This window comes from Salmo salar, chromosome 15 (genome assembly GCF_965601325.2).
Source record: "Salmo salar chromosome 15, fSalSal1, whole genome shotgun sequence".
Lineage (NCBI taxonomy): Eukaryota > Metazoa > Chordata > Actinopteri > Salmoniformes > Salmonidae > Salmo > Salmo salar.
Window position 1 is genome coordinate 77211272 of NC_138305.1, and position 263677 is coordinate 77474948.

The window sequence follows — 263677 nt, forward strand, 5'->3', positions numbered from 1 at the left end:
GTTTGTGTATGAAGATTCAGGACCCTCACCAAAGGGGATTTTAGACTCACTTTAAGCCTAGTGCCAATTAAGGGCAAAGCAGGCAACTTTGAGTGCTTTGAAATTCCTTTTAAACTCTCATTTACTTCTTTGACTTTGGATATTGTTACCATAACATTTGCTGATAACATCATGTAAATAATGATATGGAATGGGATCAAAAGGACAGTTGTGATCAATAACGTCTGATCTTTGTAATTGAATGGTTTTTGAATATCTGTTGGAGGTTCTTCAGATTAGGATGTTGATTGTTTGGCATTGGTAATAGTTCCCCCAAGTAACACCACGACTAAAAAAAGTGGTTAAAAATCACCTTTTCCTCGCTCACCATTTAGTCGTTTCACTTCACTATAAACAAGATGTGTGTGGGAATAACAGTTGAATGGACAGATACTATTGTACACACACAAACACGCATAGTCATCGTCGTCGTTTTTCAAACACTACCACTTAAGTCTACCTTCTAGATTGTGAAGTGTCGTTTTGCAATGTTTCTGACTTGTAATGACTCTTCCTTGTAGTATTTTAGTAAGTCCGAGTGACAATACCCATTCACGTAATGGTTGACAGTCTAAACCAGGGCTGGATCATTCCAAAAAGCTAATCCTGGATTGCAGAATGTGGACTATTCAGCAAGCACCAGCCAACAAACAGTTGAACCACAGCATATTGGGCATTTTCCCTGTGTTATCTATTCGCTTTTATTTTAAGTGAGCACGGTAGTTGACGATTGATTCATAGACGTGTTTCCAGGATTCAGTTGGGACCATATCTTGTGTCAAGGCAACCCATTCTTTCCTTTTTTATTAGTCCAGTCTAGTTTCCATTTTTTTTATTTTATTTTTTACGGCAATTGACAAACACTCAATCTGTGTTTTGATAGTCTGGTCCTACCTCAGTCTCCTCCTTCTCTGATCGTTGTCTTTCACTAGACCGTCTCACTAGATTACTTTTAAACTGGTTTCGGTCTAGACCTGTTTAATTTGCGTTTTTAGAGGGCCATTTCTTTAATTGTGATAGTTTTAGACCTGAGTCAGTTTTTCTTTAACCTCAACCAACCTCATTGGTCAAACTCCTCTAAAACGCTTTTAGATGGGTTTTTTGTTTCGCTACGTTAGCTACTCTGATCGCCGTTTGAGATTTTGAATACTTTACCTTCAACCTTCGCTGCAGATAACACTTAGCTTTTGCCTTTTTAGATTTTTTTTTTTACAGATAATCTCAGAAGTTAACACACCTCTTTCTCAGATACCTCTATTTTAATGTTAGACTGTACACCCAGTGACACTCAGCTTTACTTAAGAGACCAGTTTGTTACCTGGAAAACCTCTTGTAACCTCTGACCTCTTTCGGTGTTAACAAGTAAGTGAGCACTCCCTTTAACGTCATGGCAACGTCTACTGTTGCATGACTACTCTACGTTCATGTTTTACGTTGAAATAAACTGCAAATGATAAGGGAACTGAAGCTCTTTCCGCCACCTATTGTTCATACATAATGTTGTATCTTGTTGGGAGTAGTGAAGACTTTGTGTGTAGGTTACATGTGTATTGCCATGGTTTAAGGGGAGCACTAGTCATACAGCTACGGTAATGATTATGCTTAAAAACCAACACACTCCTCTATGCAACCTTTCACTGTACAAGGAACCAAACCATTTGTGGTGTTTGTTCTCCTGAACTACTACTACTTTCAGCACCTATGTCAAAGTGTGTATACAGTATGTATCATGTCAACTATGAACTTTTTGTTCAAGAAGCTAACTTGAGCCATTAGATGTTTTAGTAAAGCATCTTTTTTTGTTGCTGTAAATGTTTGACAACTTCAGTTTCTCTTGAAATAAATTATAAAAAACAAGTCTTATTTTTTTATTAGGACAATCATCAGACCAAATCTTTCATTACACATGACAACTGCATTTTATAATTAATTGTCCAATATACTGCTATCAGTCTAATCCTTTATGAACTGGTTGAACCACCAAGTGCATGGCACATAGTATCTAACCACCAAGTGCATGGCACAACTAGAATAGACAGATTGCATTATAACAAATTATACTCCCACATTTAAGAATGTATGACCATTTTGGTCCTAGTCTTTACAAATGTAATTTATTATAATTATAGTTGTCAACCTCTCAGACTAGGCTGTGTTATCTCTGTCTGTCTGTCCCCCCCCCTACTGTCTGTTAGTCTGGTGGTCATCTGATTGCAACTGATCTGCAGCAGACTGGGATTCCTGTATATTTGTTTTAGTCCTGCCACCCAGTCACTGTAGGGCAAACAGCCGCTCTGATCCAAAGGTGTGGGAAACAACTTAGTCCATTTGGGCCTCTACTAAATACACAGCATAGGAGGCTGCTGAGTGGAGGATGGCTCATAGTAATGGCTGGAATAGAATAAATGGAATGGTTTTGAACATTGATACTATTCCATTCACTCCATTCCAGCCACTATTGTGAGCCGTTATCCCCTCAGCAGCCTCCTGTGCTGTATTTGTCTGTAAATAAATGTGCTAACTAAATTCTTCATTGGCGTAGGCTACATTTCCAGTCTGATCATTTTATTTCAGTTGTAAGATGTCAGTCTTCCACGCATATTTTTCCTGTTTTTGATTTAGTTCAGATGGTCTGCTAGTTTTATTCTACAGTTGTTCGTTGCAACCAGGTTTTTTTGGGGGGCTCGGATTTCCCTGTAATCTCCGTTAGTAGCTGTTAAGAAATCCAGTGGTAACCCGCAGGTTCTGTGTCTTCATTGCAATACTATGGTTTTAATGAGCTCAACACATTACCCTGTCTCTCACCATTGTATTCCTCAAAAATAACATTACTGTTTGCACTGGTATTATATAACTGGGTGTTTATACGCTTTATATATTGTCCATTGAGGTGGATCCCTGAAAATGAAAACTAATAAATAACTTTTTTATATAGTCATTTTAAAGACCACAGAGACTACCTTTATTGGGGAGCCAAGCTGCAATAAAGCAGAGCGCAAACTGATAAGCATACAGTCGTGTTGAGGCATGGTGACAAACTTGACTCATTTTGGCCTGAGATGTCTCCAGTAGGGATAGATTATGTGACTTCTTGACTATTGCTTAGCTCAATATGTACAGCTGCGCCATTTAGCTACATTTGTCTAGGAACAGCCAAGGGCCATGTCTGTTCACAACGCTCCTTGAACCAGAATAAATTCACAGTGACGGGTAACGTCTTCAATGTCATCCAGTCTTGAGCTGGTTCTAACCAATTATTACAAAGATTTAGCCCATATTACCCCTGCATGTGTATACTAATGATAATGAGGATAATCCTGCATGTGTATGCTAATGATAAGATGAGGATAATTGCTCTTTATTAGAAAGCTGACAGAGAGAAAGGAAGAATTAGTGTAGTCATTCATCACAATTGAAGCTATTATCCAAACCAACTCTTTTCAATCATAGCCACTTCCACCCCCCCTCCTCCCCATCAGGGTTCAAAACCAAACTCAGTGAAAGCCATCCAGAGGACCCCTGTCTCTCCTCTTATTGTCTGACTGGCCTGTATTTCTTTCCAATAGAAGAGGAACGTGGGGAAACCTGCAGAGTGCCCCTTATTGGCCCCATACGTACAGAGTGCTGTCATCACACTGTCAGACCAGAACATGTTAATTGCCCTGCCCTGTCTCTAATACTGTATGTGAAAGACACAGGAGCGCACACGCTCTGCAGACAATGTGTAGCTCATGTTCCCATTTTCAGCTGGGTACACAATGTAATGAGAGTATATGGAGCGGTGAGGAGGTTTGGCAGGCGGGGCGGTGTGGGCTAAAGAGGAGTGAGGGAGGGGAAGTTGAAATGGGCGGGGGGGGGGGGGGGGGGGGGGTGTTCAGAGAAGGGCAGCTTTGACATAGGAGGTAATGACCCAGTAGGGATACCGGCAAAGAAGCGGAGTGTCCAAAAGCACCCAATACCCCAGCAAGCAACAACAAAAAAGTGCTGCTTGCTGTGATACACCTTCCAAAAGCAGATGACTATCAAGTCCTAGCACCAGCGGGTGAGCAGTTTGCCGCTTATGGGTTGATTTGCATCTCTGATGGGTTAATTTGCACACTAAAGATGGCGGCCCACCAGTAAGGCCTCTGTACAAGGCTACTGACAGTGCGCCATTATCACTTTGGAGGGCCACCTGCCTGCCAATTGCTTGATACTAACTGGGACACTGTCAGGGATATTACAGACTACAGTGTTGTGTTATATGGGGCAGTGTCTGTTAGTATTTCAATAAATATCACACAGTTCCAAAAATATTATTTACAATTTTTACAATTGATATGGTGGTATACATAGCATAATCATTCTAATCATATTCTATTTTCTTTCAATTGTGGTCTTATTACAATTTCCTAGAAAACATAAAAATACATTTCAACGTGTTAAACGTTTTTTTTTAATTCATGTTCAATATGGAATTAAATTTTAGAATCATGTAGACAGCTGCTGCTGTTCATTTTGTCCTGTTCATGTTCTGCTACATAATCTAACACCTTTCTAAGAGTTCAACATGAAATAAATATTGTGGTCACAAACCAACTGCAGTTTGGACTACGGTGAAGTCACAGACATCTGGAGTTGTGTGTCACAGGTTTGCATGTCTTCACCAAGTGCATTAGTTTCTTTCCGTGTGTCACCTATATACGGCATATGTAAAAAATATATATATATTTTTTTTTTAAACTTAAGACTCCGATTCTCCAATCCAATACATTTGGTCTTGGACTGTGCACAGCTGGGAGAAAACAACACGAAGCTAGCGTCGCCTATAGAACAGAAGGGCGGCCTTTAACAGGGGAACGTGCCATGGTACAGAGTGTACTTTAACATGGGCTATAGGTTGAGAGAGTGCTGGAGATAAGTAACCATATTTGAACAGGAGAGTAAGGCTGGGAGTGGGTGTTGTTATGCCCATGGAGCTGCAGATGCAAAGAAAGAAAGAAAGAAAGGGAGAGTGAGCGACGTTGGTACAGCTGAGGGGGTTGTCTGGGTCGCAGTGGTGTCGGTGACACGTAGTTGAATACCCCCTACACACACACACCCCCCCTCCTCGCAATAGGAATGCAAACACAAACGCAAACACAAACGCATGTATAGACATACGGACATACACCACCACCCCCCCCCCCCCCCCTTCCCTCAGAACAGTTTCAGTTCAGCTTCAGTTCATCGGGACATGGACGCTACAAGGTGTCGAAAGCGTTCCAAAGGAATGCTGGCCCATGTTGACTGCAATGCATCCAACGGTTGTGTGAAGTAGGCTGGATGTTGTTTTGGTGGTGGACCATTTTGTGATACACACGGGAAACTGTTGAGCGTGAAAAGCCCAGCAGCGTTGCATTTCTTGACACAAACCAGTGCTCCTGGCACCTACCGACTACCATATCCCAGTCAAAGGCACTTAATAGATATTTTGTCTTGCCCATTCACCCTCTGAATGGCACACACACACAATCCATGTCTTAATTGTCTCATCTACACTGATTGAAGTGGATTTAACAAGTGATATCAATAAGGCATTATAGCTTTCACCTGGTCAGTCTGTCATGGAAAGAGCAGGTGTTCTTAATGTTTTGTAAATGTAGACATGCATCGACCCACATACTCATGGAAACAAAGACACTTATATGCTTGCATAACACACGCGGACAACCCACACGGACCACATCCACACACTGCACACATTGGTTACTCATCGTATGATTTCTTATGGGCTACACACAGGCCGTACATACAGTCAGACCAGTCTCTCACTTCTCAATAACTCACCTCCAGGTAATGTAAGCAGAGTAAGGTGTTTCACGATCACACTGACTGGGGCTGTAGCCAAATATGTTCTCCCATGTGAACTACCTTGCAGGAGAAGCACATTAGATGAGGTGATGTAACTTGCAGTACAGCCACCTGACAGAGGATACACTGCACTGTTCTAAAAGTCACAGAACACCTGTCACTGTCTTGCCAATCAAAAGGGTTAAAGAGGTTTTATGTCAGTCATCACAATATGGCAACTTTTGACTAATAACTGATTGGGCCAAGAGCTGATCCCTGACTTCATTTGTAGACAGGGGAGTTTAGTGTACCAGTAAAGGCCTAAGAGGCAAATCCCTACTTCCAGTTAAGTCAAATTTTCACTTACTCTCCCATTGACTTAAGTGAAAGTTAGGATTCACCCCTAAGAGGGTGGCCCTTTACCTGCCTCTTGATTGCTATATTCCACTGTGGAACCACTTGTGTAGTATTCAAGGGCAAGGGCTGTTGTGCGATAAGGCACTGGCACTTGTGCCATTAGAGTATCAGTAACATGTTGAGACGTGGGCAGGGAGTCAATAGCATTGTTCTACAGCCTTCCGTGACCCAGATGAGTGGAAATTGAAAAAGGTTTTGTAAGAGAGACTGAGGACGAGGGGACTTCTGCGGTCTGAAAGTGGCACGTGCCATGAAAGCCTTTGACAGGAAATCATGGTTAGGACAGAATGTACTGTAGACTGACACGCACAGTACACACCACAGAAGGCTGCAGAGGGGAGGATGGATCATAATAATGGATGGAATGGAGTAAATGGAATGGTATCACACACATGGAATCTATGTGTTTGAGTTCGGTTCCATTGATTCCGTTCCAGCCGTTACTAAGAGCCTGTCCTCCCCAATTAACGTGCCACCAACCTCCTGCAGTACACAGTCATGCACCCAAACACAGACAGACAGTGGTGGCTTTTTCATGCATCAGCACATAACTTGCTCAACTAGCTCTCTAAAATCTGTAACACCCGCATTCCACTTAGTGTGATATGTGTGATAGTGTGATATGACAATAAGTCATATCACACAGCCACTTTGATCACATGCAACTTTTTGAGGACAGATAAAAGCATTAAGCACAATGCTCCTATAACAGTATTGCTTCCGCCCCTCTCCTCGCCCCTACCTGGGCTCGAACCGGGGACACTCTGCACACGTCAACAACTGACACCCACGACTGTCCCGTGTAGCTCAGTTGGTAGAGCATGGTGTTTGCAACGCCAGGGTTGTGGGTTCGATTCCCACAGGGGACCAGTAAGGAGAAAAAAATGTATGAAATGTATTTATTCACTACTGTAAGTCGCTCTGGATAAGAGTGTCTGCTAAATGACTAAAATGTAAATGTAATGTAAATGAAACATCGTTACCCATCGCGCCACAAAAGCCGCGGCCCTTGCAGAGCAAGGGGAACAACTACTTCAAGGTCTCCGAGCGAGTAACGTCACCGATTGAAACGCTATTAGCGTGCACCCCGCTAACTAGCTAGCTATTTCACATCGGTTACACTCACCCTCCTTTTCCGCAGCAACCAGTGATCCGGGTCAACAGCATCAATGTAACAGTATTGCTTCCGTTCCTCTCCTCGCCGCTACCTGGGCTCGAACCAGGGACCCTCTGCACACATCAACAACTGAAGCCGCGGCCCTTGCAGAGTAACGTCACCGATTGAAACGCTATTAGCGCGCACCCCGCTAACTAGCTAGCCATTTCACATCAGTTACACTCCCTTTTATGTAAAAATATGCATTGACAACATCAGGAAACAGTTTCAATTAGTTGAGTGAGACATCCATTAATCAATTTTTCTACCTCACTGAGCTCTATAGATAAAGCTAATGTAATATTTAATGCCAAATTTTTTCCATCCAAACACTGTTCCAGAATGTGGTTTAAAGACATGGTAGTTCAGAAAGGCAACAACACGTGTACATTTAAACGCCCACACCAGTAGAAATCCACTGTTTCGAGCTGAAAGACGATGGCCAGAGTTTACCCATGATGTTGCACAACGATTTAAGACAATAAGTCATCTTTTTAGTCAAAGTATGAGATATTTGGACTTGAATTGACAAATCCGAACTGCCTACTTGTGCATATCCGTGTGAATGTGCTGTCTTTCCTATGATATAACCTACAAATAATTTTCTACATTTAGTTTCGGGGCTGGGCTTTATTTAAATGTTACAACCCACCAGCATGGCATTGTTTATTAATAAGAAACAGCTGCAAAGTTCAATGTTATTTGCAGAATGCATGATCATGAGCAAAGTCATTGAAGCCTATCATTTCACTTGTACCACAGCCGAAGCTTGCCAGCAACCTACTTAGCAAAGGTTGCACTGTGTCCATTACAATGTTGAAAACCGCATATCAGCTATCGTTCAATCCATATTACCGGACCTTCATCTTATTCTTTCTAACTATTTCTATAGCGGATTCGCGGCCACAATTTATGGAAGATGCCAAAACGTTGGACATAACAATAGATGGCGAAGTCAAAGATAGTCCAAGATAGTCCATAATTCTTATGACAAATCCAGCTTCAGCTATAGAGCCAGCTGGCGAATCTTTTGAATACGGTGTAGTTATAAAAACAGCAACAACAGATAGCATGCTAACCTTATCTAGCTAGCTACACTGACAGCTGTCAGTGCCCTATTTGTTGATGTTTATCAAATACAGGTGGAAATTCCCACACTCAAATCGTGAATATGTATAAGTGGCCTTCGTCATTCTTCGGAGGCCTAACCTAAACCTGCATTTGCATATTTCCGTTAGGGAACACCTACTCTGGGAATTGCACCTGTGCAAAAACTCAATTTGCCTTTGCACGCCTTCTAAACAACACAATTTTTTTACAACTTTGGCAAATGATTAAGTATACACAACTTAGTCCACTCTGTTCATAACATATTCTAGTTTTGGGAACAGAAAACGGTATTGAGATCAAATGTTTAATCGATGAGAAAATTTGCAGAATGTTTGCCAAAATCCATCTCGTTCCATCTTATCCCGCTGCCGGCAATGGGCTTCCTCTCACTACCATATTTGGTAGTGAATGGAAACGCCAAGCGAATGCTTCACATTTATACATCCGGTGAAATATTTGTCTCATTGTTCTGTGATGATATGCTCGACGAAAACCCCTGAAGGAATAAACAGAACCCAGACAGGTGGAGGTGGGATATCAGAAAACAGCAAGCGTAGCGAGTAACAGCAGCAACAGCAATGGCAGCAAGAGACACCCGCGCTTGCGTGCGCGTGACATCCAGCGTCGAGGAAGCATCTGTCATGACGTTGCTCTCTCTCTGGGAACAGGGAGCACAGTTGACCCCCTCTCCCTTGCACCATCCCCCTACCTACCTCTCCCTACCCAGCCCCTGTGAAGGCGGTCGTAAAATTCTAAAGGACAATGTCCTGCCGCATGGCCCAGTTGAGACAGAGAGGGGTTTCATAGAGAGACAAACGAAATTCTTCCAACTCACAGAATTGGGGAACCGAACGACATTTATGTTCTGGAGAAGGTATAAAAGATTTGTGAAGAATCCAGCTACGAACTGGTCCGCTTGGTACAATTTTGTGATACCCATTGGAGACAATAGTACCATATTACCATACTAAGGTTTATATAATAGCCTCAGCTATGGGACTTGCATCTAAATGGTTGTATACAATGATTTAATAAGATTAAAGCTATTTGGAATATGTAGAGAGGCTATGTACTGATGTTAATGTGATAGAATTGTATTTCTGTTCAAAGCTTAACTCAGTCATCGTCACGCCCCCAGGGATACAGACAAGACCTGGCGTCATGAGACAGCCTTTTTCTGTCATTCCGAATAAAACCCCCACCCAGGGTTACTTTCTTCAGACCAGGCCTCCACTCCATTACGAGTTGGCCAATAGGTTTGACCATGTATTCCTCTACTGAACTTTAACCATACCACATGGTTAAAGTATCGATACAGAATAAGAACAAGTCTTTGATATTAAGTACTAGTCTGCAGCTAGAATTCGGTATCATCGAATGCGAAGACTGATGAAACATCCATTCTATAACGACGTTAATGAATGTCGCTTTGAAAGATCCATTCTAACCGAGAGAGAGAGAGAACGCGGACAAAAACTCTCCAACAGGACAAAAACTCTCCAACAAGGATCCCGACGACACACTGAGCGTAAATATATATTGATTGCAATTGTTCCCGAATGATTGAGCGTTCATGTGCAAAGGATTAGCATATCAATTGTTAATATACTGCTCAAAAAAATAAAGGGAACACTTAAACAACACATCCTAGATCTGAATGAAAGAAATCATCTTATTAAATACTTTTTTCTTTACATAGTTGAATGTGCTGACAACAAAATCACACAAAAATAACCAATGGAAATCCAATTTATCAACCCATGGAGGTCTGGATTTGGAGTCACACTCAAAATTAAAGTGGAAAACCACACTACAGGCTGATCCAACTTTGATGTAATGTCCTTAAAACAAGTCAAAATGAGGCTCAGTAGTGTGTGTGGCCTCCACGTGCCTGTATGACCTCCCTACAATGCCTGGGCATGCTCCTGATGAGGTGGCGGATGGTCTCCTGAGGGATCTCCTCCCAGACCTGGACTAAAGCATCCGCCAACTCCTGGACAGTCTGTGGTGCAACGTGGCGTTGGTGGATGGAGCGAGACATGATGTCCCAGATGTGCTCAATTGGATTCAGGTCTGGGGAACGGGCGGGCCAGTCCATAGCATCAATGCCTTCCTCTTGCAGGAACTGCTGACACACTCCAGCCACATGAGGTCTAGCATTGTCTTGCATTAGGAGGAACCCAGGGCCAACCGCACCAGCATATGGTCTCACAAGGAGTCTGAGGATCTCATCTCGGTACCTAATGGCAGTCAGGCTACCTCTGGCGAGCACATGGAGGGCTGTGCGGCCCCCCAAAGAAATGCCACCCCACACCATGACTGACCCACCGCCAAACCGGTCATGCTGGAGGATGTTGCAGGCAGCAGAACGTTCTCCACGGCGTCTCCAGACTCTGTCACGTCTGTCACGTGCTCAGTGTGAACCTGCTTTCATCTGTGAAGAGCACAGGGTGCCAGTGGCGAATTTGCCAATTTTGGTGTTCTCTGGCAAATGCCAAACGTCCTGCACAGTGTTGGGCTGTAAGCACAACCCCCACCTGTGGACGTCGGGCCCTCATACCACCCTCATGGAGTCTGTTTCTGACCGTTTGAGCAGACACATGCACATTTGTGGCCTGCTGGAGGTCATTTTGCAGGGCTCTGGCAGTGCTCCTCCTGCTCCTCCTTGCACAAAGGCGGAGGTAGCGGTCCTGCTGCTGGGTTGTTGCCCTCCTACAGCCTCCTCCACGTCTCCTGATGTACTGGCCTGTCTCCTGGTAGCGCCTCCATGCTCTGGACACTACGCTGACAGACACAGCAAACCGTCTTGCCACAGCTCGCATTGATGTGCCATCCTGGATGAGCTGCACTACCTGGGCCACTTGTGTGGGTTGTAGACTCTGTCTCATGCTACCACTAGAGTGGAAGCACTGCCAGCATTCAAAAGTGACCAAAACATCAGCCAGGAAGCATAGGAACTGAGAAGTGGTCTGTGGTACCCACCTGCAGAACCACTCCTTTATTGGGGGTGTCTTGCTAATTGCCTATAATTTCCACCTGTTGTCTATTCCATTTGCACAACAGCATGTGAAATGTATTGTCAATCAGTGTTGCTTCCTAAGTGGACAGTTTGATTTCACAGAAGTGTGATTGACTTGGAGTTACATTGTGTTGTTTAAGTGTTCCCTTTATTTTTTGGAGCAGTGTATTTATCAACTCTGTAGGGTCTTCTCAGCTGCCCTTTATGACCCTTTGTTTTAACAAGACACCAGCCATGCCGGTTTAGCCCACTAGGGTACATTTCTCTACCAATTCTTTGTGACGATATTTACTGTTTGTATGCTTTATGTGAATTACTTTGTTTAGTAAATAAATTATTTTAAGACAGTTGATGTATGGATGATTTAGTAAAGACTGGGTTCGTGCAGATAAAACAATTTACGACGTTTGGAATGAGACAGACGCGAGGTAAAATACACCATTTAAACCAGAAGATAATCGGCCTATACTATAATATAATATAATATATAATGTTATAATATAGGAAAGTTATATTAGGAAAATTATAACTTTGTAATCTGAATATTTTCCTTGGTGCCACGATCTCCTTGTTAATTACAGTTAAACGATTAATCAGTTTAATCGTGTAATAATAATAACAGGGAGTTATTTGATAAACATGTCTTCAAGTTAATGGTGCCCAAAGACACGACACATCCCATTGGTCACGTATCATATCAACGTCAATTCAACATTGTTCCCATGTCATTTCACAATGTTGATTCAACCAGTGTGTGCCCAGTGGGATGTGTAGAACTGGTCAACTTAAATAGACTGCATGTAAAGTAGTGTGAATCCAATTGGTGCAATATCTGCTGATGCCACCACACACGGGTTTCCCTGCTGAATACAATTGTATAGCACTGACAGGCAACTGGCTAGATGGCTTATGGAAAATATTATGGGAAAGTGAATGAAAAGCGTGTCCTTTTAGAATGTAACTCCACTCTTAAAGCCTCTACAACAGGGTTCATCCTCCAAACATCCTCCTCCAACTTCAGGACTGACATGGCTGGAAATCCAACTTTCCTTCCAGCGTTGCAATAACACACCTGATTCACCTAATCATGTTCCAAACTGCAGTTGATTGATATTTTAATCAGGTGTGCTAGTAAAGGCCCAGTAGCCCTCCAAGACTGGAGTTGGAAACACTATCTGGACAAGAACCTCACATGAACTTAATACACAAACCACCCAAAATGATTTTAGAGGGTTGAGAGAGATTTAGGACATGCTTTTCTACGTTCTGTATAACAAAAACAAGAAGAAAATGTCAGAAGAAAATGAGCCCCTATGTCAATCAGTGATTTTTTTAAAACGACACATTACAATACACAGATAAAGAAACAAATGTTCACTAGTACAATGTCTTCACTAGTACATAGTGTTCTGTACTGTGAGTGGACTGCGTGCTGTGAGCTGGGCTGGGACCAGTGGTTAGATAAGTGACGTCTATAGGCAGTAGGCTACAGACCACTAAACCCACACATGGCCCTGAACTAACAGACCGTGGCATGAGTGCCCCCTATGAGCCATCATAGGCATTGCATCTGTCCATTTTATGCACTTCACTGTTCTGTTGTTATGACATTTGAAGTTGTCAGGTGATGTAGAGTCTGGATTACCCTGGATGAGTTTAAATATATTGATTTGGCGGGGGGGGGCTTTTATTTCATCACATTCCCAGTGGGTCAGAAGTTTACATACACTCAATTAGTATTTGGTAGCATTGCCTTACATTTTTTTAACTTGGGTCAAATGTTTCTGGTAGCCTTCCACAAGCTTCCCACAATAAGATGGGTGAATTTTGGCCCATTCCTCCTGACAGAGCTGGTGTAACTGAGTCAGGTTTGTAGGCCTCCTTGCTCGCACACGCTTTTTCAGTTCTGCCCACACATTTTCTATAGGATTGAGATCAGGGCTTTGTGATGGCCACTCCAATGCCTTGACTTTGTTCTCCTTAAGCCATTTTGCCACAACTTTGGAAGTATTCTTGGGGTCATTGTCCATTTGGAAGACTTCCGGACTGATGTCTTGAGCTGTTGTTTCAATATATCCACATAATTTTCCTGCCTCGTGAAGCCATCTATTTTGTGAAATGCACCAGTCCCTCCTGCAGCAAAGCACCCCCACAACATGATGCTGCCACCCCCGTGCTTCACGGTTGGGATGGTGTTCTTCGGCTTGCAAGCTTCCCCCTTTTCCTCCAAACATAACGATGGTCATTATGGCCAAACAGTTCTATTTTTGTTTCATCAGACCAAAGGCCATTTCTTCAAAAACAACGATCTTTGTCCCCATGTGCAGTTGCAAACCGTAGTCTGCCTTTTTTTATGACGGTTTTGGAGCAGTGGCTTCTTCCTTGCCGAGTGGCCTTTCAGGTTATGTCGATATAGGACTCGTTTTACTGTGGACATAGATACTTTTGTACCCGTTTCCTCCAGCAGGTCCTTTGCTGTTGTTCTGGGATTGATTTGCACTTTTCGCACCAAAGTACGTTCATCTCTAGGAGACAGAACGCGTCTCCTTCCTGAGCGGTATGACGGCTGTGTGGTCCCATGGTGTTTATACTTGCGTACTATTGTTTGTACAGATGAACGTGGCACCTTCAGGCGTTTGGAAATTGCTCCCAAGGATGAACCAGACTTGTGGAGGTCTACCATTTTTTTTTGAGGTCTTGGCTGATTTCTTTTGATTTTCCCATGATGTCAAGCAAAGACGCAGTGAGTTTGAAGGTAGGCCTTGAAATACATCCACAGATACACCTCCAATTGACTCAAATTATGTCAATTAGCCAATCAGAAGCTTCTAAAGCCATGACATCATTTTCTGGAATTTTCCAAGCTGTTTAAAGGCACAGTCAACTTAGTGTATGTGAACTTCTGACCCACTGGAATTGTGATACAGTGAATTATAAGTGAAATAATCTTTCTGTAAACAATTGTTGGAAAAATGACTTGTGTCATGCATAAAGTAGATGTCCTAACCGACTTGCCAAAATTATAGTTTGTTAACAAGAAATTTATGGAGTCGTTGAAAAACGAGTTTTAATGACTCCATCCTAAATGTATGTAAACTTCCGACTTTAACTGTATATGCCTCTATGTGACCTCTATCTGGCTACATTTTCTCTAATTGTCCGATAGCATCTGGTTGTCTCGGTGGTGGCACAGGGCTACTCATTTCTCCTAAATAGAGATTTTTTATTTTCTCTCTCACTCATCTGTCCATTTTCTCATTTGAATTCCATGGTGTCACTTTCACATGTCCACTAAAGCTTAACATTGTTGTCATCTATCGCCCACAAGGTGCCCTTAGAGAGATCCTCAATAACCTTGACACCTTAATAAGATCAGTTCCTGACAATGGCTCTTCGTACATCTCAACTTCAACCTCCCAATATCTACCTTCGATTAATTTCTTTCCAACTCTTTCTTTCCCCTCCTTGCCTCTTTTGATCTAATCCTTTCCAAGTCCCCTCACCCTCACAAGTCAGGTAATATGTGTGACCTCAACTTTACTAGAGGCTGTTCATCTACTAATATCACGGCAACCCCCTCCAGGTCTTTGATCACTACTTTGTTTCCTATTCTGTCTCCCTCTCCTCCAAACCTAACCATTCAGCCCCTACCCAGATGGTCATGCGCCATCTCAATCTTTGTTCTCTCTCTCCCACTACTCTCTCCTCTTCTATCCTATCATCTCTTCATTGCTAAATCCTTCTCTCTCCTGTCTCAGGATTCTGCCTCTTTGACCCTACTATCCTCCCTTTCCGCATTCTATGACTCGCACTGTCCCCTTTCCTCCCGGCTGGCTCGAACCTCCCCTCCTGCTCCGTGGCTGAGTGACTCATTACAAGCTTACAGGTCAGGGCTGCGGGCAGCTGAGCAAAAATGTATCCGCTGCTAAAGCCACTTTCTATCACTCTACATTTCAAGATTCTGCCCTAGGAAACTCTTTTCCACCTTCTCCTCCCTCCTTAATCCTCCACCCCCTCCCCCTCCCTCCTACTTCTCTGCGGATGACTTCATCAACCACTTTGAAAAGAAGGTTAACAACATCCGCTCCTCATTCACTCAGCCTATTGAATCTACTGGTCCCGCTCACAAATAACTACCCTACGCCTTGACCTCTTTCTCACCTCCCTCTCCAGATGAAATCCTGCGACTAGTGAGGTCTGGCTGCCTGACAACATGCCCACTCGACTCCACCCCCTCCTCCCTTCTCCAGACCAACTCTGGAGACCTTCTCCCATTCCTAACTTCCCCCATCAACTCATCCCTGACCACTGACTTCAAAATGGCCCGAGTCGCTCCCCTCCTCAAGAAAGCAACACTCAACCCCCTGTTGTCAAAATCAACAGACCGCAATCCCTTCTTTCTTTCTTTCCAAAACACTTGAGTGTGCTGTCTCGCTATCTCTCTCAGAACTCAGAACGATCTTCTTGACCCTAACCAGTCAGGCTTCAAGACGGGTCACTCAAACAAAGACTGCTCTTCTCTGTGTCATGGAGGCTCTCCGCACTGCCAAAGCTGACTCTCTCTCCTCTGTTCTCATCCTCCTAGATCTATCCGCTGTCTTTGACACCGTGAACCATCAGATCCTTCTCTCCATCCTCTCATGGCTGGGTGTTTTAGGTTCTACACACTCTCGATTTGCATCCTACCTGGCAGGCCGCTCCTACCAGGTGACGTGGAGAGGATCTGTGTCTGCATCGCATACTCTCACTGCTGGTGTCCCGCAGGGCTCGGTTCTAGGTCCTCTCCTCTTCTCTCTATGCTTGGCTCTGTCATATCCTCACATGGTCTCTCCTATCATTGATATAAGGATGAAACGCAAGTACTTTTCTCCTTCCCCCCTTCTTACACCCAGGTGGCGACACGCATCTCTGCATGCCTGGCAGATATCTCAGCTTGGATGTCGGCCCACCACCTCAAGCTCAACCTCGACAAGACAGAGCTGCTCTTCCTACTGGGGAAGGCCGACCCTACCTCACACAGAAAGCGGCACAGGTCTTAATCCAGCCACTTGTCATCTCCCGTCTAGACTACTGCAACAAACTGTTGCAACTTATCCAGAATGCTGCAGCCCGCCTGGTGTTTAACCTTCCTAAAATTCTCCCACATCTGAAACCCTACCTCTGAAAAGAGTACCTTAAATAAACCCACAGCACCCCCCCAATAAAAGAATGAAGCCTTTTCTGAACTAAGATTTGCACTTGACTCGTTTCTCAAACTTTACTCTTTCCCTCTTACTAGCTCTGACTTTGCTAAAAGCTATGAGGAAAAATGTATTTACTATGTATTTACTATGACTGTGATATGTGGTTGTCCCACATAGCTATCTTAAGATGATTAATACCTTTTTTTACCCCCCGCTACAGATGGCTATATCGGTCTGCTAATACAGGACTAGTAATGGCCCAGTGCAATTATTATTACTTTTTTATATATCTTTTTTTTTACAAAATCAGAATTTTTTTCATGGGGAGCTGTAGCACCGTCAGCACCCCTATTTCTCGTGGCTCTGCACACACACGCAAACATACTCTACTATTTCTTTGCAATATCACTATTTCTCTTCACTCCCATATGGTAAAAAATACATTTAAAATATTTTTTTGATACTTCACATGTATCCTACAAAATGTATTTGAAATTGGACAAACAATGTATATATATACAGCAGCAGTCAAAAGTTTGGACACACCTACTCATTCAAGGGTTTTTCTTAATTTTTACTATTTAATGCATTGTAGAATAATAGTGAACACATCAAACTATGAAATAACACATGGAATCATGTGGTAACCAAAACAGTGTTAAACAAATCAAAATATACTGCTCAAAAAAATAAAGGGAACACTTAAACAACACAGTGTAACTCCAAGTCAATCACACTTCTGTGAAATCAAACTGTCCACTTAGGAAGCAACACTGATTGACAATAAATTTCACATGCTGTTGTGCAAATGGAATAGACAACAGGTGGAAATTATAGGCAATAAGCAAGACACCCCCAATAAAGGAGTGCTTCTGCAGGTGGAGACCACAGACCACTTCTCAGTTCCTATGCTTCCTGGCTGATGTTTTGGTCACTTTTGAATGCTGGCGGTGCTTTCACTCTAGTGGTAGCATGAGACGGAGTCTACAACCCACACAAGTGGCTCAGGTAGTGCATCTCATCCAGGATGGCACATCAATGCGAGCTGTGTCTGTCACCGTAGTGTCCAGAGCATGGAGGCGCTACCAGGAGACAGGCCAGTACATCAGGAGACGTGGAGGAGGCTGTAGGAGGGCAACAACCCAGCAGCAGGACCGCTACCTCCGCCTTTGTGCAAGGAGGAGCAGGAGGAGCACTGCCAGAGCCCTGCAAAATGACCTCCAGCAGGCCACAAATGTGCATGTGTCTGCTCAAACGGTCAGAAACAGACTCCATGAGGGTGGTATGAGGGCCCGACGTCCACAGGTGGGGGTTGTGCTTACAGCCCAACACCGTGCAGGATGTTTGGCATTTGCCAGAGAACACCAAGGTTGGCAAATTCGCCACTGGCGCCCTGTGCTCTTCACAGATGAAAGCAGGTTCACACTGAGCACATGTGACAGACTTGACAGAGTCTGGAGACGCCGTGGAGAACGTTCTGCTGCCTGCAACATCCTCCAGCATGACCGGTTTGGCGGTGGGTCAGTCATGGTCTGGGGTGACATTTCTTTGGGGGGCCGCACAGCCCTCCATGTGCTCGCCAGAGGTAGCCTGACTGCCATTAGGTACCGAGATGAGATCCTCAGACCCCTTGTGAGACCATATGCTGGTGCGGTTGGCCCTGGGTTCCTCCTAATGGAAGACAATGCTAGACCTCATGTGGCTGGAGTGTGTCAGCAGTTCCTGCAAGAGGAAGGCATTGATGCTATGGACTGGCCCGCCCGTTCCCCAGACCTGAATCCAATTGAGCACATCTGGGACATCATGTCTCGCTCCATCCACCAACGCCACGTTGCACCACAGACTGTCCAGGAGTTGGCGAATGCTTTAGTCCAGGTCTGGGAGGAGATCCCTCAGGAGACCATCCGCCACCTCATCAGGAGCATGCCCAGGCGTTGTAGGGAGGTCATACAGGCACGTGGAGGCCACACACACTACTGAGCCTCATTTTGACTTGTTTTAAGGACATTACATCAAAGTTGGATCAGCCTGTAGTGTGGTTTTCCACTTTAATTTTGAGTGTGACTCCAAATCCAGACCTCCATGGGTTGATAAATTGGATTTCCATTGATTATTTTTGTGTGATTTTGTTGTCAGCACATTCAACTATGTAAAGAAAAAACTATTTAATACGATTATTTCTTTCATTCAGATCTAGGATGTGTTGTTTAAGTGTTCCCTTTATTTTTTTGAGCAGTGTATATTTTATATTTACAGTTTCTCAAAGTAGCCACCCTTTACCTTGATGTCAGCTTTGCACACTCTTGGCATTCTCTCAACCAGCTTCATGAGGTAGTCACCTGGAATGCATTTCAATTAACAAGTGTGCCTTGTTAAAAGTTCATTTGTGGAATTTCTTTCCTTCTTAATGTGTTTGAGCCAATCAGTTGTGTTGTGACAAAGTAGGGGTGGGAAGACCCAGAGTTACCTCTGCTGCAGAGGGTAAGTTCATTAGAGTTACCAGCCTCAGAAATTGCAGCCCAAATAAAGGCTTCACAGAGTTCAAGTAACAGTGCAGAAAAGTGTGAGTTCCATCGCTCCACCATTCCCTTTCTGGGCTACATCATCTCTGCTGGGAGTGTCCAGATGGATCCCAAGAAAGTGAGAGTGGTGGTGGATTGGCCTCAGCCTACGTCCAGGGTGCAGCTGCAACACTTCCTGGGGTTTGACAACTTTTATCGCCACTTTATCCGGGCTTACAGCACCCTGGCCTCCCCCCTGTCTGCACTCACGTCTACCAAGGTTCCATTCACGTGGTCCTCTGTCACTGACCGGGTGTTCCGAGACCTTAAACACAGCTTCACCATCACATCCGATGCTTCGGATGTCGGAGTGGGGGATGTCCTGTCCCAACGATCTGCGCTGGACCTTAAGCTGAAACCCTGCGCCTTCTCTCACCGCCACAACGACACGGAGAGGAACTACGATGTGGGGAATTGGGAGCTTCTCGCGGTGAAGATGGCGTTGGAGGAATGGAGTCACTGGCTAGAAGGGGCAGAACATCCATTCATTGTCTAGGCCGACCTCAAAACCTGGAGTATCTCTGAACTGTCAAGCGCCTCAACTCCAGGCAAGCGAGATGGGCCCTGCTGTTTACCCGGTTCAACTTTTCCCTCTCCTACCAGCCGGGGTCCAAGAACGTCAAGCCGGATGCCCTGTCTCGCAGCTATAACCCCACGGTTACCACCCCGGAGCCCGAGACCATCCTTCCCACCTCATGCCTGGCGCGGCGGTCCCAGCCGAACCCTGAGGGGGGCCCAGATAACCGGATGTTTGTGCCTGGCCAGATGTTTGTGCCTGGTGCTGTTCGCTCCGCGGTCCTGTTGTGTGCCCATTCCTCCAGGCTTGCCTGTCACCCGGGCTCTAGTTGGACCGTGGCCTTCGTGCGACAACGCTTTTGGTGACCTACTATGGTTCCTGATGTTGCCGCCAGCACGGTCTGCACACAGAACAAGACTCCTCGGCAAGCTCCGGCTGGTCTTCTCCAACCACTGCCTGTCCCTCACCGTCCCTGGTCCCATATATCGCTGGATTTCGTCATGGGTCTCCCCCCGTCTGAGGGCAACACTGCCATCCTGACTGTGGTCGACCCGTTTTCCAAAGCCGCCCACTTCATTCCTCTCCCCAAACTACCCTCGGCCAAGTAGACGGCCCAGCTTATGGTGCAGCACGTCTTCTGAATCCACGGGCTCCCGGTGGACATGGTGTCCGACCGGGGTCTGCAATTCTCGTCCCGGTTCTGGAAGGCTTTCTGCACGCTCATTGGGTCGTCGGCCAGCCTGTCCTCCGGATTCCACCCCCAGTCCAACGGCCAGTCGGAGCGAGCCAACCAGGACTTAGAGATGACTCTTCGCTGCCTAGTCTCTGCCAACCCTACCACCTGGAGTCAGCAACTGGTATGGGTTGAGTATACCCGCATCACCCTTCCTTGCTCTGCCAGGGGTCTCTCGCCCTTCAAGTGTTCCTTGGGATATCAGCCTCCGCTCTTCCCTGAGCAAGAGGAGGAAGTCAGCAATCCCTCTGCCCAGATGTTCATCCACCGCTGTCGCCGTACCTGGAAGAGAGCCCGGGCCGCTCTGTTGAAGACCACTTGATCAAAAATACAGTGTAGACATTGTTAATGTTGTAAATGACTATTGTAGCTGGAAACGGTTGATTTTTTGGGAATATCTACTTAGGCTTACAGAGGCCCATTATCAGCAATCATCACTCCTGTGTTCCAATGGCACGTTGTTTTAGCTAATCCAAGTTTTAAAAGGCTAATTGATCATTAGAAAACCCTTTTGCAATTATGTTAGCACAGCTGGAAACTGTTGTTATGATTTAAAGAAGCAATAAAACTGGCCGCCTTTAGACTATTTCAGTATCTGGAGCATCAGCATTTGTGGGTTCGGGTACAGGCTCAAAATGGCCAGAAACTGAACTTTCTTCTGAAACTCGTCAGTCTATTCTTGTTCTGAGAAATGAAGGCTATTCCATGCGAGAAATTGCCAAGAAACTGAAGAACTCGTACAATCAAGCAGAGTTGCAAAGAAAAAGCCATATCTCAGACTGGCCAATAAAAAGAAAAGATTAAGATGGGCAAAATAACACAGACACTGGACAGAGGAACTCTGCCTAGAAGGCCAGCATCCAGGAGTCGCCTCTTCACTGTTGACGTTGAGTCTGGTGTTTTGCGGGTACTATTTAATGAAGCTGCCAGTTGAGGACTTGTGAGGCGTCTGTTTCTCAAACAAGACACTCTAATGTACTTGTCCTCTTGCTCAATTGTGCACCGGTGGCTCCCACTCCTCTTTCTATTCTGATTAGAGCCAGTTTGCACTGTTCTGTAAAGGGAGTAGTACACAGATTGTACGAGATCTTCAGTTTCTTGGCAATTTCTCGCATGGAATAGCCTTAATTTCTCAGAACAAGAATAGACTGATGAGTTTCAGAAGAAAGGTCTTTGTTTCTGGCCATTTTGAGCCTGTAATCGAATCCACAAATGCTGATGCTCCAGATACTCAACTAGTCTAAAGAAGGCCAATTTTATTGCTTCTTTAATCAGAACAACAGTTTCAAGCTGTCCTAACCTAATTGCAAAATGGTTTTCTAATGATCAATTAGCCTTTTAAAATGCTAAATTTGGATTAGCTAACACAACGTGCCATTGGAACACAGGAGTGATGGATGCTGATAATGGGCCTCCGTACGCCTATGTAGATTTTCCATAAAAAATCAACCGTTTCCAGCTACAATAGTCATTTACAACATTAACAATGTCTACACTGTATTTTTGATCAATTTGATGTTATTTTAATGGACAAAAAATGTGCTTTCTTTCAAAAGCAAGGACATTTCTAAGTGACCCCAAACTTTTGAACTGTAGTGTGTATATATATAATCAGCACTGTAGAATGCAATGGCTATAGTTAATTCTTACATGTTCTATGTTTGAGCTGCTTTTGAAAGGAAAAGTCTAATTGGTTAGAGAAACTAGCAAGTCTGTTTGTTTGGTTACCAAGGCAACTACTGTAGCTATTTAGTAAACACATTTAACTGCTCATGAACACATTGCTAGCAGCAAATGTGTTAAATTATAGCCATGGTATAAAAGGGATAATCAACTCAGGGCTCTGCATTCTCTGGAAAATAATGCAACTCTAGCGCATCGTGGAACACACCTTCCATGTCGTTCATTATTTTCTATGGAACGCATTGCCCCCCCATTAAATATCCCTTACAGTCCTACTATGTTAATAACATAGTTATTACTGTGTTTGTTACATAGTAATAGGGGCAATTTAATGTAAAGTGTTAACCAGTTGGCTACTGTAAAAAGGTAGCACAGTGTTGTATTCCATTTCTGCCTAATGCAACATTGTACAAGATTACCTTTTCTGATACAGTATCGCCTGTCTCTGTGCTTGAAATTGATCAGCTTAAAGTGTATCAATGAAATTCAGATAATGAGTGGAATATATTGTTATATACAACCCAGGTATTTCACCACTGCATTGTACACTACATCATCATTTCAAATAGCAGCACACACTGACTCTTTCCACTTTGTCCTATTGAAGCACACTGGCTGATGGAGGATAATGATGTGTATTTACTGCCACATCCACATAGTATTTGGTATAGTTGTTAACCTTCCAAAGTAAATTGATGTCAGTTGTTTTATGCATGATTTAAAAATATTGAATTTACAGTGTTCAGCATTTCTCAAACTTTATACAGTACGTAAACTAAACACTATTCAATTTTGGTTCAGTAGTCATCAGTTTTGAGCAGTTTTATTAAGGGATAGTTAAATGTATTGTTAACAAATAGCAAGAAAGTCTTATCAAAAGTAATGTGAATATTTCATTTTGAAAAGCAGATACTTAAAATGATAATGTATACACATTGAAAGAGTGATTTGGTGCAGTGAACAAGTGACTTTGTTTGTTGTACTCAGTCAATTGAAAATGTACTTAGTTTGATTCTAGAAAACACTTGTACTACCAGTTCTGAAAATGTACCACATACTAGTGAAAAATGCACCAAAGAAATAAAAAAAAGTAACTAATGCTATCTGGCGTGTTAATTAACCTACCTAAAGTAAATCCACTCTATGCCTCATTATCACTGACAACTGAGTACAATTCTCGGGCCAATCTGAAACCACACAGCAAGGGACTCACAACATGCGTCCTTTGCCCTGCAGTGACGTGTCCATTCACACTTTATCTGATGGCGAGTCAAAAAAGCCCGGTGTGACGTTCGTCTGTCACCAAAAAGGTCCTGCATTGAGAGAAGAAAGGGGAGTAGATTGTTTGTAAGAAGGATTAGCACAATTTAATTAACTGGCTTATGTTATGAGTAAAATAAAAAAAGAATGATGTTTTATTGTCACATACAGCTACAGATGTAGGATCTTTATTTGAGCCAGTTTGCTCCAGCAGGAAAATGATCCTGCAGCAATAGGAAATGTGAATTATTATTTGGATTATAATTAATGGGGAATATTTTATGGGTTGAAATATTTTTCGTAAGGGAAAATCAATTCTGACATTTCAAAGTGGAAATTACAAACTTCAGAAGCCTTTTCAAACCTCAAATACACTACAAGTTGTAAATGTCCTGCATTGCAGGAAAGTTCTCCTGCAAGAGGGTGATCAAATTAAAATCCTACATCTGAAGCTCCTCCTAATCCTTAGCTCAGAGGACGCTAATCGCCTGGCCAATGTAGACCAGAGGAGGTAGACTAGCCAGCGCCTTAGCCCAGATAAGATACCATAGGATAGGGCCTGTCCAGTGCTATGGACTCTCACCATTGGAAGGAATGAGAACACTGAAAGGGATCAGGGCTCTATAATTGGGGTCAAGGGAAGGAGAGCACATTTCATTTCAATGACTTGAATGGTTTAAAGAACATAACTTTACTAGGGGAAACAGCAAAATAGGAGTCTTAAACTCAAGGCCTGGGAGCCATATCAGGTCCAAAAGCAGATTTTTTGTAGCCCCTAGACTGATTTCTATACTATTTGGAATCAAGCCATGTACACAAATAGGTTTATTTAGTACTATGGCATATTACAGGCCATATTTAAGCAACCACAAACCACATTGTCACGTGTGCTCCCTCTCCGGCCTCTAGATCACCAGGCTGCTTGTTATGGCGCACACCTGTGCATCATCAGACTCACCTGGACCCCATCATTTCCCTGATTACCTTCCTTATATATGTCACTCCTTTTGGTTCCTTCCCCAGGCATTATTGTTTCTGTTTCAGTTTCATGTCTGTGCATTGTTCGTGTTTCTTGTTTTGTATTACGTTTTCATTTATTAAAACACTCACTCCCTGAACTTGCTTCCCGACTCTCAGCACACATCGTTACACTCGTAAACCGGCACAACAATCACAATAACTTGTGCAACAACTCCAATCACTAACAGGGAATGTTAATGAGCCCCCGACATCACAGTATATGATACGATTTTGCGCATTGCTGCCGATACTGGAAATGGCCCCTATGTGAACAGTAAATAGAACTATCACATTGGCCACCAAGTAATTTGAGTTTGAGACCCCTGTGGTAAAAACAGGAAGAGGGATTGGCAGCACCTCCAAACATGCCTGCAAAAAGAAGGCCTGACCTTTTAGTTTGTAATTGCCGGACCACTAATTACAGCCCCTGTGTGTCCTCCAATCAATTCACCGGCTGCCCCTTAGAGCAATTAACTTCAAGGGCTATGTTAGATTACTGGAGTCTAAAATGAATATGCCTAGTGCCAAAATAAAAGTGCAATTATCTCCCAGTTATCGTTAACCTGTCTACTTAAGAGACCTGGAGGTTTGAGCATCGCCGTGTACTGTTCAATAGGTTTGTTATAAAACCTAACCTCCACCCTGGACCACAAACAGGGTTTATTCACAACAGACAAAGACAGGGATGACCTTGCCATGTAAATACAGTTGAGTGGGCGTCTTTTAGTCTGTCTTCCCTTACAGCTCCAGTTGGTCTATCTAATCTCTGAGTTAGCTGCCAGTGGCTCAAAAGACAAGGACTCTCCAAACACATCGCCCACATCGAAGCCGACGGACAGATGCGTAATAGAGAAACAAAGTGTGTTTTGTCATTGTTTTCTCATGACTCGGACCTTGGCATGGATTATCACTGTAAGGTTGCTGCTCCATGGTGTAGGAGGATGGACAAAACATAGTTTTGTGGCATCAAAGGAGGACTAGGGTGAAGAATAGGCCTATGCAGCAGCTATATTGCCAGAAGATAAACTATGTCTGTCTATCAAGTGGACTACAAAGAGAGTGTCCTTCAGCTGATTTAATGAGTGCTACATCATCGAGCCAGCATTGTTTGTTTTTTTCAATCGTTTTTTTTACACATCTTTTCTTAGGAAAGTGCATGGACCATTCGTCAACCTAAACAATAGCGCCTCCTATTGTTGAAATGAGAAGCTATTCATTGAAACAAAGCTTCCTGAATCAGTATCACCTTAGAAGTGGAGTTTGGCACTGTTTGTGTATTTCATGCCGTCCCTATAGCATTTAGACAATTATGTTATTTAAATTCTTTATGAAAGAGCAACATCTTCAGAAAACGATTACAAATGTTCTCCTGTCACCAAGTTCTTGGCGTTAGAACTTGCTTATGTACCGTATGCATAGGGAACTTCACACCCTGAACATTTTATTTCATTCCACAGGTTGAAGGGTGATGATCAAACCTCGCTCACACATAATTGGTTGCATAGTAGGTTGTGACAAATATAATTAAATTGTCTCATAATGTGTTGCAATCGCGTCGAAAACAAGAGACCACATTCATTATGTTCAATACCAATATGGGGTATTGAAATCTGAGGGGTGTGAAATGTAGATTAATAGTGAGCCCTGATTTGAATGTTAGATACTATGACAGTATTATCACCTTCTGGTCAGGTAGGAACACATACAGATGGATCACCTACAAACCTCAGACGATGTGACAAAGCCAGACGAACAGTCAAGACAGTAAAGGAACTTGACGTAAAAGTTTTGTATTATCTTTAAAAATGTGGCTGTCGTGAATGTTCACCCCAACCCTCAGGACAGACCTGACTCTGGCCGGTCTGCTTGAGTCTGATCAAATGTTAGCACTGCCAAATCAAGCATGGCCCCCAATGCAGTGGAATTCAATTCTATGTCCCCGCAAAAGAGAGGAAAAAATGACATGTAATATGTAGAGATGACATAGTGTCTTATTTATACATGACTGAGAATCGGGTTCTGACTTTCTGAATACAGCAACCCCTGAGTGCCAGGAATACAGTTCAAGACTTTATGAAAGGCTGGAACCTCTACACCAGGGATCATCAACTAGATTCAGCCATGGGCCGATTTCTTTCTTGAGCGGATGGTCAGGGGGACGGAACATAATTACAAAGAATTTTAGACTGCAAATTGACCGCAAAAGGCAAAACAGATATAATTTTTGACTAAATATAATCATTTCAAACCTTGCTTACATTTATATACGATCATGTGTCTCTCTATTATGCGTGGGAATACTTGGGAATGTATATATATTTATTCTCAGAAAACTTGGGAGACCAAATAAAACCACCCGCGGCCCAAATTCGGCCTGTGGGCCGCCAGTTGGGGAACCATGCTCTACACTACCCATTGCTGTACCAGGTTATTGGGTTTGCCATAGAATTAGATAAATAGTTCCCCCTAGTGGCTTCAGATGATCCTAAGCTAGACTTTCTTTTTAACACTGACCAAGCTGTATGTTTATAATATAGTTATTGTTGTATTGTTTATAAGTGTCTGGTCATCTCTATAGGCTATTCTATAACCTACTAATTTATAATCTTCACCCAAACAGCACCAACCTGAAGAACTAATTATATTATTTGAAGTTCTTTTACATGTGTGAGACAGAGACAGAGACAGAGACCGAGACCAAGCTGTCATAGAGCAGCACCATGAATAGGTCATTATATAAATTCACAGATATGTCATCTTGGCTCAGACATTAGAATTCATGTTTTATGAGACCATTCATTCATGAGATCTTGAGTCTGGAAGGGTTCTGCACAACACGACACTTTATAGTCTGTATTTATAGAGACTAGATGGAGTTGTCGAATCGAGAGGCTTATTTTTATAGTTGTGTATAAATATGCCGGAGCTGGGTTTGCCTTAATCCTGTAGGAGTATTGTCTTTCCTCTCCAGTGCAAATGAAAAGCCTGTTTAGGTTTGTCTAGTGAAATTATGAGCCTGTTTGATTTAGTATATGGCAGGTTTCTCCAAAGCCATACTGATGCTTGCTACTGGACCGGATCTCCATTAATCCTGGGGTTCCAGAGATTAATACCACCCAAAAAATATTGTATAGACTAAAGTTGTTTGGTTTAGAGTTTAGAAATTACCCACAGCAAATTGCTTCATATTGACTTCACAATTCGTCCCAAAACAGCTCTGGCGTTCATCAAAACAATGCAACAAATTGAGCGATGATTGGGGGATACTTTTTGGGGTGGATACTACCTTTTTTTCAGTGACAGCTTGCAGTGTTATTTTTACAACCATGCTTTACCCATGTTCTATGTCTTGCACTCAATACACTATTTTTCGAGTTGCATTAATGGATTCCCCATGGGACAATGGCTCTCTATATGATCCCATACCCCTGATTCTATCACTAACTTCAGCATCTAAATGTCAACACGATCTATATCAGACCTGGGTTCAAACACTATTTGAAATCATTTTAGATACTCTAGCTGGGATTGGTTGAGTTTGCCTAGCGCAATGAATCAATAGAATAGCAGCAAAACTGCAAATCTTGCCCACCTGGCACTCCAGGCAGGCTAAAACAAATGCTAAAAGTATTTGAAAGATTTTAAATAACATTTGAACTCAGGACTGGCCTGTATTCCTCTGTTTGGGAAAGATATGTCTAGGGTGGAGTATTTTTTTAGTGCTGGACACAAAGGAGTAGAAGAGGCTAGCAGAGACCAATAACACAGCCTTTACAGATCAATGCCGCAACAACAGCAATCTGGCTGGCTTATAAACCAGAGAGCCCTTTAAGCTTTTCAACTATTTGTTTTTGTGTAAATTATGTCAGTGGCCTGTATTGCTCCGTATGATGTTAATTGCACACACACCCACCATGCCACGTTTTGTGACAGTTGTTTTTCTGATCATTAACTGTTGTGACAGTTTAATTCACATGGATGGCAACTATTGGTCCCTGTGGTCCCTGTCCCTGGTGTCGGGTTCTCAATTATGACCACGGACTGACAACACAACACAATTCTTTGTTCCTAATGAGTTCCTCATCCCAAAGATAAGGGTGTCTTTGCTAATTAACGCATGCAAAGTTATCAATGGCATTGAGGGCTGCAACCCCATGGGCCGTTGGCTAATGGCTACTGTACATTGTTGAAAGGATGTTTGAAAGACGTTGAGCAAGACGTTAACGTCACCAATGACTGTTCATGAGTAGGCTTCGTATGTTGAGGAGAAAAACATAGGTCACAAGGCAACAATTCTAACCATTCATAAAAGTTTTACTTGACTGAAATGGCCATCTAAACATATGAAAACTCAAGCACAGTTATGGCCATGGCACACACTTGACTGAGGCTGAAGTTAATGTGTTCCTGTACCAATGGCACATATACTTTTATAGGCCTAACTCAACATTACTGCCCATGACATTTTCCATCCCAGCAGGCATTCAATATAACATCCAGTTTAATATCCAAGATAAACTAACCCTATCATTTATTCAGCAAGACCTGTGGAGACTATGCATTAGATGTTCCAAAACATTGATGGTCACAGGCTCGCTAGACTATGCTGTACTTGTTCAAGCACGCAATCACTGGGATTTTATGATCCTACTCAATAGAATGGGGTGCCCCTGACACATCATTTCATGGTAGGAAATCCTCTGCATTTTGGCCTCTATTGAAAATTACATCATATTTTATTCATGGTAGCGCCGAAGATCTAGTATTGAAGTTGAATGCCAAATCGGTATAATTACATACATAAATTCAAGTGAGTACCCACTGGGCACAGATGTCAATTCAACGTCTATTCCACATTGGTTCAACGTAATCTCATTGAAATGATGTGGAAACAACATTGATTCATCCAGTGTGTGCCCAGTGGGAAGAGAGCGATAAACCTTTGAAAAATGTGCTTTCAGACACTAAACAGAAAAAGCCAATGGAGAACATAGAGCACTTCTTTCAAGCTGCACTCTAAAAAAGAAAAGGTTCCTGGTGACACCTTTCGGGGATTCTCAGATGGAAACACTGGCGGAGCCCCTAAAGTTACTTCCAGGAACCTTTTCCTTGAGGAACCTTTTTAAAAGGTTCCTCAAAGAACCTTTCAGGGTGTTAAGGTAGGAACTGTAGGAACATTTTATGTCCCATGTATTCTATTCTGAATAATAATAATATTAACAATAATACAAATAACATTGAGTGGCAAACTTGTAAATTCACAAATTAATTTTGTTGACTTTAAAAGTCAGAGAAATCTCACTTGCAGACATCCCAGAAATCTCTGTTCTTCCGTATCCCTATCTACAGCAAAAAGTTTGTCATTCGTACATTTGTTGGTAATTTGCCCCCGTTATCAATTCCCAGAACACATTTCTGAATGAACAACATAGTGCTTTTCACTGATGCTGCATACTAAATATTTTTGAGTGTCACCTATTGCCACTCACAATCCCATGGAGATGTCCTCCAGCTCTTCAGTGAGTAGCTCCTCTCCATCCAGGAAGAGTTGGATGTGGCTCTCATCCGCAAAGGGATTCCCCTCTATTCTTATGGTCGGCGATGGGAACTTTACACACTAAATAAAAAAATGTCAAATGAAGGTTACTCAAGTCATATTTTAAACAGTAAGTTGACAACTGAGCACAGTACACCTTACACAGTACTACTAACTTTACAATTATTCCTTTTTCTACTGGGAAATACATACCCTGTGTGTGACGTACAGATAGGGGAGGAGCAAAATGGCTGCAGTTATCTTCAGACCTTAAATTGGAGGGTGTGTAATAAAAAGGCTGGATTAGAATGAATAGAATTAGAACGGCTCCATTCTGTGAAAGGTACATTTTACATGCAGTGCAGTAACATTGATTTTTTTTAAAACTTTGTGAGCCTCCTCCGTGTGTGAGAGAAGTGCTGTCTTGTAGAGCTTCAGCAACTCCACAGCCATACCCCTCCTCTCCGTTTCTGCAATGATTTTTCCAGCCATTTTGCCAAATTAGGACAGAATATTTTTGTCCACAACCATACAGATTTTGCTTCTCATCTCTGAGAAAATCTGAAAGTCAATTTGTTTATAATGGATCATCAATATATCTTGGATTCAAATGACAGTACTTGGCTATGTTACATTAGTTGTGCTTTTTACTATTTCTTTCTATCAGACTTTTTGTATACTTACAATGGCTGACAAACGGAGTGCTGGGTACTGTTTTAATATGTCCTTGGTGCCTTGTTGTTTCATAAAAAGTTTTCTTTTTCAGTCCTTTTCATTTGGTCTTGTAGAGAACTTATGGTCGGCCTCTTTTTTTGGCACTTTTAAACATGTAACTTCTGACTGAAGGAATCCTCACAAGTCTCAATCTGAAAATGAAATACAAATATGATCAAATATTGATACATACAGCATCAAACAAGATCAAAGTATAGAAAAAGGCAAAATGTCCCGTATTCACAAAGCATCTCAGAGTGCTGATCTAGGATCAGGTCCTCACTGTTACATACAATCTTATTTATGATCTTAAAAACTAATCCGGGATCAGCGGTTCGGCTTTGAAACACTGAATATCGGCCATTATTTGTATGCAGTTACCTTGGCTATTTTAGTCGGGTCTTCATTTTTGGGTGTCATCTGGGTTTCTTTTTTTCCCTTGCCTCCCAAGCCTCTGCATTTCCTGCACTTGTGCAACGTGAGCAAGTGGCTGCCTTTCTTATTTGTATTTATTACTTATCATGCCTTGCCATGACTCCTTAAAACATTTTATATGGAGAGGAGAAATGTCATGGCGGATTATTGGGACTGAGGTCAGAGGAGCAGACTAGAGATGGTTTTCTTATGATGCTGGAAATGTGATGGTTTATAATGGTTAACAATGTGAGAAGGAAATATTCAAGCCAGCAAATGATGGTCTGGGTAGGCACAATGGTGTAAAAAGGTTATTAGTGTGAATTAATATGAGTAGGGAAACTGAAGAATCTCCCACATTGTATTGCGCGTTGTTTACTGCAATGGACTTTGTCTTGGTGACACATTTTACTCTGATGGCTTCTTCAAATCTGGCACTTAATACTGCACGGGCAGAGTTTACATGCAGCGGAATGTCTTGTGTCCACACTGTGTTGCTAAGGCAGCTGTTGTTGGTTTGCTCCCAGCATTGTCTGGGCTGATGTTTTTTAGTTATATTTTTTTTTGTTTTCCACAACTGCTGAGAGCCTTTTGAAATATTGATGTTTTGCTTCAAATCGCATGGTGGACTGGTGGATCAAAGGTCCATAGGCAAATAGCAGGCTAGGGTAGTAGACGAGGTAGTGCATCTTTGGGATTGTCTTCCCTGGAAACAGTTTTTGCTCAACCCTGCAATTGTATGAGGTTGAGGTTATCTGCTGAGATTGTTGTGATTTTGCCTCGGAAGGTTTTGTTTTCACCATTGCATGATAACTTCACACCCTGTGTTTCCAATTCTTAGATGTCACGTGTCAAAGGCTTGAATACTTTTTCGTAAGTGGTGACTTGTTTTTGAATGAGGCAGTGATGAACCAGTGTGGAGAGGTATACATTTTGGAGTTGGGAAGCGTCCTTGTCGTCAAGATATCCTAATCTAAAGAACACTGTGGTCAATTTGTGTTTGCCTTTTTTAGAACTCAGTGGATAGACAACTTCAAATGAATCTATATAGTATAAAGTAAAGTCTATATAGTATAGTATAGTATTAATCTATATATATATATATAAAGCAGACGGATGTTCTGCTTTGTTAGGTTGGGATTTGATTTGAACAATTAATCGTCAGTAAAGTCTTCTAGAATTTCATCATTATGTGGCTTTTGGTCTTGATTCAAGGTGGCCCAGACCTCTTCATTACTTGCTATTTTTGCAGTATGCTGACCAATGGGATGTACTGAAATGACCTTGTTTTATAACCTTCTTTGTTGCTCAGGGGTACTTCAATTGGCCTGACCATGCCCAAATCTTTCATACAGTAATGCTCCAGCATCCACTCAGAGCATATGCATCTAATGCATTCCTCAAATACTGCAGAGTTGTTAAGAAAGTCCCTGAGATCGTCGTCTTCATCCACATTTATTTGCTTATTTTTAAGGTGAAACCTGAGGGCATCACTGTAGCATGTCATAAATGCATAACAAAATAGTTATGATGTCCTCAAAAATTCTCTACTGTAGCTGGGATGCAGTGTTCTTCCCTGATTTTCAAAATAAAAATACATTATTTTTGAGACCTTCAAATAGCTGCTCAGTGTTGATCTCTGTGGCTTGAAAATGTTCAGGCTCTGGCAGACTCTACATCACTCACGTCATCTTCAATGGGATCAGTCCTAGTCTCAAATTCATCATGAGGGCAATTTTCATCGAAGTTGGAGCTTAAAAAGGCTCTCTGTGGTTTCGGTAGATGTGTGACCGATAGGCGCTGAAACATCTACGTATTTGTTTTCCCACAAACATTAAGTCCACGGGTAATAAGAAAATATGGTTTATGCTTGTGATAGAGGCCAATATGTGTGAGTCGTCTGGACACATAGAATGTATGTTTGTTGCAAAGTGGACAACTGAATAGAGTTGGCATTCTTCAGACAGACTGTGAACTTTGGAATGATGGGATGGAATCATGGAGATCATTGGTACTCAGCCACTTGCAGACATCATCAATGGACCAGTCTTCCACAGCCACACTCAAATTCAAGTTGACACTAAAGGCAAAAGTGAAATTTATTAGTGTTGAGGATAAAACAAAACCTATACCACTCTTTCCAGACAACCACCTGTCCTCCTGTTTTGTATTCATGGTTGTTCCATAAAGAAGCAGAGCTTGTCAGGAAAGGTGAAGATGTCGCTCTTATTTATCTGATGCCATATTTCTTAGCATGGGACATTATGAGATTCTGCAGTACCACATTTAAGTGCTGACTCAGACAATATGATGGTCCAAATGGGGCATTAAGTTCTTCTTCCATGTCAACCCAAATTGGCCTATTAGAGTTCTCAATAAAGAGAGCCTATTTGGGCAGTTATAAAGGCTTCTTGATATAATTAGGGAGCTTTAATCCTCCCTTCTAAATATTTGCCTGCAATCTAGCTAGATTAATCCATGCTATTTTAGTAGTCCAAATAAACTGAGTCATAATTTTGTCTATGGTGTGTGGTGGTTAATTTCTTTACTATCAAATGAGGAGAGACAAACTTATCACACAAGTCAGAGTTATATTTAAACTAAATCTTAATAAGGGAGCAGGTCAATACAACACATACATGTAAAGTGAATCGATTGAGTGCTCTACGATAACGATGGCTGGTCGACGAATCACCATCAGATGATTCTTTGAGAGCCCCGAGACAAAGGTACAAAGGTCTTTTATAGCCAAGATACACCCGTTTCAGTCTACATGACAAACAACAGATGTATGGAATGGGTCACAAGGTTAAGATTTGTATGAAAGATACTTATAATTCACAGCAGACAGTATCTGCTGTAAAAACTGTTCTCATTGTGTAGAAACCAGGGTCTGGCCACGAGCCATCTCTCCCTGGTACCTTATAGAATAGAAACATTAACTCATGCTCTGGAATGTCAGGTTTATCACCCAAAGACATCGTAAATATCCTGTCAGTGTTAAATCTCCCAGAGGCCCACTTTCAGTTCACACAGACACAGAGTTATAAGAACCCTCTATTCTGTTGCATAAAACAACCATTTGATGCAATTACAGTATTATAATATAATCTTGCAATTTTGCTCTCACAGGTGTTAAAGGTGTAGGCAGGTATGGACAGTGGAAACATGCTGATGACGTAATTCAATTTAAGAGCTTTAACCATCTTTATAACATGTGGCCTACCCCACAATGGGATTTGTAGTTTATCCCAGTTTTTAAACTGGAGTTGAATTTTTTTGAAATATACAGAACCAAAAATAAACATTTCCCTTACCCTAAGAAACAACTTCTCTTCTCACATACAACAAGACAAAATGACACCAGATATTCACCCTTCAGTTAGTATTGGAAAAGACAAAGGAATTACACAGAACACACAATCACACTGTATTAATTGATTGATTGTAAATACATTAATTCACTATTCAGTTGGTATTTCAAAAGACAAAGACAACGGACTTACAGAACAAACAATAATCACACTGTAAATACATTAATTCACCATTCAGTTAGTATTGGAAAAGACAAAGAAATAACACAGAACACACTATAACCACACAGCAAATACATCCGAAGACTTTATAGAAGCTAACCTGTTCGTCGATCCAGTGAGGTTTAAACATCGTCTTGCTTTGAACAGGCCGCCCCAATACACCAACACGAAAGACATCAATTAGACACAAGCACAACATGAACATTCAATATCAAATGCATCTAACTAATATGATCAGTTTTATGTTTTCTTCTTTTTGTCAAGTTTAACATAACCTACATTGGGTCGTGTGTGTGTCTTACCTGTTAGTGGAGGTTGATACATTTCTCTATTAGAGCTCACAGCTCCCAAACTCTCCACCACTTAACTGGACAGGGAGGGGCAGGATAAACCAGGTACTAAAAGGAGGGACTAAAGGGAGGAGCATGGAAGGAGATGGGGAGAGTGCATCATGGGTATAAATGAGGACAGAAATGTCTCAATATTGAATCTAACATTACAGTAACTTTAACTAGCTAACTTACTGTAACGCTAACTGGCTAATGTTAGCTAAAACGTATCAACACTTATACAACAATTACCAACTAACATTACAGGCTATGTAGCTTGACTAGCTGATGAAAAACGAAGAGTACATTACATTATGTATTGTTTATTAGTTATTTGACAGTAGTTTGATTAATTATTATCTTAGCTAGCTAATAGCTAAGGTTCACTCACCTTTCACGTCGATCCGTTGCAAGTCTTCTCTTATCTGTCCCGTCTCTTTCTTGTCTTTAGACCAAATTCCTCAATTTGAATTATATGCACGAGATACCTTTACGCGCGAGCGCACTGCTGGTTCCAAAACGAACCCCTCTTTTGAAAAGGGTTCATCAAAGCATCCCTTAAGTCTACAAAGGTTGAAAAACGAACTGATGGCAGATTATACAGTGGCAAGAAAAAGTATGTGAACCTGTCACGTGTACTCCCTCTCCGGCCTCTAGGTCACCAGGTTGCTCGTTATGGCGCACACCTGTCACCAGCGGTACGCGCATAATGACATTCACCTGGACTCCATCACCTCCTTGATTACCTGCCCTATATATTTCACTCCCTTTAGTTTCTTCCCCAGTCGTCATTGTTCCTGTTTCATGTCGATACGCTGTTCGTGGTTTGTTCTTTTATTTATTAAATGTATTCACTCCCTGAACTTGCTTCCCGACTCTCTGCGTACATCGTTACAGAACCCTTTGGAATTACCTGGATTTCGGCATAAATTTGATCTGATCTGCATCTAAGTCACAACAATAGACAAACACATTGTACTTAAACTAATAACACACAAATTATTGTATTTGTCTTGTCTATATTGAATACACCATTTAAACATTCACAGTGTAGGTTGGAAAAAGTATGTACCCCTAGGCTAATGACTTCTCCAAAAGCTAATTGGAGTCAGGAGTCTAAGATTAAGAATTGTTGCCTTGCATAAAGCTGAAAAGGTTTACAAAAGTATCTCTAATAGTCAGTCCACGGTAAGACAAATTGTCTATAAATGGAGAAATTTCAGCACTGTTGCTACTCTCCCTAGGAGTGACCGTCCTGTAAAGATGACTGCAAGAGCACAGCGCAGAATGCTCAATGAGGTTAAGAAGAATCTTAGAGTGTCAGGTAAAGACTTTCAGAAATCTCGATGCTAACATCTCTGTTGACAAGTCTACAACACATAAAACACTTGTAACGCCCTGGCCATAGAGAGGGGTTTTTTGTTCTTTATTTTGGTTAGGCCAGGGTGTTACATTGGGTGGGCGTTCTATGTTCCTTTTTCTATGTTTTGGTATTTCTTTGTTTTGGGCCGTGTGTGTGTGTGGCTCCCAATCAGGCACAGCTGAAGCTCGTTGCTGCTGATTGGGAGTCACACATAAGGAGCATGTTTTTCCTTTGGGTTTTGTGGGTAATTGTTTCTGTTTGAGTATTTTCCTAACAGGACTGTTTGCTGTCGTTTTTGTTCATTTTGTAGTGTTCTCTTGTTTATTTGAATTAAAATTCGAGGCGGCGAGAGCTGAGAGGCGCTGGTATGAGGAGAGGGAGCACAACGGACACGGGAGGCAGCCCCACAATTTTTTTTTGGGGGGGGCACACGGGGAGATTGGCAGAGTCAGGTGGTAGACCTAAGCCAACTCCCCGTGCTTACCGGAAGCAGCGTGGTACTGGTAAGACACCGTGTTATGCTGTGGAGCGCACGGTGTCCCCAGTGCGCGTTCAAAGCCCGGTGCGCTACATACCAGCCCCCCGCAAGTGCCATGCGAGTGCAGGCATCGAGCCAGGGCGGATGGTGCCAGCTCAGCGCGTCTGGTCTCCAGTGCGCCTCCTCGGTCCAGGTTATCCTGCGCCGGCGTTGCGCACTGTGTCTCCAGAGCGCTGGGAGGGTCCAGTTCGCCCAATGCCTGCTCTCCGCCCGTGCCGGGCCAAAGTGGGCATTCAGCCTGGAATGTGGGTAAAGAGTGTCCGTACCAGAACTCCAGTGCTCCCCCACAGCCCGGTTTATCCTGTGCCTCCTCCTCGGACCAGGCCACCAGTGGGTCTCCCCATCCTGGTCCATCCTGTGCCACCTCCCAGGACCAGGCCTCCAGTGGGTCTCCTCATCCTGGTCCATCCTGTGCCACCTCCCAGGACTAGGCCTCCAGTGGGTCTCCCCATCCTGGTCCGTCCTGTGCCACCTCCCAGGACTAGGCCTCCAGTGGGTCTCACCTGTCCAGAGCAGTCAGAGCTGCCCGCCAGTCAACAGTCGCCAGAGCTGCCCGCCAGTCAACAGTCGTCAGAGCTGCCCGCCAGTCAACAGTCGTCAGAGCTGCCCGCCAGTCAACAGTCGTCAGAGCTGCCCGCCAGTCAACAGTCGTCAGAGCTGCCCGCCAGTCAACAGTCGTCAGAGCTGCCCGCCAGTCAACAGTCGTCAGAGCTGCCCGCCAGTCAACAGTCGCCAGAGAAGCCAGACTGCGCTGAACTGCCGGAGTGGCCAGACTGCGCTGAACTGCCGGAGTGGCCAGACTGCGCTGAACTGCCGGAGTGGCCAGACTGCGCTGAACTGCCGGAGTGGCCAGACTGCGCTGAACTGCCGGAGTGGCCAGACTGCCCTGAACTGCCGGAGTGGCCAGACTGCCCTGAACTGCCGGAGTGGCCAGACTGCCCTGAACTGCCGGAGTGGCCAGGGACGCCCGCCAGCCCGGTGAGTCCTGTGCCTGTGCCCAGGGCCAGGCATCCATCATGTCTCCCCAGCCTGGTGAATCCTGGGTCAGTGCCGCCGGAGCCGCCAGGGACGCCCGCCAGCCGGGCGCCGCCAGGGACGGCAGCCAGGGACGCCCGCCAGCCGGGCGCAGCCAGGGACGCCCGCCAGCCGGGCGCAACCATCGCCGCCCGCAAGCCGGGCGCAGCCAGGGTCACCCGCCAGCCGGGCGCAACCATCGCCGGCCGCCAGCCGGGCGCAACCAGGGTCGCCCGCCACCCAGGCGCAGCCATCGCCGCCCGCCAGCCGGGCGCAGTCAGCGTCGCCCACCAGACCTTCGGCGCGGCCAGGTGCGCCACCTAAGAGGGCGACACCAAGGGTGGAGCAGAGGCCACGTCCCGCACCTGAGCCGCCGCCGTAAGAAGGCCCACCCGGACCCTCCCCTTCAGAGTTAGGTTTTGCGGCCGGAGTCCGCACCTTTGGGGGGGGGGGTACTGTAACGCCCTGGCCATAGAGAGGGGTTTTTTGTTCTTTATTTTGGTTAGGCCAGGGTGGTACATTGGGTGGGCGTTCTATGTTCCTTTTTCTATGTTTTGGTATTTCTTTGTTTTGGGCCGTGTGTGTGGCTCCCAATCAGGCACAGCTGAAGCTCGTTGCTGCTGATTGGGAGTCACACATAAGGAGCATGTTTTTCCTTTGGGTTTTGTGGGTAATTGTTTCTGTTTGAGTATTTTCCTAACAGGACTGTTTGCTGTCGTTTTTGTTCATTTTGTAGTGTTCTCTTGTTTATTTGAATTAAAATTCTAATGATGAACACATCCTCTGCTGCACCTTGGTTCCCTCTTCCAGACAGCCATTACAACACTAAACAAGAATGGTGTTCATGGGAGGACACCATGGTAGAAGCCACTGCTATCCCAAAAAAACATTGCGCGTATGAAGTTTGCAAAAGAGCACCTGGATGTTCGACAGCGCTACTGGCAAAATATTCTGTGGACAGATGAAACTAAAGTTGTGGTGTCTGGAAGAAACACACAACACTGTGTGAGGAGAAAAAAAGGCACAGCACACCAACATCAAAACCTCATCCCAACTGTAAAGTATGATGAAGGGAGAATCATGGTTTGGGGCTGCTTTGCTGCCAGCTTGCTATCATCGACGGAAAAATGAATTCTCAAGTTTATCAAGACATTTTGCAGGAGAATGTAAGGCTATCTGTCCGCCAATTGAAGCTCAACAGAAGTTAGGTGACAACAACCCAAAAGACAGAAGTAAATCAACAACAGAATGGCTTGAACAGAAGAAAATATGCCTTCTGGAGTGGCCCAGTCAGTCCTGACCTCAACCCGATTGAGATGCTGTGGCATGACCTCAAGAGAGCGGTTCACACCAGACCACCCAAGAATATTGTGGAACTGAAACAGTTTTGTAAAGAGGAATAGTCCAAAATTCCTCCTGACCGTTGTGTAGGTCTGATCCGCAACTACAGAAAACGTTTGGTTGAGGTTATTGCTACCAAAGGAGGGTCAACCTGTTATTAAATCCAGTTCGCAAATCCAACCTGCACTGTGAATGTTTACATGGTGTGTTCAATAAAGTTTAAGTTTAAGCAGACTGTGTTTGTCTATAGTTGTGACTTAAATGAAGATCAGATACAATTTTAGGACCAATTTATGCAGAAATCCAGATAATTCTAAAGGGTTCACATACTTTTTATTCTCACTGTAGGTTCTTAAATTAACCTGAATGTTATTTTTTAACCTTAAATTATCCTGAAGGATCCTCCAGGAACCTTTTGTTTTTAGAGTGTGCTTTATAGCATTTCCTGCAGCACTCTTTTAATTTCATGGAGCACAGTCCAGAAGTCAGTAAGAGACTTCAATTTACTATCCCTCCCTCCTCAGGCAGATATGAAGAGTGTCCGGGTCACTTTCTACACAACAAGTGCCTTCACATGAATTATGTTGATGAAATAGCACTCAAAAGTTGACACCAGCCAGAATGATGACCAAGGCACGATTTACAGATTCAATCTCATAATTTGCATTTTGTTTACCTTGCTCAGCTTTTGACCTCAACCTGAACCAGCAGTAGACCCCACTGACCCTTTGCTGACGAGATGAACTCTGACCCCACACCATCAGGCTTCCCCAGCCAAGCTAATACCATTACCCAATAAAATACACACATTTGGCATCTAGATTTCCTGGAGCATGGTGTTTGCAGTGTTGTTTGCAACACGAGGGTTGTGGGTTCGATTCCCACGGGGGGCCATTACGAAAAAAAAAAAAAAAGTATGAAATTAATTGAAATGTATTCATTCACTACTGTAAGTCGCTCTGGATAAGAGTGTCTGCTAAATGACTAAAATGTAAAAATGTAATTCAGCTGCTGTAGAAATTATGGTATTGTGAAAAATAGAGTTCTGTGGTGAAAAATATCAATTCAAATCAAATCAAATTTATTTATATAGCCCTTCGTACATCAGCTGATATCTCAAAGTGCTGTACAGAAACCCAGCCTAAAACCCCAAACAGCAAGCAAAGCAATTGGTGATTTTCCATTTGAACAACCTCAGCAAATAAAAATGAGAGGAGAACGACTTCATTATTTCAATTAATGATAAGGCTGTGTGCGAGGATAGCTAAATTGTAATGAAGTCGATGTGGCCCTACATCTGATGTTATTTCTACCTTTTGAATGCTCTTTCGAATGCTCTATATGTATGAGGATGACTCAACACTTTACAAGTCAGCTACTACAGCGACTGAAATGACTGCAACACTTAACAAAGAGCTGCAGTAAGTTTCAGAGTGGGTGGCAAGGAATAAGTTAGTCCTAAATATTTCTAAAACTAAAATTTGGGACAAATCATTCACTAAACCCTAAACCTCAACTAAATCTTGATATACATTTATTTATTTATTTATTTATTTCACCTTTATTTAACCAGGTAGGCAAGTTGAGAACAAGTTCTCATTTACAATTGCGACCTGGCCAAGATAAAGCAAAGCAGTTCTACAACATACAAAAACACAGAGTTACACATGGAGTAAAACAACATACAATCAATGATGCAGTAGAAAATACTGTGGAAATTGAGCAAGTTGAGGTGACTAAACTGCTTGGAGTTACCCTGGATTGTAAACTGTCATGGTCAAAACATATTGATACAACAGTAGCTAAGATGGGGAGAAGTCTGTCCATGATAAGGTGCCACTCTACCTTATTGACAGCACTGTCAACAAGGCAGGTCCTACAGGCCCTAGTTTTGCTGCACCTGGACTACTGTTCAGCCATGTGATTAGGTGCAACAAAAAAGGACTTTGAAAAATTGCAATTGGTTCAGAACAGGGCAGCACGGCTGGCCCTTGGATGTACACATAGAACTAATATCAATAATATGCATGTCAATCTCTCCTGGCTCAAAGTGAGGGAGAGATTTACTTCATCACTGCCTGTATTTATGAGAGGTATTGACATGTTGAAGGCACCGAGCTGTCTGTTTGAACTAATGGCGCACAGCTCGGACACACATGCATACCCCACAAGACATGCCACAAGAGGTCTCTTCACAGTCCCTGAGTCCAGAACAGACTATGGAAGGCGCACAGTACTAAATAGAGCCATGACTACATGGAACTCTATTCCACATCAAGTAACTCATGCAAGCAGTAAAATTTGATTTAAAAAACAGATTAAAAAAAACACCTTATGGAACAGTGGGCACTGTGAGGCAACACATAGGCACAGACACATGCATACACACACACACACGATAGCATACGCACTATACACACACGTACACATGGATTGTGTACTGTATATATGTGGTAGTGGTGGAGTAGGCGCCTGAGGGCACACTGTCTGTGAATGTATTGTAATGTTTTTAAAATTGCATAAACTGCCTTAATTTTGCTGGACCCCAGGAAAAGTAGCCTTGGCAGCAGCTAATAAAAGTCCATAATAAATAAAAAAAATTTGAGGATGTTTTTGTGTATTTCAATCACTGAAATATACCTTTACAATGTGTTTTGTAATGTACTCGTGGTAGGCCAGGGGTGGGCAATCCTTATTTTTGTTACACTCGGTTAACATCCTATTTAAAGTGACATTACACCTTCAAACCAAAGTTTGTCATAAGTTTTCAGACCTCAAAAGTAGGCTAATGTCAAGATGAATTCATGTCCCATGACATTAGTTGTGTAGATCCAGCTCATATGCCTCAATCCCAAATTAACTGAAAAGATAAACTCAGAATATAACCAGGAAATCAAACGGTGCTCATATTTTCCATTCATTTGGGTTGGAGGAATAGCTGGATCTACACAACAGAGACGGCCTGGGATGTGGACATATCTCAACATTATTCTACTTTTGAAATCTGAAAACATCTGACAAACTTTTATTTTATTTCTCCTAAAATGGAGATAACATTTTGATGTAGAACTGTAGTAGTAGTAGTTGTAGTAGTAGTGGTGGTGGTGGTGGCTGCCTGGTTTCAACAGCTGTGCATCAGCAGACAGCTTAAATGATGGATGTGTCGATCAGTGAACAGCAGCAGCTTGCCTCTGTCCAGTCAAATGGAACTAGTCGGTGGGTTATGACGAGATGAGCGCAAGCCATGATGATTGTAAATCAACGCTCTGCTCACCCCCGATGCGGCCTGCAGACAAACACCCACCAGCCATAGTCTGGTTGTTAAAGCACAAACCTCCTCGCTCTCATAAGGGATAGATTTGTGTTAGTGTGTATGAGCAACTGGGCTACAAACAATTGCAGTCCAAAGGTTTTACTTTCATCCTATAATGTCCTAACTGATTTGTTTATCTAAGCAAGCACAGTTTAAGTGTCATTCCCTTTGTCATGGCAATCAGCTTGTTTATTCTCACTTGTACATGAACAATGTAGAATTCAGCTTCAAAACCCAGAACAATCATTGTTTTCTACAAAGAGGTCAGTTGGGGGATGATTCAGCATTAATTGCTGAATAAGTGCTAACGTTTAACAATATTGCATGAATTCTGTGTTGATTGTGTAATACTTGAATATTGGTTTGAACAGATTGGTTGATTGCTCAATTGGCTTGTTGACATTTACACTTTTGTTAAGAGTAGCTATATTCCCTATATCTCCCATAACCTTTCATGTGGAACATGGAGAATTTCTCATGGTCTGGGATTTAATGAACTAATCATTTGGTGTTATGTGTATGTCACTTAGTACTAGGGTAAGGCCATACAAACTTGCTTAACAGATCATTTTTTTTACAAAGTGCGGTGAGGGAGCAAGTAAAATAGAGAAATACAAGTGGACCACCTTGTTAAAAATACTGTATCGACCTAAGGGACCTTAATACTATAGCGAACTTATACCTAGCGACCACGTCAACAGATCTGAGCCTTTTCATGTAATGGTTAAAGTTTGGAAATGACAGTCAGAGGGATCACGGTTTGAGTCCCAGGCTCTGAGGCACAGTTCATTTTTCATCATCTGAGTAGATGTTTGTTCTGTATTTCTTTACTGAAAGCTTGATGGCATTATTTGCTATAATCTTAAAACTTTTCAGATTTGTATTTTATTTTTGAGAAATGTGAGAGGCATCTGTTAAACAGTTAATTGAATTTGTTATACAAGAGTAGCCTATCGCATTTTTTAAAGAAACACTTGATTTAATAACCAAGATAGGAGGAAAACACTTAGAAATAGATCCTATTTAATTGGCAGTTTAAAAACCTTGACATTCCATCTTCCACAAATGCATAAATAGTCCTACAGTTTTTCCAAGGTGCAGGACTTTCTTCAACGGTTTCAATTATGCTTAAAATATATTGATCTCTTTTTCCATAAGTCAGATCACAACAAATGGTAGTTGGCTGAGGAACGCTCAACTGCATTCTCTTATGTCGAGGCGGAGTTGAGTGTTGATAACTAACTGGTCGTGGTATTTGCTAGCGCCAAAATTTAGTTTTTTAAAAATATTATTTTAAGGTTAGGGTAAGGTAGATAGGGTTAGTAGTGTGGTTAGGGTTAGATAAAAAAATTAATCTGATTTTATGACGGTGCCAGCTACTGTCCACTGCAGAGCTTCCTCGTGAGTCATCGCAATAAATGCCAACCTGAGTATTGCACCGTCACTTGTCTTTGACAAACACTGCCATCTGCTGGATAGAAAAGGTCATGCAGCTCATTCCCTCTCCACATGGATGAAAAGTAGTCCCGCCTCCTGTGTTGTGGTGCGCCGAGGAATCACGTGACATGCCTATATTCTTGTTTTGCTCATCTCATTTCCTACACCGTCTCCGAAATTCTCAATATCGCCATAAAAATGGTGACACCGGAGAACTTGCCCGGCGAGACAGGTGCTCAAAGGGAGCCCAAATTTGACCGGGATACATCCACGACGGCCGTGGACACAGCAATCGTGCTTCTCGGAGCCGGGGTGACAGCGATCACACACCCGCTACTCTACGTCAAACTGCTAATTCAGGTAGCTAGCTAAACTTGCAAACTCAATTTATCTAGCTAAATCCACATAATTCGTTTGAGTTATGAATTATTTAGCTAGCGCGAAAGCTATCACTTTGAAGTGCCACCTCATTGGGGTGTTTGAGTTTGCTTGACGCTGGTTGTGCCGACAATCCTCTCCCCCTTCTACGACTTGCTTGCTAGTTGAGATTTCTGCTCTTCACTCGGTTGTCAGTTTAGCATACATTTCACTGATCTTAGTAGCAGAAAGCATTTTTGTCTGCAGTTTTCTGTTTGGCTATTTGTTTCAAGTGTATGTGGCGGTTGTAGCTTGTATGTCGCCCTGGGCGAACCCCCTCTTCGGGACTGCGCCCTGCCCATGTGTCCCGTACCTAAATCCTCTACTGATTTGTATTAGTCTATAAATAATTATCTTTGCCAAAATTCGTAATCTGTCCCATATCTTATTCGACTAGTATTTTTGAAAGTGTAAGGATAATAATTCAGCCATAGTTGTTCTGAGATGTTTATTGCTTGCCAACATTTTACTCCCTCATCCATGTTTAATATAACACACATACATTACTCATTAATTTCGGTCGCCTATCCTGACGTGAAGTTTGTTCTATAGAAAGTATTTGAAAGTATTGGACTCTAGCCACAAAATTAAGAAAATTAGAAGGGGGGGGGGGCGTGTGTGTTCTGGCAGGGGGGAGATTTTCGGCATAACACCGGCTAGCTGGGTGTCATAGGGCATCATCTCTCCTCCTTTGCCTAACCTCAAATAAACCGCGATGCTATCTCACATAAGTGTGTCTGGGGAAGACAGAAAGCAATATTTTCATATTATTTACATTAAATGTTAATGTAAATCATCATCCCTTCAAGTTCCTGTCACAATTAGATGTATTTGTTATTGTTTGTTTATTGGTATACACAATTCAGCTTTTGAAAAAACTAAAAAGATATGCTAAAATAACCTGCCTGCCGACCTGCCCTCTTTTCATAACTGTACTTGTCAAGATGATGCCCCTTCTTCTAACTGCAAGTGCATGCCAAGGTCCTAACACTACAACTAGCTATACGAACAAACATATAAACGCAACATGCAACAATTTCAAAGATTTTACTGAGTTACAGTTCATATAAGGAAATCAGTCAATTGAAATCAATTCATTAAGCCCTAATCCATGGATTTCACATACCTTAACAAACAAATTGGGGCTTGGATCAGAAATCTAGTCATTATCTGGTGTGACCACCATCTGCCTCATGCAGCGTGACACATCTCCTTGGCATAGAATTGATCAGGCTGTTGATTGTGGAATGTTGTCCCACTCCTCTTCAATGACTGTGTGAAGTTGCTGGATAGTGGTGGAAACTGGAACACACTGTCATAAACATAGATCCAGAGCATCCAAAACATGTCTGGTGAGTATGCAGGCCATGGAAGAACTGGAGCATTTTCAGCTTCTAGGAATTGTGTACAGATCCTTGCGACATGGGGCTGTGCATTATCATGCTGAAACATGAGGTGATGGCGGCAGATGAATGGCATGACAATGGGCCTCACGATCTCGTCACGATATCTCTGTGCATTCAAATTGCCATTCATAAAATGCTATTTTGTTTTTTGGTCTGTAGCTTATGCCTGTTCATACCATAACCCCACCTCCACCATGGGGCACTCTGTTCACAATGTTGACATGAGCAAACCGCTCACCCACACAACGCCATACATATGGTCTGTGGTTGTGAAGCCGGTTGGACGTACTGCCACATTCTCTAAAATGACGTTGGAGGCGGCTTATGGTAGAGAAATGAACATTCAATTATCTGGCAACAGCTCTTGTCGACATTCCTCCACTCAGCATGCTAATTGTATGCTCCCTCAACTCGAGACATCAGTGGCAATGTGTTGTGTGACAAAACTGCACATTTTAGAGTGGCCTTTTATTGTCCCCAGCACAAGGTGCACCTGGGTAATGATCATGCTGTTTTAATCAGCTTCTTGATATGGCATACCTGTCAGGTGGATGGATTATCTTGGCAAAGGAGAAATGCTCACTAACAGGGATGTAAACACATTTCTAGGATCTTTTCATTCAGCTCATGAAACATGGGACCAACACTTTACATGTTGCGTTTTTTTTCCTTCAGTGTAGTTACAGTAATAGCTAGCTAGAAAATATCGAAGTGCTTCCCCTCTAGTATGCCAGCTTGATTGCAGTAAGTTGTGTGCTTTAAAAAAAAAAAAAATACACCCTTGCCTTTCATGAACTAACATTCGCACTTTACTTTTTTTCTTCTTACTAGCACTGACTTTGCTGATGTACTTACTATGACTGAGATACTGTATGTGGTTGTCCCACCAACCTATCTTAAGATGAATGCACTAACTGTAAGTCGCTCTGGATAAGAGCGTCTGCTAAAAATGACTAAAATGTAAATGTAGATTGGACATGAGCCCCTCACCCCAACTGTCGGAACCACCATGTTTGGGAGGAAAGTGTTGTACCTCCCTGGATTCTTCTCCTATGGTGAGTGGGTCTTAATGGCTTATCATCCTAATTCATCACCCTGAATGGGGAAGAAGAGGTGACAGGAATGTGATGTCTATATGTCCACAGCACAGCACATCATAAGGGTGGATGGAAAGAGGGGACTCTTCCGAGGTCTGTCCCCTCGTATTATGTCCAGTGCCATCTCTACCATGGTCCGGAGTAAAGTCAAACAGGTGAAGGAATCCTAGACCCAGAGGAGAGGTAGTTCATACTTAGTAGTAACATATTGCAACTGCTCCCAATCGGTCTTTGAAATGCGCAAAAGCTTATAATCCAACCAATCATTGGTGCTTGCTAACGTACAGTCAGAGTATCCTTATCAAATGAGAGACAGATGTAATTAAATAATACCTGTGTGACAGAATGCTGGAAGTACTTAATTTATGTAGTTATTGAAGGCCTGACATCTTTTTTCTCTCCAGGCCATTCCAGCAGAGCAGGTAGAGAATGTATCGAACAGAGATGACTTGAAGACCTCCCTCAGGAAAGTGGTCAAAGAGGTGAGAGGTCAAAGTGCGATAGGGCACATAAAATGACTGTATCAAATGTCAGGTGGGTCTATGTAAAGCCAGTTGAGTTTAGTAAATTGTGAGGAATAGTTTTGTGAATCATTCTTTTGTGAATCATATCATTCTCCCTTTCCTAAACATTGTTTAAGTATTATGATTACGATATCTGTGTGTGGGTGTGTATATTCCTATTTAAATAAACTCTTAAATAAAATAACTTGAATGGCCAGCATACCTGTAACAAGTAATTAACAAATCCACTCTTACATTATAGTTGATAAAGTATAACATTATGTTGAGAAATTCTTAATTTGCTGGTCTTATCTCCATCTTTGTTTGCACTAGCTTCCAGTGTAGTCTACTTGGTGATTTCTGAACGGATTAGATGTAGCAGTTTTGCATAACTATGCCCGCTGCACTGTTTGATTTCCTCTTTCTCTCAAGACCTCACATGAGATGGTCATCCAGTGCCTGTCGAGGATAGCCACTCATCCCTTCCATGGTAAGTCCTAAGGCTATTGCTGTTTTTGTCTGTCTGTTTATTTTCTCTGTTGGCAAGGAGTTCATAGCTTTGTATTTTAATGGACACTGCAGATTGGCCTAAACTAAGGTTTAGTTTCCTTGTGATGTTCTGCAGATCCAGTCGCTAGTGAAATCCTACACACCCCTTGCAAAGTCTTTACATTTTGCTGCCTTAAAATTTGATCTAAAAAGGAGTATATATGTTTTTTTACTCCTACCGATCTACACAACCTACTCCACATTTTCAAAGTGAAAGAAAAATGACAAACTTTTGAAATTGATAATAATAATTAAAAAAATAAAATATATATATATATATTTGTCTTGATTTGTATGTCTTCACGCCCAGAGTTAATACTTGGTGGAAGCACCTTTGGCAGCCATTACAGCTGTGAATAAGATTTTACCAACTTTGCACAGCTCAAGCTCAGTATATTTGGTTGGGAATCATTGATGGACAGCAATATTCAAATATTGTCTCAGATTTTCAAGCTAATTTAAGTAATGATTGAGACTGGACCACTCAATACCTCTTGGAGAGCCTTTCTGGTGTGTCTTTGGCATTAACATCTGTGTAACTGTCTTGCTGAAAAATGAAACTCTATTGTAGGTTAGGTTTTCAGAAGACTGAGGTGGGTTTTCCTCAAATATTTTACCTGGGCTTTGCTCCTTTTATATTTATTTTGATCCTGACAAACTCCCAAATCCCTGCAGGTGACAAGAATACCCATAACTTGATGCTGCTATCACAATATCTTAAAATGCAAAGGATCAACAAAATTGCATTCATGCCACATTACTGGTCTGTATGTCAAAGTGAAAAGATGAAAGCATGTGTTAAAGAAATCCACTCCAAATCATCCATTCTGTTTTTTAATTGTATTTATTTTTTTATTTAACCTTTACTCAACAAGACCGTTAAAGCCAGACTCAGTAAGTCTCAATTACATAATTTGTGATTATGAAATATCAAACTTTAGGGGAGACAAAACAAACCCAGGCAAGACGTCATAACGTGCTCTGAGAGTTCTCAAGCGGCCGCTGGGCCAGCCACCCTTAGATCGGTCAGTATCAGACAACTGGTGTGTTCGCGTTTGCTTGTAGCCTACAAAAGTTGTATTTTTCAGCGGGACAATTACACAAATGTTAATGCCAAAGACACACCAGAATGGCTTTCCAATAGGTGTTGAGTGTTCCCCCCCCCAAACCCCCCCCCCCCCCCCCCCACATTTACTGAGCTTGAGCAATTTTTACAAAAACAATGGATATACTGTACACTACCGGTCAAAATCAAATGTTTTTTTTTTGTTTAATTTTAAGGCAGCAAAATGGGAAGACTGTGTAAGGGGTGTGTAGACTTTCACTAGGCACAATAACAATGTTTGCTCCCCTAATGTTCAGTTGTCCTGTTTTTAGTGATCTCAGTTCGCTGCATGGCCCAGTTTGTGGGGAGAGAGATCAAGTACAGGTAAGGTGTGACACATGCAGCATACCTCAGATTTTGAATGCAAATTTACAAAAGGAGTAGTTGACTCATACAGGGAGGAGGTGAGGGCTCTGGGAGTGTGGTGCCTGGAAAACAACCTCTCAAAGTCAACAAAACAAAGGAGATGATTGTGGACTTCAGGAAACAGCAGAGGGTGCACTCCCCCTATCTACATCGGCGGGACCGCGGTGAACAAGGTGGAAAGCTTCAAGTTCCTTGGGGTACACATCACTGACAAACTGAAATGGACCACTCACACAGACAGTGTGGTGAAGAAGGCACAACAGAGCCTCTTCAACCTCAGGAGGCTAAAGAAATTTGGCTTGTCACCTAAAACCCTCACAAACTTTTACAGATGCACAATTGAAAGCGTCCTGTCGGGCTGGTACGGCAACTGCACCAACCACAAGGCTCTCCAGAGGGTGGTGCGGTCTGCCCAACGCATTACCGGGGGCAAACTACCCGCCCTCCAGGACACCAACAGCACCTGAAGTCACAGGAAGGCCAAACAGATCAAGGACATCAACCATCCGAGCCACTGCCTCTATCATCCAGAAGGCGAGGTGCATCAAAGCTGGGACCGAGCGACTTAAAAACAGCTTCTATCTCAAGGCCATCAGACTGTTAAACAGCCATCACTAGCACTTTAGAGGCTGCTGCCTATAGGCATAGACTAGAAATCACTGGCCACTTTAAGGAATGGAACACTAGTCACTTTAATAATGTTTACATATCTGGCATTACTCATCTCATATGTATATACAGTTTTCTATACTATTCTATGGTATCTCATTCACTTAATGTTTACGTATCTTGCATTACTCATCTCATAAGTATATACTGTTTTCTATACTATTCTACTGTATCTTAGTCCGTTCCACTCTGACATCGTTCGTCCATATGTGTATATAGTCTTAATTCATTCCTACTTAGATTTGTGTGTATTGCGTATATGTAGTGTAATTTTTTTGATATTACTTCACTGTCGGAGCTAGAAGTACAAGAATTTCGTTACACCCGCAATAACATCTGCTAATGACGTGTATGTGACCAATAAAATTTGAATTGATTTGACTTACCTGAATTCATCAAACATTTAGGAAGAATGTCATTACTGCAACTTAATGATTCCACTGACAGTGACATGGTGCAATACAGAATGTTTACTTATTATGCAAAAATGCTATATTAGAGGTCTACATTGGTTGAAGTAGTAGAATTGATAGCTTAGTTGCATTCGAGGAACTGAGGTTTTAAACACGTTGTAAATTATTAACATTTGGCTGAAACTTTTCATCTTTATTTCCTCTGGGATTGACTCTGGAAGGGGGTTGTTCAGCTGCATAGCCAACATCTTCAAGGAGGAGGGCGTTGGGGGATTCTTTGCGTAAGTCATGCTTTTTCATACCACTTTGTAAAGTAATTTCATTTCTTAGCAGTCAGACAAGTGGGAGAAGTGAGACACATTTTCTTCTTGGAATTAACCATCATTCTCACTGACTACATGACCGCAATGTTTGTATGGGTGTCCTAGTTTGTGTAGCACTATAGGTTAAAGGACATCATTATCCTTTATCTATGTATACTACCTCAGCAAACCAAATTCAAATCATGGTATGACTCAATATTACTGGTTCAAAACCTTAAATTGTTTTGGCCTGTACTATATTTACGGCCTTGTCTATTATTGGTGTGTTTGCAGGGGGGTTGTGCCCCATGTCCTGGGTGAGGTCATCTTCCTGTGGTGTTGTAACCTCCTGGCCCACTTCATCAACACCTACGCAGTGGACAACAATGTAAGCAGTACAGACACCTCTAAGCACTGGTCTAAGATCAGCGGTCACTAAAATAACCTCAGTTGTAAACCCCAGTGAGAAATTGTTGAAATTGTAGATACTTTGAGGCCATATGGGTAGGAAGAATACAATAACCTACTTGTCTTGTTACCCACTCTTGAATAACATGAAGAGAATTCTTAAAACATATTCTACTTCATCCTTTGTCCAGTAACGGACATGAGTTTTCATCAGATGCAATCAGGAGTTGGAACCAAATGTATTTTATAAGCTTTTTATTCTGAACAGAAACACTTTTTTTTTTGTTCCGTTCCACTGTTCCAACCAGCAGAATACAGTTCTGAACCGGTTCGAACCAAAGAAAAGTACTGGTTTATATCATTCCTTTCTGTAGCTTTTTAACCTGTGAAGTCAACCGTTTTTAGCTCATTAAGTTACTTCACCAATCAGTGCGGATAGAGCAGGCAAGCTAGTTGTTTACATGCGTGATGGACAGACAAGCGTAGCCTATGGCGCAAGATGCGACTGAAATTTTGCAGGTGGTGAGAGAGGATTTATGAGGAGGCTTGGTCTGCTGGACATGTTGTTATGGCATGCATTATCTGAATTACGTCCACAGATTTATACCTAGGAGGAGCGGCTTCAATTAAGTTACTTTTATTGTAACTTGCTAGCTAGAAAGCTTGTGTGTATGCACAGTGGCACCAGAATTAAAAACGCGTCCAACCTTTTTGTAGTTATTAAATCCAACATGAAATGTTTATCCATTCATCTCAAGCTAATAAACATCTCTCTCCCTATCTTCTGAATCACACACGTAACGTCAGTATAGTAGCCTACGCTTCGGATGGGGGAGGGACAGGTAGCCTAAACACGCGCGCACACACACAGGCAAAGATTTTCAGCTGGCACTGGAATATGTTTCTGAGTGACAGAGTAAGGGCTTTGCATAGGTGCTTTGTTTTTTTTGTGGGACTATAAAAAAATGTCTAAAATGTAAAATAACGTTATTAACTGCTTCGCATGCTTTTAAAATAAAGTTTCTATTCCGGAACAGTGTGGATCACTTTCGTTCTGTTATAATTACTTTAAAAAATATACATTTTTGGGTTCTGTTCCCTGAATCGGTTCCATCCCCTGTCTGGATGCAATGTATCCTTTCTACTTTTTAATGAGCACAAATGGATAGGAATCGTAAAATATGGTCCAGGGTTCAAGGCCTTCCTTGAATCTGTCTGAGGCAGGGGCTGGTAATCCAGTGACAATGGGGTACAGGGTAGGGGTTGATACCTTGCAGCTGAACACTGGGCTGGAGGGTCTGATCAATCCAGCAATGACTGGGTAACCAGTTGACATCTGGCCCGCTTAACACTGGTTCAAGATCTAATAGCTCAGGGCAGATGCCCCAGAGTCAGGGATGATAGAGATCATGACATCATGTGTTGGAATACAGTATGTTCATGACGGAGCACAGTAGAAAACCAACAGGATGAAGCTAAAGAGGAACATTTTCTGTCCACAAAACATGCCTTGCATCATGCAAAAGGTGACGACAAGAGTATGGAATACTGGATCTAGTGATTGCATCGCATGCAATAAATTTTCACTGAGTTTAAATCCTCTTAAATAATCACAGCTTGCTTATGGACACAAGATACATTCTCACTAGAAATGTGAATAATACAGTATTTTTTTGGCATATTTCCAAGCTGTTTTGTGCACAGAAAATGCCTAACGCCATTATTTTATAAATGCTTCACTCTCACACCTTTTTACAGTTCAGCCAAGCCCCAGCAGTGAGAAGCTACACTAAGTTTGTGATGGGCGTAAGTTCAGCTGCACAACCTCTGCATGTCATTGTACTATATTTTTTATGAATGAACTGTGGCGGCGGTGCTATTTTGACTATCTGTTTCCCTTGTTTATCTCAGTTCTAAAAGCCTCCTTGTTTTACAATGCTAATCAGATGGTGTTGCACCTATGACAGTTGTGTTCACCTTGTTGTCCCATGTTTGATCTCCCTATCTCTGTCTCCAGATTGCAGTGAGTGTGTTGACGTACCCATTTATGCTGGTGGCAGACCTGATGGCAGTCAACAACTGTGGGTAAGTGATTAGTAAGGCTGGGAATCACACCTCCGTTTTTTTGTCTGTTTAAAAAAGTTGAAATGTTTTTAACTCAAGATGACCAGAGCACTCGCAATACAGTGCAAAAACGTGCAAGCTTCTCGTTGAAAAAAATAGAGCTTTGATTGTCTGCTTAAAATATTCTGTTGGTAGGTATAATGAAGATCAAAATGCTGCTGCTCTTGTTGAAAAGATTGGGCTGAAATGTTGATTTTGGGGTGTTTTCATGGTCATCAAGATTAGTTGTGATGAAGCACAGTTGAGATCAAAATGATGCTCCTGTTGGGAAGTGCTGGCGATCTCATCGAAGAGAGAACTTTGTCTGGCCTCTTCTTTTTGTTTAGTTTACTTACGTGAATTCTCAATTTACTGTATGTTTGCCATTCTGCTGTGTTGTCAGACTTCTTTGCTATTCCTTTTGCCTTATGCCGCTCAGCAATTCATCATCTATCAATGGGGGTTTGGCAGTTCTAACAGTCTGTTTCTTGATGGGCGCAGTTTCATACATGATACAGACCAACAAATATTTTCTCACATCTTCAACATAGAAGTCATTAGAAAACCTCTTGTATGATTGCTTATACACAATTTTAGGCCGTCTTTGGAACTTAGTTTTTTCTAGATATGACTGTTATACTATGATCACTACATCAAATGGGTGTAGATACTGTTTTAGAACAGATTCCAGAAGCATTAGTAAAGATGTAATCAATACTCGTGGATGATTTTATTCCTGTTCTGTTTGTAAACATCTTGATATGTTGACTGATAACCTGAACCAGATTGCAGGCGTCAGTTACAGTTTAAAGCTTATTTTTGAGTGGGAAGCATGATGACAACGAGTCAATATTTAGGTCACCCAGAAAATATACCTCTCTGTTGATATCACATACAGTGCTTTCGGGAAGTATTCAGACCCCTTGACTTTTTCCACATTTTGATACATTACAGCCTTATTCTAAAATAGAATAAATAGTTTTTTTCCCTCATCAATCTACATGCAATACCTCATAATGACAAAGCAAAAACAGGTTTTTAGAAAACGGAAATATTACATTTACATAAGTATTCAGACCCTTTACTCAGTACTTTATTGAAGAACCTTTGGTAGCGATTACAGCCTCGAGTCTTCTTGAGTATGATGATGCAAGCTTGGCACACCTGTATTTGGGGAGTTTCTTCCATTCTTCTCTGCAAATCCTTTCAAGCTCTGTCTGAAGCGCTTCTGCACAGCTATTTTCAGGTCTCTCCAGAGATGTTCAAGTCTGGGTTCTGGCTGGGCCACTCATAGACTTGTCCCGAAGCCACTCCAGCATTGTCTTGGCTGTGTGCTTAGGGTCGTTGTTCTGATCGCTCTGGAGTAGGTTTACATCTAGGATCTCTCTGCTCTGTGCATCTTTCCCTCGATCCTGACTAGTCTCCCAGTCCCTGCCGCTGAAAAACATCCCCACGGCATGATGCTGCCACCACCATGCTTCACCGTAGGGATGGTGACAGGTTTCCTCCAGACGTGACGCTTGGCATTCAGGCCAAAGAGTTCACTCTTGGTTTCATCAGACCAGAAAATCTTGTTTCTCATGGTCTGAGAGTTCTTTAGGTGCCTTTTGCCAAAACTCCAAGCGGCCTGTCATTTTTATTTTACTGAGGAGTGGTTTCCGTCTGGCCGCTCCACCATACAGGCCTGATTGGTGGAGTGCTGCAGAGATAGTTGTCCTTGGAAGGACAGAGGAGCTCTGTCAGAGTAACCATTGGATTCTTGGTCACCTCCCTGACCAAGGCCCTTCTCCCCGATTGCTCAGTTTCGCTGGGCGACCAGCTCTAGGAAGAGTCTTGGTGGTTCCAAACTTCTTCCATTTAAGAATAATGGAGGCCACTGTGTTCTTGGGGACCTTCAATGCTGCAGACATTTTTCGGTACCCTTCCCCAGATCTGTGCCTTGACACAATCCTGTCTCGGACCTCTAAGGACAATTCCTTCAACCTCATGCCATGGTTTTTGCTCTGACATGCACTGTCAACTGTGGGACCTTGAATGCCTTTCCAAATCATGTCCAATCAATTGAATTGACCACAGGTGACTCCAATCAAGTTGTAAAAACATCTCAAGGATGATCAATGGAAACAGGACGCACCTGAGCTCAATTTCGAGTCTCATAGCAAAGGGTCTGAATACCTATGTAAATAAGGGATTTGTGTTTGTTTTATTTCTTAAAACCTGTTTTCACTTTGTCCCTATGGGGTATTGTGTGTAGATTGAGGCTGTAACATAACAAAATGTGATTTTACTTTACTACATTCCTAAAGAAAATACTGTACTTTTTACTTTACTTTTTACAGGAAAATAGTCCAATTCACTCATTTGTCAAGAGAACATCCCTGGTCATCTACTACCTCTGATCTGGAGGACTCACTAAACACAAATGCTTTGTTTGTAAATTATGTCTGAGGTTGGAGTGTGCCCCTGGCTATCTGTACATTTTTTTTAAAACTGTGCCATCTGGTTTGCTTAATATAAGGAATTAGAAATTATTTAGACTTTTACTTTTGATACTTAAGTTCATTTTATCAATTACATTTGCTTCTGATACTTAAGTATATTTAAAACCAAATACTTTTCGACTTTTACTCAAGTAGTATTTTACTGGGTGACTTTTACTTGAGTAATTTTCTGTTAACGTATCTTTACTTTTACTCAAGTATGACAAGTGGGTACTTTTTCCACCACTGGAATTGAGTGTAGGATCACTCACTACTCATAATGCAAATGTTGAACTTTTATTATTCAAAAACTAAAATTACCGTCAAATACCATCATACCGTCCAATTTTTTTTAAATACCGTGATATAATATTTTGGCCATATCGCTCAGCCCTAGTATATAAACATTGGGTTGTTATTTTACCGGAAATGCACAAGGTCCTCTACGACATGTAATCCACAGATAAAACTGTAAACCGAATTTGTTTTTCGTCATCTCCCCTCCTTCCTTCTGCCTTCTTTTTCTTCTTTGGACTTTATATGGCAGTTGGCAACCAACTTGACAGCATTACTACAACCTACCGGAGTGTGGACCTAAGTTCATCTTTCCATCACCCTTGTGGGTATATGCTCCTAAAAACCAACGAGGAGATGGGTGAGGTCGGACTTGCAGCGCGTTGAGCATCACAAAAAGAACCAATTTATATTTTAGCACCTGGCCACGCAGACACTTGCGAGCAGTGTGGGTGCAATGGTTGAATGACATGTATGTGTAAATCTATTACGCGACGCGAGCGGTGTGGTCAGCATGTCAGGCTACATATGTTAAATTGGGTAATTTTTTTTGTCAATTTCTGGGTTGCTTGCTTGGTTTTAGTGCTATTCTGAGAGGCTGATCCGAGGAAGACATTTACATTTGAGCCAATGGTACTGAGTGGGCTGCCCACAGTGGGCTTCTTCCTAAGGCAGACAAGACAGTAAAACTCACTGCAAATGGTGGAATTCAATACTATGGGCTTATGGTTATTGCTGACAATACCCTCGGAGCTAACACTTAAAGGGACATAGATTAGGTTACTTACATTGACATCACTTATATTTCTCTGGGATATAATATGTTTTCCATGACCTCTGATGCTTATTATGACAGGGAGGACTGGAGCGCTACCAAACCCAGACTGTCAGTCTCTTAAGCAGTTCGCTATGTTGATGGGTGAATCCCGTCTCTTTTAAAGAGTGTTGGTTGCTCCCACAGCAAGTCAAAATTGTCACAAAAGGAGACATTCCTGTCTTTGCAAAGTTTCTTCTGGAACTCGTTTAGGGCAGTGAGGAAGCTGTAAAGTTCCAAACCCCTTCTATAGCACGGCAGGGGGCCGGAGATGTTTATTCTCTTCCCTGTGCCAACAATGAATTGCAGTGATTCTAAATGAACAATGATTCCAAATGAATTGCAATGAAGCCAAATAGACGTTAGCCGATGTCACACGAAGCAGTCTGGACGCAATTTCTGTTGCTTGCAACAAAGTTGCATTTCGGTTGCTTCGTGTGTCATCCCCCAATTTTTTTTACAAAAATTGCTTGCAACTAGGTTGCATTGCATGACATAGAATTGAATTCTATTTCACGCAACTGATTGTATGAAATGTCCAGTTGGTGAGCAGAAAAAGTAGCTAACATGTCATAAATGACCGTTGAAACGTTATCTAGCTAGCTAACGTCAGCTAACTATCATCCCTACGTTTAGCTAGCTAGCTCTAAATACTTATCAGTATTTATTAGCTAGTATAATAATGGCGAAGAAATCAGCTGCCTTTACATGGACACACACCAAAGAGGTCCAAGTTATAGAATACTTCCAAGGTATTGACTTTTCTCAGTAGGCTACATTCATGAGTCATGAATGTCATGAGATCCTCTGAACTTTACAGGAATGTCTCTGAATATATATATATATACAGCAACCCCTCCCCCGTTGACATTCCTGTCTTTTCTATAGATGTTACATCCTTGTATTTCTACTGCTGTATCATCAAAGGCGCTGTCTAAATGAGTCTCAGAAATGGCTGATATATTCATATCTGAAATGAACAAATTTTTTATCATGAACTTTGTTTCTAAAACTACATATATTTATATGAGCAAATTTGAAACCTTTCCTGGGTAGCTTATCTAAAACTGAACTCATAATAATATTATAGGTTGTATTTCTAATTCTATTTCTGATAATAACAAAATGGATTTTTGGCAGATTATGTTCAGCAGATGCCTTATCTGGTTTAGCTCGGCTGCAGCAGGGTGCTCTATTTTTCCTGCCACTTCAGTATAGCTGTCTTGCTGGAAAGTTATTCAAAATCGTGCAGGGGGGTACTGTCCTGTCGGTATGGGGGGTAGTGGCGGGGGTATGGGATGCTCTCCTGTCGGCATGAGGGGTAGTGGTGTGAGGGGCTGCTGTCATGTAAGCATGGGAGGTAATGGGGTGTGGCGGTGCTGGCATGTCAGCATGAGGGGTAGTGGGGTGGGGGGTTTCTGGGCGAGTTAGTGTCTGGGTTTTATCATATAGTTGATTGGTTGTGGTTGGTAAAACTAAACCATTGCTCGAGTGGATATATTTAGCTGAACATTTTTAAATGCAGTCAATAAGAATAATAAATTGATTAGTTATCACTGTTCAATTCCCAACTGTCTGTGTACAACATCTCACTGTCAAAGTGTCATAGTATTATTTGCTGGAGGACAAGATTACTGTACATCATACATCATTTGTTATTACATAGGTAATTATTCAATTCAGTTTGTAAGGGTTCCAAGCATACCCGAGTCAGTGATCTCTCACTGAAGCAAGCCCATCTTCTTTAAGTCAAGAGCACAACAACAGTAGAAAGTACCAGTGATTATGCCCTTGTTACGGTCCGTTTCCTGTACTTAACTGTACTATAGCTGGTGCCAGTTGAAAATAGTAATAATGTTGTATCTCTTAACTTTCACATGAAGTCAATACATAGACTTGATGGGATATGGTTTCTATTGATTTGTTTGACGTCCATTAGATCAATCCTTTAGCTTGTGGGTTCAGCTTTTAATGGATCTCTGCCTTGTGTGTTCACAGCTTAGTGGCTGGTGTTCCCCCTAACTCTCCCATCTTCAAGTCCTGGTTGCGCTGTTGGGCTCACCTGAGCCATGAGGTACAGTCCACTTATGTGGAGCAAATGGAACCCACTCATATGTGTGAGTATATTTTTGTTTTCTCTGGTAGAGCATGTCTGAAACCTGTCTTTTTGTGCCTCACCCATCAGGGCCATCTCTTCCGAGGATCCAGCTTCTTCTTCCGCCGCGTCCCTGTGAAAGTGATGGCCTTGACTGAGGAGTGATGTCATCAACCACCGCACAACCTGTGCCACTGTTCTCCCTCCTAACTGGTACCTCAGTGAGACCAACGTACAGTCCACCAAGTCAAACCTTCCCCTCACGTTAAACACCCTGGTGGGTACAGCAGGAGCAGCAAGATATCAATGGGCTGGGTGATCTACTGAATCAAAGTTACTTAAAAATTAAGTTATTTTGTTTTTAATCTTAAGTATTAGTGTAGCCACTCAAAAGTAAGAGGTTGGAGAATTAATGTGAGCAAATCAAAATGCTATCCAATAGATGTCCTCTTGGTTGAATGCTGAGAGTATAATCTCCTTTTACTGTCCAAGCCTAAAGTTGCACAATTTTTTTTATTTATTCAAATCTATCACTTCATTTTGCCATTTTATTTATTTTTATATACAGTTTAAGTTATATGTAAGCTTTGGAATGGGATAGTTGATGACGTCATCTATTGAAATATGCCAAATGTTTATTTTTCAAATGAGCTTCTTCCCAGTAGCATGATAAGTGTGGTTGCATTCAAAGGGGATCCTTTGCCTCCTATCAGAAGTGCTTTAACCAAGAATTATACCTATTCAGAAACATCATAAGCCCACAATAACTGGAGTACTCTCCTTTCAACCATAAGACTAATTAGACAACCGGTTTCTCGCAAATTCTTACAAATTGCAGCTCCAGTGTTCGCCTGCCATGAGAGGAGTAAGAAACGGGAGGAATTCAGAGGGCAACCGGTGGTTTTCAGTGATGTCAAAAAACTTAGCCTTCCATCAAGAAAAGGTTTTCTGTGGCCATATTGACAACTGTCCTTGATGTATAATATATAAAATAAGTGATATATCTAACTGGTGCAAAATTATGGATATGTTTGTGTTACCAATGACAAAGAAATGCTAAATTATATGATGACAATGGCTGAGCATATTATGCATATTATGATACATTTTGCATTCAGGCTAAGGCCTGATCTTCGAACCGACCATGCTGTTTGTTGAGTTCCTTTTTGACTGCAGTTGAAGATCCCAATTAACCTGATCGTTTACAGTTAAACACTTGTAATAGCATATAAATAAAAGGAATCACCTTACCTCCTCGTTAACATTATCATATTGTGTCTCCCCCTGCCCCTATGATCAGTGTTAACCACAAAATGATCTTGACCGGGTTTGGTATGGGCTGTTTTTGTGTCCTTATTCCAGGTTTTTTTTTGCGATGGATTGCTCTAATCATGTCTACTTGAAATAATGTGTGGAAAAAAGCTTGCAGAAGAGACATGCTTTGCCAAGTGTGTGAGTGGGGTTATTATGTGTGCATCTTTATACCATGCAATTGAGAATATTGTGTCCAGTGCTTAATCTTTGTTTTTTTCTTCAAAATGTCATCAGTATTCACTCTCGTGTGTGTGTGTGTGTGAAAGTCAAACATTCCCTGTAAACTGATCTCCGAAAGAGGGAGAAGCAAGGGCGAGGCAGTTGCTTTGCAACCTTGCATTTCCGATGTCTATTATTTTCCTGAAATAATATGAAACCTGGCATTCTTGTCTATTCTACAGTGTCTGTGTTTGTTTTAACCTATACTTTGATCTGGTTTTATATTTAAAAAATGAAATGGCATGGATGATGTGATGGTCTACAAGTAGTCATTTCTCTGGGACCAACTGGGCAGACACACATACACACACATTTTTGTGCCAGGCAGCAGCTTGAATGAGAGGGTCAAAGAGTGGTAATTTCCTGTAAATGTATTAGTTGGGACACACACATACTTTTTGTTCCCTGTATAGTTAATCATTCATCAGCTTTTCATTAAACCCATTTGTAATATAAAATCTACCTGACCAGTTAAAATCCATTGTGCATGCCAGGAGTTGTTCTACATGTCCAGTCTGCACAAAGCAGTCTTTCTTGTACCCAGTGGGTCACAGAGGTGACCTGTCTTGCCATGAATGATGTTCAAAACCCCAAAATAACTAGTTGTCCCTGTTGATGAAATAACATAACTTGAACAAGGCACTCACCTTGCAACAAATCTAAAAAGGTTGCGTGTTTCTGATCCTAGCACCAATAAAAGTAAAATTAGCATGTTGAACTTACAATTTATAGCCAGACCAACAGAGCTCTTGCAAGGATTTAATAGAAGGTGGATTGAAAAGAAGAGTTGTAGACTGTTGGCCTAATGATGACACAAGGGCGAAATTTCTGGGTAGCTCCATCTCTAGGATTTTGGATATTTTACATGAGTAACAACTATAATATAGTTGATAGATGCTATATATCATTTAACAATGTGTTTATCCAAGCAGTTATCCAAAATTCGTATATGTACAAATTTGAAAGGGTAGAGGCACTATACTTTGTTGTTACACTGAGGTTATTAATAATTGTTTATAACGTGTGTTTATTCCTGGATTAGGAAAAAATAAACTCAAATACATTGATATGAACCTATGGCAATATAGATACAAATGTATTGACAAACACGTTCAATGCCGCATTCAGGTTCTTGCGCAGCTGAGGCCAGAAGACTTCCCCTTATGACAGGCGCAGTATTCTGGCCATCATTGGTTCAGTTTGTTACAGTACAAGGAAAGAACCTAAATGGAGCATATTTGAGTCATGGCGAAGGTTTTTCAAATTACTTGAAACCTCATGAGGTGGCACCATGGCACATTTGAAATACTGAACCGAAGACCGGAGCACCAAGGGCATGAAACTGGCGTAAGTTTTAATATTTTAGATACAGTAGTCTATGCAACATGTAGCAACTTGTCGCGGTATTCCAAGTGACTATGCAATATTTGTATTTTCTCAGAGTAAGCAACGAAGCTAATGTATCAATGATTTGACTAACGAATGGCTGGACGAAGAGACGAACGCGGAAAGATAGCTGACTGACCGTTTTTAAACTAGTTATCTGAATTAAGGCTTTCCTTCAGGACAAGTATGTGCCTATCGACTAATGTAGACCTATTTATGAATGATGACCAGGGACAATGCGACTGTATTACAAGACTTCAATGTAAAAGTCACATGGTGTTCTCACAATACAGGTTCCACACTACGTTCTAGAACTCCGGCGATACTGTAGATTGTAACACACATAGATATCCTATTTAATTACTAGAGCGGACTTGTCATAAACCCTAAACGTTCCAGAATGGTCCAAAAATGGCAGCCATTGTGGTCAGGGAGAAATCCAACCCAGTCCAGTTGCAATGAATGGCAGTAGAGTCATAGGTGATTCATTTCCTGATTTTACTTATGCAGGAAAATAAAAGTAAGGCAATTGTGTAATATTATTGTCAGCGTAAAATAGTCATATATATATATATATAAAAAAAATGGTACACATTTTCTTTATAAATAGCCTCTAAAATATGTAAACTGACCATACATTTCGGCGGATTCCAGCCAGTGTATGGCCATGGATTGACTACATTGCTTACATGGAATGTTGGAATATTGGCAGTTATTTAGCAAATTTATGGAATCATTCCTCTAAATCTGTCGGGCTAGCTAGCTAACAAACAGAGTGCAGATAGTGTAAAGAAGATTATCTTATCACAGCAATGGCTGACCATGGTTGACCAACTCCCTTAGCAAAATGGCTGACCTTTTATACCACCATAAGAAGGTTTATGTTCATTCTAGTATTCTAATTCGTAATTCTATGGTAACACATTTGATATGACATATCAATTTATGGTAATTATTAAACAAATAATTATTTTATGAGAGTCTAGGCTATTTAACTTTCAATTCTATTTTAGACAGCTAGACTCCTTTGATGATTCAGAGGACAGTAATGTTGACTTGTCTAGCAGAACAGGAATGTACAAGTTGGTTCTGGTTGGTAAAGGGGCCGGGACAAACTCAATATTTATGCTGTTCACAAAATATGTTTCATAATTGTAATGTGCATGTTTCGTTTTTACAGTGCCTTCAAAAAGTATTCACACCCTTTGACTTTAAAAAAAAAATGGTGTTACAGCCTGATCTTCAAATGGATTACATTTATATTTTTGGGTCACTGCCCTACACACCATAATGTCAAAGTGGAATTATGTTTTTCAAAATGTTTACAAAATAAAAAAATTAAAGCTGAAATGTCTTAAGTCAGTAAGTATTCAACCCCTTTGTTATGGCAAGCCTAAATAAGTTCAGCAGTAAAAATGTGCTTAACAAGTCACAATAAATTGCATGGATTCACTCTGTGTGCAATAATAGTGTTTAACATGATTTTTGAATGACTACCTCATCTCTGTAACCTACACATACAGATAATTGTAAGGTCCCTCAGTCGAGCAGTGAATTACAAACACAGATGACCAGGGAGGTTTTCCAATGAATTGTAAAGAAGGGCGCCTATTGGTAGATGGGGGGGGGGGGGGGGGGGGGCATTAACTTCACCATGCTCAAAGGGATAGTCATTAATTACACTTTGGATGGTGTATCAATACACCCAGTTACTACAAAAATACAGGAGTCCTTCCTAACTCAGTTGCCATAATAGCATTTCACTACACCCGTACAAGCATTTCGCGACACCCGCAATATCATCTGCTAAACACGTGTGTGACCAATATAATTTGATTTGATTTACAGTAAGGAAATCGCTCCGGGATTTCACCATGAGGCCAACGGTGACTTTAAAAGAGTTACAGAGTTGAATGGCATTGATTTGACAAAACTAAGGATTGATCAACAACATTGTAGTTACTCCACAATAATAACCTAATTTACAGTATATTACAGAATGTCCATATTTTCAAGCATAGTGGTGGCTGCATCATGTTATGGGTATGCTTGTTATCGTTAAGGACTGGGGAGTTTTTCAGAATACAAAAAATGTATGGAATGGAGCTAAGCACAGGCAAAATCCTAGAGCAAAACCTGTCTCAGTCTGCTTTCCACCAGACACTGGGAGATTAATTCATTTTTCTGCAGGAAAATAACCTAAAACACAAGGCCAAATCTACACTGGAGTTGCTTACCAAGAAGACAGTGAATGTTCCTGAGTGCCGAGTTACAGTTTTGACTTAAATCTACTTGAAAATCTATGGCAAGACCTGAAAATGGTTGTCTAGCAATGATCAACAACCAATTTGACAGAGCTTGAAGAATTTTGTAAAGAATAATGGGCAAATGTTGCACAATCCAGACATACAGACTTACTCAGAAAGACTCACAGCTGTAATCGCTGGCAAAGGTGCTTCTACAAAGTATTGACTCAGGGGTGTTAATACTTATGTAAATGAGATATTTCTGTATTTGATTTTCAAAATGTTTTCTAAAATGTTTAAAAACATGTTAACTTTGACATTATGGGGTATTGTGTGTAGATGGGTGAGAAAAAAAATCAATATAATCCATTTTTAATTCAGGCTGTAGCACAACAAAATGTGGAATAAGGCACTGTATGCTGCTCATTGTAACAGCAGTGCCATGTGAATAGGCTACTGTAATGTACCGATGATTAACTCATTCTTCATCTAATGTTGGTTTAAACTCTAGGGATTTAGTGAACGATGTATTACATTTTATAAGGTTTTTTGGGTGATGACTACCACTGTCATTATTTTTAAGGGGAATCTTGACAGTCAGATGAATTTTGACAGTCTGGATTCTAAAGCATTTTCATGCTAATATTGTTGCAGCCCATTCAATATTCTCTCATGAAATCATCAGAATCCTGTTGATTTTGAAACAGACCTCAGAACAGCTCCCAATGGCATCCTCCACAGTAATCTTTTTTTTTTTTTTTTTTTTACAGATCTTAGAAACAGCCAATCCTACAGTCATCTCCAAGTGGCCAGGTCCACCCACAGTAGGGGGAGAGACGGCTAGAGGAAAAGAGACGCAGAAAGATGAGCGGATTGAAAGAGGGAAGAACGGACCCGGGTACCGTTCACCGTGAGAGGGTCACTCTGGTTGTGGACGGTAGCCATTTTGTGGTGGACCCCGCCACCTTCACTGCACACCCCAACACCATGCTAGGAAGGTACAGTGGAAAATTAACTTAAATAATTATATTTTATTTCACTTACTTATGAATGTACAGTACATACAGACATGAAAATGTTACTTAGAGAAAACATAGTTGGTTAAGGTATCAGGGTTTGGGTTACATTTTTTCAAGTTGTCATTGCAGAATGTTTGGCCCAGCGCGACAGCACAACTTCACCAGGCCCAATGGGAAGGGCGAGTATGAACTGACAGAGGGCATCAGTGCCAGCATCTTTCAGGTCATACTGGTGAGTTGGCACAATTTGAATATAAGAACACTGTCCTAATGTTGAGTGGAACCCAACCTTTTGCAGGAAACTGTTGAGTGTGAAAACCCCAGCAGCGTTGCAGTGCTTGACACAGACCTGTGCGCCTGGCACCTACTATGTACCCCGTTCAAAGGCACTTAAATATTTTGTCTTGCCCATTCATTCACTGAATGGCACACATACACAATCCATGTCTCAATTTTCTCAAGGCTTAAAATCCTTCTTCAACCTGTCTCTTCCCCTTCACCTACATTGATTGAAGGGGATTTAACAAGTGACATCAATAAGGGATCATAGCTTTCACCTGGATTCAACCTAGTCAGTCTATGTCATGGAAAGAGCAACTGTTGTTATAGTTTTGTATACTCTGTGTATACTTTATAGCCTCGACTCAACTAACTTCTGGAGACCTTTTAAGTGCAACACTTAAAAGCTCTCTTCCAGTACTTGTGATGGGGCTGGCATTTTTAAAGCCGGTCTCTCATCTCAGTGAAATGACAGAAATTGCCACAGCTGTAGAGGTACCAAAAACAGTCAGTTCATTCATTCAAATGTGTATTTTTCTGCTAGAACTTTTATCAGACGGGTGTTATGAGGTGTCCCGATGGCATATCAGTGTCGGAGCTGAGAGAGGCTTGCGATTACCTCTGTATCAACTTCAGTGCCGGCACAGTCAAGTGTCGCGACCTCAGTGAGTATAACCACCCATTATGTGTACTCCATGTGTAAACTGACCAGATTAGGGGATTGCCCAAGGTAGGGGTAGTGGCAGGCAAAAGGAATGGGATATGCAGTATAGCAGGCATTACAAATATATCTTCACCAGTATGAGCAACTCTTATGACAGCACAACACGTCGCAAGGATACCCACATCTATGAATCTTAACAAGAGCAAGTTGAGGTACTAAATGTTTTTGGAGTGAATATTTTGTTTGAGAATGATTGCAAAATGACTTCATAGCATTCAAACCTCCTTGAAGTCTCAACAAACACATATCCTTCACTTGATTATCATGATAGTCACTTGACCAACCTCACTGTCTCTTTCTGTTCCCAGGTGCCCTGCTTCATGAGCTGTCCAACGATGGGGCACGGAGGCAGTTTGAGGGCTTCCTGGAGGAGCTGGTGGTGCCTGCCATGGTGTCATGTGCCCAGGGAGGGGAGAGGGAGTGCCACATCGTGGTTTTGGCCGATGATGACATTGTGGACTGGGATGAGGAACACCCTCCACCCATGGGAGAGGAGTATTCCCAAAGTAAGGCACCAGTCACAACACACATCACAAATCCTAAAGTACTCTGAAAAATGACCAACTTCCAAAATCCACGGCAATTCAAAATTGGTCACATTTAAAAGGTTACGCAACAGGAGACACCTCGTCATTTTTGGAAGCATGTTTTTGATGCAGCAGTGTTAGGGTTTCTATCAAGAGTGTATGTAGGAGTGGTTGCTTATTAACTGTTAACTTTAGGTACTAGCTAACCATCTCGCATAACTGTGCGCTGGAACAATTTCAATGTTGAGTGAATTAATGTTTCTCTCTCCTCTGTCCAGTTTTGTACAGCTCCAAACTCTACCGCTTCTTCAAGTACATCGAGAACAGAGACGTTGCCAAAACCCTGCTGAAGGAGAGAGGTTTGAAGAACATCCGGATAGGCATTGAGGGTGAGTTGGGCTTGTTCTACCCAAGCTACCCCTGGTAAAATTTGAATTGATATACATTACACATGGATTTCCACTGATCTGTTTCTGTGTCCCAGGGTACCCAACCTATAAGGAGAAAGTGAAGCGGCGCCCGGGAGGAAGGTCAGAGGTCATCTACAACTATGTGCAGCGGCCCTTCATTCAGCTGTCTTGGGAGAAGGAGGAAGGGAAGAGCCGCCACGTGGACTTCCAGTGCGTCCGCAGCAAGAGCGTGCCCAACCTTGCGGTGCCAGGGGAGGAGGGCGGAGGTGGGGCGGCCTGGGGGGGCACCATGCCCACCCCGCAGGTGGATGAGCTGGACAGGCTCAACGGGCCAGCGCCCTCTCGACTCCCCCAACTCTCCCAGACTGCAACCAATGAAAGCTGAGACTCTCGGACCACACCCCCACCTCAAATCTGCTGCTACCCATCTCATCCCGAGGCTCTTGGACTATTTCCTTCAAACCAGTGGAAGTTGTTATTCCCTTGGAAGCAAGCATATTGGCAAGAGCACAGTGCTTGTCTTCAACAGGGTGCACATTAAAAGTTAAGGTATTGTTGGCCATGTTGGATATATTGCACCTCTGATAACTGCAAGACTGTCCTCGCATACAGAGGGCTATGTTACTGTTCTAACTAGGCACTTCTATTGTTTGGAATGCGAAATCGTCATTTTGGTGGATAGCTTTGAATGTCATATGACTATTTCAGAGATAGCTTTTATACACATACATGTGCAATATATGCACATTCTATGACGTTATGTGTCGTCTGTGATGGTATGCATTTAAAATACCTGCTGTTTTAGTCACTGTTGTAGGCATGCAAATGAGATGTAGGCCTATGAATGAAGCCAATTTGTTTTATATTCCATTCCAAATGACATGTTCCCATGGCAACATGACCTTATGAATGTGTGCCACGTTCAACATGTTGATGCGTCTGCCATGTTATACTGTCTCCCTGAGCCTGTAGATCCTATAATCAGTTGTAGGCTAGATGAATGTGTGCCTTGAGTAATTAAAGAGCATTATACATATTTTTCATGACAAATGTGATGTGGGAAGTAGCTATGCCGCAGTTCTGTCTTTAGCCCCTTTTATACCTGGTGCTAACATGTGTCCTGATCTTGTCCACATGTTTAAACAGGTGGTGTAGATCTGAATGTGATCAGATCTTCATGACCATCACCAGAGGTAGTCTGGGATTAATTGATTGGTTGCATGAAAGCTCAGTGGGCAGAGCTTAGTGACAGGTTAGTGGGTGGAGTTTCCAAGTGAGAGTCAAATAAAGAAATTTGCTCCCAGGGAGGTAGGTTGGAGGTGTATGAAGGGTGTTAAAAAGAGTGTTGTGAGGTCGCCAGTTCGAATCCCAATGCAGCTTTTATTTATTTTCCAACCTTAGCCAATATTCTAATCTACTGACATTCTAAATGACGGCCTGACTGAACAGCTTTATATACACACAGTCTTTGGAAAGAATTCAGACCCCTTGACTTTTTCCCCACATTGTTATGTTACAGCTCTATTCTAAAACAGATTAAATAAAACAAAATCCTCAGCAATACACAAACTACCCCATAATGACAAAGTGAAAACAGGTTTAGATGTTTTTGCAAATGTATAAAACCTATACTACCTTATTTACATAAGTATTCAGACCCTTTGCTATGAGACTCGAAATTGAGCTCAGGTGCATCCTGTTTCCATTGATCATACTTGAGATGTTTCAACAACTTGATTGGAGTGCACCTGTGGTAAATTCAATTGATTGGATATGATTTGGAAAGGCACACGTCTATGTAAAGTCCCGCAGTTGACAGTGCATTTCAGAGCAAAAACCAAGCCATGAGGTAGAAGGAATTGTCCATAGAGCTCAGAGACAGGATTGTGTCGAGGCACAGATCTGGGGAAGGGTACCAAAAAAAAATGGTCTGCAGCATTGAAGGTCCCCAAGAACACAGTGGCCTCAATCACAATCCTGATTGTGATTGAAGAGTCTTGGTGGTTCCAGAGCTGGCCACCCAGCCAAACTGAGCAATCAGGAGAGAAGTGCCTTGGTCAGAGGTGACCAAGAACCCGATGGTCACTCTGACAGAACTCTAGAGTTCCTATGTGGAGAAACTTCCAGAAGGTCAACCATCTCTACAGCACTCCATCAATCAGGCCTTTATGGTAGAGTGGCCAGATGGAAGACACTCCTCAGTAAAATAAACATAACAGCCCACTTGGAGTTTGCCAAAAGGCACCTGAAGACTCTCAAACCACGAGAAACAATATTCTCTGGTAAGATGAAACTAAGATTGAACTCTTTGGCCTGAATGCCAAGCGTCATGTCTGGAGGAAACCTTGCACCATCCCTACGGTGAAGCATGATGGTGGTAGCATCATGCTGTGGGGATGTTTTTCAGCAGGCAGGGACTAGGAGACTAGTCAGGATCGAGGCAAAGATGAACGGAGCAAAGTACAGAGAGATCCTTGATGAAGTCCTGAGTGCTCTGGAGCAGGTTCTCAGACTGGGGCAAATGTTCACCTTCCAACAGGACAATGACCCTAAGCACACAGCCAAGACAATGCAGGAGTGGCTACGGAACAAGTCTCTGAATGTCCTTGAGTGGACCAGCCAGAGCACAGACTTGAACCTCTGGAGAGACCTGAAAAATAGTTGTGCAGCAACACTCCCCATCCAACCTGACAGCTTGAGAGGATCTGCAGAGGAATGAGAGAAACTTCTCAAATACAGGCTTGCCAAGCTTGTAGCTACTTACCCAAGAAGACTTGAGGCTGTAATCACTGCCAAAGGTGCTTCAACAAAGTATAGTAAAGGGTCTGAATACTTATGTAAATGTAATCTTTTTTTTTTCTTAATACATTTGCAACCATTTCTAAAAACCTGTTTTTGCCTTGTCATTATGGGGTATTGTGTCAATTGATGAGGGAAAATCAATTTAATCAATTTTAGAATAAGGCTGTAACGTAACAATGTTGAAAAAGCGAAGGGGTCTGAATACTTCACCCCCTCCCTTTTGAAACCTTCAGAGGGACAGAAACTAGGAGAGGAAATGTGGAAACAAATGGCTAGTAAGAAATAACTCTCCTTCTCCGTAGCGCATCAGACAAATTACGGTTAGAGGGGTGGAATCCAAAAATACATGGGTAAAGTCATAACAATACGTTTAACTAGATGTGCTAGACATTTTATAGAGAAAAAAGGTGGCATCATTTTTTTAATCTGTACATACTTTGAGGAATACGAGCTGTTTCAGAGGGGTTGTGGCTGATTTCAAAACGGTAGGAGACAGCGGAGCATCCTTCACGAGGAAAGGAGGAATCTCTTTACACTGCAGTTATTCTGCAATTACTGCGTCAAATACCAAAACTGCAATCTAGGGGGAAACCTTAAAACCGATATTTCTTCACTAATTTAAACCTAAGCCAACTGTACCCCTAAAGACAGGAATGAAAAAAATAAGTTCAACATAGGGGTTTTATTTAATGCTGTTCAAATCTACCACCATAGTGCAGGTCAGTATTGCTACCTTCAGTGAAACAAGTGGACTGCCATTGACTGGCTAAATGTGCTCTTTGAAGGGAGAAACAATAAAACTAAAAGCCAATTTAAGCCTGATTCAAAAACGTGGTCGGAGGCGCCATATGGATGGTGTGACGCAATTGCAGAGCCTCCGGAGGCATGCAGAGGCCAAATTGAGTGCCGTACTGCATCGCCTTGTGCCTCTCAAATGTAACAATGCAGAGGGGCTCCGTATAGCTCCACATTTACATGATTGGTTGACGGTAGGTGAGAGCGGGAGGTTCTGTATAAACAAACAAACTCACTTCCTTAACAAAAGCTCTGCATTGCTCGGCGAAGTATGAATTCCCTGACTTCTGCAGAGACCATATCCCCGTAAATACAGCACGGCCAATGCAGACGTCAGATTGATCATACAGCAACTTTTAACCCAATGTTAAGTGGCTACCATATTCAAAAGGATGCATGGTGTGTGAATCAAATGAACAGAACACCCTGCACACCTCGAACATGTAGCGTTCTCGGTTCCTCAGCCTCAAGTAGACTATTACTAGCTTAGCTAGTGCCTTTGTGGAACATTGGTAAGGAATTCTCTGAAAGCCCTGGTGGAATTGAGGACTACAGTTTCCACAGCTGGAAGGTAAATTCTATTACAAGACTAGTTTCTGCTGTTTAAAAACTGTGGCATACATGACAACTCAGCCCTGTAAGAAATTCTTCACAATATTGAGTGATGACAGAGCAATGACTGGGTGACTTTTCCATCATGGGGCTTGAGAAACTGGTTGGTCCTGCTAACTTTCCCCCTAGCCTCCTTTGTTTTGGAGGTTAGCCTTGCACAAAAGCCAAACATGGATAACTTCACCCTTCTGTTTGGATAGGAAAAAATAAAATAAAAACTGGTTCCACTTAATAGAGTCTGAATCGGTTGAGTAGCAAAATGTGGAAGCCAAATTAGAAATAATTCATATTCAAGCCCTTTGCCACAAGCTGTTAGTTCACTGCATTTCCATTATTCCACCTCATTGAACTACAGAAAAGTGCCAATTTAAGTTGTGGTTAGTTTATAGTAAAAACTATTTCCAGAAGAAAATGTTTAAGTCCTGCACATGGCTAGCTTGCTTGTTCAACCAGTGAAATGGCATTAATTCCACTGGTCCATCAAAGCAAAACACTGTAGAAATGCTCACTACAAAATTCTAAAGACAGCAGATTTCAGAGGTGCCCATTCTTTTGCTGTACAAATCAGACAGACATTAAGTGCAGGGTTAGTTATTGTCAAATATACACACATTAAATACAACCCCCTACTTTTGATTAAATGTTCACACACCACAAGTTGACACCTACTCATTCAAGAGTTTTCTGCATTGTAGAATAATAGTGAAGACATCAAAACTATTAAATAACACATATGTAATCATGTAGTAACCAAAGAAAGTTTTAAACAAATCAAAATATATTTTAGATTCTTCAAAGTAGCCACCCTTTGCCTTTGACAGCTTTGCACTCTTGGCATTCTCTCAAACAGCTTAACCTGGAATGCTTTTCAATTAACAGGTGTGCCATGTTAGAAGTTCATTTGTGGAATTTCTTTCCTTCTTAATGCGTTTGAACCAATCAGTTGTTGTGACAAGGTAGGGGTGGTAGAGAAGATAGCCCTATTTGGTAAGAGACCAAGTCCATATTATGACAAGAACAGCTCAAATAAGCAAAGAGAAACAGTCCATAATTATTTCAAGACATGAAGGTCAGTCAATACAGAACACCAAGAACTTTGAAAGTTTATTCAAGTGCAGTCGAAAAAAAACCCATCAAGCGCTATGATGAAACTGTCTCTCATGAGGAACGCAACAGGAAAGGAAGACCCAGAGTTACCTCTGCTGTAGAGGATAAGTTCATTAGAGTTACCAGCTTCACCAATCACTCAGATTGCAGCCCAAATAAATGCTTCAGAGTTTAAGTAAGACACCTCTCAACACCAACTAGTTGAAATCAGGCCTTCATGGTGAAATTGCTGCAAAGAAACCACTACTAAAGGACACCAATAAGAAGACTTGCTTGGGACAAGAAACACAAGCAGTAGACATCAGACCGGTGGAAATCTGTCCTTCGGTATGAGTCCAAATGTGAGATTTTTGGTTCCAACCGCAGTGTCTTTGTGAGACGCAGAATATGTGAACGGATGATTTCTGCATGTGTGGTTCCCACCGTGAAGCATGGAGGAGATGTCATGGTGCTTTGCTGGTGACACTAATTTATTTAGAATGCAAGGCACACTTAACCAGCATGTCTACCACAGCAATACACCATCCCATCTGGTTTTGCCTTAGTGGGACTATAATTTGTTTTTCAACAGGACAATGGTCCTCCAGGCTGTGTACGGGCTATTTGACCAAGGAGTGTGGAGTGCTGCGTCAGATGACCTGGCCTCCACAATCAGCTGAATTCAACCCAATTGAGATGGTTTGGGATGAGTTGGACCGCAGAGTGAAGGAAAAGCAGCCAAACAGTGCTCAGCATGTGGGAACTCTTTCAAGACTGTTGGAAAAGCATGACAGGTGACGCTGGTTGAGAATGCCAAGACTGCAAAGCTGTCATCAAGGCAAAGAATGGCTACTTTGAAGAATCTCAAATATATTTTTTGGTTACTACATAATTCCATGTGTGTTATTTCATAGTTTTGATGCCTTCAGTACTATTCGACAATGTAGGAAATAGTACAAATAAAATAAAAACCCTTGAATGAGTAGATGTCCAAACTTTTGACTGACACACACACACACACACACACACACGTATGCCTGGGGGAAAAGAACAGGTGACATCTACAAAATAACTTGAGGTTATCAGTGTGGGTTAATCAAACATCTCATTTTTACTGAGCATATCAACCATTCCTCTGAAGACAAGCAAATCACACACACCAAGCAGCATAAATTAACAATACAATTATCTTTAAAAAGTCATATGCACATTCCCACCTCATCCGCCCAAATAGTTTTTAAACCCGGCATTACAGAATCATTTGGACATCAAGCATCAGTAAAACATTAGACAGTCTCAAAAAAAAATAAAAAAATAAAATCAGCTGTCGCTCAGTTGTAAAAAATAAATAATAATCTGGCTATTCAAATTTAGCAAGTACTCTAAACTACCCAGAACACCATACAGGGATTTAAGAAAAGACCAGATGACATCTTCCCTGGGTGACAGAAACCTACCACTAATGGTGGCTTAGGCTACATTCCATTCAGCATTTTGGAATTAACATGGCATGAAATTAATCTGCCACTACACCTTGGGATTACATTCGATTCAAATGACACAGCATTTGGGATTTTGTTTTAAGGACAGTCACATATAGCCCTGGGTAGAGTTAAGGTCAGAGTTTCTCCCTCACACCTCTTGAAAAGTAAGGAACTTCCAGATGACATATCCTTGACAAAACTTCAGACAAATGCAATGTTAAAAATGTTACTCAAAGCTCAGTTGCTAAGAAAAAAAACAAGCGACCGCAAGAGGAAACTATAGACAAGACAGGAAGTGAAAGGTGACGTGAATGAGCCGAACCTGGGGTCAGAGTACACAGACCCTAAGTGTCACTCAATCTAAAAAAAGGTGCTCCTTTTCTATTCCCCGTTCCTTCCAGCTCCACTGAACCAACTTGCGCTGCCTGCCACCTCACCTACCAAGCCCCTACAGACCAATGGTCAGGAAGTAAAAAAAAAAAAAGTAAAGAGAGAACAAACAGAAGATTGATGTCTTGGCCTTACTTCTAGCTCCCCTACCACAAAAGGTCCATTGAAAAGTAAACCAAAGAAATGGTCAGTACACGCACATTTTTGCATTTGACTTTGCGCTCTAGCTAAAGGACATGCATATCCAGTAAAAGTTATAGGTCTAACAGAGTATTGGCGAATAATAAAAACTCAGGACAGCATGAATGCTACCCTTCAAAAGTGGATGATTGTCAAATCAAGAATGAATCTAAACAAGTGGGCTTCTGGGAGGTGTAGTTCCACTTCAAATGGAATCATATTCCAGAGAGGTGATTCTATTGCTATAAACACTTGCATAAATCCATGTATAAAAACAGCTCTACCATTGATGGTATTGAAGTGACAATGACATGGGGACAAAGCAATTACATTGAAACCCTAAAATAATCATCTCAGCGTCTTTGGTTAAGAGTTGCAACAGGCAACCTGTCGGAAGCACTAGCACCCAAGATGCTTCAGAGAGCTCACTAAAAACTCATTAGTTCCTGTCAAATGACACTCCATTTCTAATGGTTTTAATAGGGGGAACTCATTTCTAAAGATGGAGAATTCGATTGTGTGTGGAGCAACATTTTTCTCTCATTGAAAAAAAGGACTGAAGAGTAAAGCTAGCCCTTTGACAGAAAAGCGAGGCATATTGGATCCCAATCCCTTGATAATTGGCCGCTCCGCTAAGACTTCAAAGCCTGTTTATGACGGGGGAAGTGAAGGAGTGTGGGTATAGCCGGTTGAGTGTGGTCCGCTGGTGTGACAACGGGCTCTGGCCCCTAGGGTGACCGGTTATGCTGGTATCTTGGTTTGTTCCTGTGGAATAATGAATCAGTCTTGGCCGAGTTGGACCGATGCTAGTGGAGATCTATGAGAGATGTTATCGCCTTAGTTTGGGGAACATCTCCAAGACTGCTCTTTGGTGGATCCCACTTTAAAAAAAGCTATGGGAAATTAAATATTGGGGTGGAACAGCATGTGAGTTTACATATAGAAAAACTATTATTCCATTAAGAATTGAGCTTGCAGACAGTGTAATGGGAACACCGTCCATATCATCCAGTACTATACTGGCTTTTTTTTTTGTTGATCGACACAGACTAGAGTTGGAGTAGGCCACACTTCTCTACACAGAGCCCTTCAACAAGTCCCATGCAAGGGAAGGAGGAACGTCCCTTCAGCAGGAAGGGCCCAAAACAAGGCTAATTTAGTTTCTTTTGGAGTTTGGAGCGGTTGCTGGGTTCCATGGTGTATTCCTTTTGAATGCCAGTCTGAGGGGCAAGTAGAGTGAGTGAGTGAACAAAGAAATGATTCATCTCTTCCCTGTCTTCATGTAGGAGGGGATGGTCCCTCGGGCTGTGAGGCCCTCGAAGCGCTTGTAGGTGTAGTTGATGAAGACCCAGTCCTTGTTCTTCAGGTCTGCCTCAGAATGGTTGGACACCACAGGGGCAGCTGAGGAGGAAAAGTTAAGGGATTATTTCACACAGGGCAATGGAGGAAAACAAAGGATATATATTATTTTTTAAAAGACAGCCTTGTTTCAAGGTGGTTGACCAGCACTGTGTTCATTAGGTACCAAATGAAAGAAAACTGACAACCTGGGAGGGACTACCAGGGGTGTATTCATTAGTCGCAGACCATTGCAAAACATTTTGCTAGGGAAAATGTTTACAGTTTACTCTAGGAACCTAACGGAACAGAAGGAACCAAAAAACAGGGAGGGACCTAATGAACATGATCCTGTCGATCGATGACTACTGACAGCCACTGGTTTGTGACAATCAACGTACCCGTTGGCTGGAGGATATCGGAGTCTGGGAACTCGTCAAAGTTGGACGTGTCGTCGATGCTTTTGATCTGGATGGGAATGGCAGCGGGCCTCTCTCTGTAGGGACAACACGGGACCCTGGTTTTACAACAGGACTCTTCCCACCCCTTTTTTTAAAAGGCACCGCTACATTGTCAGAAAATGCTAGCCAGGAGATTATGGAGGTTGGTAAATAACCAGCTAATAAACTTTTTAAAAAAGATGGTTTGGATGAAAATACACAGACCTGCCAACCTTGAATCATCATTCGAATACCACTTCACAGCACACGCAACACCTACACTGCTCAAATAATAGGAACATGCCAATTCATGTTTTGCCTAATAATGATGTTGGCAGAAGACTGCCTCCATAGGAATAGTAGGCTATACAGATAGACTTATGGGTACTTGGCTGCTCTTCAGTAGCTAACAAGATAAAAAAAAGTTTATGTACAATCAGGGCTTTTTGTTGGACGGATATGGGGGAGGTCCAGAGGGGGCAGTCAACTTAAAGTTGGAGAATTTTGCATTTGAAAAACATGTAACTGACATTTCCTGAAACCTAGAGTCATAAATTATATATTTTTTTAAATGTAGCCAACACAGAAGTTTTGGGTTTGATCCTAAATTAAATTGAGTTGGTCTCAATGAATCTTTCATTTTTCTAGGTAAAACTTAGGGGTAATGATTATTCTAATTAAATAGAAAAATGTAAATTGTCTAATTTCATTTGGGGAGACATTTTTTAATAATTCAATTACTGGATGCAATGTAGTAGTCTAGCTTACAGTAGGCTATTTGGAATATGAAACAACTGAACTAGGCCTATATGAGCTTGTTTCAGATCTCCATGTTCTCGCCCAAGTCCTGACTCCACTCCAACTTCGGACGGTTATATCAAAAAACACAAAATGCCAATTTTTACATATTATAGAGTAGTTTTTCCATACCAGAGTACTTTGACCTCAAATTGCATGCATGGTATACAAAATGCATGCACGTTGGCAGGTCTGCACACACCAAAAAAATAAAATAAAGTGAAATATTATTTTAAGACCTACCTGATGTGGTCGTAGTCCACCCCTTCGAAGAAGGCGTTGCACTTGATTTCCTCCACCCCCGTCGCTCCAATCCTCTGCTCCTCTTCACAGCAAAACCTGAGGATGAGGTCCTTGGCCTTCTCGGAGATGGGCACTTCCGGGGGAAAGGTCAGCGTTTCCCGCCAGTTCATCACCTTTCTGTAGGTCTCCTGGGGGGTCTCCGAGCAGAACGGGGGATAGCCTGGAGCATAATACAAGGGATCAACACATAAGCCAAACATGGCCGAATGGCATTTTGTGACATTCATAATATGCACTATATTAGACAAAGTATGTGGACACCCCTTCGGCTGTTTCAGCCACACCTGTTGCTGACAGGTGTATAAAAAAATCAAGCACATAGCCATGCAATCTCCATAGACAATCATTGGCTGTAGAATTGACTTACTGAAGTGCTCAGTGACTTTTAACGTGGCACAGTCATAGGATGCCACCTTTCCAACAAGTCAGTTGGTCAAATTTCTGCTGTGCTAGAGCTGCTCCGGTCAACTGTAAGTGTTGTTATTGTGAAGTAGAAACATCAAGGAGCAACAACAGCTCAGCCGCAAAGTGGTAGGCCACACAAGCCCACAGAACCGGACCGCCAAGTGCTGAAGCGTGTAAAAATAGCCTGTCCTCGGTTGCAACACTCACTACTGAGTTCCAAACTGCCTCTGGAAGCAACGTCAGCACAATAAGTGTTCGTCGGAGCATCATGAAGTGGCTTTCCATGGCCGAATAGCCGAACACAAGCCTAAGATCATCATGTGCAATGCCAAGCGGCGGCTGGAGTAGTGTAAAGCTCACCGCCACTGGACTCTGGAGCAGTGAAAACACATTCTCAGGAGTGATGAATCACGCTTCACAATCTGGCAGTCCAACAGACGAATCGGGGTTTGGCAGATGTGAGGAGAACGCTACCTGCCCCAATGGATAGTGCCAACTGTAAAGTTTGGTGGAGGAGGAATAATGGTCTGGAGCTGTTTTTCCATGGTTCAGGCTAGGCCCCTTAGTTCCAGTGAAGGGAAATCGTAACGCTACAATGACATTCTGTGCTTCCAACTTTGTGGCAACAGTTTGGGGAAGGCCCTTTCCTGTTACAGCATGACAATGCCCCCGTGCAGCAAGCGAGGTCCATACAGAAATGGTTTGTCGAGATCGGTGTGGAGAACTTGACTGGCCTGCACAGAGCCCTGACCTCAACCCCATCGAACACCTTTGGGATGAAATGGAACACCGACTGCGAGACAGGGCTAATCGCCCAACATCAGTGCCCAACCTCCCTAATGCTGTTGTGCCTAAATAGAAGCAAGCCCCTGCAACAATGTTCCAACATCCCAGAAGAGTGGAGGCTGTTATAGCAGCAAAGGGTGGGGACCGACTCCATATGAATGCCCATGATTTTGGAATGAGATGTTCGACGAGCAGGTGTACACAGATTTTTGGTCATGTAGTGTATGTTTGATAGACAATTTCCAAAAACTACCATCAATGGCTTTGAGAAGGCTCCAAGTAGAACATGTCAATGAGAGCTCACCTATCAGCATCTCATACATGATGACTCCCAGGCTCCACCAATCACAGAGCTTGTTGTATCCGTTCTGCATGAAAACTTCTGGGGCGATGTAGTCAGGGGTGCCCACAGTGGAGAAGGCCTAAATGGAGAGAGCAAACACAGTATTTTAAAAAATATATATATTTTTTAACTTGATTCAAGGCTTCATAGTATTGTATAAATGTGACTACAAGACCACACCAATACAAGTGTGTCTGTAGAATATGCTACCTTCCCATCTAGCTTTATTTTCTCACCAGCTGTCTCCTGTTCCTCTTCCATGTCTCTGCTTTCCTCTTTGAGTTCATGTTATTGAATGCTGTAAAGAAAAATTAACAGTTCTATAAAATGATGCAACTTACATACTGGTTAAACCAGTTTAACTCGCCTGCAGGTTAAGATACGGTGCATTCAGACCACTACACTTTCAGCATTTTGTTACGTTAGTCTTTTTCTAAAATGGATAACTTTATTTATGTTTATTTATTTTTTTAAACGTCCTCAATCTACACACAATACCCCATAATGACAAAGCAAACTGTTTTTTTTTTTAAAATGCATAAAAAATTTCCGCAACAGAAATACCTTATTTACATAAGTATTCAGACCCTTTGCTATGAGACTCGAAATTAAGCTCAGGTGCATCCTGTTTCCATTGATCATCCTTAAGATGTTTATACAACTTGTTTGGAGTCTACCTGTGGTGAATTCAATTGATTGGATATGCTTTGGAAAGGAACACACCTGTCTATATAAGGTCCCACAGTTCACAGCGCATGTCAGAGCAAAAACCAAGCTATGAGGTCGAAGGGATTGTCCGTAGAGCTCCGAGACAGGATTGTGTTGAGGCACAGATTGGAGGAAGCGTACCAAAACATTTCTGCAGCATTGAAGGTCCCCAAAAATCACAGCTGCCTCCATCATTCTTAAATGGAAGTTTGGAACCACCAAGACTCTTCCTAGAGCTGGCCGCCCGGCAAAACTGGGCAATCGAGGACAAGGGCATTGGTCAGGGAGGTGACCAAGAACCCAATGGTCACTGACCGAGCTCCAGAGTTTGTTTGTGGTAGAGTGGCCAGACGGTAGCCATGACAGCCCGCTTGGAGTTTGCCAAAAAGCACCAAAAGGATTCTCAGACCATGAAAAACAAGATTCTCTGGTCTGATGAAACCAAGATTGAACTCTTTGGCTTGAATGCCAAGCATCATGTCTGGAGGAAACCTTGTGCTAGCATCATGCTGAGGGGATGTTTTTCAGCAGCAGGGACTGGGAGACTAGTCAGGATTGAAGCAAAGATGAACGGAGCAAAGTACAGAGATCCTTGATGAAAACCTGCTTCAGAGCTCTCAGACTGGGGTGAAGGGTCACCTTCAAACAGGACAACAACCATCAGCACACAGCCAAGACAAAGCAGGTGTGGCTTCAGGACAAGTCTCTGAATGTCCTTTAGTGGCCCAGCCAGAGACCGGACTTGAACATCTCTGGAGAGACCTGAAAATAGCTGTGCAGTAACACTCCCCATCCAACCTGAAAGAGCTTGAGAGGATCTGCAGAGAGGAATGGGAGAACCTCCCCAAATACAGATGTGCCAAGCTTGTAGCACCAGTCCAAAGAAGACGAGGCTGTAATCGCTGCCAAAGGTGTTTCAACAAAATACTGAGTAAAGGGTCTGAATACTTGCGTAAAACGTGATACGATTTTTTTTATACATTCGCAAACATTTCTAAAAACCTGTTTTTGCCTTGTCATTTATCAGCTCTAATCCAGTGATTTACAGTCAGGATATATTCAATGACTTTGTTAGTAAGGATTGTAACATGCAACAACAAAAATATGTACACTGGTAAATGCAACAATACTTTATATAAAAACACTTAATAAACAAATGTAAGTTCTTATCTTTAAAAAAAACAAAAAAACATTTGAAATCAGAACCAGGTTTGTAGAGAAACATTAAAAAGGCTCAATCTGGGACATTTCCTACTGTTCAAATACATTTCCAATTAATAGAATTTATAAATTCCTTTTGAGCTTAGAGTAAAACAGATGCACTATCATAACCCAAATATTATGTCATTGTCATTTGAAAGTTCGCAAACAAAGTAGCTCCAAAATATGCTTCCAAATATCATGTCAATCTCAACAACTATAAGGGCTCAGACACAATCTCCAGATTGTGGCTTTAACGTTGATACAGGGTGTTAGTATGTAAAGTAATGGATTGATTGGAGATGCCTGACTTTGCTTACTGAAGTCACTGGGGAGGCTGTGGTTGAGGTTCTTGTAGAACTCCGTACGATGGGCCCTCTTCAGACCCGTGCATAGACCAAAGTCCGACAGCTTCACATGGCCCTGAAACAATCAAAAGGCACCTTCAGTACAGGATCATATTCATTATTGCACACCAAAGCAAAACTTTCTGCGCCACAAAATAAAAACAAGCATTTCTTATTGGACAAGTTCAGTCCGTTTTCTTCAGTTTGGTGCCTTGTGAATTCGACCCAGTTGTGCAAACCCACTTATCCAAACCACCAGTCTGAGCTCATATTTATGTGTCTCTAAGTCCGTGCTCAAACTCACCCTGGAGTCTAGTAGCAGGTTGTCAGGTTTGATGTCTCTGTGGATGAAGCCTAGTTGGTGGATGGAGTCGATGGCTAGCACTGTCTCAGCGATGTAGAACTGAGTGGCCTCCTCAGTCAGAGTATCCTTCTTCATGAGCAGGGTCATCATGTCACCTGTAGGGGGCAGCAGCATGTTAAATCACCACATTGCAACTGGACTTTGAGGCGTATTCAGTGAGGCATTAGTTTGTTTTGGTGGAATTACAGATAGAAATGTGTTGCATAGAATTGTTGATTTTGGACAATGGCAGGTTGCTTGTTCTATACAAAATGTGTCTTTCTGCAACATTGCTTCTCAATACTGGGATTGTATTCATAAAGTGTCTCAGATTAGGAGTGCCGAGTTTGGATCAGTTTGGCTGAGTCAAGTGGAGTAGGCATGCCTACTCCGAAACACTATGAATACAAGCCCCGAGGTCTAAATACACATGCCAGACTAGCTAATCTGGGAGTTGCTCACTGGACAATAGTGCCTTAGTGTAGGAGACTGTTCAGGTTTTCGGGGGGGGGGGGGGGGGGGGGTCGTACCGCCAGGCAGGAACTCCATGATGAGGTAGAGGTTCATCTTATCCTGGAAGCTGTAGAACATCTTGACCACCCACAGGCTGTCCGCCTCCACCAGAATGTCTCGCTCGGCACGGATGTGACCCACCTAGGAATACACGCACGGCACCATAATTTTTTTTCTTCTCAATTGCATGACAGGCAATCATGTTAGTATCAAAGACACTGCTTTGGATATTTGAGAGAAATTACTGGCCATCAATGTATACCTCCCCTACTCCTTCTCACCTGTTCCTTCTCCAGCATGTCAGCCTTACGGAGGATCTTCATAGCGTACACATGGCCTGTGTCCTTTTTCTGTACCAGACGCACCTGGGGACAAAGAGGACCAAAACGTGTCAATAATGTATTGAATGATAAGCTGAAAGTCTGCAAGGCTACATAAAATACGTTTCTACAAAAGGGATGATGCCTACCTCTCCAAAAGCTCCTCGGCCAATCACCTTGAGAGACTCAAAGTCCTCCAGGCCCAGGCGGGTTCGTTTGAGACGCAGGAAGTCTGTCTCTTTCCTGGCGTGCTGAGAACGCCGGATACACTTCTGCACAAGTAGAGGGGGCAATGGTTAGTGTGCACGTGTCAAAAGGTTGTGTGTGTCTGTATCAGGATTTCTGTTAGCCGGTAATAGCTGGCTTGTGTCTGAAAAATAAGTTGAAAAGCAGATAAATAAAAATTGGCACCGGCCAATTGTCCGGGAGAAGGAAAATAAATCCCATTGGGAAATAATGCTTTTAAGCCTATTCATTGATGGAAATACATTTGACTGGTGATGCTTAAATCTATAGGTTATTTGCATAATTTAGTGGAATTAAACTGGCGCATGTACAGCATATTCGTTACCTTATCACATGCGTACAGCAGAGAGCCTTTGAGTGGGAGACTACTGGGAACTCGAAAATACGAGGTCAAATCATGATGTCAGTGATCTTCAGGTCGGGAAAATCTGAGCGCTAGAAAGAGGCCCGATTCCAGAGTTGGAATTACAAGTTGAAGACCATTCAAAACGATTTCCACCCCAGTCGGAACTCGTTTTATTCCCAGTTGTCTTGAATGCACTGAAGCCTGAGATTTGAGTCGTTTTGAACACAGCATCAAATGGCAATGGGAGGCAGGCTTCATCAGCACGTCACACACCACTTTGCAATGAGCTGGAGGCAGTATGCATTTTGAAAACATATACTTAATTGTTTTCCCGCTAATTGCATTATGGAACTACCATTCGACTGGAGTCTACTGCCTCGCTGCGCTTATGTGAAGAAATAGTTATTCAACATTAAGCTAAATGTCCCGATCTGCTGCATCAGACTCATAGCTTTTTAAGTTATTTATTTTTTATGTAGCCTAGGTCTACTTGTTGTATGAATTTAGGATCTATCGTCCCACGACTGTCCCAGTGTGTTTGGAATAGACCATTTCTCGATAAGCTGCCCAATACAATAGGTAGCCTAAACCTTTGTACTATAGTAGATTGACATTGGCTAGCGATTTTACTGTTAGTTACTCATCTTGTTGGCTGAGGAAAAGTCAATTCTAACATGTTCAAAGTGCACATCAGAATTCAGTAAGGACGGCACACCGTTGCAATCTAGACTTGCATGTTCTGTTAATATGAATTCCCATATCCTAAATATGATTTGTCTTTCAGAGCACCGTGGGTGGACGCCCTAATAAAAAGTAATGCACTCAATGCATATGGGTCCAGTAAAAAAAAATTTAAGAGTACACAACCTCACCTCTTCATCAACCAAGCCCTCTTGGTCCATCACCTTTTCCAACTTTTGCTGCCTGGAACAGAAATGCAAAAATAATTCACTTTCATCCAACTAATGTATATGGTGTTGGGTTGATACTTTGTTCAAGAACTGACACTGCTTTGAGAGGGGAAGAGTTCCAGCTGAGCCACATAATTATTCTCCTTTAACACCAATTAAGTGCACCATGTAAACACAGCCACACATCTCTACCTTGAGAGAAAGAGTAACCTTTCACTGGCTTGTCTAGCAAAATGTGGAAGGGACTAAGAGTTTTATTGCGTCATTGAGCAGTACCCTTCCAGAAAAACACAGACTGGTGTCGTTCAGTCCTTATGCCCACATGCTTTCTATGGATCAACCCCATCACCACAACATCAGGCTCGTATTCACTAGGAACAACACAGAACATAAGAATTGCTTGTTTTCGTTGCAAAATGATTTGCTACGGTGTGCACTAATGAATGCGACCCAGGGACTTACATATTAGTAGTGTCATTTCCTTCTCTGAAGCCGCTGAGATAAGAGACCGCCGCGTAACCTTTGGTTGCCAGTGATATTAATAGGGCTATGTGCTAGTAGGGGTTGGATTGGTGCCACTGTGTGTCATGTTCACTTTTTATCAGTTTCCTCTTGAAGTCGACACAAACAAGGTCCTCCTGTGGCCATGAGGGCGAAACCGACTCAGACCACAACTTCACAACAGCCAACTGTCATGTCTCCACCATCAGCTGCGTGTTTAATCATTACTCAGGTGACAGTTTTTGAACAAAAATGGTAATTTACTTACACACATACACACACTTTGAAATCATGTCAAGAATTTGTGAAACATTCTGGTTTATTTCACTCAACCTCTGCCTACTTTTTCCAAGATCACAAGTTTAAAAAAGCCCCCAGTCAGTGCCACACACATTCATTATTCACACATCAGTTGTTTTTATCTCAAAACTGAAATGACCTCAGTGTGCTAGAGCGCACACAGACAGGGTGTGGTTTCCATCAAAGAGAGCCAGGGAGGTAACATGAAAGACCGCAGACAATTTGCATTAGAAAGAGCATAGAGGCCTACCAAGCAAGACAGACAAGTGTCATCAGCCCAATATTTTTTTTAAACAGGGGAGGGAAAAGCTACTGTTAAAATGTGAATATCTTCTACAGATATAATGCAGTGGCCACCATTTCTTAGTCTAAATCGTCAGCCAACACATTCATAAAGCACAAATACCAAAGTTAGCAACCGCCACCTTGAATGTCATAACACATAAGAAGAATGTAGCAATAGAGAAATTGGAAAAGATGGCTGTCGGTGGAAAGCATTGGTAGAACGCTGCCCATTGGCTCAGCCCAGACGGGTGCATGCGTGTGCAGTCGGAGGCCTACCTCATCTCTCTCTCCTCGTGTTGGGCAATAAGGTTACTGTAGAAGTTCTCCAGGGTTACTTTGGCCATGGTCACACGCTCCTTGGTGTGGTTACTCATTGAGGAGCAGGAACTCTGGCCCATCATTGCCATGGTTACCTGAGGGATGTACAGAAAAGGGGGGACTTTACCCCTACCTACATGTATTACCTCAACTACCCTGTACATTGAATCGGTACCAGTACCCTTTGTACATAGCCTCGTTATTGTATTGTTGCTCTTTTATTTAGTCAATACTTTTCTTAATTGCATTGTTGGTTAAGGGCTTGTAAGTAAGCATTTCACAGTAAGGTTTACACATGTTGTATTCAGCGCATGTGACAAAACTTGATTTGTTTTGCAATTAAGCAGCCTTTATCCTGTAAACCAGTGGTTCTCAATCCTGGTCCTGGAGCCCCAAAGGGGTGCAAATGTTAGTTTTTGCATTAACACTACACAGTTGATTCAAATGAGCAACTCCTCGTCAAGCTTTGATGATTTTAGTGCAAAGGCAAAAACGGGTTCCCAGGACCAGGATTGAGAACCACTGTTCTAGACCAGGAGTAGGCAATTAGATTCAGCCACGGGCCTATTTTTGTCGAAGTGGATGGTCAGGGGGCCAGAACATAATTACATTGCAAATTGACCTAATAGAGCTTAAAAACAGACTGTATTTGATAGGGTTGGGAATTGCCAGGGACCTCACGATACGATATTGTCAGAATACTTAGGTGCCGATACTAAATGTATCGCGATTCTATATCTATTGCGATTTGATACTGTGATTTTATTGCGATTCGATGTTCCAAACATATTGATCACCATATGTCTGCTGCAGAAGGATGAGAGAACATGAGAAAATGAATTTTGATCAGTCAGGGAAATAAGTGCTGAAAACAAATTGGCTCCCTACTTAAAGATTGAAAACAAGCTATGAAGAAAAAAAAAAAAGTACTGGAGTTTTAGTGCAGGTAGTCAACTAGCGCAAAAACAATACTGTGATCTTGTCAAAACTATACCTATATCATCAAAAATAATATCCTGATGTCTTTTTTTGATTACCTTTCACATTGAGACAATTTTATTTGTGATAATATTTGGGAAAAGAAATCCTAAATTAAAGTCATTTTTGCTGAATTCCTGGTGATTTTACAGTTTTTTTTAAAACCAAAGGCTCACTCACAGGCAGGTTTCAGCCCGTGGGCCACCTGTTGCCAACCATGATAGACAGAAAGAACTGCAAATAGGCGTACACTAGCATGATTAACTTCAAGTCCAAAGGAAGTTGTATTCTTCATAGTCCCTGTAATTGTGCTGGTTTTCTGTCACACACACCAGCCTATAGACATACCCTTGCAAACACTTTCACTGGGTCATTACATTGCTTTTAAACTTTCACTACAACATTTTCAAAGTGCTGAGACCAGCTCTTTCTAAAACAACGTGCCAAGAAGAGTTAAGACAATTGGTCTCTTTCAGTCGTTGTACTGCAACTCAATGCCCACTACATGGCTGAGCAGCAGGGACACTGTACCCTTGAGGTAGCATGAAGATGGGCACGTGGAAAGAGTCTGCCGTTTGGCTATGAGCTCCAAGCATATACAAAGCCCTTGATTTGTGTCTTGCCGATGCTAGAAGGTCAGGGTAATTCAGTTCTCTGTCAGACATTCCGTTTGGCACTGAATAAGGTCATTAAAAGGAATGACTGGTGTCCTATAAAACGAGAATTAAAGTCGCCATGTGTATTGTATTACAATAAAGCCTGGTCAATAATATTGTGACAGAGCAGTTAAAATGATGGTGTGTAAATCAACTTCGTGCACCCAATGCTGGTGCGCATTACTGTGAATCAGAGACGGGTAGGCTGTGTGCACAATCATAGAGTGTAAACTGTGCAGAAAGCATACGTCACCTCGTCTGTCCAAGCTGTTAAGAAACCCCTACAAGACATGCAAACAATTCAAGCATGCCTTACTCACAAATAGCTACTTAATATATACAAATAAAATAGGCTAGCTAGCTGCAAATCTGTCATGTAGCTAGCTAAGCCAGAAATAGCTATAGCTAGCTAATTAGTACATTCAGTCTGGTTTAGTTTGACTGTCTGCCCTGGAAAGATGCATTCGTTAACTTGAGCTGCGTGTAAATAGCTAGCTAGGTAACAGCAAGCCGTGTAGAGTTATTGGCTAGCTCAATGACAAGTACAAAGTGGAGAGTTTCATCACATATGAATGACAATTGGCTAAATAGCTAAAGTAAAATACCATCCAAGTTACCCAACACTATCAAACTTGTCACAAGGCAAGCGTGTCTAGCTAGGTAGCTAGCTAAGAGACCAGCCTACAACCAGTCAACCCGGCTAGCTATCAGTATCTTTGACCAAGCCATCAAATCCCATATATTTGACTTTGCACACGTTTGTATGTCTATTGATGTAGCTATCTACATCGTGGAGTTGAGGGAACACACTTGGATAGTTAGCGGTATATAACTAGCCTGTGTTGTTGTGGCATTAAAAGACAGCTTACTAACTAGCCTAGCTGTTTACTGCTGCCAGGTAACGTTAACTAGTTCCGCAAACCCAATCAGAACGTAACATACATAGCTAGCTATAGTAATGTTAGCTAGCAAGCAAACGTACTAAATTCCACACCAAAGTACATTGTATATGCATTTCAAAACGGTCTAACCACAGCCAGGTAGCTTGCTTAATCCAGCTAAGGTTAGATGGCATAGCTTCAACAAAGGTAGGTAGCTAGCTAGCTAAAATAGCACAGTTAGCTTAAAAGTGGGAAATATAACTTAGATAACTGACTACACTACTACTGATAGTTAATCATTGATGCCTGGCTGGCACTACTGTAACGTAACTTGCCCAAGAGACAACTAGAAGATACGACGGGAGGGGGCATATTGACCATAACATTTCATTTCACAAAACTAGTAGACGTGTTATCGTATAAAAATTATAATCGGTTTCTCAGCAAGTTTGTCTTCTGTTATCTTACCTTCGCAGGAACGACTCTCTCGCTCTCTCTCTGCTCGGCTGTGTGTGGCTCAACTCTGTGTTTCCCTTTCGCTTTAAAGTCATCATGACGCTTGGTGGCCAACAAGGCGATGCGCAACGATTTGATATTTGCCACACCGCTTCTTCTTCCGGTCACTCTCTCCATTAGTCTCTGCCTACAGGAATCCTCACCCTGTACCCATCTTCCTCTACCTCTCTCTACACTGCTTCAGCATTCGACACTTTCTGTACTACCTGACCCTAGCAACCTCAACATGCCTTTCTCTCACCGTACACCTCTTATCTCCAGCCCCATGGGCATCCCCACAACTAACACACAACTTCTCCACCGAAACTACACATTCCTTCTTATCATGCCCTCATGCACACGTCTCATATCTTGGACTCTTTCCCGTGTACATACTGCTGCAAACATGCCCATAAACTTGACACCTACAACGCTGAAGTATTTTAGGAACAAACGCTCGCAAGGGATAAATTACACACCTACCTTAACCTTATATGACAAAGACTCTACACCAAAACTCAACAGAACAGACATCTCCGTTTCCCCAAGCTCTCCAACAAATCTGCGTCGCACCAAACAGCGACTGTCACAGACAACGGGAATCTGTTTCGCTGTTGCTGTGTGCGTCAACGTTGAAATGACTGAGTTAGATGACCTGGTGAAAATATAATTTAGAATTGGCTTTATTAAGGAAACTCGGTAGTAATAACCATATTATTGTTTTGCCCCTACTTTTTAATAATATGGTTATTATGTTCTAAAAGAGCAAGTATTTCTCATCAATCTAATGATATAATACACTCGTTCAAACAGACGTTACTGCTCACTCACGTTTATCAATCGAATAATCTAATTACTGGCAATTTCAGACTATACGCATACACCATTCTAACCTTCATGGTGCGTTAAGAGAACAAACAAATAACGTGCTTGGCACTGTCACTGAATGCTAAGAAAACTGGGGTTCAGTCTATGTCAGTCTGCCCTCCGAATTCGCTACAACGTTCTGCTGTGTAGCCTAGGCCAAAACCTTGCATAATGGAAACTATTAACGATCTTATCCATGGTGCTTTACTGACAGTAGTATTTCCCCCTTATGGAAACTATCCTTCTAACAACTATAGGCTAGTAGGCTACGTGAGCACACCAAATAAAACACGATCCTGGAAACCGTGTGTACGTTCCATGTCAAGCAGCTCTCCAAATTCGCTACAACACCACTATTTTGCAGCCCATTATAAAACTATAGTGGCCCACTAGATTGAGTACCTTAACCTGTAGGCTAATCGTAAATTACAGTGGGAAAGTGAAAGTAAATTATAGGCCTATCCAACGGCTGCGGGAGAAATGAACAATTAAGCAGGGGTTTTACGCATGTGTCTGTGGGAGGAGAGGCAACTCAACGACCACTCCTGCATGCGCAAATCAACTAATATGAGGCGCTGTTTGATTGTTTCATTACAATATATTCATGGATGCATTCTGCCTTTCTTGAAATAATCATTGATCTACATATACTGTAGGCCTATTAGATAAATTATGATAGGTTATAAATAAATAATAACTGATCGGACATGTCTTGGTTCGTGGCCTAGCGTAATTTCTCATTTCACTATCCATCTATCGGTCTTTATGGATGGGAGGAATGAAGGATTCATAGGTTATCCCAAAACAGGGGCATCGTCTACGTTATAGGCTATTTGTGTCAGTTATAACGTTAATTTAGTCCACCACTTGTTCCCCTTATAGAGACTAGTGGCTAGACCTGTTGGCTTTTAGGTTACAATAATGGAAATTAAAATTACTGTCTCAGACAGGGCTTTACCTAAACCCCTGCCCTCTGCTCAGTGACAAGGTCCATGACAGGGGTTTGGGGGCAGCCCTTGAGCCCGACAGGAAGCGCAATTCTTCTCCATGCAATCAGTGACCTACATTCACAAGATAATAAGCATAGACCTACGAGGCTACTTCATTGAAAGTGTAGCCTACATAAAACACCATGCCATTACACACTCATTTGTAAGTTAACCTTTCATTTCGATATACACTATATATACAAAAGTATGTGGACACCCCTTCAAATTAGTGGATTCGGATATTTCGGCCACACCCGTTGCTGACAGAAGTATAAAATCCAGCACACAGCCATGTAATCTCTATAGACAAACATTGGCAATAGAATGGCCTTACTGAAGAGCTCAGTGACTTTCAACTTGGCACGTCATAGGATGCCAAATGTCCAACAAGTCAGTTCTTCAAATTTCTGCCCTGTAAGAGCTGCCCTGGTCAACTGTAAGTGGTGTTATTGTGAAGTGGAAATGTCTAAGAGCAACAACGGCTCAGCCGTGAAGTAGTAGGCCACACAAGCTCACAGAAAAGGACCACCAGGTGCTGAAGCATGTAGCATGTAAAAATTGTCTGTCCTCAGTTGCAACACTCACTACCGAGTTCCAAACTGCCTCTGGAAGCAACGTCAGCAAAATAATTGTTCATCGGAAGCTTCATGAAATGGGTTTCCATGGCCGAGCAGCAGCACACAAGCCTAAGATCACTATGCACAATGCCAAGCATCGGCTGGAGGGGTGTAATGGTCGCTGCCATTGGACTCTGGAGCAGTGGAAACACGTTCACCATCTGGCAGTCCAACTGACGAATCTGGGTTTGGCGGATGCCTGGAGAACACTACCTGCACCAATGCATAGTGCCAACTGTAAAGTTTGGTGGAGGAGGAATAATGGTCTGGGGCTGTTTTTCATGGTTCGGGTTTTTTAAATAATTTTTTACAATTTTTATTTCACCTTTATTTAACCAAGTAGGCCAGTTGAGAACACGTTCTCATTAAAAACTGCAACCTGGCCAAGATAAAGCAAAGCAGTGCGACAAAAACAACAACACAGAGTAATACATCAACAAACGTACAGTCAATAACACAATAGAAAAATATATGTACAGTGTGTGCAAATGTAGAAGAGTAGGGAGGTAAGGAAATAAATAGGCCATAGAGGTGAAATAATTATTATTTAGTATTAACACTGGATGTGCAGATGATGTAGAGATACTGGGGTGCAAAAGAGCAAGAGGGTAAGTAATAATATGGGGATGAGGTAGTTGGGTGTGCTATTTACAGATTGGCTGTGTACAGTGATCAGTAAACTGCTCTGACAGCTGATGCTTAAATTTAGAGAGGGAGATATAAGACTCCAGCTTCAGTGATTTTTGCAATTCGTTCCAGTCATTGGCAGCAGAGAACTGGAAGGAAAGGCGACCAAAGGAAGTGTTGGCTTTGGGGATGACCAGTGAAATGCTGGAGCGCGTGCTATGGGTGGGTGTTTCTATGGTGACCAGTGAGCTGAGATAATGCAGGGCTTTACCTAGCAAAAACTTATAGACAACCTGGAGCCAGTGGGTTTGGCGACGAATATGTAGTGAGGGCCAGCCAACAAGAGCATACAGGTCGCAGTGGTGGGTAGTATATTGGGCTTTGGTGACAAAACGGATGGCACTCTGATAGACTACATCCAGTTTGCTGAGTAGAGTGTTGGAGGCTATTTTGTAAATGACATCGCCAAAGTCAAGGATTGGTAGGATAGTCAGTTTTACGAGGGTATGTTTGTCAGCATGAGTGAAGGAGGTTTTGTTGCGAAATAGGAAGCTGATTCTAGATTTAATTTGGGATTGGAGATGCTTAATGTGAGTCTGGATGGAGAGTTTACAGTCTAACCAGACACCTAGGCATTTGTAGTTGTCCACATATTCTAAGTCAGAACCGTCCAGAGTAGTGATGCTTGTCGGGCGGGAGGGTGCGGGCAGCAATCGGTTGAAGAGCATGCACTTAGTTTTACTAGCATTTAAAAGCAATTGGAGGCCACGGAAGGAGTGTTGTATGGCGTTGAAGCTCAGTTGGAGGTTTGTTAGCACAGTGTCCAAAGAAGGGGTAGGCCCTTATGAAGGGAAATCTTAACGCTATAGCATAAAATTACATTCTAGACAATTCTGTGCTTCCAACTTTGTGGCAACAGTTTGGGGAAGGCCCTTTCCTGTTTTAGCATGACAATGCCCCCGTGCAGCAAGCGAGGTCCATACAGAAATTATTTGTCGAGATCGGTGTGGAAGAACTTGACTGGCCTGCACAGAGCCCTGACCTCGTCCCCATCGAACACCTTTGGGATTAATTGGAACGGCGACTGATAGCCAGGCCTAATCCACCAACATCAGTGCCCGACCTCACTAATGCTTTTGTGGCTGAATGGAATTAAGTCCCTGCAGCAATGTTACAACATCTAGTGGAAAGCCTTCCCAGAAGAGTGGAGGCTGTTATAGCAGCAAAGGGGGGACCAACTCCATATTAATACCCATGATTTTGGAATGAGATGTTCGGCAGGTGTCCACATACTTTTGATCATGTAGTGTATCTATAGAAAGATGTGTCTCAATCCAAAAGCAAAAGCAATTTCGATTATGGTACAAAATAGTTGACTTTGGGTATTTCAAAATAAGAGTCCATAATACCACAAGGCCTTCATTTGACATACCACTGTTCATTCCATTTACAGTTCATTGAAGTTATTTTGATATTAAACTAATGCAATGGTTTATTAATATATTATTCTAATATATTGTATATCATACTAAATTATCATAAAAAGCTATTGAATGCAGTCAAGGAACCGGTCTTTTTAAATTGTGCGACGGAAGTGGGAAATCCCTACACCTGCCTGTCAAAAATCTTTCCGCTCTTTCTCAAAGCCGCGGTTGAGTTTCGCGATATTCACCTGCATCAGCTGATTGTAGTCGTCCCAAAAACAGCTCTAACTCGTTGGGAACTCGACTGCTGTCGCTGCACTTGTTTGCTTGTTAGCTACATATAAGCTGACAGAAGAGGCCGAGGTTGCCGTAGTGTAGTAAGCACTAGCTGTTAGCCAGACAACGATAGAGGCCACCGCTTCCGTATAACGGAATCAAGCTAGGTAAGAGATTTCCGAAGGACAACTGCATGTCAACTAAGCTCTTCATAATCATGACATTATTGTGTTGACAACCTATTTTACATTTTATACATATGGTAATATGATAAAATATGTTGTGACAGTTACCTTTAGTTAGCTACAGCTGATATTGATACATAGCTAGCCTAGCAAGGTAACGTTAGCTAGCTAGCCAGTTGATTTTGCTGGTAGCTAGCTAACGACGTTACCTAACAAGTACTGTAGGGCAACATTACATGAACCTCCTAACTAATTATTCAACATTGTTTTTTTAAATGTATTTTTCGTAGACATGATTTGGTAATTATTCACTATAGGTAAGCATACAAATGTCTACCCAGGGTATATACCCTTGTAATTCAATGCTTTAACTATTCAAGTCTTGCATTTATTTATTTATTTATTTATTTATTTTGTCTCACTGACTGCTGTTTGCAGTATTAGCAGAATTTATCAGGAAAGATATGATAAGCATGTATGGTCGAGTTCCTGTTTTACCAGCCCTCCCGCTGCAGCTTGTGCTCAGTATGCTGCCACAGTCAAATTATGCTTAACATTACAGTCAAATAAAAGATAAATCTTTCTTTCTCCTCATTAGGCTTCAACCCAGTAAAACGGTTGTGGCCCCACTGTGGATTCCCTGGATTGGACCGGGGAGGAGGCAGTCGTAGGCAGAGCAGGCGCCACGTGAAGTGCGGTTTCGACTTCCCCTATGAGTAGCAGCACCGGTCAGAGAGCACCACGGACCCGGGCGGCGAAGGCAGGCCAGGGGGCAGGGGGGACAACGACATGGACCCCTCAGGACCAGAGTGTGGACCCTTCATACAGGCCTACTACCACTGCAGGCCCAACGTCAGCCTGCAGTGGTGGGGGGAGTTCCTGTGTCCTGAGTAAGCTGATCCAACTGCCGGCTGCGCCGCTGTCGCGCCACCAGCTGAAGAAGTTAGAGGAGCACAGATACAGCAGTGCAGGCCGCTCACTTCTGGAGCCCTTCATGCAGCACTACTGGGAGTGGCTAGTGGCATGTGTGCCGGCATGGATCGCCCCCAACCTCATCACTATTGTGGGCCTGGCCATCAACATTCTCACCACATTGGTGCTGGTGTACTACTGCCCCACTGCCACTGAACAGGTAGGTCCATGCAGGGGCATCACTGGGAATTCTAGGCCCTGGAAAGAATTTGATGTTGGATCCCTTTCACACACTGTCACTCATATGGCCCTCCCTCCCACTGAGTATGCATATTTAAATGAATTAATCAGCAGGTATTCCTACTAAGTAATGACCATGGATTATTAGGTCAATGTTTATGTTGTAATGGCTGTAATAATATACACTACAGACAGGACATAGAGAGAAGATGAGGCCTTAAGTATTTCTTTCAGAATTTCTTGATTGAAAAGTATTGATTGGGTAATTGTCATATATAGCCTACCCTTTCCAAGCAAGGTTTATCAAAATGTCTGTCTCTGTTTTGTCAGTGTTGGGTGCAGTTTGTTGTAGATAAGAATGCTACACTATACCTACTGTCCTTGTTGTCTCTGAGAATCAAACTATTCTAAACCATTTTACAGTAACAGTATTTGATGAACATGGTGTTATGGTAAAATACCAGAATGCCACAGAGTGACTTTTTACATTTACAATTGAGTAATTTAGCAGATGCTCTTATCCAGATCGACTTACAGTAGTGAGTGCGTACATTTTCATACTTTTTTTTTGTACTGCCCCCCCCCCCGTGGGAATTGAACCCACAACCCTGGCGTTGCCAGTGCCATGCTCCAACTGAGCTACACAGGACCAACTCACTGAATTTGAATGCCACTTCCTTGGCTGTCTGAAAACGTTACCTGCTGTCAAATCTTCCCTCCCTCCATCCTAGTTTCCGCAATTCCTCTCAAAGCTCATTGGAGGAGGTCGACAGGATTTGGATCCTCACCTCTAAATGCGCTTTGAGAGGAATTGAGGAAACCAGAATGCAAGGATTTGACACCAGCTAATGTTTTCAGACACAGAACAGGTGTAGGTGTTTTGGCCGCTATGCAGTCTTGGACCTGTGACCTTCCATGTGCCAGTCTAATGTCAAGTGTGTGAGTTGGTACTGGTGACATGTTTTTGGAATCTGACCTGTTGAAGAGTGATGCTAAGACTATGATTTTTCACTCAAACACATGTACTCGAACAGTGCAGAGGCAAGTGTTGGTAACAGAATGATGGCACCAACAGCAAACTGTCTTTCTGTTACCAAACTTAGCATTTGCACTGTTCTTCAACAAAATGTGTTTTTGTAAAATTTCTGTGGAAATTGTTAAAATTAGTCATTGTGCATAGAGTTATGGTTTGTTTAGCTTGCCAATCATTGGTTTTTGTTTGACATTTTCAAGTGAAAAATCTGAGTTTCAGCATCACTCTGTTACTGTGGAATTGCCCCTACGTAACATGTTGTTGTGTTGGCCTCATGAATGTCTGAAGATTGACATTTCAACTACGAGTGATTGTAGATTATCAACCGGTTCATGAAAGGATGTGTGTTTTATGAATGTACAAAGCTGAAGAACATGCACACATTCAGGTACTTTCCGTAGGTGCTGGAGTTGTAGGCAAACTCATGGAAAACAGAAAGGAAAGCGCCGAACACTGCTGCTCATGCTCCCAGGTGATATTTATTTATGACAACATTTTGGCCCTAAAGTCTTCATCAGGCATCCATATCCCAGGTGGTGGTGGAAGGTCCTATATATAGGGGCAGTACTCCGTGACATATCTTCCTGAAACAGGAGGTAAAAAATGTATAACATAAGTTCAAAATATTAACGTTCAATGTATCAAAATATATGATCATACACAAGGAATGTGATCAATATTTACAGTAACATACATACAATATTCAATTAGGATAAAAAACCCCACAAAAAAACACAATTTGGACATATTGGAACTAGCAGCGTGCTGCGTTTTCCTTTCTGTTTAGGAATGTTGCCTGTCAATGCGAAACCAGTTAGCTTGCCTTAATGCTTTTGCTTAGAAGATGTGATACAGCAGGAAGTGTGTGTCACCACAAAAGTGTTGTGCTTAAAAATGATTTAAGCAACATTGTAGAATAAAAACGATCAAGGGCATTTTAAGGCTGTCAATTTTAACAAAGTAGATATGACTAGGCTATGACTTTGTGAATGGAAAAAGGTTGACCAATTATTGTTAGTTTATCAATATTTAACATGACACGTTTTGCTTTTCCTTTCTCTTGGTCACTGGGGTCAGGCTTGCGCAATGCTCCATGTCATGTGTGCTTGTTTTGCTTAGGTGCGTAGGGATGGGGACACGGGGTGCCTGTCCCCAAGAGCCTCTTGGGGACAGGCACCCCGTGTCCCCGTCCTTTCAGGTTACACATCTAGCCTCAGGCCCCTTCTCCCGCCTCCCGAACCGTAGAGGGTAGGAATAGGCATTTAGAATGGTCTCCCTCAGACTAGCTTACTCAAGCTGGCTTAATTGTGAATCGATTAGAATCGGATGTGGGTTATGTATTTTTAGCTACACAGTTGCATGGTCTTTAGTATTTGAGTCCTCTTAAGTCTGAGTCATATACATACAGTACATTCAGAAATTATTCAGACCCCTTGACCTTTTCCACATTGTTACGTTACAGCCTTATTCTAAAATGGATTCAATCTACACACAATACCCCATAATGACAAAGCAAAAACGGGTTAAAATACATTTTTGCTAATTTATAATAAACTGAAATATCACATTTTACATAAGTATTCAGACCCTTTACTCAGTAATTTGTTGAAGCACCTTTGGCAGCGATTACAGCCTCGAGTCTTCTCGGGTATGATGCTACAAGCTTGGCACCTGTATTTTGGGAGTTTCTCCCATTCTCTGCAGATCCTCTCAAGTTCTTAGGTTGGATGGGGAACATTGCTGCACAGCTATTTTCAGGTCTTTCCAGAGATGTTAGATCGGGTTCAAGTCCAGGCTCTGGCTGGACCACTCAAGGACATTCAGACACTTGTCCCAAAGCCACTCCTGCGTTGTCTTGGCTGTGTGCTTAGGGTCGTTGAACCTTCCTCCCAGTTCTGCTCTGGAGCAGGTTTTCAACAAAGATCTCTCTGTACTTTGCTCCGTTCATCTTTTCTTCGATCCTGACTAGTCTCCCAATCCCTGCCGCTGAAAAACATCCCCTCAGCATGGTGGTGGCAGCATCATGCTTCGCCGTAGGGATAGTGCCAGGTCCGACGTGACGCTTCGCATTCAGGCCGAAGAGTTGAATCTTGGTTTCATCAGACCAGAGAATACTGTTTCTCATGGTACTGTATGGCAAACACCAAGCGGGCTGCCATGTGCTTTTTACTGAGGAGTGGCTTCCGTCTAGCCACTCTACCATAAAGGCATGATTGGTTGAGTGCTGCAGAGATGGTTGTCCTTCTGGAAGATTCTCCACAGAGGAACTCTAGGGCTCTGTCAGAGTGACCATCGGGTTCTTGACCACTTTCCTGACCAAGGCCCTTCTCCCCCGATTTCTCAGTTTGGCTGGGCGGCCAGCTCTAGTATGAGTCTTGGTGGTTCCAAACTTCCATTTAAGAAGGATGGAGGCCACTGTGTTCTTGGGGACCTTCAATACTGCAGAAATGTTTTTGTACCCTTCCCCAGATCTGTGCCTCAACACAATCCTGTTTCGGCGCTCTACGGACAATTCCTTCGATTTCATGGCTTGGTTTAAGTTCTGACATACACTGTCAACTGTGGGACCATTTATATAGACAGGTGTGTGCCTTTCCAAATCATGTCCAATAAATTGAATTTACCACAGGTGGACTCCAAGTTGTAGAAACATCTCAAGGATGATCAATGGAAACAGGATGCACCTGAGCTCAATTTTGAGTTTCATAGCAAAGGGTCTGAATACTTACGTAAATAAGGTATGTTTTTTTATTTTTTATAAATGTGCAACATTTCTAAAAACCTGTTTTTGCTTTGTCATTATGGGTATTGTGTGTGTAGATTGCGGAGGATTTTATTTTTTAGAATAGAGCTGTAACAATGTGGAGAAAGTCAAGTGGTCTGAATACTTTCAGAAGGCACTGTATGCCATTTATCAGACACTCATCCAAAGCGACTTAGTCATGAGTGGACATTTTTCATATGGGTGGCCCCCTTGGGAATCGAACCCAAAACACTTTCTCTACTGACTGAGCCACACAGGATCAGTGGAGAAATCAAGTTCATGGGTTTGTTTTGATCGCCTAAAGCTTTGGAGCTGGAGGCTTGACTGTAATATAGGCAAGGTTGTTAAGTTATCTCATTTTCAGACAAGATCACTTGAGGATATTGTTTAATCTGCAATTGACCCAACCTCCACTCCATAGTGTTACATTTCTTAGTCTACCGTATGTTGCATTCAAATATTATCAGCTACAGTTTATCAGGGAAGCTTGCACAACGGTTACTAGATCCCTCCATGTATTCCTCCTCCCACGTAGTTAAGGGGCAGCTGTTCAAACAAACTGGCCCTCTTAGTCTGATATTAAGTGCACTTTTGTCAATACTGTATGCTGACACTTGGGAAGGTTTCGGTTACTTTCAACCCAATCAGTTGAAATATATTTTGAATGGATCTGTTGTTGCCAGGGGTTAAATTGGGCCGGGTCAAATGAAAGCCTGGTGGCTTTCAAATTGTTGTCATTCTAATTTTCCTCAGCCAACAACACAAATAAGCAACAGCAAAATCAGACAACCCCATATTAGAATAGTTTACCTATTCAATTGGCCAGCTTGTCACATTCTTTTCGAGAAGTTTCTCTCCGGTGCTTTCAAACAGTGAGTGCTGCACAGCGCATAGGGAGAGAAACATGCATGCCCAGTTATTGCACAACATTGTTAATGCAGTCATAAGAGAACACACCTTCTGATAGCAGTTTTGATGGCCACTGTAGGACCTGAGAGCTTTCTAGTGTTACTACACTTTTCTTTCTCAAATCCCCAACATTTGTGAACTGCAGCTTTTCAGAATTACAGTTTTAACAGCGTCTGTGCTTGCCAATGTCGTTTTGATGCATAGGGTAGACCGGGGCTAAATGTAACACGAGTCAGGTGCAACGGGTAGGCCAACATTAAAGTAACTGTCCAGGGAAAATGTCATATTCTGTTAACTCCTACCCAGATAATGTTGTCAACTCATCCTATACTTGTATTTGTGGCCAAAGCATACATTGGAGAAACCCCCCCCCCCACCTCAAACAGACCGGGACACACTTTTCACAGCATTTCGCCCGGTGGGAGGTACTATACATCACGGTGGGCTTAGATTTCAGCGTGCGTACGGGTGCACACAGTATCGAGTCCGAACCGAGCACTCGCTAATGTCCGGATCGTGGAATTCATTCACAACATTGCGCTTAGTCAAATATATCCCATTTTCACTGAAGATTTACCTCAGTGTTTTGGCCTCTTGCGGTCAATTTGCAGTAAAAAACATTATTTGTAATTTATGTTCTATATCGTGGAGCTCTGCTCCTAGTGGTTTACCCCACTGCCTAGGCCGCGAATAGCCTGAGAGAGAACTATGCAGACACCTGCAGCCAATGGGAGTACAGGTGTCCCTATGTAAGGGGATGCTTCCCCCGCAGTCAGCCTCCCATTATTTTCAGTGACTTGGACTAGACTGAAGAAGCCGAGAAGGGAAGATAAGTCTCAGGATGAACCCGCCGTCGATATCCAAGTCTCGACGTCGTCCCTCTAGAATGAGCACTCCAGGTTTTCCACCTAACTCAAAAGCTCTTAAGAGCTCAGTGTCGCTGCTCCACCATGGCGACTGTGGACTCACACGACTTATGTTTCGTGTGTCTAGGATCACAGCACGCTAGGGGCGGCCTCACAGACCCCCGGAATGCCCAAGCTGCGCCCTCCTATCTTTAAAGGAGAGGAAACAGTGATGGCCGTTCTTTAGGGAGGATATCCCTCGAGGATGCCATGTCTGTGCTAGCCTCAGGTTCTGAGGTATCATATGATGATGCCGCCTCTAGAGAAGAAGAGGATATTGGGAAGTGTGTGGATGTTTCTCCGGAACAGTCCACTGACCGATTTTTGATTTAACATTTTTTATTTTTTTTAACTCTCTAGGGAGAGTGCTGGGTTTTTCTCATCCTTGGGCAAGGATGAGACGGGCTCTGAATTTTCAGCAGCCCCCTCCTATGCAACCGCCTCTTTGAGCTCTGATTTTCCAGGGCTCGTTGAGCGGGCTGCAAGTCGGCTTGAGATCATGCTGTCCTCCAACCCGGAAGTGGACATGATGGAGGGTGGCCCCTACTCTCGGCCAAGAAGGGTGGCGGTGCCACTGGCATCAGCCATGCCCTTGCTCGGAAAATATGTGGAAGGTTCATGGGGGGTCACCTTTGAGGGTGAGAGTGCTTGTAAAAGCTTACACCCCATTCAAAATCTTACACTCGTACCTCGTCCTGGTTTGAGCTCCTGGCAGTCACCCAAAAAGCCCACTCTACCTACGACAAAGGACAGGCTCACAGCTCAGCTGGTAGAGAAGTCCTTTGCATTAGGTGTCCAGGCTGTAGCAGCAGTGAACAATATTGCCAACAATATCCTGGCAGCCTCTCTATCTCGTCTCACCACGGGCAAGACTGAGCTGTCATGAGAGGAGATAGAAGAGGCGTCGAATTTCCGGCGCTGTACTTCATCTCACCCAGGTGTCGGCTGTGTGTGCGGGGCACACTAAGGGCAGCCAGAAGCAACCATGACAGGACGAGAGGGAGAGGAGAGGGAAGAGTGCAATGCCCTGTGCAACAGCACCTACTATTCCCCCCGCTCCCCTACAAAGAGATGGGGGAGCCAACAAGTTGTTTGTTGAATAAAGACTGGATTCCACGAGAAACTATTTTCCATAACAAACCAGAGACCGTTCAGGTTCTTTCTCTCTCTCTCCACTCTGAGTGTAGTACAGCCCACCATGGGTGCGTAGCTGAGCACACACATGAGAACGCTGTGAATGGCAATAATAAGAGGGCAGCAACGCGGACGCTCTTGATGAGCCGCCGTGCTATACCTCATAAAAACCCGAGACCCCAGACTCCTAGGAGCAATATGGCTCAGGGTTTAAAGAACAGCCTCCGTACACAACCCCATGTTGGGTCAATGACGCAATCGCTGTTGGGAGACGGCGCACTAACTCAGTCAATAGCCTCAGTGCAGTTCAGACCCGTGCTGCGTTCACGGAGGGCTGGAACCTCAAGGTTACGAGTATAACCGTGTCGTCGCCCCCGTTTTCTCACAGAACGCGTTAATATTTCCTCCCCCTTTCGAGGGGGCCCCACCCTGGGCTGTGCCACCACTTCTATGTCAGAGGACAGCGGCGGCATGGGCCATAGAAGAATACAGGTCCTTCCCACTGAATGCACCACAACTTCGCTCTCCCGCTCTCAGAGTATTATTGGGAGTGGCAGCGAAGTTGCACCCTCTCCCACTGGTTTAGCCGGACGCTGGAGAAGGGTTACCGGACTCCTCCCCCGTTTTCGACCGTGGTGGAAACTGTGATGAAATCGCCAGAGAAAGTAGCGGCTCTTGTGGAAGAGATTACGGAACTTTTGTCGAAGGAGGCGGTCACAGTATTGCCCCAAGAGCAACGGAACAGCAGGCTATATTCGCCCTACTAACTAGTGCCAAAAAAGACGAGGGGTATGAGGCCATTATTGGATCTACGCATTCTCAACGAGGACTTAGCCAAACGGCCCTTTTGAATGCTTACGATAAAACGTCTGCTGGAATGTGTCCACAACAAAGACTTTTGTATAAGCATAGACCTAAAGGACGCGTTCTTCCATGTGCCGGTTCATCCACGTCACAGAAAGTCTGCATTTTGCCTTCCAAGGGGTGGAGTACGAGTATGCGAGAATACCATTCGGGTAAACACTGGCACCTCGCACCTTTTCCAAATGCGTGGAGGCGGCAATGGAACCATTGCGTCGTCAAGGGATAAGGGTCTTGGCCTACGTAGACGACCTACTGGTTCTCGCTCCGTCAGCAGAGCTGGCAATCACACACACAACACACAGTGATTCATCTCACGCTTCTGGGGTTCGCTGTGAATAGGGAAAAGGGCGCACCCTGGCCCAGTCATCGGATTGTCTACCTGGGACTGCAGCTAGACACTGACTATGAAGGCTTGAATTTCGGATCCTCGACGCGCTGCCCTGTTGCTAGCCCTACGAAGGTTTAATCCGAATCACACGGTGACGGCGCATTCCGTCATGACACTCTTGGGTCTCATGTTGTCTGCCCACTCTGTAGTTCCGCTGCACATGCGCAGAACACAGCGATGGTTCACCCAACTATGACTAGACACAGTGCGGCATCGTAAACGGTTGTTGGTGGTTCCCCTCTCACTCAGAGCGGACTTGAACTATTGGAGAGACCCGTGCATTCAGACGCAAGGGGTCCCAATAGGTAGTGTCCTCCTATATTCCAGTGTTTACGCTTGTCTGACTGGATGGGGAGGGACATGTCAGGCTCAAGCGATCGGAGGTGTGTGGCCTCCCTCGGGACACCACATCAACCTCCTGGAGTTGGAGACATTTCTACTGGTTCTGACCCACTTCGTGTCTACCCTACGGGGTTGCGACGTGTTGGTCTGGAAAAACATTCGAACCACAGTAGCCTACATAAATCACCAAGGAGGAGTCAGGTCTCCTGCACTCCACCGGCTAGCAGAGGAATTGTGGCTGTGGGCTCACGAGCACCTTCGCTCGTTGACAGCAGCACACATTCCAGGCTATCAGAACGTCGGAGCAGACCTCATGTCTTGAGGGGGTCCCCGAGACGACGAGTGGCATCTGCACCCCGACATTGTTCTCCAAATATGGGAACGGTTCGGGAGAGCCGCGGTAGACCAGTTCGCAGTCACGTATGAACGCACAGTGTACCCTATGGTTCTCTCTACTAGCCCAGGACGAACTGCCACTAGGGATAGACACTTTTGCATACCAGTCGTGGCCGGATGTCTCCTGTACGCATTTCCACCGCTGTCCTGCATTATCCCACTGTTAGCCCGCGTGAGAACAGGAGGTCTGTCAACCATATTGATAGCCCCCGATCGCCCAGGGTCTCCATGGTTCGCGGAGATGACTCAGATGCTGGTTGCGCCACCCTGGCCTGTTCCACATCGAGAGGACGCAATGTCTCAGGCGGGAGGCATGATAAGGCAATTGCCTTTTAATCGGCCAACCATTGATGGTCTGGCTCCTGAAAGGGACAGGTTAGAGCGCCATGGGTTATCTGATTCAGTAATCAGAACCATACAAGGCTCACGTGCCAGTTCCACATCCAGGATGTATGCCAGCAGATGGAATATGTTTTCACAATGGTGTGCCACAGAGAATGTGGACCCCGTGTGCTGTCAGGTTGAGAGTGTGCTCTCATTCCTACAGTTCATGTTTGATAAGCAGTGCTCACCTGCCACCATCAAGGTGTTTGCGGCAGCGATCTCAGCTTGTCATGAGGGGTTTGGCAGAGACAGTCTTCAGCCACCCTCTGATGAAACGGTTCCTATTGGGAACGCGGTGGCTTAAATTACATTTTAAATGAACCTTTATTTAACTAGGCAAGTCAGTCGGCTTAGGCAGATGCCTAGAGCCACGCTTCCTCGGTGGGATTTGGCTTTGGTACTCGAGGCGCTCTGCAAGACGCCGTTCAAACCATTGAATCAATACCCCTCAAGATGTTATCTCTGAAGACGGCAATGTTGCTCACTTTGACTACGGCTAAGTGTGTCAGTGATTTGTGTGCTCTTTCGACGAGACCTGACTGCCTGGCCATTAATGGCGATCTGAGCAGGGCGGTGTTACGTCCTAACCTGGCATTTATGCCGACGGTTATTAAGAGCTCATATAGGTCACAGGCCATTGAGCTGTGGGCCTTCTCCCCCCTCCCCATGCGGAGAGGCTTCATCGCCTGTGCCCAGTGTGCGCTTTGGCGTGCTACTTGAAGCTCACGGTGATGATTAGGTCAGCTGTTTGTGTATCACGGTGCTAGTACACTTGGTAGACCACTATATAAGCAGCGGCTGTCTCACTGGCTTTGTGAAGGCATTGATGATGAGGTGGCAGGGAGGCCACTGCCTCTGGGTGTAAGAGCCCCTCTACTCGTGGGGTAGCGGCGTCTACGGCCCTTTTCAGAGGAACAGTGGTAGAGGATATTTGTGCAGCGGCGTTGTGGTCGTCAGTCTCCTTTTATCCGGTTCTATCTTTTAGACATGTCTTCTAACTCTCTAGCTCGTTCTGTACTCAGCGTGGCTGATGGGAGAACTTGAGTTAAAGGGAAAGAGGTGTTGGGCTTGGTTCCCATTAGGTCCACTCTTTTTCCAAGAGAGAGACGTGTGATATGACTCCTGTCTGATATTGTTAGTACAGTAGAGAACATGTATTTTGACTGCCCACCAGTGTATCACTGTGTTTTGCATTAACATCTGCTAACCATGTGTATGTGACAAATACAATTTGATTAGGGCAGGGTGATGAAGGAAATAGTTCTGTAACTGGTAGTACATAACTATTAGACCGGTCACAAAATGTTTATAGAATATTGAGGTATCATCTTGAGGTATCATCTATCTGCTGAGCCAGGTTAGTATGGCCCATATTCTGTTATCTGCCCATGAATCATTGGCTTTGGCTAATGGATTGAGTGTGGCGGGTTATACTGAGGAATCAGCGAGTATGTCTTCTAACTTGGTTCAGCCTGCACTCAGCATTGCTGATGGGAGGACTAGAACTAAAGGGAGAGGACCAATGGACGGGGTTCCATCAGGTCTGCTTTTTCCTGTTAGAATGACTACATAGCATGACTCCTGGCTGAAGGTGTAGTACAGTAGAGTCATGTATTCTAACCTGCCCACAAGTCTATGACTGTGTTTAGGCAGAAGGATGAGGGATATAGTTTCTGTAACTGGTATTACAGTACTATTAGACCAATTGTTTAATATTGAAGTATCATCTATCTGCTTGTACAGATTAGTATGGCTCGTATTCTGTTTTATCTGCCCAATAGTCATTGGCAATGCCTTTAGACTGAGTAGGGCGGATTGGACTGAGGACGCAGTATATTGTGACAGTGTGTTACAGTACTGCGGGACTTAGTCGCAGCCATGGCTGAGCCCAACCTTTTCATTAAGTGGGAAGTGTTAGGCTCAGCAGGGAGTACATTTCGGTTGTAACTCCAGTTCTATGAGTGGAGCGGAGCCCCATAGGACTTATTTCTTGAGGGGGAAATTATATTTTAGATGTCAGTATAATTTTATTTTAATTCATTTTAGAGTAGAATGTCCTTTTTAAAAAAGTAACTTGAACTGACCTGTCTTTCTCCTAAAAATGAAAAGCCAATTTGACCTATGGGTTGGACATAACATCCTATAACTCAAACATAGAAATTGTGTTCATAAAGGCCGAAACCCATACTTTTCTGTGGAAGTCGAAGAGCACAGTAGACCATCTATTGTAAATGTTGAATGTTTGTTCCCTTTACCTTTCAGGCACCGCTGTGGGTGTACCTGTCTTGTGCAGTGGGCCTCTTCATCTACCAATCACTGGACGCCATCGATGGGAAACAGGCACGGCGCACCAATAGCAGCACCCCACTGGGAGAGCTCTTTGACCATGGCTGTGACTCCCTTTCAACAGGTGTGTGTGTGCTGGATCGTGTGTATACCGTCTCAAACTACCATAAACAACACACTCACAGACTACAAATTACATGGAAGACGGACACAACAAATATGCACTTAAAGACAGACACAATATACCCATAAATGTACACAACACACTTACAGATGTAAACAACATAATGATTTAAGACTGAGAAACATCATGTTGTGTAATTGAACTTTCTCTCTATCACTCTGTCGCCCTCTCTCTCCCTCTCTGCATGCATTGATGTCACTGGTACTAATATTTTTTTCATTTCCACACACAATTAAGACAAAGTGAGGAATCAGAATATACCTGCCTCTTTGACTCTTACTTTCTATCACCCACCCTTGCTCTCTTTCTCTCTCTCTCTCTCTCTCTCTCTCTCTCTCTCATTCATTCATTCATTCATTCATTCATTCATTCTCTCTCTGACTACTTTCTCTCCCCTTTCTTAGTGTTTGTGGTCTTGGGCACCTGTATCGCCGTCCAACTTGGAACTAACCCCGACTGGATGTTCTTCTGCTGCTTCGCCGGCATGTTCATGTTCTACTGTGCTCACTGGCAGACCTACGTGTCAGGAACCCTGCGCTTTGGCATGTGAGTGGGTGGGCACCCCGTCTGAGGTTTCCTTTAAACTACAGTCTAGTCAAGAGTTTGGACACACCTACTCATTCAAGGATTTTTTTTTTTTTTTACTATTTTCTACATTGTAGAATAATAGTGAAGACATCAAAACTATGAAATAACACATATGGAATCATGTAGTAATCCAAATATATTTTAGATTCTTCAAAGTAGGCACCCTTTGCCTTGATGACAGCTTTGCACACTCTTGGTATTCTCTCAACCTGCTTCACCTGGAATGCTTTTCCAACAGTCTTGAAGGACTTCCCACATATGCTGAGCACTTGTTGGCTGCTTTTCCTTCACTCTGTGGCTCAACTCATCCCAAACCATCTCAATTGGTTTGAGGTCGGGTGATTGTGGAGGCCAGGTCATCTGATGCAGCACTCCATCACTCTCCTTCTTGGTCAAATAGCCCTTACACAGCCTGGAGGTCATTGTCCTGTTGAAAAACAAATGATAGTCCCACTAAGCGCGAACCAGATGGGAGGGCATGTCGCTGCAGAATGCTGGTTATGTGTGCCTTGAATTATAAATAAATCACACAGTGTCACCAGTAAAGCACCCGCACACCATCACTCCTCCATGCTTCACGGTGGGAACCACACATGCGAAGATCATCCATCCGTTCACCTGCTCTGCATCTCACATAGACACGCCGGTTGGAACCAGAAATCTAACATTTGGACTCATCAGACCAAAGGACAGATTTCCACCGGTCTAATGTCCATTGCTTGTGTTTCTTGGCCCAAGCAAGTCTCTTCTTATTCTGGTGTCCTTTAGTAGTGGTTTCTTTGCAGCAATTCAACCATGAAGGCCTGATTCATGCAGTCTCCTCTGAACAGTTGATGTTTGTTGCTTGAACTCTGTGAAGCATTTATTTGGGAGACTGGTAACTCTAATGAACGTACAGTGAGGGGAAAAAAGTATTTGATCCCCTGCTGATTTTGTACGTTTGCCCACTGACAAAGCAATGACCAGTCTATAATTTTAATGGTAGGTTTATTTGAACAGAGAGACTTAATAACAACAAAAAAATCCAGAAAACCACATGTCAAAAATTTTATAAAATGATTTGCATTTTAATGAGGGAAATAAGTATTTGACCCCTCTGCAAAACATGACTTAGTACTTGGTGGCAAAACCCTTATTGGCAATCACAGAGGTCAGACATTTCTTGTAGTTGGCCACCAGGTTTGCACACATCTCAGGAGGGATTTTGTCCCACTCCTCTTTGCAGATCTTCTCCAAGTCATTAAGGTTTCGAGGCTGACATTTGGCAACTCGAACCTTCAGCTCCCTCCACAGATTTTCTATGGGATTAAGGTCTGGAGACTGGCTAGGCCACTCCAGGACCTTAATGTGCTTCTTCTAGAGCCACTCCTTTGTTGCCTTGGCTGTCTGTTTTGGTTCATTGTCATGCTGGAATACCCATCCACGACCCATTTTCAATGCCCTGGCTGAGGGAAGGAGGTTCTCACCCAAGATTTGACGGTACATGGCCCCGTCCATCGTCCCTTTGATGCGGTGAAGTTGTCCTGTCCCCTTGGCACAAAAACACCCCCAAAGCATAATGTTTCCACCTCCATGTTTGACGGTGGGCATGGTGTTCTTGGGGTCATAGGCAGCATTCCTCCTCCTCCAAACACGGCGAGTTGAGTTGATGCCTAAGAACTCCATTTTGGTCTCATCTGACCACAACACTTTCACCAGTTGTCCTCTGAATCATTCAGATGTTCATTGGCAAACTTGAGACGAGCATGTATATGTGCTTTCTTGAATAGGGGGACCTTGTGGGAGCTGCAGGATTTCAGTCCTTCACAGCGTAGTGTGTTACCAATTGTTTTCTTGGTGACTATGGTCCCAGCTGCCTTGAGATCATTGACAAGATCCTCCCGTGTAGTTCTGGGCTGATTCCTCACCGTTCTCATGATCATTGGAACTCCACGAGGTGAGATCTTGCATGGAGCCCCAGGCCGAGGGAGGTTGACAGTTCTTTTGTGTTCTCACCAAGCTGCTTGGCGATGGTCTTGTAGCCCATTCCAGCCTTGTGTAGGTCTACAATCTTGTCCCTGACATCCTTGGAGAGCTCTTTGGTCTTGGCCATGGTGGAGAGTTTGGAATCTGATTGATTGCTTCTGTGGACAGGTGTCTTTTATACAGGTAACAAACTGAGATTAGGAGCACTCCCTTTAAGAGTGTGCTCCTAATCTTAGCTCGTTACCTGTATAAAATACACCTGGGAGCCAGAAATCTTTCTGATTGAGAGGGGGTCAAATACTTATTTCCCTCATTAAAATGCAAATCAATTTATAACATTTTTGACGTGTTTTTTTTCTGGATTTGTTTGTTGTTATTCTGTCTCTCACTGTTCAAATAAACCTACCATTAAAATTATAGACTGATCATTTCTTTGTTAGTGGGCAAACGTACAAAATCAGCAGGGGATCAAATACTTTTTTCCCTCACTGTATCATCTGCAGCAGAGGTAACTCAGGGTCTTCCTTTCCTGTGGCAGTCCTCATGAGAGCCTGTTTCATCATAGCGCTTGATGGTTTTTGCGACTGGACTTGAAGAAACTTTCAAAGTTATTGACGTTTTCTCGATAGACTGACCTTCATGTCTTAAAGTAATGATGGACTGTCGTTTCTCTTTGCTTATTTGAGCTATTCTTGTTATAATATGGACTTGGTCTTTTACCAAATAGGGCTAACTTCTGTATACCACCCCTACCTTGTCAGAACAACTGATTGGCTCAAATGCATTAAGAAGGAAAGAAATTCCACAAATGAACTTTTAACAAGGTACACCTGTTAATTGAAATGCATTCCAGGTGACTACCTCATGAAGCTGGTTGAGAGAATTCCATGAGTGTGCAAAGATGTCATCAAGGCAAAGGATGGCTACTTTAAAGAATCTCAAATATGAAATATATTTTTTGGGGTTACTACATGATTCCATATGTGTTATTTCATAGTTTTGATGTCTTCACTATTATTCTACAATGTAGAAAATAGTAAAAAATTAAGAAAATCCCTTGAATGAGTAGGTGTTCTAAAACCTTTGACCAATAGTGTATCAACATTGGCTTATCTTTTTGGCTTTCAGGAACAGCCACAACAAGGACAAGGGACGAATGTCCTGGGAGTATGGTTGATTTGATTTATCAATATAATTTGAAATGATGTAAGCCCTTGTACGAGTTAAATAGGTTGTCGGGCCAGAAAAAAATCTACATTATCAGGTTCTTCTCAGCCTTTCGATGGAAATGTTCTCTACATCCCCACATACACTCACAACTAACCCACAACCCAGAGGAATGGATGGCGTTTGTGCAGGACCTGCTAGGGGGTGCTATGTGCATGTTGATTTTGATAATACTGTGTGAAATGTGAAATCACTTAACCGTTTGCATATAATTCCTCTGTCTCTCTGCCTGTGCAGCATTGATGTGACTGAAGTGCAATTCTTCATTATAATCATGTATTTGCTGGCTGCCATCGGAGGACCAGCTTTTTGGCAGTTCTTGGTAATGCATTTAACCCATTTGATTCAGCAAATTATGGCCTGTTCCTACTGCTTGGAAATGAAAGAAATTACCTTAATGCTAATTGTTACATGCATTGTAGTTGTAGTTTGATGCATTTTTTTATCCTTTTTTTGTCCTTGTATTGAATCTAGTGTAATGCACTGTTATACATGCAATTAAACATTTATAGCCTCAAGAATGTCAAGACTTATGAAAGTAACGTAGGGAAGTTATGGCATGTTGGTTGACGTGTTAAGACTCGCGTCCTTGTTGGCGATTTTGCTGAATGCATCCTTTCCTTGTTTCCTGGAGGTAAGCACAGATCTATAAGGTATTGGATAGGTGAAAGCTCAGTTGCCGCCCTATTACTTCCACCAATCCAACCAATTCAGATCTGTGTTTACTTTAAGGAAGGTAGGAAAGATGGATGCGTTTCTAAAATATTGAAACGGGGCTATGCTATTACTAATCCCCCAAACACACAGATCCCTGTGGTGAACATCCAGATTAAGATAATTCCAGCCATCCTCACTGTGGCGGGAGCCATTTTCTCCTGCACCAACTACTTCCGGGTCATATTCACGGGAGGAGTAGGAAAGAACGGATCCACCATTGCGGTAAGCATGACGTGATCCGTCCTGGCTAACGAGGATCCAATTGAATTGTATGGCTGATTTTAAAAGATGACTTGGTGTGTGGAAGTATACAGTGTATGGGAATTTGTCGCAAACCGTACGATTTACTGCGGCTCGTTGCATTGGTTATTTAAACTTTGGTAGTAATATGATCCATATTACAATTACTATATATAGCTATGATACAGAGTGTATCAAGCTTAATTTAAAAACGTCAACAGAAAATGTTTTGGGTGAAGTAGCCAGTCTTTTCTAATGCTTAAATACCACAGCACTTGGCATGCTTCATTTCTAGGCCTCCATAAAATAGTGACATGGATGCCTATCATGCCCTTTTCATTGATATCAGCCAAGCTACTAGTCAGAACTTTACCTTGCGGTTTATTTATCACTTTAGAGACGGATAAGGATAGTGGAATTTTAAGCTAAGTACAGTGATTGTGACAGCCATGTCCCTTCTTCTTCCTCAGGGAACGAGTGTCCTGTCGCCGTTTTTCCACATAGGGTCAGTCATCGTTCTGGCCGTCATGATCTACAAGAAGTCTGCGTCCCAGCTGTTTGAGAAGCACCCCTGTCTCTATGTCCTGGCCTTTGGGTTTGTGTCGGCCAAGATCACCAACAAGCTAGTGGTGAGGAACCAGGTGACCTGGATCGTGTCCGTTAGGGCACACTGTAGCGAAGTGTTGTGTAACGGAACACAAGCGTTTTTTGATTGGACAAGTTCAGATAGTACCTCTGTTTCGCATAGATTTCTTCCATTCTGTGCCTACTGAACATGACTGTGAAACATGAAATGCTGAAAAAGCCAGTCTACATTCCAATATCCACACCCGCCACTTATTTTGGTATAGCTGTCGGGCTCAAGGGTAAATTACTTTTAAGTCTGTTATAGTGCGCTGCTCTATAACGTACCTTGCATTGAATTTCAGCTCTAGTCCAATGTTTTTAATTGGACTCAATATAGTTATTTGGTCTTTACTCTATTATACGTTGCCGCATCTCTCTCGTTTTTTGTTTGTTTTACAGGTAGCTCATATGACGAAAAGTGAGATGTATCTCCATGACTTGGCTTACCTGGGGCCAGGGCTGCTCTTCTTGGACCAGTATTTTAACAGCTTCATAGACGAGTACTTGGTCCTCTGGGTGGCACTGGTAAGTCACCATAGCCCTTAATAGCTTTATCCATGTGCACGTATAGTACCAGTCAAAAGTTTGGACACCTACTCATTCAATTTTTTTTTTTTTTTTTTACTATTTTATACATTGTAGAATAATAGTGAAGACTACCTCGTGAAGCTGGTTGAGAGAATGCCAACAGTGTGCAAAGCTGTCATCAAGGCAAAGGGTGGCTGCTTTGAAGAATCTCAAATATATAAAATATATTTAGATTTGTTTAACTTTTTTTGGTTACTACACGATTCCATATGTGTAATTTCATAGTTTTGATGTCTTCACTATTATTCTACAATGTAGAAAATAGTCAAAATAAAGAAAAACCCTTGAATGAGTAGGCGTGTCCAAACTTTTGACTGGTACTGTACGTTCCAAGTAGGGGTGTGAATGTTTTTAAACAACATTTTATTGTTGAGGTTAAGAAAAAAAAAACGAACCAAAAAACTATTTTCTCCACAGAATTTAAATCACAGCGCAGTTATCACAAAACTTAGCACTAACAGGTCCCGATCATCAAGGGAAAAATGTAACAAATAGGCCTACCTAACGCATCAATGCTGTAACGTTATTAAGGGGGGATATGCATCTTTCAAGTTATTTGCCACGGATATGAAGTACTCCGCACGTCATCGTTGTTAACAGTTAGGGTATAAAAAACACTAAATACAGAAATTGCTGCAGTTGATATGCAGTCATAGTCAATGGCCTACTTGAGTTGTGAGGTAATTGCCTAAATGAAAGACTGCAAGCGCCATTTGAGCCGCGACTCGCGCTACTGAAAATGTTGCGTCGTTCTCGTCAATATCACTGTTCACCATTTACTCCATTTTCTAAATGTGACACTATAGCAGTTCGCAAAAAAAACAGAAAATAAACGAGACAAATATATTATTCCTAAACTGTAGCTCATAGTTGGAACACGTTTCCCTACTTTAATCAACCAGTCCGTTTTTTATTTGTGATGAGGCTGTCATGATTTAGCAAGGAATGTAGCTTGTCTACAGTGTTTGTGTAGCCCATCAGTTGGGTACGTTTTTATAGGCCCTAATTTCTATAGGCCTAATGGGAGCTTGGGTTCGCAGCACCCGTGTGTGTGTGTGAGGGGGGTGTGTGTGTGTGTGTGTGTGTGTGTGTGTGTGTGTGTGTGTGTGGTGTGTGTGTGTGTGTGTGTGTGTGTGTGTGTAGAGGGAGCGGTCGGTTTGGAATTGAGGTAAGAAACACATAATGGAGAAGAACAGTGATAACTTGGCTAGGTTTATTTTGTGTTGTGAGTCGCTAATGTACATAACAGATGGAAAGAACACTAGAGTCAAAGTGAATTCGAGACAAAATTCCACCTGCCTGGAGGACGGGTGCAATTGTGGCCCACAATTCAGCGCATTCCTGCATCTGCAGGAGCCCCTCTTCATACTTTCATTGGTCAATTTTTAAGCCGGTACACAGGCGGGATGCAGTGGTGCTCCTGTACAGTAGGTGGCGGTAATGCACCATAACGTTGGAGGTCAACCGACAGAAGAAGAGGGAGGGGTGACAACGGTAGCTAGCTTGCTAGGACAACGGTCGGGTACTGTTTTCCCACAGTTCTGTTAACAAGGGCAGTTGTAAGGCAGGCGTTTAATACACTGGGTGCTAGCTAGTTAGCAAGCTAGGACTCCAGTACACAGTGGGTGGGATAGGTAGCTAGCTATTTTACACATTTTGCCATGAGGCTGAGACAAAATGTTGCTGTTTTTAGAGCTCAGAGATTCTTAAGACGGGACAATTAACTTTTTTCCCACAAATATTTGTCTTACTAATATTTGTCTTACTAACTAGTATGACCACTCTATGGAAAGATGACTCGCAACATGTAAAGTGTTGGTCCTATGTTTCATGAGCTAAAATAAAAGATCCCAGAAACTTTCCATACGCACAAAATGCTTTTTTCTCAGGTTTTGTGCACAAATTTCTTTACATCCCTGTTAGTAAGCATAACTTTTTTTTTCACACAACACAATGTCACAGATGTCTCAAGTTTTGAGAGACAAGTGTAATTGACAGTCTGACTGCAGGATTGTCCACCAGAGCTGTTGCCAGAGAATTGAATGTTAATTTCTCTACCATAAGCCCAGGACCTCCACATCCGGCTTTTTCACCTGTGGGTCTGAGACCAGCCACCCTGACAGCCGATGAAACTATGGGTTTGCACAACCGAAGAATTTCTGCACAAACTGTCAGAAACCGTCTGAGGAGCTCATCTGTGTGCTCGTCGTCCTCACCAGGGTCTTGACCTGACTGCAGTTTGGCGTCATAACGGACTTCGATGGCCACTGGCATCTTGAAGAAGTGTGCTCTTCACGGATTAATTCTGGTTTCAACTTTACCGGGCAGATGGCAGACATCGTGTATGGCGTTGTGTGTGCGAGTGGTTTGCTGATGTCAAAGTTGTGAACAGAGTGCCCAATGGTGGGGTTATGGTATGGGCAAACATAAGCTATGGAGAACAAACACAATTGCCTTTTATCGATGGAAATTTGAATGCACAGAGATACCGATTGTCATGCCATTCATCCGACGCCATCACCTCATGTTTCAACACGATAAATGGTTGTCATAGCCACATGTCGCAAAGATCTGTACACAATTCCTGGAAGCTGAACATTTCCCAGTTCTTCCATAGCCTGCATACTCACCAGACATTTCACCCATTGAGCGTGTTTGGGATGCTCTGGATCGATGTGTACGACAGCGCGTTCCAGTTCCCGCCAATATCCAGCGACTTCGCACAGCCATTGAAGAGGCAGGCCATGTCAACAGCCTGATCAACTCTATGCGAAGGAGATGTCGCACTGCATGAGGCAAATAGTTGTCACACCAGATAGGTTTTCTGATCCACGCCCCTACTTTTTTTTTTTTTTTAAAGGTATCTAAAGATACAAATCTGTATTCCCAGTCATGTGAAATCCATAGATTAGGGCCTAATGAATTTCTGTCAATTGACTGATTTTCTTATATGAACTTTAACTCAGCAAAATCATTTAAATTGTTGCATGTTGTGTTCATATTTTTGTTTAGTGTAGATATAGGTACAGACACATCAACCTTATTCCTTATTATTTATTTTGACTCTGTTTCACCATTTATGAATGTTTTATTCAATGTGTTTCTATGGGCTATAGTAGTAAAGGCCAAATTAAATATTTGATCAAATAATATAAAACATGCTTGGGGGGAATACCTACAGGGGCCCTAAAATTCAAAATCAAATGGCCAAATGATCCATGGTATGAACATCATAAAACAATTCCATATCTTAGCTTAGTATAATATTCGATTATTCAAATATGTTATGCAAATCTCCAAACTTATTTTTGTTTTGTCTTGTTCTATAGCACTATTAAATGTTCCAGGGCTAATTTCTTTAGACTTTCACTTCTCTGGAAACAACTTTGATGGACATTCCTGTAGTCAGTATTTCAATTGCACGCTCCATCAACTAGAGACATCTGTGGCATTGTGTTGTGACAAAACTGCACATTTTAGTGACTTTCTGTCCCCAACACAAGGTGCACCTGTGTAATGATCATGCTGTTTAATCAGCTTCTTGATATGCCACACCTGTCAGGTGGATGGATTATCTTGGCAAAGGAGAAATGCTCACTAACAGAGATGAACAAGAGAAAGCTTTTTGTGTGTATGGAACATTTCTGGGATCTTTTATTTCAGCTCATGAAACATGGGACCAATACTTTACATGGTGCGTTTATATTTTTGTTCAGTAGCTAGGAAGACTCCGGTACATAGCAGGGGAGGCGGGAGTGACACCGGTAGCTAGCTAGCTAGGACACCGGTGTCCTTCGCCCCTGAAAAACTCTGATAATGCTTTTATTTCCCTTTTAACCCACATTTTAAATTGCATAGACAATCAGGGACGCCTCGCAATCCCACTGTTGCCTGGCAGGTTCAAAGCAGATTCCAGAAGCCTAAGCCTACTGTAGGACTGCGAGAGAACTTCATTGCCCCCTATCGGTCATACCACACAATAGAATTTCATGTGGAATTTTATGACCGTGATAAGGAAATTGTCATATTGCAGATAAACATTTGACTTCACAGACTGATTCTAGCCAAAGTAAGATGTCAAAACCCCTTAGTTGAGTGGTAAAGTAGTATACCAGAGTCCATCACTGTTGTGTATTTTGCAGTGCAATGTAGATTGCCTAGCGTATATTCATGCAATTCTTTTCAGGGGCAAAAGATGATTGACATACAACAAATAACGCAACCAATTCTGTAAATAAAGAGCCTTTAAATGTACTTTATTTGACATCCATCCTGTCTTGTTTTATCTCCAGTTCCTGTCCATCTTTGATCTAGTGCGCTACTGCGTTAGCGTCTGCAACCAGATCGCCTCTCACCTGCACATCTTCGTGTTCAAGATCAAACCCCCCAACCTGCGGTCCGCCTCTGCCTCCCGGTCAGGCAAAGACGTCTGGTGTAACTGGTCTGGAGACACTACTGACAGGTGGTGACACCGTCCGGCTGGAGCTGGTGGAATTACCTCAACCGCCTCCCCCTTGTCTCCACAGGGTTCCCATTGGATGAGACGAATTGGAGGCAGTCTTTCTACGAATGTATAATGCTGCGTTCACAACATCTCGTCATTTCGTAAATACCAGCATACAACTGGGAAAAATCCACTTGAACACCCCTCCAACTGGTAATTACTAGTGGGAAACTATCATCCCTGTTCTCAGTTTCCCACTTGCAACTCTCTGACATCATTTGTCAACAAACAAGACAGCAAGCTTGGCGGTATTTTCAGCAGTTGTTGTTTATGGTAAGAACAAAATACAAATTGTTAATACAAGATTGATTCTGTTAATCTTCCTTTAGATTTAGAAAGTGAAACGAGCTCTGGATATACTTTTTATGGGCAAAAAATAGCGAAACAATCACAAGCCTTCTAATGACCTCCATGTTTGATAATATTTCCCAGTTCAAAACGTGAATACACCCAACTCATATTTGTGACTTTTCAACTGATAATTACTACCTTCCCAATTGGTTATGAACGCAGTATTAGCCAATTAAATTATGAATACATTGAGGGTGGGGAAAATATTAGATTTTTTTTAATGAAGATCATTTATTTGTCTGGTGTGCAATAGTGATCCGTTTTTGCAGATGTGTGGTGTAAAAGGTTCCTAGCCGAAGAGGAGAATGAGAGATACGTTTTCTGTTGAGGTTTAGTTTGTCATTAAAGAAGAATTTGGTTATTTGGTAACAAACTATTTGAGATTTAGAAGTTATCTAACCAAAGGTTATGGATAGGGGTTAATGTTGCTTACTATAACCATGCTACCACTATCCAAATGCACTAAAAATAAAATGTTATCCATAGGAAGGAGCAGGTTATACCTAACCAAATGATATACTTAGCTATGAGAAAAACGCGTACAGTGTATTCACGTGTTTCTGTCTGAGCAATATGAATGACTTAAATGCCTGTCTGTTCTTTCAGTATTGGTACTTGTTCAGCACATCTATGTACAATTCCCACCTGTATTCCACTCCAGAGAAAAATGCTAGTTCTCTGTTTTAAGGTGTAGCGCAGAGTATTTCTTCATAATATTTCTGCATTCTGTATGAACCATCTGAAAAGCTGTCATCATAGATTGCGGATTGCATTCAGTGGAAGAACACATGGTCATGAACGAAGACTGCCTTGCATTTCTGTTATTGATCCTATGCCATCCTTGTCCTGAATAGCCTACATCAGGGGTTTTCAACTCTTACCCTATGAGGTCTAGAGCCTGCTGGTTTTCTGTTCTACCTGATAATGAATTGCACACATCTGGTGTTCCAGGTTTAAATCAGTCCCTGATTAGAGGGGAACAATGGAAAAAAGGCAGTGGCTACAAGGTCCAGGCTTGGGTTTGAGGGTCATGCATGATCTATGAATTGTATTATGTTCAATAAGCCCCAAACAAGGGGACCATTGTCTCATCATAATTACATGATATGGCTGCATACTTCATTTTGTCCCATGTGATTGCAGTACAAATGGACCTGCATTATACTACTGTTTCTGAGAGATGGAACACAGTTCCTGCTGTATGCTTCCAGTTAACTTGTGCCATATGTGATGCAAGTCAATGGAGCACTTCTCGTTATCTGTTACATGCGTTCAGACTCTTAACTGTTAGGAATCTAGCTCATCATTTATGATATTCAAGCAACAGTTATGAGTATGTGTTCTGTCCACCGCAAGTCATTTTTGTCACCATGGATGACAAAAAAATATGTTTGGAATGTTTTAGTGATAGGTGTTACTCCAACCTCCTCACACTCCTTTTACAATATTCATCTGTTTTTTCTCTTTAATTTTTTATATATATATATATATAAGATTCATTCAACTGTGTTGCTTTTTAGTTGAGCTTTAGTTATACTGTAGCATTGATGAAATAGGAGTCGGGTCAGGCTGGCACCAGTGTTACAATCGGTTCCTCCAAGTGGTGATGTATGTGAAAAATGCAATAGTCGGTATGCAGCAGTTGCCTTAAATGCTAAGTATTTGCATTAGATGGGAAGGTTTCAAAATGACTGCCTGAAAAGGCTAGTGTTAGACCTAAGTGTTGTGCTATGAATGCTTCATTAGTAACTGATGAATACAATGAAGGGTATGTTTAGATGTTCTCTTCCACTCCCTGATGTTACCCCTACTCTTCCACTCCAACTCCCCCACAGCAACACTGGTGTCATGGCAGCTGCATCTCTCTCTGTTCATAGTTAGTGTACTTTGGTCTGTTAAACAATAGCCCATCAGTTAACTCTCTGTGTGGAACAGTTCAATCCACCCATTTTGTATGGGGTCTTATCATTAACCAAGTATTTAACTATATCCGTAGGGACGCAGTACCGTCCATGGTCAAACATAAGGAATGTTTTTTTTTTTTTTTAAGCAAAAATTAAGGAATGTCTACCCTACCAATTTAGCTAATATCAAACAGTGATGCACAGAGTATTAAAATGTCTACCGTTTTAATGTCTCTTCATAACAAGAGAAGAGCTTGTCAATGTTTGTATCCGATGCATGGGATTGGCATTACAACCCACTGTAATGGTCAGTCAATAGCCACATGGATATATGTAACTGATAGTGTTCAACCAATTGAAACACTGCCTCAAGCGTAACTCATTTTCCTTTGGATTGTTTCTTTTCTGTGCAATGCAGAGATTTAAGATGACTTGCAAAGGGTGCATCATTGGTCGGTGTGTAAAAAAAAATGCTTTTTAGTGTTCAATGGTTTTTAATTTGTTGTTTGGTCAAAATTGTTACTTTTCTGTTAAAGAAAATCATTAATTTTTGAATAAACAAGCTTATGTAAAATAAAGATTGCTATATTTATAACAGGGGATCTAGTCTATTGCTAGCAGCCTTTTGTGTCTAACATGACCTTTTTCTTTAGTATTCTGCAATATTGTTCTCCAGTACAAATGTATTAGTGTGATGAAGATGGACAAAGTGACTAATGATCCTATGCGGTCCTTTGACCTTTTGGCAGACTCTGCAAAATTGGAAACAGACTTGGGGTTTGATGTGTAGCTTTGTGATATTCAGCTTGTGTTTTAACATATGTATAAGTGCCATAATGGGGCGGTTTCCCTGACACAGATTAAGCCAAATCCTGGACTAAAAAGCACTGAGATGCTACGCTTAATCTGGATCTGGGAAACTGCCCCAATATTTTAACTCTTAGGGATAATTGTTATCGAGTATTTTTTGTCATAATGTGTATGCCTCTTTGGTGCGTGTGGGGTCAGCCAGCATTAAGTTAAATGAAAGTCATACCGTCTGGGAGTCAGCTGGTTTTAGGCTGCGCAAAGAACAGCAGACTAGTCACAAGTCCTGTTTGAGGGGAGGGGTGTGTCTGAGTTCTTAGTCTGTCTGTATGGAACAGACAAACACATTTTCTCGCTCTCTCACACACACAGTTCTGTTCTCTTCATCTCCCATCAAAGCAGTTTCCCAACTGACTAATAAAAGCAGGGTTTCACAGAGACCGACCAACTTTTCTCACGCTTGAAACCCGTGTCTATCTAGAGCTATACTGCTCTTGCTGCGTTGAATGGCGTCCTGAGTCTCGCTCTGCCTACTACTGTGAGTGATACCACCATTGAGATTATGTGCTGTGATTGTATGAAAACAGTGGGACTAAGATTGTGAATGGTTGTATGGTGTCAGTATTGGGTTAGTGCATGTAGTAGGATGTAGAAATCTGTTCGGTTGAGAAAGCGTGGGTTTTTAAGACGATGTGATTTGTATAGCGGTTGTGATTGTGTGTGGCCTTTTGAACAGGAGGTTGACTTAGTGATTAATAGTGGAATTTGGAGTTTGCACATGATTATGTGATCTGTGTATTCACTTGTGCATGTGTTAGGGACTGCTCTGACAGGACCCCTTCCTCCCCCTGTCCCAGGGAGTATGTGGTGGTTCCAGAGGGGGGTATGTGCCCTCCCTGCAGCCCTGGTCACCTGGTCCTTAGCCACCTTCGTTGTCAGTTATGTCACCGCTGTGCTGCTGGGCCACGTCGACCTACTAGTGCCCTACATCAGGTACTGGACCAGGGCCTGCCAACCTGTGTGTGTGTGTGTGTGTGTGTGTGTAGGGCAAATCTTAACTTCCACTTAGTCATGCATTGATGTCAATTGAAGTTGGGATTCGCTCCTATGAGAGGAAGATGATGCTTTTGGACAGTGCACCACAGTCGAGACAACTTCTGGCTTGTGCTATAAATAATTATAGGATGATTCCAATAGCTTTCAATACCAAAAGGTTTGAAGAACGCAAAAAAACGTTTGCCCAGTAATGGAAAGGTTGCTGGTTCAAATCCCCGAGCCGACCTAGGTGATAACTAAAATGTAAAAAATGTTGCCCTTTTGGTCCTGTGTTTAACAGAGATGATTGTGGTGTGTTTCCTTACAGTGATGCCAGCGCCGTGGTTCCCGAACGCTGTGTCTTTGGGTTCATGCTGAGCATCTCTTCCTTTTTAGGTAAAACAAAATGGACACACTATATCAGGTATAATAGTTAAGTGGTCCCAAAATAAAAGAGCAATGCAAACTCCTTTCACTAGAATTTAGTGACTGAAAATATTAAAGTGGGTGATAGTTTGCAGGAGGGATATGTCTCCTCTGTGACCGCTCAAACACAGACTTGATTGTATTCCAGGTTCAACATTTCCAGGGAATTGTCATGGTGGAGAAAGAGTGCCTTTGAATGTCAGCCAATGAAATGACTGTTGCATACAAATCTAGTTTCATAGATGTTATTTGTGAAGCAAAAAGTATGTGTTGGCCCTGTCAGACCTACCAGGGGATTGTGGAGGAATTAGTGTAATGGATGTGGCTTCGTTGTTAAATCAGTTAAGTGGGGGGCGTTTTGTCAGTGGTTCACACATTAAAGACCAAGTAAGAATCACTTAAGTTCATATTCTGTTAACTCCTACCCAAATAATGTTGTTGAATCATCCTCTGGTCGTATTTGTGGTCAAAATTAAATTGTAAAAAATAAATATTAAACTCCACCTCAGACAGTTTAAAAAATGCTTGCCATTTCCTCATGAGCTGGCCAATCAGTGGACTACTCGCATACATTTTATTCATGACTCATACGCCCACACCATTCCAACACAATCTGCTTTTGAACATACTTAAAGATGACGATGTTGAAATCGCTCTGCCATTTCCTGGTTGCAAAGAATGTACTTTGTGACAAAGCAAGTAGTGTAGCAATCATTGTACCATCTAAAACGCTGTGAAATATATTTTTCATAACCAGCTGTCTGAGCTGGTGTACAAAGCCGAAAGTAAATTACGCAAAAACGAAACTTAAGAACAGGAAGCATAGAAATAGCACACAGAACAGATCTATTGCTTCTTAGACTTGCTTTCAATTAATGAGATCTATAACATGTGAAGTTGGTCAGGTCACCCAAAAAGTTACTTATTTCAGCTTTAATTGCCATTTTTGGGAAGGAAGACTCGCTCATTGTAATTGGTAATATTTTATCAATCTGGAAACACTGGACAGTTACATTAAAACACACACTTCCCATTAATCTTGTGTCCATCCCTCTATATGTGGTTGACCCTGTAGGTGTAGCCACTGTCTATGTGCGATACAAGCATGTCCAGGCTCTGGCACTAGGGGGCGAGCTTAAACTGCATCGACTTAACTGTGCTGGCATGGTCCTGGGTATCATGAGCTCAGTGGGCATGTGCGTCGTCGCCAACTTCCAGGTACATACAGCATTGCCTACCCCACTTTTCCATTATAACTATCCTCTTATATAAATACCCAATTCCAAATCAACCCCTACCACCTATAAGCAATACTTTTGCCATATTGCTTACACTTATCATACCCTCTCAGATCTAGCATAGGGGGTAAGGACTGGTCGATTTGGAATTTGACGAAAGATACAGCTGTCAGTGTTGAGAAGGAACACACATTTCAGTGTCCTCCGAATGATGATGGGCATATCACCTCCTCTTCTCCCCCCCGCCCCCTCTCTTTCTCACCTCTTGAGTCAAAGTCCCTGGATTTTCTTCCTTCTGGAAAGTGTGAAAGCTTGGGTCAGGTATGAAATCCATTGCCACCTTTGCCCTTTTGCAGAAAACCACCATCATGTCAGTGCACCTGCTGGGGGCGGGGCTGACCTTTGGCTGCGGGGCGCTCTACATCCTGGTTCAGACGGGGGTGTCATACCACATGCAGCCTCGCTTCCACGGCCGAGACATCCTGTGGGCGCGCACCGCCATGGGGCTGTGGACAATGGCCAGCGTCATCATCTGTATCTTTCACCATACTAGCCTGACTCTGGAGCACACACAGAGCCGTGTACAAAGGAAAGTTGCAGACATTGACACATTAGAAGGGGATACAACAGTGGGGAACTGAATGGATTTCTGTTGAAAACAACCGTGGGAAAGCATTGCATTTTGGGGACAGTTGGACCACCTGTAGGACCAGTTTCCTGGGCTCAAATTAAGTCTACACGTGGACTAAAAAGCATGCTCATTGGTTTGGGGAAACTGACTCAGTCCTAGTTTAAGATCTGATACTGTATTGAAGTGTTACGTCTGTCCCTCAATATGACTACATCTTCCACTGCTGCAGTTCTAGCCCTTGACCCTTTCGCCCTCTCTCAGTGTTTGTGTCGTCAGCCATTCTGTTTGATGACCTACCAGGTGTGGACAGAAAAATACGCTGGAGACCAGAAGAAATGGTGGGCAAACATCAGGGTCCTCTACACTGTGATCCTACTAAATACTAAGATTGGAAATAGTGGCTACTAGTTTCTTCTATGTAGAGATTGTTGTCCAGCAGCACCCGAGGACAATGTGAAGTACGTACAAATACATATGAAGCACATAGGAATGCTACTTCCTACTAAAATACTAGAACATGGAGATCCTTTCCTTATTAATATATTGTCTAATATGGCTCAGCAAGAGACCATAATATCCCTTTGTCCCATATAATTTCCATAACAATGCTACTATATTGGTTGGTATTTTACAAATTGAACTTAAATCATAGTCTCTCATATTACCTTTATGTCAAATGTTTGAGTTTGTTTCTAATGGTTTCCTCTGGGGTCAATGGTGCCATACCTTGCAGGGTTACACAGCCCATCTGGTCAGTGCTGTGGCTGAGTGGTGTCTGGCCTTCTCCTTTATCTGCTTCTTCCTCACTTACATCCGCGATTTCCAGGTACGGTCTTCCTGCTATCCCTTCTCTCTCTGCTCACAACCAATGGCAAAGCAAAATAAACACTACCATTGCAAGATTTCATTCTCAGATCTGTTTTGTATAACAAATTACAAAATACATTTGTATGAATAGAGCTGAATGTGATACATTTAATATGTTACAGCTCATTCTCAGTTGTTTCATCAACTAAGGAAGATGGGTTGAATGGCGTCTCAGGTGTATTCATGTTCTTTGCTCCCCAGAAAATCCAGTTGCGGGTACAAGTTGTCATGCAGAGTAATCACTTGTACGACTACGCCCATTACAACGTGAGAGAGCATGCCCACCATGGAGAGCACTCGCCACTGCTAGCTGGGAGCGTCTGACTACACTGCCCCCTTCTGTGGCCACACTGCAGTCCCACCCCAGGAAAAGCATCTCTGTGCCCGGGAAATTACTTCCCTTCATCTCTTGCTAAATGGAAGGATTGAATAGGTTGGAACAATAATGCATTTGCCCACGTGATTTGGAGTCTGTAATTTAAGGAAAGGAGGTAAGAGGATGCCATTGGAGACTCAGCACTTCATCGACCGAACAACTGTGTTGTGTTCATTAGGTCACACAATGGAAAATTTGTTTCCTTATTGGATCAGTCCAGGCAGTCCCTCCCTGCTTCAGTTTGGGTCCTAATGAACACGAGTAAAGATATTTAGTGGGTCAAAATGTTAATTGAAAGTGTGATGCATCAGCTTTGACTTACGGTCCATGAGTTAGCTTTTTCTATATCTGTATTGTACAGCTTGCTGAAAACATTTCTGGCATTTTACTTTTCTACAAATAAATCTGTTTTTAATGACTTGTCAAAATAGCAATCTTTCCCTGTCTGACCTCTTGTGCATGTATGCACACACGTGCTTATTTGGCAACATCATTCTTGAACCTGACTGAAAAAACACAGGAAAGTAGGCGTAAAGGTTCACATAAAAAGATTCAAAGTCTTTATTAGAATTTTTTTCTGCTTAATCATAGCAAGTTCAGATGGTGACACATTTTTGAATCCAACACTCATTCTAACCAGTGGTCTTGTCAACCATCTATCATATACAGTAGCAACACATAAAATACCCACTGTTACCCCAACACATTAAAAACTATAAATACAAATTATTCAATTCCAATATTTACATCTCAAATCTATTTTATCACATCTACAGTAAATCCCTTATATACACAACCATAGTATCTTGTGAATACACTGTAAACGAGGCTATCTCTTCTTTGCCTTCTCTCTTTTCTTCTTTTCCTGGTATTCAACAATCTTTCTGTGGAAAATTCCTGAAAAGACGAGGGGGTGACGATAAATGAGTAAATGAATGATAAGCGAACAAGAGGCATGTTATCCCCCAAGAACAACCCGGCTTCATTATCAAACTTTAGATATGTTATATAGCTTTCAAATTCTCATGTTATGTAAGTATGTATTAAAGCTCTCACGCCTCGAGGCGAGTGGGCCTTCTCACCTTGCTGGAGGCTCGCTGGCTGCTGCTGCTCCAACTCTTGGATAAACAGGTCAAACATTTGGGTCTGGAGGAACTTCTTGACAAAGTGCCGCGTGGTCTTGGACTCGATAGCCTTGTAGAAGGCCCTGCTCTGAAACACCCCCGGCTGCCCGTTTCCTTTCCGCGTCACGTATGAGGCAAAATGGCCGACAGTCTTCACGAAGAAGGGCAGGAAGGCTTCCGAGACCACCGTGTTCAGCTCCTCCACAGCTGCGTGGGAAATGGTACACACACACACACATGTTTAGCCACAGTCCAGGTGGTTTCAACCAAGGTGTGTTATTTGGCTGTGCTCGTGAGCCATAACGTTGACCTTTCACCTTGTGTGCGAACAACCAGTCTCTTATGACATGCTAATTTTCCTAAACCTCACATTACTTTGAAAGGATCAAAGAGAGCATAAAACAATCTATATTCAAAGGTTACAGTTAATTCATCAGTATGGCCATCCGCACACCTGAGCAATGCAATCTCTTGAATAAAGAAAGAAAGAAAATATCCCATGCAACAGCTCTTTTTCCTCTTGCAAAAACATCTGATAAACCTATTTTCCAATTGTGAAATCAACAAAACTAAAATGCACATCTTATAAAGCTGTTTTCCGTTTGTTCAGGCATTGGTTTCAAAGGCTATCAAAATATACTCACTGGCTTTTTCTTTCCTATTTCTTAGTGCCTGCAGTATTTCATCTTGGAGCTTAGGGGGCAGAATATACTTCTCATCTCCGCTCTATAAAACAGTTACAATAGTCAATGGTATGACAAAGCAAAACTCCCGTTTCCCTCATAGTATTAAGTGCAAAACAGTACAAATAATAAACTGAATTAATTAAAAAGAGCATACAAGGCATAAATGTTTTTTTTTATGCACATTTAGGCCATTGCTCCACTCTCGAGACTACACACTTACTTGAACTAGGAAAGTGTCCCCCTTATCCTCTGACAAGTCCACAACAAGCAGCTGTGTTGGGGAAAACAGAGCCTACAATCATTATTCCAACACCAATCCATCACTATTACTACCAAGACTCTCAAACTTCCCATCCAGTCATTCAGGGGCTCTTTCTCAATCTTTCCTTGATTCCTCACATCTTCCTCAAAATGCATTGGAGGTCTGAGGCTAGGGACCTTGGACCATCTCCTCCAATACATTGTGAAGGAGGTGAGGAATCAATGAAATAAATTGAGATAGAGCCAAGGTCTGATCCAGGAACAACCCCTTAGCCCCTACCCCCTGACTCTTCCTGTGCTTTCAGTCAAATAGGATAGCAGACTTCTATCCAGTCTTTTCAGATATATACATGGGGTTTAGGTGTTGTTTCTGGACAGGGCCCCATGTCATTAGTTCTATGTTTGACATTTAACTGGTAATGTGCTAACTTTGTTGTAGTCTCACTATTTATTTTCAAAGCCTAGGGGAGAAGAAGTGTATTGTTTGTGTAGTGTGACAAGGTGAAAGCTGTATTTTGTTATGATTTAAGTATGCATTTAACTGTAAGGAAATTAAATAAATCAAAAATAAATCACAGGGCCATCCTTCCAAATCTCGTCGACGCAACTATTAGAAGTCACTATTGGATTTTTGTGTTTTAATGTCTGGCTGTTAACACTCACATTTGATTGGCTCTGAGAAGACATGCCATATCCCCTCAGTAGAGACATTTCACTTTTATTGTTTTGTCCGTGCCTCTTTTCCTACCATCTAGGACAAATGTTTTAGTAGCCTATGCAGTGTTATTGTCCCCCACGATGAAATCGGGGAGGGGACTGTGGATCTGTCTCCGTCCATTCGTATCTTAGTCACACGCGATATCTCTAGACAGCACTGGCATGATTTTGGCTAAACTTGGGTGAATGATGCCATAGAGATCCGGCATTAACAAAATGACACGGATTGGCCTAAGGCAGGGGCTATAGTAATGAACTGAAATGTGCTAGTCACATAACTCAACTGGCCTAAGGGGGGGCTGCATCATTCGTGGGGGACGACATGTTTACTGTTGCTTTGGGTTTTTTGTATCTTATGTTAGGCATCTTGTTGCAAGTCAGTCAAATGTTCAGAAACCACCTCTGTTTGGAGTTTGACCCATGCAAAAATATGTGATTGGTTTGAAAAGTGGGAAATCATCATTAAGAGTTCATCTCGATTCCACCCCCCCCCCTTTTTTTTTTTTTTTTTTTTAAAGAGTTTTCCTGCCGACAACTTCCCAAGGCTTTCGTAACAAACGTGAGCGAAGCCAACATTTCTGTAACATTATCACAGGTGGGGGTGACTCACGTCGCTCTGGTCCGTGACCTGTTCCAGGAGCCGCTTCTGTACTCCCAGCAGGTAGGGGGTGGGGGCCATGACCACGTCAATGAGGATCTCGGGGACGATGGAGATGAAGGTGTGCTGCCAGGTGAAGGGGTAGAGCAGGGCGACCACGGCGTGGATCACCTGGGACAGGGTGCTGAGGAGAGACAGAAGTTAGACGTATTCAGTGCGTGTATGTGTCAGGGGAACCAGTTCAAGGACCAGAACCAAAAACAAAAGTCACCCATACTGTTCCAGAACCAAACTGTTATTTAAAAAGCATGAGAACCGGTTAACGTTATTTTAAAGTTCCAAGCATTTTTTTCTAGTCCCACAAAAAAAACACAACAAAGCACCTATGCAAAGCCCTCGCTCTGTCACTCAGAAATGTATTCCAGTGTCTGCCTGCCAGCTGATAGTGTGCTCTTAGGCTACCTGCCCCTCCCCATCCAAAGCATAGGCTACTATAGTGACGTTAAGAGCGTGATTCAGAAGATAGATTTTTTGATTAGCTTGAGATGAATGGATTAACTTTTTCAAAGCTAGTTAAGGATACCATAGGCCTAGATATCGCGGTTCACGTTGGGAACAAAAAAATAAGTAAGACAAGCACGCTTGTTTGCTAGTTAACTCAAAGGACATTCAAAGTTCCTCCATAAAAGCCGCTCCTCCTAGGTAGAATTCACTGATTGGTGAAGTAATTTAATGAGCTAAATGTAAAACAAAAAGCTTTATCACAGGTTAAAAAAATGAACGATATAAACCAGTACTTTTTGAGGGTTTGAACCGGTTCACTACTTTATTTCGCTGGTCGGAACAGTGCAACGGAACAACAAAAATTGAGGTTCTGTTCAAAATGAAACGATGGAACCAAAATTATTTTTCAAACCCCTGGTATGTGTGTCACTGTGTGAACAATGAACTTCTGATACCCCCTTGAAGCTTCTCATTGTGATTTTAGGTTTTTATTTCTGAGTGGTCCTCAACGTGTAATCAGCATCTCGTTTCATATTCATATGCAATGACGTTTTTATAATATGCTCCCATTGACAGAGTTGATGCATTCGTCTCAGATGACTATGTTGATTTGACTAGTAAGTAATAGCCTGCGTGTCTGTGCGTGCAGTACCTGAGCTCCTCTGCTATGAAGACGATGCGTCGCTCCATAACGGCGGCAGCGAACACGAGCAGAACCTCCTCGTCCGTCAAGCAGCGAAAGAGTGTGCGGAAGTCCACATGCTCTAGCCATGAGTCCAACGGCCGCGTCAGACTGATGATCTGGATGGGAGAGAGTCAATTCTTATCTACATGTCACCATTGTTACCAAGATGTTATGTACATGTCACCAACATGTCAAGAACATGTTATGTACAGTAAATGATACCACCGTCACCAACCGACCGCTACTGCTATCAACGTGGATGTTTCTCAACTCTTGGAACTGTGTGCTAGTTTTCATGACATCCAATTATAACCAATTATTCCAATCCTAGCATTTTGCTACAGTGTTCCCAAATGAATATGACCCAGGTCTCAAGGAACAGCATGTCATTGTGCTATGCCAACTTAGCCATGTGGCTACATCGGACAAATCAGGGTGCTAACCTCAGTGCCTTTGTCGGGGATGAAGCTCTTGATCTTGACTGTGTTGCCTGGGGCGGGGAACGCCGCCTCCCTCAGGCTTTGCATGAACGGGTAGATCATCGCCATGGAGATCTGGCGCCGCTTCTCCACCTCGTCAAAGATCTGCGTTAGAAAAAGACAGGAATAATCCAACTCCATCATGTGATTTTGCACCACCGGAATAAAATAATTAGCCTACACAATTTCCTGGGTGACCTTTTTCAAGACAGAGACTGACAAACCCCAATAAATGGTGTGGCAGTAATAAGTATATGATGAACTGTGGGGCTTAGTATTTCCAGTAGCCTAAGGGACAGTTTGGTGGTGATGTGTGTCAATATTCACTTCACAAGACTTGGGGCACCACTGAAAGGCAGCAAATTATGAACAAAACAAATACAGCGACTTGGATCACTGACAGGGGCTAATGATAAAGGGCCACTAAGGGAGAGAAGGTATGAACTGTGCTGCAAATAGGGCATTTCAAAACCCAAAGACCAGTCTAAGAGGCTCAAACTCGATTCAGAGTAATTTGCAAGTACCATAACACACTCTTACATAAACAGTAGTTATGAGAAATTCAATCCAATTTCACACCGATTAGCGTTATGAACGGCTGTCAGATTTACAAGAGGTCCCCATCACTTTCAGTTCCACATCAGTGGAGGAGTGTCTTCTTCTTGTAGTTTTTTTCCGATAGGGGAGATTGTACAAAAGTTATGTGCTGTTGACATTTTCAAGGGAGAACTGGGATAAGTGAGGACTACCTTTTCTCTTTAAAGAGAAAGTACACTTCATGAAAGATAAGAGTTGCCATTTCATCTAGAATGTTTTTAAGTTTAGCTGGTTAATTAAGAATGGACAGAAAATCCTGGCTAACAATTTTGAAGCATGTTGCAATGCTAGTGGAAATGGCTTGTATCTCTTTAAAATCTGAGCACGTGTGGTGTTATCCAATGTTGGCTTAATTCCTTTTTTACCACGTGCACAATGTTGTCAGCATGATTCCTAACTGAAGGTCCAAGTAGAGATTTACTCAGAAGTATGAAGCATCGTTACAGCCAGGGATCCTCCCAGTTCAACTCATCCAGGCTTACGTCTCTGGGTAAAACACTCATTTCTGACAGCCGAAAGCCAATGACCTTTGAGGCGTGTTACCTTGGAGAACAGTCCGAAACAAGCCAACCTGCTAATGATGCAGTAGGCCTCAGGTGGGCGAGCGCCGTTGCCATGGGGCTAGACGAGAACAATGGAGAAACAGAGAGAGAGAGAGACAGATAATGGGCATGGCATTCACTGCACTATAAATAATCTCAAGTGAAAACCCAAAGTTAAACATACCAGTAGCCTCCTACAGTATCCGTTCCTTCTGCTGCCGTCGATCTCAGTCAAGACAAATGAGAATGTCTCACTAGAGGGAACAAGTGAGAGAGAAAGTAAGTCTATTGGTAGCTTTAAGACATCAACATTGGAATGACTCAACAATACACCCATCTTTCCAAATTGATGGTGATCCTTCATATTGGGTGCAGTGTTACCTGTGGTACTCTGTTAGGGGGGCCCAGTTGATGCCCTCAGGGAAACAGAAGAGTGTGATAGCCTTCAGGGTCTTTTCCTCCTCCTCTCTTTGGAATCTCACCATCCCATCCCTCTGAGAAAGAGAGTGCGAGAGAGCAAGAGAGAGAGAGATTAACAGAGGGAGAGAGGGAAAGAGAGGGCAACAGAGAAATGGAGAGAAAGACCAATATATTTGTCAGAGGGATGTAACTTGGGCTCTTTCTCAATTAATCTTTATTCAATTCCTCTCTCCTTGCCTCAAAACGCAAGAAGGTCCTAGGGGAGAGACCTTAGACCTTCTCCTCCAATACAGTTGAGGAGGAGGTGAGGAGATGGGAAGCGAGGAATCGCGTAAAGACAAATTTAAATAGAGCCCAATTACATCCCTCTGACAAAGAGCTCTCCCTTTACAGGAAGACGTCATGTGACGTTGAAACGTCAGTATATCTAATGGAATAAAGCCTGGAATTAAAAAAATCTTAATAATCTTCCGTGCTGAAGGCCTACCTGAATTCTTCTCTCCTACCTCCCTCTGACTATTCAATGACTTCCCTTGCGCTTTTCATTTCTTACCCACATTTTTCTTCCTTTTCCCTTTTGGGAGGCATGCAGCGTTTATACTAATTAGCGGACTCACTTTGGGGAACTGGTAGGTGATCTGTGGCTCGTAGGCCCCCTCTTTGGATTTCTTGAGGCTGACCACAACCAAGTACTCAAAGAAGTACTGCCCACTCATGTAGCGCTGCTCCTTGGCTGGGGTGTCCACAGGAGCTGGCTCCAAAGACTCCTGAAGGGGTGGCTCCTTCATCACCCCTGTCGGGACAACAGAGTGTTGAGCCAGAGGCTTACTAATAACATATAGTAAAATCAAAGGCTTATGGTCTGGGTAGCTCAGCTGATTAGACCATGGTGCCAGCAGCAACAAGGCAGCAGGTTCTATCCCCGTACCGGACACATTACATCTTACTGATCATAACATTTCAGTACTTTTCAATAAATCTCTGTTGTAAGAAATATTTGAAAATACAATATCCACTTGAGGGTGAAAACAAACAACCCTTTTGAATATCTCTCCCTTTCCCCCCCTTCCACTGTGCTTCCTAGGCAGCAACAGATATACAGTATCAGTTACAATAGAAAAAGTATTGCTGCTCATTGCCTGAGGGAGAATCCCAGGAATGTGGCCAATAAAAATGGTATCCGGTTTGTTTGTTACTTTTCCAACACGGAATATTGAATTGAACTCAACTCATGTGCTGGTGCTGACAACCCCAAATCAAAAAACACAATGGCTGAGATTTGCAAAACTCAATACAGGTCGACTGACAAATACCTGTGCTGCCGTTGCACCATACAATCTGCACCATACAATGTGATTCCAGCCATAAGGATTTGTGTGAATATAACAGCTATGATCGGTGAATGTTTTTCCAACAACTTATACAATTATATTAAAAATGTATATTACATTTATTACCACTATGAATTGAAAATACTTATCATTACTAGCCAGAAGACACTTATTATTCTGAGATACTTATAATACATGCATGTTATTTATGCATTATTAATGAGAACAACCACATACCAGCAAAGTGAAAAAAGGCGCAACAGACACCATGCTAAAATAAAAAAAATGGAATGTTTTGCGAGGTTTCTAAGTATATGAGTACCAGCCTGTTTTAAAAGATTCTTATCAAGGGGTTTCTGAGATGTGAAATGATGACGCATTTAGTTCTTAATCTACTTATTGTCTAGAAACTAAGGACAAGCCCATCCCCCACCAACCTCTGCCACATGGTGTGTTTACAGTTGGGTAAACCCTGCAGCAGTTTGACAGAGGACCTGCTGAACAGCAAACAACACCAAAGATAAATATTGGCTAATCTTTTCTCTCCTCAGGGTTTTGTGAAAATGTTACGGGTCTCTTGCTTTTTTTTTTTCCATTGCTCCTTAGAAATAATAGTAGAGCCGGGCTGCCCAGACAAGTTCTTTGTGCTGCACTGCCGCACACACTCACAAACTCAGTCTGTCTCTCGCACGGACACACACACAAAAGAACCGTTCTGTGACTCAGCCTACTGTGACAGGTTTAACCTCCAACTGCTTTTACCATGGCAACAGTCCCTGTGTAAGGCATGACTAACCCATTACACTCCACATTTAATATACAGTACCAGTCAAAGGTTTGGACACCTACTCATTCAAGGGTTTTTCTTTATTTTTACAATTTTCTACATTGTAGAATAATAGTGAAGACATCCAAACTATGAAATACACATATGTATCATGTAGTAAGCAAAAAAGTATTAAACAAATCAAATATATTTTACATTTTTCAAAGTAGCCACCCTTTGCCTTGATGACAGCTTTGCGCATTCCTGGCATTCTCTCAATCAGCTTCATGAGGAATGCTTTTCCAACAGTCTTGAAGAAGTTCCCACATATGCTGAGCACTTGTTGGCTGCTTTTCCTTCACTCTGCAGTCCAGTGATAAAGCTAAGCTAAACAAATGCATTACTGGGTCTGCAATAACGTAGAGGTAATTGGCACAACTGGAAAACCAAATCAATCATAACTAGGGCTGTGGCTTTTATGAAATTGTCAGCCGGTGATTGTCAAGCAAATAACTGCCAGTCTCATGGTAATTGACCGTTAATTAACAAACACATTTAGCATCTCTTGGCTTCCACGCATAGTCTACTCGCCACTGACGCAGACCTTAAAAAGTTTAACAAATTCTTTGAATATACTGTAGCCTACATCATCACAATGAACCCATTATTTTAGACAGGTCTAAAGAAACATGAGGTGAAGAAAATGTAGTCTATTTCAGAAGAACAGAATAGCATACTCTGAGTTGTCCTTATGTTAAGCCCTGATATGGTTATACCATTTGGCTGTGGGCTACATTAGTTCATTTAGCAGACAAGATTTGCTTAAAATTCTGTGGCATTATTTTTTATTATTTTAGAGTATAAAGAATACAATTGAACATAGCTGAATAAAATCGAAAGGATATTTTCTCCAAACGATTTCCAAGGTAGTGCACGTGGCTACTCTGTGTTGAGCGGTTAACAAAGAAACAGGTTCTCCTATATGCTTCATTTAGAGTTATTTATGCAACTTTAGTTGATTTTTAATACATTAATACAGTCTGCATGATGCGACTAATGATGATTTGAAAAAAGTTGCATGAAAGGCATGAGCTCTGATTTGTTTCTTGTGCAGGCTGCACACACTTCATCAGTCTCTGATTCCCAATTTGACAAGCACTTGATAATATTCTCACCAGCCCTCGAATTTCCCAGTGGCATCCCCCTTGTGTGGCCGTAATGCCCCCAAAAGAATCCATGCCTTTTGCGGCCAAAGTGGCCGTTGTGCCCTTGGGCTGAATATAATAATTATAATTCCCTTCTCCTGGCTGCCATGCACCGAAGAACCTAACACTCACATGGCTCTCTCAGATATCTCAATTCTTATTAGCCAATGCCTGTCACGTGACCAGGTCCTTCTCACAGGCATCTCAGCTAAGAAATAGGCTACAAGTGAAGACAAAGACATCGGGGACGCAACTGCATGCATCCCTCTTATCAAATTCCGAGGTGCATATTGAAGATGTTAGATGGACTGTCCACATTTAGCCTACTTTTTGTCAGCCAACAAGATGAGTAGGCCTAATGAACAGCAAAAGCACTAGTCTGTGTCAATGACTACCCCCCATAGTTAAAAAGTTTACCTATTCTATTGGACAACTTGTCCTTCTGTGCAATAAATATATATTCCAAACATACTCTGGGACAGGTGTGGGATGCGATAGATCCCAAATTAATACAACCACTCATCTCAATTTTGTTTTTTTAAAGCAATGAGGCTGATGTACTAGATCAGAACGTTTAGCTTAAAATGTTGATAAACTATTAGCCTATTTCTTCACATTCTAAGTGCAGCAATGCGCACATGGCTGTAGGCTATAAGCGCAAATGTTCCAAAATGGAATCAATTAGAGGGAATACACTGTTCTCAAAAGTGACCGCAAATGCGATTATGCATGTAATGCTTTATTATAAAAAGGTGCCTTTAAAATATATATATATTTTTTTAAGTATCTTCCCCAAACTTGAAATTCACGTGCTGCCTATGTATGCCAGTTAGGCTCTACACTGGTTGTAAAGCAGATTAATGTGCTTATTTTAAGAAGTTATTTGGACACTTTAGTTGTGAATGATGCCCAGCGTGTTTGTATCACAAGTGATAATACATCATTCACAAGTGATAGGCTAATATTGTCACCCATCAGACTATTCTTAAATTGAATGTCTTCACATATACCAAATAATATATGTGTGAAATTAGTTTTGATTAAGAATGGACCATTATCATGCACCTGTCTAGGAACAGGGGCATTGGAAAACAAATCTGCGCACTTAAATAGCGAATCGAGGACACTTTTCCCGTGGTTCATTTTCATGCCAGCCAGGTAGGCTATACTCCTGTTGTAAAGCGAAGCAATGTGCTTATTATTAGGAAAGTTGATAAATAAAGTAGTCCTAGCCTATAGAAAGCTGATGGGATCCTCCTTTTTAATAGAGATATTCTCACGCAACTCTCATGAAGTGTTTGATTTGATTTTCCAAAACATTTGCATTGATGTCAGAGTGATCAGAGGGACAATAGAGTACAAGGCAATTAAGCAAGTTTGGTGGGCTACTAATGACCATCAGCAGCATCAGAGCTTGGAAAATCCTAGTTACCGTAACTAAACGGTCAAACGGAATTTGACTGCGGTCAAACGGAATTTGACTGCGGTCAACACTAGACTTGCACCTATCCATTCTCATTCAGTGTCACACTTGTCAAAGATCTAATTTACTTTGGAGTTAGGCAAACCTGTTGGTCCTGTCTAAAAAAAATGACACCTAGCTAGACAGAGTGTAAGGTGAGGCCATTACCTCTGCTTAGCCCACATCCATCCAATCATTTCAGATCTACTGTACACAAATGCCTATGCCCTAGGTGGGTAGGGGTTATTTCTGGACGGGGCCTTGGTTTTGGTAAATTAGGAAGTATTGTGTGTGAAATAGGAAGTACTTAATAGAAAACAAGAAGTGTTTCTAAGTAACAAAGTGTTTCTGTGGAGCCTTATATAGGGATGTTAATGATTAACCATGAATCGGTTAGCCACTGAAAATACATTTGACCAGTCATGCTTATCAGTCTGTAGGTTAATTTGCATAATTTGGTCAAATTAAATTGGCGCGTGTGTATTAGTCATTAGTCCTCATGGATTTTATTTATCACACTCGCACAGCATACAGAGCCTAGTTTGAGGAGCGGAATATGCTACCACCTGTCAGACAGCGTGAGAGCAGTTCCTCAAAAAGCTGGCACTGGAGTGAAACGTGCTTTTGTAAACCTAGACATTGCACAACAAATAACCTAAATGCAATCGTGTGTTAAACTGTTTTGATGGCCATGATTAAAAAGTGCTACTATTTTTATTTCTCAATCTCAACTCGTAATTAAAGCGCGCTTCCCATTCGCCATTTGAGTGCATAGTCAACCGTAGGCAGGCGATCAGCGCGTCACCCACCACTTTGCAATGTGAGTTTGAGGCAGTATAATTGTCTGAAACCTGAACCTTTTACCTTCCTTCAAATAATGAAGCATGTCTTACCTTGCTTCAAAGTAGTCTAGCCAAAATCCAACCATAGAAACGTGGTGGCAATTATTTTCAATTAACTTCCTCATGCCATTAAGCAGCATTTCTCTATTGGTTTTCATATCAACTTTTTCGTTGTCTAGAAGCCAAAGGCACAGTCCTAGTCATATTAGCAACCCGTCCTAGTTGTTGCTATATGATCCCCCCTCTTTCTACATTTCAGAGATTTTTCTTCTCTGTCACATAGGAATCTGCTCCTATTAGGTGCGCTGTTTAGAACAGTGTTTTCCCGCGAATTGCATTTTGGCAAAAACGTTTTATTAGCTTCTTCTTTACAGGAGTTTTATTTTCAATAATAAGATTGTTAATATGTGGCACGTCCAATTGTCTAGGGGAAGATTAGGTTCCCCAAAAGTAAATAGAATTTGCCAGAATTATATAATTAAGCTACTCCAGTCTATACAGAAATAAATGAAATCATTGAAATTATTACACTAGAGAACATGATTTAGGCATAGAGGATCATTCGCTTATTTTAAGAAATAGCTGTGGTTTGTTTTAAATCACAAGCCCATAGACTTCAGTTGAGAAGTGTCCCGTGTGGCTCAGTCGGTAGAGCATGGTGTTTGCAACACCAGGGTTGTGGGTTCGATTCCCACGGGGGACCAGTACGGGAATTTTTTTTTTTTTAAATGTATGAAATGTATGCACTCGCTCTGGATAAGAGCATCTGCTAAATGACTAAAATGTAAGTGCGCAATATTGGAAGCAGAAAATACCAGAGCTGAGTGTTGCGGCAGGCAGGCAGTGAAACGCATCTAAAATAGTGCTAGGCCTATCGAAATATTTCTAAATACAATCGCTGGAAAAACACATACGAGAAAAGACAAAGAAACAAGTCTAAAAGGTATTTAGTTATTTAAATTCTCAACTCCCAAAGTGAACAATAGCGGCCTATAGCCTATGTTATTGGCACTATCGGAGAGCATTGCGCATATACATCCCCATCCCCGGTGAGTCAATGCCACTGGAAAGTTATTTTAGGACAATATCATTTGGATGTCATATTGAACAATGTGTATCTCACCTTTTCGTGGGCCTAGATTAGATGGTTGCATTCAAGACAAGGTCGTTTTTATTGATGTCACTTTGTCATTGTCAGCAGAGTAGTCTACCCTGTCATGCAAGGTGTCGTAGAATTGCATGAAACGTGTTTTTAAAAAGGCAGATCTTGCTAAAATATGTTCCTCTAGCTGGGGCTGTGCAAAGGAAAAAAAACGCATTGTTCAGAACACATTTGTTTTGCAAACAGTGATTGAGTTATATTATAGGCTAATCCTAATTTATGACTATCCAATCTGTTTATCACGTTAGGAATATATATATATATTTTTTACATTAGTCTGCAAATGTGATGATAGATGCATCCAATGCTCATTGGCTAAAGGTGATGTTTTCAGTGAAAAGATAGCTTCCCTAAATTTAAAATGTTGTTCTATGGGCTTGCTATTGTTGTACGTTTCCATGAAGCTCCTAATGAAAAATGTAAATTCCTTGTATAGTATTTTCTGTTGGGCAGGTCATTTGACTGTTTAGAATTTTTTTTGCTATTTGTTGACCATTTAATAAGGGTTGGTTAGTCGGCAGCAAAATATAATGAATTTTTTCATCCCTAGCCTTATACTCACGGTCTTTGTCGTGTTTGCCCCGGAATGAGGACCACATGGTGCTTAGCCTCTTGATGGCACCTCTCTCACCCTTCTCATCCTCGCTGGGTTGGACGGTGCCTAGAAGGGACCACAGGACCAACAGATCATTAGTACCTCCTACACAAGGATCGTGTTCATTAGGCACCAAATGGAACGATATGGACTGTGCTCCTCTGACCTAATAGCTTAGTCATCAGCTAACTAATCTAGGCTCAAATAGCAAAACTCCACATGGACAATAGGGTCTGAGCCCAGTGATTTGGCATTAACATTGCATCCAGAAATTAGCAAAACTAAATTCATTCTGAACACTAACTCTCCCAACTTTAATCACTACAATACTAATGCACTAACATAATGCCCTGGACCAGAGCTAGGGCACAGACTGGTATGTCGAGTTCAGGCTAAGCACCCACATACCATATGAAATGCAAAGATACCATCTGAGACACACGAACATCCACTTTGAGATTCACAGACCAGGCGGTATAGATCCGCATAATCTGCAGCTAGATGCTTCTCTCCACGGGTTCCTCCAGAGTTATCATTATGTCATCTCTAATGTGTGTATTTTCCCCTGACGTCCCACTTTTGAACACACTGCTAGAGCTAAAGGTAAATTCACAATTAAAAAGGTGTACTGTGCCCAATGGGGCTACTCACTGAGGTCAAATGACAGGGCGTCTTTCTCTTTCCCATTGGCGGCGCTTTGAGGTTGCTCACCTGGACAGGAGAAAAGACACGCAGGTCAAAACACAACTCACGCAGGTAGTTCTGTGAATGCTGTGAAACTGGGTTGTCATAACGTTTCCACAACAGCAGAGGTTCTACGTTATTTCAATACGGATCATAGATACTGATCCAACACCACTACCTAAGGAAGTAATGGATGTTGGCTTACTGCCAAAATTACCATATGGTTTGCAATTTCATGTGTCTAGTCACACAATAGGCATTAACTAGTGTATATGTGTGTGTAATAGCTAAACCAGTAATGGACACTAGTGCCATAGCCAGCCAACTGACTGAACAAGTGCCAAATTTCACTTCCATGCTTGCTCATCGTTATGGGTCGCAGATCAGCACTGTGGAAGCACAAGGTCAAATACACGCACACCTCAGCTATATAATAAGTAGCTAAGTAGATTTCAGTTATGCATTTGCTCTTGTCAGCGACTTGGGCTACTTTTCCACAGTAGTGGTGCTTGGGTAAAATCACTGGGGAAGCCAAGCCAGGAAAGAAAAGCCATACAGTGCCTTTGGAAAGTATTCAGACCCATTGACTTTTTCCACTTTACAGCCTTATTATAAAATGGATTTAAAAAATAATAATTCCTCAGCAATCTATACACAATACCCCATAATGAAAAACTGAACAGGTTTTTTGCAATTTTTGCAATTTTACTACAAATAAGACAGAAATACCTTATTTACATAAGTATTCAGACCCTTTGCCATGAGACTCAAAATTGAGCTCAGGTGCATCCTGTTTCCATTGATCATCATTGAGATGTTTCTACAACTTGATTGGAGTCCACCTGTGGTAAATTCAATTGATTGGACATGATTTGGAAAGGCACACACCTGTCTATATAAAGGTCCTACAGTTGACAGTGCATGTCAGAGCAAAAGTTTTGGAACCACCAAGACTCTTCCTAGTGCTGACCGCCTGGTCAAACTGAGAAATCGGGGGAGAAGGGCCTTGGTCAGGAAGGTGATCAAGAAACTGATAGTCACTCTGACAGAGCACCAGAGTTCCTCTGTGGAGATGGGAGAACCTTCTAGAAGGACAACCATCTCTGCAGCACTCCCCCAATCAGGCCTTTATGGTAGACGGAAGCCACTCCTCAGTAAAAGGCACATGACAGCCAGCTTGGAGTTTGCCAAAGGGCACCAAAAGGACTGACCATGAGAAAAAATATTATTTGGTTTGATGAAACCAAGATTGAACTCTTTGTCCTGAATGCCAAGGGTCACGTGTGGAGGAAACCTGTACAATCCCTACAGTGAAGCATGGTGGTGGCAGCATCATGCTGTGGTGATGTTTTTCAGCGGCTGGGACTGGGAGACTAGTCAGGATCGAGGTAAAGATGAACAGAGCAAAGTACAGAGAGATCCTTCATGAAAAGCGCTCTGGAGCAGGTTAGGACTTCAGACTGGGTTGAAGGTTCACCTTCCAACATGACAACGACCCTAAGCACACAGCCAAGACAACGCAGGAGTGGCTTCGGCACAAGTCTCTGAATGTCCATGAGTGGCCTAGCCAGAGCCTGGACTTGAACCCGATCGAACATCTCTGGAGAGACCTGAAAAACGCTCCCCATCCAACCTAACAAAGCATGAGAGGATCTTCAGAGAAGAATGGGAGAAACTCCCCAAACACAAGTGTGACAAGCTTGTCGTGTCATACCAAAGAAGACTCGAGGCTGTAATTGCTGCCCATGGTGCTTCAACAAAGTACTGAGTAAGGGGTCTGAATTATGTAAAATGTGATATTTCTGGTTTATATAAATTAGCAACATTTTCTAAAAACCTGTTTTTGCTTTGTCATTATGGGGTATTGTGTGTAGATTGATGACGATTTTTAAAAATCAAACGTAGAATAAGGCTAACAAAATGTGGTCTGAATACTTTCCAAATGCACTGTATTACAACCTATGTGTTGTGATAATTACGTTGTTTTCTCTATAAACTGTTCATATGACTTGAGACTGATGTCTCAGCCTTAGGCCTATATAATAAGACACAGTGGAAGAATAAATTCAACCACATCTTTGTTTCATCACAAAACCGGAGAGCAACATCTGTCCGGTGAAGTCCATAAAACATATTGCATGTAACAAACAGTCAAGCAAGTTAATTTGGTCAAGCAAAACATTTTTCGGACTATTGATTTAGAACCACGAGTTACCACAAGTCAAAGAAAATAGCCGCTGCCTCCACTATTCCAGCACCATTTCATCATCTAATCACCTATTCTTAGTCTAATACAGTGACAACTAAAAGATACCAAAAATGATTTAGTCCATTTAGCGTAAGCTAAATATGATGTGGCTGTCCATGGTACTGATTTAACTGTGTGTGTGTGTGCATGCGTGCAAGTAGAAAAAACATGTTGACTCACCCTATTTGTAGAGAAACGCCAATGTCAGCCTCTTTCATGTTGCCTAAACGGTCTAGGACTCTGTTATATACGCTTAAAAATGTTGTTGTCCTAGGCTACCTGCTAAAATGCTTGCTCACTAGCCTAACTTCCTTTCATGGGCAACAATGCGCCAGGCCAGCTAGTTAACATTAGCCTAAGTTTACTACATCTAGCTACATGTTGAATTTCCATCCTCTCAGGCCATATAAATAAACTTCCAGTAATTTATTGGGTAAAACACCAACATTTCGGCATCACTGTGCCTTCCTCAGGGTGGTTGGATCAGTATCGCTATTATAATTATTGGCCAGTACGGAGAAGTAAAAACACAAGTCCAAATCCCTATCCCCATCCATGGCAAATTTAAGAAAGGGCCGATTTAGCTAGCTAGCCACAGGAGGACAATGACACGAGATGTAACAATTCAAATTCTGTAAATTACGTTTGGCTTCAAATGTGATGTGATTGGTGTGATGCCAAATCCAAACTGCCTTCCCGTGACACTTTTTTTGGTGCGCAAGGACCATTCACAGCTGAGCTCACTCAGTTGAGCTATTATTTTAGATTTTTTTTATCAAGCGAGGCCAAATGCTCGCTGGCTTCCGTTGCATTCAATGCTGTGGGTGACAACAATGTCATCCACTTTTTGACCAGACAGCATAGATGGGCAACACAAAGAAAGAGGGGTGTTGTTGTCACGGGATACTAGGAGTGGTGATAGGAGTCAGGCGCAGAGAGCAGAGGTAAGGTAATATGTTCTTTATTCTTTCCGGCACAAAACGGTCAACGCCAAAACAAACGGGCGCGTAAACAAACGACCAACCCAGAACAACGGGCACACAGTCCGGAGAGAGAATACACGGCGTAAGCCAGCACATCCAAAAAATACAACGACAGCAAAAGTAATCCCGCACAAACCTGGGCGAGCTAAGCAGGCTTAAATAAACACAAATCAAGAAACACAATAGGAAACAGGTGCAACCAATAAGACCATACAAACAGAAAAGGAAAAAGGGATCAGCGGTGGCTAGTAGGCCGGCGACGACGACCGCCGAACACCGCTCGAGCAGGCAGGGGAGCCACCTTCGGTGGGATTCGTGACAGTTGTTTTGTTTGCTTGGATGCTTTCTCCGGTGAGATACATTCAGCCTATTGAAGGACATTTATGAAACACAGAGATGAAAGATAAGTTATTTTGTATGTTTTTTTCCTTGGTCATTTTTTTTAGGGAAGCCTGGCTTCCCTTGGCATCCACGAATACATGCCACTGCTTTTCCAACCACTAGTTCCTGAGCTGGCAAAAGAAAGATGTAAACAAACGCTGTCTTTTAGAGACTAGTCCTCTAATTCCTAAACCTACCACAGCTCCTACGTTTATCCATACTGATCTAAGTTCAACAGTGTCAGTATGATCACAATTGTTTGAACACGCAGAAAGAGATGAAACATTACCTAATCATTATCACATACCTACGCAACAGATTTTTACCAGAACACCGACCGTTTCTCACCAAGTTTACGCCTCTTCTCACAGTTATTCAAATGGCTCTCTTGCTAGCTGCACTGCAGACACATTTACTAGGCACATCATTTGGACCTGACACAGTATGATAAGCTCTGTGTGGGTCTAAATAAATTGCTGGGAAACACGACAGTTGGGAAATTACTTTAGCTTTTTTTCTGTCCAGCAATTGGATGTGGTCCAACCACCTTTTTCTACACATTTATTTACCACCAATTTCAATGTGCAATACAGGAAACACACTTGGACCGCCAAGGAGGTTTTTCGTTCAGACCTAAAACACTGAACAAATACTGACTTTAGTTTAAAAAAATAAATACAAAATTGCACACCTAACTCAATTAGTCAACTAATCACCAAGCCCTTCAGTATTTGAATCAGATGGGCTAGTTCTGGAACTCATAAAATAAGTGGAACTGGCTGGGTTACTCGAAAAGAGGCTTGGGAAAATTGCATTAGAAGAATATAAGAACAGCAAGGCTTCCATACTGCGTAGGTGTAACAGCCATTCTCCATCACAGGGCGTGCTCCCTGCCCCTCAGGCTATATAACATGTTACAACAACATCTCTGGCAGCCAGCAAGCCGCAACTCCATCCAAAGAGGGATAGGTAACTTTATTCTGGCATGACTCTCACTCCCTCTTTCTCTCGCTCTCAAACTCACTCTCTGCTTCCCTAAACCTTTACCTGAATGTAATCTATTAAAGTATTATTACACTTGAGATATGACCATAATAGTTCGCTAAAGTCCATGCTTCATGGTTTTGGTCCTGCGGCTTCAAAAATGTACACCAAACCAGTCTCACGCGTCCCTAATTAATTTTTGTGTCAACAGCCACATTCCAGTCCCTAATATGTGCAGTCTGCTGTGAAAGGTCCCCGTAATGCCATACTAGTCGACCAACTGCAACTTATTTGAAAGGTGCAATGGCCTTCAAAAGGAGGGATCATCTGTAGCACGGGCAGTGGTGGGAAAAGTACCCAATTGTCACCCAGTAACATACTACTTGAGTAAAAGTCTAATAGTATTTGGTTTTAAATATCAAAAGTAAATGTAATTGCTAAAATATACTTAAGTATCAAAATAAAAAGTATATATCCTTTCACATTCCTTATATTAAGCAAACCAGACGGCACCATTTTCTTGATTTTTTAATTTATGGATAGCCAGGGGCACACTCCAACATAATTTACAAACAAAGCATTTGTGTTTGGTGAGTCAGTCAGATCAGGCAGTAGGGATGAGCAGGGATGTTCTCTTGATAAGTGTGTGAATTGGACCATTTTCCTGTCCTGCTAAGCATTCGAAATGTAAAGAGTACTTTTTGGTATCAGGGAAAATGTATGGAGTAAAATGTTCCTTATTTTCTTTAGGAATGTAGTGGAGTAAAAGTAAAAAAGTTGTAAAAAATATAAAAGTACAGATACCCCAAAAATCTACTTAATTAGTACTTTCAAGTATTTTTACTTCAGTACTTTACACCACTGAACATGTGTTACTAAATCAAGGCAATAAACTAGCAGACAGTTGGGCTACAAATAGAACAATATAGTAAAGACATATCACAAGTGAGGTGGAAACATATGGAATGTATGTTTCAACAAGGAAGTGATTTACAATGTTAGAAAGAAGAAAACCCCCCAACAAATATAGTGCTGTTAGATACATTTACATATATAATTCCACTGGCTGGGAAACATGCCTTAATCCAGGAATGGAATATGTCACTGTTCTCCTAATTATCCCGAAATGATGAATGGTAAATCGAGATGATTGGAATAATGCTCGTTTTTTTGTATTAAAACTGGACGTTTACATCAGCATGCTAGGCTAGCTAATGATTCAAAGCGACGGCCTAATGTTGGGGTGAGTAGCTACAGGAAGTGTTGTTGAATCCAATGGGTTGCTTTAACATTAGCTAGCCTAATGACAAAAACAGCAGTTGAATTAAAAACTAGCAGTATTTCAATCTTATCCATGTATAATTTTGGATAATGGTATAATCAGAGGAGTACAGGGCCCTCACACGTCAATGGATAGAGGTACATTTCCCAAGGCCTTTTCATACCAGCTCTTGCAGTGTCCTGATCATGTGGGAAGGTGCAATAATGGTGCTTTCAATCCAATTGGGAACTCGGCTCGGGAAAAAAACTATGTCAAATCATGACGTCAGTGATGTTCAGGTTTCAAAGTCGGAGCTCTAGAAAGATGCCCGAGTTCCCGACTTGAAATTCATAGTTGGATGACCGTACAAAGTGATTTTTCCCAAGTTCTCAGTTGTCTTGAACGTACTCAAGTCAAAGATTTCCGAGGTCCCAGTTGTTTTGAACGCGGCATCATAGACTACTCAGCCCAGCTTCATGCGTAGTGGCCACACCATGTTAAGTCAATAGAAAAGCTGTTCAGGTTATTTGCTTCGCTCAAGAGTCTTGTCATTGAAAAACTGTTCAGGTTATTTACTTCGCTCAACAAGAGTTTTGTAATTGAAAAGCATTTTCCGACGGCAAATAAACTTTTAAGCCGAAAATGACACAAATACAATGTTGCGATAGCCTATCACTTGTTGGCACGGGTGGAGTCGGACCGCGAGTTGTGACTTCATTGAAACAGTTTTTACAGTTGATGTAAACTACTTACATTTTTAAGACTATAAATTAGGCTGATGTAATGACAGTCTACTCACTCCATCTCTGCTTCATATGTTTTTGTCCATGTGTTTTTCGAATCCTCCTCTTCACCTCATCTCCACTCATAGCTCTCACAGGCTTAACACTCAATGTTATCTTATTTCCCTGGATCGTTTCCTCAGACTATTTGTTTTATCGACCTCATTCCGTTTGTAGCGTAAGGAGAGTACATAACGCATGCTGTTCACGGGTTGGCGTCGCTGGAAGTCGATCTGCATTGTAACTGTGCGCCTGCGCGCGCCTATGTTTTAGCAATTGTCACCCTTTTCCCTTCACGTGGATGTGCTTCATCGGATACAATTACGCGCTAAAATGTGTATAACTATTAATTTGATAGTAACTGTAGAATTGCAGGTTATTGCATCTCGTGAGTCAAGAAGACAATAGTAAAAATATAGCTGCGAGCAGCAATGAGCGGGGTACACAGGATGACAGAAAGGACACAAGATCAGTTGGATAACAGCAAGCACTCTCTTGTAAGAACTATCCTACATTATGTGCAATCAGTGATGGCATTATAAGAAGATTAAAGTATTTTTTAGCATTAGCATATGTGCTAACGTGCATCTATAGGTACAGTGTGGCCATATTTGAATGCTGCAACAATTTTTTCTCAAAACCATTAAAGACGATGTAATAAGTCTAAATCCAAAATCTGAAGTGAATCTGACTTATGGTTCACGAGGAGAAGATGATTGCAGATGAAGAATGAGTTGTTAATAGTTTCCTTGTTTTTTGACACAATACCAAATGTATCTTAAGGACATCCATGATAGCGATGACAAGTTTCAAGTTGATAGGCCACTGTGGAGTGGATTTATAGTGGTTTAAATGGACACATAAAATCAGATTTTGGATTTGTCAATAACTCAGCCAACACGTAGATTTTCTCAAACTAAGTTAAGACATGTACCATGCTGTAATTTGGTCCTATGGTTCATGAGAAGAAGATTTTTTTAAGTATTTTTTTTCTTCATATTAGTGTATGTGCTAATATGAATCTACTGATATAGTGTGGCCATCTTTGAATGCAGTAACACTATTTTCTCAAACTCTTTAGGGACTATTGTGATGATACAACATTTGGAGTGAATCTGACTTTTAGTCCATGAGAAGATTTTTTATGATTATTTTAAGCATTAGTATTGCATAATCAAAAAAGTGAATTGTTAATAGTTTCCTTATTTTATAAGACATCAATGCCAAACCTAACATGGTTCATCATGGTAATGTCTTTGATGACCCTAAACAGTTTCAAATTGATAGGCCATTATGCAGTGGAATTACAAAGGAATTAAATGGACACGTAAAATCTGATTTCCTGATTTATAAATAACTCAGCCATCTTTTAACCAATCCACTTGGAGATATTTGGACATATGGTCCATGAAAATACATTTTTCAAAAATATATATATTTTTTCAATAAAGACGAAAATCTATCCTGACAGACCTCATTAAGTCCCATTATGGCAAATTTGGCCAGCATGAGGAAAGATACCTACAAACAAAGTTTGAAGTCTCTAGGTCAAACGGGGCGTGGATATGAGGGTTTAAGTGAGACTGCTTATAACAGTGACATTATTTTTGACCAAGTTACGCATGGCCTCTAGTTTTTGTGTGCCAAATTAGAACAAAAGTTACCAATCTATGCTTGAGTTTGTATTTGTATTTATTATGGATCCCCATTAGCTGCTGCCAAAGCAGCAGCTACTCTTCCTGGGGTCCAGCAAAATTAAGGCAGTTTATACCATTTTAAAACATTACAATACATTCACAGATTTCACAATACACTGTGTGCTCTCAGGCTCCTACTCCACTACTACCACATATCTACATTTCTAAATCCATGTGTATGTATAGTGCGTATGTTATCGTGTGTGTGTGTGTGTGTGTATGCATGTGTCTGTGCCAATGTTTGTGTTGCTTCACAGTCCCCGCTGTTCGATAAGGTGTTTTTTAATCTGTTTTTTAAATCAAATTTTACTGCTTGCGTCAGTTACTTGATGTGGAAATAGTGTTCCATGTAGTCATTGCTCTATGTAGTACTGTGTGTCTCCCATAGTCTGTTCTGGACTTGGGGACTGTGAAGAGACCTCTTGTGGCATGTATTTTGGGGTATGCATGGGTGTCCGAGCTGTGTGCCAGTAGTTCAGACAGACAGCTCGCTGCATTCAACATGTCAATACCTCTCATAAATACAAGTAGTGATGAAGTCAATCTCTCCTCCACTTTCAGCCAGGAGAGATTGACATGCATATTATTAATATTAGCTCTCTGTGTACATCCAAGGGCCAGCCGTGCTGCCCTTTTCTGAGCCAATTGCAATTGTCCTAAGTCCTTTTTTGTTGCACCTGACCACACGACTGAACAGTAGTCAAGGTGCGACAAAACTAGGGCCTGTAGGACCTGCCTTGTTGATAGTGTTGTTAAGAAGGCAGAGCATCGCTTTATTAGAGACAAACTTCTCCCCATCTTAGATACTACTGCACCAATATGTTTTGACCATGACAGTTTGAAATCTAGTGTTACTCCAAGCAGTTTAGTCACCTCAACTTGCTCAATTTCCACATTATTTATTACAAAATTTAGTTGAGGTTTAGGGTTTTGTTCCAAATACAATGCTTGTAGTTTTAGAAATAGTTAGGGCTAACTTATTCCTTGCCACCCACTCTGAAACTAACTGCAGCTCTTTGTTGAGTGTTGCAGTCATTTCAGTCGCTGTAGTAATTGACGTATATAGTGTTGAGTCATTTGCATACATAGAAACTCTGGCTTTACTCAGTCAGTGGCATGTCGTTAGTAAAAACTGAAAAAAGCAAGGGGCCTAAACAGCTAACCTGGGGAATTCCTGACTAACTGGATTATATTTGACAGGGTTCCATTAAAGAAAACCCTCTGTGTTCTGTTAGACAAGTAACTCTTTATCCACATTATAGCAGGGGGTGTAAAGCCATAACGCATACATTTTTCCAGCAGTAGACTATGATCAATAATGTCAAAAGGTGCACTGAAGTCTAAAAAGACAGCCCCCACAATCATTTTATCATCAATTTCTCTCAGCCAATCATCAGTCATTTGTGTAAGTGCTGTGCTTGTTGAGTGTCCTTCCCTATAAGCATGCTGAAATTATGTTGTCAATTTGTTTACTGTAAAATAGCATTGTATCTGGTCAAACACAATTCTTTCCAGAAGTTTACTAAGGGTTGGTAACAGGCTGACTGGTCGGCTATTTGAGCCAGTAAAAGGGGCTTTACTATTCTTGGGTAGCGTAATGAGGTAGTTGACATTGTCAAGAAAAAAATATTCTAAGAATAAAAATAGGTTTCATGTGAAGCCCTAATAAAATGGGTATATACGGAGCCTCATGTTGGGATGTTATCTAAGATTTCGGGCGCGTTTCTCTTTCCAGGCGTTGCTGAAACATGCCAAATCTTACAAAGCCTGGATAGGTATTTTACGTTTCAGCTAACCACGTGTTGGTCCCGTTCCCCTGCTTTGATGTGGAATGCATCAACCAATGGTTGCGTGCCACGTCATTGACTGTGCCGTTGGGCACCAGATTGCTATAACATATGTGGTTAGCTGTTACATAAAATACTTATTCAGACGTTGTAAGATATGGTATGTGTCAGCAGGGGAGCACGACCCATATGTTATAGCAATCTGGTGCTCGATGGCACAGTCGATGACGTGGCATTGGTTGATGCATGCAACGTCTGAGTCGGGAATGTGACCCTCATCATGTTAGCTGTTTGTCTTGCACATGCCTTTTCATGAGGGGATTCACTATTTTGAAAATTCAAACATATATTTTATGGAAAAGAGATTACTGTTCAATTTGAGCAGGGCGCTCTTCCCTCACCGGTTTCGCCCCAGTCACGTGATGGGCCATAACCCAGTGCAACCCGGGCCAGTTTAATCGAATCCCCTCTATACTTTTACAGGTGTGCTTCTCCTACTCAGGTAAACAATGACTAATCATCAAGCACATGACCTTAGGTGCAAATTATTCATAATTCAAGTAATTACACTGTTGTTTTCTTTTAAAGAAAAGTAGACAAAACATATTTCATCCCTATTCTTTAAGTTTTCTTCCTTGAATAGCCTAATATTACTGGTTCACAGCCATAAATAAAGTGACACTTCTTGTTTTCAGTACAGTTATGTAGGCCTACTAGTGCACATAAAAACAGTGAATTATGACTGAATTGCAAGTGAGAGGAAGTTGAAGAACACACCAACATGAGGTCTCCAAACTCATTCCTAGATGTTACCAACTTGTATTTTGAACTATTATTTTGGTAGTAGCTTGTATTTTGGTAGTAGCCTACATGATCAAATGCCACTAATAGTTCCATAATGATGGTTCTCACCATGAATTGCCCTCTCTCTATCTCCTCTTTTTAACACAAGATCTTCCCCATCAGGAGGCTGCAAAGATTTGGCATGGGCTTTCAGATCCTCAAAACGTTCTACAGCTGCACCATTGAGAGCATCGTGACTGGCTGCATCACCGCTTGGTATGGCAACTGCTTAGCATCCGACCGCAAAGCGCTACAGAGGGTAGTACATACGGCCCAGTACATCACTAGGGCTGTACTCCCTGCAACCCACAACTGCTATACCAGGCGGTGTCAGACGAAGGCCTTAAAATTGTCAAAGTCTCCAGCCACCCAAGTCATAGACTGTTGCCTCTGCTACTGCACGGCAAGCGGTACCGATGTAGTCTGGAACCAACAGGACCCTGACCAGCTTCTACACCCAAGCCATAAGACTGCTAAATAGTTTGCCCGCGTAGCTACTGGTTAACTATTTAACTATTTGCATTGACCCTTTAAGCACTAACTCTTTTGACTCATCACATACGCTGCTGTTACTGTTTGTTATCTATCCTGTTGCCTATCACTTTATCCCTACCAATATGTCCATATCTACATCAATTACCTCGTATCCCTACAGATCAACTCGGTAGTGGTACCCTGTGTATATAGTGTTATTATGTTTTTCTATTATTTCTTTTTTTCTCTCTCTGCATTGTTGGGAAGGGCCAGGAAGTAAGCATTTCACTGTTAGTCTATACCTGTTGTTTATGAAGCATATGACAGATAACATTTGCTTTGATTTGATCATAGCATCCATGATGTTGAGAATAGTTAGGTGAATAGTAAGGTATGTTTACTCTTTAACCGGTCAGCCATCGGCCTCAGCTGGACCAGATGGGTGGGTCCTCCTGAGGCGCCCGTCACAGGAGCATCAACCTCCTCCCTCTCCTCTAGAACCCTCTCTAGAAGAAGAAGAACAACAACAATTCATCCTTTACTTGCATGTTCGGTATAACACTGTTCATGTTCAGAGAGAGAAGGAGAAAGAGAGAGCGATGGTAGATGTTTAGGTGATGGCCACTCACCGTTTCTTGAGGCCTCGCGCACCGAGGAGTAGAACTGCAGCCCTCTCCGTCTAAATCCAGTGTCTTGGCCATCTGTTAGCTGTTTACCTTGGATTGACATTAAGCATCAAGAAGTTTTACTTCAACCTCTTTTGGAATTACACCAAACTTCTGTGAAGGAATGTTTAATCACAGTTTCGAAAAATGGACAGTAATGATGAAGTACTGTATGTATAAACTTGGCTAAAATAATATTATAATAAATTAATAAATATTATTTCATAAATTATTACAATGACACACCGTCAAGACAGTTAAAAATTATTTTTGTCAAGGCAAGTGCCATCTGCCTGTTTTGAACACCTGGCCCAGTGAATAGAAGGATGACATGGATGCTCACGTTTGGGATAAAAAGAGGAAAAGCTCCAGCTTCTTCTATGAGGCCTCTCTCCCTCCATCCTAGCTCTCTTTGTCTGGAAGAGAGGGGGAGAAATAGTTTAGATTTCTTTTTAAAGAAATACAATTAATTGAAAGGAATGACTAAAATGTCAACATCCAAACTTCAACTACTTAAGATTGTTTGCATTGATACTTTTTTGGTTGTTGATTGTAGTCCGGGATACCGTCCCTGAATGTCATAGCAGCATCACTCCTGGACCTCAAGCACCTGATTCCCTGTCTCGTGAAGAAGGTCATCCCTGTGTCACTACTATCCAGTATTCATGCTCTCCCATCAGTCTGCCTGTCAGTTTCCGTACTGTACAAGAGACACAGACTGTATGTGCACATCATGGGTCTGGATGGGAATGCATCTAGCTAGACTATTTATAGCTGACCAAAATGACAGGACACGGAATGCCCCATGGGAAATCTCCCTGATGATACAACCCCACAGCGTTGGGAGGGGACGCTAACGTTATGGCCTGGTTGTAGTCTCTAGACAGATGGGTTGCCTCCCCCAATGTTCCGACTTACATGTCTGTTTAAGTTCCGGGGTCAGTTGGGAGAGAGAGGACAAGTCGGAAATGGGATGTGCGTCACCGGTGACGTCACTGCCGTATCTGCTTGTTGCCCTAGCTAAACATGAGCACCGCATTTTAAACCTGTTTCAACCAAACTCGTGATCTGTTGAGAGTTGTCTGAAGAGGACCGTCCCTGCAAAATGTTTTCTCCTTTTGAAATGAGAATCTGACATCGTCCCAAGACCTTGTGCCATTGTCTAGCTTACATTGGTCCAAGGTCTGGGATTTCCAAAACTAGTGTGGTTGTGGAAACATTGTAGGAATGTTGTGTGCTGTAGCTTAAGAATGACAGTTTGGGTTCCACTACCACTTTTTTCATCGAACAGGGTGTAGCATGCCCTGTGATGGTAATGGAATATTTAGTGGCCCAGTAGGCCTATATAACATCATAAACAAGTGGACAGAGTCTTCAGTGTCTTTTCCTAATCTTTGTCATAATGTGATAATTTGAAGGTTCTGAATTGTGTGCTAAATCGGAGGCTAATAGAGTGTGAATGCCAACACACAAACCCTTCACTTCAATGATAGATCCAGGTCTATTTTTACTGACACCTAAGTCAAAACAATAACTATACTGAACAAAAATATAAATAAAAAATGTCACATTTTTTACTGAGTTACAGTTTATATAAGGAAATCAGTCAATTGAAATATTTTAATTAGCCCCTAATCTATGGATTTCACATGACTGGGAGGGCATATGCCCACCTACTGGGGAGCTAGACCCGGCCAATCAGAATGAGTTTTTCCCCACAAACTGGCTTTATTACAGACAGAAATACTCCTCAGTTTCATCGGCTGTCTGGGTGGTCGGTTTCAGACGATCCCGTAGGTGAAGAAGCCAAATGTGGAGTTTCTGGGCTGGCGTGGTAACACGTGGCCTGCGGTTGTGAGGCCGGTAGGACGTACTGCCAAATTCACAAAAAGTATGTTGGAGGTGGCTTACGGTAGAGAAATTAAATTACATTTTCTGGTAACAGCTCTGGTGGACATTCCTGCAGTCAGCATGCCAATTGAACGCTCCCTCACAACTTGAGACATCTGTGGCATTGTGTTGTGCGACAAAACTGCACATTTTAGAGTGGCCTTTATTGCCCCCAGCACAAGGTGCACATGTGTAATGATCATGCTGTTTAATCAGCTTCTTGATATGTCACACCTGTCAAGTGGATGGATTAGCTTGGCAAAGGATAAATGCTCACTAACAAGGATGTAAACAAATTTGTGCACACATTTTGAAAGAAATAAGCTTTTTGTGCATATTTCAGTTCATAAAACATGGGACCAACACTTTACATGTTGCGTTTACATTTTTGTTCAGTATAGAATCTGCATCTGTGCTCTTCTGAATATAGAGGGAATTGCTCCTAACCGTACATTCTACATTTGGGTCATGCTGTCCTCTTGGGATCCCCTATCCAGTGAAATGTGACTGTGTGTAAGACAAGGACCACCCCTCTTCGCAAGAGCAAACACTGAGGGGGTATTTTAAGCCTCTGGGAACTCGGGGGCTGGACATTGTGTGTCTGAACTCTCAGTGACTGGATTGGCCTGTACACATTCGCCCACCCTGGGGCTCTCTGTCCACTGTTCACTTTGAATCTAACCAGTAGCCTACTGTAGGTACTGCACCTATTCCCAGACTCAACATTTGGGGCGATTCCAGATTGTGTGAAATTAACTTTGGTCAGATTCTGTGTCCTGTTCTCATACACACTACCCTCCTTCTAAAAGCAGAGTTAACCAGAGTTCACCAACTGACAAGCCCCTACTAGTCCCAGTGTCGATGTCATTCACTATCCCAATAACAGGTTACTAAGTATCATGAACACCTGCTTTTCACCCACTGAAGTGTATTAGGGCAAATAAAATAGCTGACTTGGTGTTAACTCTCTCGCTCTCTCTCTTTTACCTCATCTCCTAAATAATGGTAGTTGTTGGTAATCTGACTGAAGATTAGGTTTGAAAGCTTATCTAAACAAACCTGACATATTGTGCGCTTGCTGTATGCTGCAACTCGTGGTTGTGTAATGTTAGGACACTAGGAAAGAAGACACACATCTAACACGATATTGTTCTGTGTCACATTCTGACCAGTAAAGGGGTTATTTGTTATTGTAGTTTGGTCAGGACGTGGCAGGGGGTGTTTGTTTTATGTGGTTCAGAGTTTGTTGGGATATGTGTTTATGTAGAGGGGAGTTTGTTTAGAGTGTTCCAGGGTTTTGGTTAATGTTCTGTTAGTATATTTCTATGTTCTAGTCTTTCTATTTCTATGTTTGGTTGATGGGGTTGACTTTCAATTGGAAGCAGCTGCTCTTCATTGCTTCTAATTGAAGGTCTTATTTAAGAGGGTGTTTTTGTCATGGGATTGGTGGGAAGTTGTTTTTGCATAGCTGTGTGTAGCCTGCATTACCGTTCGTTCGTTTTCTTGTTTTTTCAGTGTTCTAATAAACGTTAAAATGAGCACTCAACCCGCTACGCCTTGGTCCATTACATACGACGACCGTTACAGAACTTCCCACCACCAATGGACCAAGCAGCGGGCCCAGGAGGAGGAAGGATTCTGGGCCAGGGAGAAAAGGGAGTGGAGGACATCTTGGACATGGGAGGAGGTAATGGCAGGGGACAAGACCCTGCCATGGAAACAGGTGGAGACAGCGAGGGAGGAACGGCGAAAGTGGAGCGAAGAGCGGGCCCAACGAAGGAAGCATGAGAGGCACCCCCAATAATGTTTTTTGGGGGGCACACGGGTAGTTTGGCTGGGCCAAGGGTGAGCCCTAAGCCAACTCCCTGTGTTTATTATGGGGAGTGTATGGAGTGGAGAGCGCCGGAGTATGTGGAAGTGGGCACGATCTCGCCCATGCGCACGCACAGTCCGGTGCGAGCGATCCCAGCCCCTCGCAAGTACCGTGCTAGAGTGGGCATCCAGCCTGGAAGGAGGATGCCTGCGCAGCGCATCTGGCCACCAGTGCGCCTCCTAGGCCCAGGCTACCCTACGCCTGCTCTACGCACGGCAACCATCAGGCCTCTGCACAGCCCAGTTCGCCCTGTGCCAGCACTCCGCTCGTGCAGGGCTGCTATTACCATCCAGCCAGGACGGGTTGTGCAGGAGGTACGCTCCAGACCTCCAGTGCCTACTCATGGCCCGGTGTATCCAGTTCTCGCTCCTCGCACTAGCCCTGAGGTGCGTGTCTCCAGTCTGGCGTGTCCAAAGCCAGCACCACGCACCAGGCCTCCAGTACGTCAGCCCAGTCTAGTACGTCCTGTTCCCGCTCCTCGCACTAGCCTTGGGGTGCGTGTCTCCAGTCTGGTACTTCCACTACAAGCCCCACGCACCAGGCCTCCAGTGCGTCAGCCCAGTCCAGCTCGTCCTGCTCCTGCTCCTCACACTAGCCCTGTGGTGCATGTCCCTAGGCTGGTGCTTCCTAAGCCAGCCCCATGCATCAGGCCTTCAGTGTGCAGTCCCCGTCCAGAGCTTCCGGCGACAGTGCCTTGTCCAGAGCTTCCGGCGACAGTGCCTTGTCCAGAGCTTCCGGCGACAGTGCCTCGTCCAGAGCTTCCGGCGACAGTGCCTCGTCCAGAGCTTCCGGCGACAGTGCCTCGTCCAGAGCTTCCGGCGACAGTGCCTCGTCCAGAGCTTCCGGCGACAGTGCCTCGTCCAGAGCTTCCGGCGACAGTGCCTCGTCCAGAGCTTCCGGCGACAGTGCCTCGTCCAGAGCTTCCGGCGACAGTGCCTCGTCCAGAGCTTCCGGCGACAGTGCCCCGTCTAGAGCTTCCGGCGACAGTGCCCCATAGAGAGACGGCCCACAGTCCGGAGCCAGCAGAGACGGCCCACAGTCCGGAGCCAGCAGAGACGGCCCACAGTCCGGAGCCAGCAGAGACGGCCCACAGTCCGGAGCCAGCAGAGACGGCCCACAGTCCGGAGCCGAGAGAGACGGCCCACAGTCCGGAGCCGAGAGAGACGGCCCACAGTCCGGAGCCGAGAGAGACGGCCCACAGTCCGGAGCCGAGAGAGACGGCCCACAGTCCGGAGCCGAGAGAGACGGCCCACAGTCCGGAGCCGAGAGAGACGGCCCACAGTCCGGAGCCGAGAGAGACGGCCCACAGTCCGGAGCCGAGAGAGACGGCCCACAGTCCGGAGCCGAGAGAGACGGCCCACAGTCCGGAGCCGAGAGAGACGGCCCACAGTCCGGAGCCGAGAGAGACGGCCCACAGTCCGGAGCCGGCGCAGCGAGAATCGCCCTACAGTCCGGAGCCGGCGCAGCGAGAATCGCCCTACAGTCCGCAATCGGTGCAGCCAGAGTCGCCCTACAGCCCGAGGTCTCCAGCAACGCACATCAGCCCGAGGTCTTCAGCGATGCGCCATAGCCCAGAGACTTTGGAAGGGGTAATATTTCATGGGTATTTAGCGGGGTGGACAGGTTAGGTTGGGGAGTAAGGCCAGCGCCTGATCCACCTCCATAGTAAGTGGGTTGGGGAGGGGGGGGGTGTAGCACAAGAACCGTCGGTGACGGTGGCCACCCTCCCTTCCCTCCCTTTAGTTTGGGATTATTTTTTTTTTTTGGGGGGGGGTGTTATTATTTTTTTTATTTTGTTTAGGTGCATCCGGGGTCTGCACCTTTTGGGGGGGGGGGGGTACTGTCACGTTCTGACCAGTAAAGGGGTTATTTGTTATGGCAGGACGTGTTTGTTTTATGTGGTTCGGGGTTTGTTGGGATATGTGTTTATGTAGAGGGGTGTTTGTTTAGAGTGTTCCGGGGTTTTGGTTAATGGTATGTTAGTATATTTCTATGTTCTAGTCTTTCTATTTCTATGTTTGGTTGATGGGGTTGACCTTCAATTGGAAGCAGCTGCTCTTCATTGCTTCTAATTGAAGGTCTTATTTAAGAGGGGTGTTTTTGTCATGGGATTGGTGGGAAGTTGTGTAGCCTGCATTACTGTTCGTTTGCTTTCTTGTTTTTGTTTTTTCAGTGTTCTAATAAACGTTAAAATGAGCACTCAACCCGCTGCGCCTTGGTCCATTACATACGATGACCGTTACAGTTCTGTCATGTATTATTTTATTATTACCTACCTTTTTACTGTATTATTTGATCATATGTGTTCATAAAAAGCTTACATGCAACAAGCTAACTCAGTTGAGCTAACAATTAAGGCTATATATTGGGCTTTTACAGTGGCTGCAATGTAGTACAGTTTTGCTGTATATAGTGAGTTGTTCCCTGCGCCGAAGACGTGGAAGTTGATTAAGGCAGCCCTCCACACCTTTCTGATTCAGAGGGATTGGGTTAAATGCGGAAGGCACTTTTCAGTTGAATACATTCAGTTGTACAACTGACTAGGTATCCCCCTTTCCCTTTCCCATCAGCATTGCAGAGTGTAGCCCAAACCGATGGAGGGCACAGAAACACAAGCACAGCCTTGTGTTTCAGTCACAACCACCTGTGGCACAAATAGTTATTTTTGAATAAAGCATATGGATAAAATGTACTCAAATAAGACTGTATTTATGGCAAGTCTGATGTCTTGATTTCGTTATAACAAGAGGAAGTCACCAAACACGGTGGTTGTGCTGTTACCACTAACCACAGGAAGTAAAAGTAAAATTGGGTTTGTTTGATAGCACCAGCATCCTGTCAAGTAGCTCACACATTTCTTCTCCCTTCCCATCATGTGATGTTTATTGACTGGAAATTGTGAGATATCAAAATATTTTAAATGTGCCTCTTACACAACTATTGAGATGTTTCTAAAGAAATCTGCTATGGCAAAAATGATCAAGATTTGTTAAAAACAGAATGCACTATACACTTTCTCTTGATCTAATAACACCCCACAAACTGTGCAATAGTTTATACACTTAGTGATTATTTTCAGGTTTTTGTTCTCTTTCTATCAGGTATTTATCTTACATTTACAGTGTATTTACCAATATCCATTTAGCTTTACTTTGGCTGGTGCAACATTATTTCTGTGCCTCTAATCATAGGCCTAGGCCAGAATCCCACAGGTAATGCTGCGTAGTGCAACCTTGAACTCAACACATGTAGAACACAGTTGAAATGGGTCAGACCGACTAACATACCGGTACTCACCAAGGTGCAATCTCTTGCCCAATCAGAATCAATCTGTAGGTATATCCACTGATCGTGTCCTCAAATTGTGGTTGATAGAACAATCCACTGCTTGGTTCGGTTTGTAGGTCAACTACTCCGTTCACCTCTACCCAGGCAGACACCACTGCTAGAGGAAATGGCAGCGGACCATTCTGTCAAGTTGAAGTCCCCATAACTTTCTCTCACTCTCTCTCAATTCTGTCCTTCCTTACCTCTTTACTTTCAACCTATATTTTTTATTTCCTTTATTTTTATTTCACTTTGAAGTCTTTTGTTCGTACTCTCCTTGTCTCTGTATGTTTAGCAGTTCCAAAAGGTTGCTGGTGCCCTACACTATGAGGAAGTGTGCATGTTGACAGTGTGTACAATGCACGCCTCAGTTAGCAGAAACAGACTTTACACTTTAACCCAAGCCCAGGGGAATTTCCTCTTTCAATATGAGTTGTGACTATTGCACATGCATCTGTATGCATAATACATAGACAGATGTGTATGATGTATCACCAATCTCTCAATTTCACCCCTTATCCTCCCTTCGCAGGATATCGTCGACAACCAAGTAATGGTGCTGAAAGTTGCTATCCCTTTCTCTAACCTAATAATTTCGGACACACCTTTCCCTATCCATTTTACACATAGCACTCTACTTTATGTGAAATGGATTACAACATGAATGCAGAATGTCCTTCATGAACATTTAGGTCAATGGTAAGCTACAGGAAGTAGCTGTAGACAAACTAAACTGCACCGCGTACTGGTTCTCTTCTATATGAGAGTGTGTTACAATTTGTTATCTCAGTCATCTGCATGTTGTTGTTGTGTTCCTTCTACTGTATATGACAAGATCAATGTCCACCAACTCCCAAGAAGCAGTTTCCTGGCACCAATCTAACCCAAAGGTGTGGTGGGGAGGAGGAGAGCGGCTCTACAATATTGGTCTGTGACCAGGTGCAAACTGGCCCGAAGTACTCCAAGCAAAGTATGCTTCACTATGCATAAACAATGCATCCTTTTCGCCCAAGTGTCTTCATATTACATAACCCGTGCCAACATCGACTAAGCATCTCAGCTAAGCACATCTCTTAACATTCAGCTGTTGTATGTTGGAATGACACATGACAATTCTGATAGAGTATCAAACAGGTGTGTGTGTGTGTGTGCAATAACTATACTGTAGGCAGGTCTGGGCTTCATGCACTGAATGATAAACCCTATGACTGCTTCTGGTGTATTGACGGGGTGGGATCTGAAAAGAAATGTAGTCCTTCTTTCTGGCATTTAGCAAAGGCTCTATGTGATGATACTGATCGCACTATACATTTTTTTGTGAGTGTCGATATGGTTGTTGTTGTTCGATAGAGCCATTGAATGTCTTTCAGTGATGTTCCTATCAGCGGATTAATTTCTAAATATACAAGCTGACAAATTTTTTCCAGTCTCTGAAAGACTACAACTCGCGTGGGGCGGTGCTTCGTGCTCTGGCCCCCGTCTCTACCCAAAGGCAGGCTTTTTTGAAAGCGAGGCGGACACTAATAACAATCCTTTGCTGTATGAAAAATGTGTTGTTTTTATTGTTTTTCCTGCAAGCCACCTAGCTAGCTAGCTAGCTGACTTTGGTTTATTTACTGAACCGCACATTGTGTATTGCTGGCTAACATACTACTGTGTTACAGTGGGGGGGAAATCTAATTATTTTTTTCTCTTTGCAACTTAGGTAGCTAACTTGCTAGCTAAGTTAGCTAAACAACTACAGGTAGCCATATCTATGACTAAAATAGAAGAGGTTTTACAATCTGAGATCTATTGAATGTTGATTAAAAAAACCTTTCTTTTTAGATATGACTACTAAACAGCAAGCTACAACATTACAACCAGCCACCTAAAGCTAGGTTTACCAGCAAACATTAGCACGTGACTGGAGTTGGCTAGCTAGTTAGCAGGCGCCAGGGTAACGTGTGCGCCACGCCTCGTGTTTGTAACTTGTTAGAAAATGTGTAACATAATTGACGAGGGTTGACATTGGTTATGATTATGACCGTGAATGCATTTCAGCCTCACATAATTATAGGCATTACGCAAGCTAGGATTCCAAACAGATGTAAATAACAATTATTGGCTTACTAGGTAACAGTGATGAGAAACAATAATACAACAATTTACTGTTATAAATCTGAAACTGATAAGCAAGTTTAACTCTAAAAATATTTGCCTAAGCATGCCTGATAGACATGGGTGTAGCTAGATAGTCTGGCTACCTTTTTTTTATTATTATGTTTTTTAACCTTTATTTATACAGGTTTTTCTCATTGAGATAACATCTCTTTTCCAAGGAAGACCTGGTCCAATAGCAGCAGGGGGAACAACGTTTCAGACAAAACAACTTACATACACTAACACAACATTAAACAAAACTATTAACACACAAAGAGTACAACAAAAACATTTTACGTTAAAAACACAAAAGTCTTGACTAAATACAGCTGGCCTAAAGACAATTATACTCTTCTATGATATGTACATCGATCAAGTGTTTAAACTCCACCAACGAAACTAGATCATCAAATTTTAAAATGTTCAGGAGAGAATTCCAGGACCACGGAGCTAAGTAACTAAAACTATTTCTACCATGGCCTGTTCTAATTTTTGTACTGTTAGAAGCAAATGAAAAATGGGACCGTAATTGAATATCATTTACCGACCTGACTAAAAAAGAACAGAGATTCAATGACGACCAGCCAACAGCTCTGTAGAGATCCCAATGATGTCTTAGACGGTTCTGAGGGCTGCATGATACACTGAATCAAGTGCTCTCAGAGTAGTAGCTGAGGCCTACATATATATAACATCACTAAAATCTAAAACCGCCAGTAATGTACATCGTATCAGCTCCTTCCTGACCTCAAAATAAAAAAGTCTTATGCCGGTAATAAAAACCTATTCTCAGCTTGAGCTTCCTTATCAAGTTCTCTACATGCACAGTGAAGCTCAGCTTATCATCAACCCACACACCCAAATATTTGTACACATTAACTTGCTCTATAGTATGTCCAGCCAATGTAGCAATGACATGATTAGTAACATGTCTGGCATTTGAAAATACCATGCAATTTATTTTACCTGAATTTAGAACCAGCTTTAAATCATACAGATTCTGTTGTATGATGTTAAATGCTCTTTGGGCATTTTCAAAAGCTGAAGATAAACTACTACCACTTGAATAAAGAACAGTATCATCTGCATAAAAATTAACATCCGCTGATCCCCAATGTTGTTTATATACAAATTGAACAAAAGTGGGCCCAAAATAGAACCTTGCGGAACACCTGAGCACACCTCTATGGACCTAAAGTACATATACAAAAGTATGTGGACACGCCTTCAAATGAGTGGATTCAGCTATTTCAGCCACACACGTTGCTGACAGGTGTATAAAATCACACAGTCATGCAATCTCCATAGACACACATTGGCAGTAGAATGGCCTTACTGAAGAGCTCAGTTACTTTCAACATGGCATCCTATGCCACCTTTCCAACAAGTCAATTCGTCAAATTTCTGCACCGGTCAACTGTAAGTGCTGTTATTGTGAAGTGGAAACATATAGGAGCAACAATGGCTCAGCCGCAAAGTGGTAGGCCACACAAGCTCACAAAACGGGACTGCTGAAGCGCATAAAAATAGTCTGTCTTAGATTGCAACACTCATTACCGAGTTCCAAACTGCCTCTGGAAGCAACGTCAGCACAAGAACTGTTCGTCGGGAGCTTCATGAAATGGGTTTCCATGGCTGAGCAGCCGCACACAAGCCTAAGATCACCATGCGCAATGCCAAGCGTCGGCTGGAGTGGTGTAAAGCTCGCCGCAATTGGACTCTCTGTAGTGATGAATCATGCTTCACCATCTGGCAGTCCGACAGACAAATCTGAGTTTGGCAGATGCCAAGAGAACACTACCTGCTCCAATGCATAGTGCAACTGTAAGGTTTGGTGGAGGAGGAATAGGAGGATCATTCATGGTTCGGGCAAGGCCCCTTAGTTCCAGTGAAGGGAAATCTTAACGTTACAATGACATTCTAGAAGATTCTGTGCTTCCATCTGTGGCAACAGTTTGGGGAAGGCCTTTTCCTGTTTCAGCATGACAATGCCCCATGCACAAAGCGAGGTCCATACAGAAAGGTTTGTCGAGGTCGGTGTGGAGGAATTTGACTGGCCTGCACAGAGCCTTGACCTTGACTGAAGGGCTTTGTAAATAAATTAATAAATTTGACCTCAACCCCATCGAACACCTTTGGGGTGTATTGAAACGTTGACTTCAAGCCAGGCCTAATCGTCTAACATCAGTGCCCAACCTCACTAATGCTCTTGTGGCTGAATGGAAGCAACTACACTCATCAATGTTCCAACATCTTGTGGAAAGCCTTCCCAGAAGAGTGGAGGCTGTTATAGCAGCAAAGGGGGGACCAATTCCATATTAATGCCCATGATTTTGGAATGAGATGTTCAACGAGCTTTTGGTCATGTAGTGTACCTAGGTACATTTGTACGGTCTGGTCACTGTGCAAAGGTTGAGGGTTACGCCATATTTCTTTTTATTAGGCTAGATATTGTTCTACCCTAATGTTGATGTTATGCTGGCACAGTTCAACTGTCGTTCAAACTGTACAATAGAGTATAATTTATTATATTTTTTTGTCTTGTAGACAATACTGTTTGGTGCCTGGATTTTTTCCTGGAGTGGGTTCTAGATGGAGAGAAACAGAATTCCTTTGCCTGCGTGTGTCATTGTAGCTGTATTCCATGAACTGTATCCCTCTCGATGGATTGGACATTATTCTAGATTTCAGGCAGAAGATGACTCGAGGAGCTGAATGACAGTTTGATCATGACAACACTCCTGCCACAGCTGTACAAGCATTCCCTGAACTTTACTACACTGATCATACTGTATTTTCTTACTCTGTTTTCTTTGTGAATGGCAATTTCATCATGACCACCTCTCCCATCATCTGCTGATCACCAGTTCTCATAGCTACAGATTATTACACCAGATAATGTGATTTAACCAAAGATTTTTGGTAACCATTACTGAGAGTTATAGGATAGGTACTGTTTGATGTAGCGCAGAGAATTTTCGACCAACAGCTTGGCGATGCTGTCTTCATCATATGTTGTTGTGTATGGGAGATTGAGGAGAAATGGCACATTTCAATCATTCTCAGACACAACAATACATTTACTGTCTCTAAGCACAACCCTGCACAATCAAAACCCCACCCCTCATTTCAAATGCCTATCTGAAATCCTTCCTAGCCCATTGACTTTGACAGGTCATTCCTGTCAATAGTAGCCCTTAGCAGGGGATTTTTGTAGACGTATCTTTATATTACATTTTGAGAATCTGCAGAGAAGAATGAGGTGGTTGTGTCATTACTGTTGTAGTCTTGATTTTATACTTTTCAGTGTCCCTTGCTGATTTTTGTCCCACAATCTTGTGGTGCTCCATAACCACAAGGTGCGTATCCCCTCCCTCATGCTCGTGTAACAAAAATTTTGCCGCGTTGGAGTATTTTTCAGCAGGGCACTGTGGAAGGACTCCAGATAACCTGAGTTTTACAAAGAGAAAAGGTAAACTAAATCTATTACATGGTCTGGAAAGTACTCTGTGTTTCCTCAGGCTACATCTAGCCACCTGTAACTCCATAACACAAACCCATAAAAACACTACCCAATTCATGTTTATTCCATGCTTACTGTAAATGTTGCTATCTTAGCCATCAGCTTGTAAATATTTTTGCCAACTTACCTTCACCTGCAGAGGCAAGAGTTGGAAGCACATGCTGGTGTAATCAGATGCTGTAGCACCTACAACAAAACTCACAACAATACACAATTTAACCATCCCAGTAATTGTATCGATCTTTATTAGACTGGCTAGCTTAGCACACCTAACATGGACATTTCAATATTTTCAGCTTGCTGTTAGCTAGCATCACTAAATTGACAGCAAGATTGCTAGCCAGCTGAAAACCAACTAACCAACCATAGACAATTTATACAAATGCATCATTGCTACCAACACATAAACAGAGAGTGAGTTAACTAGTGACAATTCAATTTTTAGGAACAGGGTGTTTTGCATATAAGGGTGGAATAGATTGCTACCAGATTGAGCTACTCTAATGTTAGCTAGCTTACGTTAGCTAACATTAGTCAAAGATAGAATGAACAAACAAAAATGTTCACTCTGCTGAAGGTACCAGTCTAGCAGTGACTACCATGGCATAGTGGACATTGATTGACAGTGTGTATCCAAAAGATAGCTAGCTAGCTATATGATTTAGCTGATGGCTTTCAGAGCTCAATACAAGACTTTAACGTTAGCTAGCTAGCTAATTTACCTAGTCCAGCTAGGTTAGCATGCTAGCTAATCTTATGTTTTGTTGTGAAGGAAAAAAACAATGGTATCCCATCACTTCTCAGGTGGTGTCTAAATGTTCAGCCTGAAAATCCCTCTGATAATCTTTGGTCACCGTAAGCATCATTCTTGATAGCCGCAAGCCACTGGCAGCATCGGGATAAATCTCTGCTAGGTAGAACGGTGAAAGATAACTCATTTTTGCTCTTGTTTTTAATTAACACAGCCAGACACAGAACACCACATGGGCATGATGACAAACATTAGTAAAAAACAAACATTCAAAAATAAAATCTTGCCTAGAGAAGTTCTGAGATTACTGTGTTTGTGGGCACGCACCATCCACCTAGCAGGTGGCATCTGCATTCGCTATGAATGCTGGACTTTGTGGTTCACTATGAGCAGCCGAATACACAGGTCGAAACTTCCCGATTCTACCAGTGAAATGAAAATGGGCTCATTCTAGCTTGTGGTTTTGATGTTTATGAAAAAAGCATAGTGTTTTAATATAGTAATGACTGTATGTCATGGCAGAGCCAGGGTGAAATGTCCCTTTTTAATATACAGTGGGGGAAAAAAGTATTTGATCCCCTGCTGATTTTGTACGTTTGCCCACTTACAAAGAAATGATCAGTCTATAATTGTCACATCCTGACCAGCAGAGGGCGTAATTGTGTTAGTCTTGGTCAGGATGTGGCAGGTGGTTTGTGTTTGTTAAATGTTGTGTTGGTGATTAGGACTTCCAATTGAAGGCAGGTGTGTTGAGTTGCCTTTGATTGGAAGTCCTATATAGGTGTGTGTGTGTTTTTCTTTGGGGTTGTGGGTGGTTGTCCTTGCACTGCATTGTATGTGCCTGCAAGACTGTTGCTGTTGTAAGTAATGTTTATTGTTTTTTTTCAAGTGGATGCTTTACGTGTTTTATTTAATAAACATGAGTGTCCACAATCCCGCTGCGCCTTGGTCCTCTTCTCTCCATGACAACTTCTGTGACAGAACCCCCCCACCTCCAAAGGACCAAGCAGCGGAAGAGGAGGAAGCCACAGGAGAACAGGGTGGATGAATGGACATGGCAGGATGAAAGACGATTCTGGGAGGACAAGTTAAGGGAGCTAAGGGAACCCGAGAGGCAGCCCCAATAATATTTTGGGGGGGGGCACAAGGGCTGTTTGGCGGGGCGAGATTGGAGCCCCAGGCCAGCTCCCCGTACCCTTTTTGGAAGAAAACACACTGTACAGGTCCCCTGCTTTGAGGTAGGTGCTGTGGTGAGGCCTGGCATTTTCAGGCCGGTAAGCGCAGTACCAGCGCCCCGCATGTGCCAGGGGAGTGTGAGCATCGAGCCTGAAAGGGTGATGCCAACCCTGCGCTCAAGACCGCCAGTGCGCCTCTACGGTCCAGTGTTTCCTGCTAAACGCACTAGCATTGAGGTGCGTGTCTCCAGGCTGGCACGTCCAGTACCAGCCCCACGCATCAGGAGTCTAGTGCATCAGCCCAGCCTCGCCAGTCAACAGTCACCAGAGCTGCCCGCCAGTCAAGAGTCACCAGAGCTGCCGCCAGTCATAAGTCACCAGAGCTGCCCGCCAGTCGTAAGTCGCCAGAGCTGCCCGCCAGTCGTAAGTCGCCAGAGCTGCCCGCCAGTCGTAAGTCGCCAGAGCTGCCCGCCAGTCGTAAGTCGCCAGAGCTGCCCGCCAGTTGTAAGTCGCCAGAGCTGCCCGCCAGTCGTAAGTCGCCAGAGCTGCCCGCCAGTCGTAAGTCGCCAGAGCTGCCCGCCAGTCGTAAGTCGCCAGAGCTGCCCGCCAGTCGTAAGTCGCCAGAGCTGCCCGCCAGTCGTAAGTCGCCAGAGCTGCCCGCCAGTCGTAAGTCGCCAGAGCTGCCCGCCAGACAGGAGTCGCCAGAGCCGCCCGCCAGTCGTAAGTCGCCAGAGCCGCCCGCCAGTCGTAAGTCGCCAGAGCCACCCGCCAGTCAGGAGTCGCCAGAGCCGCCCGCCAGTCAGGAGTCACCAGAGCCGCCCGCCAGTCAGGAGCCGCCAGAGCCGCCCGCCAGTCGTAAGTCGCCAGAGCCACCCGCCAGTCAGGAGTCGCCAGAGCCGCCCGCCAGTCAGGAGTCGCCAGAGCCGCCCGCCAGTCAGGAGCCGCCAGAGCCGCCCTCCAGTCAGGAGCCGCCAGAGCCGCCCGCTAGTCAGGAGCCGCCAGAGCCGCCCGCTAGTCAGGAGCCGCCAGAGTGGCCCGTCTGCCCGGAGATGCCAGAGTGGCCCGTCTGCCCGGAGATGCCAGAGTGGCCCGACTGCCCGGAACTGCCAGAGTGGCCCGACTGCCCGGAACTGCCAGAGTGGCCCGACAGTCCGGGGCTGCCAGAGTGCCCCGTCAGTCAGGATCAGCCCGAGTGGTCCTCCTGCCCTCCAGCCCAGCCCGAGTGGTCCTCCTGCCCTCCGGCCCAGCCCGAGTGGCCCTCCTGCCCTCCGGCCCAGCCCGAGTGGCCCTCCTGCCCAGCCCGAGTGGCCCTCCTGTCCTCCGGCCCAGCCCGAGTGGCCCTCCTGTCCTCCGGCCCAGCCCGAGTGGCCCTCCTGTCCTCCGGCCCAGCCCGAGTGGCCCTCCTGTCCTCCGGCCCAGCCCGAGTGGTCCGTCTGCCAGGGTCAGCCCAAGTGGCCCGTCTGCCCAGCGCAGCTAGCAGCGTCACCGAAGTGGGCGACGCCAAAGGTGGAGCAAGGTCCACGTCCTGCACCTGAGCCACCTCCAGGATAGGTGGGTTGTGGAGGGAGGGTGTAGAACAGTGCCGTCGGTGACGGCAGCCACCCTCCCTTCCCTCCCTTATTGTTTAGGGGTTATTGTTTGTTGGGGTATTGGGGATTTTCTTGTGTTTTTCTTTTTTTAGGTGCATCCCGGGGTCTGCACCTTGAGGGGGCGGGGGGTACTGTCACGTCCTGACCAGCAGAGGGCGTAATTGTGTTAGTCTTGGTCAGGATGTGGCAGGTGGTTTGTGTTTGTTAAATGTTGTGTTGGTGATTGGGACTTCCAATTGAAGGCAGGTGTGTTGAGTTGCCTTTGATTGGAAGTCCTATATAGGTGTGTGTGTGTTTTTCTTTGGGGTTGTGGGTGGTTGTCCTTGCACTGCATTGTATGTGCCTGCAAGACTGTTGCTGTTGTAAGTACTGTTTATTGTTTTTTTCAAGTGGATGCTTTACGTGTTTTATTTAATAAACATGAGTGTCCACAATCCCTCTGCGCCTTGGTCCTCTTCTCTTCATGACAACTTCTGTGACAATAACTTTAATGGTAGGTTTATATGAACAGGGAGAGACAGAATAACAACAAATAAATCCAGAAAAACGCATGTCAAAAATGTTATAAATTGATTTGCATTTTAATGAGGGAAATAAGTATTTGACCCCTCTGCAAAACATGACTTAGTACTTGGTGGCAAAACCCTTGTTGGCAATCACAGAGGTCAGACGTTTCTTGTAGTTGGCCACCAGGTTTGCACACATCTCAGGAGGGATTTTGTCGCTATCATCTTTACAGATCTTCTCCAAGTCATTAAGGTTTCGAGGCTGACGTTTGGCAACTCGAACCTTCAGCTCCCTCCACAGATTTTCTATGGGATTAAGGTCTGGAGACTGGCTAGGCCACTCCAGGACCTTAATGTGCTTCTTCTTGAGCCACTCCTTTGTTGCCTTGGCCGTGTGTTTTGGGTCATTGTCATGCTGGAATACCCATCCACGACCCATTTTCAGTGCCTTGGCTGAGGGAAGGAGGTTCTCACCCAAGATTTGACAGTACATGGCCCCGTCAAATGATGGGGGGATTAAGAAGGGAGGAGAAGGTGTAAAAGAATTTGCTAGGGTTAGAGGCAAAAGCTTGACATTTAGAGTGATAGAAAGTGGGTTTAACAGCGGATATAGACAAAGAGAAGGTAGAAAAGAGGGAGTAGAAGGATGATGGGTCCTCCGGAAGTTTAGTTTTCCTCCATTTTTGCTCAGTTGCCCATAGCCTTATTCTGTGAGCTCGCAGTGAGTCACTCAGCCACAGAGCGGGAAGGGAGGGTTGAGCTGGCTGAGAGGAAAAGGGACAGTGAGAGTCAAAGGATGCAGATAGGGAGGAGAGTGGGATCGAAGAGACAGGAGGGAAAGGATTTAGCAGAACGGAGAGATTATAGGATTGGAGAGAGTAGTGGGAGAGAGAGCGAAGATTGCACCTACTGGAGAGCTCTTATTTGTCTACACCAGTGATGGTCGCTGATGTTTTAAGATGGAGGACGATACTTTTTTTTCATGAGCATGGCCTTATTTCTATTAAAGCATATTGAATGACTGTCATTCATATTCCATTCACCCACTTCAATGTAACATTGATAGGTTTAGGCTACTACATGATACTCGAATATGCCCTATACCCATCATGAGGTTGCTACAACCTAGCCTATGAATGAAAGTTTACAACGTAGGCGCACACAGGTCGAGAGAAAATGTTGAGGTGACAGACAGTGGCACATTCAATACCACTTTGCACACTCTTGCCTGCATCTAGCTGCTCTAGGGTGTAATCATAAGTTCAACAGTTGCAAACATGAGTTTCTATTGGACAAAATCAGATATGTTTATCCCTGTATTGTTCCATTTGCTTCTGTTTAAGAAACGTTTTTCAACAGAATCGGCGGAATGAATACACCGCTGATAAGTATTCAGACCCTTTCCTATGAGACTCGAAATTTAGCTCAGGTGCATCCTGTTTCCATTGATCATCCTTGAGATGTTTCTACAACTTGATTTGAGTCCACCTGTGGTAAATTATATTGATTGGACATGATTTGGAATGGCACACACCTATCTATATAAGGTCCACTGCTGACAGTGCATGTCAGAGCAAAAACCAAGCCATGAGGGCGAAGGAATTGTCCGTAGAAATCCGAGACAGGATTGTGTCGAGGCACAGATCTGGGGAAGGGTACCAGAAAATGTCTGCAGCATTGAAGGTCCCCAAGAACTTAGTGGCCTCCATCATTCTTAAATGGAAGAAGTTTGGAACCACCAAGACTCTTCTTAGACCTTTTTTATTTTATTCATATTTACAGATAGTATACAAGTTTGTTATTAAGGCACATGAAAGTTCACATGTTCCAGAATGAATTTCTGCCAAAAGATGCATTTTGATTTAAAAAAAATATTATCTTCAAATATCTCTCCTGTGAAGTAGTGACGTGCGACATAGGCCTAGTTTCCTGAAACCGGTCACATATTTTGGGTTCTGATGGGGTACGACAGTTCAACTAAGATCATGAGGCATTTCTAAGTTATATTTTTCAAGAACCAATAGGTACATATCATTAATTTATAAGTCCAAAAATTGCTGTAGAAATTATTGATTACGCCTTTCTTAGCATTATGAAAATATTGTGCCACCAGCCGGAATAGTAACACCAATGATGGTAACATTAATGAGACATTTTAGTTTGTTGATGATTTTCTTAAACGGAGGTCACAGATGCTCAAATCTAAGGTCATTAACCCTTTTAAAATAATTTACTAAAGTGATATGATTGTAAGGACTGACGACGGATAGGAGAAGCAGGTACGGGGAGCCAGACATTTATCCGGGAACAGACAAGGAAACAAGACCGGAACAGCGTCGGAAACCGGGTAACACGGACATGAGACAATTAATCCCGAAGCAGGGAACAGAGCTTGGGAACAGACAGATATAGGGAAGGTAATGACACAAGTAATTGAGTCCACGTGAGTCCAATGTTCGCTGATGCGCGTGACGGGAGAAGGCAGGTGTGCGTACTGATGATGGCTTGAGTGCGTAATGCTGGGGATCCTAGCGCCCCCGAGCGCCGGAGGAGGAAGAGTGGGAGCAGGCGTGACAATGATTAGAATTTTGCTCACAATATAATTTCCCTTCATTCAAATTGAGTAACAGCAAATTATCAATGGCATCCTCAAATTTATGACAGGTGTGATAAGCTAATAATACAATTTTCTTTAATATAGACCTCTTCCCAGATTTGCCACTGGAGGAAATGCTCAAGGTCGTTGTATACGTTTGTAGTGAGTGGTTTTCAATGAGCGACATACCAGTACTTTTTATTTATTGTAATAGTCTTTGTTTTTATTGAACTATGCAATATATAAAATACTTTTGTTCACTTTCTAGCATTCAAAATAATAGATCTCTAAATGTCTCTACAACTTTAGTACTTTAAACCATGCATAAACAAAGTTTTGCAGTATAAAGGACTTGCATTATGTTTTATCATTGATAAACAGTTCAATATAAACAAAAACATGGACATTTTTGTTATTTTAAAGTGTTTTTCATGATCGCAAAGGCAAGAGATGCAAATGCCACCAAAGTTCATGAACGACTCTGGAGTATGAACAGGAGTTAATGGCCAAGGACCCCCATCTAGTGGACATGTGTGGCATGTTCTCTAACGGGAAAAGCTGCAGTACATGATGCATAGTCTCAGTCTAGCCTATCAATGTGTCTTTCATGGTATCATCAGATAACTGACGCAACCAGGCCATTAATTTCATTGTAGTTCATCAGTAGATTAGAACAGAATAGAATATAACTTACATCCTGTTAGAAGTAAAGAAACGTTAAAATATTACATTTTCTTCTCAACTGCAGCATAAATCCATAAAATCCATACAGAGAAAAAAAGCATCCATAAACCCTTAACCTGTTCCATATATCCTGAACAAAAATATAAACGCAACATGTGAAGTGGGTGGACCTGGCTCCCAAGTGGGTGGGCTTATGCCCTCCCAGGTCCACCCATGGCTGTGCCCCTGCCCAGTCATGTGAAATCCATAGATTAGGACCTAATTAATTTCAATTGACTGATTTGCTTCTATGAACTGTAACTCAGTAAAATCTTAGACCAATGTAAAGGGAAACAGCCACCACTCTGATAAAAATAAAATATACTGAACAAAAATATAAACGCAACATGCAACAATTTCAAAGTGCATCACTCGGATGCCCAGGGTAAATCTTTTGCAACATGAATGTTTTGAAATAATCAGAAATGTAGATATATAATGACATCAACATCCTTACACACACACACACGCACACGCACACAAACACACCCCTAGTCCATGTCTGATAATACCTCAGACATGTTTGTCTTTTCTACTTGTTCAAGGAGATCGAGATTGCTCTTCATAAACAAGCTTTAATCATACATCCCGCAAAAACTTTTGGCACCAAAATTGCATAAAACGCACTATATGAGACAAGATTGACTGGTGAAAACACATATAGGACCAGTCATGTCTGTCCTGTCCTTAGGATCTTCATGTCATTACACTCTCCTTTAATTCATCTCAATGGTCTTGCTCATCCTGTCACTCATATCATTCTTACCCTTCAGGCCCTGTTTGAGATAACAGAGATATTTATTTACCACGTCAGTCACTGTGAGTTCTGCAAATGCCACTAAGTCTGGTCACTCCCCCCAGAAAAGGTCAATGTCTAGACTTGGAATTTCACCGCCATCTAATCAACAGCGAATGGTCCTTGTCCTTCTTTTAAGCGTTTCGTCATGTTTCTCCGGTAAACCAACCAAGACGTTTTGTTTTGGACTTGATGCTAAACAAACATATCAACAGTCAGACTGACAGAAAAACAAACAAATATGTTTCAATCAGATGCCCCTGAAGAATTCATACAGTATGTTCCTATTCAGGACATTTAGTGGTTTTGCCCTGTCACACTATATAAAGATGATTAGGGGCTCTACTCAATCGACAAAGTGGAAGTTCAGCTTTACAGCATGATTGGAATTTAAAGGCAATGTTTCAGCTTTAGCAGAGACTGCATTCACAGTAAATGCTGCATATGTCGGCTCAATCAGAAATTACCTTAAAATGTATATAGCGGAATCTGTAACACTTTACAGATTGAATAGAGCCCTTGGTCTGTCGTTTTGAATGGCCAGCTTTTCCCACTGTCCTGGCTCAATTAGAAAGTTGTTGACAAAAACTCCCATTGCAACAAGCACAGCTGTGTGACACAACAGGTGCGTTTATCAGGACCAGGTGTGTTTCAGTTGACCATGGCTGTGTTCACACTCATGTTGTTCAAATCCGATTTCAGACTCATGTTATATTGTGCCTGTGTGGACTCAAGTAAGCATTATTCATATGGGTAGAATTGAATTCCTCTGTGAAATAGTACCATCCTTTAGCAAAAATAATGGTTTGTAGCATGTAGGCCTATTTCCTTGACGTCAGTAGAATGATATGTCCCATCCCTCCCTAGTGTTATCCCCAATTGGAGGCCAGACCTTTTTTGTGTGAATTTCATATGTATTGAGAATTTGCAGTGATTTTTTATTTAGAAATTGAGTACCTTGTTACTTTCCATGATTTACCTTGGTTTGCTGTGTTTGTCTTCATTGTTTTCTTAATTTATTTATTGTAGACTCCTGATGAGAATTGATCAACTAACGAGCTACCTGTGCTCCTTAAAATGGAGCTTCCAGTTTATTCTCGGGTTGCTACTGGAGGGATAACACCAATGCAGAACCACAGCTGCCGATGACCTGCAGCCAGAGGGGGACCAAACGTGTGAATGAATACTTGTATTCAGAGTAACTCCCTGCTCATGCATTTTTTTCTCTCCCATCTCTTTCGCCTGCATGGGACCGGCTCATGGTTTGAGTGCCATATACACTTGATGACAACAGACGATGCGGAACGACTGGCAACCGACTACTGACGAACGAATGAACCAACCAACCAACCAACCAATGGAGCGATCGTCGAGTGGTGGCAGTGGCCATCTTGATGACCCACCAGCAGCATGGGCAGTATTCTCTGGGACTGCGTTTGATGTGCGAGTGAATGGGGTTTTTGAACTTGTCCTCCGCAGGAATTTCCAGATAAAGAAAATGTTTTTTACCTTTACATCCTGATATCTCAGAACTTGCATATTGACAAATACATTGGACATTCCTTTTATGTGCGCATCTTAGAATAGGTGAAATACAGTGATATGTTAAAACAATACTTGATTATATTGAAGAAAAAAAAACATGTTAAAAACAAAAGGCTTTGAGATAAATGATGTGTGGTACAGGAGCAGCACTGACACCAGACACAGGACTTGTTGTACTTAAACGTGCCCATTGACTTTGAGGATTCTGTCAGCTGGTCCCAAATCGCTCTTTAGCCCTTTCCATTGGCTCAAACCCTTAGATGTTGGCAGATCGAAGCAGTCGGGTAAAATCAGTGTAGTGGTGGAGCTTACACCATCTTTCTTCCACCTTAAAGATACTTTTGGTAATGTAGTGTATGTGGACACCCACTCGTCAAACATCTCCTTCCAAAATCATGGGTATTAATATGGAGTTGGTCCCCTCTTTGCTGATATAACAGCCTCCACTCTTCTGGGAAGGCTGTCCACTAGATGTTAGAACATTACAGCAGGGACTTGCTTCCATTCAGCCACAAGAGCATAGTGAGGACGGGCACTCATGTTGGGCGATTAGTCCTGGTTCACAGTCGGCATTCCAATTCCTCCCAAAGGTGTTTGATGGAGTTGAGGTCAGGGCTCTGTGCAGGCCAGTCAAGTTCTTCCACACAATTTCAGTGTGGAAGAATGGGGGCAGTGTCATGCTGAAACAGGAAAGGGCCTTCCCCAAACTGTAGCCACTAAGTTGGAAGCACAGAATCGTCTAGAATGTCATTGTATGCTGTAGCATTGAGATTTCCTTTTACTGGAAGTAAGGGGCCTAGCCCAAACCATGAAATACAGCCCCAGACCATTATTCCTCCTCCACCAAACTTTACAGTTGGCACTATGCATTGGGCAGGTAGTGTTCTCCTGGCAGCCGCCAAACCCAGATTGAAGGGTGAAGGGTGATTCACCACTAAAGCCGAACTTTGGCATTGTGCATGGTGATCTTAGGCTGTGTACGACTGCTCTGCCATGGAAACCCACTTCCTGAAGCTCCAGGCGAACAGTTCTTGTGCTGACGTTGCTTCCAGAGGCTGTTTGGAACTCGATAGTGAGTGTTGCTACCGAAGAATAGACGATTTTTACGCGGTACGCGCTTCAGCGGTCGGCGGTCATGTTCTGTGAGGTTGTGGCCTACCACTTCGCGGCTAAGCCATTGTTGCTCCTAGACGTTTCCACTTAACAATAACAACACTTACAGTTGACCGGGGCAGCTCTAGCAGAGCAGAAATTGACAAACTGACTTGTTGGAAAGGTGCCATGACGGTGCCACGTTGAAAGTCTCTGAGCTCTTCAGTAAGGTTGCCAATGTAAGGTTGCTACTGCCAATGTTTGTCTATGGATATTGCATGGCTGTGTGCTCTATTTTATACACCTGTCAGAAACGGGTGTGGCTGAAATAGCCGAATCCACTCATTTGAAGGGGTGTCCACATAGACTAATATATATATACACACACACACACACACACACACACACACACACACACACACACACACACACACACACACACACACAAGTATGTAAACATCAAATGGTTAGGACTAAGGGAGAGGGGTAGGGAACAAATTATCTGTTGAAGGCAGCACTGGCAGGCAGGGCCCATGGCCATTCGGACTGTGTGTGCATTGTGCAGCTGGTCTGCAGGTTGATAACTGAGGTGAGGCTGAGATTGTAGCAGGAAGGGGAGAGCGGCATGTCCTCAGTGCCTCTGTTTTTAATTTTTCCAAAGGATTCTTTCCAACCACATTGAAAGACTCTTTGCAGCCCAACGGAGCTACAGTGGCTTGCGAAAGTATTCACCCCCCTAGGCAGTTTTCCTATTTTGTTACCTAACAACCTGGAATTAAAATAGATTTTTTGGGGGGGGTTGTATCATTTGATTTACACAACATGCCTACCACTTTGAAAATGCAAAATATTTTTTGTGAAACATACAAGAAATAAGACACAAAAACAGAACTTGAGCGTGCATAACTATTCACCCTCGTAAAGTCAATACTTTGTAGTAACCTTTTGCAGTAATTACAGCTGCATGTCTCTTGGGCTATGTCTCTATAAGCTTGGCACATCTAGCCACTGAGATTTTTGCCCATTCAAGGCAAAACTGCTCCAGCTCCTTCAAGTTGGATGGGTTCCGCTGATGTACAGCAGTCTTTAAGTCAGACCACAGATTCTCAATTGGATTGAAGTCTGGGCTTTGACTAGGCCATTCCAAGACATTTAAATGTTTCCCCTTCAACCACTCGAGTGTTGCTTTAGCAGTATGCTTAGGGTCATTGTCCTGCTGGAAGGTGAACCTCTGTCCCAGTGTCAAATCTCTGGAAGACTGAAACCGGTTTCCCTCAAGAATTTCCCTGTATTTTGCGGCATCCATCATTCCTTCAATTCTGACCAGTTTCCCAGTCCCTGCCGACTAAAAACATCCCCTCAGCATGATGCTGCCACTACCATCCTTCACTGTGGGGATGGTGTTCTCGGTGTGATGAGAGGTGTTGTGTTTGCGTCAGACATAGCGTTTTCCTTAATGGCCAAAAAGCTCAATTTTTGTCTCATCTGACCAGAGTGCCTTCTTCCATATGTTTGGGGAGTCTCCCACATGCCTTTGTTGAACACTAAACGTGTTAGCTTATTTTGGGGGCTTTTTTCTGGCCACTCTTCCGTAAAGCCCAGCTCTGTGGAGTGTACAGCTTAAAGTGGTCCAATGGACAGATACTCCAATCTACACCGAGGAGCTTTGCAGCTCCTTCAGGGTTATCTTTGGTCTCTTTGTTGCCTCTCTGATTAATGCCCTCCTTGCCTGGTCCGTGAGTTTTGATTGTGGTGGCATATTCTTTCCATATTTTCCATAATAATGGATTTAATGGTGCTCCGTGGGATGTTCAAAGTTTTGGTATTTTTTGTACTTCTTCTGTACTTCTTCACAACTTTGTCCCTGACCTGTTTGGAGAGCTCCTTGGTCTTCATGGTGCCGCTTGCTTGGTGATGCCCCTTGCTTAGTGGTGTTGCAGACTCTGGGGCCTTTCAGAACAGGTGTATATATACTGAGATCATGTGACACTTAGATTGCACAAAGGTGGACTTTATTTAACTAATTATGTGACTTCTGAAGGTAATTGGTTGCACTAGATCTTATTTAGGGGCTTCATAGCAAAGGGGGTGAATTCACATGCACGCACCACTTTTCAGTTTTTAATTTTTTGAAACAAGATATTTTTTTAATTTCACTTCACCAATTTGGAATATTTTGTGTATGTCCATTACATAAAATCCAAATAAAAAACCCATTTCAATTACAGGTTGTAAAGCAACAAAATAGGAAAAACACCAAGGAGGATGAATACTTTTGCAAGGCACTGTATGTCACCATCAAAGTCATGCACTGACTTATTCCATTGCACAAGCCCACTGTCTCACAAACTCTGCCTCACTGCTAAATGTCATATCTTAGATTTGCTGAGCTTGGCAAAACACAACTGTCTGTTGTGAAACAGGTTACTGAGCGAGAGTTATTACTATGTAGCCGTCAGTGACAGTGCACACTTTCCCTTCTTGTTTTTGCCCTGGGAACCTGGGTTCATTCCTGGCTATGGAGATCAAATATAACTGTGGGCATTATCAGAGAAGAGGACCGAAGTGAAATAGGGGAGTGAACGGCCCTATCTGGAGTAGCCTAATGACGCAGGCAGGCGCAGGGAAACAGGCTCTTTACTTAGGCGGTTATCAAGTGCCTGAGCAGCTGTTACTCAGTCGCTAAATTAAAAAGGCCAGTTCCATCTCCTTGTGCTGGAAAATGGATGTTTCAAACTGAATGATAGGGTGAAGTCTGGTTTGTACCAGTCTTGTTGATGTGTCTTGTCAATGTGAGGAGAGGGGGATTCAGTGAATATTATGTGAGACTACAGACAGTTTACGTTTGCGTTGGCAACAGCGTGTGAAATGCAGTAGTCACAGTTATGTAAAAGAAGGAAGCTATACTTGGGTGCTCAACAATAAAGTTAACACTGTTGAATTGAACGTGTTTAACATATAATTTCAACTTGCTCTGCACCTGCAGTTCTGAAATAAACCAAGTATTTTGCAGGCTGCTGTTGTTGCTTTCAGCCTTTTAAGGTGCAACATGTTGCCCTCCAGCCCATACAATATTCCCATAAAATCCTACTAATATCCTGCAGAAAATCCACTCTCCACACTAGGCGCATCTTGTAGAAGCACCATAAATTCTTAGAGAAAAGTTTCACTGCCCTTTGCACTCCTAACCGAAACTCAGAAACAACTGAGATTACCAACAACCTCATGAGGAGAAAGGGCACAATGCTACCCAGCATGGTGCAGAGGTCTTATAAGCCTCGTTTATATCTGGTGCTGACATGCATCCTTTGCTGACATGCATCCTCTGATTTAGACTTTTCATCTAGTAGGATTCGCTGCACACTATTGAGGAAGAGAATTGTCTTGTCACACTCACGTGTGTTTTTCTAACAGCTGTTAATAAGAATAGGGGATGAGCTCTACAAAAATGTATGAATGGCGAGGAACAAGCGGGATTGTGTATTGGATGACGCCTTCTCAGTATGGATGAGTAGTATGTTGATATTTGTTGCATACTTCCATATCCGCGGGAAGTAGGGGTGTTGCAGCACCCCTTGAAAAATCAGTTAAAAAAATACAAAAATTAAAAATACTTTTTCTTCACAAATGTAGTGCACTGGGCCTTTACTAGTCCCGATATAGCCATCTGTAGAGCATGCAAATGTAACCGATGTGAAATGGCTAGTTAGTTAGCGGTGGTGCGCGCCAATAGCGTTTCAATCAGTGACGTCACTCGCTCTGAGACTTGAAGTAGGGTTTCCCCTTGCGTTGCAAGGGCCGTGGCTTTTGTGGCGCGATGGGTAACAATGCTTCGTGGGGTGTCAGTTGTTGATGTGTGCAAGGGTCCCTGGTTCGAGCCCGGGTTGGGGCAAAGAGAGGGACGGAACCTACACTGTTACACAAAAAATAAAAAACCTCTCACCCCCTTCCTGTAGCTATGCATACTGCATATGTTTTTACTAAACACTACGTTAGTGTACAGTACAGTATGTAGTTTTAGTAAGGAGTAGGCAAGACCGATTTTGGACACAGCCCCTGTCATTGCTTAGTGGGGCGGCAGGTAGCCTAGTGGTTAGAGCGTTGGACTAGTAACCGAAAGGTTGCAAGATTGAATCCCCGAGCCGGCAAGGTAAAAATCTGTTGTTCTGCCCCTGAACAAGGCAGTTAACCCAGTGTTCCTAGGCTGTCATTGAAAATAAGAATTTGTTCTTAACTGACTTGCCTAGTTAAATAAAGATTAAATAAAAATGGTTGTGACATTTGATCTATTCAAGTGTTCATGGATCCCTTTTGGACTGCTGTAAGCATCCAAGTTAAACCAGCTCTGCCTCATTTTAGGTCAATTTCCCACTGCCATCAAATTTGACCAGATTTGCCACAATGGACTGCCATGAAGCAGATAACACCAAAAACCTTAGAGAGACACAATGATTTGTAACAGTTACACTACGTGACACATTTGTGTCATTCCGCTCTGCATCCTCTTCCTTTGGCTCTCTTTTTGCCACCAGTGATCAACCAATTTTGCTCTGGGAGGGAGGGAGAGGACCTAGTGTTTTGCTTATTCATATGTGAAACCCCAGATAGCACCCTATTCTTTATGAAAAATTATCAGGGTAAACCTTAAACCTTCCCAGCTCAAGGGCAGCTAAACCCTGACTCAAATCCAATTTTTTGGCATATCTGATTCGAATCTGTTCTTTTTCTTGCAGTCTGAACACCAAACAGCACTTGGAATCGGATATTTTAAGCCACATTTCAAACCACCTTCAAATGGTACAATCTGATTTATTTGCCCTCAAGTGGTTTTTAGACTATTTGTCATATCTTGTTGCTTGATAGCTACTCTGTTGACAGCTTTGACAAGAACATGTGGTAGCTAACTAGCTTGTTAATTGTTTACAAACAATTGTGTGAATGTGCTCAAAAGTTAAACAGCTACAGTGCCTAGCTAGCTAGTTGCCTGATGTGGCTAGCCAAAAATTACTTGTTTTTGAAAATTGGATCATCTTATCCTTTGAGGCTTTAAAAGTGTACTTACACTATGATTTTTAACATTCAAAGCAACTGGGAAATGACCATGGCAGGAATGTTGTCACCTTAGCTTGCCTCATAACTGCTGAGTGATAGGAAGCATGAGCACCAATCAGCATACACCACTGTGCACACCCGTCGTTACTATGACAATTAGCGTAGACATATCGGCAAATAACTGCTGTCTGAACACACACATCCGATTTGGTCACTTGTAACTTACTGTTTGGACAGTCAGTATTTTGAGTTTGCAGTGACCTTTTATTTAACATAGTTTGCGTGCCTTATTCTAATTTGCATGAATGTCTACGGTTTGCTGTGTCCGTCCCTCCTTATGAACTTTCTAATTGATTTATTGTAGACTCCTCCCCCTTGGCTTGTCTCCTTGGAGACCGGAGTTGGCTCAGGCCTGTCACACCTGGGCCTGATCAACTAACTTCCAGTTCTGGGGCTGCTGCTGGAGGAGGTACCAGTGGGCAAGATGGCAGATGGTGAGATGACACAAGGCAGAAAGAAGGGTGCAAGGTTCAAAGGTTAATCTGTGAAATACAAGCCGAGTACTTTCTCCTTTGAGTCAAGCACAGGACAGATAATTACATGTTCCGCTCCTGAAAACCCTGAGCAGTTGACGGACAGTGAACTCTCAGAAATTGAACCTGACAGAAATGAAGAGGAAGAACCTCTGCCAACAGGTGAGGTGAAGGCTTCCGAGCCTCACCCCAATTATCAGGAAAATGCCCGAGATGACTTTGGCCCAGTGGGAGTATGATTTGTGGAGAAAGTGGATCCATGTCTTTTGGTTATCCATGTGTGGTATCGGGCTGGGTGAAGAAGGATTTTGGTTCTGTCAATTTGGGCAAAGTATCCGGAAGTGGACTTGTGTTTATTACATTTTTTTGTGTGAATGCTGCCCAGAGGGAGAAGGCGCTACGTGACTCGGGATGAGAGCTGTGTTCCGCTCTCCAGAGCAGAGCGCCACTGAAAGGAGTGATAACTGGGGTGGCGCTGAGGTGGATTGACTGAAGTTGAGGATTCTGTGTCTGCATGCCGTTTGGTTCGATGCAGACCTGGTGGGGGCCTTGAGACTGACCTGGTCTGTCTTTCTGAGTTTAGATGCAGAGTGTTTGCCGGATAAAGTCATTTTAGGGTATATAAGTTGTGTAGGCCATCATTGTGAATAAGAATTTGTTCTTAACTGACTTGCCTAGTTAAATAATGGTAAAATAAATTTTACGTCATTTAGCAGACACTCTTATCCAGAGCGACTTACAGTAGTGAATGCATACATTGCATACATTTTTTTTTATTTACATTTTTTTCCCGTAATGGCCCCCCGTGTGAATCGAACCCACAACCCTGGCGTTGCAAACACCATGCTCTACCAACTGAGCTACAGGGAAGGCTAAATAAAAGTTATCCTATGGTAACCAAACCCACTATGGTGTTTCAGGTGCCAAGTTTACAGTTTTGTTGCAGCAGTATGTTAGAGGGAGATTCTGAGGTGTGAGACGTGTGTAGGAGGGCATGGAACAAAGGAATGTGTAGTTTCAGTGGGGAAAGTGTTTCAATTGACCATGTTGCTGGGGACCAGAAATGTCCTGTGCGAGTGAGACCAGTTGAAGTTTCCAGGCTGAAAGCAGTGCAAAAAGTGTTTTATGTTGAGGCAGTGAGGAAAGTAGAGGATCTGCCGGAAAACCACACGAAGAGTATGAAAGCTGCCGCTTCTGCCACAAACTTCACTGGGACCATGTCATACCCAGCCACCAATGACCTTGCAGCCAGAGGGGGACCAAACGTGTGAGTGTGGTCGAATACATCTGTTCAGAATGGCTCCCTTGTCATGCATGTTTTCCTCTCCCTCCTGCAATGGACCAGGCCATGGGCTGGGTCCCATAGACGCTTGATGACAACAGACGACAGGGAGCGACTGCCAAACTACCAACAGTGAAAGTAACCAACGGCAGACGAGCAACCGACGAGAGTTGGCTGTGGCCATCCTGGACACCCCTCCAGCAGCACAGACCTTTGATTTTGGTTTGTGATTGTGTACTTCTGAGATTTTAAGTAAAAAACTCTAAACATTTAAACCTTGTCTGTGTGGTGGCCTGTGATCCTTAGAAACCTGTTTTGGACATTTACTCTACATTCCACTCGACACTTATTGATGCTTCTTGCAAAGATGATATTCTAATTGTCTCAAAGTAACATTTGGAGTTATGGTACAATGGAGTTCTACTGGGGGTCGGGCTCTTGACTGTAGCAAATTACAGTTTGCTGCCATGCGCAGCCTTCAGACAAGAGGAAGGTAATGGAAAGATTAATAATGAATGTAGTTATTGTGGCAACTTGTGAATTGTACTAGCCTATGGCAAATTATATCAAATAGGACTTAAATGACAAGACACAAATAGCCAGAAGTCAGGTGGTGGCATACATTGTATTACATCAAATATTGTGAACACTTCCAACGTAGTCAAAGTACAAAACAAGAAGCATTGAACAAATTGCAATCTACACTTTTTGTATACGTCAAGCACTCAAATGCGGCTTGGATGGGTTGTTTTGGAGGACGCACGGCTCTCGACCTTCGCCTCTCCCGAGTCTGTACGGGAGTTGCAGCGATGAGACAATACTAACTACCAATTGGAAACCACAGAATTGGGGAGAAAAAGGGGTGTAAAAAAAGTAACAAAAAAATAAGCATTCAAATACATAGCAGCATAATGGTTCTCTTCATTCATCCAATAAACACTTTGGCTTTAAAGCAGATACATTGTAATAAATAGTTTTAAAAAGATTGTCTCCATTCATAAACATTAGCCCTGGCCTGAGGCATGGCAACAGTAAATAATTATAGTAAGTCATCAAGTCACCGAAGGGGCCTGAACATAAGGCACATACGATTCATATTCAAAGATAAAGACATGGTGAGACAAAATACAGGTAAAATGCAAATCAAGTGTACTGCTGCTGTTTAAATTGGAACCCAGTGCTGCTGTTTGCAGTGGTGATAATAGTATAAAGTGAGGTTATCAATACAAAATAAGTTATATGCATATGAAATATAATGGTAGTGCTTTAATTTGACATATAGTGGGGTCTGAAATGATTGACACCCTTAAAAGATGAGCAAAAATGATTGTATAAAATAAATAATTTAAATACTGAGCTACTGTATATTGTACATTTACATTATTTTATAATACAATTGTCCAGAGAAAGACTTTGTTTAACAAGTAATACTTATGTTTCTCAAAGTTAGGGGTCTTCCCTGTGGCTCAGTTGGTAGAGCATGGTGTGTGCAACGCCAGCATGGTGTGTGCAACGCCAGGGTTGTGGGTTCAATTCCCACGGGTGACCAGTACAAAAAAACAAATGTATGAAATGTATGCATTCACTACTGTAAGTTGCTCTGGATAAGAGTGTCTGCTAAATGACTAAAATGTAAAAATTGACAATACCGTTTTCAATACCGCACCTTGCGAGGATAATGACACTGAGCCTTATCTAGTTTGAGATTGGAGAACACATTGGGAGGGATCTTGGACCAATCCTTCCAGATCCTTGATATTCATCTGTGCTTATATACTGTACTCTTCAAGTCCAGAGAATGAGATGGCCATTGTTGATTTTGCAGCCAATTAACCATTTCTCTGTGGATTTTGATGTGTGCTTGGGGTCATGGTCTTGCTGGAAGATCCATTTGCAGCCAAGTTTCAGCCTCCTGGCAGAGGCAACCAGGTTTTTGGCAAAAATGTCCTGGGTAAAGTTCATGATGCCGTTGAGCCCCGGGACCAGTGGAAGCAAAATGGCCCCAAAACATCAAGGATCCACCAACATATTTGACAGTAGGTATGGGGTTATTTTATGCTCATTGATTCTCATACATGTCAAACCCACCACTGGTGTGTGTGGCCAAAGAGTTCTATTTTCACATCATACAACAAATGGAAACGCCTGGCGCATGCTAAACGGCACTTGGATTGGAACCAGTGCTTTGGTCAGATGACATGAAAATAGTGGTGGGTTTATTGTCGAAATGAGAACGCATGAGCAGAAAATAACCCTATACCTACTGTCAAATATGGTGGTAGATCTTTGATGTTATGGGGCTATTTGGCTTACATGGTGAAATTGTCATAATAACCTGTGAATTACTTGCTTCTTTCATAAGGAACTATATATTGTAATTACCGATTGGGTTGAATTATTCTAGGTATGATACCACAATTTTATTGTAAATACTTTTTACTTCTGGAATGCAAATTATTTTTGATAACTTCTTCCCCTTTATTTATAATGCATTCACATAATTGTGCTATTGTTAGAATGCAAGAAGAATCGAAACAAATGTACACTATTTGGCATGCTGCTAAAGAACATCAGGGGTACAGAACGATTCCAGGACAAGTCCTGCAACTTACGCATAATTTAGTATATACCCAAAATATCAATGTTTAATTTATAACATGACAAAGCAGAACTAGATCATTGTATTTTTTTCTTAGTTCCTCTGCCTAGTGTTTTAAAGTGCATTGGGTGTACTGGATTGACTTGTCAGTCGCACAGCCAAGAATAAAAAGATCAGAGATATTTTGTGCCGAGTTCAGACTGTTCATCTCAGTTTGTTGAAATACTGGACTCAAAAAAGGTCAAAGATCACAATGGCCGTGTTGTTGTTGCTGCTGCTGCTTTGAAGGGATTTCTTGAGTCTGAGGGAATCCTTGTCTGGTGTTTTTGCTGTGTTCCCCTCAGCACTAACCCTTTGAGGTCTCTGGTGTACATAATGCACTTTATTTTGATGATGCACACTGTGGGTCTGCCTCTGTTCATCATGACTTGACTCAAGTTTCCAGTGGTTCATTATTCTCCTCCGAAAAACAGTCTGAAATTGCTCCTCCTAGAAATGACAAAGTAAATACAGGTTGTTTTAAATTCAAGATTGAGGGAGCTACTAGTTTCAAATAGTAGCCACACCCTGTGGATGTGCTGTCCCCTCTAGTATGTGTGTGCATGTGTTAAACTTTATGGATGTGTTAGACGGATGGTTGGATGTGTTCAACTTTTCAAACACCAATTCCAAGGCTTTAGAATGAGGTTGACTTTTAACATTTCTATGGGACTGATACCAGTGGCGGTTCTAGCTTGTATGGCACCCTGGGCGAACCCCCCCCCCCCCCCCCCCTCAGGAAACAACGCCCCCAAAAAAAGAGCACCATTCTGCACTAACTCATTTTTATTCAGACATTTGGAACATCACAAATAAAAATCTATACATAAATAAGACTCATAAATATCAAAAAGTAGTAACAAAGACAAATAGAAACAAATTTGTGATGATTTGCCACTGGAGCATCAATACATTACCCATGCCCCAACACTGTCAACCAAGAGTCAAGACTAAACCAATTCACCTTGGTGGTGTGCAGACTGGTTTTATATTTTTCTTTTATAACAATTTCGCACAACAACAAAAAAGTCAATAATGTGTCTGTGAAACTATATATTCACAGTATTATGAATGAATTGTGGTTTATTTGGTAGCATTTCGTAGTGTGACTGATTTTACTAATTGCATTAGTACTGTACAAAGTAACACGTGCGCTATTTGAAAGATTCCACCGCTTCCTCGGGCTTCCAGTGGGGAGACCTGAGGTCAAACTACCCCTGTCCCCCTCTCCATCTCGTACTTCTGAGTGGGAGACCTTTCAGGCAGTAGCCTGCCTAGCTCACAAACTACAATCAGGGCGCCCACTCCGACAAGGTTAATTGACCCACAGTCCCACACGGTGACATGATATCATTGACGTGATGTGCAAATGAGCGATAGAAAACCGATCGCGCAAATGACACCATTACTACTTTTTTGTGCGGGCGCCCCGTGCAAGATGCCGCCTATACCTAAATCCGCCACTGGTTGATACCCAAGTGAGGTCTCTTACCATAACTTGCTGAGACGTGAGGGGAGCGTGACGTCGGGTCCGCTTTGGCTTTGCGCAGTAGCTCTCCAAATGCTGCAGGTCGCAGGCCTTTAAGCAACACTGCTCCACAATTCCCTTCCCTCTCATCCGAGTCCCATTCCCTCTGAGGCGAGGACCATTCCCTCGGGTGGATCGAAGTCCGTTCGGTGCTGTAACAAGAAAAAAAGTATTTGGATCAGATCGTGAAACACTGCGCTGTCTTGAAGAGTTGCATACACATCTAGCAGGTGGGGGGCTGAAACTGAAAAATCAGGAAGTTGATCGATATACGTCGAGGGAGCAGCTGTTTTTTTGTATATGACAATTAAATATTATTATAAGTTTGTTGGCACCTTCATTCAATTCTTGCAAATTTCCCCAGAAAACGTATATTTCAACTGTCTGCTCAGGCAAATGCGCAAACTGCTAAACTTGGAACCAATCAGAACTCTCGTATATACCCCTCGTGATGAAGGCAGCCAATGACCAGCTTCTATCTAAAATTTAAACACAGCCTACCATGAAATTGTGATCTGCTGTCAATGTGTTAAGAGGAACTAACATTAGCTCCCAAAGACAAATAAGATAAATATCTGTTTGAGTGCACCTGAAATATGTAGCATACAATACGAATGGTCTTGATCATATGAAATACTAACTTCATTGACCAATTAGCAGTAGCATGAAGTACTTTTAATTACAAATATTTAAAAAAAGTACTTACAGTTGAAGTCGAAAGTTTACATACACTTAGGTTGAAGTCATCAAAACTTGTTTTTCAACCACTCCACACATTTCTTGTTAACAATTTATAGTTTTAGCAAGTCGGTTAGGACATCTACTTTGTGCATGACAAGTAATCTTTCCAACAATTGTTTGACAGATTATTTAACGTGTAATTCACTGTATCACAATTCCAGTGGGTCAGAAGTTTACATACACTAAGTTGACTGTGCCTTTAAACAGCTTAGAAAATTGCAGAAAATGATGTCATGGCTTAAGAAACTTCTGATAGGCTAATTGACATCATTTGAGTCAATTGGAGGTGTACCTATGGAAGTATTTCAAGGCCTACCTTCAAACTCAGTGCCTCTTTGCTTGACATCATGGGAAAATCAAAAGAAATCAGCCAAGACCTCAGAAAAAAATGGTAGACCTCCACAAGTCTGGTTCATCCTTGGGAGCAATTTCAAAACGCCTGAAGGTACCACGTTGATCTGTACAAACAATAGTACACAGGTATAAACATCAAGGGACCACGCAGCCGTCATACCGCTCAGGAAGGAGACGCATTCTGTCTCCTAGAGATTAACGTTCTTTGTTGCGAAAAGTGCAAATCAATCCCAGAACAACAGCAAAGGACCTTGTGAAGATGCTGGATGAAACACGTACAAAGTATTTATATCCACAATAAAACGATTCCTATATCGACATAACCCGAAAGGCCGCTCAGCAAGGAAGAAACCACTGCTCCAAAACCGCCATAAAAAAAGCCAGACTACAGTTTGTAACTGCACATGGGGACAAATATCATACTTTTTGGAGAAATGAAACAAAAAAAGAACTGTTTGTCCATAATAACCATCACTATGTTTGGAGGAAAAAGGGGGAGGCTTGCAAGCCGAAGAACACCATCCCAAACGTGAAGCACGGGGGTGGCAGCATCATGTCGTGGGGGTGCTTTGCTGCAGGAGGGACTGGTGCACTTCACAAAATAAGATGGCATCATGAGGTAGGAAAATTATGTGGATATATTGAAGCAACACCTCAAGACATCAGTCAGGAAGTTAAAGCTTGGTCGCAAATGGGTCTTCAAAATGGACAATGACCCCAAGCATATTTCCAAAGTTGTGGCAAAATGGCTTAAGGACAACAAAGTCAAGGTATTGGAGTGGCCATCACAAAGCCCTGACCTCAATCCTGTGGGCAGAACTGAAAAAGTGTGTGGAGCAAGGAGGCCTACAAACCTGACTCAGTTACACCAGCTCTGTCAGGAGGAATGGGCCAAAATTCACCCAACTTATTTTGGGAAGCTTGTGGAAGGCTACCCGAAACGTTTGACCCAAGTTAAACAATTTAAAGACAATGTTACCAAATAGTAATTGAGTGTATGTAAACTTCTGACCCACTGGGAATGAGATGAAAGAAATAAAAGTTGAAATAAATCACTCGCCACTATTATTCTGACATTTCACATTCTTAAAATAAAGTGGTGATCCTAACTGACCTAATACAGGGCATTTTTACTAGGATTAAATGTCAGGAATTGTGAAAAATAGTTTAAATGCATTTGGCTAAGGTATATGTAAACTTCCGACTTCAATTGTACGTTTTTTTGGCCATCTATACTTTATATATTTGACAAAATCATAAAGAAAATGCACTGGTTACCAACGTAATTAGAACAGTAAAAAGTATGTTTTTGTATGTATTTGTAATTATAAATTGAGTGGTTCAAGCCCTAAATGCTGATTGGCTGACAGCCGTGGTATATCAGACCGTATACCAAGGGTATGACAAACATTTATTTTTACTGTTCTAATTACATTGGTAACCAGTTTATAATAGCAATAAGGCTAAGGGCTGTGTCCAGGCATACATTTTCCATGACACCCAAAGGTACTCATTACATTTCGAATACTAGCAGGACAGGAAAACGGTCCAATTCACACACTTATCAAGATAACTTCCCTGGTCATCCCTACGGCCTCTGATCTGACTCACTAAACACAAATACTTAGTTTGTAAATTATGTCTGAGTGTTGGAGTGTGCCCCCGGCTATCTGTAAAAAAAATAAACAACGAAAAAATACATTTTTTTGCCATCTGGTTGGCTTAATATAAGGAAGGTGAAATGATTTATACTTTTACTTTTGATTCGAGTATATAAAAAAAACAAATAATTGTACTGGGTGACTCACTTTTACAGGTGTCATTTTCTATAAAAAAAGATATCTTTACTTTTACTCAAGATAAATTGTGTACTTTCCCCCCCCACTGCCATTTAGCTAACTTATTGAAAGCTTGCCAATGTTACAGTAAACTAGCCTAGCCATCTGTAAACGTCCAGTAGCGGTGCATAGATAAAAATCACTGCGGAAGCCAAGCCAAGCCAGTAAAAAAAGCCATATTACAACCTACACAACATGACCAAAAGTATGTGGACACCTACTCGTCAACATCTCATTCCAAAATCATGCACATTAATATGGAGTTGGTCCCCCCTTTGCTGCTATAACTGTCTCCACTATTCTGGGAAGGCTTTCCACTAGATGTTGGAATATTGCTGCAGGGACTTGCTTCCATTCAGCTACAAGAGCATTAGTGAGGTCGGGCACTGATGTTAGGCAATTAGGCCTGGCTCGCAGTCGGCGTTCCAAATCATCCCAAAGTTGTTTGATTGGGTTGAGGTCAGGGCTCTGTGCAGGCCAGTCAAGTTCTTCCACACCGATCTCGACAAACCATTTCTGTATGGACCTCGCTTTGTGCATGGGGGAACTGTCATGCTGAAACAGGAAAGGTCCTTCCCCAAACTGTTGACACAAAGCTCGATGCACGGAATCGTCTGAATGTCATAGTATGCTGTAGAATTAAGATTTCCCTTCACTGGATCTAAGGGGCCTAGCCCGAATCATGAAAAACAGCCCCAGACCATTATTCCTCCTCCACCAAACTTTACAGTTGGCACTACGCATTCGGACAGATAGCGTTCTCCTGGCATCTGCCAAACCCAGATTTGTCCGTTGGACTGTCAGATGGTGAAGCGTGATTCATCACTCTAGAGAACGCATTTCCATTGCTCCAGAGTCCAATGGCGGCGAGCTTTACACCACTCCAGCCGACACTTGGCAATGCGCATGGTGATCTTAGGCTTGTGTGCGACTGCTCGGCCATGGAAACCCATTTCATGAAGCTCCCAACAAACAGTTATTGTGCTGACATTGCTTCCAGAGGCAGTTTGGAACTCAGTAGTGAGTGTTGCAACCGAGGACAGAATTTTTATGCGCATCAGTGGTCCCGTTCTGTGAGCTTGTGTGGCCTAATTAAATTGGAAGTTATCAATTGTGATCATGGTCACTGCTCTAATGCAAATGTATAATTTGCCACCTTTAATGCCAGTTTCATTGTGGACTTTTCCCTGAAATTAGATGTTGGCATATTGGCCTATCAGGGACTATAGGCTAGCTCAGCAAACCATGGCAAAATTGAATTGCAATTCTAAACTCAGAATTTAGTCAGTAGCCTATGCCTATTGAAATAAGTCAATCTCGCAAATAGGCAATTCTTAACATTTCGTATTCTTAAAATCTGGCAAAACATTCGTTTTTTGAAGTTCGTCTAAGTGTTTTTTTTCATCACTCAAACGCTCCTGTCGGATATATCTGTAGTTATGCACATTCACAAACAGGGTTTATTTAAGGAATAAGGCCTGAGGAGGTGTGGTATATGGACAATATACCACGGCTAAGGGCTGTTCTTAGGCACGACGCAACGTATAAACTGGTTACCAACGTAATTAGAGAAGTAAAAAGAAATGTTTGTCATACCCGTGGTATACGGTCTGATATACCACGGCTGTCGAACCACCCAGTTTATAATTACATAACTACATACTGTTCTAATTACATTGGTAACCAGTTTATAATAGCAATAAGGCAACTCAGGGGGGCAATATACCACAGCTAAGGGCTGTTCTTTGTGGCATATGGCCAATATACCACGACTAAGGGCTGTGTCCTACAAACAGCCCTTAACCGTGGTATATTGGCCATACACCACACCTCCTTGGGCCCTATTGCTTAATCATTGCAGTCAAAACAAGTTAAATCGACATCCATTGATAGAAAATTATCTGGAGAGTTTAATAAGGTTATTTATCTGTTTTCTTGCGACATTAAACTCGCAAGAATTGTTATTTTGATGGTAACACTTTTTTTTCTTAGCCTATGGCGTTAAAAATGATTAATCATTATTCCTTAATTCGCTCTCTAAGTTATGGAAAAAGGGTTTATTGGATAAATTGCGGCAACATTTTTGGGGGGGCTTGTTTTCAGGCCTTGTGTGCGGGTTTTCAGAGGTCATTGGACTAGACATTTTAGCAATACCTGGCAATCCTGGTCTCAACGTCTAAATAGTGACATCAGGGCTAGTTCAAATTTAAATAGGATGGGCCTCCTCACATGTGAGTGAATCAACCCATGCTTAGTGAATAGCACTCGGTTAATCTCTGGGAGCATGACACAGGAAAGCTGAACAGATCACGTGAGACAAAAATGAATAGAAGAAAACATCACAGCAAAGGAATGTAGTTTGTGAGCTAGAAAATGAACATCTTAACATGCTGACCAGACCGGACACGTTGCGTGCGTGCGCGAGCGTCGCAAAATAAATTTAGAAATCCATGTTATTCAATTATTGCACCCACACTGCTCGCGCGCAGAAACAAGCGTCTGCGATGCCAACTCCTTTCTATTTCTGACCCAGATCTTGCTGAAAGTCCTGCCTCTCCCATCTCCTCATTGGTTTGAAAGACGAACTGTTGACGGTTGTCGTGGTAAACATATGAAAGTTTAGATGCCAATCGCCATATAAGTTAAATGATAAAAAAGCCTGGAAGGAGGAGAGCTAAATAGGACAAATTAGCTAGCAAGTGCAAGCTTACTAGCTAAATTGCAATACATGTTTAATGCTTTTCGACCTGTCCCTAAATTAATGTAATTGGTTTAGAGTTTGTTTTGATATTTTAACCTGCGTGTCGTGATCGCGTTTGGTGTATGGGGACAAAGTAAATGTATGCACGATAGAAACACGCGCAGCCGGTTTGGGTTCCGTGTGACAGTCTGAGGCAGGGTGCTCTGCAATCACCGACTCCAAGTATTGAAAGGGATATGTAGCATTTCTTATTTGTCAGTATGAATAAAATTAGTGGGTCCTGCCATGATATTAGCTTTACACAACTTGTCCTATTGATTTTGCAGCTTTAAATTATTACTTGGAATAAACATAGCTAAACCGCTCCTTGTCCCAGAATGACATGCTTGCTAGTGATAAAGTTATCTGCTGCTGCTAGTTAGAAATGATCTACTTATAGTAACTTGCTAGCTACATTACTAAGGTTGCGGCGTTCTAAGTCGGGAGTCATTTTACAGCTTGCACTGATGCGATGCCATCACGTTTCTATAACTAGTTAGCTAAATTACAAACAAATAAAAAAATACCATACAGGAGTCAAACAGATCTCTCTAGCTGTAACCCGCTTTCTACTACTAAAAGTATGGATCACGTGAATGGAAAACGTGTGCTTGCAGAGATAGTACACGAATTTTGTTTGGTTTACAGTTTAGTACTGGGCTGCGTTTGCCTGTCCAGCTAGCGAAGATAAAAGCAGAATTTATCTCGATAAAAGTACGTTATTTTGAAAATGTTCAATAATTGACATTGCCAACAAACGGAAATGTGTTCAGAAATAGTAAATATACACAATATGTAAAAACCAGCTCCTCCCTCAACAGAGATGGATGTTTGCATAGTAGTATGTTACGTTTGTGTGCATGTCTTTGTCTATCAGTGTTTTGTTACTTCTCATGTTTTGTTTTTTGTGGACCTCAGGAAGAGTAGCTGCTGCTTCTGCAAAAGCTAAAAAAAGTGGGGATCCAAATAAACTAATAAATATTGAAAAACAGAATTCCCTCCATCCACAGGCTATAATTCTCAACCTGTTTTATATAACAGGGGAGAGAGGTAAATTGAGACATTTTAACATTCAGCATAACTCTGTCAAAGGAAACATAGAAAGAATACTAACAAAGATATCTACACTGAACACAAATATAAAACGCAACATGTAAAGTTTTGGTCCCATGTTTGAAATCTGAGTAGTATCTCTGTCTGTAATAAAGCCCTTTTGTGGGGAAAAACTCAATCTGATTGGCTGTCCCTGGCTCTGCAATGGGTGGATGGCACCTTCTACTTGATGTCAGCGTAGTGGCTCCTACTACTTGATGTCATAGTCAGAGTAGTGGCCACTCCTACTGGATGTCAGAGTAGTGGCCACTCCTACTGGATGTCAGAGTAGTGGCCACTCCTACTGGATGTCAGAGTAGTGGCCACTCCTACTGGATGTCAGAGTAGTGGCCACTCCTACTGGATGTCAGAGTAGTGGCCACTCCTACTGGATGTCAGAGTAGTGGCCACTCCTACTGGATGTCAGAGTAGTGGCCACTCCTACTGGATGTCAGAGTAGTGGCCACTCCTACTGGATGTCAGAGTAGTGGCCACTCCTACTGGATGTCAGAGTAGTGGCCACTCCTACTGGATGTCAGAGTAGTGGCCACTCCTACTGGATGTCAGAGTAGTGGCCACTCCTACTGGATGTCAGAGTAGTGGCCACTCCTACTGGATGTCAGAGTAGTGGCCACTCCTACTGGATGTCAGAGTAGTGGCCACTCCTACTGGATGTCAGAGTAGTGGCCACTCCTACTGGATGTCAGAGTAGTGGCCACTCCTACTGGATGTCAGAGTAGTGGCCACTCCTACTGGATGTCAGAGTAGTGGCCACTCCTACTGGATGTCAGAGTAGTGGCCACTCCTACTGGATGTCAGAGTAGTGGCCACTCCTACTGGATGTCAGAGTAGTGGCCACTCCTACTGGATGTCAGAGTAGTGGCCACTCCTACTGGATGTCAGAGTAGTGGCCACTCCTACTTGATGTCAGAGTAGTGGCCACTCCTACTTGATGTCAGAGTAGTGGCCACTCCTACTTGATGTCAGAGTAGTGGCCAGTCCTACTTGATGTCAGAGTAGTGGCAACTCCTACTTGATGTCAGAGTAGTGGCAACTCCTACTTGATGTCAGAGTAGTGGCAACTCCTACTTGATGTCAGAGTAGTGGCAACTCCTACTTGATGTCAGAGTAGTGGCAACTCCTACTTGCCCTCCAAGGCCCACCCATGGCTGCACCCCTGCCCAGTCATGTGAAATCCGTAGGTTAGGGCCTAATGAATTTATTTAAATGGACTGATTTCCTTTTATGAACTCAGTAAAATTGTTTTAATTGTTGCGTTTATATTTTAGTTCAGTATATACATACACTACCGTTAAAAAGTTTTAGGTCACTTAGAAATGTCCTTGTTTTTGAAAGAAAAGCAAATTTGGCTTTTTCTTCTTTTTAAGGCCAGCATCCCGGAGTTGCCTCTTCACTGTTGACATCTAAGGTACTTTTCCTTATGCTCACTTGTGCACCGGGGCCTCCCACTCCTCTTTCTATTCTGGTTAGAGCCAGTTTGCGCTGTTCTATGAAGGGAGTAGTACACAGCGTTGTACGAGATCTTCAGTTTCTTGGCATTTTCTCGCATGGAATAGCATTCATTTCTCAGAACAAGAATAGACTGATGAATTTCAGAAGAAAGTTAATTGTTTTTGGCCATTTTGAGCCTGTAATCGAACCCACAAATGCTGATGCTCCAGATACTCAACTAGTCTAAAGAAGGCCTGTTTTATTCCTTCTTTAATCAGGACAACAATTTTCAGCAAAAGGGTTTTCTAATGATCAATTAGCCTTTGAAAATGATAAACTTGGATTCGCTAACAACGTGCCATTGTAACACAGGAGTGATGTTGCCAATAATGGGCCTCTGTACACCTATGAAGATATTCCATTAAAAGATCTGCGGTTTCCAGCTACAATAGTCATTTACAACATTAACAATGTCTACACTGTATTTCTGATAAATTTGATGTTATTTTAATGGACAGAAAATGTGCTTTTCTTTCAAAAACAAGGAGATTTCTAAGTGACCCCAAACTTTTTGAACAGTAGTGAATATTTCAGGATGTTGTGTATACCTGGAAATAATCAGATTTATTTTATTTACCTTTATTTAACTAGGCAAGTCAGTTAAGAACAAATTCTTATTTTCAATGACGGCCTAGAAACAGTCGGTTAACTGCCTTGTTCAGGGGCAGAACGACAGATTTTTACCTTGTCAGCTCTGGGATTCGATCTTGCAACCTTCCGGTTACTAGTCCAACACTAACCACTAGGCTACCTGCTGCCCAAAACATCACAGTTTTGAAAACATAGCTTGTCCAAAAGTGGTCTTTTGGCACAACATAACCTGTCCCGTGGCTCAACTTACCCCATACCCAGGGTAACTTAAGCAGGATATACATTTCTGTGTTGAATTAAATATTACCACTGCCCTTTTAAAACCATCTATATCTTTATCTCCAACACTATGTGCTTTTTGTTTTTAACAACATAGGCCAGGCCCGGTTGTTACCTCATACCCAAGTGTTAATGCCTTGCTTGCATTACGCCTGGGAAGAAAACACTTAAATTCGCTCAACCATTAGCTCAACTTACCCCAAGCAAACATTTTGACTATATTAGCCCACACAGCTATACTGAACAAAAATATAAAATGCAACATGTAAAGTGTTGGTACCATGTTTCATGAGCTGAAATATAAGACAGACATTTTCTCTATACACCAAAAGCTTATTTCTCTAAAATGTTGAGCACAAATTTGTTTACATCCCTGTTAGTGAGCATTTTATAATTTTTCAAGATAAATCTATCCATCTGACAGGTGTGGCATATCACAGCATGATCATTACACAGATGCACCTTATGCTGGGGACAATAGGCCACTTTAAATGTGCAGTTTTGTCACAACGCCACAGATGTCTCAAGTTGAGGGAGCATACAATTGGCATGCTGACTGCAGGAATATCCACCAGAGCTGTTGCCAGAGAATTAAGTGTTAATTTATCATCAACTATAAGCCGCCTCCATCGTTTTAGAAAATTTGGCTGTAAATCCAACCGGCCTCACAACCACAGACCACGTGTAACCACGCCAGCCCAGGACATCCACATCCCGCTGAAGACTATTTCTGTCTGCAATAAAGAAAAAATCATTCTGATCCCCAGTGGGTGAGCCTGGCTCCCAAGTGGTGGGCTAATGCCCTCCCAGGCCCACCCATGGCTGCGCCCTGCCCAGTGATGTGAAGTCCATATGAATTTAAATGGACTGATTTCCTTATGAACTAACTCAGCAAACTCTTTGAAATTGTTCTATGTTGCATTTATATTTTTGATCAGTTTACAGTAGGATGCACTTTCTTGCTAGGTGTAGGACCTCATATTGAAGTATAGAACAATCTTAAAATTATTTACTTTGGTGTAGATACAAGCATGAAACTCCTAACACAAATCCATTTGACTTGGTAAAAATATGTTTTTTGGACCATGTGGTTTCTTTCTTCACAGACTACATAAAATGATGACCCCTTCCTAAATATTTGGTCAAATGATACATTTTGTGTATGGTTTCCTAGAAACCAGCGTGGCTCAACTTACCCCACTCTCCCCTACTGCAGTTCTCTATGCTTTTCTTCCCTGTTTAATACACTTCCCTTTACATAAAATTGCACATAATCAGTTGTATTATTTATTGTTATAGCTACGGCTATCGCTCTAATGTAGGCAAAATGTTCTTGTTAGCACTCTGTCATCTTGTTGGATGAGAAAGAAGCATGATATCAGGCTGTGAAAGTAGCCTTGGTGGAATAAGGGTAAAGGTGATTAGGTGAGAGGGCTTATGGATAGTATGTCTGGTCATACTGCTAAAGTCTCAGCATGGGATACTTTTTTCCCCCTTCAAATTAATGGCTATTTGCCTGTAAGAAATGTCCCAGTATACATTTTCTTCTGAGCATTGAGTTGTAACACTGGTGTCAGCAGTGGAATTCAGTGACCATGTGGTGTTTCTCTGACAGAAAGAGGGAGCATACCATCTAAACAGCGGGACATTAAATGGCAAGTAGCAGCACAAAAGGTGACAACAGGGAACCTTACCTCTGTAAAATCCACGGTCTCCGCACACAAACTCTAGGTGGGCAACAAGTTCAGATCCACAGCGTGCTCTTGACTCTGCATGGTCTGGTAGAGCTGCAAGGCACAATATGGAGTACAGCACACCAACGCTCCGCCAACATAGCACCTAAGAAAGAATACACTGTAATAATCAATATCTAGCACCACTCATCGGACTGAGCACAACGGTCTTGTCCAAGCTGCCACTACATTATTAACACCAGCAGATTAACACATGCAAAAACCTGAGTTGACGATAAAACATTTTTTTGTGTTGGCGTAATCATACATTTCCACAGGTGGCATAAAACCTAAAAATAATAATTTATTTGCTGGTTATAAGTTTCACTGTAATAAAGCTTAACACTTGGCAGTTAGTAATTATAGATTACTATTTAGTTGATAAGCAAGGAAACTCATAAATATTCAAGACAAAGACATCCAACCAACAAAGTAGGAGGAGAGTCTCCATGCACACTATCAAAACAGCTATTACAAACCAACGCATGGGAACAAACACTCCCCCCAAAAAGTATCCTTATCAAGCAAAGAGCACATAGCGGTTACCCCGTATTAACCTTGATGCTTGTTTTAGTACAGCGAGTTACAAAATAAAGATTCATAATTCAGCTAGGATAGAATTATGGATGATAGCAGCCTTAAAATACAACCACCTCCTCCTTCACTCTGGCAAGGCTACTCTGCCCTCCCCTCTAGAAAGATACCGTAGAAAGGAGGATGCTACATTTCTACTGAGGCCTACATTTCACCTGTACACTTCCATTCCCATGTACATCTCAGGGACCCAAAAGTAGACAACTTTGCATCCAATCTTCTGATGCTTTACAACTGAGGACATAATTGCTCCTTCAATACCAAGTTCTTCCTTGCAGAAAAAGCAGCAAATATGCATGTAGATTAGATATGGCATCATAATGAAGTGTATACATTGCTCATAGAAAGTACATTATTAAGGGTGACAAGAATCACCTACTAATTTTGAGCTGCACTGATGTCAAAATTGTCCATGCAGGTAATTATTGCAATACAACAACAATGAACCCACTGGGCAAATGAGAGTTGCAGTGCAGAACATAAATATATTATATTTTTATGGTGCAGTCTGTTGATAGGAATGTCATGAGCTGGAGGTGAAGGGCCTCCAGCTCATGACACTCAGACAAATACAACACTTTGCAGCCTCAAAACCACTGGGTAGATATTTCACTGCATCCCACACAGCCAAAGATGCATCATGTGAACTTGCTAAACTGTGCATCCCTAAATTTGCCACCATGTAGGTGGATATTTAAATGCTATGTAGTGAAAATATCACATTTCAATTTCCGCAAAGCCACATAACTCCACATAAGAGCATGCATATTATACTGTTTGTAAACTAAAAACTGTTTTTAATATCTGTAAAGAAAATACATTGTCACTAGGGACCAATAGCTTGATGCAACTTCTACTTTGGGCCGGTTTCTTGGACAGATTAGCATGAATTTATTCCTGGACTAAAGCATGCTCAATAGACCATCTCCAAATCCAACCTCCTGGTAAAACTTCACAGTACAAATAAATGTCAATAACCACTGTTCCAGAATTAGTTCAATGTTCTCCTGGGTGACCGTACATACCTTCAGTGTGCATCCTCTGGCAGACGACCAGTGTAGTGAGGGCTCAGAGGAGTGCATCTTGTCGGTCGGTCTGTCTGTCTTTCTGTCCAGTCGTAGAGGCAGTAAGGCCTTGGAACTGCAGTCTTATACTCACAACCAGAGGGGGAAGGACCAGTAGCTCAGTAGCTCCCTCCCTCCATTCTAGGCATCCTCCCTGGCCGAAAGAGAAAGGGTGTAATCTATTGGATCGTGTCCAAATCAAAAGTACTATCATGCCAACTTCCTGCCTCTCATTGTCATGCCAAACAAGATCAGATCAAATCTGGGACCAGGATAATTGAAAATGTTTTGCAGGTTGTAAAATACTGTAACCCAGGATGACCTCCAGTGCTTACAAAGCCTGTTACACTGTATAGGCCAAGGTAAGCCTTTACTTTGCACACTATGATTGATTAGAGAAAAGTATTAGACACTAAGGGCTGGCTCTATTCAATTTGCAGCGCTGAAGATCCACTATCCACTTTTAAAAGGCAATGTTCCCATGGTCGCGGAGACTGCATTCCCACCACATCGTTAATTACCTTCACATTTTAATGCAGATTTTCGGTGATATGGATTGAATCCAGCCCGTGTCTTATTTTACTCTATTAGTTAATTGGCCAGAGTCCACACATCTGGCCATGTTCAGTAGGAGAAAATGCTTTGAAAACAAGGTACTACCTGAAGTTCTATTTTCCCATTGCCAAACAGAATAGTTTGATTCAGTGGGCCATACCGAACATGACCTTGGTATCCCAAGTCTAAATTTGCTGATTAAAAGCCCAATAGGCTTTTAATCAGCCTCAAGGGCCAAATTTGGTGTTACAAGAGAAAGAGATGGATTTACATTACATGTTTACCACTGCTATCATTTGGGACGAGCCAGGTCTTCTTTTTTACTGTCAAACTGTGCAACTCAGAGGATTGTAACATATAAATGTGGTTCCTCAGAACTTAGACACTTCCAGGGAAATTCTCCGTCACACAACAGCCCAAAAAATTACGACCCCATTGACTGCTGTCATGACCGTCGACCCATGGCCCTTATAGGCAACCGTCCAAATAGTAAACTGACAACACTGTACGTTCGTCATTACAGCACACTGTCTGGGAGTAAGAGTGAACACATAGCACGTGGCGTTCAGGAGAGATGTTACTGGTGAGGAAATGCAGATCGTGTGTGATACACAACCAAAAAGATAACAAAATGATGCCTTCGTACAAACATTGGTTGCTTTATTGCACAAGAACGATGTTATGAGACTACACAAAACAAAGTTATTTGGCAGAACTCAGACTTCCCATTGACTAGTCTATCATTGTAAGACTTTGCTGCCACAGGTGGCGACCTGGGTGTTGTGCTTCCTGAAAAATTCCTCCACTTATAAATGTAACAACTTGAGAGAAACTCATTTTCAACATCTAGTAATAACTTATGTAGTATCATCTAACAAACATCTTGAAAACAAAACAATATTCAACCCTCAGTATAAATACTGTTCCAATTGGAGGGAGAATAGGATACAACTTGAACTTTTAACACAAGATTCAAAATTTGAAGAAAAAAAATGTGACTAATTGTTTCTCTAAAGGGAGAATTCAGACCAGAGTTACACACGCATGAATGGAACTTTATTCTGTTTTTAGGCACTTCTCTCTATGCGTATTCTGACCTTGAACTTGTGCTAGGGGAAATGCCAGTGCCAGCTAAGGTAAGCATTTAATGTGGCGATCAAAGAAATGAAGGTGTGGTGGAGGTGTGTCTTACAGGTACGCTGTGTTCTGAACTTGACTGAATTCTCTCATAAATCCACCACCGTTACTCACGAGGAAACTGTGATGGTCGAGCAACCTGTCAGTTCCAAGTGGAAAAGCTAATCATTCCCCCCCCGATAAAAATAACACCAATCTCCATGCGCGGTCATTTATACATTGATAAGAGCTAGGTAAATGAGTAATCCATTTGGATAAGGGGGATTGTAAATATTATTTAATTGCTTTAGATACATTTTACCTTATGATCACTGGATACAAAATGTGAAACCAGTCATATTTCAGCAAACTGAAAAGCATGTCAACTTGTCAGGTATTTCCACAATGAAGTATAAACAGCAGTGATGTTATTCAGAATTGTAATTGTAGGCCTATGGCTTCATCATTTGAGGGGCTGAAATTTGGAGATCCAAGCCGAGGCTGTAGCCTATGGTAACCTGTGCACACTGACAGTAATTCCGAACCTACCGAGATGATTTATGCACTCGAGAATGTTTCAATTATATGCCCTGACTTTTCAGTTTGTTTTGACAATTTCTATTGGATTAAATATTAGCCACCGTCAGTAATACCCACATAAATAACTATCACTTTAGTTAGTTCTCTTTAAATTTGTAGCCTACATTTTGCATCCTTCCATTACATGGTTAGTTTACCATGTCTTTCCTCTGTCACATAAGTGTGGTTGATCCAGTGGGTCACTAGCAATAGGCCCTGAATGCAATATACATTGCATTCGGAATGTTCAGACCCCTTCCCCTTCCAACAGCACAACAACCCTAAGCACACAGCCAAGACAACGCAGTATTTGTGTCTTTCATTGATTCATATTCTGAACTCGTCCTCTCAATATATTCTAATGAGTATGTCGAGAAAATTTGAATTAAAGGTGCAATATTTAGAAACCTCTCTGCCATTTTCTGGTTGCTAAAATTCAAAGTTTGCCTTATTTCAGATTGTGACAAAACAAGCAATGTTTGGTGTAGAGAATCATTGTACCATCTAAACCAGCTGTCAGCTGTTTGAATCTGGTGTACAAAACCGAAAGACGCAAAATCTAAACTTACGAACAGGAAGCATAGAAATGGCACACATAGAACTGCTTCTTAGAACTACTTTCAATGAGAATGACAGATCTATAAAACACATTTCTATGTGAATTTGGTCTGGTCGCCCCAAAAATTTACATATTGTAGCTTTAAAAGGGTACACCGTATTTAAATGAATCCTCAACAAGAAAATCTGTTGGCCAGCAAGTGGGAGGGTTTTCAGTATTTTAATTATATTTATTCAGTGAGTGCAAGGGAGCCACACCTGCAAAGCCCTTCAATTCTGAATACCAGCAACGGAGAAGTGCGTAAATCAAAACGTGTATAAAAAAGTCTGAATTGGGCCCTAAAAGAATAACTGCAACTCTAATAACTAATCTTCAAATTTGATAGCTGGGCAAGCTTGATCAAACAAACGCTGCTTTCACATCAGATATAATCAAACGAAAAGTAAAAAGTCCTTCTGAATTTTCGAATAAAATTATATAATTTAGATTTGAGTTACTTCTAACGTAAAATATTTTTGCCCATCATAAGATGATGGATCACAGGTCTTGGAAGATAAGGAGTGGAGAAGTTTATGGGTTCGAAAAAAATGTCTAATAATAATAATACTTTACCAGTTACAGAATGGATGTTCTAGCAGCGCTTAGAAATGAAAGTGTGTGGAATAATCGTTCATGGCATTCAACATCTGTGAGGGCCCTTAGAAATAATTGTTTCCCACTTTGGAGACAGTCAACTTGGAGAGCGCAGGTTGTTGAGGGCAGCCTCTCTCTCTCTCAGTTTGGCCCTGATACGGTTGATCCTCTCCTCACGGGCCGAATGCTCAAAGTCAAAACCATGGTGCTGTTTGGGGGTGGGGGCTAGAGCGGGTATGATTGGGCACTCCGCCGTCCAACTCTGAACACTGTCCCCCATGAAGTCAACTTGCATAACCGTATCACTGCTTTGGTCTGCATTCAGGGCCTCTGGTGGAGGTGAGCTGTCACTCAAAGCAACAGCCGTAACAGAGAGATCTTCCACCTCAGACTCATCCCCATTGGTGGCTTGGCCCTCTGCCCCACTCTTACCTTTGTCCTCAACTCGTCGTTGTTTGACACTACCCAAATTGTGACATCCCTCTTCCTCAGGCTCCTCCTCCTCCTGAGCATCATCATCTGTCTCACTGGTAATCCCATCTCTGCCCTGAAAGCCTTCGTTTGAGCAAGGGTGACGATTTGCTGTCTTTGGTAATGATTCTTGGGTCTCCTCATTCAAAGGCTTGTCTTCCTCTTGAGTCACCAACTCCATCTCCTGTTCAGGACATCTGCCAGGTGTCTCCTTCAACAACCTGTTGGCGTTCAATAACTTCCGTATGACTTGATCCTATGGTGGAAAAGAAAAAATAAGAAAATAGGTAGAGACAGGATTTAAAATTTTGACAGACCAGTTGTCTTGTTCTCTATGAGAGGAGATGTGAGAATTGTATAATTGTACATGTGTGTTAAAGGACAGCTCCCTGGAAACTCCACTAACAGACTAAAAAAACAACAACAAAAATAGCTATATTTGAAGTCTGATAAGTGACTACCTTTGTGGGGTTTATCATCAGCATATATTAATCTCAACCTAGCCTTTATAAACTACAGCACACATACCACAATGTGGAAATAGGTTGTCCATTTTCTAATTATTTATTTGCCAAGTTCTAAGATATTAATTGATCAGCAAAATAAATAATGCAGTGCCAAGGAGATTCATATCACATACACATCTGGTATTGACATGTTATGGCACAACTGAGACAATAGTACCCACTTGCTCTGTGTTATGATCCTCTTCCGCTGAGTGACCCTGTTCGGCAGTCTGTTGTGGCTCAATGTCCCCCTGGGGGATTCTGGACAACTTCACCTGGACTTGGTGGGTCAGGCCGAACCCCTGCAGCAATGCCCACTTCCCCTGGGGCTTTTTAGGAGACGGCTTTGGAGATGCGGGGCAGGACTGAGGTGGTAAGACAAGGTGGTGGTAAGACAAGGGGGTGGGGACGAGGTCAAAATACAGGAATTCAGCTTTCTGTAAAAATATACACCTCACAAGGACGTCTAATTTCAAGCAAGTTGATCATGTTGATATCACAAACAGTTTCAAGTCTCATTAACATACATAAGCAGACATTTCTCAAGAGCATGGGGTACAGTCAGGAGGGAGCAACAGTAAGGATAGCAGGAGATGGCAGGGGCTTACCTTCTTCTGGCTCTTCCTGGCAGGTGAGAGGAAGATCAGTTTTCGCTGTGTGATCTGAGGGGCCTTGGAAGACAACGAGTTATTCAGGTCAGGGCTGTGCTGCCTCTTTCCTCTGCCAGTCTTTGCTTTCTTGAGTGACAGGAAGATCCTCCCCTTGTGGATGATGATGGCATCCTGGTGGGGGACAGGGGGCAGGCCATGGGGGACGGGGGCAATACCCTGCTGGAAGTTCTGTCTGGAGGGCAAGAACTCCCTGAGGACATTGAAGGCCATGCTGCTGGAGGAGACGAATGGCATCAAGAAGGGACCCTGGACTGCCTTGGGTTCTGTGGTCACCAGTGAGGTCAGGTTCATCTTGGCTGTGTCCACTGTGGGGCTGGCCGATGAACAGCCTCTCTCTCGGATGACCACTGGCGAGATCCACGTGGCCGAAGGCGAGGACCCTGTCTTTGCACTGCCACCCCGAGAGCAGGGCACCCCCATCCTTCTCAAGATGGAGGTTGGCAGAGTCTGAATAGAGGTGATTTTCACCTCTGCCTCTTTGGGGATGTAGATCTCAAAGTTCTCCAGGATGTCCATGCCCCGCATCTTTCCACGTCTACAGCTGGCTGAAAGCTATAGCAAAGATGGTTTACACTTATGCTGCATATAGTAGAACATTGCATACAGTTATTGACAGTGCTCAACTTGGACTGAAATAGGTGCAAATATTATAACCCATAGTAGCCATGTGAAAATGTAATGAAGGGATTTGCTCCATTGTTTATGTTTTATGATCCACTATTTGATGGTATGCATATTCCTGGCTAGTTCCTGAGATTGACTTTACCATTAAAGGTGCAACATACAGAAACCGCTCCTCCATTTCATGGTTGCTAAAATTCTAAGTCTGTCTAATTTCAGTATATGTGACAAAACAAGCAATCATTGGACTATTAAACCACTGTGAAATATATTATCATTAACAAAAAAATAGTATTTTCAACTGTTTTTAGTTGGTGTACAAAACCAAATGTAAAATACACAAAAACTACAGTTTCGGGAAGCATAAGGACCTTTTCTTTCGTATCAGCAAAAAAAAAAAAAAAGTTTAAATTGATACATTCCTTGATAGGGTTAGTGTTCCTACATGGCCATATCTCCATGTTCCGGAACTTGTTTACGGAAGACAAGGGGTCCACCTGTGCTAATTAGCTATCTAGCATGTTCCAAACACCTGAATGTAAGTGTAACTCGGGAAGTGTAGAGAAGGTGTAGTTTAGTCAGATGGAGTTGTAACAGTGTAGGTTCCGTCCCTCTCTTCGCCCCAACCTGGGCTCGAACCAGGGACCCTTGCACACATCAACAACTGACACCTACAAATCAAATGTAATTTGTCTGATGCGCCGAATACAATAGGTGTAGACACTACAGTGAAATGCTTACAAGCCCTTAACCAACAACGCTGTTAAGAAAAATACCAAAAGAAAAATAAATAAACGTAACAAATAATTAAAGAGCAGCAGTAAAATAACAATAGCGAGGCTATATGCAGGGGGCACCACTTAGTCGAGGTACAACTTCATCAATCTATGTAAAACTGCTAAATCACTTTTTTATTTGAAGGATTCTTTCTCGCTGATGAAAGGGCCATATGTTTCGAAAGACGAATCACTGCGATGATTATTGACTTTTTATAAAGCGTTAAAACAGAGAGTCGGGATTGTAGTTCACACAGTAATAGTGGACGAAGTTAATGACTGAAAACTGTAGGGAGAAGGCAGAATGCCGCCTAGAGTTTGAGAGCTACACCTACCCTTAGCAGTTTTGCACAGATCCACATACTGTGTGCCTCCAGCTGACGAACTACACTTTCTCACCAGTTATGCTTACACACAGGGGTTCGGAGCACGTCAGATAACTAATTAGCACAGGTTGGCTGCTTATTTATTCTGTAAACAAGTGAAGTAACACGGAGATATGGCCATGTGTGAACACTAACCCTATAAAAAGGTGTAGTAAATGTAACCTTTTGTTTTTGAAAATAATTTCTCGCTGATATGAAACACACGTCCCGTATGTTTCCAAAAACGTACAATAAGCGATGCGTGTTAATTAATATATGCCGCGTTCACACTAATAAGCAAGTCGGACATTTCCGAGTTTCATAGTTCCAACTAGCTTGTGAACGCGGCATAAATGTACACGAATAAAAACGACTTGATAGTTGATGCACTGCAGCCAGCCCAGCTGTAGCTAGTTGACTCATTACGTAGCTAACTGTTAGCTATGCAAACAATTTATAATGCAACGCACCTGCTAACTACAGTAGTTAGCTAGGTGACAATAGAATAGACAGTAGTTTATAGTTGTTTTGCATATTACCTGAGCTTAGCGTGGACCCAATAAAAATGGTTAGCTAAGCAGAAGCCCGACTAAACTTGAAAAAACTAACAAGTACCTAACATGTTTCCAGCAGCTAACGATGTACTTCCGGGTCACGGATTTTTGCACTCCTTCAGAGTGCCGTCCTGTGTACTTTGTAAATTAACAATTACGGCGAAAAGTATGGAAAATGTGCACAGTGAATGATATATTGTATATATCGAACTGTATAAATCAAAATTGTTACAAACAAACCTGTGTGAAACTAGTTACGAACCACTTCCGGGTCACGTTTTTTAATGGTCTTCAAAAAAATAGTCACACATTGTATGGCAAACTGTAGGCCTACAGTATATTAATTATCAGTGGTGTGTATTCATGGATGCCAAGGGAAGCCAGGCTTCCCCACATTTTTTTGCTTTAGTCTCTCTGTGTTTCAGAATGTTTCTTCAATTTGCAAGAGGCTGAATGTATCTCACTGGAGAAAGCATCCAAGCGAGCGAAACAGTGCCCCTCTGTCTCAGTATGTGTGGTGTATCTATCTGATGCTGTCTGGTCAAAAAGAGTATGACAATGTTGCTGCCCGTAGCATTAAATACAAGGGAAGCCAGCAGAGAAGGTGCAATTGTGGCCCGCAATTCCTGCATGTGGGCGGAAGCCACTCCTCAGTAAAAGGCACATGACAGCCCGCTTGGAGTTTGCCAAAAGGCACCTAAAGACTCTCAGACCATGAGTAACAAGATTCTCTGGTCTGATGAAAAATTTAACTCTTTGGCCTGAATGCCAAGCGTCACATCTGAAGGAACCATGGCACCATCCCTATGGTGAAGCATGGTGGTGGCTGCATCATGCTGTGGTGATGTTTTTCAGTGGCAGGGACTGGGAGACTAGTCAGGGTCGAGGGAAAGATGAACAGAGCGAACTACAGAGAGATCCTTGATGAAAACCTGCTCTAGAGTGCTCAGGACCTCAGACTGGTGCACACAGTCAAGACAACGCAGGAGTGGCTTCGGGAAAAGTCTCTGAATGTCCTTGAGTGGCCCATCAGAGCCCGGACTTGAACTCGATCGAACATCTCGAGAGGCCTGAAAATAGCCGTGCAGCAACGCTCCCCATCCAACCTGCCAGAGCTTGAGAGGATCTGCAGAGAAGAATGGGAGAAACTCCCCTAATACAGGTGTGCCAAGCTTGTAGCATCATACACAAGAAGACTCGAGGCTGTAATCACTGCCAAAGGTGCTTCAAAGTACTGAGTAAAGGGTCTGAATACTTATGTAAATGTAATATTTCAGTTTTTTATTTTTAATAAAAGTGTTCAGCATATGTGGGAACTCCTTCAAGACTGTTGGAAAAGCATTACTCATGAAGCTGGTTGAGAGAATGCCAAGAGTGTGCAAAGCTGGCATCAAGGCAAAGGGTGGCTACTTTGAAGAATCTCAAATATAAAATATATTTTGATTTGTCTAACGCTTTTTTGTTACTACAGGATTCCATATGTGTTATTTCATAGTTTTGATGTCTTCACTATTTTTCTACAATGTAGAAAATAGTGAAAATAAAGACTAAAACTTTTTACCAGTGGTCCCAAAATCGACCCTTTTGGTACACCTTTATGCACTTCAAGAAATTCTGATTTAACCCCATCCATCACGATAGCCTGAGTTCTGTTACTAAGATAATCATGAAACCAAGAACAGGCTCAGAGCTCAGGCCTATCTAGGACAACTTATTCAATAAAATAGTATGATCAACATTATCAAAAGCTTTTGACATGTACACAAACAAAGCATCACATTTTATTTTAGTGTCTAAAGTATTGACAAGATCATGAACAACTAAAGTGGTGGTTGTAATAGTACTATGCCCAGGCTTAAACCCTGATTGATTTATATTCAAAATACATTTCTCAGATTAAAAAAGAGCAAAGCTGTACATTTACCAAGGATTCAAGAATCTTAGCTAGACAAGGAAGTCTTGAAATGGGGTGATCATGTTTAAGATCACTACTATCCCCACCTGTATGGAGTGGCAGCACAAAAGCCTATTTCCCTAATGTTGGAATATTTCCTGATAACAATGTTAAATAAAACATGTGAATTATTGAGCCAACAATGATGGGCGCTACACACTTAAGCAGACCAGGATGCAATTGGTCGGCCCCTGTGGATTTCTTGTTGTCGATTGCTAGCAAAGCATCCAGGACTTCCTTTTCTGTAAATAGCCTAAAAGAAAAGCTTAAAACTCACTGATCAGTGACGTTTAAGATGAGGGAGGCCAATTTTTTTTATGAGCATGGCCTTATTTCTATTTTAGCATATTGGGTGACTGTCATTCATATTCCATTCACCCAGCTCAATGTAACTGCGATGGGTTTAAGCTACTACATGATACTCTCGAATAACTTAATTATAGGCTACCCCGGCTTTCTCTGTTTCCTATTTCTATCATGTTAAATATTAGCCACTATCAGTATCGACCTTCAGTAGGCCTAATAACCACACATATTCAACCGCCAATTTAGCGTTAATTCCCTTCGGTTGGTATAGCCTACATTATCATTCCATTAAATTATACTGCTCAAAAAAATAAAGGGAACACTTAAACAACACATCCTAGATCTGAATGAAAGAAATACTCTTATTAAATACTTTTTTCTTTACATAGTTGAATGTGCTGACAACAAAATCACACAAAAATAATCAATGGAAATCCAATTTATCAACCCATGGAGGTCTGGATTTGGAGTCACACTCAAAATTAAAGTGGAAAACCACACTACAGGCTGATCCAACTTTGATGTAATGTCATTAAAACAAGTCAAAATGAGGCTCAGTAGTGTGTGTGGCCTCCACGTGCCTGTATGACCTCCCTACAATGCCTGGGCATGCTCCTGATGAGGTGGCGGATGGTCTCCTGAGGGATCTCCTCTCAGACCTGGACTAACGCATCCGCCAACTCCTGGACAGTCTGTGGTGCAATGTGGCGTTGGTGGATGGAGCGAGACATGATGTCCGAGATGTGCTCAATTGGATTCAGGTCTGGGGAACGGGCGGGCCAGTCCATAGCATCAATGCCTTCCTCTTGCAGGAACTGCTGACACACTCCAGCCACATGAGGTCTAGCATTGTCTTGCATTAGGAGGAACCCAGGGCCAACCGCACCAGCTTATGGTCTCACAAGGGGTCTGAGGATCTCATCTCGGTACCTAATGGCAGTCAGGCTACCTCTGGCGAGCACATGGAGGGCTGTGCGGCCCCCCAAAGAAATGCCACCCCACGCCATGACTGACCCACCGCCAAACCGGTCATGCTGGAGGATGTTGCAGGCAGCAGAACGTTCTCCACGGCGTCTCCAGACTCTGTCACGTCTGTCACGTGCTCAGTGTGAACCTGCTTTCATCTGTGAAGAGCACAGGGCGCCAGTGGCAAATTTGCCAATCTTGGTGTTCTCTGGCAAATGCCAAACGTCCTGCACGGTGTTGGGCTGTAAGCACAACCCCCACCTGTGGACGTCGGGCCCTCATACCACCCTCATGGAGTCTGTTTCTGACCGTTTGAGCAGACACATGCACATTTGTGGCCTGCTGGAAGTCATTTTGCAGGGCTCTGGCAGTGCTTCTCCTGCTCCTCCTTGCACAAAGGCGGAGGTAGCGGTCCTGCTGCTGGGTTGTTGCCCTCCTACGGCCTCCTCCACGTCTCCTGATGTACTGGCCTGTCTCCTGGTAGTGCCTCCATGCTCTGGACACTACGCTGACAGACACAGCAAACCTTCTTGCCACAGATCGCATTGATGTGCCATCCTTGATGAGCTGCACTACCTGAGCCACTTGTGTGGGTTGTAGACTCCGTCTCATGCTACCACTAGAGTGACAGCACCGCCAGCATTCAAAAGTGACCAAAACATCAGCCAGGAAGCATAGGAATTGAGAAGTGGTCTGTGCTCCCCACCTGCAGAACCACTCCTTTATTGGGGGTGTCTTGCTAATTGCCTATAATTTCCACCTGTTGTCTATTCCATTTCCACAACAGCATGTGAAATGTATTGTCAATCAGTGTGGCTTCCTAAGTGGACAGTTTGATTTCACAGAAGTGTGATTGACTTGGAGTTACATTGTGTTGTTTAAGTGTTCCATTGATTTTTTTGAGCAGTGTACATTGTTTAATTTACATTCATTTGCTTCCTCTGTAAATGCTGTCACGGCCATGTGGTTGCTGCTGAGGATCATTAGTAACAGTTAATATAAAAATGTAGGCTAATTAAATCGTTATGGAGCGCAGCGCAGACCAAGCCATAAGTTTTAAAAAGACGCATGGCGCAATACTTGGCTGTCATCACACAGTTCCATGGTTACTGCAGGCAATAGACGAGGGTATAGCCTACTATTGTACACTATTCTCCCTATTATAATTTTATGTACACTAACCTTCCAACATTACCATGGGTTGAAGAACTGAATGTGGCAATGTTCATAATGAATCAAACCACCGTTTTCTTTCCTGGTCTTTGTGGTTGAATCTGTGTTTGTAATTCACTGTTCGACTGAGGGACCTTACAGACAATTTTCTGTGTGGGGTACAGAGATGAGGTACTCATTCAAAAATCATGTTAAACACTATTATTCACACAGCGTGAGTCCTTGCAACTTATGTTAAGCAAATGTTTACTCCTGAACTTATTTAGGCTTGCCATAACAAAGGGGTTGAATACTTATTGACTCAAGACATTTCAGCTTTCCATGTAGTTGTAAAAATTTATAAAAAACAGCTGTTTAACTACCCCCCCCCCCCCCCCCCCTTCAATTGGTTGAAATGTAAAAGGTTAAGGGTTATTGTTAAAGGGTGTGGGAGTATCACTGACTTTTCACTGCAGTCACTGTGGTGGTAACTTCCTGTCTCCACTAGGAGGGCTGTTTTCAGAGCCAGTGAAAATGTACAGTATAGTCACAGTCATGAGACAGATATTTCACTGGATGAATAAATGTGAAGTATCCGGTTGGCGTTTCCATACACTATCAAATATGGTGGTGAGAAGAAGCCCAGTGGCCGGCTTGATGGAGCGAGATGGATTCTGGCCCAGATTCTACTTTTCTTATTGATTAAAAATTTGATCTCAATAAAGTTTTCTGTTTCCAAAACTATAATCTGTTATGAACAGAGTGGACTTAGTTTTGTAGACTTTACCCTTTGCCAATGTTTCAAAAAAGCATTGTTTAGAAGGAGTACAAGGGCGTATTGAGTTACTGCAGGGTAGGCGTTCCCTAACGGAAATATGCAAATACTTGTAGTTAGGCTCTCGCTAGCTCGTGCTTGGCTCTGCCCACCTCCTTGCTTGTTTTGTCCATTGTGACAGGCTGTTGTCTATCTTGGGTTAGTTTAAAAAAACATATTTGGTATAGTCTACTCTAGCCCTACACTTGGGTGTATCACTTACTTCGTTTTAGAAAGCGCTGTACATTATTTTGATAGTGCACAAGTTCTTACAAATGCAGTCATTACAAAAAGCCAAATACACCCTTTTTATACTAAGTTGTCATTATACAAGTTCTATTGCACAAAATTGTTGGATATATTCAACTAAATAATGCATTTGTAGTAACATGTAAACATGTTACTTAATACAAAACAAATAAAGCAAAAAAGTACTTTATGTTTAACTGAGGATTTTCAGAATAGCTATGTGCACCAGGTTCTGAACAATATACTCAAGCCTTTAAAAACAGTCCTTGAGTCTAAATGTAGAAAACTTCAATAAAATAGTCATTCTCCAACCACCCTTCTGTTCCATGTTCCTTTGAGTGAGTCCAGGCCTACACATTTTAGTCATTTAGCAGACGCCCTTATCCAGAACGACTTACAGTTAGTGCATTCATCTTAAGATAGCTAGTTGGGACAACCACATATCACAGTAAGTACATTTCTACTCATAGCTATCAGCAAAGTCAGAGCTAGTTTCTGTACAGCACTTTGAGATATCGGCTGATGTAAGAAGGGCTAGATAAATACATTTGATTTGATTAGTAAGAGGGAAGAGTGAAGTGCGAGTCTTAGGTCAGGAAAGGCTTTTCTTGGATGGAGGGGACAGGGGGCTGCGGTGGGATTATTTAAAATATTATTTGAAAAGTTAATTTTCAAAAAATGGGCAGGAACTCTGCTGACCTAGCTTCAGGGGAAAGCTGGTTCCACCATTGGGGTGCCAGGACAGAGAAGAGCTTGGACTGAGCTGAGCGGGAGCTGCCATCCTGTAGGGGTGGGATGGCCAAGAGACCAGAAGTGGCAGATCAAAGTACTTGGGTTGGGGTGTAGAGGAGAGCAGAGCCTGAAGGTAAAGAGGGGCAGTTCCTCTTGCAGCTCCATAGAATCCAACAACACTGCCATCTACTGACAATATTATTTATTACATATTTTTTGTTACAATATTTTTATTCGTAGACAGAAAAACACTTATGCCTACCTAATCAAATGTTAATATTACATTAGTCCATTATAAAATAAATTACTCTAAAGGGAGCCAACAAGTATCTGCATGCATTTTGTGGATAGAATTGTGATCAATCTTTGCAGAACAAATAGAAAACCTAGGTGCAAAAGCTGATAAGGCAGAAATACAAACATTGTAAAAATGCTAATCAGTAAAACTGAAATATTTTCAGAAAACATATCTTAAGATGCTTAGTCAATGCATCAACATACTCAATACCTACCCCTCTAGGACTAAACAGGAAAACCTAGGAACATTGTCATAAAAATGTAAATTACATGTTATCACTGGAATTATTGTATTTTGGAATTAAACATTCAATACAGAAAATAAATGCATTTCCTGCAGGTAATAAAACATTACATTTGGAAACTATTCAGACCCCTTGACTTTTTCCACATTTTGATACATTACAGCCTTATTCTAAAATTGATTAAATAGATTTTTTACCCTCATCAGTCTACACACAATACCCCATAATGACAAAGCAAAAACAGACTTAGAAATGTTAGCAAATGTATTAAACCTAAAAAAACATTACATTTACATAGGTATTCAGACTAGGGCTGCCAAAGTTAATGTGTTAACGCGTAATGTTACTAGTACTTGACTTCATTATTTTGATAGCGTACAAGTGCTTACAAATGTAGTCATCACAAAAAGCCAAACACACTAATTTTATACTAAGTTGTCATTATACAAGTCCTATTGCACAAAATCGTTGGATATATTCAACTAAATAATACATTTGTAGTAACATTAATGTAAACCTCCCTGACCAAGGCTCTTCTACCCAGTTTGGCTCAGTTTGGCCAGCTCTAGGAAGAGTCTTGTTTGTTCCAAACTCCTTCCACTTAAGAATGATGGAGGCCACTATGTTCTTGGGGACCTTCAATGCTGCAGATATTTTTGGTACCCTTCCACAGATCTGACAACTGTGGGACCTTATTGACAGGTGTGTGCCTTTCCAAATCATGTCCAATCAATTGAATTTACCACAGGTGGACTCCAATCAAGTTGTAGAAATATCTCAAGGATGATCAATGGAACCAGGATGCATCTTAACTCTATTTCGAGTCTCATAGCAAAGACTCTGAATACTTTTCATTTTATATTTCTACATTTGCAAACATTTCTAAAAAATGTTTTTCGCTTTGTCATTATTGGGTACTGTGTGTAGATTCATGAGGATTTTTATTTATTTAATCGATTTTAGAATAAGGCTGAAACATAAAATGTGGAAAAAGTAAACGGGTCTGAATACTTTCTGAATGAACTGTAAATATGACAATTCAAATAAGAGTTCTACAAGGCTGAAGTTATGCAACGCAATACATTGGAATTTGGAAAGCGATTTAGTCCAATTCAGCCCATGTTCTTTCTAATCATTGCAAGAGCAGCCTCCTTCTCCTTCAAGAGTTCTTTCAGTCGTTTGATTCTCTCATGACGCTTGATTTCTTCAGGGTCCATGAGCGCTGTAGAGCAGAGATAACTGGTTGGGATCTCTCCAGCTGTACTACTTCCCTGCTCACTCACAGTTGAAGGACATTGGATCTCCACAGATGTTAGCTCTTTATCTTGCATTTGAGCCTTTGTGGACTTTCTACCCTTTCTTTTAGCTGATTTTGCAATTGCACTGGTACTGCTCCCTGAGAACCTGGTGTTTGGTGGTTTAGATGAACTAGGCTCCTCTTGTGAAGTGGATGATGAGCTCATTGCTTTCTCTTGTACTGGTGTTCCAGTCACCCCACATGGACATGCTGTGCATCTTTTCCCTTTTCCCCTTCTTCTAGAGTTCGGCTTTATGTTGCTTGCTGTGCCACAGAAGGGCCCAGGAGCGCAATCCATAGCTTCAGCGTTTGTTTGTGGGTGGACAGATGGAACGGGTAAGTTTGAGCTTCTTTTTGAAATATATACTGGATTGATTTCTGGCAGAGGTTTGGAAGGGACCCCTGTTTCAACTGCGGTGGAAATTAGATTATTGACAGTCAGTTCCTCAAAGCCAAATATATGTTCAGCATCAGATAAGATGTCTAGCTGAGGACTTGGACTGGTGAGGGGCTGCATTTCCAACTGAGGACTTGGACTGGTGAGAGGCTGCATTTTCAACTGAGGACTTGGACTGGTGAGGGCCTCCATTTTCAACTGAGGACTTGGACTGGTGAGGGCCTCCATTTTCAACTGAGGACTTGGACTGGTGAGGGCCTCCATTTTCAACTGAGGACTTGGACCGGTGAGGGGCTGCATTTTCAACTGAAGACTTGGACCGGTGAGGGGCTGCATTTTCAACTGAGGACTTGGACCGGTGAGGGGCTGCATTTTCAACTGAGGACTTGGACCGGTGAGGGGCTGCATTTTCAACTGAGGACTTGGACCGGTGAGGGCCTCCATTTTCAACTGAGGACTTGGACCGGTGAGGGCCTCCATTTTCAACTGAGGACTTGGACCGGTGAGGGCCTCCATTTTCAACTGAGGACTTGGACCGGTGAGGGCCTCCATTTTCAACTGAGGACTTGGACCGGTGAGGGCCTCCATTTTCAACTGAGGACTTGGACTGGTGAGGGCCTCCATTTTCAACTGAGGACTTGGACTGGTGAGGGGCTGCATTTTCAACTGAGGACTTGGACTGGTGAGGGGCTGCATTTCCAACTGAGGACTTGGACCGGTGAGGGGCTGCATTTCCAACTGAGGACTTGGACCGGTGAGGGGCTGCATTTCCAACTGAGGACTTGGACCGGTGAGGGGCTGCATTTCCAACTGAGGACTTGGACCGGTGAGGGGCTGCATTTCCAACTGAGGACTTGGACCGGTGAGGGGCTGCATTTCCAACTGAGGACTTGGACTGGTGAGGGGCTGCATTTTCAACTGAGGACTTGGACTGGTGAGGGGCTGCATTTTCAACTGAGGACTTGGACCGGTGAGGGGCTGCATTTTCAACTGAGGACTTGGACTCATGAAGGGCTGCATTTCCAGCTGAGGAGTTGGACTGGTGAGGGGCTCTGTGTTTTCTGAACTTTCAGATGCATTTTTAACCTTTTCTATTTTCAGTCTTTTAGCATCTATTGGGCAACTACCATCCTTCCTAGTTGCAGAGACCTGTGAAACAACAAGGTGCTTAATTAGATTGGGGAAATACAGTAACACATCTTGAAAATGCTGTTCAAATTAATGGTAAAACAATATACATTTTGTCTCGAAATTCAACCGTGACAATCTAATAGGCTAAGGTAGACCAACAGTACCTCATGCATTAGTAAGCTTTAGAAAAGTAGAAAATCATCAGTTACCTCTGTTTCCTTGTGTTCCCTCTTTTTTATCAAAATGTTTGATCCCTGTAACAATTTGCGAATAGCCTCTATGGTACGTTTGTTTGTGGTCCCAATCCGAGGAAACACCTTAGGGACAGCCTTGGGTTTAGCGTCAATCCTCTCCAAACATATTTTCACATCAGATGTGATCCCAAACATCTGTTTCAGCAGGCGATCACAAGTTTCCAAAGATTCCATGTCCAACACAGAAGTCCGCTGCTCTGGGATGGGATCTGATGAGCTCTAAAATTGGGGAATGATCACGATTAAAAGCCTTGGTGAGTTTACTTTATTATACTGAACAAAAATATAAACAATGTGCAACAATTTCAGAGATAGTACTGAGTTACAGTTTATATAAGGAAATCAGTCTATTGAAATAAATGTATTAGGCCCTAATCTATGGATTTCACATGACTGGGTAGAGGTCCATCCAGCGGGGATCCAGGCCCAGCAAATCAGAATGCATTTTTTGCCCACAAAAGGGCTTTATTGCAAACAGAAATACTCCTTGCTCCCTAGAAACTCGAGACATCTGTGGCATTGTGTTGTGTGACAAAACTGCACATTTTAGAGTGGCCTTTTATTGTCCCCAGCACAAGGTGCACCTGTTTAATGATCATACTGTTTAATCAGCTTCTTGATATGCCACACCTGTCAGGTGGATGGATAATTCTGGCAAATGAGAAATGTTCACTAACAGGGATGTAAACAAATTTGTGCCCTTTCTGGGCACATGGAACATTTCTGGGAAACATGGGACCAACACTTTACATGTTGCGTTTTGTTCAGTGTAGCTATCCTACCGATCATGTAGTAATCCGAGTAGTGGGTCGTCTTACCTTTTCTTTGTGAGTCTCCATTTCTGTTTGGAGAGAGGTACTTCCAGTAATGTTGTCCATTTCTTGCATGGCAGGATGGTGCTGGCTGTTTCCATTTCCCTGGTCAGTGGCATCATCCTGGACATTCCCCATTTCTTGGGTTGAGGCACTGGGATGACTGATTCCCATTTCCTTGCTAGTGGCATTACCCTGAATGTTCTCTATTCGGATTCCAGTTGCACGGCCATGAAATCTTTGCAGAATTTTCCTATACTGACCAGTGATGTTATGCTGGCGGGAGTTCAACTCTTGGCCTGTTGCACTACCGTGACAGCCTGCCATGTCTTGGGCAGTGGCAACGCTCTGACACTTTTCTATTGACAGGCCAGATACTTTGTTCTGACTATCCACTACCTGGCCATTCAAATGATCTTGACCGCATAACACTTCTTGTTCAGCTTCCAAGTCATTCAACATATGAGCCATTTCTTTGTTTTCTTCAGCTACTTTAGACACTGTTTTGGGTGGAAGGTATGAGACAAATATTACATTGGAGTCTTCGTCCTCATCGACTTCAGACTGTCTGAAAGGTTGCCTTGTTACGTCCCTTGTTGATATTGCCTGGTATGTAAGGTCATCTTGGGGATCATCGTCACAGAGGTCAATGATGTCATCTGGTATAACAATGTGTTTAGGATCTGGTCTGGTTTTATTTGACAATTGTGATCCAAGTGAGGAGCTTAAGGGTAGGGAGGGCGGTAAACTGATTCTCTGATTGAATCCAACACTTTCTGCTGCCTGTGTGGTGGAGTCACCCATGTTCCTACTGGCCTCCAAGGGCTTTGATGGTCGGTTACAAAGCTCAGGGGTTCTCTTGGCCACAAAATACACCTTCCCATTGTACATCACTAAGGCATTGTCCTTCTCTTGGCCAATTTTTGTCTGACTCTCTTGGGAAGGTGAATACTTTTTTGCTGTGTTTTCACAGGGTTTGGTGGCTTTTTCCATCTCTGCCAGAGTTTTCAAAATATCTGAGGTCATAGAAGAGGAATTCACAGGAACAAGGCATGGCGCAGGTGAGCCATCTGCCTCCTCAATCACCCACTTAATAGGAGTGACTGGTCTTTTGCCATCCTTAGCAGTAGTAGAACACGGTGTTGAGCCTGATGAAGAGCATGTAGAATGTGTCTGGCCAGATGACCTTGAAAATCGGCTGAGGGAGAGGGGTGCCTTCTGAGATGTTGGACATAATGGAGTACCACCCGGTTTCATGGTTTGGACAGGGGACACATAAAGAACCATTGGTAAATTCGAATTTGAGGCACAGCTCGTTGATGAAGTAAATATCTGTCTCTTTATGGCTGGGGGGAGTGCGGATGCTGGAAGGGTTTTCACTTGAGCATTAGGAGGAATTTGAAGGTATTGTCCATTTGGAAGCGCTGGAGATTTCACAGTGACTGGCAGCTGATCCTTATTCAAAAGTGTTAGCTCAGGTGATGTCAAGGATAACGCACTTTGGGCTACTTTTGTTGTTACTATAGGAGTCTGGATGCTCACTGATTTATATATTCCTGTCAGATTGGTTGGATTTTGAGAGGTACTCATGTAAAATGGCCTTTTATTCACTGATTGTCCTTTAGCTGTGGGTCCCAAAGTAGACATGTTAATCTTCGAAATTGATGGCACATCCAAGGTAAGATCTCGTTGAGGTTCAGCCATGTCCTTCATAGTGCTTGTTGGTGATCGAACAAACTGTCCGTTTACTTTTTGAACAGGGATCAGTTTCATAACATTTCTCCCATCAGTTCCCACAGCTGGCATCGCTTGGTAAAAGACACCTGTCCCACTGAAAAGGAAAAATGTAATACATAAGCATTTCACAGCAAGACAGTTCGGGCAATTAAAATCAATTTCTTGAGCGTTTTGATCATCTGTCCCTATAAAAAAAGAAAAATAAATTGGCCTTTGTGTTCGATACAATACAAAAACAATACAGGCCACCTCTTAATTGAGATCAAATCAACGCAGTTAGATTTTCTTGTATAGAACAGCTGCTCGCTTAATCATGCACTGACAGATCACACACTTTCCTTTTGTTGAATCTCACTTCCTACTTATTTGTTTTATATTTTTCCTTTGTCTTTAGTCTGAGGTTTTTGTTTCTTGTGTTTCTTTAATACCCTCTAAAGCATCTTTGGATCTTTGAAAAGCGTATTATTATTATTTATAGTGGTGGCTGGAAGCTTGCCTGATGACATCCTGAATTTAATTCCCCTGCTCTATAGATTCTTACATACATTTAGTCTGAAACTGCCATGTTTGAAGTAATTTGTGTGAGGGGTGTTCATTAGCGATTGGATCGTCTCTAACAAATCGAACCAGAGTATCAAAGAATCATCATGTACGCCAGCTCTGGCCAAACCCATCGGTTTCTGGGACCAATCAGAATGTGTTCTCATTCTAGAAATCTTAAAGGGAGGGAGGCAAATCCAGAATAATCGTGGAGAAGAAACGTCAGTTGGCCGGGGCGATGTGGATGGGTAGCCAGGCAAGCGGTTAGCCTTTTTGTTTTTGTGGGATTCTCTTTGCATGGGGCCAATATCCATATGGTTCCATGGTTGCCATAGCACCGTATGGAATGTCCATACGGTTCTGTGGCTGCCATGGCTTCGTATGGCAGCGTTGACTGTTTACTCCTGCTAATTTAATCTATAATGAATACTTAATTGTTTTCTATGTACACATTTTACGTCAACTTTTATTTTATGGTAGCTTATCAAGTTTAGATGGTAAATATATAGAAATTCTATCCCAAAATGCTAAACTGGATGATTAATCAGACTTCATAAACCTGCTCAGCATCCCAGAGCTACTCATTGACATTCTTAAGAAGTTTTCAAAAGAAGCAGACACCCATTACTTTGGACTTCAAGGATTTCCTCAAGGCTCTGGATATACTTCACCAGAGAGGAGGCCAGAGAGGGAAGAGAGCAGGTCATAACTCCAGCTATATTCAAACTGTTGGATATAGACCCTCCTCTGATCTGATCCTAAATACCACTAAATCAAACCTTCGGACCATTCAACCAGTTTTGCAAAAGCACATGCCCAAGGAAAGTAAATACTGCCTACACTGTGTTTTTATCAAACGCACAGTCTCTCTTAAACAAGTTGGAAAAGTTTGAGTGGAGAATGAGTGAATCAAAATTTGACATAGAAATTATTTCTGAGATGTGGTTTAGTGGCAACTCACCCACTGAAATGTTTGACATTTAGGGCTATACGACTTTCTCCCGCGCTCCTGAGGAAAGGAATGAGGGGGAGTGGCCATTATGTAAACAACAGCATCCCTGCATCGTCAGTGCATAAGGATTCATACTGGGGGTGGGCAGTATCCAGATGTTCATAATGTTCCTGTACCATACCAACGCTATTTCTTTTCAAACGTAAAAATGATAAATAAATATTTTATTTTTGGGGCCCAACAAATTACTATCAAATTCCCATAGCGGTCGCTAGCTAAATGCTAACAAGCGCAAGTGAACATAAACTAATTGCAAGAATAGACTGCTCTCTCAAATACTGGAGCCCTGAGACAGATATAATTCATTTGGCACATCTTAGATGGTTAACTTAAGTTATAAGCAGTGAGATTGCATGCAACACAAAAGCCCCTGCGAGAGCTTTAGGGGGCCCAGGGACGGTATTGAAAATCATACAGTCTATATTTAAGAATACGGTATATCGCTAAAGCCTAATTCATACAAGACCATACAGACTGCCCAGATCTTCACAAGTGTTGCACAAGTGCAGTGCAGTATGTGCAGTGTACTCTCCACCTGACTCACCCTATGCTGAACAACTCATTGCCCAGCTGGTAGCCTGTTGACTCCCTGCGGGTAAAACACCCTGCTATTGAAGTTATCATTGGTGGTGACTTTAACCTGTCAAGGTATAGGGGGCAGTGTTTTCGATTTCAGATGAAAAGCGTGCCCAGAGTAAACTGCCTAATACTCAGGCTCAGAGTCAAATATTTGCATATTATTAGTAGATTTGGATAGAAAACACTCTGAAGTTTCTAAAACTGTTGGAATGATGTCTGAGTATAACAGAACTCATATGGCAGGCAAAAACCTGAGAAAAATCCAACCAGGAAGTGGGAGATCTGAGAATTGTAGTTCTTTTGAATCCCTATCAAAACTACAGTGTCTGTGGGGTCACGTTGTCAACAGCCTTCAGAAAGTTTTTTCATCCTTCTCCTGTTACTGGGCAGAAAATAGTAGCTCAGTCAATGAGTGGACTGCCTGGGACCAGTGAGTTGTTTACCGCGAGGGCACGTTTGGCGCACTCCTCCTTTTTCTCCTGGAATGAATACGCTATTGTCCGGTTGGAATATTATCGCATTTTTACATAAAAAATACCCTAAAGATTGATTGTAAACAACATTTGACATGTTTCTACGAACGTTAATGGAACTATTTTACTTTTTGTCTCTGGTACTGCGCCCGCGCTTTATGCCTTTGGATAGTGATCTGAACGCACGAACAAAACGGAGGTATTTGGATATAAATATGGAGTATTTCGAACAAAAATAACATTTCTTGTGGAAGTAGGAGTCCTCGGAGTGCATTCTGACGAAGATCAGCAAAGGTAAGAGAATATTTATAATACTAATTCAGAGTTTTGTCGATGCCAGAACTTGGTGGGTAGCTGTATAGCTTGCTTCGATGGCTGAGCAATGTACTCAGAATATTGAACAATGTGCTTTCTCCGTAAAGTTATTTTGAAATCTGACAAAGAGGTTGCGTATCTATAATTCTTTCAATAACTGTTGTAAATTGTATCAACGTTTATGATGAGTATTTTTGTAAATTGATATGCACATTCACCGAAAGTTTTGGTGGGAATACATTTTCTGAACATCACGCGCCAATGTAAAATGCTGTTTTTGGATATAAATATGAACTTTATCGAGCAAAACATAAATGTATTGTATAACATGAAGTCCTATGAGTGCCATCTGATGAAGATCAAAGGTTAGTGAATATTTTAGCTGTACTTTTGGTTTTTATGATGCATGTCCTTGCTTGGAAAATGGCTGTATTGATTTTCTTGTGAAGTTTATGTCCTAACATAATCTAATTTTATGCTTTCGCCATAAAGCCTTTTTGAAATCGGACAATGTGGTTAGATTAACGAGAGTCTTAGCTTTAAAATGGTGTAAAATAGTTGATTTTTGAGAAAATGAAATTATGAGATTTTTGCTGTTTTGTATTTCGCGCCATGCTATTTCACTGGCTGTTGAATAGTGTGGGACGGTCGCGTCCCACCTAGCCCAGAGAAGTTAATCAAGTGAGCATGGACAAGCTGTGTAAAGGCCACAATCTTGAGCAGATCCATAAAACCATAAGGGGGCAAAATATTATTGAACTGATGATCATCCACCTATCATCCGTCTACTCTGAACCTGCTATTTCTGACCCACAAGTGACCAGTGCTGTTACAATACAACTTAAACTGAAAAGGTCCAAAAGTCATACTGCCAGAAAGGTATTCAGGCCACTGCGAGAATCAAGCACGCGTTCATTTGGGCAGTGGATCACCTCCCACCACTAAGTCCAACCACCTCGAAGTCAGATGCCAAAAGAGAAAGGAAGCATACATGGCAGCGGACAACAAAATCTGTTTGGCTACATTTCTGTGATAAGCCATGGATAACCCCAGAGATAAAGGCAATGGTCAGAGACCACCAGAGAGCATTCCATAACCAAATCACAACCCTATGGAAGGAATTAAGGAATAAGGTGCAAGGGAAAATTTTAACTGAAACAGCAAGATCCCGCCCAGTGGCATAAGAACATCAAAGACTTAGCCAACCTCTCCCAAACTGAGGCAACCTGACAATAGACATGGTACAGCAAATTAAATTAATAAAGCACTATCAAAAGCAGGGATTGTAACCGGTTCAGGGAACAGAACCAAAAACCGGAAAAATACGTTTTTTTTTCAAGGAACGGAACCTGAAATGAAAGTGCTCCATACTGTTTCGGAACAAAACTTATTTTAAAAGCATGGGAACCAGTTAATAACATTATTTTACAGTCCAGGCATTTTTTTCTAGTCCCACAACAAAATGCAACAAAGCAACCTATGCAAAGCCCTTACTCGGTCACTCAGAAACACATGTCTACCTGCATGCTGAAAAACTGTGTGTTTCGTCTATCTGCCCCTCAATGCTAGCTAAGGATTCTATAGGCCTAGTTATGTTTCACATTGGATTTATTAACGACAAACAAGGTAAGACATGTTTTTAATTCTGGTGCCGCTCTGCACACACAAGCTTGTTAGCGAGCTAGCCCAGCATGTCAAGCCTCCTCCTCAACCCTTTCTTGCTCTCTCCTCACCTGCAAAATTTCAGTCGCATCTTGCGCCACAGGCTAAATTTGTCTGTCCATCATGCATGTAAACAACTAGCTTGCCTGCTCTATCCGCACTGATTGGTGAAGTAATTTAATGAGCTAAATGTAAAAACCAGTTGATTTCACAGGTTAAAAAAGGAACCGAAAGGAACAATATAAACCGGTACTTTTTTGAGGTTCAAACTGATTAAAAACTCTTGCTGGTCGGAACAGTGGAACAAAATGAGAAAAAAAAGGTGTTCTGTTCAGAACAAAATGATTGGAAAATAATTCTGGTTCCAACCCCTGATCAAAAGTAACAGTTCCTACCACCCATCAACCCAGCACTGCTGCCCTCCATTTTACCAGCAAGCCCTGCTCCAACAGTCCAACCCTGGGAAGTCTACAGAAAGCTACAGGTGAAAACCTATAAAGGCAGCGGATCCAGATGAAATCCCAGGCAGACTAATAAAGGAGTTTGCATATGAACTGAGCAATACATTGGCTGACATTCTTAACCTCTCTCTACAAGAAGGCATCATACCTGACTAATGGAAAGAAGCTATAGCGGTCCCCATTCCTAAAACCAAACCAACCTCCATCAGTGAAATACGGCTCACTATCTCACTAAGCAAAGTAGCTGAGAGCTTTATCACAGAATGGGCTCTGACCAACATCCTACCCCAGATAGACACCCAGCAGTACAGATGTCTACAAGGCTGATCAACAGCACACTGTCTGGTGGGTCTAACCAACAAGCTCTTCAAGTCCCAGGATAAGCATAGTTCCACCTGCTCCCTGGTGACCACTGACTTTGGCAAAGCCTTTAGCCGTGTCTGCCACAACCTCGCCATCACCAAGATGTTAGAGCTCAGGCTCCAACAATCGCTCGCCAGACAGATATGCAACTTCCTCTCTAATAGACACCAGGTCAAATCAAATCAAATGTATTTGTCACATACACATGGTTAGCAGGTGTTAATGCAAGTGTAGCGAAATGCTTGTGCTTCTAGTTCCGACCATGCAGTAATATCTAACAAGTAATATAACCTAACAATTCCACAACAACTACCTTGTACACACAAGTGTAAAGGAATGAATACGAATATGTACATAAAAATATATAAATGAGTGATGGCCGGAAGGCATAGGCAAGATGCAGTAGATGGTATGGAGTACAGTATATACATATGAGATGAGTAATATAGGGTATGTAAACATTATATAAAGTGGCATTGTTTAAAGTGGCTAGTGATACATCTAATTACATCAAGATGGCAAGATGCAGTAGATAGTATAGCGTACAGTATATACATATGAGATGAATAATGTAGGTTATGTAAACATTATATAATATAAAGTGGCTAGTGATAAATTGATTACATCAATTTTCCCATTATTAAAGTGGCTTGAGTTGAGTCAGTATGTTGGCAGCAGCCACTCAATGTTAGTGATGGCTGTTTAACAGTCTGATGGCCTTGAGATAGAAGCTGTTTTTCAGTCTCTCGTTTCCAGCTCTGATGCATCTGTACTGACCTTGCCTTCTGGATGCTAGCGGGGTGAACAGGCAGTGGCTCGGGTGGTTGCTGTCCTTGATGATATTTTTGGCCTTCCTGTGACATAGGGTGGTGTAGGTGTCCTGGAGGGCAGGTAGTTTGCACCCGGTGATGCGTTGTGCAGACCTCACTACCCTCTGGAGAGCCTTCCGGTTATGGGCGGAGCAGCTGCCGTACCAGGCGATGATACAGCCCGACAGGATGCTCTCGATTGTGCATCTGTAAAAGTTTGTGAGTGTTTTTGGTGACAAGCCGAATTTCTTCAGCACGCTGTCTGTGTGGGTGGACCATTTCAGTTGTCCGTGATGTGTACACCGAGGAATTTAAAACTCTCCACCACTGTCCCGTCAATGTAGATAGGGGGCTGCTCCCTCTGCTGTTTCCTGAAGTCCACAATCATCTCTTTTGTTTTGTTGACATTGAGTGTGAGGTTATTTTCCTGACACCACACTCCGAGGGCCCTCACCTCCTCCCTGTAGGCCGTCTCGTCGTTGTTGGTAATCAAGCCTACCACTGTAGTGTCGTCTGCAAACTTGATAATTGAGTTGGAGGCGTGCATGGCCACGCAGTCGTGGGTGAACAGGGAGTACAGGAGAGGGCTGAGAACGCACCCTTGTGGGCACCCAGTGTTGAGGATCAGCGGGGTGGAGATGTTGTTACCTATCCCCCCCCACCTGGGGGCGGTCCGTCAGGAAGTCCAGGACCCAGTTGCACAGGGCGGGGTCGAGACCCAGGGTCTCGAGCTTAATGACGAGTTTGGAGGGTACTATGGTGTTAAATGCTGAGCTGTAATCGATGAACAGCATTCTTACATAGGTATTCCTCTTGTCCAGATGGGTTAGGGCAGTGTGCAGTGTGATGGCGATTGCATCGTCTGTGGACCTATTGGGTCGGTAAGCAAATTGGAGTGGGTCTAGGGTGTCAGGTAGGGTGGAGGTGATATGGTCCTTGACTAGTCTCTCAAAACACTTCATGATGACGGAAGTGAGTGTTACAGGGCGGTAGTCATTTAGCTCAGTTACCTTAGCTTTCTTGGGAACAGGAACAATGGTGGCCCTCTTGAAGCATGTGGGGACAGCAGACTGGGATAAGGATTGATTGAATATGTCTGTAAACACACCAGCCAGCTGGTCTGCGCATGCTCTGAGGACGCGGATGCCGTCTGGGCCTGCAGCCTTGCGAGGGTTAACACGTTTAAATGTTTTACTCACGTTGGCTGCAGTGAAGGAGAGCCCGCAGGTTTTGGTAGCGGGCCGTGTCAGTGGCACTGTATTGTCCTCAAAGCGAGCAAAAAAGTTGTTTAGTCTGTCTGGGAGCAAGGTATCGTGATCCGCGACGGGGCTGGTTTTTCTTTTGTAGTCCGTGATTGACTGTAGACCCTGCCACATACCTCTCGTGTCTGAGCCGTTGAATTGCAACTCCACTTTGTCTCTGTACTGACACTTAGCTTGTTTGATTGCCTTGCGGAGGGAATAGCTACACTGTTTGTATTCGATCATGTTTCCGGTCACTTTGCCCTGATTAAAAGCAGTGGTTCGCACGTCCAGTTTAGCGCGAATGCTGCCATTAATCCACAGTTTCTGGTTGGGGAATGTTTTAATAGACGCTGTGGGTACAACATCACCGATGCACTTGTTAATGAACTCGCACACCGAGTCAGCGTATTCGTCAATGTTGTTGTTCGCCGCAATGCGGAACATATCCCAGTCCACGTGAAAGGGGGGGGGGGGGGGGGGGGGGGAATTGTACATGACTGTGATTATGATCGAAGAGAATTCTCTTGGTAGATAATGCGGTCGGCATTTCATTGTGAGGAATTCTAAGTCAGGTGAACAAAAGGACTTGAGTTCCTGTATGTTGTTATGATCACACCACGTCTCGTTAATCATAAGGCATACACCCCCGCCCTTCTTCTTACCAGAGAGATGCTTGTTTCTGTCGGCGCGATGCGTGAAGAAACCAGGTGGCTGTACCGACTCAGATAGCGTGTCTCGAGTGAGCCATGTTTCTGTGAAACAAAGAACGTTACAGTCTCGGATGTCTCTCTGGAATGCAACCCTTGCTCGGATTTCGTCTACCTTGTTGTCAAGAGACTGGACATTGGCGAGTAGTATGCTCGGGAACGGTGCGCGATGTGCCCGTCCACGGAGCCTGACCAGAAGACCGCTCCATCTGCCCCTTCTTCTACGACGTCGTTGTTTTGGGTCGCCGGGCTGGGATCCGATCCATTGTCCTGGGTGGTGGGCCAAACAGAGGATCCGCTTCGGGAAAGTCGTATTTCTGGTCGTAATGTTGGTGAGTTGACGTTGCTCTTATATCCAATAGTTCCTTCCGACTGTATGTAATAAAACCTAAGATTACCTGGGGTAACAATGTAAGAAATAACACATAAAAAAAACAAAATACTGCATAGTTTCCTAGGAACGCGAAGCGAGGCGGCCATCTCTGTCGGCGCTGGAAGTTGAAAAACGTGGTGAGGTATCATTGTATGCGGTCTGAGTGTCAGTAATCTCGTGGCCTACCTCAAGGAACTTTGCTTGGTCCGCTGAATGTTATTGCACACATCAGTACAGCAAGGCAATCAGCAGTCAAGCAATGGAAATTTGTGGATTACCTTAATAAACCTGTCAATCAACAACACAAAACTCCAGAAGTTAGAGGTTATCAAGATCCTAGGAATCTTCATTCAAGGCAATCTAAGATGGACAACACAGGTAGAGCACATCTGTGAAAAGGCCAGCCGACGTCTGTTCCTCTTCCGACGCCTTAAACACTTCCACATCCCTAAGAAGGACCTGGTAATGGTATTCTCCACCTACGTCCGACAAGCAGTGGAATATGTTGCCCCAGTATGGCATGCAGGGCTAACCAAGAGTCTGACACCATCAAGAGGGTCCAGAGAAGAGCAGTATGCATCTTCATGGGCACAGACTACACCTCCTACTCAGATGCATGCACCAATCTGGACCTACCATCACTCCACAAACGCAGGGAAAGTCTCTAAAGATCCTTCGCAAGAGCTTATCTAAAATCTGATCCCTATCACCACAGTTTAGTTGAGACCCACTTCTCAACTAAACTGGAACTGAATCATTGCAGCACTGAGCGTTTCCATTTTAGTGCCATCCCAGCCATGGTTCACCTCAACGGTTGACGATGAAACAATTTTTTCAATTTCCATGTTCTATTGTCTGCAGCCGTTGTATATCGTTTTAATATTCAAATGTTTGTTGTACTCACAATTCAGCATGTTGCTGCCACTTGTAGAATGTTCTGTTGAAAAACACTCAATATCTCAAGCCCAGATTGTCAAAAAGTTATCCCTTGCCAGGCAGTGTTACTTTGCGAGGTGGGATATAGGTTTCCTATTTCTTTGTGCGATTAGCAGCTATGAAACGAAATAGTAGAAATACCTTGAAAACAGCTACTGCAGCATTTTTCTAACCCTAACTCACACGTACTCATACTTGACTTTTGACTATTTATTTGCAAATGTAATGCTCACACCGTAAAGCCCTGAAAATTGACAATCTTACCCACCAATATCTAAATCCACCCGCATTTGGCATTTTATGCCCTGCTATTATTCCCGACCACGTTTGTGAAGGAATAGTGTCAGCGTCAAACATAGCTACTCCAAACCAGTTGATGGCGCTATAAAACCTTTACCAGTAAATTTACTGAACAGATTAATTTGAATTGTTATGCGTGCACTAAGGAAGGATTGTAGCTAGTATTAATGATATGAATAAATTCACATGGTGGCGCTGTTGCAAACATCTTTGCTATTGTGCTAAAATTTGAACACTGCCAGTAAAATGTTCCCTGAATCAAGTGTGTGTGTGGTATTCAAATAAAATAAAACAGTTGTGTCTAGGAGCCTTCGTTGCTACTTGCAGCTATATTTACAACTTGAATTTGTAGCATGATGATTGATTTTATAAACTCATTGCTTCAATCAGTAGTAGAAGAGCAATATTGTTATAGAGCAGTAGTCCATTGTTATAGTCTCTGTTATAGTTCAATAGATGTGTACAATATGATGGCTAGCCTTGTATAGCCTAATATTTCCTTTCATTGTTGGGGAGTAGTTTCAGTTCAGTCTACTTTCAGTGTAGTTTAAACTCCTGATGTAGGCAAACCCTTGTGGGACATTGATTACAGTATGTTGCCCTAATCCTGTAGAATAAATATTGGTAGCCAATAAATAATAAATTGCCAATGTATTATTTCATTTCAAATCATTAAGTTGTCCAGTAAAGCCAAATATAAACTGGGCGCTGTGGAATAAACCTACCGCATTCCCACCAATTGTTTTTGGTATAGGCTACAGCTGAGGGATGAGGTTGGGGAATCCCTCTCTCATAGAAAGTGTTCTAAATGCCAAGGACTGACAGTCCATTACATCCAAGAGATAGGCCACATTTTAACCATATGTTGAAACTGTATATTGTTTTCATTCTTGCTGTTTGTAAACAATGGAGTAATAAAACCTTGTATATTTTGGGTTATGATTAAAAAAAAAAGAGGGATTGAGGTTAGTCTTCCAGAATCAATGGCTTAATATCAAGAACTTAAATGAACATCAAACAGCTCCCCAAATTCCAGACTGTACATTTGTTTATTTTGATTGCACAGGACTGGGTCTTTAAAACGTCTTCGGGATCGGTGGCCCCTGCACGGGACAGTTGAGCTAACGTAGGCTAATGCGATTAGCATGAAGTTGTAAGTAACAAGACAATTTTTCAGGACATTGACATATCTGATATTGGCAGAAAGCTTAAATTCTTGTTAATCTAACTGCACTGTCCAATTTACAGTAGCTATTGCAGTGAAAGAATACCATGCTATTATTTGAGGAGTGCACAATTTTGAACATAAAAAGTTATATTTGCCCAAATGCCTAATTTGTCTAGTCTTGATACATTTTGAAAATAAATGCAATGGTTCATTGGACCAGTCTAAAACTGCACATACATTGCTGCCATCTAGTGGCCAACATGTATATTGCACCTGGGCTGGAATACTACATTATGGCCTTTCTCTTGCATTTCAAAGATGGTACAAAAAAAATACAAAAGAACAGTTGTTTTTTGCCCTTGTATTATCTTTTACCAGATATATTGTGTTATTCTCCTACATTCCTTTCACATTTCCAAACCTCTAAGTGTTTCCTTTCAAATGGTACCAAGAATATGCATAAGCTTGGTTCAGGGCCTGAGCTACAGGCAGTTAGAAAAAAGGGGCAGATCCTTAACAATAGCTAGGTCTAATCTCATTGTCTTAAATCTGTCAAATTTTAAAGCAGCAATCAGCAGTTGAAACAATAACAAACCACTCTTAAATTCATAGAGTTATGGATACAAAGACTGACCATGATATTAACATTCTAGTTTTAACCATGTTTTGAGGCTTTATTCGTGTTTGTTACATTTACTTTGGAGTAAAACAAGGTTATATTAAGGGTTCTGGTGGGATAGTTGAACTAAACTCATGAGGTATTTAAATTATACAAGTTATAGTCAATAATCATTGGGTACATATTAATTTATAAATCTAACAATGGATGTAGCTGTCAGATTGTCCCTTAAATGAAATGTATTGCATTTGAATAGTTTAGGCAGGGCTAGGCTACTTCCTTAAATTCCAATGTAATCCTTTCTTAAATTCAATTGAATTCACCCATTTCAAAAAAGAATGAGACCCCAATCCTCAAATTACATGTTTTGATACACGGATTAACTGTTTAATCTTACCTGCGACACGCGCCTTGAGATGCCATCGTTTTGCCTTGATTACTGTATGAGATATTCAAGTTACTCATGCTATCCAAGGTAGCTAGCTAGGTAGCTAGTTAACTTGTCTATCGAACCAGACAAAGTCGGCAGTGTGAAGCGCCAAAAAGCAGCGCGAACCCCTTGTTGTTTATATCAAGATACATGCATGCCTAACAGAAAAATATGGTAACGTCGTAGGTTATCTAATGTCTGGTAACGTCGTTTGTTGACGGCTGCGCCATCTAACGTTAGCTAGCTAGCCTAGAGCTGTCGGTCTCTGATTAAACAGCTCAGGCCAGGGTAACGCTCGTTACGTTGCTTTTGTATAAAGGACTGTCTAAATAGCTAACTCGTCTAATTTACATTACATGACTGGTATGCACTACTTTCTCCTGGAAAATAATGTCACTTTCCAAAACTAACGTTATCCAGCTGACTAAATAACATATAGCTGTCGTCAATCAATTTCCGTAGATATCCTTTTTTTGCGTTACACTTCCGTGAAACGTTACCAGGGTGTACGTTCAAGAAATTGAATAATTCAAGTTCATCAACAGCATCAGAATCCGCGTATAAAAGCCTGTTTTCAAGACTCAATTGAGACCAGTATTTGTATCAAACTGTAGAAATCAATACATCAGTATATTTCTCTCATCTCCATTCAACCCAGAGGGCGAACAGTCCAAAACAACGTTCATAAAACATCGACGATCTTGAATCCCCACTTGAGACGGCTACAATAATAAAACATAACTTCCGGGGACAATATACAATTTCCGGTGTGATTTGGAGACATCTTCGGGCCGTTTGATGAAGCGTTGCAGAAGCAACTGGTCATGTTATGTTCAGTTATTTAATTGTACCCCTCCCCCTCCCCCTCCCCTATAAGCTCGCAGGGCTGGGTTTTCATTGTTTGCAGGAAGCAAATAGCCTACAGGGTAGCACTAGCAGTGTGTTAGGGACATATATAGTTATTTTATTAGGCTATAGGATGTCTGATAGGGTGAATCGATCAACACATTTTCTGTATTTCGGGGGCATTCATTCTGTGGGATCTTTGAATCTTCCAGGGCAAATTCCCCAATTTTAAAGAGGTGGCCTATTTTTATTCAATTTATGTGACATGCAGCAGAACAATATTCCTCAAATATATTGAAATACTAGCCCTTTTATAAACCAAACATTTTGTTGAAATGAGCCAAAATGTTTTAGCCTTGTCCTAGTCATGGGGCCAGGGTTCCGGTCTGGAAGCATGCTTTCCACTGTGCTTAGAAGGCACTTTTGGTACTGCAGTTTAAATGAAGTCAGGGGCGCCACCTTGATTTTCAAAGTGGGGGGGCATAATCAGGACAGGGTCCTCCCCCAGAAGTTTTCGGGGTATCTAAAGCTCATTTCCTGCATTTTTACACAATCCAATATGCCATCTCTTCCCTGTAGCTCAGTTGGTAGAGCATGGTGTTTGTAACGCCAGGGTTGTGGGTTCGATTCCCACGGGGGGCCAGCACAGAAAAAAAAAAAAAATGTATGAAATGTATGCATTCACTACTGTAAGTCGCTCTGGATAAGAGCGTCTGCTAAATGACTAAAATGTAAATGTAAAATGTATTTAAAACAAAAAGTAAGCAAAAATGGCCACAGTCATCAAGAGATCAAGAGATCAATATTAAATATGCTAACTTAGGGATAGGTGTCCTGTCAACAGGGCAGCTGCAGCGTCGTGTGTCAGGATCGCATATTTTAGAGAAACAACAAATGCCGGGACATATAAGTGTCTTATAAGCTGAAAGCTTAAATTCTTGTTAATATAGCCGCACTGTCCAATTTACAGTAGATATTACTGAGAAGAAATGCCATGCTATTGTTTGAGGAGAGCTCCTAACAACAAAACACCTTTTTCACCGCGATAGGTTTGATAAATTCACCTCTGAAGGTGAAATGTATACTTACATTCTGAAATCTTGCTCTGATTTATCATCCCAAGGGTCCCAGAGATAACATGAAGTGTCGTTTTGTTAGATAACATCCTTTTTCATATCCTAAAAAGCTCCATATAGCATGCACGATCGATTTTGTATTTCCATTCGTTCAATTTGCAAGAAAGGAATCTGTGAAAATCTAACTCTAAACGTTGTTTCAACCAGTCAAATTACATTCGTATTTATTCCTCAGAGATCCTAGAACGTAACCAGACTTCACTATATCATTAGGAGTGTAGTATATCCTATAGGACACCAAATGTGGACAGAGAGCGATGCCTTCATGGCGCGCCGATGACACGGGCGGTCTTCACTTGATTGACTGTAACTTTGTAAAATAAGCACCAATCGGGGTCAAACAAAGCTAGCTAGATAGCCAATGAGCTGGGCTTTACGGGTGTATGCGGAACCCCGTATCTGTCACACAATTTTGCGACAGCAAGCCTTTTCCTTCTGAACAAAAATTGCAAGAACGTGGAGAGTTATGAAGTTATGAAAACTGGGTGTTTTGCAAATGTTGAACTTACAATATGGCTACTAATACTGGAAAAGCTAAATCAAAGTCCAAGTATACAGATTTGACGATATTCTTGCAGAAAAATGCAATGTAAATGTAAATGTCTCCTTCACGATTTTCCCAAATGTACCTGGGTGACTTTACACTAAATGTCATGTAGCTTGCTCATACTTCAAGTTATCAGTCTGAAACTTTGCACATACACTGATGCCCTCTTGTGGACACTTGTGAATTACAACCAGAGTGATGGCTAGATTTGGAACCTTTCTGTTGCATTTCAAAGATGGTGGTAGAAAAGAATGGTTGGTTTTTTCTTTGTATTTTCTTCTACCAGATCTATTGTGTTATATTCTGTGAATGGTTTGTCCTCTGACATTCATCGTTTGACATGTTTGACATCGTTTGACTTTTCGTCTGTACCCAGTGCATGCGCTTACTGCATTTGGAATAGTGAACTGAACGCGCGAACAAAAAGGAGGTATTTGGACATAAATATGGACTTTATCGAAACAAAACAAACATTTACTGTGGAACTGGGATTCCTGGGAGTGCATTCCGATGAAGATCATCAAAGGTAAGTGAATATTTATAATGTTATTTTTGACTTCTGTTGACTCCAAAATGGTGGGTATCTGTATGGCTTGTTTTGATGTCTGAGCGCTGTACTCAGATTATTGAAAAGTTTGCTTTCACCGTAAAGCTTTTTTGAAATCTGACACAGCGGTTGCATTAAGGAAATGTTTATCTATAATTCTGTGCGTAACACTTGTATCTTTTATCAACGTTTATGATGAGTATTTCTGTAAATTGATGTGCTCATTCACCGGAGGTTTTGGAGGCAAAACATTTCTGAACATTACACGCCAATGTAAAATGGTTTTTTTGGATATAAATATGAACTTTATCGAGCAAAACATACATGTATTGTGTAACATGAAGTCCTATGAGTGCCATCTGATGAAGATCATCAAAGGTTAGTGATTAATTTTAGCTGTATTTCCGGTTTTTGTGACGCCTCTCCTTGCTTGAAAAATGACTGTGTGGTTTTTCTTGTCTAGGTGCTGTCCTAACATAATCTAATGCTATGCTTTCGCCGTAAAGCCTTTTTGAAATCGACACTGTGGTTGGATTAACAAGAAGATTATCTTTAAAATGGTGTATAATACTTGTATGTGTGAGAAATTTGAATTATGAGATTTTTGTTGTTTTGAATTTGGCGCTCTGCTATTTCACTGGCTGTTGGCGAGGTGGGACGCTACCATCCCACATACCCCAGAGAGGTTAAATGAGGCATGACAAATAATTACCTTGGTGTACATTTATACATTATATTATCCAAGAATACAATCAATGGTTCAATAATTGAAATGACCGTTATTCCCAGATCCCAGACTGTAGCTTTAAGCTTAAGCTGCTGTCCCGTAGCTACTGTAGGTGTATCCATCTATTCAAGATAGAGCGTTCTATCATTCACTGATATTGCTAATGTACTGCAAAATTCTCCTGAGCTCAATAGACTGGTCTTCCCTGGCTGTCTGACCCTGCTGGGACTACTGTCACCATCTGATTCTTCTAAAACATGATGAGTATAGTGTTGTGTACTGACTGCACTAGAGAGCTGCATTCCCGTGGGATGCCTGCTGGACCTGCGAGTCCCGACAGAGATAATTTTTCATGATGGGTGCGGGAGCGGGCAGTCAGACAGATGACTTTGGGTTGAAAATATTTTTGTTGTCCCACAGACTATTTGGAAATGGTCCTTTTTCTGCTTTGTATGCGTTAGCCTACCTATTGTATTAAAATCACATATTTTCGCATTATTCACACTCAGAATTTGCTGCTTCAACTACAGTAACCTACCTCTCCTAGTTGGGCGTTATCAGCTCTCAAAAGCAGATGACAGCTACCAAGAAACCACAGAGAACAATGACTGCAGTCCAAACACTTAAAAGACACACCCTATCCCCTCAGCCCTCAAATTAAGTGGACACTTCTGATGACGTATTATTACGTCTGACGAGTATACACTTGTAGGGCAAGGGGCGAGGGAGGGAGGAGGGAGGACAAGGTTCCTGCAACACCTAAAGTTTTTGCAATTGTTTTAGATGCCATTCCCTCAGGTGTTGCTTTATTATTCAGGAACATGTCAAGACCTGACCATCAGAGCCTACTTTCCATTGACCCAGTTGACTCATCAGTAGGAAAAATGTGTTTCTCTTTTGGTCCATTCAACAAAAAATCAAATCAAATCAAATTTATTTATATAGCCCTTCGTACATCAGCTGATATCTCAAAGTGCTGTACAGAAACCCAGCCTAAAACCCCAAACAGCAAGCAAAGCATGTGAAAGAAGCACGGTGGCTAGGAAAAACTCCCTAGGAAAAACTCCCTAGAAAGGCCAAAAACCTAGGAAGAAACCTAGAGAGGAACCAGGCTATGAGGGGTGGCCAGTCCTCTTCTGGCTGTGCAGGGTGGATATTATAACAGAACATGGTCAAGATGTTAAAATGTTCATAAATGACCAGCATGGTCAAATAATAATAATCATAGTAGTTGTCGAGGGTGCAACAAGCACATCCGGTGAACAGGTCAGGGTTCCATAGCCGCAGGCAGAACAGTTGAAACTGGAGCAGCAGCACGGCCAGGTGGACTGGGGACAGCAAGGAGTCATCATACCAGGTAGTCCTGAGGCATGGTCCTAGGGCTCAGGTCCTCCGAGAGAAAGACAGAAAGAGAGAAAGAGAGAATTAGAGAGAGCATATTTGAATTCACACAGGACACCGGATAAGACAAGAGAAATACTCCAGATGTAACAGACTGACCCTAGCCCCCCGACACATAAACTACTGCAGTATAAATACTGGAGGCTGAGACAGGAGGGATCAGAAGACACTGTGGCCCCATCCGATGATACCCCCGGACAGGGCCAAACAGGCAGGATATAACCCCACCCACTTTGCCAAAGCACAGCCCCCACACCACTAGAGGGATGTCGCCAACCACCAACTTACCGTCCTAAGACAAGGCCGAGTATAGCCCACAACGATCTCCGCCATGGCACAACCCAAGGGGGGGCGCCAACCCAGACAGGAAGACCACATCAGTGACTCAACCCACTCAAGTGACGCACCCCTCCCATGGACGGCATGGAAGAACACCAGTAAGCCAGTGACTCAGCCCCTGTAAAAGGGTTAGAGGCAGAGAATCCCAGTGGAAAGAGGGGAACCGGCAAGGCAGAGACAGCAAGGGCAGTTCGTTGCTCCAGCCTTTCCGTTCACCTTCACACTCCTGGGCCAGACTATACTTAATCATAGGACCTACTGAAGAGATAAGTCTTCAGTAAAGACTTAAAGGTTGAGACTGAGTCTGTGTCTCTCACATTGGTAGGCAGACCATTCCATAAAAATGGAGCTCTATAGGAGAAAGCCCTACCTCCAGCCGTTTGCTTAGAAATTCTAGGGACAATTAGGAGGCCTGCGTCTTGTGACCGTAGCGTACGTGTAGGTATGTACGGCAGGACCAAATCGGAAAGATAGGTAGGAGCAAGCCCATGTAATGCTTTGTAGGTTAGCAGTAAAACCTTGAAATCAGCCCTTGCCTTAACAGGAAGCCAGTGTAGGGAGGCTAGCACTGGAGTAATATGATCACATTTTTTGGTTCTAGTCAGGATTCTAGCAGCCGTATTTAGCACTAACTGAAGTTTGTTTAGTGCTTTATCCGGGTAGCCGGAAAGTAGAGCATTGCAGTAGTCCAGCCTAGAAGTAACAAAAGCATGGATAAATTTTTCTGCGTCATTTTTGGACAGAAAGTTTCTGATTTTTGCAATGTTACGTAGATGGAAAAAAGCTGTCCTTGAAACAGTCTTGATATGTTCTTCAAAAGAGAGATCAGGGTCCAGAGTAACGCCGAGGTCCTTCACAGTTTTATTTGAGATGACTGTACAACCATCCAGATTAATTGTCAGATTCAACAGAAGATCTCTTTGTTTCTTGGGACCTAGAACAAGCATCTCTGTTTTGTCCGAGTTTAAAAGTAGAAAGTTTGCAGCCATCCACTTCTTTATGTCTGAAAAACAGGCTTCTAGCGAGGGCAATTTTGGGGCTTCACCATGTATCATTGAAATGTACAGCTGTGTGTCATCCGCATAGCAGTGAAATTTAACATTATGTTTTCGAATGACATCCCCAAAAGGTAAAATATATAGTGAAAACAATAGTGGTCCTAAAACGGAACCTTGAGGAACACCGAAATTTACAATTGATTTGTCAGAGGACAAACCATTCACAGAGACAAACTGATATCTTTCCGACAGATAAGATCTAAACCAGGCCAGAACTTGTCCATGTAGACCAATTTGGGTTTCCAATCTCTCCAAAAGAATGTGGTGATCGATGGTATCAAAAGCGGCACTAAGATCTAGGAGCACGAGGACAGATGCAGAGCCTCGGTCTGACGTCATTAAAAGGTCATTTACCACCTTCACAAGTGCAGTCTCAGAGCGATATGAACCTTGTTTCAGCAGGATGTTGTATCTATACCTTATGTCATGCCTTATTGGAATAGATTTCTTGATAATATCTGTTGGAAAAAAGTGTGGATGTTGCCAAACACATACCTACTTGTTAACAAAATTAAGGAAGTTTCCTTTAAAATTATTCATAAATATTATCCTGACAACCACTATATGAAGAAGTTTAAGGAAAACATCAACTCAAATTGCTCCTTTTGTAATGACGACCCAGAAACAGTGTTGCATCTTTTTTGGCATTGTATTCATGCAAGAAAACTGTGGCAAGACATCAGTAGATATATAATTGAACACATTTATGAAGATCTTACACTATTGTGGAGAGATGTACTGCTTGGATTCTTTACCTACGATAGAAATAAGATGAAACATTATGTAATTAATTTCATTATTCTTTTGGCCAAATTTCATATTCACAAATGTAAATTTACAAACAAACAAACACATTTTCTTACCTTACAAAAATAAATTGAACTGTATTTTAAGACAATTAAATACTCTACTAACAAAAAAGCTGTTAGAATTATAAGTGTATGTATGTCCCTAAAGGTCCTTATGTAATGTGATATTGTACCCCCTAGCCCAATTGTATATTATTCATATATACTTGTGTTCCCACATGTACTTCCTGTATTGATTTGTTGTTACATTTTTTTTTTTAATAATGTAAAAAAAAGGGGCGAGGGAGGAAGGAATGATTTTTAAATGGACCACCCTTGCCTGGAAATTCGTCACTCGCTCATCCCGTGATGATTGTGTTTTCAGCCACCGGTAGCTTGTGGGTGCTTTATATGTGCTACAGTCAATTATGATTGCATGTCTACTTACATTAAATATATAATTATTAATATATGCCTACTGTATGATAGCTAGCAAATGAATTAGCAAAATAACTTTAGCCTGCCCAGCTGGAATTTCTGAAGAAGGAAAATGTTTTATTTCAACAATTTCCAAAAGCTAACCAAACAAAAACACCATGACCTTTATGATACGTGTTAGCGCCGTCATGTGCATTAGTAGCACAATTTTTAACTTATTTACATTTGTTTTTACTTACACTTGTATGTTGACTCCATATATTTACGTTGGGGTTTTAATTTTTGGCTGAGTTTTCTTAGTCGCGAATTGAATTATGGAGAGTTTTAGGCCCCATTAAAGGCACACCCTCGTCAACTTACCCTCGCCTTATGCCCTTGGGGGAATTCCCGTCGCCATCTTGGAGGGCGGTCCAAATGATTAGCCAAGCAAGGGAAGTTTGCAACGTAAGCCCCGCAGTCATCGTTTCTAGTCGAGTTTGAGTGTACAATTATGTTCACTCCGGGGCCTGAAACTCCCCATAATTCAATTTGCGACGATTGTATATCCGCAAAGAAAAGTCTGCAAAAACTTAAAAACAACATCAATGGAGAAGTCAACATTGAAGTGTAAGTAAAAACGAATGCAATTAAGTTAGAAAATGTGCTACTAATACACATGACAGCACAAACACGTCTCGTAAAATGTAAATATGTTTTTGTTTGGTTATCTTTTGGAAATTGTAGAAATAAAACATTAACCTTCTTCAGAAGTTCCAGCTAGGCAGGCTAACGTTAGTTAGCTAATTAATTTGCTAGCTATTATACAGTATGCGTATATTTATAATTATATATTTAATATGAGTAGACACTCATAATTGATTGTAGCACATATAAAGCACCCACAAGCTACCGGTGGCTGAAAACACAATTATCGCGGGATGAACTAACGACGAATTTCTGGCCAAGGTCCATTTAAAAATCATTCCTTCCTCCCTCGCCCCTTGCCCTGCAAGTGTATACTCGTCAGATGTCATGATACGTTAATTTGAGGGCTGAGGGGATAAGGTATGTCTTTTAAGTGTTTGGACTGCAGCCGTAATTGTACACTCGCAAACTCGACTAAAAACGAGGGCTGAGGGGCTTACGTAGCAAACTTCCCTTGCTTGGCTAATCATTTGGACCGCCCACCAAGATGGTGACAGGGATTCCCCCAAGGGCATAAGGCAAGGGTAAGTGGACGAGGGTGTGTCTTTTAAGTGTTTGGCCCGTAACCAATGAGCCAGATATTTCACCGGATGTGAATCATTCGTTTGGCTTTTCCACTAACCAGGGTTGCCATGTCTGTTTTTTTCTGGCCAAATTGGGCAACTTTAAAAACGATGTCGCGGGTGAAAATGTATTAGTCGCATGTTGCAGTTTTTTGGGCAACTTCTAAATTGCACTGTGGCCGCCATGACATTTCTCAACAACAAAACATATATTTCACTGTAACCTGCTGCTGACTATCAGGCGGTTAACAGGTTGTTACTGAGTGAGTGAGTGAGTGAGTGAGTGAGTGAGTGAGTGAGTGAGTGAGTGAGTGAGTGAGTGAGTGAGTGAGTGATGGAGAGGGGTGTTAAGGGCACTGGTTGAGATTGCTGCAGCAGGCAGCTGAGTCATGGAGACAGAGCAGCATGCGAGCACGTTTGACAACTTTTTACCAGTTGTAGGTAGGCTATTTAGAAAGGCTAGGTGTCTCCATAATGGCCTATTTCCAACCCATTTTCCATAAAACATATTAACGCACTAGAACTGATATAACGGCGACAAAGCAGAGGAAAAAGACTTCAGGCACACTAGAGGCTTTAGATAAATTCGCTCAGAGGTGGTTTAAAGTAAACTGCATTCTAATGTAGACTTTTCTTGTGGAAAACCGTATCAAGAGAAGGGTTTTAAGCATGCTCAGTTCTTGGGTCTCCAGCGCTGCTGCTGTGTGAGTGGAAATTTGAAATGGAAGTTAAGGAACTCCCTCGTGTGCTTCTCTTATGGGAAAAAGTCTACAACATTAAATGTGGAGAATGATACATTTGCATCTGTTGGCCATCAAGTAGGCTATTACATTCTATGCCATTGTAGGCTACTGTATATGCTACCATTTGATACAATAAATATGTAAAAATTATACCACTGGAGACATTGCAAATCAATTTGTGCTACTTGTGTAGCCTACCTGGAGCTGGCAAACGGATATAATAAATAGCCTATAACTTCAGTTTGTTGTAGCCTTGTGTTATTATGCCATTATTAATGGCCATGTTTAGTTAATTCAATTGTAAGTTATCAATTGTGATCAAGTCACCGCTCTATTGGAAATGTATCATTCTCCACATTTAATGTCAGTTTCATTGTGTACTTTTCCCTGAAATTAGATGTTGGCCTATCAGGGTCTATAGGCTACCTGCATCTATACTGAACAAAAATATAAACACAGCATGTAAAGTGCTGGTCCCATGTTTCATGAGCTGAAGTAAAAGGTCCCAGAAATGTTCTATATGCACAAAAAGCTTATTTCTCTCAAATTTTGTGCACACATTTGTTTACATCCCTGTTAGTGAGCCTTCCTCTTTTGCCAAGATAATCCATCCACCTGACTGGTGTGTTATATCAAGAAGCTGATTAAACAGCATGATCATTACACAGGTGCACCTTGTGCTGAGGACAAGTAAAGGTCACTCTAAAATGTGCAGTTTTGTCACATAACACAATGCCACAGAGGTCTCAAGTTTTGAGGGAGCATGCAGTTGGCATGACTGCAGGAATGTCCACCAGAGCTGTTGCCAGAGAATTGAATGTTAATTGCTGTACCATAAACTGGCCTCCAATGTCATTTTAGAGTATTTGGCAGTACGTCCAACTGGCCTCACAACCACAGACCACGTGTATGGCGTTGTGTGGGCGAGCGGTTTGCTGATGTCAACATTGTGAACAGAGTGCCCCATGGTGGCGGTGGGGTTATGGTATGGGAATTTGGCAGTACATCCAACCGGCCTCATAACCGCAGATCAAATCACATTTTATTTGTCACATGCGCCAAAGACAACAGGTGTAGACATTTCAGTGAAATGCTTACTTAACCAACAATGCAGTTTTTAGAAAAATAAGTGTTAAGTAAAAAATAAATAATTAAAGAGCAGCAGTAAAATAACAGTAGCATGGCTATATACAGGGGGTACCGGTACAGAGTCAATGTGCGGGGGCACAGGTTAGTCGAGGTATTTGAGGTAATACGTACATGTAGGTAGAGTTAAAGTGACTGTGCATAGATAATAAACAGAGTAGCATCAGGGTAACAGAGAGAGGGGGGTACAATGCCAATAGTCTGGGTACCCATTTGATTAGCTGTTCAGGAGTCTTATGGCTTCGGGGTAGAAGCTGTTAAGAAGCCTTTTGGACCTAGACATGGCGCTCCGGTAGAGCTTGCCCATACAGTAGCAGAGAGAACAGTCTATGACTAGGGTGGCTGTAGTCTTTGACAATTGTTTGGGCCTTCCTCTGACACTGCCTGGTATAGAGGTCCTGGATGGCAGGAAGCTTGGCCCCAGTGATGTACTGGGCCATACACACTACCTGTAACGAGTGTGCTGAGAGTCGGGATGCAAGTTCAGGGAGTGAGTGTTTTAATAAATAAAAGAAACAATGAACACAAACAACGCACCGACATGAAAACAGAGTCAATAACACCTGAGGTAAGAACCAAGGGGAGTGCCAGATACAGGGAAGATAATCAAGGAGGTGATGGAGTCCAGGTGAGTGTCAGGTGGCGCAGGTGTACGAGACGATGGAGACAGGTGTGCAGGATAATCGGCAGCCTGATGACCTAGAGGCCGGAGAGGGAGTATACGTGACAGTACCCCCTCCACGACGCGTGGCCCCTGCCACAGGATGCCGTCAAAGGGGACGAACCCGGGGATCAGGAGCGGACCGGTCACCCCTGCTGATGTGCGAGAACCTGTCACACCAGCTGAGGCACGGGAACCTGTCGAGTCAGCTGGGGCCGCAGGAACCTGACAGATCGGTTGAGGCAGGGGAGCCTGGCAATCCGGCTGAGGCATGAGGACCTGGCGAGCCGGTGGAAGCAGGGAAGCCTGGCGATCTGGTTGAGGCATGAGAGACTGTAGCAGTTCCCGGACCCGAAGTCATTACTCTGACACAAATAAAATAAACTGTCACGCCCTGACCATAGAGAGCCCTCGGGGTTCTCTATGGTGTAATAGGTCAGAGCGTGACTAGGGAGGTTTTCTAGTTATTATAGTTCTATGTTGGTGTGTGAGTATGGTTCCCAATTGGAGGCAGCTGAATATCGTTGCCTCTAATTGGGGATCATACTTAGTGTGTCCCTTTTCCCACCTGCATGGTGGGATATTGTTTGTATGAGTGCCTATGTGCGCTACGTATTGTACGTTTGTTAATTCTTTATTGTTTTGAAGTTTCACTGTAATAAATATGTGGAACTCTACTCACGCTGCGCCTTGGTCCGGTTATTTATATAACGATCGTGACAGAATATCCCACCATTACAGGACCAAGCAGTGTGCCCAGGAGGTAAAGGAGAGTTGGACATGGGAAGAAATACTGGGTGGATGCGAGACCCTTTTTTGGCGGGAGTCGTCGAGGAGTAAACGGGGACAGCGGGGTCCGCAGCCACAAACAGCCCAAGGGCAACCCCAAGATTTGCTTATGGGGGGGCACAAGGGGCGGAGAGAGCCAGAGACCGTCTGGGAGTCGATGGAGCAGTTGGAGGAGGGAGATCGGTGAGAGATGTTGGTTAGGTGTATTCTGCAGCACAGACATCCTGAGGAGCGAGTCATCAGTCTCAGTCCGGTGCAACCTGTGCCGGCTCCACGCACCAGGCCTCCAGTGCGCCTTCCCAGCCCGGTACGTCCTGTGCCGGATCCCCGCACTCGCCCTGAGGAGCGTGTCATCAGTCTGGTGCAACCTGTGCCGGCTCCACGCACCAGGCCTCCAGTGCACCTCCCCAGTCCGGTACGTCCTGTGCTGGCTTCCCGCACTCACCGTGAGGAGCGTGTCATCAGTCTGGTGAAACCTGTGCCGGCTCCACGCACCAGGCCTCCAGTGCGCCTCCCCAGCCTGTACGTCCTGTGCCGGCTCCCCGCACTTGCCCTGAAGAGCGTGTCATCAGTCCGGTGAAACCTGTGTCGGCTCCACGCACCAGGCCTCCAGTGCGCCTCCCCAGTCTGGTACATCCTGTGCCGGCTCCCCGCACTTGCCCTGAAGAGTGTGTCACCAGCCCTGAGTCTCCAGCGACGGTCTACAGCCCGGAACCTCCAGTGACGGTCCACGGCCCGGAGCTTCCTGCACCAGTGCCCAGTCAAGGCACGGTGTCCAGTCTCGCTCCATGGCCGGAGCCTTCCTCTGCGCTGGTGCCCAGTCCAGGCACGGCGTCCAGTCCTGCTCCATGGCTGGAGCCTTCTGGTGCTCAGTCCAGGCACGGCGTTCAGCCCGGCTTCATGGCCGGATTCGCGGTCTGAGCGAGTGCTACGTCCCGCACTGGAGCCGCCACCGACGCTAGTTGGCCACCCTAACCCCCCATCTAGGTTCAGGTTTTGCGGTCGGAGTCCGCACCTTTGGGGGGGTGGGGGGGGGGGGGTACTGTCACGCCCTGACCATAGAGAGCCCTCTGGGTTCTCTATGGTGTAATAGCTCAGAGCGTGACTAGGGTTTTTTTCTAGTTATTATAGTTCTATGTTGGTGTGTGAGTATGGTTCCCAATTGGAGGCAGCTGAATATCGTTTCCTCTAATTGGGGATCATACTTAGTGTGTCCCTTTTCCCACCTGCGTTGTGGGATATTGTTTGTATGAGTGCCTATGTGCGCTACGTATTGCACGTCCGTTAATTCTTTATTGTTTTGAAGTTTCACTGTAATAAATATGTGGAACTCTACTCACGCTGCGCCTTGGTCCAATTATTTATATAACGATCGTGACAGAAACTCCCTGATGCTTCCCTTAGGTGAGGTTTTATTCTGTAACGAGTGCGCTGAGAGTCGGGATGCAAGTTCAGGCAGTGAGTGTTTTAATAAATAAAAGAAACAATGAACACAAAACACAAATAACGCACCAACAGGAAACTGAAACCGAAACAATGACGCCTGGGGAAGGAACCAAAGGGAGTGAAATACTGTATACAGGGAAGATAATCAAGGAGGCGATGGAGTCCACGTGAGTGTCATGAGGCGCAGGTGCGCGAGACGATGATGACAGGTATGCAGGATAATCAGCAGCCTGATGACCTAGAGGTCAGAGAGGGGGTATACGTTACACTACCTTCCGTAGTGCCTTGCGGTTGGAGGCTGAGCAGTTGCCATACCAGGCAGTGATGCAACTAGTCAGGATGCTCTCGATGGTGCAGCTGTATATAAAAAAATGTATATATTCTTTAAATAATGTGCAAGCTATCAGAGGGGGTGGTCCCAAGTCCCCGCTAATTAGTGAACCCTCACCCATTAAAAGGATTGATCGCTGACCTCGGCAGCAATTGATCCCCAACTATGCCATTAGCGTAAAAACAGCAGAAATTGCTAAAAATGCTCTCCAAAATCAACCATCGGGCGCAGGTCTTGTTAAGGTTCTCTCCAGTTTAGCCGTGATGTATCGCCATCAGAGATTGGCATTGGTCCAGTACCGCAGTGCACAGCTGAAGCACGAGTAAGAAATGGCTGATATAAAGGGACAGGTGGAGAGAACCGGGAAACTAATGAAACAAGCAGAAATGGAAAACATTCTACTAGCCAAGGAACTGCGGTTGAAAATGTAACAATTAAAAGTAACTGCAAAAACTGGTATTAAATAGTACTCGCAAAACACCAGTCTCAACGTTAACAGTGAAGAGGCGACTCCGGGATGCTGGCCTTCTAGGCAGAGTTGCAAAGAAAAAGCCATATCTCAGATTGGCCAATAAAAAGAAAAGATTAAGATGGGCAAAAGAACACAGACAGAGGAACTCTGCCTAGAAGGCCAGCATCCCGGAGTCGCCTCTTCACTGTTGACTTTGAGACTGGTGTTTTGCGGGTACTATTTAATGAAGCTGCCAGTTGAGGACTTGTGAGGCGTCTGTTTCTCAAACTAGACACTCTAATGTACTTGTCCTTTTGCTCAGTTGTGCACCAGCGCCTCCCACTCTTCTTTCTATTCTGGTTAGAGACAGTTTGCACTGTTCTGTGAAGGGAGTAGTATACAGCGTTGCATGAAATCTTCAGTTTCTTGGCAATTTCTCGCATGGAATAGCCTTCATTTCTCAGAACAAGAATAGAGTGATGAGTTTCAGAAGAAAGGTTTTTGTTTCTGGCTACTTTGAGCCTGTAATCGAACCCACAAATGCTGATGCTCCAGATACTCAACTAGTCTAAAGAAGGCCAATTTTATTTCTTCTTTAATCAGAACAACAGTTTCCAGCTGTCCTAACATAATTGCAAAAGGGTTTTCTGATGATCAATTAGCCTTTTAAAATGCTAAATTTGGATTAGCTAACACAACGTGCCATTGGAACACAGGAGTGATGGATGCTGATAATGGGCCTCCGTATGCCTATGTAGATATTCCATTAAAAAAATCTACCGTTTCCAGCTACAATAGTCATTTACAACATTAACAATGTCTACACTGTATTTCGGATGAATTTGATGTAATTTTAATGGACAAATTTACTTTTCTTTCAAAAACAAGGACATTTCTAAGTGACCCCAAACTTTTGAATGGTAGTGTAAATCTGACGAGTTATCTACAAACAGGAGCGCGCAACTTCATAACATGCATGCAGTTTTGATGAAAGTTACTCAAAGCAATAATATTCTAGTCCAAATGCTGCAGACCAAAGAAGATCAGATAATGAACACAATGACCAAGTTGGATGACAGATCAGCGGAACTCATTAAAGTTGCTGACCAAATGAATGATGAGAGAACTCAGGTGATAAAGATGTACATTTTGATTTCTAAGTAAGCTGAGGAAATCTCATCACTGAATCTCTCACTCCGTACTCAAGACCTCTACCTGCAAACCATGACAGATAAGTATGAGGCCAAACAGAGCAAGTGCGAAACTCACGTGTCTGAAATACAGTTGAAGTCGGAGGTTTACATACACTGTAGCCAAATACATTTAAACTCAGTTTTTCACAATTCCTGACATTTAATCCAAGTAAAAATTCCCTGTCTAGGTCAGTTAGGATCACCACTTTATTTTAAGAATGTGAAATGTCAGAATAATAGTAGAGAATTATTTATTTCAGCTTTTATTTCTTTCATCACATTCCCAGTGGATCAGAAATGTACATACACTCAATTAGTATTTGGTAGCATTGCCTTTAAATTGTTTATCTTTGGTCAAACGTTTCGGGTAGCCTTCCACAAGCTTCCCACAATAAGTTGGGTGAATTTTGGCCCATTCCTCCTGACGGAGCTGGTGTAACCGAGTCAGGTTTCAAGGCCTCCTTGCTCACACACGCTTTTTCAGTTCTGCCCACACATTTTCTATAGGAATGAGGTCAGGGCTTTGTGATGGCCACTCCTTGACTTTGTTGTCCTTAAGCCATTTTGCCACAACTTTGGAAGTATGCTTGGGGTCATTGTCCATTTGGAAGACCCATTTGCGACCAAGCTTTAACTTCCGGACTGATGTCTTGAGATGTTGCTTCAATATATCCACATCATTTTCCTGCCTCATGATGCCATCTATTTTGTGAAGTGCACCTGCCCCTCCTGCAGCAAAGCACCCCCACAACATGATGCTGCCACCCCCGTGCTTCACGTTTGGGATGTTGTTCTTCGGCTTGCAAGCCTCCCCCTTTTTCCTCCAAACATAACGATGGTCATTATGGCCAAACAGTTCTATTTTTGTTTCATCAGACCAGAGGACATTTCTCCAAAAAGTACGATATTTGTCCCCATGTGCAGTTGCAAACCGTAGTCTGGCTTTTCTATGGCGGTTTTGGAGCAGTGGCTTCTTCCTTGCTGAGCGGCCTTTCAGGTTATGTCGATATAGGACTCTTTTTACTGTGGATATAGATACCTTTGTACCTGTTTCCTCCAGCATCTTCACAAGGTCCTTTGCTGTTGTTCTGGGGTTGATTTGCACTTTTCGCACCAAAGTACGTTAATCTCTAGGAGACAGAACGCCTCTCCTTCCTGAGCAGTATGACGGCTGCATGGTCCCATGGTTGTCACGTCCTGACCAGCAGATGGAGCTGGTGTAGTAGTTTGGGGGTCAGGACGTGGCAGTCTTGTGTGTGTCTTGTGACTCCTGATCAGGAACAGCTGGGAATCGTTGTTCCTGATTGGGAGTCATATATGTAGGAGTTGTTTGTCACTGGGGTTTGTGGGTGGTTGTTTTGCACTGCGTTTGTTAGCCTGCAAACTGTTGCTGTCGTGTTATTGGTTTCCTGTGGATGCCTTACTTGAGTCTATTAAAGTATGAGTATTCACAGTCTCGCTGCGCCTTGGTCCTCTTCTCTCCAGTACGACATTTTCAAGGATGAGTACGACTTATTCTATTACAGAACCACCCACCAACACAGGACCAAGCAGCGGAAGAAGGCTGGCGAGGTAAGGGAGACCGAGAGGCACCCCCAATAATTTTTTAGGGGGGGGCACAAGGGGAGTTTTGCGGGGCAAGAATGGAGCCCCAGGCCAGCTCCCCGCACTAGCATGGAGGTGCGTGTTCACAATCTGGTACGCCCAGCACCACGCACCAGGCTTCAAGTGCGTGAACCCAGCCTCGCCAGTCAACAGTCGCCAGAGCTGCCCGCCAGTCAACAGTCGTCAGAGCTGCCCGCCAGTCAACAGTCGTCAGAGCTGCCCGCCAGTCAACAGTCGTCAGAGCTGCCCGCCAGTCAACAGTCGTCAGAGCTGCCTGCCAGTCAACAGTCGTCAGAGCTGCCCGCCAGTCAACAGTCGCCAGAGCTGCCCGCCAGTCAACAGTCGCCAGAGAGGCCAGACTGCGCTGAACTGCCGGAGTGGTCAGACTGCGCTGAACTGCCGGAGTGGCCAGACTGCGCTGAACTGCCGGAGTGGCCAGACTGCGCTGAACTGCCGGACTGCCCTGAACTGCCGGAGTGGCCAGACTGCCCCGAACTGCCGGAGTGGCCAGACTGCCCCGAACTGCCGGAGTGGCCAGACTGCCCCGAACTGCCGGAGTGGCCAGACTGCCCCGAGCTGCCGGACTGCCCAGACTGCCCCGAGCTGCCGGACTGCCCAGACTGCCCCGAGCTGCCGGACTGCCCAGACTGCCCCGAGCTGCCGGACTGCCCAGACTGCCCCGAGCTGCCGGACTGCCCAGACTGCCCCGAGCTGCCGGACTGCCCAGACTGCCCCGAGCTGCCGGACTGCCCAGACTGCCCCGAGCTGCCGGACTGCCCAGACTGCCCCGAGCTGCCGGACTGCCCAGACTGCCCCGTGCTGCCAGACTGCCCAGACTGTCCCGTGCTGCCAGACTGCCCAGACTGTCCCGAGCTGCCAGACTGCCCAGACTGTCCCGTGCTGCCAGACTGCCCAGACTGTCCCGAGCTGCCAGACTGCCCAGACTGTCCCGAGCTGCCAGACTGTCCCGACTGCCCCGGAACGGCCAGAGCCTGAGCCGCCTCCAGGATAGGTGGTTTGGGGAGGGAGGGTGTAGCACAGTGCCGTCGTTGACGGCAGCCACCCTCCCTTCCCTCCCTTATTGTTTAGGGTTACTGTTTATGGGTTTTGTTGGGGATTTTGTTTGTTGGTGGTTTTTTGCTGTTGTGGTTAGGTGCATTCCGGGGTCTGCACCTTGAGGGGGGGGTACTGTCACGTCCTGACCAGCAGATGGAGCTGGTGTAGTAGTTTGGGGGTCAGGACGTGGCAGTCTTGTGTGTGTCTTGTGACTCCTGATCAGGAACAGCTGGGAATCGTTGTTCCTGATTGGGAGTCATATATGTAGGAGTTGTTTGTCACTGGGGTTTGTGGGTGGTTGTTTTGCACTGCGTTTGTTAGCCTGCAAACTGTTGCTGTCGTGTTATTGTTTTCCTGTGGATGCCTTACTTGAGTCTATTAAAGTATGAGTATTCACAGTCTCGCTGCGCCTTGGACCTCTTCTCTCCAGTACGACATTTTCAAGGATGAGTACGACTTATTCTATTACAATGGTGTTGATACCTGTGTACTATTATTTGTACAGATGAACGTGGTATCTTCAGGCGGTTGGAAATTGCTCCCAAGAATGAACCAGACTTGTGGAGGTCTCCAATTTTTTTTCTGAGGTCTTGGCTAATTTCTTTTGATTTTCCCATGATGTCAAGCAAAGAGGCACTGAGTTTGAAGGTAGGCCTTGAAATACATCCACAGGTACACCTCCAATTGACTCAAATTATGTCAATTAGCCTATCAGAAGCTTCTAAAGCCATGACAAGCTGTTTAAAGGCACAGTCAACTTAGTGTATGTAAACTTCTGACCCAGTGGAATTGTGATGCAGTGAATTATAAGTGAAATAATCTGTCTATAAACAATTGTTTGAAAAATTGCTTGTGTCATGCGCAAAGTAGATGTCCAAACCGACTTGCCAAAACTATAGTTTGTTCACAAGAAATTTGTGGAGTGGTTGAAAAATGAGTTTTAATGACTCCAACCTAAGTGTATGTGTCACGGTTGTTGTCGGTGAATGAGGACCAAAACGCAGCAGGTACGTGAATGCTCATCTTGCTTTTTAATTATCTTTCAAAACGAACATACAAAATAACAAAACCACGAACGATCAACAAAAACAGTCTGGTAAGGCACAAGGCGAAACACAGAACAATCACCCACCCATCACACATACAAACACACCCTAATATATGGAACTCTCAATCAAAGGCAGATAGACAACACCTGCCTTCAACTGAGAGTCCCAACCCCAATCAACCAAACATAGAAACACACAACCTAGACTAACCATAGAATTACTAAACATAAACCAAAACCCGGAATTACTAAATTAAACACCCTTTACACAAACACACCACCCCGAACCACAGAAAACAAATACCCCCTGCCACGCCCTGACCAAACTACAAAACAATTAACCTTATATACTGGCCAGGACGTGACAGTACCCCCCCCTTAAAGGTGCTACCCCAGAAGCACCTTAACAAAAAATAACCCCAAGCAACACCAACAAAAAGTCCCCTTTTCTAAAGGGAGGGAAGGGAGGGTGGCTGCCGTCAACGACGGCACTGTGCTACACCCCCCCTCCCCAACCCACCTATTTCTGGAGGTGGCTCTGGCTCCGGCCGTTCCAGGCTGTCGGGCCACTCTGGCTTCGCCGGGGGGCAGTCGGGGCAGTCTGGCAATTCGGGAGAGTCTGGGCAGTCTGGCAATTCGGGACAGTCTGGGCAGTCTGGCAATTCGGGACAGTCTGGGCAGTCTGGCAATTCGGGACAGTCTGGGCAGTCTGGCAATTCGGGACAGTCTGGGCAGTCTGGCAATTCGGGACAGTCTGGGCAGTCTGGCAATTCGGGACAGTCTGGGCAGTCTGGCAATTCGGGACAGTCTGGGCAGTCTGGCCACTCCGGCAGTTCAGGGCAGTCTGGCCACTCCGGCAGTTCAGGGCAGTCTGGCCACTCCGGCAGTTCAGGGCAGTCTGGCCACTCCGGCAGTTCAGGGCAGTCTGGCCACTCCGGCAGTTCAGGGCAGTCTGGCCACTCCGGCAGTTCAGGGCAGTCTGGCCACTCCGGCAGTTCAGGGCAGTCTGGCCACTCCGGCAGTTCAGGGCAGTCTGGCCACTCCGGCAGTTCAGGGCAGTCTGGCCACTCCGGCAGTTCAGGGCAGTCTGGCCACTCCGGCAGTTCAGGGCAGTCTGGCCACTCCGGCAGTTCAGGGCAGTCTGGCCACTCCGGCAGTTCAGGGCAGTCTGGCCACTCCGGCAGTTCAGCGCAGTCTGGCCACTCCGGCAGTTCAGCGCAGTCTGGCCACTCCGGCAGTTCAGGGCAGTCTGGCCACTCCGGCAGTTCAGGGCAGTCTGGCCACTCCGGCAGTTCAGGGCAGTCTGGCCACTCCGGCAGTTCAGGGCAGTCTGGCCACTCCGGCAGTTCAGGGCAGTCTGGCCACTCCGGCAGTTCAGGGCAGTCTGGCCACTCCGGCAGTTCAGGGCAGTCTGGCCACTCCGGCAGTTCAGCGCAGTCTGGCCACTCCGGCAGTTCAGGGCAGTCTGGCCACTCCGGCAGTTCAGGGCAGTCTGGCCACTCCGGCAGTTCAGCGCAGTCTGGCCACTCCGGCAGTTCAGGGCAGTCTGGCCACTCCGGCAGTTCAGCGCAGTCTGGCCACTCCGGCAGTTCAGCGCAGTCTGGCCACTCCGGCAGTTCAGCGCAGTCTGGCCACTCCGGCAGTTCAGCGCAGTCTGGCCACTCCGGCAGTTCAGCGCAGTCTGGCCACTCCGGCAGTTCAGGGCAGTCTGGCCACTCCGGCAGTTCAGCGCAGTCTGGCCACTCCGGCAGTTCAGCGCAGTCTGGCCACTCCGGCAGTTCAGCGCAGTCTGGCCACTCCGGCAGTTCAGCGCAGTCTGGCCACTCCGGCAGTTCAGCGCAGTCTGGCCACTCCGGCAGTTCAGCGCAGTCTGGCCACTCCGGCAGTTCAGCGCAGTCTGGCCACTCCGGCAGTTCAGCGCAGTCTGGCCACTCCGGCAGTTCAGCGCAGTCTGGCCACTCCGGCAGTTCAGCGCAGTCTGGCCACTCCGGCAGTTCAGCGCAGTCTGACCTCTCTGGCGACTGTTGACTGGCGGGCAGCTCTGACGACTGTTGACTGGCGGGCAGCTCTGACGACTGTTGACTGGCGGGCAGCTCTGACGATGACTGTTGACTGGCGGGCAGCTCTGACGATGACTGTTGACTGGCGGGCAGCTCTGACGATGACTGTTGACTGGCGGGCAGCTCTGACGATGACTGTTGACTGGCGGGCAGCTCTGACGATGACTGTTGACTGGCGGGCAGCTCTGACGATGACTGTTGACTGGCGGGCAGCTCTGACGATGACTGTTGACTGGCGGGCAGCTCTGATGATGACTGTTGACTGGCGGGCAGCTCTGACGATGACTGTTGACTGACGGGCAGCTCTGATGATGACTGTTGACTGACGGGCAGCTCTGATGATGACTGTTGACTGGCGGGCAGCTCTGATGATGACTGTTGACTGGCGGGCAGCTCTGATGATGACTGTTGACTGGCGGGCAGCTCTGATGAAGACTGTTGACTGGCGAGGCAGGGTTGACGCACTTGTAGCCTGGTGCGTGGTGCTGGTACTGGGATTACCAGATTATGTACACGCACCTCCAGGCTAGTGCGGGGAGCGGGAACAGGACGAGTCGGACTGGGTTGACGCACTTCCGGGTCCGCACGAGAGACAGGAGCTGGAAACCCAGGGCTATGGAGGCGCACAGCCGGTCTAGATCTTACCTCCTGCACAACCCGCCTTGGCTGGATGGAACTAGTAGCCCTGTACGAGCGGGGTGCTCGTACAGGGCAGACTGGGCTGTGCAGGGGCCTGATGGTAGCCGTGCGTAGAGCGGGAGTTGGGTAGCCTGGTCCTCGGAGGCGTACCGGCGACCAGATGCGCTGCGCAGGCATCCTCCTACCAGGCTGGATGCCCGCTCTAGCACGGCACCTGCGAGGGGCTGGAATAACGCGCACCGGACTGTGCGTGCGTATGGGTGAGATAGTGCGCTCCTCAGCGAAACATAGCGCTCTCCACCCCATACGCTCCTCCATATAACCACGAGTAGCTGGCTTCCGGCTCTTCTTACGCCTAGCCAAACTACCCGTGTGCCCCCCCCCAAAATTTTCTTGGGGGTGCCTCTCGTGCTTCTCCTTCAGCGCGTACTTGGCCTCGTACCACCGCCTCTCTGCCTTGGCTGCCTCCATTTCCCCCTGCGGGCGTCGATAATCCCCAGCCTGATGCCAGGGTCCGGCCCCGTCCAGAACTTCCTCCCAAGTCCACTTCTCCCGCCAGTCCAACTCGAACTCCGTCTGCTCCTTCCTCTGCTGCTTGGTCCTTTGGTGGTGGGTGATTCTGTCACGGTTGTTGTCGGTGAATGAGGACCAAAACGCAGCAGGTACGTGAATGCTCATCTTGCTTTTTAATTATCTTTCAAAACGAACATACAAAATAACAAAACCACGAACGATCAACAAAAACAGTCTGGTAAGGCACAAGGCGAAACACAGAACAATCACCCACCCATCACACATACAAACACACCCTAATATATGGAACTCTCAATCAAAGGCAGATAGACAACACCTGCCTTCAACTGAGAGTCCCAACCCCAATCAACCAAACATAGAAACACACAACCTAGACTAACCATAGAATTACTAAACATAAACCAAAACCCGGAATTACTAAATTAAACACCCTTTACACAAACACACCACCCCGAACCACAGAAAACAAATACCCCCTGCCACGCCCTGACCAAACTACAAAACAATTAACCTTATATACTGGCCAGGACGTGACAGTATGTTAACTTCCGACTTCAACTGTAAGTACTCTAAGCCCCCAAAGGGACTCTGCTAGGCAGCAGAATACCACCTTTAGGTAATATGGCGCCTCCTTGCCAACAAAGCCAAAGTTTGGCTTTTCCTCTTGGCCTTTCGGCCCCAATTTCCCCACAGGACGAAGCCAACCCTCTCCGCCTGCTTGGCACGGAACGCCTTGACAAACTCGTCCAAAACTTCCGCACCTTTGACCCCGTTCCTTGTAAGCCAAACGACACTGAGACTTTCCTAGCAGACACAGAGGATGGATGGCTACCCGAACGCTACAGGTTCTGACATGCTTTACCTGTTGAAACGAATAGACACGTGACAAGGTTCATTCATCGACAACAGCAAGACGTGCAATACAACTACGCTAAACTTGCCATGGCTTTGAAAATAGAATTCAGTGGTTCAGTGGTTCTGCTACTCGCAAACACGACAGCTAACACTGTCAAACACGACAGGCTAACACTGTCAAACAAGCTTGGAATGAACACCCACAAGCTTACTTTCATAGGCTTCGTTCAGCTTACTTTGGCCTACTCACTGAAACAGGAATGGAAGAGCTGTTACCATTCAAACAAATGTTTCTGTTGAACATGTATCCCAACTTCATTACCTACTTGGGCCCTACAGCCCACGTTGGTTTGCCAATCTCAGAGAACTTGCTTTTGAGGCATCAAAAGTGCGCAGCGCTGAGTGCCCCGACATCTCGGTTTTGAAGTTTGACCAGGAACACTCACTCCAGTTAGAGGGTGCATTATCAGGTATTGGAGCGTTGAGAGATGACGCACAACAACGGTTTCTACAACGAAACCACGATACCAGTACCCACCGCTGTCACAACAACTTTAAAGTATGTTGCCATCGAAACGACTACCGTTACAATTGACCTGATCGCCATCGAAACAACTACCGTTACAATTGACCTGATCGCTACGTTCCTGCACCCAACCCAGACAAAGTGTCAGAGCACAAGGGTAACAAAGGGTTCAAAGACGATCAAAACATAGACCGATGCTCTCTAGTCGTTCTACTACATGAAGTCCTAAAGCGAGAAAAATTTGAGAAAAGGGAAAAAGTCACTAAGTCACTATGACTAGACGTGGAATTTCCGGACAACAGGTCCGCCAGAATAAACACCCTTAGCAAGGATGTAAACAATCAAATTACTCCCGCTCTCACTCAAGACCCTATCCAGGGCCCGCTCGATCAATAAACAAGCCCACAGGCTTTGCCTATAGACTCTGATGCAAATGTTGTGAAGCAAAAGGTCAAAAACATCGCAATAGCCAATTCCACTCAAACCCCATGAACACAAATGACACATCTTGTAGTTGCAAACAACCACTTCACTTTGTGGGGAATATGACCACAAAACGCAACTCAAACAGCCCATACCTGGAAACAGTCCTGGAGGACTGCTTAACATGTGATGCGCTAATTGATTCAGGCTTGACAATGTGGCTCATCTCTCAAACGTTGTTCAATGATCTCAAAAGGGCTTTGAAGCCAGCTAAACGTTGGTTAAAAACAGAACGATGCGACACTACACTTCGAGGTTTCACTCAGACTACCTCGCCTCTCACATTGAGACTCATGTTGACCTTATAACCTTAGAACACATCTGAGATATCACTGAGGTGTACCACAATGGCTGTAAAAGAAGTCCAGTGGACTTTCCACCTCAAAGACAAACGGCAACAATAATCATTCCTTGCCATGTGTAGACTTAACTACAATGCAACTAGTAAAATGCTCTAATCATGCATGTATTCCGGTAGGATAACATTTCGGGATAAATCGGTAGGATAGCTGGTCCCTTTGGGTACCAGTACCAATGCCCGCAACAGTCAGTCCAGACACAATCAGTAAGAAGTTTAGAGACCTACCAAGTCAAATTACTATTGATAACGGCGACAGAGGAGTTAGTAGTCACTCAGATTGAACACGTGGAAGGGAATCTCCAAAACACACATGCCACTAATAAATTGAACCCTCCATTCAGGAGGAAAGTTATTAGAAGTCATGAACCATGATCACACTGCGAACGACTGGTTCAGTGCTTATAGAGTACTTCCGTCGTGAGGTTAGCTCCTCCGTGGATAACATAGCTATAAAATTGACTCCTTCATACCTATCACCACTACAATTGTGTAAGACACGTTGACTTGTAGTTAAACCACTACAGGTCCCCTTTGCATATGGTTTGAGGTCGACACCAATTCTTACTGACCTCCAGTCATTGACCTGGAAATTATCTGATGACGTCAGACTCATTCTGAACAGGTTGCAGCCTACCAGGATACTTGGTTTTCTTTCTCTTGGCATGCACGCTTGTGTAAGCTTAAACGCACATGTACAACGGAACATTTAATGAGGATTTATGCTAGGATTACTTAAGGGTCCAAGCAAAATGCCAGCCTCTAGTAAAGTAAAAAATGTACCCTGAAGCCTTTGACTCTACAACTACAGTACTCACCAGTTTCTCCCCAGATGTGCATAGGTCATCCCTGTAGACTGCCCGAAGCTGGTGCCTTACATCTGTAGACTTATCACGTAGTTATCAACTTAGGTTCCTGCCCTAAGCAACACACCGCTAAGTAGGAAGCGCCATAGACATGACATTAGACACAATGCCATGATAGAGTAATTTAGCCAAGACTGTGGACGTATATAGAATACAGTCCAGTTAGATGATTAAGGTGTGGTAACTATATTTTGTGTATCTTTTAGTTTATGCTTTTATTCATTTTTGTTTCATTTTCTGACTTTTATGACTAACCTAACAGCCAGGCATAAATAATTTGCAGAAACTCTCCCTCTGTATTTATTTCTTCGGAGTGGTACATTTATTCACCCAGTCTTGATTTATAGGTTCCTTCCCACTATATGATTGATATGTCAAGTGATTTAAAAAGTTATCAATTAAAAGTTTATGGAAAAACTGCACTTGTTCTCATGTGAAAATTACATTAAATATTTTACAGCTGTAATAGCATCAATCAATTCCAACTTTATTTACATAGCACATTTCTTACAACAAATGCATTTCAAAGTGCTCAAAGTCATGCATTGGTGAAAAGGTGATAGGTGAAAAGAAACTTGACAGTTGAAAAGCAATATGGTAAAAACCAATCCTGGCCCTGTCACTAATGTGATCATCCAGGCCAGGAGAAGGGCTGGGTGTATTCAGTCGGAAGTAAACGGAAGCCAATGAAACGGGAAGGGTCCTACGGTCCTACCAGAAATGATTGTTTCTGTTGCAAAAAGTTAAAGATTTTGCTATGGTGTGCTAGAGAGGAAGGGAGCTGGGGGACATTAAAGTGAGGAGACAACACTAACAAGATGCACAAAGCTAGTTGGACACAGAGCAAGACAAGGAACACACACCGCTAGTGAAAAAGGAGACGCAATGTCATCAGTTGAAGATGCATTTACTAAAATGGAAAGGAAACATCCTATTTTCCTGGAATAATGCTGGTGACACACACAGCTAACATGAAAAGAGGAACATCAATGCTAAACCTGCAAGACAAAAGTGTCGTCATAGAGCAGGGTTCCCCAACTGGCGGCTCGCGTGTGGTTTTATTTGGCCACCCAAAGTTTTCTGAGCAACATAAAAAACACTTACATTTATTTTATTTTATTGTTGGACATAAAAGACTGTTAAAACACCAAGAAATCAGCTCCAAGTGATTTTCATTCAGGAAATCTGTTCCCAAGTATTCCCACGCATAATAGACACGTCACGACTTCCGCCGAAGTCGGTCCCTCTCCTTCTTCGGGCAGCATTCGGCGGTCGACGTCACCGGCCTTCTACCCATCGCCGATCCACTTTTCATTTTCCATTTGTTTTGTCTTTGTCTTACACACCTGCTTTCAATCCCCCAATTACCTGTTCATTATTTAACCCTCTGTTCCCCATGTTTGTTTGTTTGTGAGTGATTGTTTCTATGTAGGTACTGTAGGTCCGTTATTGTGGGCTCTGTTTTGTATTACATTTATTATATGTTGAGTAAAATAAGTTTATTTACTCTTATCTGCTGTCCTGGACCTGACTCCTATACACCAGCTACACATAGACCGCCAGACAGAAATCACTCACCCCATAGAATGGAGTCAGCAGGAGCAGACGCCCTCCCTTCAGAGATAGAGGAGCGCGTCCAGCAGCACGCGACCATATTGCAACATCTGGGCATCGCCATGGATTGCGTGCTGCAGAAGGTGGACCGTTGGGAGAGAGGAGGAGGTCGTCCAGCGCCTCCACCAGCCCCACTACAGCAGGTCCCACTGTCCACCCCTCCTTCAACAGCGAGATCTGGCTCGCGCTCCCGAGGGAGTATGATGGGACGGCTGCCGGATGCCAGGGGTTCCTACTCCAGCTGGAGCTCTACCTGGCGACCGTCCACCCAGCTCCTTCGGGACGTGAGAGCTTGTCCGCCCTCGTCTCCTGCCTCTCAGGCAAAGCCCTGGAGTGGGCCAACACCGTATGGAGTGAGGGAGACGTGGCGTTGGACCATTACGCAGAGTTCACCCGCCGCTTTCGGGCAGTGTTCGACCACCCGTGAACGACTGTTCCACCTAAGGCAGGGGACGAGGAGCGCACAGGATTTTGCATTGGACCTCCGGACCCTGGCTGCCAGCGCGGGATGGAATGACAGGGCCCTGATCGATCACTACCGGTGCAGTCTACGCGAGTACGTCTGTCGGGAGTTGGCCTGCCGAGACACCACCCTCACATTGGACCAGCTGGTGGACATGTCCATCCGTCTGGACAACCTGCTGACTGCCCATGGATGTCCGGATCGGGGCCTGTCAGTTCCATCCCCCAGCACCTCCGCTCCGACACCCATGGAGCTGGGAGGTGCTGCACTTAGGGCGACCGGAGGAGGGGCCATTCCCTGCACAATCTGTGGCTGCAAAGGGCACACTGCTGGTCGGTGCTGGGGGGGTTCCTCAGGGAGTCGAGGCAGCAGGCAGGGCACAATCGTGTCACCCCAGGTGAGTCGGCACCAGGCTCACCCAGAGCCCCCTGTTGCTCACATGTATGTGTTTATTTCATTTCCTGAGTTTTCCTCGCATTCCCAGCATAAGGCGCTCGTAGATTCATGCGCAGCTGGGAATTTTATTGACCATTCATTTGCCCTTAGTTTAGGGATCCCCCTTATTCCTGTGGATATGCCCTTCCCTGTGCACGCCCTAGATAGTCGACCATTAGGGTCAGGGCTGATTAGGGAGGCCACCGCTCCACTAGACATGGTTACGCAGGAGGGACATAAGGAGAGAATCAGTCTCTTCCTTATTGATTCTCCTGCGTTTCCCGTGGTGCTGGGCCTACCCTGGTTGGCCTGTCACAACCCCACTATTTCGTGGCAACAGAGGGCTCTCAAGGGGTGGTCACGAGAGTGCTCAGGGAGGTGTGTGGGGGTTTCCATCGGTGCGACTACGGTGGAAAGTCCAGACCAGGTCTCCACCGTGCGCATCCCCTCTGAATATGTCGATTTGGCCCTCACCTTCTGTAAGAAGAGGGCGACTAAATTACCACCTCATCGATGGGGGGATTGTGCGATAAATCTCCTGGTAGACGCAGCACTTCCCAGGAGTCACGTGTATCCTCTGTCACAGGAGGAGACGGTGGCTATGGATACATATGTCTCCGAATCCCTGGGGCAGGGATACATTTGGCCCTCCACTTCACCTGCCTCCTCGAGTTTCTTTTTTGTGAAGAAGAAGGATGGGGGTCTGCGCCCGTGTATTGACTATTGAGGTATCAATCAGATCACTGTGAGGTTCAGCTACCCACTGCCTCTCATCGCCAGTGCGATCGAGTCAATGCACGGGGCGTGCTTCTTCACAAAATTGAATCTCAGGAGCGCTTACAACCTGGTGCGTATCCGCGAGGGGGACAAGTGGAAGACAACATTTAGTACGACCTCAGGGCACTATGAGTACCTCGTCATGCCGTACGGGTTGATGAATGCTCCATCAGTCTTCCAGGCCTTTGTTGACAAGATTTTCCGGGACCTGCACGGGCAGGGTGTAGTGCTGTATATCGACGACATTCTGATATACTCCGCTACATGCGCCGAGCATGTGTCCCTGGTGTGCAGGGAGCTTGGTCGACTGTTGGAGCATGACCTGTACGTCAAGGCTGAGAAATGTCTGTTCTTCCAACAGTCCGTCTCCTTCCTAGGGTACCGCATTTCCACGTCAGGGGTGGAGATGGAGAATGACCGCATTTCAGCCGTGTGTAATTGGCCGACTCCCACCACGGTAAAGGAAGTGCAGCGGTTTCTAGGGTTTGCCAACTACTACCGGAGGTTTATCCGGGGTTTTGGTCAGGTAGCAGCTCCCATTACCTCACTGCTGAAGGGGGGACCGGTGCGGCTGCAGTGATCGGCTGAGGCGGACAGGGCTTTTGGTCACCTGAAGGCTCTGTTTACCTCAGCTCCCATGCTGGCTCATCTGGATCCCTCTTTGGCGTTCATAGTGGAGGGGGACGCGTCCGATGCTGGGATAGGAGACGTGCTCTCTCAGCGCTCGGGCATGCCACCAAAGCTCCGCCCCGTGCTTTCTTTTCGAAGAAGCTCAGCCCGGCGGAGCGAAACTATGATGTGGGGGACCAGGAGCTGTTGGCAAGGCTCTGAAGGCGTGGAGACATTGGCTTGAGGGGGCTAAACACCCTTTTCTCATCTGGACTGACCACCGCAATCTGGAGTACATCCGGGCGGCGAGGAGACTGAACCCTCGCCAGGCAAGGTGGGCCATGTTCTTTACCTGTTTTGTTTTCACTCTGTCCTACAGACCAGGTTCCTAGAATGCTAAGGCAGACGCACTGTCCCGGCTGTATGACACAGAGGAGCGGTCCATGGATCACACTCCCATACTTCCAGCCTCTTGCCTGGTGGCACCAGTGGTGTGGGAGTTGGACGTGGACATAGAGCGTGCGTTACGCACAGAGCCCACTCCCCCCCAGTGTCCAGCTGGGCGCCTGTACATTCCGTCTGCTGTCCACGACTGTTTGATCTATTGGGCCCACACATCACCCTCCTCTGGTCACCCTGGCATCGGTCGGACAGTGCGTTGCCTTAGTGGGAAGTACTGGTGGTCCACCTTGGCCAAGGACGTGAGGGTTTATGTTTCCTCCTGCTCGGAGTGCACCCAGTGCAAGACTCCCAGGTACCTGCCCAGAGGGAAGTTACAATCCCTACCCATTCCACAACGGCCGTGGTCGCACCTGTCGGTGGACTTCCTGACAGATCTTCCTCCATCACAGGGCTACACCACGATCCTGGTTGTATTGGATCGGTTTTCTAAGTCCTGCCGTCTCGTCCCTTTGCCCGGTCTCCCTACAGCCCTACAGACTGCGGAGGCCTTGTTCACTCACGTCTTCCGGCACTACGGGGTGCCTGAGGATATAGTCTCTGATCGGGGTCCCAGTTCACGTCCAGGGTCTGGAGAGCGTTCATGGAACGTTTGGGGGTCTCGGTCAGCCTCACCTCAGGTTTTCACCCCGAGAGTAATGGGCAGGTGGAGAGAGTAAATCAGGATGTGGGTAGGTTTCTGCGGTCATATTGCCAGGACCGGCCGGGGGAGTGGGCGGCGTTCATCCCCTGGGCAGAGATGGCCCAAAACTCACTCCGCCACTCCGCCACTCCTCCACTAACCTCTCTCCTTTCCAGTGCATACTGGGGTATCAGCCGGTTCTGGCACTGTGGCATCAGAGCCAGATCAAAGCTCCTGCGGTGGATTAATGGTTTAAGCGCTTGGAGGAGACCTGGGACACCACCCATGTGCACCTGCAACGGGCCGTGAGGCGGCAGAAGGCGAGCGCCAACCGCCACCGCAGTGAGGCCCCGGTGTTTGCACCGGGGGACCGGGTCTGGCTCTCGACCCGAAACCTGCCCCTCCGCCTGCCCTGCCGGAAGCTGGGTCCGCAGTTTGTGGGGCCATTTAAAGTCCTGAGGAGACTGAACGAGGTAAACTACAGGTTACAGCTTCCCCCAGATTAGCGCATTAATCCCTCGTTCCATGTGTCTCTCATCAGGCCGGTGGTGGCTGGTCCACTCCAGGAGTCTGAGGTGCGGGAGGTTCCTCTGCCCCCTCTGGACATTGAGGGGGCCCCTGCGTATGCTGTTCGAGCCATCTTGGACTCGAGACATCGGGCGAGGGGCCTTCAGTACCTCATGGAGTGGTCCGGCGGAGAGATGCTGGGTGCCGGTGGATGATGTCCTGGACCTTGCGATTTCCACCGTCTCCATCCGGATCGCCCTGCGCCTCGTCCTCCGGGTCGTCCCCGAGGTCGGTGTCGGCGCGCTGCTGAAGCCGCGCGTCAAGGGGGGGGGGGTACTGTCACGACTTCCGCCAAAGTCGGTCCCTCTCCTTGTTCGGGCGGCGTTTGGCGGTCGACGTCACCGGCCTTCTAGCCATCGCCGATCCACTTTTCATTTTCCATTTGTTTTGTCTTTGTCTTACACACCTGCTTTCAATCCCCCAATTACCTGTTCATTATTTAACCCTCTGTTCCCCCATGTTTGTTTGTGAGTGATTGTTTCTATTTAGGTAGGTCTGTGATTGTGGGCTCTGTTTTTGTATTACATTTATTATATGTTGAGTAAAATACGTTTATTTACTCTTATCTGCTGTCCTGCGCCTGACTCCTATACACCAGCTACACATAGACCGCCAGACAACACATCTGATCATATACAAATGTAAGCAAGGTTTGATTATGTTTTAGTCAAATATTTTATCTGTTTGGGCTTCTTGAGGTCATTTTGCAGTCTACAAATTATTTGCAATTCTGTTCCGGCCCCACGACTATCCGCTCAAGAAAAAATCTGCCTGCGGTTGAATCTAGAATAGTGGACATGTGTGTATGTGCAGTCATTTGCACTCCTTCAGGAAAAGTATGGTGTATGACTGATTAAACAAAACATCTGAGTGTTCTCTCTCTCTCTCTCTCTCTCTCTCTCTCACACACACACACACACACACACACACACACACACTGAATTAGAATAGGTATTACTGAGGTGAGATGTTCCAATTCTATCCTGCAACATTCCATTTTTCAGGCCCTTTTTTCCTGTTAACCCCCACGCACACTATTTGTTAAGTGGTTGCTGTATATTATCTTTATGTTTAAGTCTGATTACTTTAGTAAACTGCTATATATTTTAGCAAGCACACTCATTATGAAAAATGTAGGCTGATCTGTGCCTCTGAAAAATAAACTGTGTCTTGAAGTCGGCCAGGACATACTTTCAATGGCGCTATCCCACTTCTGATACTGTTGTAGTTAATTAGGGTGCAATGCCGACCGGGACTCATACCCTGGTCCCTGTGTCTGCCATTCCAAAACCTTAGCCATTATACCAAGAGTTAAGCCAACCTTATTTTTTTCCCTGCTCGCTTGCCTCAATTTTCAGTTAGTATATCAACTTTATATTACTTTAGTGTATATAACAAGTTGGTGACGGTGGTAACATTTACTGTATATAACATGTTTTTGACATGTGGTGACATGTACATAACATCTTGGTCACAGTTGAGATGCGTAGACCAGTGGCGGTCAGTGCTGTTTAAGATGAGGAAGGACGATTGAGGAAGGACGACCAGGCGAAAAAAAACTTTCCAAGCCAAACCGCTACACACAGCCTACATAGTTGTCACCATATTAGCTAAAGTAACGTCATAATCAGCACAACTAATAGAACTAATTTGTTAGTAAACCCGCTACAATCATGGAGTAACGTTACAGTGTACATTCAGTAGCAGTTACACTGGTGGGCCCCGGTGGCAACAAATTATTAAAACCAAAAGCTTACCTTAACTTGGAAGAGTTCCAGTGTTGTGTTGGAAAGTCATAGCCAGATAGCTAACATAACATCCCTCTGTTTGTGCAGGATGTTTCAGTAGGCTAAACTAACTAGCTGCATTTGCTAGCTAATTAAGTGAAACTGAAAGGGAGAAAAAAATTACAATCTCTCTCTTCTTCTCTCTTGCTTCTCCTTCATTTTGGAAGAAATGTATTTGATAAACTGTTCAACTACTGTCTTTCTCTCTCTTTGAGTCAACTATTCACCACATTTTATGCACTGCAGTGCTAGCTAGCTGTAGCTTATTCGTTCAGTACTACATACATTTTCTGATCCTTAGATTGAGTGGACAAAATGTCAGTTAGGCTGCAAGAGCTCTGATAGGTTGGAGGACGTCCTCCGGAAGTTGTCAGAATTTCTGTGTAAGTCTATGGAAGGGGATGAGAACCATGAGCCTTCTAGGTTTTGTATTGAAGTCAATGTGCCCAGAGGAGGATGGAAGCTAGCTGTCCTGCAGCTACACCATGGTGCTGCTACCCTACAGAGTGCTGTTGAGGGTACTGTAGACCTTCTTTGCAAAATAGTGTGTTTTACTCAATTATTTGGTGACGTGATTATATTTAGTATAGTTTTATATAAAAAGGGTAACTTTTTAAAAATGTTTTACAATTTAAATTTTTATGAAATTCATTGAGAAGAATGGTCCTCCCCTATCTCCTCTGAGGAGCCTTCACTGAGTGAGAGAGAGTACATCACTTCCAGCAGATCTCCTTGCTGAGGGTGGCGATAATGCACTGCT

General features: G+C 43.1%; 10 protein-coding genes, 1 long non-coding RNA gene and 1 other non-coding gene across 21 annotated transcripts in view; 6 read left to right on the forward strand and 6 right to left on the reverse strand.

Annotated features, from left to right (window-relative positions):
• Positions 1-1896, forward strand: part of LOC106572176 (serine/threonine-protein kinase 35) — a 25367-nt gene extending 23471 nt beyond the window's left edge. Inside the window, exon 3 of the mRNA XM_014146095.3 lies at positions 1-1896. This exon is cut by the window's left edge and continues 1465 nt beyond it. The gene's annotated coding sequence lies outside the window, so the exon portion shown is untranslated.
• Positions 1897-44056: 42160 nt separating this feature from the next.
• Positions 44057-61056, forward strand: LOC106572175 (mitochondrial carrier homolog 1). Of its 2 annotated transcripts, XR_001321068.3 has the most exons (13): positions 44057-44404; positions 46838-46922; positions 47013-47119; positions 47369-47446; positions 47900-47957; positions 49394-49445; positions 50791-50850; positions 51166-51259; positions 53038-53085; positions 53297-53364; positions 58969-59044; positions 59156-59342; positions 59904-61056. XR_001321068.3 is itself a non-coding variant. In XM_014146094.3 (12 exons), the coding sequence occupies exons 1-12, from the start codon at positions 44243-44245 to the stop codon at positions 59228-59230; spliced, it is 963 nt and encodes a 320-aa protein (XP_014001569.1). In that variant the 5' UTR covers positions 44057-44242; the 3' UTR covers positions 59231-61056. The 2 variants fall into 2 exon arrangements, 1 of the variants encoding a protein (XP_014001569.1); XM_014146094.3 differs by having other exon boundaries at positions 59156-61056.
• Positions 61057-61728: 672 nt separating this feature from the next.
• On the forward strand, positions 61729-68225 carry LOC106572174 (BTB/POZ domain-containing protein KCTD20). The gene is made up of 7 exons (XM_014146092.3): positions 61729-61945; positions 65001-65228; positions 65379-65481; positions 66073-66193; positions 66561-66758; positions 67058-67168; positions 67264-68225. Exons 2-7 carry the CDS (start codon positions 65095-65097, stop codon positions 67572-67574), a joined length of 978 nt encoding a protein of 325 aa, XP_014001567.1. The 5' UTR covers positions 61729-61945; positions 65001-65094; the 3' UTR covers positions 67575-68225.
• Positions 68226-73572: 5347 nt separating this feature from the next.
• LOC106572173 (serine/threonine-protein kinase 38) lies at positions 73573-88853 on the reverse strand. 3 transcript variants are annotated; one of them, XM_082962071.1, is made up of 14 exons: positions 88273-88853; positions 87177-87204; positions 85248-85384; positions 83847-83898; positions 82532-82654; positions 82344-82427; positions 82080-82203; positions 81511-81665; positions 81171-81282; positions 79188-79249; positions 78913-79030; positions 77358-77577; positions 76278-76372; positions 73573-75939 (listed from the first exon to the last, which is right to left on the reverse strand). In XM_082962071.1, the coding sequence occupies exons 1-14, from the start codon at positions 88356-88358 to the stop codon at positions 75800-75802; spliced, it is 1536 nt and encodes a 511-aa protein (XP_082818197.1). In that variant the 5' UTR covers positions 88359-88853; the 3' UTR covers positions 73573-75799. The 3 variants fall into 3 exon arrangements, with proteins under 3 accessions (XP_082818197.1, XP_014001566.1, XP_014001565.1); XM_014146091.3 differs by lacking the exon at positions 87177-87204 and having other exon boundaries at positions 81180-81282; positions 88273-88850; XM_014146090.3 differs by lacking the exon at positions 87177-87204 and having other exon boundaries at positions 88273-88850.
• A 4146-nt stretch (positions 88854-92999) lies between these two features.
• On the forward strand, positions 93000-119336 carry LOC106572169 (choline/ethanolaminephosphotransferase 1). Of its 3 annotated transcripts, XM_014146084.3 has the most exons (10): positions 93000-93266; positions 93883-94416; positions 105818-105965; positions 106430-106571; positions 109707-109745; positions 110043-110127; positions 110613-110744; positions 111233-111391; positions 111789-111914; positions 116270-119336. In XM_014146084.3, the coding sequence occupies exons 2-10, from the start codon at positions 93997-93999 to the stop codon at positions 116444-116446; spliced, it is 1428 nt and encodes a 475-aa protein (XP_014001559.1). In that variant the 5' UTR covers positions 93000-93266; positions 93883-93996; the 3' UTR covers positions 116447-119336. The 3 variants fall into 3 exon arrangements, with proteins under 3 accessions (XP_014001559.1, XP_014001560.1, XP_014001561.1); XM_014146085.3 differs by lacking the exon at positions 109707-109745; XM_014146086.3 differs by lacking the exons at positions 93000-93266; positions 93883-94416 and adding an exon at positions 101977-102197.
• Positions 95930-102562, reverse strand: LOC106572172 (uncharacterized). The gene is made up of 3 exons (XR_001321067.2): positions 102425-102562; positions 99044-99112; positions 95930-96053 (listed from the first exon to the last, which is right to left on the reverse strand). It is a non-coding gene; the product is annotated as an uncharacterized LOC106572172 (long non-coding RNA).
• Positions 119337-119907: 571 nt separating the features above from the next.
• On the forward strand, positions 119908-124550 carry dram2a (DNA-damage regulated autophagy modulator 2a). 2 transcript variants are annotated; one of them, XM_014146087.3, is made up of 8 exons: positions 119908-120081; positions 120362-120536; positions 120907-120974; positions 122080-122222; positions 122599-122776; positions 123135-123211; positions 123607-123699; positions 123942-124550. In XM_014146087.3, exons 2-8 carry the CDS (start codon positions 120406-120408, stop codon positions 124062-124064), a joined length of 813 nt encoding a protein of 270 aa, XP_014001562.1. In that variant the 5' UTR covers positions 119908-120081; positions 120362-120405; the 3' UTR covers positions 124065-124550. The 2 variants fall into 2 exon arrangements, with proteins under 2 accessions (XP_014001562.1, XP_014001563.1); XM_014146088.3 differs by having other exon boundaries at positions 119920-120081; positions 120401-120536.
• A 103-nt stretch (positions 124551-124653) lies between these two features.
• Positions 124654-160913, reverse strand: LOC100196103 (DENN domain-containing protein 2D). Of its 4 annotated transcripts, none has more exons than XM_045696041.2 (17): positions 160662-160913; positions 151225-151297; positions 150846-150932; positions 150618-150722; positions 138744-138803; positions 138060-138158; positions 131347-131522; positions 130691-130803; positions 130494-130563; positions 130311-130388; positions 129135-129275; positions 128659-128807; positions 127515-127686; positions 126147-126197; positions 125885-125966; positions 125199-125447; positions 124654-125013 (listed from the first exon to the last, which is right to left on the reverse strand). In XM_045696041.2, exons 1-17 carry the CDS (start codon positions 160749-160751, stop codon positions 124946-124948), a joined length of 1863 nt encoding a protein of 620 aa, XP_045551997.1. In that variant the 5' UTR covers positions 160752-160913; the 3' UTR covers positions 124654-124945. The 4 variants fall into 4 exon arrangements, with proteins under 4 accessions (XP_045551997.1, XP_014001557.1, XP_045551998.1 ...); XM_014146082.3 differs by lacking the exon at positions 160662-160913 and adding an exon at positions 157942-158300; XM_045696042.2 differs by lacking the exon at positions 160662-160913 and adding an exon at positions 157932-158212.
• A 20969-nt stretch (positions 160914-181882) lies between these two features.
• igf3 (insulin-like growth factor 3) lies at positions 181883-198491 on the reverse strand. Its single transcript, XM_014146080.3, has 4 exons — positions 197942-198491; positions 196284-196428; positions 185407-185594; positions 181883-184364 (listed from the first exon to the last, which is right to left on the reverse strand). Exons 1-4 carry the CDS (start codon positions 197996-197998, stop codon positions 184107-184109), a joined length of 648 nt encoding a protein of 215 aa, XP_014001555.1. The 5' UTR covers positions 197999-198491; the 3' UTR covers positions 181883-184106.
• Positions 198492-199178: 687 nt separating this feature from the next.
• Positions 199179-205500, reverse strand: si:dkeyp-110g5.4 (uncharacterized). The gene is made up of 4 exons (XM_014146079.3): positions 205372-205500; positions 203008-203622; positions 202582-202764; positions 199179-202149 (listed from the first exon to the last, which is right to left on the reverse strand). Exons 2-4 carry the CDS (start codon positions 203593-203595, stop codon positions 201520-201522), a joined length of 1401 nt encoding a protein of 466 aa, XP_014001554.1. The 5' UTR covers positions 203596-203622; positions 205372-205500; the 3' UTR covers positions 199179-201519.
• A 6246-nt stretch (positions 205501-211746) lies between these two features.
• LOC106572166 (uncharacterized) lies at positions 211747-230451 on the reverse strand. Its single transcript, XM_014146078.3, has 4 exons — positions 229688-230451; positions 215999-217823; positions 215136-215399; positions 211747-214944 (listed from the first exon to the last, which is right to left on the reverse strand). Exons 1-4 carry the CDS (start codon positions 229753-229755, stop codon positions 213214-213216), a joined length of 3888 nt encoding a protein of 1295 aa, XP_014001553.2. The 5' UTR covers positions 229756-230451; the 3' UTR covers positions 211747-213213.
• Positions 230452-231135: 684 nt separating this feature from the next.
• On the forward strand, positions 231136-231210 carry trnat-ugu (transfer RNA threonine (anticodon UGU)). Its single transcript has one exon. It is a non-coding gene; the product is annotated as a tRNA-Thr (tRNA).
• The last annotated feature ends 32467 nt before the right edge of the window (positions 231211-263677 follow it).

What these genes read in the sequence shown, in the direction of transcription:
- LOC106572175 (XM_014146094.3), top strand. Translation starts at nt 44,243, where the DNA reads ATGGTGACACCGGAGAACTTGCCCGGCGAGACAGGTGCTCAAAGGGAG. An exon ending in ACACTAAGTTTGTGATGGGC is followed by an intron (nt 53,086 to 53,296) that starts GTAAGTTCAGCT and finishes CTCTGTCTCCAG; the next exon opens with ATTGCAGTGAGTGTGTTGAC. An exon ending in GGGCTCACCTGAGCCATGAG is followed by an intron (nt 59,045 to 59,155) that starts GTACAGTCCACT and finishes CTCACCCATCAG; the next exon opens with GGCCATCTCTTCCGAGGATC.
- LOC106572174 (XM_014146092.3), top strand. Translation starts at nt 65,095, where the DNA reads ATGAGCGGATTGAAAGAGGGAAGAACGGACCCGGGTACCGTTCACCGT. An exon ending in AGTCAAGTGTCGCGACCTCA is followed by an intron (nt 66,194 to 66,560) that starts GTGAGTATAACC and finishes TTCTGTTCCCAG; the next exon opens with GTGCCCTGCTTCATGAGCTG. An exon ending in GGGAGAGGAGTATTCCCAAA is followed by an intron (nt 66,759 to 67,057) that starts GTAAGGCACCAG and finishes TCCTCTGTCCAG; the next exon opens with TTTTGTACAGCTCCAAACTC.
- LOC106572173 (XM_014146090.3), bottom strand. Translation starts at nt 88,437, where the DNA reads ATGGAGAGAGTGACCGGAAGAAGAAGCGGTGTGGCAAATATCAAATCG. An exon ending in AGAGGAACAGGAGACAGCTG is followed by an intron (nt 79,031 to 79,187) that starts GTGAGAAAATAA and finishes CTCTCCATTTAG; the next exon opens with GCCTTCTCCACTGTGGGCAC. An exon ending in CGATATCCTCCAGCCAACGG is followed by an intron (nt 75,940 to 76,277) that starts GTACGTTGATTG and finishes TTTCCTCCTCAG; the next exon opens with CTGCCCCTGTGGTGTCCAAC.
- LOC106572169 (XM_014146084.3), top strand. Translation starts at nt 93,997, where the DNA reads ATGAGTAGCAGCACCGGTCAGAGAGCACCACGGACCCGGGCGGCGAAG. An exon ending in AGAACGGATCCACCATTGCG is followed by an intron (nt 110,745 to 111,232) that starts GTAAGCATGACG and finishes CTTCTTCCTCAG; the next exon opens with GGAACGAGTGTCCTGTCGCC. An exon ending in AGATCACCAACAAGCTAGTG is followed by an intron (nt 111,392 to 111,788) that starts GTGAGGAACCAG and finishes TTTGTTTTACAG; the next exon opens with GTAGCTCATATGACGAAAAG.
- dram2a (XM_014146087.3), top strand. Translation starts at nt 120,406, where the DNA reads ATGTGGTGGTTCCAGAGGGGGGTATGTGCCCTCCCTGCAGCCCTGGTC. An exon ending in GAGCATCTCTTCCTTTTTAG is followed by an intron (nt 120,975 to 122,079) that starts GTAAAACAAAAT and finishes TTGACCCTGTAG; the next exon opens with GTGTAGCCACTGTCTATGTG. An exon ending in GCGTCGTCGCCAACTTCCAG is followed by an intron (nt 122,223 to 122,598) that starts GTACATACAGCA and finishes GCCCTTTTGCAG; the next exon opens with AAAACCACCATCATGTCAGT.
- LOC100196103 (XM_045696041.2), bottom strand. Translation starts at nt 160,751, where the DNA reads ATGCAGCCCTCAGAACCGTCTAAGACATCATTGGGATCTCTACAGAGC. An exon ending in TTCCTCTTTTTATCCCAAAC is followed by an intron (nt 150,933 to 151,224) that starts GTGAGCATCCAT and finishes TGTCAATCCAAG; the next exon opens with GTAAACAGCTAACAGATGGC. An exon ending in TTCATAGCAGAGGAGCTCAG is followed by an intron (nt 127,687 to 128,658) that starts GTACTGCACGCA and finishes GTCTCTCCTCAG; the next exon opens with CACCCTGTCCCAGGTGATCC.
- igf3 (XM_014146080.3), bottom strand. Translation starts at nt 197,998, where the DNA reads ATGCACTCCTCTGAGCCCTCACTACACTGGTCGTCTGCCAGAGGATGC. An exon ending in AGACCGTGGATTTTACAGAG is followed by an intron (nt 185,595 to 196,283) that starts GTAAGGTTCCCT and finishes TTCTTGTTACAG; the next exon opens with CACCGAACGGACTTCGATCC. An exon ending in TCACGTCTCAGCAAGTTATG is followed by an intron (nt 184,365 to 185,406) that starts GTAAGAGACCTC and finishes TGTCATTTCTAG; the next exon opens with GAGGAGCAATTTCAGACTGT.
- si:dkeyp-110g5.4 (XM_014146079.3), bottom strand. Translation starts at nt 203,595, where the DNA reads ATGCGGGGCATGGACATCCTGGAGAACTTTGAGATCTACATCCCCAAA. An exon ending in CCAGGAAGAGCCAGAAGAAG is followed by an intron (nt 202,765 to 203,007) that starts GTAAGCCCCTGC and finishes TTACCACCTCAG; the next exon opens with TCCTGCCCCGCATCTCCAAA. An exon ending in AGGATCATAACACAGAGCAA is followed by an intron (nt 202,150 to 202,581) that starts GTGGGTACTATT and finishes TTTCCACCATAG; the next exon opens with GATCAAGTCATACGGAAGTT.
- LOC106572166 (XM_014146078.3), bottom strand. Translation starts at nt 229,755, where the DNA reads ATGAGTAACTTGAATATCTCATACAGTAATCAAGGCAAAACGATGGCA. An exon ending in TCTCAAGGCGCGTGTCGCAG is followed by an intron (nt 217,824 to 229,687) that starts GTAAGATTAAAC and finishes TTTCCTTTTCAG; the next exon opens with TGGGACAGGTGTCTTTTACC. An exon ending in GGGAACACAAGGAAACAGAG is followed by an intron (nt 214,945 to 215,135) that starts GTAACTGATGAT and finishes GTTGTTTCACAG; the next exon opens with GTCTCTGCAACTAGGAAGGA.